This window comes from Onychostoma macrolepis, chromosome 14 (genome assembly GCF_012432095.1).
Source record: "Onychostoma macrolepis isolate SWU-2019 chromosome 14, ASM1243209v1, whole genome shotgun sequence".
Lineage (NCBI taxonomy): Eukaryota > Metazoa > Chordata > Actinopteri > Cypriniformes > Cyprinidae > Onychostoma > Onychostoma macrolepis.
Genome location: NC_081168.1, coordinates 29,600,076 through 29,843,491, shown reverse-complemented (window position 1 = coordinate 29,843,491; position 243,416 = coordinate 29,600,076). Strand labels below are relative to the sequence as shown.

General features: G+C 38.0%; 3 protein-coding genes and 1 long non-coding RNA gene across 8 annotated transcripts; 2 read left to right on the top strand and 2 right to left on the bottom strand.

The window, feature by feature from the left end:
- Positions 1 to 13,294: 13,294 nt before the first annotated feature.
- On the bottom strand, positions 13,295 to 22,308 carry magt1 (magnesium transporter 1). The gene is made up of 10 exons (XM_058798844.1): positions 22,147 to 22,308; positions 21,515 to 21,684; positions 18,143 to 18,260; positions 17,017 to 17,157; positions 16,794 to 16,934; positions 15,912 to 16,001; positions 15,071 to 15,134; positions 14,779 to 14,853; positions 14,608 to 14,698; positions 13,295 to 14,087 (listed from the first exon to the last, which is right to left on the bottom strand). The coding sequence occupies exons 1-10, from the start codon at positions 22,225 to 22,227 to the stop codon at positions 14,072 to 14,074; spliced, it is 987 nt and encodes a 328-aa protein (XP_058654827.1). The 5' UTR covers positions 22,228 to 22,308; the 3' UTR covers positions 13,295 to 14,071.
- Positions 22,309 to 23,160: 852 nt separating this feature from the next.
- On the top strand, positions 23,161 to 99,501 carry thoc2 (THO complex 2). Of its 2 annotated transcripts, none has more exons than XM_058797213.1 (39): positions 23,161 to 23,302; positions 24,580 to 24,635; positions 26,942 to 27,033; positions 29,647 to 29,698; positions 31,342 to 31,412; positions 32,106 to 32,227; positions 35,272 to 35,405; positions 35,995 to 36,155; positions 38,092 to 38,184; positions 40,948 to 41,097; positions 43,988 to 44,160; positions 49,006 to 49,201; positions 49,986 to 50,024; positions 50,421 to 50,551; positions 52,886 to 52,987; positions 59,394 to 59,478; positions 60,910 to 61,003; positions 61,374 to 61,454; positions 61,700 to 61,796; positions 64,487 to 64,604; positions 65,637 to 65,816; positions 71,995 to 72,159; positions 75,017 to 75,292; positions 76,705 to 76,846; positions 76,935 to 77,092; positions 78,370 to 78,498; positions 78,847 to 78,978; positions 80,073 to 80,257; positions 83,341 to 83,528; positions 85,648 to 85,750; positions 87,596 to 87,972; positions 89,174 to 89,232; positions 90,500 to 90,535; positions 95,526 to 95,654; positions 95,800 to 95,866; positions 96,039 to 96,178; positions 98,267 to 98,337; positions 98,485 to 98,527; positions 98,683 to 99,501. In XM_058797213.1, the coding sequence occupies exons 1-38, from the start codon at positions 23,238 to 23,240 to the stop codon at positions 98,507 to 98,509; spliced, it is 4,674 nt and encodes a 1,557-aa protein (XP_058653196.1). In that variant the 5' UTR covers positions 23,161 to 23,237; the 3' UTR covers positions 98,510 to 98,527; positions 98,683 to 99,501. The 2 variants fall into 2 exon arrangements, with proteins under 2 accessions (XP_058653196.1, XP_058653195.1); XM_058797212.1 differs by having other exon boundaries at positions 89,171 to 89,232.
- A 3,192-nt stretch (positions 99,502 to 102,693) lies between these two features.
- gria3b (glutamate receptor, ionotropic, AMPA 3b) lies at positions 102,694 to 219,351 on the bottom strand. Of its 4 annotated transcripts, none has more exons than XM_058797932.1 (16): positions 219,070 to 219,351; positions 218,460 to 218,618; positions 188,816 to 189,055; positions 154,589 to 154,776; positions 142,080 to 142,133; positions 139,714 to 139,875; positions 138,473 to 138,640; positions 137,512 to 137,616; positions 135,851 to 135,955; positions 132,117 to 132,323; positions 128,567 to 128,940; positions 126,043 to 126,241; positions 111,243 to 111,490; positions 110,323 to 110,437; positions 104,703 to 104,950; positions 102,694 to 103,399 (listed from the first exon to the last, which is right to left on the bottom strand). In XM_058797932.1, the coding sequence occupies exons 1-15, from the start codon at positions 219,146 to 219,148 to the stop codon at positions 104,705 to 104,707; spliced, it is 2,649 nt and encodes an 882-aa protein (XP_058653915.1). In that variant the 5' UTR covers positions 219,149 to 219,351; the 3' UTR covers positions 102,694 to 103,399; positions 104,703 to 104,704. The 4 variants fall into 4 exon arrangements, 3 of the variants coding, with proteins under 3 accessions (XP_058653915.1, XP_058653916.1, XP_058653918.1); XM_058797933.1 differs by lacking the exon at positions 110,323 to 110,437 and adding an exon at positions 106,141 to 106,255; XR_009274170.1 differs by lacking the exon at positions 102,694 to 103,399 and adding an exon at positions 106,141 to 106,255 and having other exon boundaries at positions 104,812 to 104,950.
- Positions 142,098 to 144,040, top strand: LOC131553341 (uncharacterized). Its single transcript, XR_009274171.1, has 4 exons — positions 142,098 to 142,206; positions 142,281 to 142,562; positions 143,650 to 143,686; positions 143,831 to 144,040. It is a non-coding gene; the product is annotated as an uncharacterized LOC131553341 (long non-coding RNA).
- Positions 219,352 to 243,416: the final 24,065 nt, after the last annotated feature.

The window sequence follows — 243,416 nt, the reverse complement described above, 5'->3', positions numbered from 1 at the left end:
TACTGATTGAGTTATTTTGTTATTTTCTAGTTATAAAACAGTCAATAAATACATATAAAATAAATAAAAATACACCAACAAATTTAAGTGCAGTCCCATAAGCGAAATTTTGAGGGGGTGGGGGGGCATCCATTGTTTATGGTCAGAGGCTGGCGGACAGTAACGAAGTTAATTTACTTGAGTATTGTACTTAAGTACACTTTTTGAGTATCTGTACTTTACTCGAGTATTATTTTTTCTGGAAACTTGCGACTTTAACTTCACCACATTTGAAAGACAAATATCGTACTTTTTACTCAACTACATTTATATCAAGGTCCCCAAGTAGAAAGTCGTTATATGTAGCAGTTTTTACAACGAGTGCATTTTCAGATTCACTGAACCCTTTTCTTCTGCGTAAATCCGGCCTGCGATCTGCCAGTACCTTCCTGTGTTGCCAAGTCTTACAGTATTCCTAAGCCTGCAGTTTTCGCCTAGCTTTGAATGGACATTTGGCTGATATTTTTTACGAAAATCTGGCAACCTCGGGATCTTCCCCACTAAACTAATGTAAAAGTCTGCGCTACTGCACAGCTAAAAGTGCTCTAAAAAGGCATGTGTTAACTCATTAAAGCCCTTTGGAAAATTAACCATGTTTTTACTATAGTAACCATAACTATGGTATTTGCAGTAAAATCATAGTATCAACAAATTTACTATTATCTCACTATAGTAACCTATAGTTTGTTTTCTTTTCAATGTTTGCTTTGTTTGCCTACAATGGACCATATCATAGACTTTAATATCTCTTTGAAAAAGAACTTTGTAACTTTTAAACAAGTATTAAAATGAGCTACTGTAGGAGTGTTAGATAAAAATAAAGATGATTATCTTCATTCAGTTGTTCCCTTTTAATATGTTTTGTAATATAAAAGCTCTTAATTCCAAAGATAATACAAGCTAATCAGTGTATTCAGTAGTCAAGTCAAGTCAAGTCACCTTTATTTATATAGCGCTTTTACCAATACAGATTGTGTCAAAGCACTTACAGTGTTCGGGAGAAGGCGATTAGTCACCAGAAGAGACAGACGGCAGCGCGTAAGTGTTTTAATACTTGTTCTTAGTTCTGTTGTTTAAATTAATTACTTGCTGCTAGGAAAGAATAGTTCGTTTCCTACCTATTTGTATTCTGCTTTTTCGTTGTGGTTTATATTTTTGATTGCACTGGTCATTATAATAACCGCCTTTAGCTTAAACTCATTTCCTGCACTTAAGTTCGAAGTGTTAGTTTCGATTTGAGCCATTGCCCTGCGATTGGCTGGCGGTTGTGCTAATTAAAAGCGGCCACAGCTTTTTTTCACTCTAGACTGTGTATTTGTTTGAGGTCTGTGCGCTGACGCGGAAGCGTTCAGCCGTCGTGTTCAGCCTCCTCGTGTGAAGACCGAGGAGTGTAAAGACCTGCGACTTTTTCCTGCACGACTTGAACCAAGCAACGACACCGAGCTACACACTTAAGTATCTTTTTCCCTTCCTCACACTCTGCTTTCCTATCCTCTTTCCTTCTACCTCTATCATGTGTCTCCAAAACATTCCGGTTCTCTCTCAGCCACGCTCTAACATCACACGCAGACGGCAACGTAATCCTGCTAACCTACGCCCTATCTCTACATCTTCCACTACACCTCTGGCTTTCTCTGTGGGTCTCTGGAATTCTCAGTCAGCCGTCAACAAAGCTGACTTCATTTCTGCCTTTTCTTTAAAATCCACGCTCAGCATCTTGGGCTTGACTGAGACCTGGATTCGTCCAGAAGACTCAGAAACCCCAGCTGCTCTCTCTACTAATACTCTTTCTCTCACACTTCGCGTCAAGTTGGCCGGGGTGGGGGTACTGGCCTGCTCGTTTCAAACAATTGGAAATACTCAACCCGCTCTACCCTATGCAATTACAACTCATTTGAATGTCATGCCATTACTGTATCAGCTCCGATAAAACTCCAGATTGTGGTAATCTACTCTCCCCCTGGACAAATTCTAGCCACCTTCCTAGAGGAGCTGGACGGGTTGTTGTTCTCTTTCGTGGGGGATGGCACTCCACTCTTAGTCTTTGGTGATTTCAACATTCACCTAGACAAGCCTTATGCTACAGACTTCCACTCACTCCTAGCTTCATTTGATCTCAATCACCTTACCACTACTAGCACGCACAAATCAGGCAACCAACTTGATTTAATTTACACACGCAATTGTACTGCAGATAACATTCTGGTACAACCGCTACATATCTCGGACCATTTCTTCATTACATTTACACTACATTTTGCCACCCATGTGCCACCAACCCCCCTACCGGTTACTTTTAGACGAAACCTACGCTCCCTTTCTCCTTCCCATCTTTCCTCTGTAGTATCCTCCTCTCTTCCCTCACCTACCCATTTCTCATCTCTGGATGTAAACGCAGCTACTGAAACTTTATGCTCTATCTTAACTTCTTGTCTAGACGACATTTGCCCTATCTCCTCTAGGTCAGCACGGGCTGCCCCTTCTAACCCCTGGTTATCTGATGTTCTTTGTGAACATCGGACTAAACTCAGAGCGGCAGAGAGAAAATGGCGCAAATCAAACAACCCGTCGGACCTGAGTAGGTATCAGTCTCTGCTCTCATCTTTCTCTGCTGATGTCCACACTGCCAAATCCTCACATTTCCACAACAAGATCAACAGCGCTCCAGACATGCGTAATCTCTTCAGAACATTTAATTCTCTCCTCTGTCCCCCTCCACCACCTCCCACCACTTCTATTACAGCTGATGACTTTGCAACTTTTTTTACAGACAAAACTAGATCGATCAGGGATCAGTTCTCACCTCCACGCACACAGGACCCCCAACCAATCACATCCACTGCTAAAACTCCCATCTTCTCCTTCTGTCCCCTGACGGAGGCTGAAGTATCCAAACTTCTCCTCTCCAACCATCCTACAACATGTCCTCTTGACCCAATCCCCTCGCACCTTCTGCAAGCAATCTCTCCCACGCTCTTACCGACACTCACACACATCATCAACACATCCCTCCTCACAGGCATCTTCCCCACTGCGTTCAAGCAGGCTCGGGTAACCCCACTGCTCAAAAAACCTACATTAAACACTTCTCTTATAGAAAACTATAGACCTGTCTCTCTCCTTCCATTCATAGCGAAAACACTTGAACGTGTTGTCTTCAACCAGGTCTCTTTGTTTCTTTCACAGAACAACAAACTGGACGGTAAACAGTCAGGTTTCAGGAGGGGCCATTCAACTGAGACTGCGCTTCTCTCGGTCACTGAAGCCCTGCGAATTGCAAAAGCCCATTCCAAATCATCAGTCCTCATTCTGCTGGATCTATCTGCTGCGTTTGACACTGTCAATCATCAGATACTCCTCTCCACTCTCTCATCACTGGGCATCGCTGGAATTCCACTTCGCTGGTTTGAATCCTATCTCACTGGTAGGTCTTTCAGGGTGGCCTGGGGAGGGGAGGTATCCAAAGCATATACACTGGTCACTGGGGTTCCTCAGGGATCGGTTCTTGGACCCCTCCTCTTCTCCACATACACTACTTCACTGGGTCCCATCATACAGGCACATGGATTCTCCTACCACTGCTATGCTGATGACACACAGCTCTATCTCTCCTTTCAACCAGATGATCCAACGGTAGCTGCAAGGATCTCAGGTTGCCTGGCAGACATCTCGGCATGGATGAAAGAACATCACCTTCAGCTCAACCTGGCAAAGACTGAGCTTCTTGTCTTTCCCGCCGCTCCAAATCTACAGCATGACATCACGATCCAGTTAGGTTCATCAACAATTACCCCATCAACTTCGGTCAGAAATCTTGGTGTAATCTTTGATGACCAGCTGACCTTCAAAGACCACATTGCAAAGACTGCTCGATCTTGCAGGTTTGCACTACACAACATCAGAAAGATCAGGCCCTTTCTGACGGAGCATGCTGCACAACTTCTTGTCCAGGCCCTTGTCATTTCTAGGCTGGACTACTGCAATGCTCTTCTGGCTGGTCTTCCATCAAAGACAGTCAAACCTCTACAAATGATTCAGAATGGGGCGGCACGACTGGTCTTCAAGGAACCCAAAAGAGCCCATGTTACACCTCTCTTTATCTCATTGCATTGGCTACCAATCGCAGCTCGCATCAAGTTCAAGACACTGATGCTTGCTTATAGAACAACCACAGGCTCAGCACCCGCCTACATGCACTCACTATTAAGAATCTACATCCCCTCTAGAAGTCTGAGATCTGCTAGTGAGCGACGCCTCGTGGTACCATCACAAAGAGGCTCAAAATCACTCTTCAGAACATTCTCGGTCACCATTCCTAGCTGGTGGAATGATCTTCCCACCCATATTCGGAGTGCTGGATCCCTGTCAATCTTCAAGCAACAGCTGAAAACTCATCTCTTTCGACACTACTTGACTTACACATAAAAAAAAAAAAAAAACGTATTTATTCCTTCCCTTGCTAGCTTGTACTTATTTAAACAATGCCTGAGACTTGGTGTTACAAGCACTTCGTTTGTCGGATTGCCTCTTCAAGATGAATTGCTTTTATGTATTCCCCAAATTGTAAGTCGCTTTGGATAAAAGCGTCTGCAAAATGACTAAATGTAAATGTATCAAATTGGAGGACAGAGTGTCAGTAATGTATAATGATAAGATTAAACACTCAATTTTCAGTTAAAGGCATTTCATTATTGAATTCAGAGATGTCAGTCAGTAGGTTGCATTAGTGGCATATGGTATTGTAAATATACAACAATACGACAATGCATTTACTTTTTACTTTTGATACTTAAGTACTTTTAAAAACATGTACTTCTGTACTTTCACTTAAGTGAAAATCTGTCTTTACAACTTTCACTTGTAGTGGAGTAGTTTTTGACTAGTGGTATCTGTACTTTCACTCAAGTAAGGAAGTTGTGCACTTTGTCCGCCTCTGTTTATGGTATTGCTAAACCAACAAATAAATAAATAAATAAAAAATACAGAGAAGAAAGCATTATGCTGCTGTGGAGCAAAGTACGAAGACTTACACTGCTCAGGCCCAAGAGTGTATGATAGCAAATTATGCTGCTGCAAGACAAAAGAGAACCCTGAAGCTGATCTAGACAGGTGGTGCTGGGGAAGAGGAGGGCTATAAACACAGAGCGCAGACTAAACTCCATAGTTGGACTGGAAAATAAAGGTGAGCATAGATAGAAAGAAGCGAGTGATTGGCTGCAGAACTGGCAAAGAGTTTCATGGCTGAACTTTGTATTGTTGATGAATGTTGCCAAAAATTATAATTTATATATATAGTTAGGAAAATTACCGAGAATTATGAAATTACGAGAGCTTTCTGACCCTCCATAGACAGCAATGTAACTGAAATGTTCCCAGGCCCAGAAACAAAGCAAGGACAATGAAAACAAAAATAATGATTTTATTAAACAATTCTTTTCCCCCTGAGTTACCGTCTGCCACCATTATCGAGAGTACCATGACACAAATTAAAAATATCTTAATTTGTGTTCCGAAGATGAACGAAGGTTTTACAGGTTTGGAATGGCATGAGGGTGAGTAATTAATGACAGAATTTTCATTTTGGAGTGAACTATCCCTTTAACTTGTAACCTGTTTGTGGAAAGTGACAATAACTGAATGGTTTCCAAAAGCTGGACGTCTTCAGCTTTTCATTTGTTATAAATGGAATAAAGTGGTTTGAAGATGACGTAATATCTCATAACTCTATATATATATTTTAAAAAAAAAGCTCAAACAGCTCAAAATGATATAAACAGCTTTGGGAAACTGTTGTTAAAATCACACTGAAGATGATCAAGAAATTCCTGTTACTGTTTTATTAAATAAACTGTCTTTTTCAAAATATGGGTTTGAGGTGTAAATGATCAACAGAGACCTTTGTTGGCATGACTGGCACAGATTTTTTAGTGACAGTGCACATAATGCCATACACGATTAGTGACAGGTTTTATAGCACAACAACAACTTTGTAAGAAACCACGACTGTTAGAGTACAAGAGCCTGCAACCATACCAACCCACAAATGACAGTAAGTTTACACGCAATCCTCCCAATTTTAAGGATTTGACAAAGTAGCATCATTTAAATATGGCTGCCACATTTGCTTTATATTTATATTTATATTGTATTATGTTTAGGGTCATCCAGAGCATATACAGAAGTTCTGGGGCAAAGGTGAAGAGCTGACATGCACTGTAGAGGAAGAATGACATCAGGTGACAGAACTCATGAACTTTTATAACTCCTGCTACTACCATTCCAGTTGTTTTGAGTGAACAGGTTATATCTGTATTGTGTCAGCAATTAGGCCTACATTGCACAGGGAATGAAGGTCTACAGAATAAAACCTCTCAAAGAAGTATTTTCATTTCATTTATTTTTTACCCTTTTTTCAGATTTGTGGAATATATGCCTGACTTACTTTGAATATATAATAACAGTAAATGTAATAATTTCTCATCAGTCTCCTTAAGATTAAGGCTTTCTGTCCTAAATACATGATGAGTAGATTTTACCATGGGCATTCATTACAACTCATTTTCTTTCAGATATGACACATAATCAAGTGCTGTGTTCCAACTCTCATAGGCCCCTAAGTAGTGTTGGGAATGTCTGTTAAAGTTCACTTCACAAAGTGGACATAGTACTAACTATAATTAACAACTACATGTCAACTAACAGTAATTAAAAGTATTAGGAGAAACCACACCTGAGGTGAATTAAGTAAATGTTTAAATGTTTATTTTATTCAACATTTGTGTAGTGCTTCGGTTTTGTGCAGTGATTGGTGGGTAAATGATCCCTATGCTGTTTAGGAATGAACAATTATGCCAGAGTAAGAAAAGCAATTACTAATGGAGACTGTATTGCACAGTTTAGGTATACAACATTTGTCTTTTCAGTTAGAGCCATTAGTTATTAGAATTAAGGGGCAATACAAATCAAATTATTAATCAAAGAAACTAATCAAGGACAGGAAGGTGACCAAATAAGGAAACACAGGAAGAACTAAGGGCAAAACAAGACCAAAACACTGACATTACTCCCCCCTCCCGGAACGTGTGTCCCGCACCGTAACATATCCACTGGGGAGGGGTGGGGTGGGCGCCCTGGACAGTCCAGGGAGCCATGGCGGATCAGGGAGCTTGGGGAGCCATGGCGGGATAGACAGTCCGGGGAGCCATGGCAGTTCAGGGAGCTCGGGATGCCATGGTGGTCCTGAGAGCCATAGTGTATCAAGGAGCTTGTGGAGCCATGGCGGATCAGGGGACTCAGGAGACCATGGTGGATAAGGGAACTCAAGAGACAATGGCGGATCAGGGAGCATGGGGCACTATGGCAGGACAGCCTCTGTGGCCTTTGCTAATGGCCCGGCCCCTCTGGCCAGAGCCGTATACCCACCCCCAAGAAAATACTTGGAGAGAATCTCGAGTCTAGAGGCCCTGTATTCGGGGACTGGAGCCCTCTCTGGGCTTAACTGGGGATCAGTAGCCCTCTCTGGGCTGAACTCGGGAACTGCAGCTCTTTCATGATGCTGGTCTGGGGCTAGAGCCATCTCACAACTCTGGTCAGTGGATAGAGCTAATACTGGAGCGAACTCTGGGGCTGGAGCCCACAGTCTCTTCCTCTGTAATCTCCTCTTTTGGGTTGAGGAGAGGGAAATGAGCTTGAGTGAGCGGCGAACTTGACTTTGGAGTGGCCGGCGGCTTGACATTGGAGCAGCTGGCTGGCCTGAGTGAGCCGCGGCCAGCGGGCTTGACTGAGGATCGGCTGGTGGGCTCGACTGCTGAGCGGCCGGTGGACTTGCAGTACTCACGGTAATCCCGCAGAAAAAACAGGGAAACAAAAAACTCTTTCAAAAAAGCGGAAACCAAACGGGGAGAAGGGGCGCCACTTACTGTTTTTGGTCGGGTCTTCTGTTACGATGTAGCTGCAGGGAGAACGCAGGAGACACGGAATACTCTTGAACATAATAAACTTTAGTCTTGAGTCTTTAATGAACAAAAGTACAAGGAATAATCCAACATCAAACTCAGTAAACACACATGAACCACCAGTGAACAAGTAGACCCGACAAACAAGAAATGAACAGACAGGAACTTAAGCACACAGGATAATTAGGAACTCAGGTGCAGGGGATTAATCAACAAAACTAAACAAGGACAGGAAGGTGACCAAATAAGGAAACACAGGAAGAACTAAGGGCAAAACAAGACCAAAACACTGACAACAACAAGGCATTTAAAAACTTTTAAAATGATTTTAAAAGTGATTTAAAATGAATTTAAAACAGTTAAAAATAGAAAATGATTATACATAAAATACAGCAAAATCAGTTTGGACCTAGCACAGTGCTCATTCAATAAGTGCACAGCTAAACATGAGTTTTGAGTCTGGATTTAAATGTGGCTAGTGTTTTAGCACATCTGATCTCTTCTGGAAGCTGGTTCTAACCGCGGGTTGCATAATAGCTAAAAGCGGACTCCCCTTGTTTTGAGTGAACCCTTGGTATTTCTAACGGACTCGATCCTAATGATCTGAATGGTCTGTTAGGTTTATATTCAGTGAGCATATCTGCAATGTATTTAGGTCCTAGGCCATTGAGTGATTTATAAAGGAGTAAAATACTTTAAAATCAACCCTAAATATAACTGGAAGCCAGTGTAAGGACCTGAGGACTGGTGTGATATGCTCAGATTTTTTGGTTCTTGTCAGAATCCTGGCAGATGAAATTAGCCAATGGGGCTAACTCTAGCTTATTTTGGTATCTGACTGCTGATTAATGAGCACTGTCTTCAGAGCCGATCCTCCCTATACGCAGAATACGCAAGCTGCGTAGGGCCCCCGAAACACCAGGGGGCCCCCTTGCTCTCAAAGATGTTTTAATTTTAGTTTTGTTTTTGAATTTGGCTAGCGATTATGAAAACATGAATGATCATTTCTTTTAATGCGGTGCACTGTCACGCTCTCTACGTAGAAATAAATCAAATCATGTAACGTGATTGTCGTACAGTCTCTTGCTCTTACAAAAAGAAAAACTAGTTGAAAGCGTACCAAGCCACGGAAGAGATACTGTATCTCGAGCGCTTTCCGTGAGCGCGATTCAAGACGGAGTGAAACATGTATGCGTTTTGTCCATTCTTTCATCAGAAATACTGCTGCTGCAAATATTATATTATGAAATGACCCCTATAAATAACATACATGAAACTACCCCATAGTAGATCTATACAGGTAGAGCAGTGGAAGGTTTCTAAAGCATGCTGCAACTGCTACAGCAAGCACTAGCCAAATATTTAAATGCTTTGCAGCAAGCTCATTGGCCGCTTATGCAAAAAGAAACCAATCAGCTGCAGTGTTACTAATGATGTGATTATGTCATATTGAGTTAGAACTGAGTTTCATGACAGAACTTTGGATTGTCAAACTTCATTGAAAAATGGATTGTTGTGAATAGTGCTTATGTGTAATGGTATCCAAACAGTATATTCACACCATTATTACATATATATTTTATGAATTATTCAGAATTTCTTCTGGCATCAGTCAGTAGCTCTAATTATATTAATGCACTGTTATTCACAAATTTTCATACTTTACCACAAATAGCAACTTTCCTTCCAGAAGAAAGACTAAAATCCCATGTTACTGAAAGTCAACGTTCAGCTTTCATCTCAGCCCTTGCTAGAGGCTTCTCATGTGAGAGATGTATTCTTTCTTTGAGGAAAGGCAGACTTGATTGACATCTTACTACAAAGCTGACATGCCTGATCAGGGTGTAGTTCCTCATTCAGTCAAATCTCATTTACTTTGACTCTCAAGATGGGTAACAGTTGATCTAACAAGAACTGGATCAAAAGGGGCTGGTTTGATTTTGTAGTCTTCGCAAAGACTTATAAACTATGGAAAGCTGTTATGTCTTTTGACCCACCCAGTTAGACCATGGATCATTAAAAAAAGAAAAGTCTCTGTCAGCCACAAAACTAAAAGTGCATTGAGGCACATGGCTGGGTTTTACAACAATATGCACAGGGACGCCTGTAGACACCAAGACAACTCAAAACAGAGACAGGGAGGCGAGGGTGTGACGCGGCGTTTCATTCAAACTGAGCAGGACATGTTTTTATCTTTAAATCATGTGTCTTTTATACCCAGTGTCCCATGTGCCTCCTCCCTCATTTGACAGGTGTCCTGAAGGGGGAGTGTTCACAGCAAGACCTGATTTTCAGGATATCAAATGCCTTTAATTACGCTGGAGTTGCGCGAGTATGTTATTTGCTGTATTTCATTTGTGCGGTTTGTGTGGGTTATCCGGTGTACAGTGGGATTGATGAATTCTCCTGCTAGCGGTTTGACTCCAGTTTTGTACACAAACCTGCTAAAAGCGTTTGCACAATACTTTCCTTCCTCACAAATGTGCTGGCACGATTCGCCGCCTTCCGAACAAGCACAAAACAAGACATTTCATTTGTGGCTAAAGGAAAGGCTGGAAGAGATTATGTCATATAGGAAGAGTTCTCAGAAAATGTTACCTTAAAAAGAGTTTTTGCTGCACATCTCAACAATGCAGACAAGAATTTTAACACCGCCCCAAACCCTGAGGGCTTGTTTCACACAACAGGAGAGTGCTGTACAGCCTCGGCCTTTGGTCATTTGGACATGCACACCTGAGAGACTCTCTATACAGTATATTCCTATATTCTATATATTACCAGTTACTACCCAGCTCTGCTTGTGAATGAGATTAGTGTTGGGTTCAAAAATCATATATTTGATCATTTCCTTCTGTATAGATATAAAAGTAACAATAAGAAAAAAGTAATAAAATAAAATAATACTAATAATGCATGCATGGACTCTATATTGATGCTACATCTTTATTTTGGTGTAAACAACAGTGGTTATTTGTGTGGTGTGAGGAGAGCTGCATGCATTTAGCCCGGCCAGCGTCCCTGTGAGGAACAATGTGTGCCTTCAGCACGGGAAACACCCGCTGCTCACTACCGAGAGCACTCAAGGTTGTCCTTATATGGAGTTAAAGACAACGTCTGGCCTGATTGGCTCTTTGACATCTAAACCAGAACATGTGGATTTGCAGCAGCAAATTACCTGAGAGCACCTGTTAAGACATGTAAATCAAAGAGGACAACACAATGAGAAAGCATTGTTCCAGTTATGTAATCCCAGTCATTTACTTACACTGACCAGCTCTGACAGATGACAAGACACGAACAAGGAAATATTGGGGATGTCTATGAATGTAAGCATTAGCAAAAGAACAATGAATGATTAGGCCTACTAAATTTTAGCCCATATTCATGACATTGGTGCAACAGCTTGTTTTCAATAAAGTATGTTCAGACTTATTGAGTTTGGCATCCTATTTACATGGTAATGTTTTTTTTTCCTTTTCTTTTCTTTTCTTTATTATGTTAAACTTAAGTTAACTTGGTTGAATTTACATCAGGAAATTATGGTTGGTGAAAGTAGAAAAAGAAAAATCAAAGTTTGCTATTCCGTGACTCATCCTTTCTTAAGTGTTATTCAACATGGAGATGTTAAGAGAGACAGCTTTGCCCCCTACTGGACAGACAATGAAATACTATTTAAATAATAAAAAACTATTTACATTGAATGCATTTTTGCAAATCCAGCGAATGTGCTAAAGATCAGCAGATGTGCTAGAAATTGAGTGCTACTGAAACAGTAAACTCTACGTAATATACTACACAATAGATACATGGAAATAGTAATCTTAAGTGTTATGCATGTTTAATAATAAAAATAAAAAAAAATAAATTGTAATTACGTTTTTCAAACACCCACCCCTGTCATCTATTAGTCAGTTAAACCGGTAGCCCCACCCCAAACTCACACTATTGGTTGAAGTAGCTCAAGCCCATTCTTTTTTATTCATTTATTATCAATACTGCTAGCATGATGCAATGCTCCAAATAAAGCCAACCAATAATTACTTAGTGCGCCTAATACAACCGGAAATGTTGGGACGTTTTTAAATTTGAATAAGATGAAAACTAAAAGACTTTCAAATCACATGAGCCAGAGAAATTTTACACTTTTATCCATAAATGAGCTAATTTCAAATTTGATGCCTGCTACAGGTCTCAAAAAAGTTGGCACGGGGGCAACAAAGGGCTGCAAAAGCAAGACATTTTTTAAAAGATTCAGCTGGGAGAACATCTAGCAACTAATTAAGTTAATTGACATCAGGTCTGTTACATGATTAGCTATAAAAGGGATGTCTTAGAGAGAGAAATCTCTGTGCATAAAGGACAAGGCCGAAGACCTTTGTTGGATGCCCGTGGTCTTCGGGCCCTCAGACGACACTGGATCACTCATCGCATGATTCTGTCATTGACATTACTAAATATGCCCAGGAATACTTCCAGAAAGCACTGTAAACACAATCCGCCGTGCCATCTGCAGATGCCAACTAAAGCTCTATCATGCAAAAAGGAAGCCATATGTGAACATGGTCCAGAAGCGCCGTCGTGTCCTGTGGGCCAAGGCTCATTTAAAATGGACTGTTTCAAAGTGGAAAAGTGTTCTATGGTCAGACGAGTGCAAATTTGACATTCTTGTTGGAAATCACGGACGCCGTGTCCTCCGAGCTAAAGAGGAGGGAGACCTTCCAGCATGTTATCAGCGTTCAGTTCAAAAGCCAGCATCTCTGATGGTATGGGGGTGCATAAGTGCATACGGTATGGGCAGCTTGCATGTTTTGGAAGGCACTATGAATGCTGAAAAGTATATAAAGGTTTTAGAGCAACATATGCTCCCCTCCAGATGACGTCTATTTCAGCAGGACAATGCAAAACCACATACTGCAGCTATTACAACAGCATGGCTTCGTAGTAGAAGAGTCCGGGTGCTGAATAGGTCTACCTGCAGTCCAGATCTACCTATAGAGAACATTTGGCGCATCATTAAACAAAAAAAATGTCAAAGACGACCACGAACGCTTCAGCAGCTGGAAACCTATATCAGGCAAGAACGGGACCAAATTCCAACACCAAAACTCTAGAAACTCATAATCTCGATTCCCAGACGTCTCCAAACTGTTTTGAAAAGAAGAGGAGATGCTACACCATGGTAAACATGCTCCTGTCACAACTCTTTTGAGACCTGTAGCAGGCATCAAATTTGAAATAAGCTCATTTTGTGCATAAAATTGTAAAATTTCTCAGTTTAAACATTTGTTGTGTTATCTATGTTCTATTGTGAATAAAATATTGGCTCATGTGATTTGAAATTCTTTTAGTTTTCAATTTATTAAAATTTAAAAAAATGTCCCAACATTTCCAGAATTCGGGTTGTATTATTGTACTGCATCACTTTGAAGGGTCCAGCTGACTGACTCATAGCAGAATGAGGAGATTGAACTGGAAGAGCAATCAAATGAAATACAATGCAGCAAGCAATCAAGGCACTTTTAATGGCAGAAATCATCACCTGAGGCAGGACAACAGCAAACACCCCACATTTAGGACACTTCCATTCACCCTGAGCTTTCCTTCCACCTCCTACTGAACCTCATTCTCATACCTCAGAAGCTACACCAACTTTGATTTGACTTTGGAAACTTGATATGCACGTTTATGAGGTAGAATTGAAAACACCTTGCTTGCTTGTGTGCGTCTTCCAAATCTATGCATTTTAACCGAACCAAATTCAATATAAAACTGTACATTTGATTAGCTACAAAACCTCATTCGCAAGTGATGCCATACAGTGTATCCGCTTCAGTTTACCCTCTGTCTTCACACGTAACCCACACCTTTCCTTACACTAGACCACTCAGGGAGAGATATCGAATGAATTTAACAAACTGTCATTGAAACCTCTAAAATGTCATCTGTAATATATAAAAGAAAAAAAGCAAAAAGGCACATACAGGCTCAAGCAGAACTTTACCAAATCAATCTCTCATTTTAAACATTAAGGCACTTTGCGCATTAATATTTGCCACGGTTCCTCCGAGGGTCTTCATTTAACCAAACAGGAAGCTGCACAAAAAGAAAAGGCATTTATGTCAGTAAATAAATTAAGTGTAAAAAAACTAAAAAAGGTATTTGTATTAATAAATCTTTAAATTAACATTCATGAATGTGCACACACAGACAAGACCATTCAAACGTTTGGCATCGTTAAGATTTGTAATGTTTTTAAAGACGTTTCTTATGCTCATCCAGGCTGCATTTATTTGTTAGAAAATGCAGAAAAGACAGTAATACTGTGAAATATTACTGCAATTTAATATATTGGTTTTCTATTTTAATATACTTTAAAATACAATTTATCTCTGTGATGCAAAGCTAAATTTTCATCAGCATCATGATTTCAGTCTTCAGTGTCACACGATCCTTTGGAAATCATTCAATCAAGCTTAAAAGCAAATACCAAGAGATTCTAAATTCATTTTACTCAAATTATAGAATCCGTAATTTGCAAACAAATGTATTACAGTAGTATTTTCATTAGGGCTCTCTGATTTTCAGACATTAGGCAGCTGTCTAATGATCTCACCTGTAAGGATATCCGTGATATTTGGCCCTAAAGATGGAGAGCAGCCAACTGAAGAACAGCACCACCAGCCCGATTCCTGCTACACACATGACTGCAGAGAAACAAGACAACAATTAACCCTGTTCTGATCTATCAAGCGTTCATAAAGAGCACAGGCTGATGACAGCATACTTTTCCTCTTCCCGATGTCAAGGTCAGAGGTCGCAGCCTCGTGAAGCAGCACCATTCCTAAAGTGACCGCAGCATCTGAAGCAGAGTTCAGGAACACGATCACGACTGACATGAAAGACGGCAAGACTGTGTCCTAACTAGACATAAAACCACAGCCAATCACAACATATCCATGGGTTCATATACAGTAGTGTACAGGTACTTTTTTGTTGTTTTAAGAGAAATTAATACTTTTATTCAGCATGTAGCAGCAATTATGCAGTGTAACTGATCTGAGTGCAGCGAAGGATACTGAAGAGAAGAACAATGTGAGTCTCTGCCACAAACTGAGCCTGACTGCTGCCGTGGATGTAACTCTGAAATGAGAAACATAGGTTACTGTGGGCTGTCATTGAAATGAAAGTTGAACAAATGAAAACTTAAAGGGATCAAGACAAGTGCAGTGATGCGATGCAGTGGCATTATTCAATCATAACAGTGGCCGTTTATTGACAAGCCTTAAAGGAGACAAAACACCAAAAGTGAGCATTTTTCTGATAGAGAGTCTGAATGAGAGTGGAAAATGTGCAGCTGTTTGACAGCAAAAAACACGTTAACATTACAGGTTAAACTCAAAGAACATTAAAAGAATAAAAAAGGCATGCCATAACCCGTTTAAAGACCTCAAGAAACTGAAGAGTTTAGAGATTATGGATGTTAATGTTATGCAAGTTTACAAAATAAAACTTTATAAAATAAACACATTTAAGATTTACAGTCTTTCTTTTCCAAGAAACTGGACCAAAAATACTGATGACTCAATTTTTGTCCAATCAAATGTTCTCTAGAATGATTAAAGAAAAGTGTGAAATACATCAGCACAGCAAAGAAAACTGGGATTGTTTCATGGGGTCTTTAAAGTATAAAACCAAACAAAAAATAAACAGCTGATAATACACGGGGCAACCTTTTAAGCAATGTTGGCGTCAGCGGGCAACCAGGTGAGGCACAGGACCCACGACCGATCTAAAGTATCCAGATAGAAATCTGTTACTCATTCTCAGTGGGAAAGTGCCCAAGCAACACTGCTCAAAAAAAAGTTGCCCGGCAAAATTAGTCGCCCCGTGTATCATCAGCCAAAGAGTCTAACTCACCACTTGGCCAGTGTTTGGGTTCTTGTGAGCGTATGGAGGTCCTCGGATGTGGTTCCACATTTGACCCGAAGTCATGATCAGAACAAAACACTAGATGGACAGAAACAGAGAGAAAGCTGTTCATGTTAACTAGATATTTTCTGAAGAAATTAAAAATGGGGTGTTTGTTATGCAGTTTCTAAGGTTTCAGAATGGTTGTGAATGGATTGCTATGCAGTTGCTAGTTTGTTTAGAGTTATAGGTGTAAATAAGGAACAATGATCAAGGACTCTAGAAATTAATTGGGTTTCTATTGTACTGTCATTTTCATCTGGCAAACAATTCCATTTCCATTCTGTTATTTAATTAGAGTCATTTCCATTTTATTAGAATATGCTAAACATGTTTGCATCTTGTTTGTCTGTTTAAATGCATGCCAGCTTCTGTGGCTATTTTCATAATCAAAACCATACTGGAGTTCTTAAAAGGTTATTAAAATAGAAACTAAATTCAATTTTTCCTAAACAACTCTAAAGCTAAATTTGTACTCACTTTATTAAAAACTAATAACACTTTATTTTTTTAACCAGTCCTCACTATTAACTAGTTGTTTTTTAGCATGCATATTACTAGCTTATTGGCTGTGTTCATATAAAGCACATATTAATGCATTATTTTGCATGACCATATTCTAGATCCCTTAATCCACCCCATACCTAAACTTAACAACTACCTTAACAACTATTAATAAGCAGCAACTTAGGTGTTTATGGTGGTAAAAGTCATTGTTTAATAGTGAGAATTGGTCCCCAAACTAAAATGTGACCTAAAAACCTTTACAAGGGCATCAACAGAAGAAGGAACAGAAATATCATAATCGCATTATAAAACACAGGTGCCCACCAGTGCAGAGAAAGCCCAGACATTCTTATTGAACAGGAACTCCAGGTTATTGCGGCGTAAGTAGGCCAGACTGCCGATGAACGCCAGCAGCAAACCCAGCATCAGCGGCCCGGCGTAGTTAGGAGGCCTGATCACCCGGATCTGAACGACACACGGCAACATGTTAAAGACTGATCATGTGAGCGTTCAGCTCAGATTCTGAATGTGTCTGCACTAGTCTTACATGCACGTCTGTTCGGTCGGCCACCCATCGAGCCAGCTGTTCGGCTGCAAAGCCTCGGACCTGAAGCTCGAATGTGTCCGCTCGCTTGGGTTTGCCTTTGGCCGGGAAGTTGATGAACGTCGGAGCCGAGTTCATGTTGAGCTGTAGAGGACATACAAAGAATGAACTGGATCATTGCAGACTGTTGAATAATTTCATTGGCTCCTTTCAGATATGCATATGACCAGTGTTGGGGAAAGTAATGCATTACAATATTGCGTTACTCCCTAACAAAAGTAACTAATTGCATTACTTAGTTACTTTTTATAGAAAGTAATGCGTTACGTTACTTTTTCCTCATCTGGGCTGTGCTTGCTTGTTTGTTTTTAATATAAAAAAAGCTATATTTTCTGCAAATGTTATATTTTTGAACTCATCTTTCATACACTAGAACACTCAAGTGTACTACAACTGGTAACTAAATACATTTTTAATACAGAGATAGTATGTTAAAAGTGCATTTTAGTTCATATTCATGGTGTCTCAAAATAGCACAGTTGAGTACACTTAGATGATCTGAAGTTGACCTTAAGAAGTACTAAAGGATCATTTTTAGTATATTAAGTACAAAATTAGTGCGCGAAAATAGAGCACTTTAAGTACATTATGGAAGTGCACTTGTTTTTCACCTGGGATTCTGGATTGCATGAAGAATAAGACGCAGGAGAAGAAACCGTCATATTCTGAGTTTGTATTTCACAGTTTTGGGAAAACAAAGTAACTGACGTTATTTATTCGAAAACGTATCTCAGATATTCTTCTCATAAATTAAAAAGTAATGCATTACTTTACAAGTTACTTGAAAAAAAGGTAATCAGATTACATAACTCATGTTACTTGTAATGCGTTATCCCCAACACTGCATATGAATATCTAATCAACTTCAACTGGATAAAATTCTAAAAGTCCTGCTCCCAATTTCTTCCTTTGTTTTTTTTTCTCCGTTGACTATATTGTTTTACTTGGAAATATAATCACATTATGGAAATAAAAAGGGTTGCAAATATTGTTTCATGTTCACATTTGTTTTAATTTGCAACCCTTTTTGGAGTTGAGCACAAAGGTAAAACATATTTCGAGTAGTTACCATCTGGAAAACATCTGAGCCTTCATCAAAATCCACCACTGCAAAGAAAATCCTGTTAGTAAATGCGCTGGAATAACGCCATGAGTTCGCAAGGATCTGGTACTCTTCATCTGCCTGTCTGAAAAAAACAAAAAAAAACAAAAAAAAACAAAAACAAAAAAAATGACTTTTCCACATAAAATGTGTTTTATATATTGGGGCTGTTGAAATGTCAAATACATTTAACACAATTCGTTCAGCGCAGAAATAATGACTAATTTTGGTTTCCCAAACACTCTCCTCATCTGCCATTGATGGAAAAAACTGAATTCCATCCCAAATTCAAGTTAATAGCGGAGTCAATGTCCCTGTCTCAAAAGGCAGATTTTATGTACAGTTATAGTCTTGTGGGCTCACAACCCCAAATTATCGTACAGTGTCATTTTTGGTTTGTAAAGCGTGTTTGTGAGCTTACAGTCACTACTTGTCCTCGATAAACACTTCTACTGAGCCGCAACTGAGGCGACTCCACAGACTCCTACTGCTTTGACTTCCTGATAGTGAAAACAGCCTTGTATCATGAAAGTGTGCATCACGAGGGAGAGCCATTTGGGACAGAGCCAATGTTGATGGTTGAGACATTCAAACAAACAGAGCAGTGTTTGATAGTGCCACAGCCTTACACTCTTCACGGAAATGAGCCAATGAATGGATTATGCTAATTTTGGATCATTTAATGATTTGATAAATCAATTTCAATTGGCCACTCCAAGATATCAGCCAAAATAACAGCAACTGAAAACTTACTGATCAGTTTTTTTATATTGTAAGTTACACAACAGCAGTGTTATATTTAATAGTATTTATTAATATTCTGAAGTTTTAAGTACAAGTTTACCTCTGCATTATGTCTGTGCCATGTAAATCCAAGTATGTGTCTAAGTTTTATGTAAAATATTTCTGAAAAGTGTTTTTGTAAAGTATTTATGTTAGCTATGTGTAGTTTTATATACAGTCATGGGCAAAAATATCGGCACCCTTGGTAAATCTGATCAAAGGAGGCTGTGAAAATGAACCTGCTTATTTAAAAAAATTCACAAAAATCTAACCTTTCATTGGATAAGAATTTAAAATGGGGGGGAAATATCATTATGAAATAAAAGTTTTTCTCAAATACACGTTGGACACAATTATTGGCACCCCTAGAAATTCTAAACCCCTAGTATATTCCCATTCATATTCAAAATTTTGAGCACTCCAGGGTGATTATGAACATGAAATTATCCAGCCATGGCTTCCTGTTTCACAGAAATATAAATAGGAGGGAAAACAAAGTCCAAATTCCCTTAATCATCATCACAATGAGAAAAACCAAAGAATATATTTCTGATGTGCAGCAAAAAATAATTGAGCTTCACAAATTAGTGAAGTGGCTTTAAGAAAAGAGCTAGAGCAGTGAAAATTCCCATTTCCACCATCAGGGCAATAATTACGAATTTCCAATCAACATAAAATGTTAGGAAACTGCCTGGAAGAGGACGTGTGTCTATATCGTCCTAATGCACGGTGAGAAGGAGAGTTTGAGCGGCTAAAGACTCTCCAAGGACCACAGCTGGAGAATTGCAGAAAATAGTTAAGTCTCGGGGTCACAGCACCTACATCAGCACATGTTGTTTGGGAGGGTTTCAAGAAAAATGAGTGAACTGAAGAGAAAAAGCAGCAACATGGAGCTGTGAATCTAAAGGGTCTGGAGTGATTCTGGATGAAGGAATGGTCTCTGATCTCTCGTCAGGTGTCTCTAACCTCATCAGGCATTATAGGAGAACATTTAGAGCGGTTAAACTGGCAAATGGAGGTTTCAAAAAGTATTGAAAAAAAGGGTGCCGTTAATTGTGGCCAATGTGTATTAGAGAAAAACATTTATTTCATAATGATATTTCCCCCCATTTTAAATTCGTATTATCCAATGAAAGGTTAGATTTTTGTGAATTTTTTAAATAAAAGATCAAAAGGATTAACAATGCAGATTAATTTTCACAGCCTTCTTTGATCATATTTACCAAGGGTGCCGAAATTTTTGGCCATGACTGTAGGTTGCATAGTTACTGTTTATAAGGCTATATTTTAACAAAAGCAAAAACGGCGTCTAACACTAGCTTTCTCTATTCTGTTTTCTTTTTATTTATTATATAATTAAAACAACAACAACCTTGCTACATGTACTGCATTACGCTGACTGAGACTTGTTATAGCACTTGCATATCATTGCTCTTTTGTTGATTTTGATTGCTTCTATTGTCATCATTTGTAAGTCGTTTTGGATAAAAGCGTCTGCTAAATGACTAACCCCCGGTTTCACAGACAAGGCTTATAAGGCTAGTCCCAGACTAAAATACATGTTTGAGCGGTCTCAACTGAAAATATCTTGCTCTGAAATATCTTAAAATATGTCAGTGTCATTGTTCTGTGTCAAGATGCACACCTGTAATGTTTTCTTCCAAGGCATTTTTGTAAAAGTTGCTTAAATATCTTAATTTAACTAAGGCCTAGTCCTGGCTTAAGCTAAGCCCCGTTTGTGAAAAAGGGCCTAAATGTAATGTAAAGTTATACAGGTAAATGTTACATTTACATTTAGTCATTTATCAGACACTTTTAACCAAAACGACTTACAAATGATGACTATAGAAGCGATCAAAATCAACAAAAGAGCAATGATAAGTAAGTGCTATGACAAGCCTCGTTATATGTTTATGTCTCAAGTTATATGTTTATATAGCTTTCTATGTCTAATGTGTATATGCCCATGTTTGTTCATATATGTGACCCTGGACCACAAAACCAGTCTTAAGTCGCTGGGGTATATTTGTAGCAATAGCCAAAAATACATTGTATGGGTCAAAATTATCCATTTTTATTTTATGCAAAAAATCATTAAGATATTAAGTAAATATCATGTTCCATGAAGATATTTAGTGAATTTCCTACCGTAAATATATCAAGACTTAATTTTTGATTAGTAATATGCATTGCTAAGAACTTCATTTGGACAACTTTAAAGGAGATTTTCTCAATATGTAGATTTTTTTGCAACATCAGATTTTAAAATAGTTGTATCTCAGCCAAATATTGTCCGATCCTAACAAACCATATATCAATGGAAAGCTTATTTATTCAGCTTTCATATGATGTAGAAATCTCAATTTTGAAAAATTGACACTTATGACAGGTTTTATGGTCCAGGGTCCACTGTGGTCCTGTAAGGCATTTTATTTGGGATTTATTTCAATCACCAAAAACAATTTTTAATAGTTTTCGTTAATAACAACACTGCTGGACAGCAGAATGAGGTGTTTATAAAGTGAGTTCTAGTGAACTCTTGCTCAGGTCTCTCACTTGCAGACTCCGCACTGTCTCTGTGGCTGCAGTGCTGTGAACATGATGATGACGGAGTAGTTTCGTGGAGGGGCTCGGATCAACCTCCTGAACTTCTCTCCGTTCAGCCGGATCACTGCACGCTTGCTGGTCCACTCCATCATCTGACTGACCTTCTCTGACAGCAGGGTCTGCACGCACACACACACACACACACACACACACACACAGACACACCATTCATTCATTCATTCATTCAGATCATTCAAAGACACTTATGATCAGTCCTTATGCGGTTACCTCACGCTGTCCTTTATATTATATGCACACTAACAAAAAACAGGTTTATTAAGTTAGTAATTCATTCAGAAGCAGCGAGGTCAGCTGTACAGCAGGAAGCTTAGCTTAGTTTGCATACAGGGCCAAGTGTGTCAGCTCATAATACACTGAGAATTACCAAAATCAATAACTCATTTCAAGTGATTTATAGATGGAACACAGTGTTTTAAAAAATGCAAAAAATAATAGTATGTCATTTAATCCCTTGTGGTTTTGAGACAGAGCGAAGCTATGAGAAGCATAAGATGGTTTGGGTAACCAGTGAGCTGAGGGAGAAAAAAACATTCAATAAAACCCAATTAAAATCCACTTACCTCTTTCTTTTTCTGTCCATCTGACGGCGTGCCGTACAAATTAACAGCGAGGAAAGCAACTATTAAAAGTTTATAAAACATTTCTGAAGCTGCCACTGCGCCCACGACAGACCTCCAGGAACTCCTGTCCGCTTCCTATTGGTGGAGCTCAGCGATGCGGAAGAGCAAGAGTCTGGGGAACGATTCTAAAATAAAAGTCTCAAGCGACAAAACAAAAGCTTGAAAATAGGTTAGTATTTTCAAAATAAAAGCCCCACGCCTGTCACTAACTGTTTTAGGGTTTACTCTGGCATGATTGCTGAGAAAAGTACACGCATTCCCGAAAACTACGACATAGAAAACAAATACATAAACTAAGCAAATAAAGAAATTAGGAACATGCCTGTGGAAATAAAGGAAATGTGACACCACAAAACCAGTCATAAGTAGCACGGGTATATTGTATGGGTCAAAATTATCGATTTTTCTTTTATAAATATTGTCCAATCCTAACAAACCATACATCAATGGAAAGCTTATTTATTCAGCTTTGATGTATTAATCTCATTTCTTTTTTTTAAATTTACCCTTATGACTGGTTTTGTGGTCCAGGGTCACAAATGTATTTTATTTCTTTGTAAACTCTATCTCCCTAAAGATGATTATCACTTTCTGATGGTAGCAAAGTGTGTAAAATAGTCTGTCTTTAATTATTTCCTCCTGTGTGCCCAGAACGATTCACCAACATGTTTAATGTTTTATTAAATATGATGAATAATTTACATACAGTTAATGCTTGCGGATACAATTGTCTGTACAATCAACAGACACAATTGAAATGTGAAAACAAAGCAAGCCCATCATCTCCTCATTTCTCAAAAGTATTATTTATTAAAAATAAATAAATAAATAAATAAATAAAATGGCTTAAATAGTTTAAAAATTAATGAAATGGCTAAATTAAATTAGCTGGAAATGAAATGGAATGAAGAAACTGACAACATTCAAAAACTCCTGCATCCCGAGATGCACTGAGGCGCGCGCGCGCGAGCGTGTGTGCTAAACATCCGGTGCGCGCCGCCGCCGCTGTGAGTGAGTGAGTGTGGAGGAAGATGGCGGCGCTGATCTTCCCGTCTGACTGGATAAAAAACTGGGACAAATCCGGCAAAAATGAGTTGTGAGTAAGAGTTTAGTAATCAGATGGGAAGTGGGGGTGAAAATAAAGTCATATCTATTTTATTTGGGCGGTATCGCCGCGGGTGATTGTTACCTTCATTGTGAATGTCTACAGCTAGTGCGCGTAAAGACTCATTACTCAAAGTTCAATAAAATAGCCAACAAACCTAAATATACTACTAACCAAATAAAGAATATAAAGTATGTAGTTTCTGTACATGGATGTGTAAGACACTTTATCGGGTACTTCAGTAATTTTCATGAATGTAACGTCAGTGTGCTAATAGTTAGCAGGGTTAGCATTAGCATGTGTCCTCTTATCAGTGTGTTACATAGCATTTAACGTAATGTGTGTTACATGCTGGTAAACGTGATCTCATACACCCTGAGCTGACCCGAAGTCAATATTATGGGGTGTTAGGAGGTTGTGTGTTGTGTAAGGTGTAGATGTAACGTTAGCTGTGCTAAAGAGTTCAAGCTCACTTTATAAGCGCCCCGTCAGATTTCGATACGAGATGTCGGTTCAGAATGAAACGTGGTGATCTGCCCTACCTAGAGCGCATTTATGAATAGTACAGTCTCAAAGCCTACTGAGCGGTCTAAATGTTGACACCTAGCGAGCTGCCTACTTAGACTGCATTGTAGTGAACACAGTGCAGCACAGTGTCAAGGAGACCATGTGAGCTGCTTATATAGACATCATTGTGAGCACCTGTGATGAAGTGGGATGCCAGTGCATGCTAAACCTTGTCTAGACAGCGGTGTTAGGCATCTTGTTTCAAAACTGCTTTTGTATGCAGCATTCTAAAATCTAGTGAGGCGTCACGTGCAATGCTGTCTTGTTAGGCAGCTTACTAGGATTTGAGCACTGCCTGATTGATATTTACATGCACCTGTCTTTTGCAGGTAGTTTGACCCATGTGGGTGTTTGTGAGGCTGATGAGACAGATATAGATGGGTGGCACATTTTTGCAGTAAATTCAGCTGATATTGAATTGTTAATAACCTGTAGCACAAGGAGTGTGTTAAAGTTGTTCAGCGTCATACAGAGGTGATTGTGGTGCTGGATTAGACTGCAGTTGTGTGATACAAAACAAGCTTTAAATGTGTAGTAAGTAGTAAGCTATACAATTTTGATCTGTTATGCCTAAAAACTATTAGACCTCATTCACTGTTAATCCAGTGCAAATTAAATCTTTTGTTGTTGTTGTTTATGTGCTTAGCAATTACTAAAATTCTCTTTCTAGCCTCTCACTTATTTGCCTTTTCTGTTTCCAGTTTCCAGTTTTTCCAGGACCTTGCAGGGAAACCCAGCAGTCATGAGTTTGTTAAAGGTGAGTTCAAGTCTTTGGGCAATTTGTTTACCACCGTGGTGATTGTATATACCAATGCTATTTGTGCAAATTGTTATGAAATAAATGTATAATGCACAAATTATGCTTTTAATGTAAATCAATTTTACATTAAAATGTAAACAATACCACATTCTTGTTCATGTAAACCATAGGAATTACAGGAAATTTCAGAAGCAAGCCAAGTTTAGTAATATTTCCCAACAATGATAAATGTTTTCATACACCTGCTCTGTGTGTTGAGAGGGCTGTGGGACACAAGCAGGACAGAGTCTGTCTGTCTTGTCTAATATTTTGATGTCTTCTCTCGATATTCCAAAGCAGTTGATACTGGTTGTAAAGGGTCAGAAGAGCAAGTTTTTAATATTCCACGTGAGCAAGATTTACAACATTTGCATTTGTATATGTTGCATTGGCAATAAATGCCAACTGTTCTGTAAATACTGTACTGCTCATAAGCTTGCATAACCCTTGTTAGGGCTGCTCGATTATGGCAAAAATCATAATCACGATTATTAGTTGGCCGTATGATTACAATTTTATATGAAAGATAAAGATAATGATATATATCAAATATATATTTTATGTAAATAAGTTTGCTGTGACATCTACATTTTAGAGACCAGCAAAATGTCACAATTCTCAATACCACAGCAGAGTACTAGAGTAACTAATATTAGTTAAAAAAAATTAAACTGCCAGTAATAAAAAAAAAAGCAAAGGAATGCAATAGAATAAAAAACATACAAATGAAACAAACTGTGCTTTAAGTATTTTTTTTTAATCCAAGTCTGAAGTATTCAGTTAACAGCCTACTAGAGAAATTGAATAACCTAATGTAAAATAAAACAGCATAGTCTTCTCTGTAAGAATTAAACTTCCTTTGTTTCTTATTAAAGCTACAAAAGTCCTTTAGTAGAGAGCACGCTTTTAAAAACATGAATACATCTAATCAACTAAAATAAATCAAGCACGTCCCATTTTGCAAATGTCTCGTTACATGATTTTACTGATTTGCACGAAAAATCGGGCTTTTATGGAGGAGTGAAAGCGTACTGCTGCAAAGGGGGCGGAACGGGGAGCAATAATCGTTTTATATCGATTACTGTAATTTCATAATCTAAAAAATGAATTTCGATTAATTGCAAAGCCCTAACCCTTGTGTAATATTCAAGATGTTAGTAATTTGAACAAAATAAGAGGGCGTTAGTTAACTTAGTTTGGGCCCTTTCATTAAGTCATAGGAGATCAAAAGTGAGGTCATAGGAGAAAAAAGTGTTTTCAGTCCTAATAAATAGCATAGATTGAATTTGTATTCTGTATGATGGTTTTAATAATTCAGCTATGAATGGTTAAATGTTCTAGTACCTGTCAAGTGTCTGCTAGAGAGTTTTCTGTTCAGTGTCTGACAGCTGCTTGTAACATCTTTATCTTGAGACGTTCATCCCAGTTCACACGTTTGGGGAGGCAATTCCCACAGTGACAGCCAGTGTGAAGAGGTCTAAACTGCATCAATGCTTATAAATATTAGCACTTATTTGAGCTGAAAATTGTATATTTGAGGCACACACACAGTAGTTGAATGGCTGTTATGGTGAACGTGGAGATTATTCATTATTGTGCAAAAGTTTTTGATTTTTGTTTTGTATAGTTTATTTACATTTTTGTTTCCTGCCATGATTGTAACCATGGTAGCTGGCATGGCACTAAAATATATACAATTAACCAATCATCCATTGTCCTGTGCACAAATTTTCATACCACACTATTCATTACTGTTAATGTGTTCAGGGCCCAACAATAAAGAAGTTTTGTTTATTTTTGTCCTGCTGACAAAATTGCAAGAAATGTGTATTTTTATTTTTATTATAATGACAACTGTAAACTTAATAAACAGTCACTGGAAAATGTTACTTGTTATCATTATCGATTCTAACTGATGCTACTGTCATGAGTCATTCTTGCAATTTGAACAAAACCTATTGCAGCCATCTAGATAACATAACCGTGTTGACCGTTTTAATCAACTGAATTCACAACAACACTGCATTACAAGAAAAAAATAAATAAATACCAGCACGATTAACAGTCAAAAGAATTCAAGCATTGGGTCCATAGCTCTGTCAACTGCCCCAAACATCCTTATTGGTAAGCCCTAGTGTTTCTCTTGACAGGATTGTGGTGAGCAGCTCTGTTTAATATTGTGCAGGTGTTATCAGCATGCCTTGTAGGAGCTGAAAGCTGTTATTAAGTCTGCCGTGTGTGTGTGTGTGTGTGTTGTCTTGTAGATCTGCAGACAGCCCTGTATGAGCTCTGCTGGCATGTTATCCAGGGCAATCTGAAGGTGGATGTGGCTGCCAGTCTCCTGGCTGATGTTATGGTGAGTGCTGATCCCGTCTCCTAAAATTCAACCCCTGCCCCACCTGCACTGAGACTGTTAGGATTGACTGTCTGTGTTTGTGTCACACGTGTGAGGACCGTGATGTGAGAGGGAAAATAAATTGTGTAATTTGTTTTACTGACATACGTGGTTGGTTAATACGAATATTTCACACTAAAATGAATATTCTGTCGTCATTTATTTGCTATCATACTTCATATTAATCCTGTGTGATTCACAAAAATGTGAACACATGCTGGCCACTCTTCAGTCTGATGAAGTGAATGTGGACTCTCAAGCTCCAAAATGATAAAGTATTATTAATCTAGTCAAAGGTTTCACAAACCCCAAGCTGCTTTTTGAGAGAACATTAGTTGATGAAAAGTTGCTCAAATTTCAACCACTCTTTTACTGAATACAGGGAAAAATGACTGCTGCACACCAGAAATCCTTCGACCACAATGACCCTGACCTAGACACAGCTTTTTATTACTGATTTTTGATCATACTGATCAGAACAAACCCCCAACTCAACTTTTAAACATTACAATGTTACCCTTATGATTATAAGTAAAGATTTTTGGTCACACCTTATTTTAAGGTCCAATTCTTGCTATAAACAAACCATTAACTGTGACTCTTCCCTCAATACACTCCTAATTTGTTGCTTATTAATAGTTAGTAAGTTAGTTGTTAAGTTTAGATATTGGGTAGGATTAGGGATGTAGAATATGGCCATGCAAAATATGTGCTTTATAAGTACTAATAAACAGGCAATGAATAGGCATGCTATTTAATAGTGAGAATTGGTCCCTATACTAAAGTGTTAACAGATTTTCTTTACTCATGGAGTTGGTTGCAGCTGGGCACAGAGCCATTTTTACAACACGGCCATGTATTGATTACCCGATCAGGTGATAATGCAGGTGGAAACGTGGTCTAAAATGGATTACATTTTCTTTCAAAAACTCATGTGAACATATCACATTTGTAGTGGAAATGCTATCTGTCTTGAATGCTTTTCTGACAGCAGTGAAGTACTGCCTGCTTTCCTCCGATTCACCTATCACATGATCGTAAACAGAGATGCACCAAAAACATTGAGAGCCATTGCACTCATTATCCTGAGCGTTTCCCACTTGCTCAGAAGCCACGTAACAGCTTCATCTGTTCCATTGCATTTATATTGAATTTAGACCTCCCACTGAAGTGATGTAGGCTGCAAGGAAACACAAAGGCAGGGTCTTGAAGATCCCAGGCGGTCTCAGGAAACATGTTAATGCCTTACGGACTTATGACGTGGGCCAGAAAACAGCCTTACAGAAAGGGTTTTTTCCACAGGCAAACAACACACATTCTTTAGAAAATGTATAAATAGTTGATCAAAAATGTATCTTGAAAGTTAGCAAAAAAAGCATCTTTGTGGGTTATTTACACTTTAAATTGAGGAACACACATTCACTATTAGCTTAAGAGCTTTCCCTCAAACTCCTAATTTGTTTGTTGATAGTAAGGTAATTGTTGTAGTAGTTATGTTTAGGTATCGAGTAGGGTTAAGGGATCTAGAATATGGTCATGCATTAATATGTGACCCTGGACCACAAAACCAGTCACAATTTTCTGAAAGCTGAATAAATAATCTTTCCATTGATGTATGGTTTGTTAGGATCGGACAATATTTGGCTGAGATGCAACTATTTGAAAATCTGGAATCTGAGGGTGCAAAAAAATCCAAATATTGAGAAAATTAATTTTAGATATATAAATGGTAGGAAATTTACAAAATATCTTCATGGAACATAATCTTTAATTAATATCCTAATGATTTTTGGCATAAAAGAAAAATGGATAATTTTGACCCATACAATGTGTTTTTGGTTATTGCTACAAATATGTGCTACTTATGACTGCTTTTGTGCTCCAGGGTCACATGTGCTTTATTAAACAGCCAGAATGCTCATGTGCATGCTAATGCTGAATTGTTCCCTAATCTAAAGTGAAATGAATCTGTGCTATTCCAGTTCCAGAGGTGTTTGTGTAAGTCAGATTATTTACTCAGTAAGGCTAGTTTTTTGCTCATGAGTGGTTCCGAATGCTGAATAAACGGTGCTGGTACAGAAGTACCCCAGAGCCTGACACACAAATAGAAATCCACTGAAGTAAACGACACGTTACCGTGCAAACACCTGCTAGGACTCTTCCATCTCGGCACCCTCAGGAACTCTGTCCTGCTGAGATGTGAAGTTTGCTGTCCCTTGTGTATCTCAATTAGGTTTTCTTTAAACTTTCAAATCAGACGTTATGCGCGTTCTTTCACAACAGTAGCGACGTTTGATCTGTGGAGCGTGGACACAGAATCACTCCACAGATTGCTTTGCTGCTGTCGCCGTGACATCTCATCCAGCCAGATGAAACTAGCCTTCTAAACGCAGCTGAAGTGTACCAGTGATAGATCACCCATTTCACATCTCTACTTCTGCTACGTCTAGTGTGCTGTCCACCGTCCTCCAGTGAACTGGAGTCTCCACCGGGAAAAAGACAAATTCTGTGAAATTGAAATGCTGTAAACATTTGTGCAATGTGCCATTAAAAGCAATTGTGTTTGTCTTTCAGGAGCTGCGAGACGATATGCCTTCTATTTTAGCTGATGTTTTCTGTATATTAGGTAAGCCCTGCCGTATGTTTACACATGCTAATGCTGATGAAAGGAAGTGTGCCAGACAGTGTCATCTCATTTGTCCTGGTGAAGTAGAGCCAGGATGCGTTTGTATGAAAGATGGTTTTGTTACGTGCATGAGTGAACATGCTTATTAAACTGCAGTCGTGTGTCCACGTAGATCGCCGTTCTGACAGATGTTTGCATAATTCAGCTGCTGAATTTGAAGGAGCTGAAGAGACTTACTGAACTTATTCTAATGAAGCTCTCATCAAATTCCCTGCTGTTCATTTGTCAGGCCCAGTGTGATTGATTTAAATGTTAATTTAATGTTACATGGAGATACTACAGCTCTTGAAACCTGCACAAAACGCACGTGAGTTTGTTACCGATAAATGCAAGGTGCCAACATTTTGAGGACCTGATGAAATAGGGCTGCACATCACGATAAATCATTATTTTGCTCAAATCATTGTCATTTTAGAAATTACTTATATAAACTCTTTGCATTATGAAAACTTCTTTCAAAAGCTTAACTATTGACATTTCTAATATAAACTGCTATTCCAAATTGTTAATTATTTTTTTCTTGCGAACATGCAGTTTTGATGTTTTTATTCGTGGTTTGGACTGTCATTCTGACGGCACCCATTCGCTGACATATTTATAGTCATTACTACTAAAATATCCTTTTTAAAAAAAAATAAAAATAAGTGATTAAAATACAGCATGATCAACAATACTGATGTCAGAAATATAGATTTTTCAAATACATAATTATTCTGATTATCTGAAACTATAATTCTCATTTTGCACTGTGGTTTCTCACTGTCGCTTCTTTGCATTTAGTTTAAAGTGCAGTTATATTATGATAATGTATTTCTGTCTTAACATTAGTAATTATAATACTTCTATTATATTATAAAATGTATTATATTAAAGAGCTAATGGGCCTAAGGAGTCTCAGACGAAAGAGTTTTAGTTAAGAAAATAACTATAGTAAAAAAGTACAACTTTTTTGTTGCCCTTATAAACACCGCACAGACAAACACGTTTGTTGGGTTTTGTTGGAACAGTTTGTTTTCACCCAGCTGAACTTGTTCAGTCAGCGTCTGTTGGTTCAGTCTGAACAGGAGTTATTTTTCATAAAATTCTAAATCCAACTACACCCGACTTGTTTGTTGGCGTTTGTCTGTGCGGTGTGAATGGGCCTTTATTGTATAGAAGGTAGAAATTCCAGTGTCATGAATACTAGAAGTTTAACAACATGGCAGTTTTTCAGCTGATGAAACATCTTTACAAAAAACCTTCAGTGAACTCAATTTGTGATCTTTGAAAATGGCATGTAATCTAAAACTTTTATGCATTTGCATGCCGTTGTAAAGACTAAGACTATCCCTCACATCCTCAATGACATCGGTGTAAAATTGAATATGGCATCTACCCTGACAAAGATCAATTGGATTCATTTCACGTTACAAAGCTTATTTAACGGGCTGTCTAAAAGAACAGTGTGCTTTCAAATAATTGCTGTAACATCAATTAAAATGGCAGTAGATTAACATAACACATCAAGAATCGTTTTATATGTTATGTATGTCTGACTTCATATACATTCACGTGAGCCGCATGTGTAATTGTTGATTTTGCAGATATCGAGACTGGCTGTTTGGAGGAGAAACACAAGCGAGATCATTTTACCCAGCTGGTTGGAGCCTGTTTGGTGAGTAGAGCAGCGTGTGATTGTGTTCATGACCACGGTGTGGCAGTAATGCGCTTCGAGACACGTCGCCCATCTCTCTACAGCACACACTGCGGTTGACAAAATCCTTTTTTTTTTTTTTTCGTGCATACGTAAGTGGGTGGCCGATCCCCTGACTCTGAAGATTAGCTGCATTAGAGTATTGAGTGGCCCAAATTCTGTCCTCCAGTGAAAAATTAAATTGTAGTCACAAAGGACTGCTCTTCTCCCCTGAACGAACCTCCAACGCTGTGCTGGAATTAAACGAGACACTTTCACGGCGGCTGTGGGTTTTTGAGCTAGGCCTCAAACCGGAGCACGTTTGGCATCTTTGTTGTGGCAGAACACGACGCGTCTTTGAGGGGAGCGGTTTGTAATGGCAGTCGGGGTGACTCATCAAGACCTGCAGTGCCCTGCTCTCTTCTTTTTATCTAAACCACTGTACGCCTGATTAGTATGCAAATACGCGCTTGTTATGCAGTGTTATTAGTGTCTTATGTAAGTGTAGCTGAAGGCCATTGAGGTTGGATGTGGGCAGTGCTACGCTGATGGATGCAGAGATATTATTCTAGCATTTTGATGAATTTAATACTAGTCTTATCCTCCTGATAGCGCTTCCACAGCAGTGTTGGTGAAGAGTGTCTAATTAAAGGCATTGTTGTCTGTCGCTTTCAGATCTGTGTTCCTGATGGTATGCTGAAGGAGAGATTAGATCCAGAAACGCTGGAGTCTCTGGGGCTGATCAAACAGGCTCAGCAGTTCAACCAGAAGATTGTCAAAATCAAGACCAAACTATTGTAAGTCACATTTCCTGCTGTTCCCACCACCTTAAATAGGATTGATTGTATCTTTTCCTGTGAATATATACAGGTCTTGCCTACCTAGACAGCATTCTTTCTTAAACTAGTGTGTGGTTTGCCTATACAATCAGCAAGCGCATCACAGTCGAGGTATTTTTAGGTATTGTAGTTTAAAAACCTTCTGTGCGACCTACCTAGACAATATTGTGGCCTCAATCCTCTCAATGTAGCGAAGTGCCTGCTTAGACAATATTACTTCATGTTCCAAGAAAGGTCATATAGACTACAGAGTGCCATGTAATCAAACCATGGTGTGTGCTTTAAAACCGTTTGTCAGCATTATTTCAATATTTTTTAATAAGTGTGTTTAACAGTGGAAAATAACACTGCCCAATGTATTAATTACATAGAAATTGATTCTTATTAAAGCTGCTAAAGTTATTCAGTCAGGAGCAGTGAGTGATTGTCTCTGTGTTTTGTTGTTGTGGTTCACATTAATTACACAGACAGCAGCAGGTTTATTATATTATACCTAATGCATGGAACCAAAATAATGATATGCATCTGATTTCTTTCCCAACTGTTTACGTTCACTTAAGACAAAACTGACTATGCTTAGGTGAACACTTGCCAAGGCAGATATTTTGAAGTCATTGGATGTGTATTTGACTGTTGAAGTGAACTGAATTCAGGATCACATGCTTTCTGAGAGGCTCTCTCTGTGCGAGGCTTTTAGCTGTGTGTCAGGCAGCGCCAGTGTCACATTGACTTCCTTTTCACAGCTTATTACACTAACTCTTTTTCACATCAATCACGTCCTGCACTTTTCATTCATGCATATTTTTGTAAAAACTGATATGTGCCCAAATACCTGCTTTTAATGACGTTTGATGCATTTTGAAGCACCGACTGCTTCTCTCCCTCTGCCATGTGTATTTCTATGTGCTTAGCTTCCAAAGGACATGTGCAGTTTTTTTTTATTAATATATAATAAAAGTACTCGGTTTAGAATAAAACTGTATGTTGATATGTATGCTATTTTAAAGTACTTATTTTTATTTATTTATTTTTTGCTTCAAACGGAAATTTGTAATGTGATTCACCTGGTGCTGGGTGATTTGGATCATAGCCTATAACCTAAAGCTGTTTTTTTTTTTTTTTTTTTTTAAATTGCTTATGGGTTAAATAAATGAGGGGAAAAAAACCTTTTTAAACTAGCACTGCTGAAAAGGCAGGAACTGTTGCACTCTATAGCCAGTCTTGTCTTTTTAGCAAAGCATACCATATAAGAACTTGGCTATAAAATCTGTTAGTGTTAACAGGATACTGGAATTTTTAATCTCAATGCGGGACCTTGAAAAATATCAATATTTGATAACATAAAAAAGAATTGTCACAATGTTATGGTTGATTTGATCAGTATCTAATGTAATTCACTTTTGAACAAAGTATTTTCTTGTCAACTGAAACCCTGTCTGAGATTCCTCAGAGCTCTAATTGGGATTAAATAATAATAGTAGTAATATTATTATTATTAGTATTGAAATGCACATAATTTTTGTGGACAGATGATTACATGTGAATCATTCTGAAGTAGTTCAGTTCAGTGGACTATATACTTCAATAAAACAGTCTGCGCTGTGTTTCAAATCTCTGTCACAGAAACGAGAGCGCGAGAAGCTGGTAATCGTATATCGATACTAGGGCTGAAAGATTTTGGAAAATTGCAAAAAAAAATTTTTTTTCTTTCTTTTTTAACCAATATTGCGTTTTAATATGCAATTTTTTTTAAAGCTCTTTAAATCATTGTATAGTATGACCAACACAATATTAGATGGATTAAACAAATGTTCTTTTCTGTAGGCCAGGCCTATATGTTACGATGAAATTAGGTGATGCATGAATTGATATGAATGACATTATTTATCAACTACAACTATTCTGTTTCAGTAATTGGTTAAAGCCGACGTGGCTGCCGTTGCCTCTTACAAAAAGATAAAATATTTGTATAAAATATTGGCGGCGCCTGAAGCGGCATGATTTTGGGTTCTTGCGCTCCACCTCCGCGCCGCCAGTGAAACCGCCCGTGGTTTGCCGCTTTCCGCATGTCTCCCATTGAAAATGAACTAGACATTCGCGACTGCCGCGTCCCATTTGAAAGGGTCTTAATATTAATATATTATGCTTTCTCTCGCCGTACTTTGATGTCATTCACCGATCAATCTTCCAAGTTGAACACCCCTTTACTCTCGCGTGTCACGTGACAGAGTGTAATCGCAGAGGCTGCGGTTGAAAAATCGCGGTTATTCATATCTCGATATGAGCCCTAATCGATATTAAGGAAAATGAGCGTTGAGATTGTTTCAAATATTCTGAATCAATATAAAAATATAAATTGATATTTGACAGCACTTGTATCTAAACATGCTGCGTACTGACTTGATTTTTAATGGCTTGCATTAAAGCAAATTGAATTGTAACTTCTTTTTGTATGCGATCATTTGCATCTGAAGTGAAGAGTTGACCCCTGTTGAACTGCGATGAGTTCAGATGACAGTCGTTGGGTATAAAACACACCACGAGTTCATGTGCTGAAATGCCGTGTTCTCTTTCAGACATGGGTCACTGCTTTCTGCACATTCAGCTTGTTGTTGTGAATCTATAAAATGTCCCCAGCCTCATTTTGCTGTAAATGAAAAGCATAACGCTGAGCTCCCGTGATGATGATTAATTTCATGCCTTTGTGTAGGTCTTTCTTAATGAGTTTTATCAAGATTACAGAGCACTCTGCCCTGAAAGCCCCCGTTCTCTTACCACACTTTTACGTGCCATTCAACAGTCCTTTGATTACCATAAGTGTGTTCTAATGGATTAATTGGTTTCATGTCATCTTATAAAATGCCTGCCATATGTCTGAGGGCGGCATTAGCCTCGCACTCCTGCCCGTGACCAGCAGACCTCAGCTCTGATGGACTTCATTAGTTTTAGCCGAAGTGCATGAAGTTATTTTCCTGTGTAACCTTCCATCTTTCACTCCGTAGTTACAAACAGCAGAAGTTCAATTTGTTGCGCGAGGAGAATGAAGGTTACGCTAAGCTGATCACGGAGCTTGGGCAGGATCTGTCCGGGAATCTCACCAGCCACCTCGTCCTTGAGAACATCAAGTCATTAATAGGTACAGTATGTGCTACATCACCTGTCTTAATGACTCGTGAGCTGAACTACATCCCTGAATATTGCTGTTTTGTTCCAGATGTGATATGATTATTAGGATGTTGATTAGTAGCAGTAGATGATCTTGAAACCAACATTTAAGGATGATATAAAACTACTTTAATATGCTACTAATAGTAAAGTGTGTATATGTATGTATGTACATAAATATTCTAACTTTAAGGGTCAGTTAAAAACACACCTCGAGTAGTTCCAAACCTATGTTTCTTTCTTCTTTTGAACACAAAAAAGAAGATATTTTGAAGAGTGTTGCTGGTCCCCATTGACTTCCATAGTGTTTTTTTTTCCCCATTCTAATGGCCACCCCTAATAAAAACATAAGTGTAATACATGATATAGTGTGAATGCAGTAGGGCAAATGACAGATGAAACACTCACATTTGCCCCAGGTCGTTGGGGTATCTCAGCGAGCCAAAAACAAAGCTTTATGATCACTTGAGTGAGCTCAAACCAGCTGCCATAATTCCAGCTGTCGTGTGTGGTGACCGTCACTGAGATCATGAGCGATGCCGTCCGTGTTCTGTCCTCAGGATGTTTCAATCTGGACCCAAACCGTGTGCTGGACATCATCTTGGAGGTGTACGAGTGTCGCTCTGAACATGATGAGTTCTTCATCCCTCTTATCAAGTCCTACATGTGCGAGCACCAGACCCTCTGCCACATGCTGGGCTTCAAGTTCAAGTTTCACCAGGTACGCTCCATCGTGTAGCTGTATATATGGTTTCTATATGCAAATACACACAGGACAAATATCTTTGTTTCATTACAAGTAAATACACAGACATGTGACAGAATGCTTTTGCTTCAAACCTAGACAGTGGGTGTAACAGGGACTTGAACCAAAAATGCCACCAAAATGAGCAAAATGTCCCTTCACAATTCAACTTGATCTATTACAGCTGTCGCTAATAAACTGAATTGTGAAATATTTTTTTTTACACATTTTGCAGTATTGAGTAGGGATGTAACGATGCACCCCGAACCGGTTAAAAATCGATACAAATATGTGACTATTCAAATCGGTTGAGATGTCAAATGAATCACGATAGGTGGGAGTTTATAAGAATGTATGTCTGAGGGGAACTGACTCTCTTTAGAAAGGTTTAGATACCATTTTCTTTTCATCTTGCCTCTGTATAATGCATATTTAAATAGTGTTCATAATTGCAGGGCTGCTTTGTTTACAGCAGCAACCAAGGAAACACAAGCGCCACCTTCAGTCTGAGAGTGAATCTCTTTCAGCCCGTCTGCTGTTCTTTTTTTGTGCAGGTGTTTTATGTAGTATACTGTACTTTACTGTATACTCTAGTCACACAACTAAAGTCAGACCATTCTGTTTTTGCTTCAAATTTCAAAATTATGCAACCCAATTTAGATTAAAAACTGCTCCTACTGCATGTGTGCAGCATCTTTGTTTGGATTGTGATTAAATTGCAGTGGTTGCCTCTAATTTTAAATGGAAAGAGCACTGACAAGGCCTTATTTTGTTTATATGAAGATATTTTTTTTTGTGTTATTCGTTTGTTTTGTGGTTTGTTTTAAAATTTCAAATTAGTTTTTTGACATTTCAATTTCACAAAGAAATGAGAAATAATGTCTGAAAAATAATAAAAGGAGACCTTTTCATTAATAATTGGTCCTAAATCTCATTTTGTAAAAAAAAAAAAAAAAAATTCTGAGAATCTTATCACAAAATCAGTATCGTGAATCGTGTCGCATCGTAAGTTGAGTGAATCGTTACATTCCTAGTATTGAGCAATACAATCGCACACGTTTCTGTTAAGTTTTATTTTTCATACTTTCATTAAAGTAACCAATGTAAAGTCTTGATTTTCTCATGCATATAAAAACCAATAAACTAATTCATAAGCGGTTGTGCACAATAATAATAATATTTTTTTTAAATTATAATTTTAGATTTGTATTATGCAGTTGTTGTGGACAGTTTGAGTAAATAAACATGCCATGCCAGCTTCTGTTCCACCTTTGCAGTGTAATGATGGCTTTTGTTAATGATGCTAACATTTGATTGGTAACGGTCTATAATATTCTGATTGAAGTAAATTATTTGATAAGAAGACAACACTGATACATTTAATACCGTTACTATCAAAATTTTATATATATATATATAAATAAACTCCATGGGGACAAATATTGCCTCTTATTGAAAGTTAATTTCTGACTCTCATGTATAAATGTTGAGTCAAAAATTGCTTTCAGGTTAGGCATGTTCGGTCTTAAAACACAGCCAGTGCTGGGCAAAATTTCAGAAATATTTCCAGTCATTGTTTCTGAACATTTGTCTTTGCAGTACAGAGTATATCAGTTGGCATGGCAACTGTTCTGATAACTCTGCCTTTAGTTTTAGTTCATGTTATTGTGCAGTAATATATTCACTGACTCATACAAGATGACTGCTGTGTCAAGTATAATTTTCTGTCAGAACTTTTTTCCAGATGAACAAAAGTAGTAGGAATCTGCTGCGATCAAATACTCAAAAGGGATAGAAAAGGAATCGTTTGCACATAGTGAACATTATATTGCCCAGCTGGGTTCGTTCACCCTTCTCTTGGACGAGATCACTGTCTGTAATCATGTTCATCTGGTGTTTTTTGTTTCCACAGGAGCCTAATGGAGAAACGCCATCATCTCTGTACCACATCGCTGCAGCTCTTCTTCAACACAACCTCATCGCTCTTGAAGACCTCTACGTTCATGTAAGTGGAAGAGTTATGTCAGGTGGAGTGGTGTAAAAAATTGTAAATATGTGACGTTACCAAACGTTTTGCGGTACGAGCAGTGATTTGGCAGCTGCTGCATTTGTGAGAGTGCAGTGAAGGTTTCTGTTAGGATGATCAATTTATGTTTGATCAGCAGACATTTCGATTGAGCGCTTTAATACAGTGGTTGATGAGAACTTTTAAACGGGTCTCTACAGAAGAAATCTGCTCAAAATGGCATTTTTAATTTTTTTTAATGCTTGGGTCATTCCACGAAATCAGTGCCTTTTGCGTCCCTAAGAAATAATCAAATATATAACAACAAATAAATGTGCAATTTAAAAACATAACAATACTATGCATGCCTTCATCAATATTGCATCCAAAAAAGTTGATCAAATATTGTTTTAAATAATTTCAATAGAATTTATGCTGATAAGGGTAAGATTTTTGGCCTGTCCCTCACTATGATTTCATGCAATGTCAATCCTGTTACAATTTTCAAAATGTAAATGTAATCAATTATTTTATACATTTAATATAATCAATATCTACAAGTAAAATCTTTTCAAAGTGTACAATGTGATTTTGTGAACTTGACTATTAGCTAGAAATTAGCAAATTTGTTTGAAATTGTCAAACCTGTTACTGTCAACCTGTTGCTTTTTAGAGTAACAGGGATGACATAGATTAGGTTTGACCCTGTTTTTAAAGATTGTCTGTGTAAAATTCAATTATTTTAAAATTCACCCCAGGGTATATTATTCAGCTAATGCCTATATCGTTCAGTGGCATATGAGTTCTAATTGAACTATAGTATCTAGTAACGCTTGTCAGTAACAGGGTTGACACAAATACCAAAACATGAGGTAGAAAAATAGTCATAAAATTATAAATTACATAGCCCGAGATGGCACAATACAATTTCTTGTCATTTAATTTCATGGATATTAAAATTTTTTGATTAAACTTATTTTATTTTTCACTTTTTTCCAAGTGGAAAAGGCACCGATTTCGTGGAATGACCCGCTTATGAATCCTTTCCTTAAACAAAATACAACTTAAGAGAGTGTAGTTAGCTTCCTTGACTGTAGCAGGAGTTTTCCCCAGCGCAGAATGTTCTTTGCCTGCTTTAACTTTCACAGTTTGAATAAGTTAAATTTTTCATGCTGCTAAGCTGGCCAAGGGCAACACACACACTGTAACAACTGCATTTAAATGCTTGAGTAAATTACCGCTCTGTGATGATTGACAGTGATAACCATAGCAACTGACAGAACAAAAAAGTCTTAATAGAACTTTGAAATAAACAATAGTCTTGACTGAATACATTCAGTAGATTTAAAGGGATAGTTCACCCAGAAATGAAAATTTGTGTTTCATCCAATATGTAGGTGACACTTTTTCTTCAGTAGAGCATTAAAGAAGATCTTTAGCTGAAACTTTGGTCCTTGGTGATTCAGACAATGCAAATCAGTCACTTGAGAGTCAAAAAAGCATATTCGGGCTGAAGGTGATTTCAATATTGGCAGTCAACATTGTCAGATAACTTCCTTTTGAACAGAACAAGCAGTAAATGCCTTTCTTTTAAGTTGCTAAAAATATAATTCTGCTTATTAGAATTAGAGGTGCACTTTGACTCCATTTACACATGGTATTAAATGTCATTGTGGAAGAGATTGAATATTTGCAGCTGTTAACATTAAGTGTGGCCTACATGCATCTGGAGCATCATGCTCATAATCGAGCAGCTCAGAGCATAATGCCAGCTTAATGTCATGCTTGGGTTAATGCCATTTAGAGCCGAAAATGCCGTCACAAAATCTGCAACAGAAATGCACAATATGCGTTTTAATACTAGGGTTAAATGTGTTACATGCTTGGGAGAAGCTACACATGACAAGTGTAATTAGTCCTGATGTTGATGCTCTCAAGCTCTGATTTATATCGAATAGCGACTCTTAAATAGACCTGGTTTTGGTCATTATGACCCATTGATGCCAATGGAAATGGTAAAACTTAAAGTAGTGTTTATTTCATTAACGAGAATGAACAAAAAATATTGTTGACTACCTTTTTTCCATTACGAAGACGAGTCAAAGATAAGACGATGCTGACATCAAAAACTGAGTTTTCATGGTTGCGGTTGCCAATGTCAAGAGTTTAATTCCCCCTATCAGAGCTTTTCTTTTAAAGGGACACATTTGTGTTGTTGTTTATCTTCACAACCTGGCAACTTTTGCACACTGATGATCTGAAAACATTGACAAACATGCAAGTTTAGTGATCTCCTCAAGGTTCTGCTCCAATGAAAATGTAAAACAGCCGATCTGTGTTCATTCACATTGTGGTTTGCACTGTTTGCTGCATAAATCTGCCATCAGAAGTGTAATAAATCCAAACATTGATCTTGACTATATTGTTTGCGATTTGAGGTTGCTGAATATAAATGCACGTACACAACTTCTGCACCTCAATACAAAGTCTTATTATTTTTTTTTATAGAAAAACTTAAACATAATTTGGAATTAATATTAGGAATATTGTAGCTTTTGAGGGAAGCTTTTGAGTTTTCCCAGTTTTTGTAATGTAAAGAGTTTTTACTAAACTTTAATAAATCAGGAAACTAGATGAGGGGGAAAAAAGTGATTATAATTTTACCCATTATGCAGTTTTAATTGACTAAATCTAGACTAAACATTTAAAAAAAAAAAAAAAAAAACACTGGTTAGACTGACCGAATCATGTGTCTTTACGCAGCTCCTCCCACTGGATTCCAGCATTGTGGAAGAGCACAAGAGAGAGATCCTGGAGGCCAAACAGATCGCCCGCAAACTCACCATGGTGGTCGTCCCCTCTGAAAAGAACGACGAGAAGGAAAAGGAGAAGGAAGAGGAAAAGAACGAGAAGGTAACTTGTTTTTGCTGTAGTGTATTCATTAAATGAAAACTGAAGCACCAGACAGAAATGTAAAAAATGACTGTTCAGTGGTGCTATTAAAGGAATAGCTCACCCACAAATAATCATGTTATTCCAATCCCATACTGAAGGGCTTGAGCAGAAATACAAGCAATAGGCTTCAGTTGTAGGGTGGGGTATTGTTTGAATTTGATCAATTCCAATTCTTTTCGATTCCAATGATATCAAACGTGTATCCTGTCTCTCTTTTTTGCAAACCATTTAGTTGCAGCTGAATACCATGAACAAAAATCAACAGGCTACATAAAAACTGGACTCTTTATGAGCTGTTTGTGTGCAAAATAGAACTGCATGATTATAGATAAATTGAGTTTTTTTTATTTTTTTTTATTTTTTATTTTTCTTCCCCAATGGAAGTTGTGGTTCACTCATGATTCTGAAGAAAAAACTTTAGACAACTGAACAAACTCGCATGTAATTTATGAATGAATGATTCAGTGACTCACTCAAGATGTAGTAGTTTCATTACTGGATGAATCTGCGTTCTTGAAGGAATCTCTTGTATGATTCAAAGACAAATACATTTTAACAGCCCCTTTTTGCCACCTACTGGTGGAACAATGTAATCCATAAATCTACATTTGAAGTGTCAAATTAGTTTCAAAGGGTGATTTACTCTATTTTAATCGCTACCGTAGACATCAGAGTGTATATCTGAACTATAAACTTTTATCCCAGCGCTTCTGTGATTTGAATGTTTGTGACACAGAAATAATGATACTGTGTGGTTGAAAAGACTGTGAAGCAGTTTCATTCATGACAGATGACAGCTGCTAGAATCACGTTGGTGTTTGAATCGTGTTCGCGATCTTTAGCGATCTATTAAATTAAGTGCTTTGTCACGTTGGTGGTGACACCTCTCTTGTAACATGTTTAGCTATCACAGATATTATACTTGGCTTTTTTGGCTTCTGATCGCAAATGTAGCCAAACTTTGGAGCGCTTAGATTAACGAACAAGGTCCTGGCAGATCGCTAGGAAGCGCACAGGAATCGAAATTTTAATTTGACAACAAGTATCCGATTCTGGAATTGGAATCTTTTTTTTTTTTTTTTTTTTAGATTCCCAACACTATTCAGTTGTAAGTGCTTTTATGTAAATGCTTTTCATATTTGTCCATATACACTGAAGGACAAGCCAAAGTTGCATGTAGTAATCGTCAGTTGGCCGTAGATGTGATTTTGGTTTCAGTATTTATTTATTTTTTTTGTATGTATTTATTTGTATTGTTTAATAATTATGTAGATTTAGTTTTAGCCATTTTAGTACTTCAACTTATTTCATTTCAGTTAGTTGCTAAGGCAACATTTCTCAGAGTCTTCATCTAATATTTTAGTTCAGCTTTATTTCAATTGATTTTCTCAGTTTATAAAACTAACACTTGCAGAAGAGCATAGAAGAGTTTTATGATGTAATGGTATAAATGCATATAAATGTCAGTGTTATATAAATGGCTTTTGCTGGGCTGATCAGATGCTTGATTACAGCGGCGCATGTACAGACACTCAGCATGCACTCAGGAACTCTGCGTCTGACAGCCTCGGATTCGCAAAATGCACTTCCAGATGCAGAGATGAGCTGCAGTTTAGCCTTGCTGTTTACCAAGTTAACATTCAGGGTGTACTTGAAGAATATGCATACAGAATGCACACAGGGCTTTAAAATCCTGAGAAATAGCAGCAGTAGATATTAATAATGTTTCATTAAAATCTCGATTCAGTTCATTATTTAAAAGTATATTCTTTATATGCATAAATGCAGCCTTATTGAACATGAGACTTTTCAAAACTCTTCATCTTTCAGTGTACAGTCTAAATTTTTAAATTTATGAATATGTGAGGTTGGGTCTAGTTGTCACACTGAAGCATTTTTAATTCCGTTTAGTCTAGAATATCAGACGTACCAGTGCAAAGTTTATATTAAAAATACATGCAAATGATAGCAGTCTGTTAAGCAATGACTGCTTTTGATTGTGTGCATCTGTACTTTAAATCTTTCAGTGTAGATGCAGCCAACAGACTTGCTGCTATTTAATTTAATTAAATCAAACTGCAATATTAATAACAAAGAGACACCCAGTCTTGGGATGATTTATTTTTTATGTCTGTTTACTTTAATTACATAAAAAAAAGTAATGAAAAATATATATATATAAATAAAAAAAGACTATTGTTTAATTGAATGTTACTATTTAGGCTATCTAATAAATAAAGGAGTGTGTTCAATAGCATATTGCTGTGGTGCTGAATAAGGACAAATTAAATTAAAAATGACAAGTACATATTTATTCCTAATGAATTGGAGGGTTGTCTTCTTTAGTCTGTCTTAATGTAACCAAATAAAACTGTTTCGACCAAAACTGTTTGCCAAGTTTCAAACCAGGTTTATATTAAAGGCAAAGAATGCATGTGCATATAGTTTCACGTGGTCTCGTTCTTTAACAGAGTGCTATTACTGTGCATTGTGTTTCAATGAGAGAATTTGGCGTGACATGGAATGTCAGATTAATAAAAAAAATGGAAAAAATGAACAAATTAATCAAAATAGGTTGCAGCCTAGTTTAAACTTTTATTTATTTTTTTTCCACCTCTGACTGAATATATGAGAATCCATATTTTACTGCTGTTGTTGTGGCTTTGCATTAGTGTGACTTGTAAACTGTATGAAACCACACAGATGGTGTGTGTGTCATCTGTCTCTGAAGATAAGAATCCCCCTCAGACTCCTCAGCAGAAGAGATAATGAACAGAAGAGCGTGTAATGATGCCGTATGTGGAGGTGTGTCCTCCGCTCCTCTAATCTGTCTCTCCTCTCATGTCAGCCTCCTGATAACCAGAAGCTGGGGCTGCTGGAGGCGCTGCTGAGGATCGGTGACTGGCAGCACGCTCAGAGCATCATGGATCAGATGCCAGCTTTCTACGCCACCTCCCACAAGGCCATCGCCATCGCACTGTGCCAACTGCTCCACCTGATCGTGGAGCCGCTCTACCGCAGGTACAGCATTCAGACGCACGCTCTGTCCTGGGCCTGTAACAGCGTTTGGTCCAGAAAAGTATGAAAAACATCGTCAGAGTAGTCCATCTGCCATCATGGGTTCAACCGTAATGTTATGAAGCTACGAGAATACTTTTTGTACATTTATTCAACAATTCGTCTCCTCTGTGTCAGCGTAGCACCATCCGGGAGGTGCGGCTGACACAGAACAGCGTATGCTGCTTGCGTCCAGTGTATATTCTCCAAAATGGCGCTATGCTGACACAGAGGAGACGAATTGTTGAATAAAGCCGTTATTTTTTTTCACCTGAAACTTATATTAAAAAGGGGCATAATTGTTCTCCTTTTTAAATTGTTTTTTACAATCATTTTACCGTTTAATAGGTTAGCATAGGCATTTCCCTTTTTCTCTCATATGATAACAATTTTATTTGAATAGGTCTTAAAAAGCCATACATTTAATTTTTAAAAATTCTGTGGATACCCTGGACTGGTTTATTCATCCAGATTTTGCCAAATTGTTTGACATTCCATATTATACATTGAATTCCACTTTTGACTGGATTCCACAACTCCACATTTTCCACGTCGTTGAAGTCAATGTTATATGTACTTTAAGATTGTAAGATGTGAATTGGACAATGTTTTCATATGACAAGTAATTAATTTTAAATATTCACATCAATTTTTTTTGCAATTAATAATGGTATTCTTAAAAATAACAAATATAATTGGTTGTTGTTTATTTAGCAGACCATACATTGTTGCTTTTGTTTTTTGAAAGTGTGATTTGCAGTGTGGGTGTGTAAATGAACGCACTAAATCTGGCAAATAATAAAACTCATGGTAGTTTCTTAATGTCCCCTTTTTTTGCTTGAAAGCTCCATGTCAGAGTTAATGACTTCACATTTCAGACCCTTTGTCTCTAGTGTCAGTTGCTTGGGAACAATACGAGAAAGATTTGAGATTTTGTCACTTTTTTGTTCTTATTCTGCATTAGTGTAAAATCATTAAATTACAGTAGTCAACATCTGAAGTGGATCAAAACCTTTCATCAAAGTTGTCCTAAAACCAAAACAATAACCGATCTTGTCTTAAGACAACTTTGATGAACAGATTTTCTATTGAAAACGTCAGTGTGGGACATATAGCAGTGTTTCCCATAGACTAGCACTCTATTTGTGGCAGCATATATATGCAAATTGATTCTCTGCCAGCAGGAGGCGCTTAGAGCGGGAGAGAGCGAGGTTTCCCCGATAACTCTGTACACAAAGCAGAGCTCTGCTCAAAAACGCTGCTTTATCAGACATTACATGCAAGATGAAATGAAAATGACATCCAAAATTTTCTAAAGACAGTCGGTTTCCTTCAGAAATACAGTGATATAAAAACACCCGCACCGGGTTTTGATTTTGAAATGTGCAGTGCTCATTTATTCAATGAAGTCAAAGCCTTTTGGAAGATCTATTTTTGGCGGTCAGCTTTGATATTGTGACGGGCCACCACAAATAAATCAATCTGTGGGAAACACTGTATATATTAGGGGTGGCACGATACATGTATTCGTACCGAACCATCACTGTACGGACATCTCAGTTCGGTGCATGAGGCCTTACAACGAATACAGGCAATTCAGTAAAATTCAGGCAATTCTCCTGCAGTAATGCATCGCTGCTTGATAACCGCCAGCAGAAGAACAGCGAATGTCGAGTTGCGCACTTGAAAACAAGCCCCCAGACAGTGACCAGGTGCTGATTCTGAACGCATCTCTCACTGACAAGGGAGCATACTTTAAAGGCTTGCGCACTCAACTGTTTGCGAAATGGAGCTTTGTGCTCGAGTATCCTACCTCTCTCAATCGGCACAAATACAAATATTCCATAATATTTCCATATTTGCAATGTAATTTGCATTGAATGCGAAACTATTATTTATTATGTAAATGATAGGCTTTGTACTTCAATTGTGTTACAAGGGTGACACAGAGGCGCGCGCTGATGTTTGGTTCACTGTATCTTATTTTGATAAAGTACCAACTGTAGTGATGCAGCGGATCACAAAACTCACGGTTCGGATCATACTACGGATTGAGTCACGGATCTGAACAGCAAAAAAAAAAAAAAAGTTTGCTTTTCATTTATTACTAAAAGCTTACTTTAAGTACTTCTATACCCCAGCAGAAACTACTAGCTTAACTACTAAAGTCAGTAATACAACAAGAACAATTGCACAAATTCCAAGCATAGATGTACAGCCTACAACATAAAATTATAGGCTATATAAAGACAGTAACAGTAGTATTCAGGTGCAGAAATGTAATCATTAAGTGTAAAACAACACAATAATGCTTACTGCATAAGTTAATACAGACTAATCATTGTTAAAGCTGTGGTGTTGTTTGATTAGCAGACAAGACAGAAATAGGGATTTCTAGGCTGCTGTCTCTAAGACTAAATGCACGGACCTAAATACTGACACACATTCGTTTTTTTCTTAGTCAGCTGTATACGTTAACTTAAGACATGGAAATAAACCTACTGTGTTTACCAGAATACTTGCCAAAACGGGTATTTTCACTTACCTTTGTGTGTATGTATCCATCCGTTGAGGCGTTGTCTGAAACGCGGTTTCTGAATCGCGCCGCTCTCTCTCTGCGCGCTTTGGGTGTGTGCGGCAGCGGCTGAGCGAAGAAAACTGCGTGCGAGTCCCGATTCGATTTCTCCTTCATCTGAATGGTCTGAAATTGCTTGAATGTGTAAATTGGTAAACACATGCAAATGATAACTTTCAGTCTATACTGGTTGAACTTAAGTTAATCCGCAAATCACATGCGTGCCGAACCGTGGGGACTGGTCACACTGGTTTTTTTCCTTGTTTATCTGTAAACTAAATCAAATATATTTCGTAAATTTATTCCTTGTATGCATGTGTACTGTAGATTTTATATATATATATATATATATATATATATATATATATATATATATATATATATATATATATATATATATATATATATATATATATATATATATATATATATATATATATATATATATATATATATATATATATAAAATGTGTATAAAAATAAAACCATGTAATAATATTTAGTATTTTCACATCTAGGTGGAAAAAATAGTAATGTGTACTACTGTCTGTTCAAAATAAAATAACTTTTTTTTCCCCCTTTGTACCGAAATCATATACACAAGGAATAAATTCCTGAAATTGTATTTGATTTAGTTTACAGATAAACAAGGGAAAAAAACAGTGTGACACGTAACAGTCTATATATGCTGAGTTTTTTGTGACGCTTAATTTGTTCACAGAAAGGAAACTCAAATGGCAGAAAGCAACATCCTATTTGTTTTCTTTTTGTTTACATTGTGAGTGTACACAAAAGCAGACCTTTATACAGTGATTATTAATAAGACAATAAGGGTGAATCCCATTTCTCTGTCTTACCCCTTCCCCTTCCCCTTCCCCTACCCCTTCGTCTTACCCCTAGCCCTTGTCCCTCGAAATCGAGTGGTAAGCGCTAGGGGTGAACACATACCCCTATGAAATGAGACACCACTTGGTTACGGTTACGTCATCATACACCGTCGCTAGCTGGCTGCTACGTCACCAGAGCCGACAAGTGTTGATCACAAACTTTGGATCGTTTTACAAACTTGTTAAAAACTGTAGACATGCATGGAGTCCATTCAAGGCTAGTCTGCGGGACTGTTGTGCAACTCAGCAATGTAACGTTAGCGTCGCAATCTAGCGATTTTATTTTTTTTAAACATTTCAATTAAGAACATGGTTGCAAATATATATGTACAGGACTGTTCTAGAGCACAAAACAAGACTGTCGTAATTTTTAAATTTTTTAAGCCGAAAATACTTGAATACTTGATGATCTGGCCGCCATTGTTGCCGGTTGCGCAGTGTGTTCTGGGTACCCCTTGGTTTCAAGTAAGCTCGCGAAAATGCTTTGTTTTAAGGGGTATCTACCACTTCCCCTTAGCCCTACCCCTCGATCAAAACGAGAATTGGGATAGCCCTTACTCTCACGTGAATGCGCAAAACTAAGGGGAAGGGGTAAGACAGAGAAATGGGATTCACCCTAAGTGTTTAAAGTTGATTCTGCTGGTATAAGGAAATAGTTGAAGTGATCACGCCGGAGCGCGCGCGCACACACACACACACACACACACAAAAACAACACATCAGTTCCAGCATTGCTAACTTGACAGCACAGTTGGTACTTTATCAAAATAATATACAGTGAGCCAAACATCAGCGCACGCCTCTGTCACTGTTGTAACACGATTGAAGTACAAAGCCTATCATTTACATAATGAATAATAATTTCACATTCACATACGTTACATCGCAAATATGGAAATATTACAGAATATTTGGATTTGTGCCGAATGAGAGAGGTAGGATACTCAAGCGCGAAGCTCCATTTCGCAAACAGTTGAGTGCGCAAGCCTTTAAAGTATACTCCCTTGTCAGTGAGAGATGCGTTCAGAATCAGCACCTGGTCACTGTCTGGGGGCTTTGTTTTCAAGTGCGCAACTCGACATTCGCTGTTCTTCTGCTGGCGGTTATCAAACAGCGTTGCATTACTGTGGGAGCCCCCTTCTGGATTGAGGGTGAATTGCCTGTATTCGTTGTAAGGCCTCATGCACTGAACCAAGACGGTTCGGTATCGTGCCACCCCTATCAGGACACAGTCCACATGAGACGTGCTTTGAGCTGTAACTGTAGATCCAGCGCTGGGACAGAAGACACGAGAAATTCAGAAAGCAGAGCTGTGTGTTTAACTCTTTGAACATCCTGTATTTTTAGGGCTGCAGTCCCCAAAGGTGCCAAAGGTGGTTTGATGACGCCTCTGCGGAACAAACAGGCACTGCGGCCGGCCGAAAGCTTTGACCATCTCTCCAAGGATGTCTTCAACATGCTGTGCTACCTGGGCCCTCACCTGTCCCACGACCCCATCCTGTTTGCCAAGGTCGTGCGACTGGGCAAGAGTTTCATGAAAGAGGTGAGGACTGACACTAGAGTTGGCTGATATATCTGCTATTATATATTTGAGCAAACCCTTGAGAGGTAGCCTAATAAAATCACTAGCTGTAACACTCAATGCAACACAAGTAACCAAGTAACTTGGTGAAAAATACTCCTCCCCAAAATGAATTTTTTTTCAGTAATCCCTTACCCCCGTGTCGTTCCAAACCCGTAAAAGCTTGACAGTGGTATTTACTTAGAAATCATTGGGACAGTCACAGTCCTCCCGGTTTTTATCCAAAATATCTTAAATTGTGTTCCGATGATGAACAAAGCTTTTAAGGGTTTGGAACGACATTGGGGTAAGTGATTTAATGACAATTTTCATTTTGGGGTGGAGTAACCCTTTAATAACTCTATATAGGCGAAGCAGTTTGGATGATGTATGGATGGATGTAGTACTTTGCACTGGCTGTATGATGGTTATATGTGGTGTTAGCTCGTATAGAAATGATTCAGCACTTCAGACTGCTGTAGATTCTGCTTTGATAGCCAGGTAGATGGACTTTCTCCAGTGTTATTACAGTATTGTCCTCGTGTATTTTTTGGTAGGTAGAGAATGTAATGGTGTGTACCAGAGGTTGATGAGGTCTATATCAGGGCTGTATTAGCTCTTCGGCTCATTTTAATGCAACCTGTGTGAGTTCTATAGGCCCACTTTATTGTTGGTTAGCCTCTATTGATCACTGTCTGTCTCTGCGCGCGTGTGTGTGTGTGTGTGTGTGTGTGTCTGTGTGTGTGTGTCTGTCTCTCTCTTTCAGTACCAAATTGAAAGCAGGCAAGACACCAAGGACAAAACAGTGAGTCATGGAAAGTCCAGAGTGGGAGTGTAAAGTTGTATGAAGAACAGCACAGCTTTCTGGCTTTTTTTTGTTTGCTAAATTCTAGAAGATCAGCTCTGACTGTAAAGTGTATTTGACATTTTTCTCACCCAATTTAAACTTAATTTAAACCTAATAGATTCTTTAAGCATTTTAACTTTTAACACTAACATTGAACTTTATTCTGAGTAATTGTATTTGATTACCGGATGTTCCTGTAATGGCCAAATGAGTATCTTGAGGGATTTAAAGCTATAAATCTTTTTCCAGTGATTGGAGCATTTTGTATCTAGATGATTATGACAGGCCCTTGACAGTACAGCTGTGTTTGTCTGGATGTATATGAAGTGCTGGACGTGTCTGTGTCTCTGGCAGGACTCTCTGCTGAGCTGTTTTCTCAGTATTGCTGATCAGGTGTTGTTACCGTCTCTCTCGCTCATGGAGTGCAACGCCTGCATGTCCGAGGAGCTCTGGGGCTTCTTTAAACTCTTCCCCTACCAGCACAGGTACGTCAGCTCATCACACAACACTTTGTCTTAACCTATAGGGCTTTCTGCTCTGCTGAGTATACAGGTGCTGGTCATATAATTAGAATATCATCAAAAAGTTGATTTATTTCACTAATTCCATTCAAAAAGTGAAACTTGTATATTATATTCATTCATTACACACAGACTGATATATTTCAAATGTTTATTTCTTTTAATTTTGATGATTAGAGCTTACAGCTCATGAAAGTGGAAAAATCAGTATCTGGACTTCAAGCAACATGGATTCTGTGCCTCTCCACTCTTCCTTCAGACTCTGGGACCTTGATTTCCAAATGAAATGTAAAATTTACTTTCATCTGAAAAGAGGACTTTGTACCACTGAGCAACAGTCCAGTTCTTTTTCTCCACAGCCCAGTTAAGATGCTTCTGACGTTGTCTCTGGTTCAGAAGTGGCTTGGTAGCCCTTTTCCTGAAGACGTCTGAGCGTGGTGACTCTTGATGCACTGACTCCAGCTTCAGTTCTCTCCTTGTGAAGCTCTCACAAGTGTTTGAATCGGCTTTGCTTGACTGTATTCTCAAGCTTGCGGTCATCCCTGTTGCTTGTGCACCTTTTCCTACCCAAATTCTTCCTTCCAGTCAACTTTGCATTTAATATGCTTTGATACAGCACTCTGTAAACAGCCACACCTTTCAGTAATGACCTTCTGTGACTTGGCAATGATCCAGAAGACGAACATTGAACAAGTCAGCAGTCTTCCCCATTATTGTGGTTTCAAAGAACAAGAGACACCCAGAATTTATACTGTAGGGATGGTCATTTATTCAAACTCAAATGTAAATATTCTAAAATTTTGAGATACTGATTTTTGACTTTCATGAGCTGTAAGCTCTAATCATCAAAATGAAAAGAAATAAACATTTGAAATATATCAGTCTGTGTGTAATGAATGAATATAATATACAAGTTTCACTTTTTGAATGGAATTAGTGAAATAAATCTACTTTTTGATGATATTCTAATTATATGACCAGCACCTTTATGAGCAAAAATAAATGATCTAGAGCTTATGTAGCTCCTCCCCTTTTCAGCACTGCGTTCTTTTTCTTCCGTCTTCTGGTTTGTATTTCCACAGCATGAATGTAAGGTCTTACGGATTTGTGAATGAACGGTTCGTTTTCAAATGTTTGTGGTCTATTTATGGCATCCGCTTCTAACGTTACGATGCTCATGATAACTTTTGTTAAATCCACACTAAGTAAATGCTGTAGAAATATACAGAGTTACCACAAAAATTGAAGTTGAGAGACGACTTTCTAAAAATGGCTCTGCGCGCATCTGACACACAAGATTTATGTAATAGATTAAATTACCAAGTTAATTGCATTAAGCTAATAACCTAATTGGTAAGGTTTTGGGCTGATGCCACATAAATAGCAAGGCTTATTTCCAGGTCTGCAGTAAATGTACAATTAGAATAAAAGTTACTACATGCTACTTAATAAATGTGTAACAATATTTTTACATACGATCTGCTTACAAAATCTTGTGGATAGGTGGGAAAACATTTACTTTGTCTTTTGAGGTGCAGGCTGAGAATCTGTAAGCACAGGCAGAATATCACCCATAATAGTGCCAAGGCTGTTTTTTTTCTTCAAAGTTTGTTTTATTTACACTTTTTATGGGTTTCAGATTTATTAAGTGGCCTCGGCCTATGATTGACGCATGTAGTGGCTACACAGGAGAAGATATTATGAAGAATGTGGACAACCAATCAGTTTTGTCCTCATTGACTTCCTTAGTACTTAGACATAGTACATTTTGTTTGGTTACACACATTCTTCAAAATATCTTTCGTGTTCAGCAGAAAAACGGAATTCATACATCTGTACTCCATAATTGTAATTTTTTGGGTGAACTATTGCTTTAAGTGCTGCAGATGTGGGTTTACCCAGCAGGACTGCATGCGGGTCTGTACTTCACACTGCGTTGTGTCCAAGGCCAGTGTACAAAAATTCATAACCTGGTACAAGAATTGAAAATGTGGACACTATTTCTGGACTGGTTTTTGTTTGAATGAAGTCAAAGGAGGCTTTCAGCCTGTTGTATCTGTTGGTAACTGTCAAATGTGATTGGGGCTGTGTAACATTATGGGCTGTTTTATCACGGGAGTTGTTAGATCAAATGATTGTTGTGTGTGATCATACCAGCTGAAGATTATGAGGGTGTTTTTACTGCATGCCTATTCCCTCATGATATTCCCCCGTATACATATCTAAGCACTGTCAGAATGCTTTGAACATGATATATATTTTCATTACCTTACACACGGATCTGTGTTGTGTAATTAGGTATCGCCTCTATGGGCAGTGGAAGAATGAGACGTACGGCAATCATCCACTCCTGGTGAAGATCAAGGCTCAGACGGTAGACAGAGCCAAATACATCATGAAGTAAGTTTACGTTCTCTCTGAATCTAGATCAGTTCTGCTGAGCTACTTAAATATGCTTCTGCAATATATTCCTGTAACTGAGGATCTCTGTAGTGAGAAGCAGCGCTCCTAGTTATTAGTGGATTGTCATGATTAACTCTGAATTCAGACTTCATTACCTGGACTTTGTCTTTGTCAAATAAAAGGCACAGATAAAGCTGGATTTCTGTAGTTTTTCAGTCACCTGCAGTTATTTTATTTTTTTTGAGTCATTGTAAGAAATTGTATGTTTTTACATATAAATACAATCAAATGCTAAGAACTTCATATTAACGCTTTTCTTGTGAACTTTATCAATAAAAATCCTGACACAAAATGTGAGTTTCCACAAAAATATTAAGCAATTATAATTTTGATCATTAATGATCAGAAATGTTTTTTTTGGCAGCAAATCAACTTATTAGAATGATTTCGGAAAAAATCATGAGATACTGAAGTCTGAAGTAATGACGCTGAAGATTCAGCTTTGTATCCCAGCAATACATGTTGTAATATATTTCACAATAATACTCTTTTGACTGAATTTGTTCAAATAAACCTGTAAGAGTAGTGTACTGTAGTGTAGGTGCCGTTCCATTTATTTCCTCAATATTGAATTGTTTTATGAGGAGTTGAACAAAAGCCTTGAGCAAAAAAGTATTTTAGTATAAAAAGTGTTTAGTTTATAAGTAAACAGTCAAAGATACAAGACATTGTAACCCATTCCTTGAAGCACTGCAAATGTAATTGGAACTATTTTTTATGCATTTTATTATTATTTCTTAGACTCTAATGCTGAAACATCCTTCATTAAAAGAATCATTTACTCACAAATGCTGTTCTAAACCTAAATGTATTCATTTCTTTGGAACACAATAGAAGAAATGCTGCACAAAATCTGTCTGCTGCTTGTTTCCATGCAAAGGAACTGCATAGAGACTCTGGATGTCAAGCCCCAAAATGATGAAAAAGCCCCATAAAATAGTCCATAACTCATAGGCGGTACTTTAGGTTTTATGATGACTTGATGTGATCAAATAAAAGTTTGTCGCTCACTGAAAATCTTGCCCCTTCCGCTGTTGGTTATATTAAAAATAGCATCCATCTCTCCTTTTGTGTTCTAAAGAAGAAAGTCATACAGGTTTAGAAGGTGAGGAAATAATGTCAGAATGTTCATTTTTGAGTGAACTATTTGTCTGTCAAACATGGCTAACTTCTAGATCCTCACTGCTGAGGAAATTGCTGAAATCCTTGTTTCTATGGTAACAGCTCTTATTGGTGGGTCTCATCACAGAATTATGGGTAGCGTAGTTTGATTTCTTCAGATGAAGATTGCTTTTAATGTTTTATTTGTAGGTATAAAATCTGATTTGTTTTTGCATCCACTTAAATGATCTATTTTTATAATTGCAGACAGACCTCTGAGGTTGCTCCATTGTTTCTTAACTCCTACCATTGCCTTTAGACAATGTGTAGATTTAGGATATTACATCAGTGCAACTTTAAAGGCAGTTCTCCTTGAACAAGGTTTATGTTGCCCTGCGTGTGTATGTGTGTTCAGTCCCCTGTGCATATAGATGAGCTCTTTGAAAGGGCTTGCAGAATTGCTGCATCAGATTCTTTGCTTTCTTTTCAAGTGTGTTGAATAAATGATGATATTTTGGCAGATAATTGGATGGAGAGGGAGCGAGCGGAGAATGAGCTGAGGCTAAACACGTCAAAAGTGTTCAGGGAGAAAGAGAGGGAAGCTCAAGGTCGCCTGTCAAACGAGCTGATTCGAGCCCTCGTATGTGTCAGACTGCTCTCGACCACTTAGTCTCTCTTATTGGATGCTGTTTGTAGCTTGTGCAGGTAGTTTTGTGTTTTTCAAGTGTTGAATTGATAGATGAATATGACCGGACTAAGGTTAGATTTTACAAGGGCCGCCTGCGTCCAACATTTCATTCTGTTTTTCTTTAAACATAAATATTATTTGATTTTATCCAACATGTTTGTTTACTTTTCATCACGCTTGTTTTTATGGTTTGCCTTCATTTTTCCTGGTTAGTAGTTTGCTTTTAATCGATGTTGTAGCCGGAGTCTGCTGAAATCTGAAGGACATCACGTCGAGGACAGAGAGGAGCTAGTACGATTGGAGTCTTGTGAAGGAAATAAATATTTGTTGAGCTCGATGAGAGGATGCAGCCTTGAATGTGAAAGCTTGCTACAAAAGAGGCTCTATTTGGTCAGATTTAGCAACCAAATTGTGCCATATTTATCCTAAACATGTTTTTAAAAATGTCAAGCGTCTCCTATTGATACATTTGAGGTTTAAATCTAAATTAACTATCAAGTCCTAAATATTACATTTATAATTCACATTTGTTTTTGTTTTTTTATACAAAAACAATTGAATAAATAGATGTACGAAAGCTTAAATGAACCAGTAAACACATGTAGGTTTGAACCGTAAATGTATTAATTGAAAACATTAACAATACAGTTACAAACAAGTGTTTTGAAATGTAAATGCTTTAAGCAGTTTTTTGCTCAGTTTGAACAATGGGAAGCCATTTGTTGCATGCATTATTTTGCATTCGGTGGCTGTGTGTGTGCTGTGAGGCGAGCTGTCAGACATTAGCGGAGTGTGTGAGTTGTAGGGAGGTGCAGGTGGTGTGTTCGACTGCAGTGCTGCTGCGGAGGATCTGTCAACACTGAGGCAGAAACACGGAGGAGTAGCGCTTCATTCAGCAGTGCGACCGGAGGAGGTGAAGAGACGCACACACTCTCCCAAATCCATCTGAGAGCGCCGTGCACTGCATTGAGGGGTTTTTCTCATTTTCTGAGCATCTCTGCCGTTTGATTATGGATGACGTATGTGAATGGAGTCTTTACGGGAGAGCGCATTCACAATAATGCACAGATGTGTTTTGACATTTCGAATGTCCTGTCTGTTTAATCCTTTAAGACATGACTGACTTTTAGATTAATTTCATTCATATAACCACTGCATAAATATGCGTACGGCCTCATGCCACGAGTGCCCTTCAGAGTGAGAACACAAAGCGCACATGAGCATTTGAAAGCAGCCGTCTGTGAGTTTTGCGTATCTAATAAACGATCTAATTGCATTCCAGACAGCATTAATGATGTCTTTGTAGAGCATTTGGAAGAGAAAACGCTGATAAAATCGCACATTGTAGCCTGTGATTGTCCTTGTAATTTTCTTCAACATTTCCGAACTTAATGTAATATTAGATACTTGTTCAAGGGTTTTGTGTGTAATTGGCAGCAACTATAATTCTGCTGCCTCTAATGCATGAAAGTTTTCCATAAATTCTGAGCTTAGTTTTTACCGCATTTGCAGAATCATTTAAGAGAGAATTGTGATGCATAAAATCTGTTTTTCTCCCACTCCTAGTTTTTTTAACATCTCTTTCATGACACATTTGAAAGTGTGTTTTATGAAAATGTTAGATATGTACTAGTAAGACGGCTGACGTCCTGTTGTTCATGTGAGCTTTATAAGACTTCTGGGTATCAGATGTCGTCATTAGAGCTTGTTCATTGTGCTCTTGAAGGTTAAGCAAACCAATTAGGCCACCTGATGTGACGTGGGGAATGCTCAGGAACACACACACACAGCTCCCTTATTAAGACCAGTGACACCGTCATGGCTCAGCAGTCAGCAGCTCCTGTCGGCTCACCAGCTCGAATGGAAACTCCACAATACCAGCACTGGCTCTGTGCCCTCCTCCAGTGTGTGTGTGTTTTTTTTCCCCAGCTACTTTATTAATTGACTTTTTAATTGGCCCTTTTGTGCCACACTTCAGACAAAGCAGCTCTGCTAGTCTGCGGGAAAACACAGCCCCCCACGCTCACAATTAATGGCGTTATAAAGAACAGCCCGAGAGGCACTGCGCTTCACGTGACAGTCCATCATGCGCCTGCTGGCATGTGTGATAAGAAATCAGTGCAGAGGCGTGGAGACTCATAAGACACGAGCGAGACGGGACCTAGACAGCCATCCACTCTCACCGATAGAGGAGACACCCGTCTGTTGCCTGTCATGCCGCGCTTCTTGCAAAATTCCAGTATTCACAACACTGGAAGGCCATGTTAACAAGAAGTCGACAATGAGTTTGTCATTGGATATTTGATACTTAAACCATTTGAACAATGTTTCCAGGAAAAATAACTGACACTTAACATTGCTACATAACTATGGCACGATGACTTCAACATCACCACCATTAAGCTTGTGTCAACTCTTCTACCAATTTGAAATGTTTGAGTTGACTGTGGACACAATGAGGCTTTGAATGTTAACTAGCAGATGAGTTTACCTGTTTGATGACGTTTAATGTCCCTGACAACCTCTGTAGGCCCTTGATAGCAACCGCCTTTTCAAGAAAATCAAAAGCTTTAAAAAGAAATCACTGTCACTTATCAAAATACTCTTCAAGAATACCACTAAGGTGTGGTTTTCTGTAACAGCAGCAGGACTGGCCACATGACCAATGGCCCAAATCCTATTGGTTGGCGATGGCCAGTTTTCTTTGCACTGTGATGGAAAATCGATTAGATCAGCTCTGTTTGTGTCGGTCTTTATTGGTGCAATAACAGCCATTCATTCCAATTAAAATGTATTGCACCAATTTCCACAACGGATATTCATCTTGGTGTGAGCTGGCCTTCAGGCGGGCCAATTAGAGAATTAAATATCATTCGCATTTTTGTTTTATACATGCGTAAGGATTAAAGGGGTCATCGGGTGCCCAATTTCCACAAGTTGATATGATTCTTTAGGGTCTTCATGAAAAGTCTATAACAAACTTTGGTTAAAATTTCTCAATGGTAGTGTAAAACAACACCCTTTTGTACCCTGTCAAAAACGTCTCTGTTCACAACGAGCCGTTTCGGTGCATGGCCCTTTAAATGCTGATTAGCTCTTCTGTCGGGTGACGAGCCGTTCTCTTGAAGGCTGATTTATACTCGACGCGTCCGCAAGTTCTCTTGGGTGTGCACGGCAAATATTAAGTTTGCTTTGAGTGCGGAAGACATTTCGCGTGGCGGTGTGAATGGCATTTTTTGTAACTTTCCGCGCAGCTCTGCTTCTGAAGATGCGAACAGCTTCAGTGCGACTCTATCCAGACACGCACGTCTGTGCCGGCATTTGTGTGAAACGGAAGCAGTTTTATGTGAATCTCAAACTCCACCAGGTGCTTTTTGATGCTTTGAGGGAAAACAATGCATAGTTTTTTTTTTTTTTTGTTTTTTTTTGCATAGTTTGTCCAAGGATTTTTAATTGAAGTACATTTTATTTTTCATCAAAGAAAACTTCAGAATGACCATGGCACTCTTGTAAATTAAAAAGCCTTTATTATCAGATGGCTACATCCAAGAAATCTAAAAACTGAGACTCCCTTCTTCTGTAGGTGAAGCTGGATCACAAATGATTCGCACAAACATAGAGACATTTAGGTAGATCAAGGCGCATTCCCTTCAAAAACAAACGCAATCCACTGCGTCTTCAGTGGCTCAGATGTCAGGAGTATACGATGACTGCTATGTTCATTATTACATCCAACAACAAAACACCTCATTTGCTTAGGAGACATTCTTGTCTCGAAACAATGGCGGACTGTTCACAGCTAACTCAGGCTGAGTCTAGGAAAACGCTAGTGTCAATCAACAATCGTGGGAGGGGCCTGGGTCTGTGTGACGTCACACAGTCAGGCATCTGAGAACGGCTTGATTTGAGAGCGGGGTTGTTATTTATGGGGATTAAAAAAAAAATAAAAGCACCGGGTGGATTTTTATCATTATAGGGTGGATATGTACACACATTTTAGTTCAAACATGTAAAAGTGAATTTTGCATCTGATGACCCCTTTAAAGATGATTAAAACTGAACACCTCAGATCTGAGATGTTAAAACACACTCATGTGTTGAACCATGTTTCAGAAACCAAAGTTCAAAGCAGTATGACCAAATGAAGCCTTGTTTGCTGAAATCACGTGACTTAGCAAGTTTGCGCCGAACCACTGATTTGAAACAAAACATTCATAAAGGTTTCAAAGCTTCATGCACTGCCATTGATAATACATGTATTAATGACTTCTGTAGAGATACTGATTTTCCTTAGTTGTTTGAAAACACAAAACATGCACAATCCTTTGACGAGGATATTATATTTGTGCTCTTTTAGCACCAGCACACTTTTTTGTACAAGTGGCCATGATTATTGGAATATGCCAGCCAAATATTGTCTGTAGTAGTAAGTATAGCCAATTTACAGGCCTGTTTTAGTCACTGGTGAGTGTAAGGGTTATTAATTGTCCCCTTTGGTGTGTCTGTGCCACTTTTGCTGGTCTTCACCTTCTCTGTGGCTTTTTTTCCCCCCAGGCGACTGACTAAGGAGAACGTGAAGCCCTCAGGAAGGCAGATCGGAAAGTTAAGCCACAGTAACCCCACCATTCTCTTTGATTATGTGAGTATTTTATTGCTTGTGACGGCCATAATGGTCCGCTAGACTAATGACATGCTTTTACAGGGCTACTTTATAATCTGCAGTGTGCTATCAATTTTCATTGCTCCTGAGATTAAAAAGCACGTATATAAGCTCAGACCAGTGGCCTAATGCCCAACATCAGAACGAGAGCATGAACACGAGGCTAAATTTAGGCTGTATTAGTCAGTGGGCTAACAGTAATCGCATTCATCTCCATCGAATGTAAGAAATTCATGACTGGGCCGACCGCGGCTGACAGATCTTCATGTGTGCCAGAAAGTTTTTAGGATGCTTCTTTCTGCTGGGTTCGTTCTGAAGAAGTGGTGCGGAGTCTTGTTCTGCTGTCACCGTTCATGCTGTGCACTTCTGCAGCGATGAGAGGCTCCACGAGTTTTGCTCTCGTGTACCGAGAAGAAAAGACTTGGAAGTGGCTGACGTTGGCAAGGCTTTGAATTCATTAGCATTTCTGAAAAATTCAGAAGGTTCAGTGGTGAAATAAAAGACGGAGATGAGCTCTGATGAAGACTGTGTTATTCAGGCGCTGGCAGAGGACTGCGCTTTCCTCATTTTATGAACGCCTCGAGAGAGCGGCCACTGACTGATGCTGCTGCCTCTGCACTGACAAACACTTGCCACAGTACAACATCAAATCAAAATTGATTCTGTTTGCTAGAATGAATGTCCCTGGTCTAATTGAGCAATGTATTATTCTACATGACCTGGGAAATATAATTAGTGGTGTTTGCAAAGACTAAAAGTTTAGCGATTGACTGATATTGACCAATATTGATTGCTGCAGCGATCATGTATATTTGTAGACTGGTTCCCTCGAGGGGAAAAAAGAAAAAGCAGGATTTTTATATTGGCTTTTGGTTTATTGCAAAAAAATATAAAAAATGCTCTGTGGCCAGAAAAGGTCTTTGTCGTCTTTTTTTTTCTCGTTTACAGACGATTCTTATGTAAGAATTACATTTGTCAAATTTCATCTTACTCACAATAAAAAAAAAAAAAAAAAATTGATTTACAATTAAGAAAAAAATGCTTAAATATTAGTAAAACTGATCATGCTATGATCAGCCGAATCACAATCAGGTCTGTTGCAAATGAATGCAATCACGTCTTGCTCTGTTTGCAATTTCACTTGAAAATACAATGCATTAACAAAATGAAATATAAGTTTAGTTTGACGTCTTTTAAAGAGAATTTTATTTATTTCTGATTTCAGTCTGATCTCAGAAGTTTGAACGAAAGTGGTATATGAAAATGTCTTTGGCACTTGAATAACACGCGTGGACCTCAGGGGAATAAAAATAAAACTGTATGTAGAAGGACTGAGTCACTGCTGCAGAGTCCTGTGTTGTTAGGTTAATGCATGTAATGTTTTCTCTCTCTCTCTCTCTTTTCTTTCAGATTCTGTCTCAGATCCAGTGGTACGATAACCTCATAACTCCAGTGGTGGACTCTCTCAAATACCTCACCTCTCTCAACTATGATGTGCTGGCCTGTATCCTTTCAGGCGGCTCTTATAATTACACTCCCACTGTATAATAATCTTCCCCCTCCGCTAATAACAGCTCTCCCAGGAACTTGCTGATCTCCTCCAAACTCCCGTAATTTGCGCGTGATTAAAATAGCATGTAATCGCTCACCTTGACTTCATCATCACTGAAACTGACAGCTTTGTGTGTTTAAAATGAGGGAGAAAAGCATTTCTGCAGTTTGGAGGAAAATAGACTGTTAATTTTCTTTTGAACATGCCAAAACAATGTCTGACCGTATGAGTAATAGTCTGAAGAGTGTCTGCCGCTTACAGCGGGAGTGTTATCTTTAAAGAGCGAGACGTGGTGTGTTTGAGCCCTTGACCGTGTGGGCAGATTGCATTATTGAAGCTTTAGCCAACCCAGAGAAAGAGAAGATGAAACACGATGACACGACCATTTCATCATGGCTGCAGAGTGAGTGCCGCATTTCCTCTAAAACGCCTCTTCGATGTGTCGAGATGCTGAATAAATTGAACTTCTGCCTGGCATCCTAATGGACGTTAAATGTCATTTCTTGAAATGGTTTGACCCTGCTGCTAGAGTGTGTCCGGAAAGCAATTTAAAGCACAAATGCGTGACATTCTTGACTTGCCCTCGTACGAATTCTAATGCTCATTCTTATGATAATATTTTGCTTTTGTCATCGCGTCTTTCCCTAGGTCTCGCTAGTCTTTGTGGAGCGGTTTTCAGAAAATATCCCATCGAGTTAGCTGGTCTTCTGCAGTATGTGACCAACCAGCTGAAAGCAGGCAAGAGGTACGCTTACGTGTTTGCTGTGTTTAGGTCCTGACCTGCCCTTCAAAGAGGCGCTGTGCTGTTTTTACCCTGCACTTTATTAAAACCGTTGTTACTGTACAAAATCAACTGCTCAGAACATCACAAAAACAGATCATCCAAGTAAAGATGCCCAGTATCAAGAATATGTACACTTTGGAAAGGGGTCTATATTCAGCTATTATTTTGTCTTGTAGACTGTATGTAAACTTCTGTTGAGTGAAATGGATGACCCAGGGCAATACTAAAAAAAAAATAATTTGAAAAAAAAAAAATTTTGTTCAAACTGCAAGGTGTGTGTAAACTTATGACTACAACTATACATTTCATATTTTCTATCTTTTTTTTTTTTTTTTTTTTAAGAGTAACAGTAAAAATTATTGTTTCAGTCACAGTGGTAAAGTTATGTATAAAACAAGTGAATTGTGCTTTTTTTTTTTTAGCTGTTCACTTTAAGGTTTTTGAAATGAGTGTTTGTAAACCCCCCACCCCAATTGCTCAGCCTGTACAAGAAAAAAAAAGTAGCTTTTCAGCTTTTTGATTTCTTAAACAATTTTATACAGATGCACTTCCTCACACAATCATTCCAATCAGAATGAATAGTTATTTTCAAATAGTCATATGGTTAAAAATCATGTGTAAATTTACGTAGCCCTACTCCCCGTTCTCCTGGCTATTTGTGTAGTTTTGAACTTGGCATTGCAATATACTCATGTGGACCTATCTTTATTTAAAAGATTGTTAACAAAAAACATTGCAAAGCATGCTTTTGCCAATTAATTTGAATCTGTAGTAATTTTGTAGAGTATGGCCAGTGCTCTAACAAAAAAGTGACATTTCCAAACAATTTTTTATGCTGCTGTTTTTCAAACGTATGTATCCTTAAAGTACATGAAGGCATTTAAGACTTGAGTCTTTTTAAGGACTTTGACAATGTTTTGAACGTTAATTCTGTGTTTAACCTCTTGATTCCAAGTGTTCAGTACCCTGGACAAATTAATTTTTGATTTTCTTAAAGGGATAGTTCACCCAAAAATGAAAATTCTGTCATTAATTACTCACCCTCATGTCATTCTGAACCCGTAAGACCTTCGTTCATCTTCTGAACACAAATGAAGATATTTTTGATTAAATCCGAGAGCTCGAAGACCCTGCATAGACAACAACAAAACAACGATGTTCCCAGACCCAGAAACGTAGTAAGGACATCAGAAAAATAGTCCATGTGACCTCAGTGGTTCAACCGTAATTTAATGTAGCTGCGAGAATACTTTGTGTGTTTATTCAGCAATTCTTCTTCTCCTCATCCCATCTGCAGAGGTGCTTTTATACTGAAACTGAAACTTTTATACTGAAAGTTAGGACTAAGTGAGCGATTTAGCATTTTATACAGCAGTGTTGAAATGTGCTGTGTTTGCAACACTGGTTCGCTCTAGTCCACATGCCCAATTTATTTAATATACAGCAATTAACAATTAAAGTGATGCATTTCTCTGGACCGAGGAGGTTAATCCCAGTGCTTGTCTGAGAGAGCGGTATATTTCTCTACACAGCTGTATGTGAGGCTGTTCTGCATATGTGTAAGCAGCGGCAGCAGCAGCGTTAATAAGCTGTGGGTTATCCTTCAGCACTCCAGAGAGACGTGTGTAGGCAGGCAGTTAAAGCCCTCGCTGACAGATGGAGAATCGACTAGCACTTACTCTGAGATCTGGATTGAGCTTCATACATGTACAGGTTTACAGGTTGGATGCGTGTTAGATAACAGATTTGACTGACAATGATGTTTCCAGTGGGGGGTTGATTTCTCATTAAGTAGATTTTTCTCTGAATGTAAAAATAATCAAACCGAGAAGTTAAATTAAAATGTGCAGGTAAATTGTTCTTGTTTGAAATTAGCATAGCAAAGTACCGTATTGACCCGAATATAAGACGACCCCCCTTTTTCAAGATGTACCTTTTGGAAAAAGGCTTTTTGAAAAACAAATCTTTTTTTTTTTTCTCAGTAAAACACATTTTTTCTTAAATTTTCATGTTGCACATTTTTCCTATTTAAATTTTTGTTTTGAGAACATGGTAAATACTGGTAAAATATACCAACAATACATACACTTTTTGATATACCATAAAAATAACAGGTAGCCCATCTGAATTATAACATTTAGGCCATCCATCTCATAGTAGCCTATAAAAATTGTAGAAACAGTAGAAGTGAAATCTTATTGTAGTCTTCAGACAATCTTATGTTTTAAAATCACTTACTGAGGAAGTTTGGTTCCATCAGGCTAACATGACAGTCGAGACTCATGCCGCTGTAAGCTTTTCTTTTTCTTTTGTTTTCACTCGCGATCTTTACATCACACATTACATTACATTACATATTTCATGGCACACTCGTTTTAAGCGTGTTTGGCGCCACCTATTGTTGTGGGTGTATTATTGACATGTTAAAGTCCCTGAATATAAGACGACTGCGCTTTTTCAGATGTATTTCCAAGAAAAAAAACATTGTCTTATATTCAGGTCAGTGCGGTAGTCTCAGTTTTGGTGGCTTCTGACCCAAAAATAGGTTGCAGATCTGAAAAGGCTACTGTCGTGCATCACGGACCAAAATAAACACTGAAATTGAAAATGAGGATCCAAAACAGTCATTCCTGTGTTTTGTGTTGTGCCAGTTTTGACCTGCTGATCCTGAAGGAGGTGGTGCAGAAGATGGCAGGGATTGAGATCACAGATGAAATGACTGTGGAGCAGCTGGAGGCCATGACAGGTGGAGAGCAGCTCAAAGCAGAGGTACACCACACCTTTGAAACATAGTCATCGTTTAGCAAACAGCACGCATTTACATGCTTAAGCCATGTTTGTGAATGTGTGGATGTCATTGCAGTCGATTAGGGCTGCAGCAGTGTTTCCGATGTCCAGTGCTGGAAGTGTGCTTGTGCTGTTATTTAATGTATTTTTAATATGCCACTTGGTTTGATATTTTATCCAAGTTAGGGCTGCTTGATTATGGCAAAAAATCATAATCACAATTAATTTGGTCAATATTGTAATCATGATTATTTAACACTATTCAGTATTCAGTTAACAGCCTACTACAGAAATGAATAATCAAATGTAAAATAAAGCCGAAACTGTATTTCGATTAGTTTCACAGTCCTAATCTCAGGCAGTGAAGTTCACATACTTTTTTTGGGGCCACTGTATCTAGAGCACTGGCACAGAAACTTTATTCATAGAGCAGGCCAGCGGTTGGAGTGTCGTCTAGTGTGTACAGTGTGAAACAGTGTGGTGTTTGAATGTTACAGCAATTTATTAAATAAATGAGGTGGTGGTGGTGAGGGGGGGAGTAAATGGCATCAGAATTAAAATTTTTGTGGAAAACTTGGGCTTTTTTTTGTTGTTGTTATTTTTGGGTGTTGTGATGCTGAAATCAAGGCCCCTGTAATGGGAGATAGCCAGAGCTCATGCGTTACCCTATTATTCTGCAAACCAGCACTATTTAGCAGGTCAAACATGTACCAAGATGCATTGCAGATGGTGTTTGTCTTAACAGTGCTTCCTTGAAAACACCGAGGCAATTAAAGTGTGACCACATGGGACGGTAGGTGTTCATAATGAATCAACTCGGCAGTTTCTTGTGCTCGAGTAAGTGAAGAAACTCCCGAGAGGCTTCCATTTTGGCCTGGTCATGACTTCTTGACTTGATCGTGGCAGCTGCGAGAACATTCCTCTCATCTTGTGCATGTTACCTCAATATGATAATGGATTGACATGTTTGATTGGGGAGCGTTTCTGTTCATTTCTGATGGTTTGTGTGTGTAGGGTGGCTACTTTGGACAGATCAGGAACACTAAGAAGTCGTCTCTGCGTCTGAAGGATGCTCTTCTGGACCACGAGCTGGCATTACCGCTGTGTCTCCTGATGGCCCAGCAGAGGAACGGGGTGGTCTTCTCTGAGGGGGGAGAGAAGCACCTTAAACTCGTGGGGAAGCTTTACGATCAGGTATAATCAACTAACCAGCGGCTCTCGAAACCAAGATGACTCAGATCCATGCAGTCCTCAACTCTGTCATTGTAGTTTCTAAAAAGAGCATAACTGCTAATTAAACATGACAAGCAGCGGAGCTGATAATACTATTCTTCAAAACTGTTTACTTCAAGTTAGATGCTTGTTTACTTTTCAGTCTAGTTTGAAATGATGCCATGATATAGATAGACAGTCAGACTTTAGGGTTCCTGGAGGGGATTTTCGGGAAGAAATGGCATATAAAATTGCACATTTTAATGAGGTAAAGGTTGCCAATTAGGAAAGATCCGCTTTTTAGATGAGAAAATGTGGTAATGATATTAATGAGTTAAACATCATGGAATACAAGTTCTTCAACATAGCATTCTCACATCAATGCCATTTGACAGCCTGTTTAAGTCAGCAAACTGTTAACCCTTTAGTGCATGAATGTTTCAGCTATCGTTATTACATATTCGGGTCTTTAGCGACCTGGACCTGCATATCTAACACAGATGGATCTCTAACTGCTGCAATAAAATTATAACTCTCCTGATATTTCAATAACAATTACAAAATAATAAAATAAAGCATATTTTATTACTGTTTGAGACTTGGAAGTGTTCAATTTGAGCTGATGATTTCACGATCTCAACCACGTTCTCAAAACGATCGTTTTCAACGTCTTCAAAATCAATATTTTGATTTAAATTGGCCATCAAGAGCACTTCTGGTGATTTAGTAACCATTTTGGCTGGCTGCCTCACTCATTTTCATTCATTTATTTACTTATTAATACTTTCTATTATTGCCTGCCTGGTGCACCAAAGTGATTTCTCAATTCAGCATTCAGTATTAAACTGATGATAAATCATGAAATCTGTTTTGACTTGCAATGCTATGATTATGGAAACTGTTTTGGGCATGGAGACTCGCACATATTATGTTACTTTTATTTATTTTTATTCTGTGGCAAAAACAGGCTTCTGTACTTTTGCATAATTATTGACATCAAACTTGGAGCAACATGTGCATATTTGGTAATCAGTTTGAAAAAAAAAATCAATGACTCTATAGACTTTTTTTTTTGTATTTTCTGTGTTATAAAAAGTAATAATATGGCTTCAGAAAAGAAACCATATACCACAGAAGTATTATGGACTACTTTTGGTCACACCATAGTTTAGGGACCATTTTATGGTCTATTAACTTTTAACAAATTTTGCCTCAAACTCTTAATTGGCTGCTTAGTTTAGTTTATTTATATAGCACAATAAAACAACTGTCGCTGACCGTTGTGCTGTACAAAAAATGTAAAACCAGTATAAAAAAATAAAACCTCAACCAAAACAGCAGAATAGCGTACAAAAACATAGTACATACAGAGAAACTTGCATTTTATAAGCCTTCTCTAAATGGAAGGCTTTAAACAAAGATTCTGTAGAGATTATCCTAATAATAAACGTATTAAATAAAAGCCTGGTATCTCTTTCTTTTTAACTGTGATCTGGGAACCTTCAACAGTTTCTGATTTGATGACCTGAAACATCTAGCAGATATGTTAAGTTACAAGTTCAGATAAAGGAGCCAGCCCATTTAAGACCTAAAAAACAAAAAGTAAAATCTTAAACTTTATTCTAGATGGGGCTAATGTGCTCATATTTGTATGTGCTTATTCATAAGGTAGTTGTTAAGATATGGTCATGCAGAATAATTCATTATGTTTGTGCTGTTTAAGTACAAATAAACAGCTAATATGCTAGTAATATAAACAACTAGTTAATAGTGAGAATTGATCCCAAAACTGAATTTTCACACTACTTTATCTGACGGGCTTGACAGCCCCTGATCAGAGTATGATCTCACTGCAGGGAAAAGAGCTGCATGAACACTCTGCAAAGTCTCTCTTTTTGGGTGAAACTGACTTTTTAAACGAGTAATTGAAAACCGCCGTTTCCCAAAGCAAACCCAAACTGAGTGATTTGAGTTTTAGAAACTTTTCATGGTTGTCAGTGTCGCAGTTGGGAGTGAAAGTGGCCCGTATCAGCCATGGGAAGACTCACGTAGAGAGTTGTACAGAACTTCTGTGATTTTCATCCGCCCACACACACTGGCAGTTTGCTTTTCATGTTCAGCAGCTGCGCAGCTCAATTACTCACTGGGTAATCCAATTGACTGTTTCCTCTCTCCCCCCATGTTCTCTAGACATGTCGCAATTCACAGCAGATGGTGCTAAAAACTAACATCATCAGCTCCATTCTGTGTGGGACTGCGAAATGATGCCGCCGGTCGATCCTTTTTGCTTTTTATTTTTTCATCTTTTTTCTCTCAATGTCTCAAATTAGAGCCTTTAGCAAATAATTCCCTCTCGCGATGCCAAATTGTCTAAATAATTGCTCATGGTGTGAATGAGAAACACGCTTTTTCCTGACATCAGTGGGGAAGCTTTTAATTATTAATTTTGGCTCTTTTTTTTGAAACTCACTTTGCAGGAAGTTGTGCACTGCTCATTACAATCAGCAGAAATGTGTGGGGCTCCTGTGCCCGGCTATCACCGCCTCTGATGCACCACAGAGATTGATTGACTCATCTCACAGACTAAATATGCATTCAGCATGATTGCATGATTTATGCATAAGCACCCTGAAAAATATTAGAACAACTTAATTTGTATAAATTTGCCTTATTTTGCATGTTTAATACATCTTTTGGCATGCTTGCCATTTAATATATCCTAGTGTTTTGTATGCTATGATATGATATGAACAAACTCCAGACCCCAAAACTTAACTTGTCCTGCATTGTTTGTGCTGTGGACATGAATGGTTCAAGTCACATGGCTTGCTGAAGAGACGACTCTGGCCAGAATATCATAGTCTTGTAGGGTTGCGAATCGAAAATCGATTCCAACTCCAGAATCGGATACTTGTCAAATTAAAATTTTGATTCCGCCTATCGATGCCTTATTTTTTTTTTACTTCATCTGTGAGGACGCGACCTAGCGATCGCTAATCTAAGCGCTCCAAAGTTTGGCTACATTTGCGATCAGAAGCCAAAAAAGCTAAGTATAATATCTGTGATAGCTAAACATGTTACAAGAGAGGTGTCACCACCAACGTGACAAAGCACTTAATTTAATAGATCGCTAAAGATCGCGAACACGATTCAAACACCAACGTGATTCTATTCCGAAATGACAATGATTCGTCAGTTTCATTCCTCAACCTTTGACGTGTGTGATCACAATGTTGTGATCACTTGGTTCGTCAGTGCAGCATATGATCACATCAGTGTGATTTGAACATTTCAACCTGCGTTCGCGCTGCCCCTGACCTAAAGAGAACAGCTGCTGTCATCTGTCATGAATGAAACCACACAGTATCATTGTTACAAACATTCAAATCACAGAAGCACTGGGATAAAAGTTTATAGTTCAGATATAAACTCTGATGTCTACGGTAGCGATTAAAATAGAGTAAATCACCTTTTGAACGTAATTTGACATCAAATGTAGATTTATGGATTACATTGTTCCACCAGTAGGTGGCGAAAAGGGGCTGTTAAAATGTATTTGTCTTTGAATCATACAAGAGATTCCTTCAAGAACGCAGATTCATCCAGTAATGAAACTACTACATCTTGAGTGAGTCACTGAATCATTCATTCATAAATTACATGCGAGTTTGTTCAGTTGTCTAATGTTTTTTAGTTGTCTAAAAAATGGGGCGGGAAATAGAAAATAAAAACCTCAATTCATCCATAATCATGCAGTTCTATTTTGCACACAAACAGCTCATAAAGAGTCCAGTTTTTATGTAGCCTGTTGATTTTTGTTCATGGTATTCAGCTGCAACTATATGGTTTGCAAAAAAGAGAGACAGGATACATGTTTGATATCATTGTTTAATCACATTGGAATCGAAACTTTGATTGGAATTGATCAAATTCAAATGATACCCAACCCTAGAGTCTTGTGGGTAGCTGTTTTGACCCCAAAGCAACATGCTGTGATTTACATGGGCAGGGACCTCTGATGTATTCTTCAGACAATGGGTCTTAGCTCTCTTTGGCCAATATTTTGTGTCATACGTGATATACTGTTATGATCAGTTGTTTTTGTAGAGAACTGTCCAAAATCTTTGACTGTACATGTGTTTGACTGTAAATTTAAGTGTAGATTTCTTTTGGATGAATGTCACTACATTTCCCCACCACATGAACAAACTTCTGGACATTTTGGGAAAGCTCATTTTCTTTCTCGTCCTAACTATGACACAAAGCAACTCATGCATTTCATTAATTTAATCTCAAAATGAGAGGTGGAAAAGTTGTGAGTGTGACATGTGACAGCGACTCCCTCAGGCGGTGTTTTGGCAGTCTGAGCTGATTCGAGTCTTGAAAGCAAGCCAAACCAATCTCATCTTCCTTTGATGTCCAGTTTTTTGTTGTTAGCACACTCTGGACACAGTATTCTTTGCACAGGTTTAGAGAGGTGTCATCTCTTCCTGTCTGTTGCATCTGTTTATGGGATTGCACTGCTAGTTTGAGTTGTTATCCTTACATGCCTAGATTTTGGACTTAAGACAAAGTTTACAGCGTGTTCTGACCGCACATTTAGGGAGTTTTCAAGGATGATTGTTTCAGAACCAGTCTGATGAAAGACCAACTCTTGTACGGTCAGGTTAGAAAACAATCCGACCCAGTGGACTGGCTAACCGAGCTGTATCATAATTGATAATGGGAAATGTGTTGTGTAAAAAGCAGCAGTGGGTGAGCACATTAGTGTCACAGTCGAAAACCAAAGAGCGCCTTGAAATGCCATTGATCTTCTCTGAAATGCGGTCCTGCCTTGCAGGGAAGCTAGTGCACAAAAGCTAACTTGTTAATTCATCTTGATGGATGACGCTGTGAGCGTAATTCTGGAACACAAACCGGTGCTCTCTGATCAATGAGAGGACAGTTTACTTACATGTGACTTGCATAAATACATTTTGCAACTGCCTAAACCCCTGTTTCTAAACGACACAAATGATCTGCAGGTCTGAAGATGTACTTAGACAGGAGATGCTGACGGCATGTAAAAAAGTGAACCTCGGTTAAGGGCTGGGTGTAAATATTGACTTAATGAATCTTGATGTTGATTCTTAAAAGCCCAAAATCGATATTAGTTTATTTCCTGCGCTACTTTTCAGTGCCAGCGCTCTCCTGCTGCTGGATCTACAGCCTCGCCGAAGCGTCCGCACTGAATGTGTGTAATAACATATAGCACAACAAGTGTAGTCTGATTTATAAGTGAATCTCATGAATCTTTAGTGAATCAGAAACGTACAGCTGAAGCACATGAATAAATGACTTTTGAACATGACTCTCTTTTCAGTGAATCATTTAAAAACAAAAACACAGAAACTCATTGTCTGAATTGAATCAAAATGAATAAAAAAATAAAAAAGCAAATAAATTGAATCAAGAGCTAGTGAATTGGAATCAAATCAGGAAATGTGCAACAATACGACATTTTGTATAAATCTGAAATCCGACTTAACTCTTGAGGCTGAATATGCACGTTTGTTTACTCTCTACTAATGGTTTGATAAAATCTTGATGTCATGAACCTCCATGTCGTACAAAGCAAATACACTTGTTTTTTTTGGCAGTCTTATAAATATCCATGCATTCTGGCTTTCAGAAATGAAAGCTAGCCCTTCGAACATTGTGTTGCTATTCTTCAGATGGTTCTTGAGCATGTAGACTCTTTTTCCTTTGTCTTGCCTAAACTGCTGTACGAGACACTGACGTATGTTGCACACTCCAGTCAGAAACTCAGACAATATTGTTGTTCATTAGGTCTCTTTAACTTTGTCTGGCAGTAAAGCAGCTGTCCGGGAACATTTAGGTAGTTGACCCAGTGGTTAGGCCGTACTTCCCTCCCTCCACCAGCTTCCTCTGGAATCTCTCCCCAGTGTCTCGCTCCCACTAAATTGCTTTACTGTGCATCCCATCGATTCGGATGGAGAGCCTGTGATGAATGGCTTTAATAAAGCGAGGTGCAGTTCCCCAAATAAATGAGCGACCTGAGGATTTATTAAGAGCATCTGCATTTGGCTGGGATAGAAGCGTGAACCAGAGCGAGAGACTTTTAATGATGAATGCTTCCCTTTCTGCTTCCTCCCCAAAGTGTCACGACACTCTTGTACAGTTTGGTGGCTTCTTGGCGTCTAACCTCAGCACAGAAGACTACATCAAAAGGGTGCCGTCAGTCGATGTCCTCTGCAACCAGTTCCACACGCCACACGATGCTGCTTTCTTCCTGTCTCGGCCCATGTATGCCCATCAGATTCTGGTGAGTGTTCAAAGCACACTCTTTCACACCCTATTGCATCAGTTCATAACGTTTTGGCTCCAAAGCCTACTGTGTCCAAAATAATATTTGAAGTCCCTCTGATCTAAACTGAAATGTATCTCTGGTGCTTCTGTTGGGGAAAAAAGTAAATAATGATGGTAATATAACTACACTTAAGTAATTAAGACCTAGTGGGACCCCCTGGAAGTTTGCTGAACCCCCCTGAGGAAAAAAAAAAACACTTTTTTTTTTTTTACTTTATAAATTAAATGTATAGATGCAACCCAGTTTGTGTACTTGTTCGCTGTTGTCATTTAGTGGTATAAATAGTGTGACTAATGTGTTCACACTGAAAATTTCTAAGAGAAAAAGCACTTCAAACCCCCAGATGGACCCTCATGCAATTGTGTGTCCCAGCTTTAATAGCATAGTAGAAGGAGAGGGGATATCAGACTCTGATGCTGGATGACAGAACATTATGAAAGATCATAAACTACACAGTAGAGTGCATAGTGTATGGTGTGCCATTTGGAACACAGCTTATATGTGTGTTCAACAGATTATGCCAGGTGATTTTTGATGCAGTGCATTGTGGGATTGTTTTATCTGCTATTTGGATACATTCAGTACCAACATAAAGTCTGTTGACAACCACTAGGGCTGTGACGGTGGCAGATTTTTTCCACCACGGTGGTAATAGACCAACTACCGGCGATGACACTCTCTCTGTCTCTCTATATATATATATATATATATATATATATATAAGTAAACGTTAACACATGCGATTTAATAACATTTTAACGCGAATTAAAAATGCTTTAACGCAAATTAATCATTTGATAAGGTTTGACCCCAACTTGTTCCCGTCATCGCAGCGCGAAAGGTTATCTATCATTGTGTGATGAGGGTACAGCGAACCAGTGTTGCCAGGGTAACATTAGCGGCACAAGTGGGCTATTTTGAAAATACAGTCGTGGGAAAAATTACAGAGCCGTGGGTTGCTGTTTTTTGGGCTACTTTTATCATGTACCACGGCCGGCTAAGGTGTATATAGACAAATAAAAAATAAAATGGATCCTTTTACTAATGTGTATTATACTTGGAATGTATCCCTGGCAACTTAAGAACGGAGAGGCGGTTGTAACATCACAAACAACGTGAGTTTCAGCAGAGCATACATGTTAAGGCTTTTACACAGCAGAAATAAACATGACAACAGCCACTATAGATTATATAAGATAATAAACACACGATTACAATAGGATATGGTCTGTATGTGATTTTTCTGGAGTTGAATGTGTACATCTGAAATGTTAATTTGTGCAGCGATATAAAAGGCTATAAATAGCATATTTTAACAACAGTAACCGACCAAATTCCACATGTGATCGCAAAAGGAAGTTATTACAAACACTCGATGGTGGTTTGAAGTGAGTTCTGAGTAAAAGTGTACTATTAATCTCATAAATTGTCTTATGAAGCATGATGCTAATATTAGCTCTAATGCACCTGCAGAACAGGTCCAAATCTTCTTCATAATGCATTTTGTCATAATACTTCACGTAAGGTCGCAAGAAAATGGGTAACACTTTACAATAAGTTTCATTAGTTAACATTAGTTAGCAACATTAGTTAACTAAGAACTGAACTAAGAATGAACAATACTTCTACAGCATTTATTAATCTTAGTTAATGTTCATTTCAGCATTTACTAATGCATTATTAAAATCACAAGTTGTGTTTAACATTAATTAATGCACTGTGAACTAACATGAATAAACAATGAACAACTGTATTTTCATTAACATGAACAAAGATTAATAAATAGTGTAATAAATGCATTGTTCATTGTTTGTTCATGTTAGTTAATACAGTAACTAATGTTAACAAATGACACCTTATTGTAAAGTGTTACCAGAAAATGTTTTGTTGTATTTATTTAGAAATACTTTTGATAATAGTTGGGTAAATGTATACTGGGATTGAAGCGATGTGGCTTGGTAAGCATTGTATTGCCAGTTTAAAGGGTGATAATGGCTGAATAAAAACAAAAGAATAATAAGGATTATGTCTCATACCTGGCGGAAGTGTGAAAGGTTCTGTTTCCTTAAACTAGTTTGTCATGCATTTCTTTTTCAACACATTTACAGGTAAATTCTTCAAATTTTGGCTTGTACTTATGTAATGGAAATTTTCACACCGGGCATTTGTTTCTTTTGCGTTGAATCAAAAAGTTTTCTTAGCATGTTTGCTAAGCTGGTGGTTTAGTTAATTCAAGCACAGAAGTACCTTGAAGATCAGCCACAAACAAAATCATGCATGACCTTGGATGATTTTTGACAGTGCATTTTGGTATTGCTTTATTTGCAGTTGGATGCATGCAGTACTAACTTAAAACTATCCAAACTGAGCTGATCTCAAAGGCTTGATTAGAGCAAAAAATGCCCGAAGACAATAACAGTTGAAGCATAAAGAGTATTTATTAGTGGTTGAAATTGTGAAGCATCCAGTAATGCAGTATTACCACGATGCTTCACTCTAGCTTCAATACAATACTTGCATTACAGTAAACTGTGATTTATTTGTTGTATTTTGCAGTATTATAGCCTCTATATGATACTGCTTGCCTAATGAATATTTCATACAGAGCTCATTTTGTGTTTCCCCTCAACGCTAGACCCCCGCTTACAGCTCTCCAGGGCGGTGTAAAGTTAACCCCATCTCTCTTCACCTCTAACAAGATTTACCGCCCCCTAATTCCACGTGCAGGCCTCTGCGTACGCTCATCTTCAGACCTGTTTGTTGTGCTTGAGTGAATTATAAAGCTTGCCTGCTGTCTTTGTGTTCCCATCAGTCCAAGTATGACGAATTGAAGAAGGCAGAGAAGGGCAACAGGCAGCAGCAGAAGGTCCATAAGTACATCGCAGCCTGCGAGCAGGTGATGGCCCCCGTGCACGAGGCTGTCGTGTCTCTTCACTTGCCCAAAGTGTGGGATGATCTTCGACCTCAGTTCTACGCCACCTTCTGGTCCCTCACCATGTACGACCTAGCGGTGCCGCACAACGCCTACGACCGCGAGGTCAACAAGCTGAAGATGCAGATCAAGGCAATCGATGAAAACACAGAGATGGTGAGACGCTAAAGACCTTGTGGTGAAAATTCAGCCTAATAGATCTGCTGTTGTCTATATTGTTGTTCAAAATGAATCAAGCAGTCATATTTACTGGAGTAAAAGAAGCAGTTACTGTGCTTGCTCACTGTTAATAGGATTATTTAAAGCTATTAAAATAATCGGTAGTCCATGTTTGCAGGAATAATGATGCTGCTATGAAGCTCAAATTTGTCAAACAGTTCATGAAAGCGTATGCTCTCAGTGTAAAGTATGCAGTCACATGACCTCATGCTCTGTCCACAGTAAATTTAGTCGTGCCTCATAATAATAGTTTTAAAGCCTCTCTTCATCGATAATGCTGCCAGCCACACATCAGAGGTTTTGTGAAATGTTCAGTAACGATTTAAAGGTCTCCGAGAGAACAGCTCAGTGTTTCCTGCAGGATTGTGGTGCAGCAGCAGGGCATGAACCTTACAAATTGGCATTTTCAACAATGCCTTCTAAAAGTACTCGCAAAAGTAAAGCTTCTTGGGTTTTTTCAAGTTATATATACATTTTTGGTTCAGTGAGACCGTTAACTTAGTTACGGATAAATTGAGAATTTATATAATTTATTTAGAAATTCTAGATAAATTGAGGAATTGGATGAAACTAAACGAACAAAAAGACAAAATACTACTGCTGCAGTCTATTTTAAAGTCTTTAATTTGAATGAATTGTTAAACATATTTTATATGTATTTTAAAATATAATATTTAATACATCAATTTTTTATATTAAAATTATGAAAAAGTGGTTTGAATGATTCAATGACTCAAATGCTTTACTTGTTTTATTACTGGTTGAATCAGCATTTTTGAACGAATCTCGTGAATGATTCAATGATAATACATTTAAATCACTTTCACTTAGTGGGGAAACAATGTAATCAACACAAACGTTATTTGAAGCGCCAGTTACTTTCAAAAGGGGATTTGCTCTATTTTGATCACTACCATAGACATCAGTGTTTAAATCTGAACTATAAACTTTCATCCCAGTATTTCTGCGGTTTTTATATGAATGACTGTAAGACAGAAATAATACTGTGTAGTCGAAAAAAGACTGTTTGTGAAGCTGTTTCTTACCTAAACATGCTAACTATCTGCTCTCTGTGCCTTTGTGTATATATCTCTGACATTCTCACAAGTCACAGTTTTGACAAAGTTTAGTTGTGTCAGATAATGGATATTGATGTTTTAGTGACTGGCAACAGCAGCATTTTGCGATGCACAAATCAACCTTCACATTCAGCGTAGACCTCAATCTCAAAGCTCATCCATAATATAAACTTGTTTTGCCATGGCACTACTAAATACTCATGCAGAAATCCCTGCAATGTCACACAGACTCTTCTGCGGTTGTTCATGAAATGCACTTCTCTATTGCAGCCTCTGAATAAAAAGAAGAAAGAGAAGGAACGCTGCACAGCGCTGCAGGACAAGCTGCAGGAAGAGGAGAAGAAGCAGCTGGAGCATGTGCAGAGAGTTCTGCACCGTCTCAAACTGGAGAAAGACAACTGGTTACTCGCCAGTGAGTCCTCAGATAACTCTCTCACAATCTCTCCGCTGCTCAAAGCCTCTGCGCGTCTCACTAACCCCTGTGTTCACTCTATTCTCAGAATCCACTAAGAATGAAACCATCACTAAGTTCCTGCAGCTCTGCATCTTCCCCCGCTGCGTCTTCTCAGCCATTGATGCCGTTTACTGCGCTCGCTTCGTGGAGCTGGTGCACCAGCAGAAGACACCCAACTTCTGCACCCTGCTCTGCTACGACAGAGTGAGTTCACTGCAGTATGCCGAACCATTACAGGCACCTTCAACAAATGGGCTACAAAATAGTGTCTCCTGTTTTTTTTAACCGTTAATTTGAAATGAAACCTATCTAGTCTTAAATTAAACAACATCATTACATTGTAGAAAGTTATAATTATATGCTTATCTACCATAAAACAGCTATGTAGCAGTGTCACATTGTGGACACAACCCTTTTACCATATAACTGTCACACTATGAAAAAAAATAAATATGAACTGTGATGGGATTTAGATGCTTTCTACAGCATAAGAACACAAACATAATTTAATTCTATTTTCTCAGTTTTTACACTTGGTAACACTGTAGTATAGGGACCAATTCTCACTGTTAACTAGTTGCTTATTATCATGAATATTATTAACTTATTGGCTGTTTATTAGTGCTTATAAAGCACATATTCTGCATGACCATATTCTACATCCCTAATCCTACCCACAATACCTCAACTTAACAGCTACCTTACTAACTATTAATAAGCAGCTAAATAGGAATGTATTGAGGGAAAAGTCTTAATGGTTTGTTAATAGTGAGAGTTGGACCTTAAAATAAAGTGTGACCTTACACTTGTTATTTGACTATTCATAAATATCAACCGTTCAACCCTGTTACCAAAATTATTGACAAATAATCAAACATATATTCATCTTAATGTAAAATATGGTTATAAATAATTATAAACTATGAATTATTTAGTCTCTGTCAGGTGACGGCATAATTTAGGCTCAAATCTGCAACCCTGTGACTGTATTTAAATTTTTTTGGAAGCTTCGTTCCATTTGTGTTCCACTTTGTGTTCATAATTATAATTAATAATAAAAAAAAAGCTAATCAGATTTTAAACGGTGCTCTGATGATGACCTAGATCTCATTTAAAGTAAAAAGTAAAACAAAGACATTTTGTTCGACCTCTTGACAGTTGATATTAAACTGACCCTTTGTTGAAAAAGACCACGGATGTGATTTTATGTAGGAGTTTTAGTCGCTCTTTGCTACTCTCTTGATGGAAAGTGCTATCGCAGGGCTGTTAATGGCTTGTTTGCCTTGTTTATGTGCCATTGGCTACAGTCAGAGAGCTACAAGCTTATCTAGGACTCTGTTTGTTAATGTGTTGCTCTCTTGTGCTTTTATCTGAATGTTTGAAGTATTTCCATTATGTTGATTGGGTCTGTGTTTAATGACAGCAGCAGCTCTCTCACAGCCTACTCAACCCTCTTTCTGTTTCTATCCGCGCTCATCTAGGTGTTCTCTGATATCATCTACACGGTAGCGAGCTGCACAGAGAACGAGTCGCGCCGCTACGGCCGCTTTCTGTGCTGCATGCTGGAGACTGTGACTCGATGGCACAGCGACAGAGCCATCTATGAGAAGGTATGGTGTGCTTTCTCCACTGACGCTCAGTTTCAACTCTGGTTAAATTATTCTGTCAGTGCTGTCTCTAGCGTGTCCTAGTCACCACTAAATTGGTATCTGTGAAAACGAGTTGGCAGCGCGTCCTTTCCCTAAAGGATCAGAGTGTTTAAATGTTCGTTAGGAACAAACTGATCCTCAAAGTTTAATCATCTTCCATTTTCACATTTCTTTTAATAATGGACTTTTATTACATAACCAGATCAAATTCCTGTCTGTATATTTTGAGGTTTTGGGTTAAACATGCTTTTCTGAAACCTGGTGTGATCTGTTTGACTTGTCTTTTTTTGTTTCTGGTTCCTTCACTAGGAATGTGGCAATTATCCTGGGTTCCTGACTATTTTCCGAGCCAGTGGTTTCGACGGAGGGAACAAAGCAGATCAGCTGGACTATGAGAATTTCCGGCATGTTGTCCACAAATGGCATTACAAGTTGACTAAAGTTAGTACTGTGCTCTTCAGACAGCAAAAACGTACATCATGTTGTAGAGTTGGTTGCTTAAAAATCCTGAAAAAATCATGTGATTTCCTGATAATTAATCAAATTAACTGTGCATCAATTTTTGCTGAGAAATTACCTCCCAAAAGAGCATTTAAGACATTGAGAACTTACAAAGTACCACCTTTCGAAATATGTACACATAATATATGTATATTAATGTAAAAAAAAAATGAAATGATTTTTTTTTTTTTAATGTAAATAATAATCTCAACAACTGTCAGTAGGTGGCAAGTCACTGTCTTAATGAGCGAGGCATTCAATCATTCAACCAATTCATTCAAATGGTCTGCTTCATTCAAGCAAAAAGCAGTAGATTTGCTTGCAGTTCTTTGAACTCGAATCATTAAAAACTGATGATGCATTCAGTAATGAAACTGCTGTGTTGCTTGCAGACGCACTATAGACGAACTGTTTTATTTTGCAAAATTGAGCAAAACAGGCAATATTGACAATTATCGTGTGTAAAATTCAACAATATTATCGTAACACTTTTGTACAATTGTTCAATTAACGAGATCACATTTGCAGTAGTGCAGATATTCTAATAGGCTACATGCTGGAGTCAGTCGTTGTCCTGCATCATGCTCATCAGCAGCGGTGTACAGTGGGGTCTGTTAAATTGACAGCACTTCCTCCAAATCCGAGTAACTAAATAGCCAATGTTGCTAAACGGGCAACAAGTTGTTTAGTGCAACTACTCAGCTGTTGCACAGATTGGAACTAAATCTGAATTCAAAATGTTAAGGCATGTTATTGAGATTTCTTTACGTTTTTTGTTTTTCCCTGTTATTTTTCAGATGATAATGTTTAAGCGTTGTAGCCATGGCCTAGCGGTTTGTGTTGTGCCTTGATATTTAGTATCATATGCGAAATGCATGTGCGTTACTACACAAAATCTCTGAGATTATCATTTAATGTGATCTCTTACAATATTCCTGGCATTTCTGATTACTTATGTAAGGCTTTGTGTTTTGTATAATTGTGACTTTTTGTTAGCGCCTCATGTACAGAAAAACCTCTTCTTCTTCCCTCAGGCATCAGTTCACTGTCTGGAGACGGGCGAGTACACCCACATCCGCAACATCCTGATCGTGCTCACCAAGATCCTACCCTGGTACCCCAAGGTGCTGAATCTGGGCCAGGCTCTGGAGTGCCGCGTTCACAAGATCTGCCAGGAAGAGAAAGAGAAGAGGCCCGATCTCTATGCGTTAGCCATGGGGTAACTGAGCCGAGAGCCGGCTGGCCTCAGCATTTGAAGTGCTTTCACCACACTGGTTTAGAGGGTCCAGTCTTATCTTTCACTTTCAGGAGTCTAGCTGGTGGTAGTGTAGTGTTTTCACATTTGAATTGTGCTTGCTCTCTTTTAAGATGTAGGAAATTTTCAGTGGCTAAATTTCTGAAGGTGTGTAGGCATCTATTATATCTGCTGGCCTTATGAGGATGGTAGCAGCCCCTAGAACTGTATGCTGAAAGATGAAATGTTGCCAACAACTTGTGTCTCTGAATCATTCAGTTTTGGTTCAATCCGTACTCGATAGCAAAAATGTCCAGTCCCACAGCTTTTATTAGATCATCCTCAAATTTGTGAGAGTTGATCGGTTGGTTTACCAAACCATTTACTTGTAACACATCACCAAAATTGAATCAAACACAGGACTGAAGCTGCATCTTTGCAAGGCTTTTATGTAAATACCTGAAATAAGCTTTTATTATTATTATTTTAGTATTATTATTATTTCTTGCAACCCCACTACTCATAGGAAGTTGGGTCACCTTCAGTCCAATCATTTAACTCCATTTTCAAGCAAAACCTTGAGGAAGTTGCAGGTGAATTCTTGAATCTTGGCACAAACGAGAAAGATAACACTTTACACAGATCTTTGGCACATGAAGAATCGTGTTTTAATTGATCACGATTTCTGTCCTGCAATATTTGGCCGGTGGATATTTATCCTGGAAACATTTTAATTTAATTTTTTTTTAATTTGAGCCTCCACAAGCTTTTATGTGTGCGGTTGCCAGATGTCAAGAGTTCAAGTCCCCCAAACAGAGCTTTTCTCTTAAATCGATACAATTTCTACCGAGCGCTTCACTTAATCTTCCCATTCTGGCAACCATGAGTACGTGCTCTCTCTTACACAGCAGAAAAAGCACTGATGAGCTGAAAAACCTGGAGTTTAGCGATTTTCTATTGAGAGATTCTGCTCAGATGAAAGTGCAATTCTTTCACAAGGTCGTTTACGCTGTTTGCTCCGACTAAATCTGCAATTAAATCATACAAGTTCACATTCTCTGGATTTGTGCTTATGTGAAAGTAGAAATGTAAAATATAGAAATTAAAATGACTGTGAATGTTTTTGAGCAAAAGATGCAGCCCTGAGTCATACATGCATACAGAGCATTTGCATATCTTTGCCATAGTGCTGCAGAAATCTGGTTACTGTCTCCATATATTTCCTCAGCCTTAAAGTGCTTTTCCTAAATGTACCACTAGTGGTGCTGTGACCAAATAAATCCACTCTGCCTTAAAATGTGCATGTGCAAGTAGACTTAAAACATTACTGGATAATTGCAGAAATAAATCATTAATGAGGGAAGTCCCTCTACGCCAACCATCAGCTGTTCCTTAACTATCAGCAGGGAGTTTCTGGGCGTCTCTCTTGGCAGAGGTTAGCCACATTAAGGCAGTTTTATTCGTTGCTCTTTTCCGCCGTTTTTCGCATGTACTCCGCAGTGGGATTGATTAAATGTGTCAGACTGGTGCTGTTCAAGACTGTCAGCAGTGGCTGGTCATCTCAGGCGCATGTGAAGGGAAGGTTGTCTTGAGGAGGAAACTCGAAGACATAATTCAATGCAGTCATTCCATCCAAAATTGCAAGAGAAGGTTTGGCCTCGGAAAGAGCCTCTTCATTGCTGCTTAATGAACACAGTCCATTCAGCTATTGGACTTTGCCGGCCGGAAGGCTTTTGTCGTGTCACGATAAGGCGATCTTATCAGTTATCAGCTGTAATGGGCTGTTTTGCTTCACTGGAGCTAGAATTAGTGTCGAGGACTTGATCATGCCCCACTGATTCCCAAGGGCGGCCGCTGTTCTGAATGACACAAAACCTAGTGAAGATGCCTTGCTGTCTGCTCCCCACATAGGCAGCTTCGTTTAAGGCAGTATCCTAAAATAGAAGTGACTGATTTAAAACTCAGCAGGACACGCATTCTTCTCGTATTAAACACACGTGACAATCAACTCGATTGATTCCGGTAGAGTTTGGGGTTAGCTTTTTGCTAAGCTAATGGCATGAAACATTTAAAGTTTTGTAATCCACATTTCCTGTCTGCGTCTTCAAATGAGCTTGTTAGAAGGTGACATAATGTTACTGCCTACCGTTTGACTAGAAATCACATTGAGCATGTTGTACTACTGTTCAAAAAAGATTTTTTATTAATACTTTTAGTAAGGACACATTATATTAATCAAGTGTGACGGTAAAGATTTTTACACTGTTACAAAAAAAATATACTTTAAATTAAATATCAAATAATCCCGTAACAAAATATCATTTTTTTCCACAAAAATCCTAGGCACCCCAGTGGTTTTCAACATTGATGATAATCAGAAATGTTTCTTGAGCAGAAAATCAACATATTGATGTGACAATGAAGACTGGAGTAATGATACTGAAAATTCAGCTATCAATTACATTTTAAAATGTGAAATAGAAAAGTTCAAATAGATGAAAGATAAATGCAGCCTTGGTGGGCATAAGACTTTTCAAAAACATACTTCAAAAACTTACTGACCCCAAACTTTTGAGCAGAAGTGCATATTGGATTAAAATAATGTTGTTTAGTTTGAGCAGCTCAAGTGGTTTAGAGAAAATATGCATGTTATGGGCTTGTAAATTGATTAGATGTCCAATCATAATGAGGAACTGATTTCTTTCTAAATTGGCGTGTCTTCTGTCGCAGGATTGGTAATAACTGTTGACGTGTAATTGTTGCGTTCGTGCCACCAGTGGGATTTCTCTGCACACCTCAGCTTATTGGGCAGACGTGGGCTCTGTTCTTTTGTGTTTCTCTGTAGACACGTGGAATCAACAAGAAATGAAAGAGGGAAATCAGACCTTGTGTTCAGCCTCTCAAAAGCATGCCGATCTAGTTACGTTAATATTGTCGTAAAACCTGGCCCCGACGAACACAACCCCTCTCGAGGATTTCTTTTTGAGGCCATCCATTTCTGAGTGATTTTAAGCATTGCACTTTGTATTGCCATCTGCCGTGATTTTAACCATGTGTGTGACTTGCAGCTACTCAGGCCAATTGAAAGGCAGGAAAGTGCACATGGTGCCAGAAAATGAGTTCCACCACAAGGAGCAGCCAGTGCGCAGCGCCACGCCTGGCACTCTGCAGAACGGACCTGGCAACACGGGCAAGCCTGCCGCCACTGCCGCTGCCAGCGCTGGCAAAGCCGAGGAGGGTGCCGTCGACGACTCAGGTGACTTTATTTAAATCATTGTCCTGTTTTCCTCTACGAAGCTTCAGGAATTGATTTGGTAGCATCTGGACTTGTTTGTCCATTTATTGAGAACGTCTTGACACTCATTTAAAATGAAACGCGTTGCCATGGCGTACAACACTCGCTGTGGGAATTGCCACCCTGAGGGAGTTAATTGCAATTACTGTGTGAATTGGGGTAAAACTGCGGAGGATATTAGAACAGAAAAGCCTCACACAGACCCATTAACACAGAAACAAGTACACCACCCGGATTGATCACAACAGCAGCGCAGGGCATATGACTCCAGGCTCCTCGGGATGAACTCGGTCCACTCCACGGCTCTGGCAGCTACTGCAGTGAGGCCTTCGCTTACCTTGTGGGATTAAACTAAACACTAAACACGTCCAAACCCATGTTCATTTCGAGTCTACTGATTTACAATTACTTGATTGCATCAGGAATATCACTAACGAAATGAGGTGTCACAAATACAACAGGAGCTCAGAGATGAGTGTCCTCGTGACCAAGCATATGCTTGCAGACCTTGGACATTAAGTTGTTTTGGAGAAAAGGCTAAAGGAAAAAATGAAGAAATCACGCTACCGTTCAGAATTATTGTTATGCTTAACAAGACTGAATTTATTTGGTCAAAAATAGTCAAAACAGTAATCTCAATAATGATATTAATAAGAAATGTTAGAAATGAAGTGTTTTCGGGAACACTTTAGTATAGGGACCAATTCTCACCATTAACTAGTTGCTTATTAGCATTCCTATTATTAACATATTGGCTGTTTATTAGTACTTAAAGCATACATTCTGCATGACCATATTTTACATCCCTAATCCTACCCAACATCTAAACTTAACAACTACCTTACTAACTATTAATTAGCCGTAATTAGGAGTTTGAGGCAAAAGTTGTAGTTAATGGTTTGTTAATAGCGAGAATTGGACTTTAAAGTGTGACCATGTTTTCTTTGTGAATATATGTTAAAATCTAAATGATTTCTGTGATCAAAGCTGAATTTTCAGCATCATTATTTCAGTCTTCAGTGCCACATGATCCTTCAAAAGTCAGTCTAATATGCTAATTTACTGCTCAAGAAACATTTCTGATTATTAATGTTGAAAACAGTTTTTGCTGATTCGTATTTTTGGAACTGTGACATTTTATTTTTCAGGAACTTTTTGAATAAGTTCAAAAGAACGGCATTTATATAGAAACCTTGTAACATTATAAATGTCTTAACTGCCATTTTTGATCAGGTAAAAGAAAAAGCGTAGTGGCTCAGAACGTTTGAACAGTTGTGTATATCCACTTTTAGGAAAGGCCCGAGTTAAGTCACGCCTGGATTTGTTGGAAGCAGTGTAACAACCTTTTAGAAGGCAATTTTGTGGAAACCACTGTGTTTGGCACTAAAATAGGAATCCACATACAGCTCAATACCCAAGTAACAGCACCGCGATTGCAAAACATGGTGTTGCTAAGAGTTCTTGTTGCATTTCAGCAGCTGCTCACTGCAAGATACTGTGAAGAGGTGAAATCCCCCATCATCAGTTAAACTCTGCCTCCCATTAGTAGCTGTGATGTTAATTGCTCTGAGCAATTTACTAGGGCTCTAAAATGGGCACAAATACTAACAAAGTGCTGTTTAAAAATACTAAAGTCTCGTCTTTTGAAGTGAAAAATTTTGCAATTGAATGAGCAAATGTATGTTAGCATGGCACTTTTGATACACTGCTGTAAAATGAGCATTGTGCCACCTCTCTTTTAGCAGTCTTTTCTCCCCTCAAATCTCAAAGGACATTTTTGGGTGTGTTTAAATAATTCACTTTCTGTGAAGCACAATCTGTGTTTCATTCACTTTTAATGAGCTTTCAATGGCACATGAAGGATGCTTGCAATTTCCCAGCATGCTTAATAGCTGTGTATATTTAAATCAAGAGCAAATGCCATAACTCCTTCACTGTGGCACCAAACGGAGAAGCTTTGGCACCATTCCACTTTATCAGGACATTCTGTCATGCCATAGTTTATCTGATTTGGTAGAAATGGACAAAATAATAGTGTCTGCCCTCATGTGACGTCCATGTCGGCTTGGTCTATTTGCAGATAAATCCAAGGACAAATCTCAGGCGGCTCAGAAAACTGCCAGCAAAAACAGCACCGCAGCCAATAAAGTGAGCAGCAGCAACGGAAGCAGCACGCCAAACAGGTACTGCACCCAAGACCCGACTCTCCACGCAGCGCGAGCTCACTGCCGCCGAGTCAGCCGGAATGATGTACTGCTCTCATCTCTTATATAATGTCATTAAAAGTTGAAGCCCTGGGGTGAGAAAGTTTAGCAGGGGCTTATTATTTCAAACTACTTGCCAAATAAATCAATCCTTTATCAAAGTCTACCTTCCTTATGAACTGTGTAATCAAATTGAACAGCGTTCCAGGCAAGAATCCTCTTACAATTCTATTAAACTGAGCAATTGCGGAGAGAAATGTCTTGAAAGGAACCATCTCTGAAAGGCATGGCTGTTACAACACACAATTGCACGATGGCCCATCAAATTGGCTGTGTAAAACATCATTTCGAAATAAATACTTCAATGGGAGACCGGCGAAGAAAGGTCCCCATTAATTTCCATTCAGGAATTGTGTGAATTGAATGAGATTGTAATGAATTTCTGAGTGTTTTAACGTGGTTTGGTGGGGTCAGGGAAAGTGGTGTAGTCAGGAATATGTAATTCACCTGAGATGAGAGGACAGAGAGGTCACAATGTGCTCTGTTTTAATAATGAATGACACAGTCAGGAGAATTCAGCCTGCAGCTCAGGGGCTTTGAGAAAACAGAGCCTAATATCAGCACTTTTTGTTCAAAAGATCATATTAGCTTTCAGAACTTTGGTTCACACTCTTTCCTTTCACCTCATTTTTGCATGGTTGCAGTAGACTAGTTTCATTTTGACTAGGTAATATTGGTTTGAGCAAGCTGTAGAGCATTGCAGCCTGCTTTCAAGCATCAAAATTATTTCTTTTTAGCAAAGGATCAGTGAAAAGGACATGTTTAATCTTAAGAAAATGCTACTAGTCAAGCTCAGGTGGTCAAATATTTCATTAGCTCTTGATTTTTAATTCTTTATATTATGTTATCTGTAGATGTTTAGTGTTTGCAGCCGTTGTACCAAAATTTGAATATGCACCGTACAATTTGTGATTTTCTTCTAGCAAAGGTTAACAACATAAATATATTTAAATAAATAACTAATGTAATGGCAGATGTATTTATTAATCAACTTGTTTCCCTTAAAATTAAAAAAAAAAAAAAAAAGTCCTTAAAATGAAGTTGAAAAAGTTGAAAAGTACTTTTGTTTCCCAAAAAAATTTGGGTTGTGTAAAACACACAGCATTGTAGGTTGTGTAAAAATGGATAAATCTGAATGATTCATTTGTCTTCCTGATATGAATTTAAAGAAAAATATGAATTATTAATTTTATGAATTTAAAAATATACAGTCACTCCACTTTACAGAAACACAGCAAGTATGACCCCAAAAAATAAGCTCTTTCTTTACTTCAGTATTTTAATAGACAGAAAACTGAGAAATAATTAAATCAAACTTATCATATGGTGTTTTTAATGCATGTAAGACTAAGGTGAAACAGGCCAAAATCGGCTTGTATACAGATATTTTTTTCTGTCCTAAAGCTACTAGCTACATTTCACTCCATTAATTTTACATTAGATAAGAGTTTATCTAACATAACTCTCTCCCCAAAGAACGCCTCGATTTCGAGCACTTGTTCCTTTTAAAAAAAATAAATAAATAATAAAAAAAGTCAACAGAGACCAATCTGTACTATTCATGATGTTTTATAAGATCTGAAATGGTGTAATGATACATTTTATCAGTGGTGTCAATCCAGAACATCTCCAGCTTATCAAAGTTATTCTGTGTCTCTAAATGAAAGCCATATGTTTTGGTCACACTTATGATTTCAAAGTCAGAAATATAATAACAAAAATAACATTTCAGCAGACTTTAGTTGATCCCTGATCTCCCCACAGCACTAAAGGGAGCAAAGAGAAGGAAGATAAAGAGAAGACCACAAAGGAGAAAAAGGAGAAGAAAGAAAAGAACCCAGGAAGCACTCCAGAGGCCAAGGCAGGAGGGAAGGACAAACAGAAGGAGGAAAGATCCAAGGAGGAGAAGCCCATTGACAGCAAGGAGAAGACGCCCAAGGCCGAAAAGGACAAGAGGAAGGATGACAAGAAGGAAGAGAAGAGCAAGATCGATGGAAAATCTGCTGAAAAAGAGTGGTCCAAGGAACGTGACGTGTCCAACGACAGCAAGACGAAGGAAGGCAGCAAGGTGGAGAAGAACGCTGGGGCCGGAAGCCTGAAGTCCCTCGTGCCCAGATCCGAAGGAGTCGAGTCTGAACGGGGTAAGAGGCAGCCCCTGGCGCTGTTCACTTAAATATGCTTCACTACACTTCTTTGACTTTGTTTGAACTTTAAGAACAGTACATAAAAGTAGGGATGCACGATATTATCGGACCGATATAGGAATCGGCCGATAATGCTTTAAATGTAAATATCGGCATCAGCTGTTTTGAAAAATTGTGCCGATATGTCTTGCCGATAAGAGGATTAATTCACATGTGCTCAGGGTGTGCTAGCGATTAGATCACGTCAGCAGTGTGGTCATTCTTGAAGTTAACTTTTGCCTGCATGATGATTAGATTAACTGTTTTGGATCTCTGCATTTAACTTGAGAATGCACATACAAGATGATGCGAGTAATAATGGAGTCAACCGTAATAGCACGGGCAGCGGCAGCCTCCCCCGGGTCCTAATACCTGTCTGGTAAGGCGTTTTATTTACATAGGGGGGTGCTGTTGGCCTACTTGTAACAAAATGAAAGTAAAATACACAAATATCATTAAGAAACTTGTTTCTGAATAAAGCAGTATCAGTGTCATAAAATCATGAGTATGTTTTGATTTAAAGGTCAGAAGCTATAGCTTACATGAATAAAAAAAAATCACAAACATGACAATTGTAAATTAAATAATTGTATATGTACAGATTTAATCATTAATGTGTCGTTTGTTTGTTTGTTTTTAAATGAATTATGAGCTCTAAAAGATTTTCAGAATTTTTACAACTCTTTTGCCTTAAACCATCCATCTACAAATGTTAAATCTTTAAATAATATTGTAAGGTTACCACTGCATCTTTCTGGGGGAAACAAATGCAACGAGATATATATATATATAAAATAAAAATACGTTTTTTCTTAACTAACCAAAATTTAAAATAATTTGTTTATAATTTCCACACAGGAGAGACTTGGTGGTGTTACCAAACAAAAGGAGATATATCAGCATCGGCTATCGGCCAAAATTAGTTGAAAAATATCAGCATTTCGGGCAAAAATCCAATATTGTGCATCCCTACATAAAAGAATGTATTAATGCTAAAAGGAAAGTTCAGAGCAAAGAATCCACTAGACGTGTATTTCAATGAAAGGTTTTTGGATTTATCCCCCCCAATTAAAATTCTTTCCATATTGCTGCAAAATGCAATATCAAAAGCAAAAAAGGCATTTCTTGAAGCTAATCCTCATATTTCTTCTCTCAGCAGAGCAAAAAAGACGAAAGCTTGACACACACTCGTCACCGTCGCACTCCTCTGCAGTTAAGGTTAGTATGGCCTGAGGAGAGCTGTGCACTTCTTTCCGCTTGTCCCTACCTGTCGGAGATCACGTGTTTTCCAAACCTTCCTCGTCCCTCCGCGTCACCCATTGGAGTTTGAGAGGAGGCCTCTGGAGCCCAGCCGTTGTAGGAGAGCAGTGGGGGGAATTTTGCATCTAATGGACTATTTTTTTGGAGAAATATTTTTCAATAGATGTCAGATTTTTAAGATAAATTTCCAAGGACTTGCCAAAATCTTAAATTCTAGCACATGCTTTGTTTTTGCTCACTTTTACGCTCTAAGAGAATCTACCCAAGTGCCTCACAAGTTTTGTTTCTTTTCGTATACCGTACTTTTTGTAAGATTGTAAATATAAATATTTATTTTTGTAAATCGCCCTCCCCTTTTTTGAATTTTTTTGAATCATAACATTGCTTGCTGAGAAAGCAAAAAGTAAGAAGTAAAAAAAGAATCAGTCTTTTGTTTTTTAACTAAACATGGAGACAAGAGAATGTTTCTGCCGGAAGAAATCCTGATCAAGTCACGTCTGCGACTCCTGGAGGAGCTGGAATATTTTCCTTGTTTTCCTGCGTCACCGATCAGGGATCCCAGGCAAGAATATGCTCGTCTTCACCGCCACTGCTTGCTTTTTTTTTTTTTTTCATCCATCCTGATTTTTTCCGCAACCGATTCGTGCCGTGGAAGGGTTTTCAACGAGAGTTTCCCAGACATCCGTGTGACCAGCAGACGGCTCCATCAGCGTCCAGAGAAACCCACGTCACCAGCAACTACTGCATAAAGAGAAGGGCAACCAGGGAAAAAGTGTGGGCACGGCCTTCCCAGAGGGATCTGTCTGTCCGTGACCAGGAATCTTGTTGCAATTGTCTATGAGCGCGACCTCATGCCAAAGTGTACATGACCTCCTTCTATTCCCTTCATTAATGAATCCTAGATGAGTTTAGCTTGTTTTATCATGAACTCCCGTAGTTAATTTACAAAATGTTTGCTTTATCTTAAACCAAAGATACGAGTTAAGACGTTTACCTATGATGCTCAGTGCAGTGACGTTCTCCAGGCACATGTAGGTTGAGATAGTCCAGTGCAGACTAACGTTAGGCTCCGATAGTCCAGTCTCTTCATCTCTAACTATGTGAAAGTTCTAGTCTTTGAAGGTCTTTATGGGGATGTGTTGATTGACGGCCAGCCTCCCCCACCCTTTCTCCTGCTGTGTGCCAACCTCTCCAGCTCATCTGTCATCTCCATTCATTCCTACAGGACAATCTCAACGACTTCAAGGACTCAGCTTCAAAGGTTTGGACCTTTTTCAATCCTTAAATCTGATTGTGTCTCCAAACCTAGTGAACTGCCTACCCAGACCATTCAAACGATCATTATAAATGCCCTGTTGGCCTCTAGGTAAGCAGTATTGGTTCAAAACTTCCAAACAATGCCTAAAAATGTCCATGTAGGCAGTATGATGGCCAAAAATGCAGTGTAGTTGGATATCTCAAGTTTGAACGTTTTAAACCGTAATATGAGGGCCACAAATGCAAAGGCTGCATTTGTTTGAATTCTCCAAACACACTTGTGGTAAGGCACTATGATTTCTGTGAAATGGATTTTACTGTATAATTATCGGAATTTTGCAAAATCTGGATGAATAAATCAAAAGTAAAGCTGTGCAGTTAATCAGTTTGGGATATGGACTAGTCTCTGTGTATGTTAAAGCACAAAAATACTGCTATTGAAATGAGAAGTCTGCATGTTCTGCGTGCCTGTGTGTCTACTACATACAAACTCAAGCACACATGAAACTCATGGTGTCATCACTATATGAGGATATAAACTTCATCTCTAGAGCGTCTCTGAGACTCAGTTCTCCAGCATTTCATTTGATAAAACAATCATCAGATATACACAGAAGTGTTCACTGCAACCTTCCGAAATAAAAGTTTGGTTTAATTTGTAATTATAACACACACATTACTATTGAACAGTAGACTGTACTTCTCAAAGTATTAACAATAACAAATGTTTTAATAAATTAAGTAATATCACACAATTTTTCATTCAAGTTTAAGTAAACATCTATTGTGGTGCACTTTGTTTGCCAAAAATGAAAGAAATTGGTCAAATTTAAAGAATTTACATTTTTAAAAGATTAAGCTGTTTTTGAAAAAAAAAAATAAAGTATGCATTTATTTTGATTAAAAGTGCAATGCATTCATTCGATTACCACTTGTTTTTTGAGGATTGTTTTGTATTAAAACAGAATCCAGAAAAATGTAAACACAATTTACCAAAAAAAACAAATATATATTTAAAAAAAACAAATATATATATATGTGTATCAACTGTAACTGAACCATAATTGGGGGGGAATATTTGGGGGGAAAATAAAACTGATTTGCTAAGTAGTTGTCTTAATAGGCAGTATACGTTCTTACATTCCAAGTAATAGCAGAAACACCATCTAGGTAGGCAGCGATTGCTTAGGCGTTCCGAACCCGCCTGTGATGCCCAAGAATACTGTCTATGTAGGCAGCATTCCTTCAAACGGATGCCCAGAAATGCTGTGTGGGTAGGCAGCTCACTAGCCTTTGAGACACTCCCAATATTTATCTCGTCTCGCTGCAGAAACTTTCTTCACGCTGTATGTCATGAATGCATCTGTCGATTAAAGCACATTTTGTGCCACATGCCAGGTGTGGAATTTTCTAGTGGTTTACGGGTCTTTAAAAAGTCCCTTTTCCCTTCAAAAGATGGCAGAATATCCCTGAAACAGGCGTAGCGCTCTTGTGCTTGCACGTCCCTCTCCTCCTCTGCCACGACATTTTATATTCTGCTAATGTAATTTCAGCCCAACAATATCCTCCATTCTTCCCGTGGCTACGCTCTCCTGGGCTCCTCTCTCAGTCCTCACTGTCTGATTGGACTCTGGTCTTCTATTCGCCACTCCAGTCTCGTTTGAACAGCTCCTGTCAACTGGCAGGGAGATAAGTGTTTTTGCAGTTTGGTCACTGAAGGATGTTTGAAAATATGCTGATGGCGCCACCTGAAAAAGCAATACAGCTGAATTTTGAGCAGCCTGTTATTTTATTCTCTCCGTCTCACTCTGAAGGCCTGCTGTCAGAGTATTCCCTCACATTAACTGCAGGATCATCCAGAGGCCTCGCAGACCTTCGGTGTAGATGTATTTAGCATCGGTGGCAAGATCTTTTGTTTTTCTGATCCAGCAGGGTTGGTCTTGCTGGAGTCGGCTGTGTCTTGTAGGATATCGTTTCAGCTATGTTATGTTCTTGTAATTCTGTTGTCAGTTTTGATTCTATTGTTGAAGTGGTTTTGGACATGCGAGTAATTCTGCTGTCATTCACTCTCGGGGAGTTTGTGTTATTAATCTGTTGTTGAAATGCATGCCCGATTCCCTGACGTACACATTTGAAACAGGTGCTTTATGAGGTTGGGAAAGCAAGCATCTTCAACATATCAGGAACATGTAGGGTTGGCACCAAAACTTATAGACAATAGCAGTGCCAGTGGGGATTTTACGATTATTCATGCCAGTTTTGGCTTTTAAACATAATACTTGGTCATTTGTTGACTGATTGTGAAGTACTTGTAATCAGTCAATACATTAAAGGAGGAGGGAAAAAAAGGAATGGAACAAAATAATTGTTGCTGGAAGTTTCAAGTCGAGAAATCTTTCAGAAATTGAAAATAAAGTGTTTTATTAACTGGTTCACAACCAATTTATTCACAAATCGGACTGAATCCGTAAGATCTGAAAAATCACTACTCATTCTTTGAAGGAGGCTTAGAGGCTTCAGTAAACTGGTGAAGAACAGCTGAGCAGACTTGAAGTGAATGCTCGGGTCATTTGAAGAACAATCGTTAACTGCTCCAGATTCTTCTCACCGCTTTCAGAAAGGCTCATTTTTCCCCAGTGTCTCTTGCTCTGTTGGATCTCATTTGGTTTCTCTCCCCCACATTTATCAGCAGAGCATCTTTGGATCAGTAGGAGAGTCTGAAATGGCAGTTTTCCAAACAACACCAATCACATGCCATTCTGCTCTTATATACCAAACAAGAATCATATTTATTCTTGTGCTCTTTATATAGTGTGCTTTTATGCACATATCGACACTTCATATACAGTACTTTTTTTTTTTTTATTCACTTTTGTTAATTTACTTTATTCTGTATGTGTCAGTTCCAGCTGGAACATGAATATGTAGCTAATGATCAAACGGCTTTTAAACATTTTTTTTTAATGAACCTCTTTTGTGAGCACGAGTCGCGCAGTGCTGAACATGATGTGGGCAGTTCATTTACTGTGTCCCATGCGTCTGTCAGCTTGTGTTGTCTTAAAGATAAAATTAGACTTGTATACCTGGTTCCACCTGAAAATACGTCTTCATTAATTTGCACAGACATTCTTTTTGACAGGCAGGTTTTTTTTGGGGTTTTTTTGGATCTTGTTGCTGCTGTCACCGAACAACAGTCTGGTTTACGTTTAAGATTGTCTCATACCATGAAGCATTTTTAGGCTTGGAACACAATGCTATGTAAGCCTACAAGTAAAGATTATTCTGATAATTGACTAATCTATTGATTATTGTAACAGACGTGAAATATATATAACACACATTTCTTATATAAACTGTTTTTATAAATTTTATACAATATACATTTTAAATAAAAATAGTTTTTAAAAGGCAATATGATTGAAGCATATTTACTTAATTTGAGATGTCATTATTTTAATGTATTACTAAATTTATTCATTTAAATATTTTTTTGCAGATTGCTGAGAATGAGAAAGACTGCTCTGGTTCTCTGTAGCTAACAGTCGATCTGCTCTTTTTTTTTTTTTTTTTTTTTTTGTGGGATATTGATGTTAAGGTTGAATGAATGTCAGCAGCACAGTTTATCTTGCTCGCTCATGCTTCATTCTCTTGTTATTTAAACACTTTCCACATGTTGTTCTCCAAAAGAATGTCTTTGCTTTGTAAAAGAAAGTGTTCATCCATTTTCTGAAGATTTTCCATTCTTGAGAGGCATTGTGATGTTTTATAACGGTATTGCTCAGTGCTTGTTCGAAGAGGTCAACTATTTGTTGGTTGATTTGTGAATCTCGACCCTTTCATATGAATCTCGGGCTTTTCATATGAATCATATCAGCGTTCCTGAAGCATCAGCTGCATCATTACTCTGACGCCACATTACATACATAAGAGCTGCACAATGAATCGTTTTGTAGTCATGATCACGATTTCTGCATCTCTTGATTTATTAAGCATTTGCAATTGCTGATTATATGCAATATTTGTCTGTTGTTGATTTTAAATCCTGAAAATGTTTTTTTAATTTGGCATTTGCATTTTCTTACATTGGTAAAAAGCAAGATTTAATGGTTGCAGTTTCCATATTTCAAGAGTTTAAATTCCCCAATCAGAGCGCTTTTCATAAATTGATACATTTTCTGCCCAGTGGTTTACTTAATCTTCCCAACCTGGCAACCATCTGCACCGCTCTCTCTACATTAAGAAAAAAAAGCACTGATGAGGTGAAAACACGTAAGCTGGAGTTTAGCGATCTCTATTGAGATATTCTGCTCAATAGTATAAAGCAGATAGTCTTTTAATCATGTGGCTGTTTGTACTGTTTGCTGTGACTAAATCTGCAAGCAAGCCATGCGAGTTGATGTTCTCTTGATTTGTGCTTAACTGTAATTCTAGAGAAATGTAAAAACAAAACAAAAAAGTCAATAAGCATTATTATATTTCTGAGCAAAATAATCATTGTTTAACCAGTATCGAGCAGCCCTAATGAACAGGTCAAGTACCAATTTCACCTTTCACCCATTTGGCCTCTGACCTTTTGAACTGTGGCCACTGAATACGAGACCGTATTAGCATGATGTATCAATGTTGTTGGCGTGTTAAATCAAAAGTTGGGCTGATCCTTCCCTTTCTCTTGCTGCCTAGCAACCCAGTAAAATCGCCCTTTTGTAACACTAATCACAGGAAGGTTTGACACTTGTTTCGAGGTGCGTTGAAGCCCTGGTGTGAGGCACGTGAAGGGCTGCATATACGAGTTCAGCAGGAGTCTTGAGCTTTTAATAGAGTGCTTGGACTTCCTGTGGGTGTGTCTGATAGCATCGTGAGGTGTGAAGGCTCATGGGAAGGCGAGTGCGACTCTAATGGGGCATGTTAATGAAGTGGCAGCAGGCCGCTGCGAGTGCTGTGGCTCTCATTCTGTGAGGAGTTAACCCTCTCTTATCTCTCCATCCAACCCTCAGCACCATCCTAACCACAGCACAGTCCAGCCCAAGAGCAAAGAGAAGGACGACGAGAAGAAAGAGTCTGACAAATCCAGGGACCGTTCCAAAGAGAGGGAGAAGAAAGAAGACCGGAAGGACCGAAAACGAGTAAGTGGCTGCGTCCCTGACGCTTTCTGTGTTTAGAAAAGGATTTGGGAACGGGGTAAAGCACTTTTCTTAGTCACAACTTTTACTGAGTGCCTGGTGAAAAGTCATGTTGATTTGCGCCGTTTCCCCTCTGCGCTTCATCTAGGACTACTCGAACAGCGACCGCGAGATGAGTCAGGAAGCCAAGCGCCGCAAAGATGAAAATGGAATGAGTGAGTCGATAATGCCTATCTTTTAAATTTGTTTTGCCCGCTGCCGAGAGCGGGAGAGGCGAGCTAGCGAACCAGAAAGCTGTCTTTCTCGGCGACGGAGGCAATCAGAAAGCCCTCCCCGCGGCTCTTGTGTTATCTGCCTCACATGGCTGCGCTCTCTCTTTTCACACAGGCTCCTCCAAACACAGCAAGAGCGCCAGCCCCTCCGAATCACCACACTCCAACGACAAGGACAACGGCAAACGCTCCAAGTCCACCAGCAAGGACAAGAGCGATCTGGCCAAACCAGAGAAGACCTCTGGAGGCAAAAAGGTCTGTGACTGTGTCCTGTTACACCTCCACAACTTACGCCGTCACTCATACCTTGAGTTAAGATGACAAACAAACCCCTAACCTTAAAGGCCAAAGTATACTACTTTTTTTTTTTTTATGCCTACGTTAGCGTACGCGTACAGTCGTACGCACATCTTTGCAAAGTATACTTCATTTGACTCGTACGCGTACACAGACGTTCGACGCATGCGCTTTGCGCCAAATTGCAATACCTCTCCTGGCCTAATGGGGCCAGTGTTTGTGCAATCTCTCACCACGAGTTAAAACCTCTATGCTAAAAACTTTCATGCTACAGTTGTACAAATGAGGATATTTTCTAACCTCTTAGCACAATCTCTCGTCTATGTAGGTCGCTGTAGCTAACCCGCAATCCGGTTTGTTCTGTTTATGCAGTTTTTCTTCGGCTACCTTGTGAATCGGTACCCCCACAGCAGGGTTGCCACCTTGCGGATAAACTAATTACTTCAAGAGAGTAAAATGCACATGTGTGACCTAAAATCGGCGGTGCGTGTACTATTGATGACAAAATTCACATCATGCGCACTGTACGCTGTCCCTCGCATACGAGTGAAAAGTGAAGTATAATTTGGCCTTAAGTGTTCAACTTGACTTGCGTTAGACATGAATCTAAAATGCTAATACGTGACCCTGGAGCACAGAAGCAGTCATAAGTAGCACAGATATATTTGTAGCAATAGCCAACAATACATTGTATGGGTCAAAATGATTGACTTTTCTTTTATGCCAAAAATCATTAGGATATTAAGTAAAGATTATGTTCCATGAAGATATTTTGTAACTTTCCTACTTGTAAATATTTCAAAACTTAATTTTTGATTAGTAATATGCATTGCTAAGAACTTCATTTGGACAACTTTAAAGGTGATTTTCTCAATATTTAGATTTTTTTGCACCCTCAGATTTTCAAATAGTTGTATCTCGACCAAATATTGTCCGATCCTAACAAACCATGCATCAATGGAAAGCTTATTTATTCAGCACACCAAAAAATGACCGTTATGACTGGTTTTGTGGTCCAGGGTCGCACGTCTAATCCAGTATGTTGAGAGCAGAATATCAGTCTCTGTTAGAGATTTGAAGGCAGTATTAATTTCATCATTGAAATTACAGACGAAGGGTTTGAGGTGGAAAAGGATGCATCATGATGCACCAAGTGCTATTAGACAATGTAGAATGAATAGATTCAGATAATCCATAGTGTTTAGTGATCGATCTGAAGCACTTTCACTGGATGGTTGGTCAGTTAGTTAACGCAAACATGTTCACAACAGGAATGATAACTAGGGCTGCCTGATTAATCAAAATAAAGCGATTATAATATGGCTTAGTGGTTGCAATTTAATGAATAAATATAAGCGCAGTCCCACTTTATAGTGTTTTAGGTGGCCTTAACTACATGTACTTGCATCAAAAAAAAAGTACAATGTACTTATGTTCATGTTGTATTGTAAAACATTTTTGCCTCTATTGAGGTGGGATACGGGTGAAGTTAGTGACCGGTTTGGTGCTATGGGTCAAGGTGCAAGGGCTGGGTCAACAGTGTAACTATAAATGTCATTACATGCAGGTGTTTTTCAAAATATAAGTACAATGTAAACACATGTATGTACACAATAAGTGCATTGTATCAAATGATTCATTTAAATGTAGGTACATAGTAGTTAAGGCCGCCTAATATAAAGTGGGACCAAAAAATCATTGTGAATGTTGCTCTGATATAGCTCTTCTGTTGTCATTGTTATAGTTTTAATGTGGACTTACAATTCTCATAGAATTAGAACAGTTATCAAATCTTTATAGTTATGGCCCTTTGTGAATATGCCATAAGCCACCACAATTCTAATATCCTAAACATTTAAAGTAAATGTATGTATTTTCTAAATGTAGCAAACTGATACAGCACATCAATTAAAATGTACTACACAGAAACCAAACTAAAACACCCAAAGCACCAATTTAAACAGTAACTGCAGTTCCAGCGTGATACCAAACCATTTCCTGCACACGTTCAGCGATGCTCTTGTGTTTCCTCTGCATGTGCTACAGGAATCCAGGCACGACAAAGAGAAATCAGAAAAGAAGAGAGACAGCACTGGCGCTAAAGAAGAGAAGAAACAATATCCTTTGAATCCATAAACACCAACGGCAGCGTGTAGAGATGGAAAGAAGTCATGCTCTTTGTATAGAAATCAGCTTTACACACACTCTGCTCGCTGCTGCAGCGCTGGAGAAAATCAGCACAGTTTTTCCTTAACATTCATCACCCATAAATCAGAAAAACACAGATAGTGCATGCTGACACTCAAGGTGAGCGTTAATGCGGAGGAAGTGCTTTAAGAGCGTTTGAGGACACATTTCTTTTTATTACTCGTTTCTTAAGACTGAAGAAATGGGTCAGTGAATATGAAAAAGAGCGTTTAATTAGAGGTAATTGATTTGCAATGTGCTTTTGGATAATGCAGAAGTTTTTGCGGACCCGACGTGTTCCTGAGTGGCATCGGCTGCGGTCGCTCCTCTTCAGCTGCGGGCCGCTGCGAGCTGCAGGACTCTTCATCCCAGCTTTCTCAACCATGTCAGCGTCTTAGCTCCCTTCTCCTATCACCGTCTGGAAAGAGGATTCCCTCGCACACTTAGGAATTTTGCCTGCATCCACACTTCTGTTGTTTTGCCTAGAAATGTTGTCGCTCGTATTTTAATCTGCCATTTTTATTGTGATATTTTCAGTACTTCACTGAAAGTTTGTTTCCTTTAAATATTTAGCACAATGTGCTTCTTGCATCACAAACAGATTCAGGTTGAATTGGTGTCGCTCTCCAATGCTTGCGTTTTTATGACCTTGCTTATTACCTTCTTTTCCGTTTTCTTCTTTCTTTTGTTTTTCTTCACTTTACTTTTTTTTTTTTAACATAAGAAAACTGGTTTCCTGAATACTACCTTTTTTTTCCCCTCTTTTTAATTCACATGTGATATTTAGACTAGATGTTTGAAGCAGTACAAATGCTCTAATTTGTATATTATGTATACAGAAATAAAATGGTTCCGTGTAATAAGACATTTCCTGTTACTTTCATTTCAAATGTACGCCTCCGGATTTCCTTTTGTGTGTTCAATCACGTTTTTAAAAGATTTGTATAAAGAATGGCAAGCTGGATTTCTCCGTAAATAAGTGGACTAAAAAAAGGAAACAATTCATGACTTTCCAAATTACTTCATGGAGTTTTTATCTGGCAGAATCTACAAAGTGTATGCTTTTTTCTAAATAAAATAGTTTTCTTAGTGTATTACGTGTCTCTTGTTGTTGTTTTTTTTTTTTTTTAACTTTTGGGATTTTGCATAACCGTGTACCTGCACTTATTTTACCACTTTGCAAAAGTTCCTCTCAAGTTAACACCGGTGAAGATAGATATCAGTGCTTCTCTGAGCACTTCATGATGATCGTGGATGATGCATAAGACAAATTTATCAGTTTGACATACATGGAAAACGTGAAAAGTATTTGGACACAAGTCATACTTCAAAATCTCTGCATAACATTGTGTGAAGTACAATATATATAGCTGGTTGCACCTGCAACAAATGATGCTAGAGCTTTTAAAACTCGATTTAAGTCGCAAACAAGCCATTTGATGACATTTGTTCAGTTCAAATTTACAATGAATGACATTGACATTTATGTAGAGTAGTTATATGTAATCTGCTTATGAGAATAGTTAAATTTTGCCGTTACACTTGTTAGATATAAACGTCAGGTGTATTCTATTGTGCATGATTGAGCAGTGTTGAGGAAAGTTACGGTAATATTTTATTTTAAGGTGTCTAATTATTATAATAATAAATTATGCTTAATTACATGCAAGTAACCTTAAGCAAAACCCTAACCGTATATTAAGTACATGTAGTTAATTAATAGCCTATTATTCAGTACTTAAATGTGTAATTACACTGTAACAAGGACACCTTAAAATAAAGTGTAACCAGTTAATTTTGAAAGTAGTGCATTACAATATTGCGTTACTCCCTAAAAAAGTAACACATTTTTACTTGGTTACATTTTATGGGAAGTAATGCGTTACATTACTTTTGCATTACTTTTTCTCGGCTGGGCTTGCTTTTTTTATTTTTTTATTTGTTTTGGTCAAATGTAAAAGCCCTTTCACACCAGAAGTGAATAAGCATCAGACTGAAGGAAATGTAAATTCATGTCTGTACAGTAGAAGGTGAAGCTCAAACAAACCTCTCAGCTGCTGCCATTCGTGATCGCATGAAGAGTAGGATGCAGGAGAAGAAAGTTCAAAACTCTTAAGTAATTTTTTTTTTAAAAGACACGTGACGTTTAACTAAAGTCATTTTTGCTTATTAGTATGGTTGAATTAGATCATCGAAGGTCAGCAGCAAAGACATAGCTTCATAAAATGAGATTAAATTCTTAAAGGACATTTGTGTTATTTAACATATTTAACTTTGGGTCATTCTTAGTTTGGATTTCACTGTTTTTATTCATTTTTGAGGAATACTGCTTCTGTTTTTGTGCAGGTGAGATGAGTAAATGCATGTTCTTGTTTAGTCTAGACATACAGAAACCATCACAACACCTCTGCGTTTCTGACTTCAACATGAGGACAGGAGAGCGGTCAGTCAATACATGGAAAAACAAAGGAACTGCATGCCGCTACTTATTTGAAAAAGCAATCTGGTTACTTGTAATGCATTACCCCTAACACTGAATACGACCATGTAGGCTAAACATTGCGATGCTTTTAATCTGCTAAGGTTTGGATGGTTTTAGTGAATGTATGAAGTCATTTTTCACACAGTGTAGATCAGCACATTAACTCTAATCTATTCAAATCTAACAAACCCTTTACTTCTGTTTTTCTTTTCCATTTACTGTAAAGAACAATTGCACAAGCACTCGCTTTTGATATACTTTAAGCAACAGCTTCTAGTGGAACAACAATGGCGTTCTGTTGTTGTATTGCGTATGATCTCGTTATGTATTATGGTGTGTGGCATTGTAACTGTATCTGGATATCATTTATCTGTATATCACCATTGCATTCCATCAGCTGTCGTTACTTACAGTCCCTAACATTAAATGATTATGCTGAAATTTAGTGTGGCTTAATTGTCTAAATATATAGGCTATGGAAATATTTTCAAGAGATCGGGTCAGTTTGGTTCAAATTAATATATACATTTTATAGTGAATATACTCACAGTTCACAATTGTTTCTTTTAAGAAACAAAGTCGAGGCTGTGCTGTTCTGTTCTGAGTGCAGTCGCTGATAAAGGCCATTGGATTTAATAGTGTTAAATCACAACCTCTTTTCCAGGTCTATTACAGAGACTGTCATTATTAAGCTCTGTTATCTAAACTGTTGGATAGACTATTATCCGACCTGAAATTAGCTTGTTTTAACACATCAGAGGTGGCAAAGGCTCTTCTTGTTGACTTTGATCCGACTGTGTTTTTAATTCATTCATTACAAAAAAACCAAAAGACATTTTCTTGTAACAACATATTATTACATTTCCTTCTTGGAGAGAACAGTAAAGTTTGTACATGTGGTGTTGACTCTTTAAGAAATGTCGTGTAGGTACAGAGCGTCATTCTTTAAAAAGCGGATGCTTTCTAATAACCTGCATTGGTGTTTTGAGGATCGCAGATTGATTGTGTGCATAAAAAAGCCCCCACACATGCTTCCATCCAGTTTTGTTTTTTTATTTACAAAATGTATTAAAATTCTTTGTACAAGGCCTCACTATATCAGGGCTCGGGGAACGCCAGCCACGCATGCACGTCTTACATCAGCCTGCCGCCCGGTCACGTCCTCTGGGCTGAAGTGCAGTTTTACAGGTTAGGAACAGGTCAAGATACGAAAGCTGAAACCCACTTTCTACCGACCCTCTAGAATCTAACGGAAGTCGCAGGGCTTTACTTGGCAATCACAAGTTTTCGCATGCAGATAGAAAATTTGGGAATTCAGTCACTCGCTTGTTAATCCTTCGCTAGAAATGTACAGATTTGTTTTCCACGTTTGTAGTCTTTTAAAAGCTTCTCGTTATAAAACTATCTGTCCATGGTCACGGGACGGGCCAGACCCTCAGTCCCATGGAGTCACAGTTTGTTTTCCTTCTCTCCAACACAAAAATGTCACAGCAAAATGTAAATGTGCTAGCTTCCCGTTAGCTCCTTTTATAAATCTATTGTAAATGTTATTAATCCTAGTCTCGTTTGCTAAATAATTCACCAAACACTAATAATGCTCGTCAAATAAAACTAAATCTCAAAGCTTGATTTCATGTGCGAATTATATTCGGAAAACCGTGAGGTAATCAAATACTACATCGTAAAAGCCATGTCCTTTTGTGAATTGCGGTTTATCTACATTAATGTGATCCGTTTTATAGCTTCAGTTTCTTGTACAGTATGCTGTGATAACTACAAAATCTTGGAAGTTCATGTCTGTAAGTACATGTGTGTGTTGTGTGTGCGAATGAATGAAATCGTGTGCCGATTTTTGGTTTTTTTTTTTGAAGCTTGCGTGTGAAAACACCATTAGTGAAGGTCAAATGGGGTTTATAGCTTCTGAACTTCTGAGAAATATAGATCAGACAAAAGAAAAGCACACGATATACTGCAACATATCCCGACCGACTCACAAAGATCCTGATCTGGAATTGAAACGATCCATAATCTGATAAATTAATACACCGATTGAACGAGTGTGAAAGCAAATTTACAGTATTACAAGCGTTTGCTCGACCACCGGGTTCCACAAAGTCCAGAGAAGACGTCTCGAGTCAGATCGGCTCGTTCGGTGTGCTAAGATTGCAAGTGATGGCTTTATTTCTCGCTGTCCATGGAGTTTTTATTTCACAGGTATGATGATGGTGGTGGAGGTGATGAGGATGGCATTCCGTGGGTTTGAGTGATTGGAGCGATGCGATGCTTCTGCCGTGAGTTTGCATCGGTGTTGATACTCTGAATATTCCATAAGGCACTGAAGAAATCGATTCCAATTCTTGCGCCGGTCCAGGCGGGCCGTGGTCTTGTGTGAGCGTGCTGTGTCGGCTGGAGATGATGTGTATGGAGAGAGTGGGCGAGAGGGGCGGCAAACCCTCCTGAAGATCCAGCCGTCTCGGTAAGGAGTCACACCACGCTGCCAGACTGCCGCTCTGCAAACACACACACACACATCAGAAAGTATCGCACCTTGGGAAAATAGTGTTTGTTTCTACCTCATGTTGTCATGTATCCTCTGAGCTCTTCAGCTGCTGTCAAATGTTAAATCGTTAAACATTTGAAATGCAACATGTTTAGAGGAACATTCAGCTATAGTGTAAGTAAAAAATCTATAATGTATTTATTTGATGAATTACAACAGAATTCTGCCAAGAACATATCCTGATCATATTTCTCACCAAAATCTAAAGAAAGACATGTTGTGCGTATAGAAGAAATGGTGTATTTATTTATTTATTTGTATTTAAAGTATACAATGCTGTTCAAAATTTTGGGATCAGTTAGATTTAAAAAATTTTTTTAAGAAATACATTTATTCAGCAAAGATGCATTCAATTGCATACATGACAATAAAGAATTCTACATTACTGCAAAAACTTTGAAAAATGTATCATGGTTTCCACAAAGTACAACTGTTTTCAAAAGCAATAATAAAAAAGTGTTCATCGAGCATCAAATCAACAAATTGGAAATACGAAGTAGTATCAGAGTAATGGCTGCTGAAAAATTCAGCTTTGCTTCACAGGAATAAATGACATTTTAAAATGCATTCAAATAAAAAAAACAGTCCATTGTAATATTGTGAAATGTTATTTCCTTTTTTTTTCTTCTGTATTTTTGATCAAATAAATGTAGCCTTTGTCAACACAAGAGACATTGACTAGTATGCTGTGCATATTTATTTTAAGCTTTTTTTTAAGGAATAAATCAAAACCAAACATTTTGTATGGACAGGATGAATTTCATTACTTCAGTGCTTCTGAAAATAATGCCGCAATGCAAAACATTAATATCTCTGAAATTAGCTTTGTGTTCTGAATACAATTTTCTCTTGGTTTCAGAGTGAAATATGACCAAGATTTGTTACACAGATATTCACAGATGAATGTGAAGAAAAAAAGTGTCCAAATATGTTCAGATTTTATATAATTCAATAATTTAGATAACGGGTCTGTTCCTGTCCCATTTCTGCTGTATTGGTTTGGTTTTTCCCAAATATTTTCTCAGGGCCAAATGATACACATGTAGTACTTGGATTTCCCAGACTATTTTCCATCGCATGCCGTAGCGCAGTCTGACTGATGCAACCGTTTGAAAACAAGCCAGCATTTGGAAAAATCAGCCGGAACGCTGCTGCACTTCTCCATTGATTCGATTATTTGGAATTAATGACGAGCACAATCTCCAGCTTTGACACACACACACACACACACAGAGTCACTGTAGAGGCATTACCGTTAGATCTTAACGCTCTCTGTTCCGTACACGTTGTAGCCTTCTCGGTACGTGGCAAAGTTTTGGGTGTTGGCTGGCGGGGCTGGCTTATAGTTTTGGGCATTCTTTTCGAGTTTCAACCGTTTGGCTTCTGCACGTGACTTGTAACAGAACTCTATCAAAGCCACCATCATGGCCAGCCCTAGTCCACCAACCAGAATATAGAAGACACCAGCAACATTGCTCAGGCTCAGTGCACTTGTCTTGTCCTAAGAGAAGCGAGGGACATAGTTAGTTTATCTTGCAGTGGCAATCCTGACACAAAACACACTATCCTATTCAACTCCTCACATGTTCTATCAAGCAGGACTATTGGCTATAAATTACATTTCTACTGCTACCAGAGGAATCTAGATTCCAATGGAGAGAAAATATCCATCTATGTCTTAAGTTCTAGCTCAATGTCATTTAAAGACAAATGAGTAAATTAGGACCATAACTGGTGAATGTAGATGGTTTCTCTAACCTGATCTTCTCATTGGCTTCTTCATGTATCTGAGGAAGCTGGTCAGTTACGTACAGGTCAGACCTCTGACTTAATAACCTTACTTTAAACAACTGCCTTTCCATCCTTTAACCTTCAAATTCATATTTTGACATATTTTCTACACCAGAGTACTGAATTTAAGAACCAGTCTGAACCATTCTGCTGCAGTTTACCCCCCAAACTTGTCCATTAAAAATTTGTCCATTAGTATTACACTATTTGCCGCTTATGGAGCTCGTTTTACACAGCTGCCGTTTAACTGCTGCTCAGTTCTGTCTGTTGCTACAAATTAACCATCGCCTTTGCATTATAAACAAGATTAGTCAACCTTTGCTCATCTAATGAAACTTGTGTTGAAACTATTTGTCACGATGAGAAATGACGTTCGCGGGTTAACGCCACAGGAGGTTCGATAAATGAACGGGCCTTTTTCTTGCGTAAAAAAGACAAATAAGTAACAACACTAATACATCAAATTTTAAATTCGAAGTTTGGTGAGTAAGAACTGCAGCATAATGGTTATTGAGGCAAGTGAAAATAAGCAAGAAAGACAATTGGTATACAAAAATGAATCTAATCTCTTGATCAATTTGCACTTTTAACTAATTCCCCATTCGATTTATCATTACGGCTTTATTTGGGGGCATTCATTGGAAGAACTACTAGAATAAACAACAACAGAAAAATATGTCTCCTAAGTGCCCCTTAGCTGAGCATTGGAAATGATGGGGAATCGTGCAAAACTCTAGGCCACACGTCCTTATTGTTTCCTTATGTGTGGCCGCAAGTCATTACTTCTACTATAATACATGAGTTAAATCAAGATATTGACTATTGGCTTGTTCCTTGCATATGAACAATATGTCAAAATGCAGTTTTTGGAATCAGTACAAAAGACCTGCAGCGACTGACCTTACTTCCCGAGTCCTTGGTTCCACATTCACCCTTATCGTACCACCATTTGTTTTTCAGCTTGGCTAAGATGCCTTGTTCACTGAGTTTCAATACTGCAAGGTTTACAGGAGTTCTTCACGTGGGAAATAACATAAATAACATTATATTATGTTATTTTATGTTATTCAAGTCTTAACTACTTCATACTTTACAAAGCGATAAAGCAGGGCTCCTGGCCATTATCAACACACATGTGGCAGGCATTCTGACTAGTACCTTCCATTCACCAGGGCTAAGCTAGTGTGCCAGGACCTACCCGTATCGCTTTGAGTAATCGGCATACACTGTTAAGAGAAGAACGGGCAGGTTTCTGAAGAGATCGCCTGCGTGGCTATAAAAGCAGAGAAGCGTCTTGGTTAATTTGAGCATCTGAGAATGTGGATCTCCACTGGAACCCTCGACTGACTGACAGACCAACGAAAATTACCAGTAGTATTTTGCTCAGGCTGAGGAGAGCTGGCGTTAGGACTCTGTGAACGGATTACAGGCGGAGAGTACAAAGAAACCAAACAGGCAAACACACATACAAAAGTAAACAAGACCGTACACAGATGAGTCAAAGCATTTGCAAAGTAAAACACTGTGTTACCTGGGTGCTGGAGTTAACCGAACCGGTGCCTAGTCGCGCTACATCAAAGGCTAGTGTCGCTAATCGGTAGCTGCGGGTACTGTAAATAACATTAGCATTAGCGGCTAACGAAAAACTGTGATCAACGATTGATGTGGTGGCCATTTTTGGGTAGTGCTCTTCAATTATATACAGTTAACGCAATGCTATTCATTAAAGTCAACACGAAATCAATACATTTCCATAATATACATGCATTTCTTATTGTGCAAGACTCTCCAAAAGAAGCAATACTGCACAATACTCCAAAGAAAAAAATATATTTGCTTTTGTAATCTTTCATCATAATGCAATAACTTGCTCTGCCTCTGAATGTCTTGTGTCCTTCACTGCAAATAATTAAGTTAATAAAGATGACCGGAGTATGTTTTACAGAAAAAAACAAAATACTGTTTTAGTCTGTCTACTTCAAAATTACACTGTAATTACTTGTGAAATTTACTAGCAGTTTCTGTCTCAAAGTACATCCTGCACAATTTTTTCCATGAAATGCAATCAGTTCTTGTTAACGGAAATAAAGTCTCACTTTTTTTCTTGAAGAATATCGCATTTAACTGCATGCCAAATGGGTTGCGATTATCATTTCATGTTGACTTTAAGTCTGTTGCTAGAGAACGCCATTTTTCTAAAATGTAATGTAAACCTCTAAAATGGAATTTTGTTTTGTTTTGACTATAATAGAAAGCCGTGCCATCACTCGTCTAGACATAATTAGTTGCTTAAATGTTCTTTACATTTCTCATGGCTGCTGCTGATTTAGCTATGTGGTCCTAACATTTCTTTTAGCTTGGGGAGAGACATTGATTAACAATGTAATTATCCTCGGAGCGACTGGAGTGGGAAACCTATCAGCAGCAAGGATGGCAGCGGGCTGCCAGGGGCCGAGAGGAGAACGGGTTGTGTGACTCATGATGTCTGTTTGTCGCAGGTGGCTTAATGTGGATTTCTCTCCTGTTTTTCTCTCTTTTTGTTGTGTTTTTCCACAGCTGGCTGTGCGGCTGGGTCCAGACGCGCCACTGCAGCCTCGCTGCATTAGATCATTAGAGCTAGCCCATCCACTGCGTGTCGACTAATGGGGGCTTCAAATCACTGCAAACTGCAAAAACAGAGAGCTGGAACAAAGAAGGTGATTATGAAAGCTCACATAACCTTTCACCTTCATCCACAGGCAGGGGGCACAATGCTTTTGTTTGTACTGAAAAACCTGCTCCCTAACAACTAGTACAGATGTTATTAGAGAGGCCCCATTTTCAGGAAATAGGAAACTATGGAAAGAAATTACAATTAAAGTCAACATGAAATCAAAACTGGCCTTATGTTCTGGCTGAATACACATTTCTAGTTCATTAGTGCATGCTATTCCAAAAAAAAAAAAAAAAAGGTAATCTTTGATCAAAATATAATTACTTGCTCCTCCTCAGAAACAGTTTTTGCTTTTGATTGATGTCACCAAGGCTGTACCAGCTATGTAGGCATTTTTATGCCTTTTTCCAACCCAGGCTCATTGGAAAAATATGCTTATGGCAACCTTTTATGATTGCTTTGCTTCTTGCAGTTTCGCAACACTTTAAAAGATGTTCAGTTTTATCCAAAACAGGTGAGCATGAGTCTGGCAATGTTTTGCAACAACTACGGCTGATGTAATGAAATGTCTGCTGATTGGCGCTAAAAGGTTAAAGTTCTATCGCATTTGTGATTAATGAACCACCTACACTAAACCTGAACCTAAACCTAAACCTAACCAATAGTCATAACTGATACTGAACTTAGTATTGTACATGAAAACAAGTCTCCCCCATAATCTAAATTTGTGTGAAAATGAATGAAAGTTGGTGTTTTATTGCTAGTGTTTATTTCAGCTGGAAACTGCAGTGAATTGTATGTATAGGTACATTTTTGGAGGCATGTTTTTCAATAAACCTGGGTTGTCTTTTTCTGTTCTGGGTGATGTAGAATTTCTAAAATCTTAGTATGCAATAATCAGTGCAGTAATTTGATGCTAGTTAATTAATAAAAACTATAATAGCAAAAATTGCAAATACCTTCCATCAATGTTTTCTTATCGAACATCCAACAACAATCCGAACAAAATTTCACCCAGAAATGTCACATTATGTAAATGCCATTTCATGTTGACTTTAAATCAAATGAAAAATCTTCCCCAATTCCTCAAAAAATTAGATTAAACAACCTATTCTAGCACTAACAAAATCTAGTATATTTTAAGTGGAGAAAAAGCTAGCATTTACAATCCCAAATGTTATGCAAATGTAGACTGAAGTATTATGGTGGAGTGCAAGAGATTTCAGTTAAATTGAAATGCTTTTAGTGGTTTCATAAATCCTTTCACATGTCGAGAAAATTCATGCTCTATATTGCATTTATTATAGAAACTACATCCGTGCTCTACTTTGGCAAATTTTAAGGTCCTGAAAATGAGGCTTTTAATGCTGTACACTTTTAAGTCTGGGACACACATGAAAAAGCACTGTTAGCCCTCATCATGTGTGTCCCCATTTTGACTATTATTCTCAAAACAAACAACAAGAACAGTTCCATATAAAAGTGATTTTGCCCTTCTGTATGATGTGAATTGACCTGGAAAGTCTAATGGTAGCACATCAGTTAATCTTCACCTCCACATGAGTACAAAATAAGGGCTGGACTGGGCCCAACACGTCCCACATATACCCTGCTGTGTGGGTTAACATCGGCCTCGTGGAGGGAGGACAAATAGCCAGGATCAAATGAAGTGATGGATTTCTGATCCTGTGTGGAGATGAGAATGCTCATGTATGTGTGCTATTCTTAGCCACTCAAGCCTCAGATCACACTGTTATGTCAGTGTTTTACCAGTCCTGATCTACTCTGTCGATTAGTCCTGTCAGACATTAAAGTTTTAGGATGTTACATTGATTTGTCCTCTCATACTTCTAAAAAAGTATAACACTTAAAACACTGCTCTGGTTGGCGGGACTTAACACGCTTCCCCTTTGACTTCTGGAATAAATGGTGAAAAGTTGTTGCTATTCTACCTGAGAAAAAGAAAACTAACTAAGAAGACTAGGTCACCGTCCGTGGACAGCTGCCTAGCAGAAGCAAAGCGAGAAGGCAATCTCGAGTCTCTCTTTACTGTCTGCCAGGCGGATGTTTTCTCCGATTCCTAAAACACGAACAGTTCATCAGTCTCAGCGCTAATATTGCTAATGAACTAGCGCAGCTCCAGCTGCTAACCAAACAGCATCTCTAACAAGAAGTGTGTAAAAAAACAAAGTGACTTCTCCTCAGTAGGACAAAATCATACTGGTCATTTTCTCTCCTCCGTTAGCCAAGTCAGGGTTCTGGTTTAGCTCTCAGATAATGTGGCACAATAAAGTGGGGTCACTGAAAGGATGCATATTTTTTTTTCTTTTTGGTTGTTTTTTTTTTTTTTTTTTGGCTCGGTTCAGGAATAACAGGCTTGCCGATTACTCTGTACTATGGTACCCGATTTCGGTGACATTGAGGCTGACCTTGGAGTCACCTCCCCCGCTGCCGCACTCTCCCTTGTCGTACCACCATTTGTTTTTCAATTTGTCCAACAGGCCTTGCTCATTCAGTTTTAAAACTGCCAGGTTAACAGCATTTCTTGAAACAATAAAACATAACTTGTAAGAAAATGCACAGGTCTGTGAGCAATCTACTGCAATAGCATAGTAGTAGTAATGGTAACGTTACTGAATACGGTCAGCTACTACTACTGAGAGTCAATTATAGCAGTAATCAGAATGGTTGAAAGAGCACAATTTGGTTAAGAATTTCACTAATATGAAGGTAAGAGACGCTCAGAGCAAAGAAAGTGTTAAATATTCAAGGTGGCATGGAGGGTTACGCTGTTTCAAACTGAAGTGTGCGGGATGGGGACATTGTCATTGAGAAGAAAAGTAACAACAACAAACATCATGCAATTAACATTCGTCACAAATGACAGCGCAGCTTTTACAAGCTAAATTGAAAAACCGTTGAACTGTTAAATTAAAAGTGACAACACGACAGTCAGGAAGGACAGCCACACGAGACAGCGAGAGAAAGATCGAAGGACAAAAAAGACAGCAGAGAGACGGGAAGGGACGCAGACTCACACTCACACACACACACACAAATGTGAAATGATTGCTTAAATTAGCCACTGATAAGTCTCGAAATGATAAAAGTCTGGTTGAAAAACTGGAAAAGAAGACAAACATTTAAAGAAGAGAGAACTGATCAGAAGCATCATTGTGAATCAAATAACATTCATAATGCATTATACCGTTACCTCTTTGTCATAATAGGGATTGGGATTGGGGGAGGGAGGGGAGGGGGGAGGGGAGGAGGAAATGACAACACAGGACATCAGGGTAGGTGGAATACTATAACAACATGGAGAATATTGTTATATTATTCCACCCACCTTAATGCTGAGCCTTTGGGGGTCGCCACACCATAGCCCTTAGAGTCCAGATTGCCGCCCACTTTCATGGTGTCGCAGGGTTTCCTCTGCTCAATGTATTCGTTCATGGTGGATTCGAGAAGAAAGGCGAATTTGCCCTTCGACTTTCGTACCCGTGCCACCCCGTCGGGTGTGGTCTTGGCGAAGACAGAGGGCTCGGCCGATTTCATGTACGACCACATTTTTTCGTACACTGCTATTTTTGAACGCTGTGCAAAGGAGACAAGAAAAACAGACATATATCGTTATTCATGAAGTGCACAAAGATTGCATTTACACATCATGTCTTATGTAACTTAATAATAGATAATAAACACCAAAATGACACAGAATTAGACATCATGTATTTAGTTCACAATAAGATTGCAGAGTATGTGATACACTGAGTAGTAGATTACTGTAGTTCTACCACTGTTCCATGCTTTAATCAGCAGGGTTTGGGAAAGCTACTTTTAAAATGAATGTATTAAAATATTGCACTACCTAATAAAAAAAGTAACTAATTGTGTTTCTTTTAGTTACTTTTTATGGAAAGTAATGCATTATGTTACTTTTGCATGACTTTTGTCACCTGGGTCGGGCTTCCTTTTTTTAATTACAAAAACCCCCAAAGTTATATTTTTGGCAACTGTAAAGGCCCTTTCACACCAAAAGTGGAATTAATACATGTAGGGACAGGAGAGGTATCACTGATTAAATGGGAAAACAAAGTAACTTGCGTTAGCTCTTTGAAAAAGTAACAGATATTTTCTTGTAAATTTACAAGTAATGTGTCACTTTACTAGCTACTTGAAGCTAGAATAGTCTGATCATGTAACGCGTGTTACTTGTAATGTGTTACCCACAACCAATGACTGGCGTCACAATGACAGTTTTTGCCAGCGCCCCACCTGTCAAAGTTTAATGAGTGGGTATTTGAGTATAGTTTACTACTGTGAAAACAGGTGGGTGTCAATATCCTACATACAACTTTTTGTCCAGAAAATGATAAGAACTCATATATACCTTTTCTTGGGATATATTTTGACTTAAACACTGCAATCCAAGCAATGTTTAAGGCACCAGACCTGGACCTTCTTTTTTGGGGGGTTTGTTGGGGCTTAAAAGAAGTCATTTACAGTAATTCCTTCCATTTATTACTGTTGTTGTGGCAGACAGCAACACTACAGATTGACCCTGATTTTTATTCTTCGTAGTATTAAAAGTAGTGAAGAGTAGTAAAAGTTTCTTAGTAATTAATTCAGTAAATCTTTTTTAATCCAGTATTAACATGGGTTCCTAAGGAGACCAGAATAAGTTAGAATTTAGTTCTCAGAATTTAGCAGAAGTTTGAATCTGTTGTGGCTGTGTTCATTGGTGGAGAAGCAGATCGGCAGAGCTGACCTGTAGAATAATATGGGCTGGTTTGCAGTACAAGAGAAAAAAAAAAATGCTAACAACTTCAAAGAATCTCCCTGAAGCTGACAGAAACATATGTTTGCTTTATATTTGATTTATACTAACTAACACTCTCTGCCAGCCATAACCAATTTTGCTCACTTATTAGTCCACTCTTTTTTCTCTGAAACAAACTGTCGGCTATATTTAAATAAGTAGTTTAAGTTGGAGCCAAAAACCTTCATGAGCAGCGCTCTGATATGTAATACAGCTGCTGATCCCGTTCCCCTCTCTCCACCCTACGCTTTCCTGATCTCTATGCTGTCCCATCCAATGAAGACATAAAGAGTCAAAAATATAACTTAAAAAAGTAGTTTAGTAGCAATTATACAGAGGTGTCTGTTTTTAAAGTTGTAGAGTTTCAAATAGTCTGTGCCGAACTGAAGGTGCAAAAACTGCAGAATTATTTAATGCATCAAGGGGAACATAAATAATGACAGCATATGCCAACATAGACAACTGCATCAGCAAAAAAGTCACAGCAGTTTGCTTCCAGAACACCAAGAGGAACAGATGGACACTTTATAGGATTGTTGCTAAATGACACAATAATAGAGCCTTAAAAATCACCAAAGAACCAAAGAAGTTTATGGCAGGGCTGTTATGCAGAAAGCACTTGTGTTCAGTGCCAAGACATGAGGAAACACACATCTGGTGAATGGAGAATTAAACCTGGCAGCTGAAAGAAAATTGTCCAGTGGCATTTCTTACATCTGGGCTGGTTTATGTTTGAATAAAGTCAAAAGAGCCTTTCAGCCTGTTGTATCTGTTGGTAACTGTCAAATGTGATTGGGGCTGTGTAACATTATGGGCTGTTTTATCACGGGAGTCGTTATATCAAATGATTGTTGTGTGTGATCATACCAGCTGAAGAATATGAGGCTGTTTTTACTGCTGCACTGTATATTGCATGCCTATTCCCTCATGATATTCCCATATTCCCCCAAACACACATCTACATTATATAACAAAGACTAAGGTGGCCTTCTTCATCATTAGGTATAATCACCAAACTCTTATGGGATGTTCTGGTGCTAAAGTAGAAACTTTTTATTTTTCTGGAAATGCAATGTACACCAGAATTAGAATATATATCCTTTATCAACTCGTGTAAGAGGGTTGCATTGCTGACGAATGCATTCAACACTACAGTTTTAGAAAAGGGTTGAAAAGATCAAAATTATGACATATCTTGGGTGTCACACATGTGGGATGTTCAAATTTACAGACATTTTGGCAAACTTGCATGCCATTTATTTCATATACCATATGGGACACTAATTTGCAAGCAAGCATCTCCTGTAATTTGTATTCGTTCTGTACAAAACAGATTATTTTGGTGTTGCATCTAAAGAATTCAGAAGAAACATGAGTCAAATTCAGGTCATAGCTGGGAACTCCAATGACTTTAAAATATACTGGGTTTTTGTCATTACAAGTGCTGTTAACTGTGAATCAAGATGACAACACAAACACAAAGCCCACAGCGTCCACATTACTATTTCTATTAATAATGGATACATCACTATCTGTAATTAAAATGCTATCAAGTGAAACTGCATGAATAGTGGTTTTACTGCATGAAGGTCGATAAACAACTCCATTAACATTAACATACTTTGAAAAGTGTTATGGTGCTACTGACAGAAAATAGCTGACCACTCAGTATTTAGATCCAGATCCTATAAATAATAATACATTTTACTATTAACACAATAAATATTGTATGAGTAGGATATCAATAGTGGTCATTTATGAAACCTTTACGAAGACCATATTTCACTCATTGCTAGTTCAAAGTCAAGTCAAAGATGTTAAAAAGACGATTTTCACATTAATGCATGACAAAACTATTGTTACATCCCAACCATCTATTCTAATAGTATTCGAGATGATAATTAGTGCTCCTTAAATCATTGTACACAGAAAATAGTGTCAAAGGTGTCGGGATGTGTCCCAAAACTGTCTTCCTACTGACCCATGGGTGTTACCTAAGCTGAATATAGTACCTTATCTTTTTTTTTTTTTGTCATGGTAATAATTGACATTTACCATGGAAGTACCATTGTATCCATTGATGTCTCTTGAGTACACCTCAGCATGTATATATTTTTTTAAAGTACTTATTATGAAAATAATGTACTTTATACTTGTGTGAACCAAATGTAATGTTTTCAGACACTTGCGTGTTATTTGCAATTACATGAAAATGTATTATAGTTTAAATTTATATTAAATGAAATTAGTTGAACTGAAGAACACTTTTACGACCCACATAAGTAGGTTTTAAGTACACCTTTATATATAATTTCATAATTCTGTTGTCTTTGAAATATGGTTAACGTGTACTACCAAATGTACTGAAAAGCATTTATGGTAAAAACTTAATGCAATTTATATTGAAACGTTGATATATTTGTTATTATTACACATTACACAAATTACACATTTATTTGTAATTACACAGCAACATATATATATTTAGTATATTTTAATAGAAATAAAATATTTTAAAATAAATTTATGTTAAATGTAATATGAAATAACACACTACAGTTGAATTTTCACTCAAGTACTCTACATGTGCTTTAGTACTGCATGTAAGTCAAGACATCAGTCATGAAAAGTGATGAGTCATGAAAGTGTGCTCTCTTTATTTCAAGTGGCCTTTTGTTAATATATATATATATTTTTTAAATATACTTGTAAGATTTGAAGTACAAGTGTGCATTCAATATGATTAAGGGCACTTCTTTTTTTTCACAAGGAGTACCTTGAAGGACCATATAAATACCAAGGCTAACAAATATAGTGATCATTCAGTGATCACTCTGGTTCATATTAGCAGTTTTGTACCATGATAAAATGCTTCACAGGATACAAGCTTACATCACACGCTCAAACCCAAACCCTACTACCTCAACTATAATGGGAAGCATTTAAACCTTCCTTCGAGGCGAGACAGTCCTACAATACCAATTTGGGTCAAAAAGACAGTCGTTGCTCTGAAACTGTCTCCATTCTACTTCAATATATCACTTCAACTACTGAAGAAGTGCAAATAACAACTGAGATAGAGGACTAGAGACAGGGCGACTGCTCCTGACCGACTGCGAGAGTGACGTGAAGTGGAAAGCTCAACCGTTCTCTCCTCCCTTCAGTTTTGTCAAGCATTACTGAAGCCTACATTGTGCCGAGCTAGGGGTCATATCATTCAGCTCGCAAAATGAAAGTGTCACCGCACCGCAGACGTGAAGCCTGGCGTATAAACTTCACATTAGAGTTGCTTCGAATGGAAAAGAAAGTGTTTACTGCTGCTCTTGCTCTACGGGGCGGTGAGAGGTTGAGGAGCAATGCTTCTGAAGACTGTTAGCTCACGTTCGGGAAGACAAGTAGTTTTTAGAGAGCAGAATTAAACAGCTCTCAGCGTGACGACACAAGCTGCTGCGCCGTCTCTGTGCTTGACTCTTGTACGCGGGACAAATCTGCTGCTGAAGCCTGTTGTCACACATGCCACTGATGTGAGAAAATGCTCAACAGTTTGGGGATCTTTTTTACTACCATCGCATTCTTCAAGAACCACAAACCCTTTCGGCTCTATAAGGTTCTTGAGTTGGTTACACTGTAATTGTATGCTTCTTTATATCAGTGGTTCTCTACCATGTTCCCGAAGCCAAGCCTCTCAACACTGCACATTTTTGCATGTCTCTTTATTCAAACACACTTTACTCTGGCCATCGGCTCATTAGTAGAGACTCCAAGACCTCAAATGTCCTGTCAGACAGAGGAGGCAAGCAACATGTGCGGTGCTTTAGAGATGAAAAAAGTTTCCCACTGAAAAGGTATCAATTTATTCATTCAAAAATAAGTAAATATAGTCTTCAGAAATGTGGATGTCTTGCATGTCTAAAGCATATGAAGTAGTGCTGTCAAGCGATTAATCGCATCAAAAATAAAAGTTTTTGTTTACACAATATATGTGTGTATACTGTGTATATTTATTTTGTATATATAAAAACACACACATACACTATATATTTTGAAAATATTTACGTTTATATTTATATTCATATATATATATATATATATATATATATATATATATATACTGTATATATATATATAAAATATAACATTTTTCTTAAATATATACATGCATGTGTGTGTATTTATATATACATAATAAATATACGCAGTACACACACATATTATGTAAACAAAAACTTTTATTTTGGATGCAATTAATCATTTGACAGCACTAATATGAAGTGAATAAACCTGTTTTCATCAGATCACCTTTTAACGTAATGAGAAACCATAAAAAAAAAAAAACTTCATTTCAACCCTTCATTCACGCTCTCGGTTCACACATGCTCATTATCAGCGGCTCATTGGTCTTCGGTCCGAGTCGAACTGTTTCCTCAGTTCAGTGGCTGTTGGAGGAACTGGAGTGCTGAATCAGTTCATTAATCATGGGATCAGATACGCTGCTATTTTGAGTTCCGAGTGACTGTCATGAACATCCAAAAGTGAGTTTTGATTGATTAACTTGTAGATCTGTGCTGCTCGAGCTGCAAACTGTTTCAGACGATTAAGTTTGATTTGGTGAACCAGACATCACTCCGGACCGTTTGCCTGAGGCTCTGGATTACAGGTAATGATGCTGTAAATAATGACCAGTTTCCTGCACAGACCAGTCGTTTCACTTCATAAGACCTTCATATATCATCAGGAGCCATGGGTATTCATTTAGTGTTGCCTGTATATGCTTTTTTGACTCTCAAAGTGATGGCAGCTGCTGACTAGCATTTTGTGAATCTACAAGGACCACAGTTTCAGCTAAAAATCTGTTCTACTCAAGAAAAAAAGCAAAATTAAGAGCAAATTTTCATTTTGAGGTGAACAATCGCTTTAATCTAAACAAGATATTTTGGACAGCATATGTTTTAGCTCCCTCTTCATCTATTAAGGAAACAGATAATTAGAATATGTTAGATTTCAGAATCATCACAAACTGTCCTCCCCTGGCTCTAATACAGCTCTTTGATCGGTGCATTAATCGATATACAGTATGTTCTGCGTAAACATATTCCACACATTGCAGGCTACTTTCATCATACCCGTCTCTCAGCCTCTCCTCATATCTCTGTCCTCGCCACAGAGCTTATTATGGTGCTGTTCACATCCACCTCATATCAGCCGCACCATCTCACTCTCCACTAAAGCTTTACTCCTGAATCATTCGCTTTCCAGACGGAACATATTCCTCCTCACTGCCCGTTGCTTTTCTGCAGTATACTGCTTGAGTTGTTACTCACCAGGAAGCTTTACTCAGTGTACAGCGCTTCCAAAAAGTATGCGTGAATGTCATTTATCAAAAAAGCATCTGCTAGGAGTTTTTTTATTCATTAACTCACAACTCTCAGACATATCAGCCTGTGCCCCCCTAGAGTTTTTGCCCGGAGGTCCTGAAAGTTCAATCCGTGAGGTGCTTTTAATTTCACGGCCAGGCATACTGTTCTGTATAATGTATAAGGTTTAGTGCCCCTGTCCCATAATTCCTCAGCTGTGAAAGTGTTTTCATGCTTTGGGGAAACATGCTGGATGCAGCTTGCGGAGTTATGCATGATATATAGGTTTGGATTAGAAATAATATATGTGCTGTGAGACTTTCAACATTCCACATTCATTTAGCATTCAATTGTTGTAACACGTATAAAAGTTTAAAGTATATGAAAGGAAACACTGCATGACCAACTGTGCACTGGACTGGACAGACCACACGGAAAGGTCAGGCTACAGACTGTTTTATTTTTTTAATGTGCCCAGCGGGCAGCTAGAGCAATTTTAAACTCACCCGCTCAGGCAAACACATGAACAAATCTGAACAAGCCAGCTCTGACCAGACTCAACCTGATAATAACTCGTGCCCGATGAAAAAGTAGAGGCAGAGGTGAAAATGAAAAATATAAGCAGAGGCAGATGCAGAAACAAAACGCCATCATATGCAATATTGCACATCCTAATGGAAGCTATTGGATCTCTGGAGCACCTTCATTGTACGGGGAATCTGCCTGCTGCCATCCAAACCAAATGTGCTTTTTTGAGGTTTTGGTAACACCTTATTTTATATATAGTATAAATAAAGTACTTGCAAATTGCAAACTATTAGTTTATAAATCACAGCTTATACATTGTTAATACATTAATAGGCTGTATACAAATAGTGAGTTCTTTATTCATTGTCACTGTACTTCACAATTCTTCATAAATTATTATTGTTCACTTCAGAAATTCAGTAATCATCATTACTATTATTGTTCATCCTTTATGTTTTACATAATACATCCGAACTGATGTATTTTAACAACGTGATCTAATGAGTATTTGTATGTATTTTACATAAAAAGTGGTATGACCACATGTACATTTACTTATGTTGGCATAGACATAAAAACATACAATACTAATGCATTGACAGCATCTAAAACATAAATCATTTACGTATGAACAATGTTAATATTTAAAAAAACACTTACTGTTTGTACAGTTAATGTTTTAAAAAAGGCAGGTTTAAAGCACATAATTAATGGCAATATAGTACTCTTTGTGACCTAATCTAAAGTGACAACTCCTTTACTAATGGTACTAATTAGGTAACTTAAGTTAAAGCATCTACCTAACTCTTTACATATGAGCTAATTAAACAACAATAATGTATTACTTACAGGTAATCAATGAAGATCTCACTATTTGTATATATAAAAGGAGTAGTTTACTTTGGGAATAAAATTTTCCTGATAATGTCATCCAAGGTGTTCATGACTTTCTTTCTTCAGTCGAAAACAAATCAAGTTTTTTTGAGGAAAACATTGCAAGATTTTTCTCCATATAGTTAAAGATCCAGTTTCAATGCAGCTTCAAAGGGCTCTGCATGATCCCAGCCGAGGAATAAGGATCTTATCTAGCCAAACGATCAGTCATTTTCTTAAAAAAAAAAAATTGATATATATAATTTTTTTTAACCACAAATGCTCGTCTTGCACTAGCTCTGCGATGCGCATGCATGTCGTCACGCATTGTGTATCACATTGGAAAGGACACGTGTGGCTAGATCTTCATCAGTGCATTTCGGTTCAAAAAGGTAGGGTAGGTTGCAAAACTCCATCTCATTTTCTCCCCCAACTTTAAAATCAGACGACATCGTTGTTTTACCGTTTTTGTAAAGAGTGTTTGACTTTCTTTGCTCGTTCGCTTTGTAAACGTTGCGTGATTACGTAATGCGTGAGGTCAAAGTATATAAATTTGTATTTTTCTTAGAAAATGACTGATCGTTTCGCTAGATAAGACCCTTGTTCCTCGGCTGGGAACGCGTTGAGCCCTTTGAAGTTGCTTTGAAACTGCAATTTGGACCTTCAACCCGCTGAGCACCATTAAAGTCCACTACACTGAGGAAAATCCTGGGATGTTTTCCTCAAAAACCTTATTTTCTTTTCGACTGAAGAAAAAAAGACATGAACATCTGGGATGACATGGGGGTGAGTAAATTATCAGGAAACTTTCATTCTGGAAGTGAACTACTGTAATATATTAACAACTACAACTGATAAACTACTGTATACTTATTATAAGTGCTTATTATAAAGTTTTTGTTTCTTTCAACAGTAATGCCATGGTGCCAAAAATGTCTCAGCAGTATACTTCTTCATCGGTGTGCCCTTGGGAAGTCAATGATCTAAATACCTAAATTAATAGCGTGACAAAGAATCATCTCTGACACACAGTTTGCTCAACAGAAGAAACCAGAGTGGAACGGTAGTAGCATTACACCTGTATTACACAAGCGTAAAACTACTGTAGTCAACAAAAGCTAGTGTTGTGTGCATATGAGCGCCTGCAGTGTTTAATGCGGTGAACCGCAGGCATCGAGTGAGTGAGAGAATCAGCTGCTGTTCTTTATGTGAGAAACAGATGTGAGCACCTTGAGAAGATATTGATCAAGGATTACATGTTATCCACCATCACATAACACCGCCTGCACTCTTTCAATAAAACTGTTTGAGTTTCAGAGGAGAACAAATATATATCAATGTCAGACAAATCATCTCCCTTGTCAGTAGGACAAACTGAATGACACTTCGCTGTTTGAGATTTTAACAAACTCTCCTTTGCTCTAAAACCTGTCAGTGAAGAATAGCATTTTAACAGCATCACCCAGCTGATTGTTCAGTGCAGGAATAACCTGAACCGACTCTCTCAATCATTACAGATTCCTCAGGGCCAGAGGCACAGTGATAGTTTTAAATATTAAAAGAAAAGATTTCATGCACCATATCTTCTTTTTAATAAATGCAATATTTCATCTCTTCAAGGAGACAGTTCTCTGTTAAATCTGACTGGACTGTCCTTTTTCCAAAAGATAAACCTGTATAAACCTGTTAAAGGTAACAAACACATCAGTTCATAGATTCAAATGTACTAGGAGAGATAACACATCACATGAACGTATCAAATTATACACATTATCACAGGTGAATATTTTTTTTTACATTTTTTTTTATATGGTAGCACTTTATTTTAAGGACTAATTTTCTACATTTAACTGACTATTTTGCCTCAATAAGCTAATATGGTAAGTATGGGGTAGGATTAAGGAACCTAAAATATGGTCATGCAGAATAAGGCATTAATATGTGCTGTAGAAGTACTAATAAACAGTTAATATGCTAGTAATATGCATTTTAATAAGAAACTAGTTAATAGTGAGAATTGGTCCTTAAAATAAAGTGTTACCGAAATGATGTGTATATGTAATACATGTCATTATAAATCTAATTCCACAAACAATTCAAAATATTGTCCGAATGATGCACTGCATTGCATCAATAGATTTTACATCCCTAAAACTGATAATATATTTCAGTACGTTTGTTAATACTGACACGATGTGCATTTGGTTCTCTGAGTGCAAAGCCAAAAACATAAAAAGACATTATAGACCAACAACCTTGAAATATTTATTCCTAATGTTAAATAAACCAAGCAAATAAATTAAGCAAATATATACATATTTGGGAAGGAAATAATAAACTTGGGGGTTGTGTCAAAGATGATGACATATGTCTCGCTCCAAATGTTGTGGATGATTTGAAACATCCAGCTGTTCTCTGCCGTATGGCTCTAATTAAACTGGAATGTGTTTTCTGAAAACAGATCTAAAATAGAGCTTGAATCTCCATTAATCAGGATTTTTTTTTCTTTTTTTTTTTTCTGTCAAACCTCGGTGCTTTTAATTAAAAGTTCCTTGAAATAGCAGTTCACACATGTCATTGGAAATCTGAAAGCTGTAGAGTGTAACTAGGACACTCATTATATGGAATATCTGAGATCCCCAAACCCCTTGGTTGTCGATTTGCGAACCTTTAATGACATCAAACAAATGCCGCCATGCAAACCTGCAGCTGACAGGGCAGTGAACATACCTCCTAATGGATGTGTGTGTAAAGCAGGCACTTTTCAAGTATTACAGAAACATGCAGATAGCTCATTTCAGCCCTAATTGCAATGTCAGTCTCGATGTGCTCATGGATGTATTGCTTACTTTATTCTAAATATCTTTCAAGTGCGCTATTTGACCCTCTGGGCCGCTTTTCATTACGCACAATTTGCAAACCCAGGTAAAGCAACTAATTACGGTTTTTGAGCTGACCTCTATGGCCATATGCGGGATTTGATTAGGCTACAGAGACGCCTGTCTGCCTTTGCCTCCCTTCACTCTGACGGCTCAAGGTTGTTCACAGCCCCTACAGCAATCATCTCCATTGACTTAATGACTGCTTCATCAAAAAGGGCTGTATAGCGTAGACCTGACTGACCATTTCAGCTAAAAGAGAGGAATTTCGCTAACAAGCAGGTATGAGAATGGAGCGATTGCAGCTCTTGGCAGAGCTAATGTTTCTTTTTGTTTGTTCTCCAACAACAAGCTCCAAGTGGCCTCCCTGCTGTAATGAATTCCCATGCTGATCCAGGCTTAACTGGTGAAGGTGGTTGGCTAAAGAAGTACTGCAAGCTACACTAAGTAAAGAAACCTAGAAATCAAAGCACCAGCATCCAAAATGGAACATGGATAAATGTCAGCTAATCAAATACCAAATGGCATGCATCATTTTTCTGAGCATTTTACAGTTATCAAGGTGATTTTACAAACCAGATTCATTGGAAAAACATGCCTGTGCTGACATTTCTGCAAAATGTTTCTTGTACATTTCGTGACACTTTCAAGTCAAGTCACATTTATTTATATAGCAAACAGATTGTTTCAAAACAGCTTTACTTGAATAGACAGGGAAAAAATATTCAAAGATGCAAGCAAAGGTCAATTCTGCAATGAGTTTCATTGTTCAATTGAGGTCAGTTCAGTGTTAATTCAAGAAAATGTTCAGTATGTGGTAGTAAAATTTCTTTCAGTTTCATCCAAAACAGAACAATGTTAGTGTTGAAAAATAACGTTAACAAAAGCAAAGGTAAGAAAGAAGCACATTTCCTGAAGCAGCCATGCCACTTTAGACTATTTCTACTACTCTTCAAGCTCTTTTATACATGCAAGTGCAATTCTGTACCAGGTGCACTACCGAGCAAGTTTACTTGCTGCAGAAATGCCATACATATGGAACAGATTATGCAATGTATTATATTACAAATCATGCAATATTGTAAAATACTTTTGAGGTCATAACATTGTATTGTGCAAGGAACCATGCACAAATAAGTCTTTATCAATCTGCTCCTGTAATCGTAATTTTTGTGAAAAGTTATACAAGTTGGTATTTTGCTGCCTCTCATGCAGCTTCTCCAATTGTTGGCCATTCAAAAGTTCATCTCCTTTGCAATTATCATAAAAACTTCAAATATTTAATTCATTAATATTATACTTAGAAGTGTAAATAGTGAGTATTTGAGAGCTCTTAAAAGTGTGATAATGGCTTGTACTTTCCCTGTCTGCTGTTGTTGAGGGGGTCACAGCTAGCAGAGCAGCTGCACTGAGATAAACAGCAGTGTTGAGCTGTAGCATTGCTACAACCATGTTGCTTTTTAGTAGTAATTAATTTGAAAAGTACCACTGGCAAACACTGCATTTCTCTGGCAATATTTCAACAATTATGTTTTATGTAGACATTTTTCTGTCAGCTGTTTAGAATCATAAACCGGGATGTCCATGTCATGAATGAACCACTCAGTTCCTTGCAATGAACAGAACGGGTTAGCAAAATCTGAATAAGTTTGTGAATCAGTGTGAATGATTCGGACAGTTCACTCTCGCTGATTTGTTTAAAGTGGTTTCTCACAGTATAAAACAGTAACAAGATCCAAATGAGTGTTGGATGAATTAGATACTGACCCGCAATCAACTAAAAACTAAGACTGCAAATTTGTCTCTCAGCAATGAAGAAGGTCTTAAGTTCAACACCTGCATGTTCAACGTGTTTAGGACTCTTCAATTGAACTCTTGACCTTGTGAATCATATTTTCCAACAGAAACAGTATCAAAACACTAATAGTACATCTAAGCACATAAAGTCCCCTTTAATCTTTTTTTTTTTTGGTTATTAGTATGAATGTTAGTCTTAAAGTAAGCTAGTGTGCACCAAAACAATGACAAAATTCACATTTGGAAGATATATGCATTCAAATTGTACAGTCTCTCTACCACCAATGAGGATCAACGATTTTGATGACATCATTCTGCACATCAGCTTCTCATTAAATGTTCTGTCCAATCAAATGCTCTCTAGAATATGAAGCGTCCCGGTCCTTACACTAAAGACATTAAAGCTGCGGCTGAAATTGGTTACTTGTTTGCATAGTTCTTATGTTCTATATGGTAAATGGCACATAGTGCACTATATAAGGGATAGGGAGCGATTTGGACAATTTAAAGTGCCCCTATTACGGAAAGATTTAAATCTCAAAGTGCACCGTGTATAAAGTTATTGTCTCTTAAAAGAAAGAGTCGACTCTGAATCATTGAAACGAGTCCCAAGCCGTTTCATGTTGACGTCAGCATGAAATATTAGCATATCGCCCGCCCACTTGTTGCTTGTGCAGACCTGGGAAAACTTGAACCCGCCGTCCCTCAAACACTGACGCTGTGCTCTGCACTGCGAGGGTAAATCCGTGTTTTTGTGTTGTTTGTTTGTTTTGTTTGCCAAAGTACGAGGCTGTGAAGAATCAATGGCTAAAGTTAATTTTTACAGCAATACCACAGCAGTATAGCCCCAACCTTGTGTTGTGTCCCCGTCATTTTACTGGAGACTGCTACAGTGTTTCCCACAGACTTACACTCTGTGCGTGGCGGGGCTTCCCCCATAGGATATATATAACGGTTCACATTTACAGCTCTGCGTGTTTGCTGCGTAAAACCATCAGCTGATTTTCACGTTGGTCAGAATGAAAATGCAAATTCATTCTTGCCACTAGGTGCTACTTTTGGAGTGGTAAAAATAGAAACGCTGTACACAAAACAGCACTGCACTCACAAACACTGTTTTATGAAATGGAAATGAAATCGACCAATCAACGCAGATTAGCATCACGCAAAGGAGGGGTCTGGAAAAATGAATCGTTGAGCAAGTAAGGTAAAAATAAATGCATATTATAAGAAAATGAAAGTGTTTTTTGACCTTGCATGCATGCCAATCTGTTCTTGGGGACTCCCAAAACCAAAATATGAACCTTTCATTACCCATAATAGGGGCACTTTAAACATGCTTTCCTTGAGGGTGAATGAAGTCTGATTTCACAGTGCACTCCAGAATTATGTCAACACTGAATAATTAGGCACCTCGGTGGGACTTTTAAGCGCTACAAAGACATTTATGAGGGTACCACTGTCATGTTAACACACACAAACACATTTTGGTAAATATTTTGTTTGTAAATTGTGCTTATGCTGTGTCTTTGAATAATTGTCACTTGGTTTGATATTTCATCAAATGCTATGACATTTAGAAATGTTAAATATGGACTAAGCATCCAAATGGTTTTTAGGGCCACTGTACTGCAAAACAAACACATAAATAATAATTAAATGAAATAAATGTTTGATAAAGACTGAGGCACTACAGACAGCTGTGGGAACCTTTCTTCTCTGAGTTCTTTGTGATTACAGAAAATGACAAAAACACAACAGCAGCAAGTCTAACTAAAGGACAGATTCTGACTTGAAAGCTTGCACAGCCATTGAAGTTTGATGCATTTTAATTCAGCTGATTTCAACTGAAGATCAATGCAGAGATGTTACTCTGTCAAGTGGTAGGAGACTCACCCTAAAGAACTCTTTGGTTGATCCTGAGTCCAAGGTTCCGTATGCGATCTCTGTTTGTTTGGCTAGATCTTCAGCGCTCTCTATGGGAGAGACCATCCTCTCCACTGTGAGGAAAGCAGCCAGGTTAGCCGTGTAGGACGAGATTATGATGAGGGTGAAGAACCACCAGACGCCTCCCACTATTCTGCCCGATAAGGACCTGATGCACAAAGACACACATACAGGCATTCAGGTTTGAATATGTTCCTGATGTTTCACACAATTGTATTCAATATATTAACTCCACAAACATTTATGTATGTTGATTGAAAAACCCATTGAACCAATGAGCAATTCATGGATTTGGTTTTATTAAAGAGATAGTTCTGCCAAAAAAAGAAGAAAATTCTGTCATCATTTAGTCACCCTCATGTGTTTCCAAACATGTAAAAGTTTCCTTCCTCTGCTGAATGCAAAAGAAGATATTTTGCATAGAAAAAGAGAGAAAATCATACAGGTTTGGGATGAAATGAGGGTAAGTAAATGATGACAGATTTTTCATTTTTGAGTGAATTCAATCCTTTAATGTCGACAGATTTACATCTCAACATGTTCACTCCCAGGTTAGATCTAAAAAGAAAAATAGATTAGAGATTAATCAAAGAAGTTAGTTAAATATCAGTTAAAATATTTGTTAAAAGTGGTTATTATAGAGGAAGTGACTGCAGTGTCTCGTTCTTTGTACTAAGCCATAGCTGATCATCTGCTGTATCAAATCATCTTGACGTTTTATTTACTGTGATCTGGCACTGCTGCTGTTTTTTTGTTTACCCACTTAAACACATGACTTGCATCCTGAGCTTCCATTTAGCCACATGGAAAAGCAATTTTCGCCAATACAATATATTCACACATCTATATTGAGTTAGTGTCTCATTTCTGATCTCGCAGAAGTTTGAGTCACATTAGCTCAAACTTATTTTCCAGCTGTGCATTTATTGACTGTTGCCTAGACGATATATTAACATAATCAAATAACATATGGGATCAATGATTGTATTATTTCCTCTAAAGTGTTTTTGCCTTGGGCTGAATGTAAGGCGGTTTGCCCTTCTGTAGACTACGTGCTCTTTCAACCATGCGGGCTTGTGAAACATGTACAGAGTGCAAATAACAAGTAGAAACTCTTATGGACTTAAGTAATATAATTATTGAATCTTAGATTAACATGGGTTTTTAATAACATGGAGCCATCTGAAAACTATTCTGCAGCAATACAATCATGTAAGATGTAATATCCAATCAACAGTGTTTCACATAACTATGGTTTCACATAACCAGGCCAAATTAGGCTATTTATAATTTTTCCATATGTGGGTTTGCATCGTTCAGTCATTTTCAATATGGCCTCAGACTAGATTGATGTATGATAAACTGATGAACATTATTAGTAACGCTTTTCTTAAAGCCTTTATATATAATGCATTATAAAAGTAGTTTTAATGCATTAATTGGGGCTTGTAATGAACCTTATAATGCATTGTATGATCTCATGAATAATTGTAACCACAGTTGTAATATAATTTAATACTTCATTGTTACACCTTTAGAAAGTTTAATACATTAAACCACATGACAAACAAACCATCAAATATTGTAATGCATTTTAATTTTGGTTACAATTATTTATAAAAATATATAATGCATTACAAATTACATTATGAATACCATTATAATGCTTTAAGTAAAATGTAACCAAATTATTTATTGATATGATAAATTGATATATGATATGATAAATTGACATATGATACTTTCACTTTATTGTATTATTATTATTATTATTATTATTATTATTATTATTATTATTATTTGGTGCTGCTAAGTCATTTTTATTGAATACACAATTGACAGCCAGCACAGGGGAATATGAGGGACTCTGCAAAACGATCTATGACAGCGAGCCGCACAATGGAGTCATTATTAATCAACTTCCTCCGGTTAAATGGAGGAACAATGTGAATAATCATACATCTCCGTCACAGCTGCCTACAAAGTGCTGGAGCAGGACTTCTCAAACAATAAATGAATCAGGTAAATGAGAAATTCATAAAAAGTGCGAAATGAGAATATGTTGCTCAGCTAATCCTTTACAAAAGAACAAATTATAACTAGAGCTGTGTCTGCATTACCTTTCAAACGTGAAAAACTGGAATTACCATCAAAACTAGAGCTGTAATGTATTTTATGTGCTTGTCAGCAGTGCTGGGTAGATTTACTTACAAATCGTTTCATGCAAAAAAACCGTAAAATTCCTTTTTTTTTTTTTTTCATAACTTTTACAGTCCTTTTTATTGATGGATGAGAAAATCACAGATTATAATCTGGTCTGAGGCCATATTGAAAATCTGAAATGCTTTCCAGTTATATCTGCTCTAAGGATCCCAATGTACCTAAACCAGTGATAAATTGTCACCTATGCATGCAAACCCACATATGACTTCATTTTTACAGCCATAAAGTGACCCAACTATGAGGCACCAACCTTGGTGAGATATCACAGCCCTGCTGCATGAAGGCCCCTAGAGAGAACCACAGGCTGTTAAAAATCCCAAAGTCATTAGGCGGGTCTGGAGGGGTCTGGGGGTCTTTGGCTTCATCAGTCTCATCCAGGTGCCACTCATAGGGACTGAAGCGGCTCACGAGGAACAGCACCACGCTGACGCCGATGTAGGCGAAAACGATACACATCCAGATCTCATACGCCAGAGGGTCCAGGAAGGAGAACACACCCGGCTTGGACTTCTGAGGTTTCTTGATCATAATGGAGATGCCCAAACTCATGAAGGGCTTAGAAAAGTCAATGACTTCCTCTCGCACTAGCGTGATTGTTAATGGTGCGACGGCTATATCTGCTCTCTGGAAACGGGGACATGAACAAAACGTATTAGTGCTGAACATGCACCAGTACAATAAACATGCACTGCTATATACATTAACAGATGTTAGCAAGGAATTCTTTCATCACAAAGATGGTTTGGCAGGTTTAGTTGCAAATTTACTCTCGGGGTCTTAATGGTCATATTTTTGGAACATTGAACATTTTTTTTTTCATTCATCAGAATGGTATGAAACATTATTTTTTTTGTGAAGATTGCTGAATGAAAAAAACAAAAAAAACAAAACAAAACAAAACAAAACAAAAACAGACATAATTTGAAAAGAATAAATGGTTTTGCAGTCAGAAATGACCACCATAGTAAATTAATGAAAAAACCCAAAGTAACTATGTCTGAAAATACTCTCTCTCTGTCTCTATAGGGCTAATGGTGCCATATGGGTATCTAATGGTAACATTGTATGATTTTCTTTTTATCTCCAATCAGATGGCACTAGTCTGCCTTCTATGCATTGGATTTGAAATACAATTTCTCTATGTTTTTAAAACTTAAACACTGTATTAAAAATATTAAATACTGTATTTGTAAATAATATATAACATTTACATAATTTTTAATTCATGTAATTCTATAATCTTTAAATATTACATAATATTTATATAACATTTGTGTTCAAATATTGTACTCTTTTATATAGAAATCAACCATGCATAATTTAGAGGTGAATATTTTCCAGTACCATGAAAAATTTCACAGCTCTTTTTTCCCCAGTGTAGGCAGAAACATGTCTTGTTATGCATTAATGACAGCATTTTGCAGAGGCATGGCCATAAATATATGTTATGTCACTAGTCTCATGCTAACTCATTGGTATACATTTTATGGGTATACTTTTAATACAGTGCATTACTGTAAGCACAGTTTGTACAAATGATTTCAATTCAATTCTGAGTTATTTTCTGTAGGTAATCAGATGCTGTCCATGAAGCATTTTTGAACCTGGAATGTTCTGTTACCATTTGGACGAATCAATCAGATCAATTTGTCACAGAAAATTACATCTAGAGCTCAAAGGGGGTCATTTAGTGTTTTCTCGGGCCTCGGTGTGGGGAAGGAAGCCAGAAAAAGGACATTCACAGAGACAGGACTTTCACCGCCTCAGAGAAGCACATGCGAGGCATAACAGAAAAGGCTTTTTGACTGTGTAGCTCAGAAGTGACAGCTGAGTGTTCGCTTGACTAGATAGCAAGAGTCTTGCTAATTTCTTTGACCCCTACGCCACTGTATCAGGCGACAAACAGAGCGTAATCGCAACGAGCAGGAAACTTTGTTGGAAAATCATTTTTGAATGCTTCCCTTCTCATGCTTCACATAATGTTGCTGTGGGAGCTGCAGATATGAGGCACAGCCGCTTCCCACTTCCCATAATCCGCAGAGGCACTCTAGCATGAGCGTATAATAAAAAGGCAGTGAAAGATTTTATCTCACATGTGTCCTCAGCCAGGAGGACATTAGTTATGCAATCAGGAAGTATAAGGTCATGGTAACTCTGCAGGTGAACGCTGGTTATAAAAGCCTCTACAAATATTAATATCCTTTTATCTTGTGGTTGTAGTGAATGGAACTCCGGTGTACTGTCTCAATAAATCATATAATCATTTGCATATAAATAGCTAATTAAGAGTCTACCAGAAGTGATTTATCAGCGAGGAAGAAATACGCCTCAAAACTCTCAGCGTCTTCTGCACGCTAGATAAATAATTGCATGTGATCTTTTTAGCTTTGAAATTAGCAATGTATTGCACAAATGTGCACAGGTAAAATCCAATTGATAACAAATGCTGTTGATAAACTGTGAAAGAAAAAAAAAAAAGTGAGATTAAATAACATTGGCACTTAGTTGTCATTTAGAAGAACCCCAGAAGAATCCAATTCATGTTTTTATCTGCTTATGGCTGGAAACGAAAAACAAATCCACGAAAACCTTAGCGTTTCTACATTATAAAAGCAGAGGAATTCACTGTCATTGTTTAGACAGAGCTGTCGCTACTGTCTGTAAACTTCAACAGATGACAGAGGTGGATCATACGATTATAATATGATTACATGATTACAGTATCAATCAGTGTTTTTTTGAAAGTGTAGCTTCCTAAGATACAAGCTACTCATAATTTAAAGTCAAGCTACACTTTTGAACACGGTGAGATCTTAAGAAAATGCTACACTGGTGCTATTTAAGGGGGCATAAAAAAAACATATATAATTAAAAAAACACAATAATTTAAAAAAACATCTATAACTATCAGATTCTATCATTTTTGTCTGGCAGAATAACTGAGGATCTCGGATAGGGTGACAGTGTTAAACTTCAACACAAAATTAGTAATAAAACATGCTAAATAACGAAGAACAGCATTTATCTAAATATTAGACTATAAACAAGGTGACTTACAATGTTGTAATGACATTTTAAATTAAAAAAAATATATATATATATTTATCAGAAGGTCAAACGAGGCTCACAAATGTTTGTTCTTACTTTCTGATCTGAAAAGGCCCACTTTTATGTTCAATGGTTCAATGATGGTGAGATTGTTTTTTCCCTTTTTATCTCCACATGCATTTTTTTCCCCCCATTTTGAGAATAATTTGAGTATAATTTCCAATGTTAGCACATCAAAACCAGGCAATCTCTCTGGCTGATGGTAAGGAAATTGAACAGATGAGGTAGCCTAACCCTCATGCATTTTGTATATGGTCTTCCTTCTTGAATGTCGGCTCGGGGAATTGGAAGCGATTTCACTGGGTTTTCCTCCATTTATAGCAGGGGAGCGCTTTGACAAATGCAGAAATGGCGGGTTGCCTGGGCGCACTGTGAAAAGTGCCTTTGAGATCCAACAGCATAGAGATGAATCAAAGCAGTGCATGCTGGGAAGGAGCATGTTTAAAACACAGTCTCGCCACCAGCACTGTCTGGCTGCAGTTGTAGTTGAACAACACCCAGACATTTGCAGTCAATTTCCCCACACTCTTTCCCCAGAATGAAAGACATAAAGGCTATTCACCCTTATTTGACAGCAATTTCTAGCAATTTTTCTTTATATCGTTTATGCAAGGTTCATGAATAAAAGAGACTACTGAAGAAGGAAAGGTTAGTGGTTCTCTGGAAGAGTTTGTAACAAATCCAATACTCACCCCATAGACTAGTTCACCCACCATCCCATTCCAAGTCTTGGTTTCTGGGTCACGGGCGCCATATTTTCCATCCATGACTATGGACAGTCTGTACTTAATCCCGACATGTTTGGCAATCTCAGAAGCTAAATCGACACAGTAGCCTTCATACTTGTCATTGCCTTCCAGATGCATGTGGTTTTTCTTGTACATCACATATGGTGCTTCCTGTTAATCAAACACATGCTCATTTATTACCATCTTCGCTTGTTGCTTTCATTGTCCGGTGTCACAGGCACCAGAGCCCACTGACAGTTTATCAGTCACAGGCATGCAGGCATGCTGAGATATCATGACTGTGCATTCATACCCACCCATTCTCTCACACACATAATCCACCAAACTGGAACACATACAAGAGGAACGACTGAAGCAGCAGACGGGGGATTGCGGGACATTGATCCACATGTGGCCACAGTCAGACCAAACTGGTAATATCTAAGGCCCTCTTTACACCTGGTATTAACATCCATCTCAGGTGATCCAATCACAGGTTGCCAGCTGAGACAAATTGTGGTCTACACCTGAAGTAAAGTCTGAGAGTTAAAGTCTGGATCTCGTGCTCTTGGTCTTGAGACTTCAAGAAATCACATGAATGTTTCCATGTCTTAAGCCCGAGACACATGATTTTCGGCTGTCCCAGATGAAAGATTGGCATTGTGAAACAATCGTGGTGATTTCTGTGATCGAGGCTCCTAAATGGTCGTCCTGTGTCGTAACGTGAGAGAGGTTGAAAGACGGCCGTTGCCATGGCCATTTTCTGACAGAAATTCAGCATGATCATCACACAGTGTGTTTGCTGCTACGACCCACATTTACTGACCAGCCAATAAAAATGTGACATGAAATCAACACGACATGGCACTATAACATAAAACTGCTTACCTCAAGCTCTTATCCCTTCCTCTTTTGCCACTTTCACTTTTTTTCACTATACATAGAAACTACAACTGCTAAAGTGTGATTCATCATGATTTTTGTTTACCACTAGCACATGCTGATGACATTTTATTCTTCTATAGTAACATGCGCCATGGCCTACGAGTCAATAGGTGTCATCATCGTACAGTCTACACATGTCGTACCCAGGTTTATTAGATCCATGTCGCACAGTGTGGTTGGTAGTGATCTTATAGGATTGCTAAAATTGTGTGTCTCTGGCTTTACTCAGGGACTTGGTTTATGGTCTCAAAAAAGGAGTTTGAGTTATTAACACATTTATTACAGGTGATAATCAACTTAATCTCTAGTTGCCACAGTATCTTTTAAACTACAGAGAATTTGCAAGAAACTCATGGCTTTGAGTGGCTGCCTAGCTACTATATACAGTGGCACAGTGTTTTGAAATGAATGCAGCAATGGTTTGGGTTTGGGCCACTGTCCTGCAGAGCTCTATCACTATTCAAAATTGCAACTGAAAAATCTAACCCAGGCGTGCCCAATCCTGTTGCTAGAGATCTACTGTACCTTCCTGCAGAGCTCATTTCCGGCCCTGCTCCAGCATACATGTCATAATTATCAAGTATTCCTGAAGATCTTAATTAGCTGGTTCAATTGTGTTTGATCAGGGTTGATCTCCAGGAACAGGATTGCCTGAAAATTACAGCCAGGCGGGTTTGATTAGGGATGGAACTAAACTCTGCAGGACAGTGACCATCCAGGGGTGTGTTTCTCTGGTTGCAAGTTCCGTCGTTACCAATAGAGTTCAATGGAACTAATGACCATAGTCATCTAACGATGGATTTGGGAAACGCACCCCAGGACTAGAGTTGCCCATGCCTGCACTAAAATTATTGTTCTGGGTCTGGGTCTTGGATCTTGGTCTAGATCTGGGCTCTGGTATTAGTCTGGATCTAGGGCCTTGGAATTAACATGCATCTCCAGTAACCACTTGTGATTTATCACAAACATCACTGTAGCATGGTGAGTGGCTGTCATATGCATCCCTGACCACCTCTGATGACTGGGTCACGATGCATCTCTGGACTCTGTTTACCTACATTTAGCACTGTCCACTTGGGATCAAAACACTGGAGATGGATGATATCAGGTGTAAACAGGTTCTGAGACCATTAGGCAACACTGGAGACAAATCAAAGTAGGTTTGATTCTGCTTCTCTCTCTTTCTCACACATACACACACACACAAACACACACACGGCCGTGGTGCAATATCCCAGGGGTCTGAGATGCATTGGCAGTTGAGGGTGAGAGGTGAGGTAGGCAAGAACGAATGAAGTGAGAAGGAATCCGATTCATGAAGTAAATGGCAGTGACTGCAGAGGAATCATAGTGTTGATTCTGTTCAGACACATTCAAGCACGTTGCACCTATATGCGACAGAAGCCTTCATCATTCCAACAGAAAGAACATTGAACATAGCCCTGCTAAAAAGACCAGCTTATACCAGCATACATTTCTGGCTGGTTTATGCCGGGTATTGCTGGTTAGGTGTCTACTGCTGTTTAGGTCTAGCTGTTGGACCAGCACAGGTCAACTAGCATGACCGTTTTAGTGATAGCGGCTGATTTACAGGTTTAGCTATATAAACAGTCTGGTAAGAACACCAGCAGCATACCAGCGTACCATGCTGTGGACCAGCATCCAAAAACACAGTATATGGTCTTTTCAGTAGGGAAACAAACCAAAGCAAAAACAAAGCCATTGTTAGGATCCAAACTCAAAAGCACTTTGTCGACAAACAGAATTGAACAAAGAAAATTGCGCAAGCTGGTTTTATCCTCTCTTTCGCCCCCCATTTCAAACATTGCGGCAGCGGCTTGCTTTTTTAAGCACATCATTATTACCAAACAATATGGCTTCTCGCAGAGAGAACGCATCCCATTAGAGTCAGAGACAATTAGGGTGCCAGTGGGTTAGCAATGGTTTGTTTGTTCTGTGCTGAATGTATCCTCTCACCTCATCCTTTGTGCGATTGTTTTCCTCCTGAATCCCTCTGATGGAATAACCGACAGCTGCTGGTTTAATTGCTCACATTCAAGTCATTTGAAAGACTGACCTTGGTTTTTGGTGAAACAAAACAATTACGAGCGATTGTTGTTTTACACGGGATGATGTCGTGAGCATTGATTTGAATTCCTCAGAGATGCGTGTTGGCCTTGCCAATTGGAGGCTGATGCTAAAGCTAATGTCATTAACGGCAGGAGATGAAGTGATACGTCAGCACCGAGCAGTCCTCCGGTCAATGTAAAGTGGATCTGTGCAGGGGCCTCATACCTGGCCTTGCTCAAATACGCTTTAACTTTGCCGGGGGCAAACCATCGAACCCTTCATTGTCGCAGTAAGCGTTAGCTTGCTGTTATAGCTCATGTGTCATTGACCATTTACTTGATGAGTGGAAACAAGTCTTACCTACATATGCATTGCATGTCTACTTTGATGATGTCAATGTAAAACCATCATACCTAATGCCGTTATTGTGATGTCACTGCTACGACAGGCCACTGATATATGGAAAATCAAAATGCTTTGACACCCACACGGATACAGTTGAAACACTCATGCGTCGCGTTTCCTCGCGTTCGACTGTTTCAACGTGTAATGAGTGGATGGAAAGCAACACAAAAGAAATGTGCTTCTACCCGCCCAGGACAGAATGTATCAATCTAGGAGTCAACACCATGACCCTGATGGGCAGAATATGCGACACGTTTAAAACGTCATGGAGCGTGTACCATAATAGTAGTGACCACAATTGTTCGGTTTTCCACTGAGGAATCGTTGGTGTACTGCTGATCCATTATATTAACAAAGCGCTCAAACTCGTTCCAGTATCCAATCTGCAAAGGGAAAACATTTGCGTTATTATCAAACAGCAGACATTTTTACTGCATTAACGCTAACTACCAACCCCACCCCCACCCCCAGCCCTTCTGTTCGGCTAAGGAGGCTGTTGTGGATGTGTACTCTCATAAGACTGTGTTCATTAAAAAAGTATTAGGTCTCCGTGCTGCGGCTGTTATTGCCTGGAGTTAAACAAAAAAGGCAAATTCTTGGCTGACATTTGTTAAATAGAAAAAAAAAAAATGCTTATGGTGGAATTTTCAGGGATGCAGAATCTGGAAGTTACTCTTGGATATAATTCTTCTCAACAAAAAATAAACTTGGTTAGGTTTTAATGATTTACGCATTCTGTTATCACAAGAGCGTGCTGTATGTTTCCTTTTCGCTATATGCTGGAGCTGTTTAACGGTTGAGTGGCATGTGTCAGAACCGTTAGCATAGCAGTAGCCACTAGGGCATCACTGAGGTGACATTGCAGAGGGGTCCAACACAGTCTTGTACATCACTTCTGACAGCCACTGTCAATGCACTTCTCCTTACCGACACTGACCCCATCTAACCTTAGGCTAAACTACTCTCATCCGTGGTGATTGTTGCTGGATTGCTGTGTTATAAAGGGCAGTTTCTATTAGCTCACAAGAAAGCTGATGAATACTGGTTGTGTTGATTCAAGCTGCTGTAAGTGGTAGGTAGTAAACTGTTTTAAATGGGGATAGTGGCTTTAAAGATGAGCACAGTTTTATTTTCTGTTATGTATTTCTTATTGAAATTAGAAGTTAAGACATATTGAAGGACTTGTCCAGCTACAACATTGTTTTCATGCACTATTGTGAATTGTATTTCTTTCTTTATTTCGCTTTCTTTCTTTCTTTCTTTCATTCCAACACTGACCTAGAAATATACACTTCATTTACACACACCAGACTTTCTTTCTATCTATACTCTTAAGGTTTTTACAGATGGTTTGCTCATATATCATTTGCTTGATTTATATAACATTTTATTGCTATGGTGAAAATGTATTTATTATTCTGGCTGTTGACAGTATTTTCTGATTTATGGAGTGATAAAAAGAGAGAGAAAAACAAAACAAAACATTTAACTCTTACACAGTAAGTCAACAAAATGAAACAACAACTAATTTTGAGCAATGTTCAGATTTCTGTTCTGCAAATGTATGCATATTAGTGGATTTTTAAGTAGATAATACTTCATTTACATATTTAAACATAACATTTCAGAAGATTTGTAATACAAAATGTAATAATGTACTTTTATGAATTAACTGGGGAGGTTTTTATTCAATTCACCTGTGATGTCTTGACTTAATTTTTGCTAAGTCAAGTGTAAGATGAGTGCAAGATGAGTCACCAGTATTTTTGGTCTATTTTCTCTATTGAGAATAACTATACATTTTAAATTATTTATTTATTTTTGTTCCTCAGACTTTAAGTAAACTAGCATACACATATTGAAATGGATCCCGGTTTGAGTTCTCACACTGACTTTACAAAGCTTACCCAACAAATGGACAGATTTACTGATGACTTACTTTTCTTGGGCCCCCTGTTTTCATTTCATAAACATCAATAGTGTAGTTTGATCTGCGACCAAAGCTGTCAAACTGGATATTGCCAGTCATCCCTTGCACCTGGACCTGCCAGAAACGACAACACAAAGGCTGCATTTACACTGCAGGTCTTGATGACCAATTCCGATTTTGTGACTATATCTGATTTTTTGGACGACGTGCTTACATTTCTTTTAAAAGTGACCCGTATCTGATGTGTGCATTTTACACTGCACTTGGTCAAACAAGCCAAAAATAGCATATATGACATCACAAATCAATTTGAATAGTACATTGAGTTTAATTTATTGACACGGAATTCATATAGAAACGTTTTTAATGCAATAGTTACATCTATACATCAAACTAATTATGTATCCTAGTACAAATTCTTCAGGACAGTGATGTACGCAGCTCTGCTGAAAGCTTGCGAGTGGAATAATACTCAGGTGGTAGATATTGTTAAGCATGTCACATCGTCTGTTTTTTTTTTAGTAATTAAAACCAAATGCGTTCACCAGTGATTGTATATCAAAGGCAGGGACATGTTTGTGTGCATTTTATTTTGTGGTTTCAATGGAACGAACGGGACAGAAGCACTTGTCCGTGCACGAGCCGTAACTGACAACAACTGCGGCAACGAGCACTCAGCGTGATTTCAAAAGCAACACATTTCAGCGTAAGATCGCCTTTTATGTAACACAAACGAACAAAATTAATACTCTGCTACTCAACTAGAGATGTTTCATTTGTTACAGGTATGTCTGTACTGGATGTGTCGGAATAACGCATATGAATCATACAGAGGCATAATTCATTTCAAAGTACTCACTCTGACAATCTGAATTACACATTGAGAGATTGCAAATGGTTATTGTCATTTTCATAAAAGCTTAAGCACTCAGAATCTTGCATGAGAAAAAAGAAAAGATAGACGTTTTACCATTTTGAGAGCTCGTTCAATGTCGATGCCTTGGCTCCAAGGGACCGCAGGGTTAGCTAGGCAATCGCCCGCACTGCCTCGTCTGGACACATCTACTCGCTGGCGTCGCAGGTATCGGAACGCCTCCGCAATGACCAGGATAGCATCATAAGACAGCGCTGAAGTGTACTGTACACAACAACCGTTAAGCACCTCACATTAACAGTTATTTGTTAGAGCAGTTTAAAATAAGCAAACACATTATCTGTAAGTAAACACATCGAAGAGGGTTAAAATAAGCTGCCCTCTTCCAGGTCTACAAGCCCATGTTGATGTACATAATGAAGGATAATTGCGATGCATTGCTGCATGTAATCATAGCTGGCAAATGCAACAAAAGAAGACACACTTCAGGGATGTAGCTTGTGCATTGTTTCTTGCTATGTAAAGAGTGTTAACCAGGTTTCTAATTACAGAGATATGTAAAATGTTTAGTTTATGTGAGACTCTACAGGGTTTTGCTGCTATTGTTGTTCATGGGTGTAACCTGTAATTACATCCCATTTCAACCAAGAAAAGAGAACGAGCTGGCATCTGCTAATTTGCCGTGAGCTACGCTATTGTATTGTTTTGTATTTCTTCAAAGCGACTGTAGTGAGGAATTTAGCGGCTAAAATAAACGTAATATAACAAAGGTAACATCAAAGGAGACATTGTGCATTTACATTCTCAATTCAAAATGCCTTTTGATGCCTTCATTAAAAAACTGTCCTGGAAAAGACTTAGAAAATGTGTATTACTGCAAGTGTGATTTTTCACAGTGAGAAATTAATGAAAAAAAAAAAATGTCACAGTGCAAAATATGTACAGGGCACCTAAAAGTTTTTTTTTTTGTTTTTTTTTAAAGCAAAATATAATTAAAATTTTCCCTTGATTTTTGGGGTGACTTGGACATTTTTTTAACATTCAGGTGATTTTAAACTTGCTTGCCAGTTCGATGAGAGCATGGTCATTTCTTATCCACCCATCCACAATAAAACCTTAATTAAAACAGCATTAAAAATCTATTCATCTCATGATCATTGCTTAATTAGATGCAAATTGAGCCCTAGTTTTAATAGCACCTTGGACTGAATATCAATATATCGACTGTTGCAAGGAAGGAAAATAAAGAAAATGGGCAAAGAAAGAAAAAGTCAAAGATCAGAAGAAGAGACAACAACAATGATTGTTGTTGTTGTTTTTAAGCAGTAGTTTCAGACCTTCAGAGGTGTGTTTCTAGCTTCAGGAAACTCTCTTTCATCTAGACGGTCCCATCTCTGGAGAAACTGTTGAACAACTGTGTTTTCGGGATTGATTATCTGGAAGCCACTAATGTTTGCTCCACCGAGAAAAACCTTGTCCAGGCTGATGTTGGTGAAGCCCTGAGGAAAAAGATGATGGAAAGAAGCAAGCTTAGGATCCATGAGATGATGGCAATATAACAATCCTTATGTGAAAATAGATTCAACTCAATGTTTCTGGTTCAAAACCCAAAAGGGGTTAAATCACTGAGGTTCCTTGTGGTATATTGAGTATGGACGAGTATTATATATTATATAAGGTTGTTAAATTGGTAGAACAATAAGAAAACCAATATTTATGATTCAAATATATCACTTTAGGAGAAAACAAAAATGACCCTTGTGTATCGAAAGTGTGTAGAAATACATAAAAGTACTTGTTAGTTTTTACTGATTACACTTACACTCTTTTTTTAGAGTTATAAAATTTTGTTGACAATCATATACAAATTACAACCTGAATTCCGGAAATGTTGGCACGTTTTTTAAATTTTAATAAAATGAAAGTAAAAGACTTTCAAATCACATGAGCCAATATTTTATTCACAATGGAACATAGAGAACATAGCAAATGTTAAAAGGAGAATTGTTACACTTTTATCCACTAAATGAGCTCATTTCAAATTTGATGCCTGCTACAGGTCTCAAAAAAGTTGGCACGGGGGCAACAAAGGGCTGAAAAAGCAAGACATTTTGAAAAGATTCAGCTGGGAGAACATCTAGCAACCAATTAAGTTAATTGAAATCAGGTCTGTAACATGATTAGCTATAAAAGGGATGTCTTAGAGAGGCAGAGTCTCTCAGAAGTAAAGATGGGCAGAGGCTCCAATCAGTGAAAGAGTGCGTAAAATGATTGTAGAATACTTTAAAAACAACGTTCCTCAACGTCAAATTGCAAAGGCTTTGCAAATCTCATCATCTACAGTGCATAACATCATAAAAAGGTTCAGAGAAACTGGAGAAATCTCTGTGCGTAAGGGACAAGGCCGAAGACCTTTGTTGGATGCCCGTGGTCTTCAGGCCCTCAGACGACACTGCATCACTCATCGGCAGGATTCTGTCATTAACATTACTAAATGGGTCCAGGCCATCTGCAGATGCCAACTAAGGCTCTATCATGCAAAAAGGAAGCCATATGTGAACATGGTCCAGAAGTGCCGTCGTGTCCTGTGGGCCAAGGCTCATTTAAAATGAACTGTTTCAAAGTGGAAAAGTGTTCTATAGTCAGACGAGTCCAAATTTGACATTCTTGTTGGAAATCATGGACGCCGTGTCCTCCGAGCTAAAGAGGAGGGAGATATTCCAGCGTGTTACCAGCATTCAGTTCAAAAGCCAGCATCTCTGATGGTATGGGGGTGCATAAGTGGATACGGTATGGGCAGCTTGCATGTTTTGGAAGGCACTATGAATGCTGAAAGGTATATAAAGGCTTTAGAGCAACATATGCTCCCCTCCAGATGACGCCTATTTCAGGAAAGGCTTTGTGTATTTCAGCCGGACTCACATACTGCAGCTATTACAACAGCATGGCTTCGTAGCAGAAGAGTCCGGGTGCTGAATTGGTCTGCCTGCAGACCAGATCTTTCACCTATAGAGAACATTTGGAACATCATTAAATGAAAAATATGTCAAAGACGACCAATAACTCTTCAACAGCTGGAAACCTATATCAGGCAAGAGTGGGACCAAATTCCAACACCACAACTCCTGAAACTCATAATCTCGATGCCCAGACGTCTTCAAACTGTTTTGAAAAGAAGAGGAGATGCTACACCATGGTAAACATGCCCCCATTACAACTATTTTGAGACCTGTAGCAGGCAACAAATTTGAAACGAGCTCATTTTGTGCATAAAAATTTAATATTTCTCAGTTTAAACATTTGTTATGTTATTTATGTTCTATTGTGAATAAAATATTGGCTCATGTGATTTGAAATTATTTCAGTTTTCATTTTATTCAAATTTAAAAAACGTCCCAACATTTCTGGAATTCAGGTTGTACAAAAACCAAACATATATACATATATTACACCAGTGGTTCTCAACCACATTCATGGAAGACCCCCAACACTGCACATTTTGCATGTCTCTTTAATCAAACACACCTGATGCAGGTCACCTGCTTATTAGTAGAGACTCACAGACTTGAAATGGGTGTGTCAGACAAAGGAGACATGCAAAATGTGCAGTGTTTGGGGTCCTCCAGGAATGTGGTTGAGAACCACTGTAATCTTCTTGAATACTGTTATTTGTCATTGAATTTCCATTATTTCTGAAACTCACCAGATTGGCAATAACATAATGGTAGCCCCGACTGTTCTTTCCGAGTGCCACAACCTACAGGAAAGAGAATCAATAACAGTTTACAATCCATGTAAGAAGAGCGCAGGGGCCTTATATCGTCCCTCAGGTGAGCTCCCCTCTCCATTTACACTGTCTTAAGTGACAAAGGCACTCAACATTGATGGATATTTCCACATGCAGCGGCTGACAGTCTTTGATGTGTCTTGCTACTGTACGCTGGCCAACGGGAATACACATGGACAAAACCCTACATGTCTCTGACTTCCTACGCATGAACAAAGGGCGTCACAGCTGGGCCGGGTGCACCGACGACTGACCTGATCTGACTGTGTGACCTTCACCTCAGACCCCTTTCATTTGTGGCCATTAGTGAAGCGTACAAACAATGATCACTTCAAGGTCGTAATTTTGCTATTTATGATCCTGGGTGATGTGTCCTCATGATTAATTTTGAACCCCAAGGTAAGATCTCACATGGGACACATGGGAACTAGATGAGTCCTCTGCACAATCTGACTTATGCAACCTTGAATTAAACTGCTGGTTTCGTCTGGCCAGAGGAGAACGGCACACTATTTTGACACACTATTTCCTTGTTAAATACTGTAAATCTGCTTTGAAAAAACTGCAAATTCATATCATGCTACGAAATGGATATAATATCATAGTGCTCCTGAGCTGAAGATCATGAAGGAAAGTGCATGGAGAAAGCAGTAATGAGCAATGGGCAATAACTTGAGCGATTGCACCATTTTAGACAGAACAACATGTTCCCACAAAAATGTACCTCTTGTCACACAATTTTCATGTCTCATATCTTCTTAAAGGAGTAGACAGTGACTAGGCACTGTCAAGTCCAAAAGAGAACAAAAAGCATCATAAAACGTTTATATGACTCTTGCACCATATTGTAAGTGTTCTGCAAACACATGATAGCTTTTTTTATTTTTTTAGGGGAAATACTAAATTTCACTTGTTTCAAAATTCTTATACACGTATCTATAAAACATGTGCATTATTAGTGATTAAGAGAGAACCAATGCCATTCAGCTTCTCTGATGTCAAACCACACAAATATTTATTTAACACAATTTAGGGTAACACTTTATTTTGATAGTTCACTTTAGACATTCTACTAACTATAAGTAACTGCAACTACATGTCAACAAGCAGTCATTAGAGTTTTAGGTATTAGTAGACTGTCTTCTTAATATCTGCTACCACTTTATTTTGATGCTCCAACACACATTCAACTGACTAAGCAACTCTGCATGTCAACTTATTCTACTAACCCTAACCCTAACTGTCTACTGATACTCTAATGAGAGTTGCAAATGAATTACAGTTCATTACAGTGAGTTGACATGTACAGGTAGTTTCAAAGTTATATTTAGTAGAATGTCTAAAGTGGAATTTAAATAAAGTGGATTACAGCACACTCATTTGGATTACTTGCAGTACTTTTAGAGACACTTTTTTGTCCTTTCCACTAAATGATTTTTGATGAATATTCTACAGTATATCATCTGTTTCCTTTCTTATTCCACAGAAGAGACAACCTCCTATAGATCTGGAACAACATAAGGGTGAGTTGATAATGACAGAATTTTCATTTTTGGCCAAACATTTAACGCTTCCCCAAAATATAAAAGACTGTGATCTAATGATGCAGCCGTATCGTCTCTGATGCTCTTTTGCCATAATGCCCTTGACTTTTGGCTCCACTGAAGGTTTTTGGAGCCAGTGAGGTTATCAGTCCTGTCCCACAAACAAATACTGCTGCAGGCTCCTCACACCTGAGCGAGAGCTGGCGGAAGAACAGAGATCACGACTGAACTTCACAGCCTGCGGGCCAGCAGGACCACTCTACAACCTTGATGTGGACACAGCCAGGGTCTAATTACACGATTCCATTCAAAGGGTCCAGACCGAGACCTGACGTGCACACGGCGCAGAATACTAGCGCTAACAGAAGACATGACAGAATTTACATTTGGAGTGAACCAGTCCTTGAAATAACCAGTGGTCTTTGATGCTAGGTGATTATGCATTTATTTTTATAAAAAAAATAAAAATAAATTAACTTTCCGTTTCCTGTTGAAAAAACAAACAAAAACAAAACAAAACAAACAAACAAAAAAAAAAACAGCACAAGCTGGTTAGGTATGTTTTGAAGCATGAAAGCTGGTTTCAGCTGGTTTAAGCTGGTCATGTGCTGGTCCTAACCTGATCCTAAGGAACTAGCTTCTGCTCAGGAACAGTTCATAACCAGTTTAAACCAGCATCTGACCAACTAAGGACCAGCTTAAACCAGTTCAAACCAGCTGCCATTCTTCAAAACATACCTAAGCAGCTTATGCTGTTTTTTTGTTTTTGTTTTTTTTTCAACAGGGTTTATGTGTAATATACAGTAGTTGCTTGTGCATGTAAACAGTCCACACCAAAGACACTTCCAAAAAAGAAAACAGTTGCCTCATTGGTAGTTCTTCCATTATTTCTGGGACTTAGGTATGTCATCATGTTACACATTTGCATAATGCCCATCTACTGGCTGCTTTTGTCTGCCCTCAAACAACAGCTGGGTATGTGATTTTGATATGTCGAGAAGATGCTGTTTTTGTTTTTGTTTTTTTCAACAGGGTTTATGTGTAATATACAGTAGTTGCTTGTGCATGTAAACAGTCCACACCAAAGACACTTCCAAAAAAGAAAACAGTTGCCTCATTGGTAGTTCTTCCATTATTTCTGGGACTTAGGTATGTCATCATGTTACACATTTGCATAATGCCCATCTACTGGCTGCTTTTGTCTGCCCTCAAACAACAGCTGGGTATGTGATTTTGATATGTCGAGAAGATGCTGTTTTTTTGTTTTTGTTTTTTTTTCACTGCAAGGGCAAAACACATCGTATAGATGTACTATAGAGATGCCATAGTTATTGTTTCCAGCTGCTCATGAAGCCTCAGGAGCTAAAACCTGATTATGGTAATAGCCGTAACATTTCAAACACACACTTTAAATGTTTGACCAGACACAAAATACTGGGCTGGAGCAGACAGAGTTGGATTTAAAGAGACGGGAGCTAAAACAGAATGCTTCAGGCAGTGGGCAAAAAGGTATGATGCTGCAGTGTATAGAATTACAAAAGTAATGAGCTTATCTTGAAAATATCCAGATGTATTCTAGCATAGCCCAAAAATAAAATTATGAACTTGTAACTGAACATAATATGGGCACTTTAAATGACAATATTCATAACTATAATATTTCACAGCAGCAGATTACTGAAATCCCAGCATGTAACATAGACGGATGAAGGTGGGCTGATTTCTGAGAGGCATTATGGGGCTGGATTACAGTTGTGCTCCGAGTTAATGTGAAGTAAATACCCGAAGATTCCTGCACTCACTTTGTAATCTTCCTCCCCTCGCTGGCACATTGATCCCACCTCTAGCATTGCCACCTTTGTATTGACCAGCCAGAAAGAGATTGGGTGTCCTTGAGGGTAGTTTTCACCCTGTCGTGACGGGCAAAGACAGACCAGAGTGACCCTGTGCTCGCCCACAGACAGAACCTATTCACACGGGTCTGACAGAGAGAGCCCAGCGCATGAGCCCAAATGAAAGCAATCGTAAAGCATTCAGTCCAGAGGTTCAGTAAACCAGACGTCAGACCGCTGGGTCATTACAGCTCAGGCGTGACCTTTAGCTAAAATACGCAGAGCTGGGATTAGGACTCGAGCGCAATAACTGCAAAAACAGTTTGATTGTTTTAGGAAAATGATGTTAAATGGCATAGCAGGACTATATAATTGCTCTTCCCTGCAGTGAGCGGTTAGGGTTTCATTTCTTGGGTTCCGATGAAGAAAATGATATTAGATAGTACCATAGAAGAAAACGAAAATGAATAATAAATTATAATAAAAAAAAAAAACAACAACAACTAGATTTGCATTTCCTAGAGGAAATATCTGTGCTTGCAAGGCAGCAAAAGAGTGTTCAAATTTTTGGTAAAATATAGCATTAGAGAGAGAAATGGAGAGAGGCTGATAGAAACAGGCTAAATTAATGACTAAAGAATGTAAGAAAGAAAAGATCAATCACAATAATTCAATATGTAAATTAATTTAAAAAGGAAGGCCAATATTGCATGCAAATATTGCAATGACATCATCAGTGTTGATTAGAATGAATGCTACACATTCTATACGTGATGTAATGTAATTTAGAAAGATTTACACACTTTATAGGAGACAATTAGTTAGCATATGTGGCAAAAATAGTGGCAAAAAAATAATTTAACGCAATTACCATTTTCCAGAATTTCTCTGATTTCTCTCTGAATGGTTTATGATGCCAAACTTTGACTGAAATATATATTTATCTGTTTGACATCACTCAGAACAATTAATTTTTACAGCTCATTTTTATTGCTGCTCTTTGTGGACTGGGAAGGAAGTTTTGGGTTTTGAAAGTTGTTTTCACAATACAAGCTCCTTTATCTCAGAAGATGATTCCTCATAATACTATAGCTGAAGGAAAACAAACAAAAAAAAGATCACACACCTAAGGCTACAAAACAAAGTTTGGATGAAGTCTATATATTATGCAGTTGAAGCTGAATCAGTTATGGAATATTGTGGAGAAGAATATATATATATATATATATATATATACATTTAGTTATTTAGCAGACACTTTTATACTTGTAGCAAGTGTTTTTTTGTTTTTATAAAGAAAACAAGTAGATAGAATTAAAAAAAGAAAACTGGTGTTAGAGGGTCAGATAGATACAAAGAAGACTAATAAATACAAAGACGACAGATAGATAGAACAGAATTGGAATATATATATATATATATATATATATATATATATATATATATATATATATATATATATATGAGAACGTTCACTGCAGTGTTGCACTGTAACTAAACAAATAACAATGCATAGGAAGAAAATAACCATTAAATAAATATATTATTCCGAATGCAAAAACAGAAGTGGGTCTAAACCGTCATTTACCGGCCTTGTCTTATTTCACTCACAGCATGAGTGCAGCTCGGGTAACAAAAAAGCTGCAGCATCATCAATTCCTCCTCCAACACTTACCTCATGGCATGACCAATCAATAAGCGTTCTTCAAAACTCATTGAGGGCTGAAGCTGGGGGAGGACAAATGGCCCCAAACGCTTTCCAAAAGCTCTCTAGAACACTCAGTTATCTTCATTTTTGCTCCCTCAGGCTAGCTTTTATGTGGGCAGGCCAGAAGCCGGAGTGATCCCGGGGGGGATACATTCTAATTAACTGGCAGGAGCATCTGTACCTCTCCTGTCCTCTCAGCTGCTTTGAATTTAAACCTCTGTGAGCTGAGCAGGTCTGGCTCTTTTCCAAAAGACAAACTAAATACACTAGCCTATGCAAATAGCTTTGAATCCATGTATAACTTGTCTGAAACATTAGACACCTTTAATATTGGTTTTTACTCAAATCACCACTGCAACATCGGGCTGATCCAATGCAAAGCATGATCCAATGTACATTTAAGTGGTTTACTAAAAAGCAACATGTAAAACCTTCCAAACCATAATCCTTTAAAACCGTTATACCATCAATAAAATGAATATGCATACACTAGCATCCCAGTAAATATCAGTAAGCATTCCAGTGGAAACCAATGACTGTATAGAGTCTGAACCTCATAGAAATGTTTGAACGATCATACATTTCACTCTTTTTTTTTTGCAAAATTAATTTAGTAAAATTAATTTTGCCATAATTAGACATTTGTTTGAGGATGAGTCCATTGAACATTGCTGCAACCCTACATAGGATGGATGGATGAATGGATGGATAGACATTTTTTATGAGCTCTGCAGAAAAAAAGTGTTTGATGGGAGCAAAAAAGAAGGAATTGACATAAAGAGGGGCAGAACTATTGACTGTTTTCATAGTGGAGAGCCCTCTGAAGTAATAGTTGTCGATAGTTTAAAAAAATATATATTAAGAAGAACATGGTCATCTTTAAAGGTGGATCAAGTGGACCAATGGCACTAATGGCTGCCTTTTCAACACCAATCTGGCTTTTCATCTACGATATATGCTTCAAAATTGTCCCAAAAGAGCTGTGACCCATCTAAAATCATTAAACCAAATGTTGGCTATCTATTTATTAAATCTAAAGTTTTTAAGAATCTCTCCATATCCATGTTTTCCTGTTAAAGGTTGTAGAGTGAGATCTTGAGCTGAAAAATCAATCCTGCTCTGGGGTCTGTGATCATTTCCCACCCCCGGTTGACCTGAAAGATGACCCAGCCAATGGAGTCTGGTCCCTGTTAAACTCAGTAACATCACTATGGTGGCCATCTGTCTGATTTTAGGTCGCACAATCCGATTTTGAACAGCCTACAAGCACAGCTTTGAGCCAGATGCCCATTTGTCCTGTCACTCTTTTATATTTTAACCAAAGTTATATACTTAATAAATAAATATATTTTAAAATATGCAATATTTAAAGTTATATTAAGTGACCTACATTTTGACACATTGTCAGTATTGATTGTTTAGAAAAATGTTGTTTCAGATCAAGACAGTGGTGTTGTGTTCTTGAATGATTCAGTGTTTTTGAACAAATGAGTCAATGATTCAATGACCCGTTCATTATGTTTTTCCAACAAAAGAGTTTTTTTCTTTTTAAGATTTTTGGTCTTGGAACTTTGATGAGCTCATATTGAAATAACTGACATTTGATCTCAGATTTTGTTATCTTGCTGAACTTTGAGGCATTGTTGAGCTCTCTTCTGAAACTAGAGAAGTCATGTGAGACTATTGGAATTCTTTTCTTGACAGGAAATGTGAGAAGCAGGAGACCTGAGCAAAAGTCAACCCAGGCTCATTGAAAATACTTGCTTGTGGTGACATTTCTTCAACACTGACATTACATACTGGACCTTATTGCATGTTTCTCAGCAGTTTCAAAGTGAAACGTCCAGTGAGTGGTGCTAAAACGCGCATTCAGTACATGTCCGTGGCCAGGCTTTTATTATGCTGGTACAGGTACTGTGGTGCTTTTATTTCATTGCTATAGGTAGATATTGCGGCTGTTCAGACTTCAAATGTCCATTGAGTGCCGCTAAAATGTCAATGCTTTGTCATGTTGAAAATAACAAACCCCCTATACAAAACCCAACCCTAAACCTACCCAGATGTGTTAATGATAGCAAAATATAAAATACATAAAAAATACATTTGCTTGTGCAACCGTGCTATTTTAACTTACATGTGTTTGAGCTGTTTTGTTGAACCGTAGTTTCACGTCACCTCACAAGTGTCGCTATCGCGTAAGCAAAAAAGTGTCATTTTTGAACAAATCTTGCAGCATTTTAAAATTGCTTTGAAGGCATAACATAATATTGTGCAAGGAACTGTGCGAAAATTCGTCAAAATTCTTAATCAAAAACAGGGTGAGGCTGATGATACATGGGGCAACATTTTGAGCAATTTTGCCAGGCAACTTTTTTTTTTTTCAAGCAGTGTTGCTCTGGCACTTTCCCACTGAAAATGGGTAACAAATTTCTATCTGGATACTTTAGATCGGTCGTGGGCCCTGTGCCTCACCTGGTTGCCCACTGATGCCAACATTAACCAAAGTTACCTGGCAACATTGCTCAAAAAGTTGCCCTGTGTATCATCAGCTTCACCCTGTAAACCATAATTTGTGTGAAAAGGAATAAAAAGCTGTGGAAATTTTACTGTCTCTAGTGTCCATTTCAGCTACGTATTTATTTATTTATTTACTTTTTTGCATTTTGCAGAAATGTCGTCACAAGCATGTATTTTCAATGAGCTGGGGGAGGCAAAAGTCTAAAAATATTTACATCTAAAGAAAATAGCTATATAAATAGATTGCATGTGTGTTTTTACTTTACTTTTTGCAGCAACTGCCAAGGTGCTACAGGGTCATTCCTTTCTTAATGTTTATACAGTTGTCCTTTGTTTCAGTCATGTCTAAGCTCAACGTACATGATGTTCTGTGTTATGTTTGTTCTTCCCATATTCATGTCTCTGTGGTTGAAGAAAGAATTACAGCTGGTTTTAAATTCAGCAGCTGCAACTTGAGCATATTTGACTATCAAAACTAAAAACACGAGTGTGTGGATTACTGTTAGTGTATTTTTAATTAAGATTTCGGATTACCCTCTTTACTATGTTTGACTATTGCCTGTTCCTGAATCCCGTTTCATTCCGTCTCACTCTGTTTGCCTCCTGCGGTACAACTCTAACCCCCTAATCCCATTAGATTGTTAAAGTGACACGTTAAACGCTCTCCAGAGCCTGTGAGCTTTTAAGAGATTTTAAGGCCCCAGTCTTTAGGATTTACCTCAGATGACTCGAGCATTGTTTTATTTTGAGTCTTACTTTTTCAGCTTGCTTCTGTTTGCAGGGCTAAAGGGATCGCTGTCTCAAAAATTAATTCTGTCATGACATGAGGGTGAGAAAATTATTTTGCGTGAGCTATCCCTTTAAGTTTGTTATTAGCCATTTATACACTGACCTTCATGCAACATTCAACCCTGAAACATTTCTTTGTGAAACAAGGTTGGCGCAAAACCAGTTCTTAATGAGTCATGTATGATGATGATTATTTTTTTAAACACATTTTAATGTATGATTTATTACAAGTCAGACCAAAATTGCATTGTAAAAATTATTTTTCAATGTTGTAAATAAATCAAATAATATTGGAGTACATTTTACAAGAAAATACTTAAGTTTTTCTAAGCTTCTTCTAAAATTTCATTTTTTTCCACTTGTAAATTTCATGTTTAATTCATTGTGCTTTATTATATGTGAAATTGCTTTCTACCAGATAAAGCTTTTAATTTGAAAGTTGTTTCATTGACTGGATCAATGATTATAGGATCTTCACTAAAAATAAATGATTTAAATAAATGAATGAGGTCACTGGGAATAAGTGACAGACTAATGTATTTACTAAACCAATTACTTGACTGCTGGGCCATTTCAGCTCATGATAACCATTCCCCATTGATCAAATATCAGAAGTGTTTGCATTTGTGACAACATCCCCATCAAATTTTGCCTACAGATAATGCATACGTATTTGATTTCAACAACTTTGTTGAAATAAAATTTAAAGGGATAGTTCACCCAAAAATGAAAATTATGTCATCAATTACTCACCCTCATGTTGTTCCAAACCTGTGAGACCTTCGTTTATCTTTGGAGCACAAATTAAGATATTAAGAGCTCTCTGACCCTCCCATATACAGCAAGGGAACTACCACGATCAAGGCACAGAAAAGTAGCAAGATGATCGACAAAGTAGTTCATGTGACGTCAGGGGTTCAACTGTAATGTTACGAAGCTACGAGAATACTTTTTTGAGCAAAGAAAACAAAAATAATGACTTTATTATTCGCTGACCCAGATCCGGTGTGATGACGTTGCGTCATGGTATTGTTGTGAATGCACATCCACAAGTGACGCAGTAGAGATGAAAATGTGGAATAAAGTTGTTATTTTTGTTTTCTTTGCACAAAAAAGTAGTAGAAGGTCTTACGGGTTCGGAACGACATAAGGGTAATTAATGACAGAATTTTCATTTTTGGGTGAACTATCCCTTTAACCTATTCTATAAATTTAGAGATATTAATAAAAATTACATTCTGTTATATTTTATTCTGATTTTGTGGATTCCCGTTTTTGCTTTCAATTGTATATCTATTTTTGCCAGGCATATCACCTCAAAATGCACAAACTGAATGAATTCAAAGGTACATCTCCATCCTCTGAAGAGACCTATTCTTTATGCTTCATGGTGGCAGATCTAGCAAGGCTTCAGTGAAGCACAGGCTCTCAACGCATTTTAATATTTTTCCTCCCACACTCTCGACACATCCTGGCTCTCTAGTTAGTGCTGCACATTGTATCTCAAAGTTAGTCCCAGATGTCATTTATTCATCCCACCATATCCCCTAAATTAAGATGGACAGGTTGATGTCTTTACATCGTCAGCACAGAAAGCCCAGGTGGAGCCAATGCCCCAACAAAAACGCTCTGAGACTCATCAAACAATGTGCACGTTCATATTCAGTCATTACAGAGACACATCCAAATCCTCCTGGCGATTGCATCAAATCTTTCACAAAGCAGATATTGGCATTTTGTACCATTTTGCAGAGCTATTTACCATATTCACACATACAGTAGAATGACACATGGAATGTCTCTCTGCTTATGACAGGCCGTCATGCTCATACAGAGTTAAATGACACATCTTGAGTGTAAACCCCAGATCACAAGCTAGTTTTCCTCTTGAAAAGGCACAAGCCCCTCCGCGCTCCCACTGCAAGGGCACTGCTTATAAATTATTGCGATGGGTTGACATACTCAGTATAGCAGGGCAGTAAAAGCTGTCACCATTGCTCTTCGCGAAGCTTAACTCAGCTGTTGAAACCCTCTGGAGGCCGGCTCCCATTCGCAGTCTGTGCTGGAGATCACGAAATGCAGATGGATTACGGTGAGCAGAACTCTATAGCGCGGTTCTCCTGTCTCGCTGCAGGTCTCTGAAGGACCGCAGTCCAGAAACTTATCTTGGCTATCAGTGTCAGCAGGGCCGGAGAGATTAGTTCAATTAGATCCAGTTTAGCCAATACATGCTGAGGTCGGAAAAGGGATTAAAAACATGTGTCCCGGGGGGCAATAACATAAGATTCCTGCTGTAATTTCCCTAATTCCTCTCCTGCCTGCTCGTTTTCACCCTTAAACTGCTGCAACCTTAGGAAAGGTACAGCCAGAGGCAAAGACGAGGTGCAATTATTTCACTGACTTATTGAAAAGACATAGATTAAGTTTTAGGGGACAAATTTTGAATAAATGCAGATTATAGAGGGCTGCAGGGATTTTTGTAGGCCAAAATCTTGCAATAAGCATTTTAGCACTTCTAGTTTCATCATCCTGAAATCGATAGGTTTTTGAATGGGTTAAATGCCTGAAATAAGGTCTGTAGTGAACACAAGCTCAAGATATTTTCATGTTTTAATCGACATGAGAATTTATGTAAGAATGTTTGATCACACTTTAGTTTGGGGACCAGGAGCCGGTTGCATAAAAGGTTAAGTCTAGTCTTAAAAGTTAGTCATCTAATTTTTTTTATTTGAGACTGGCCATAATATTTTAAATTGAGTTAAATTGTAGATTAGTCTAAGTCAAATGCAAAAATAAGACCAATTACCCCTTTGCTAACTGCTAGTTTGTCAAACTTATTCTTATGCATACTACTAAACAACTAGTTAATAGTGAGAACTGGTCCTTAAATTAAAGTGTGCTTGTGTTTTATGAATGAGGACCAGTGAGATTTTAATTCATAAAAAAAAAAAAAAAACCTTCCCATCTCATCATTTACTCACTTTCAAGTTGTTCCAAACTTATATGAGTTTCTTCTGCTGAACACAAAGATGAAATTTTGATGAATGATGGTAACCAAACATTTGCTAGTCCCCATTGGCCTCCATAGTTTATATACTATATTACTATGGAAGTCAATAAGGACTAGCGACAGTTTGGTTGCTCACATTTTTCCAAAATATCTTCTCATATTTTATTACTTTTAAAAGAATATTTTGCAATAAAATTTTACACTAACATCAATTATAAATGCTCACCAGATTTATATGTATAAAACATGTATTCAGTCTTTGAAGCATATGCTGTAAAGTTATGATTCATCTCAAAGCTGGCTGTTGTGGTTTGAGGCTTAGAACTTAGAAATCACTATGGAGAAAATGAATGGGAAAGTACTTTCAGGAACCCAGGCTGCAGAAAAAAAACTAAACAAAAACAACAAGAAGAAATTTTTTTAAATAAAAACAGGTAGTTACTTTTGCACTCTATTGTTTGTAGCAGTCATTTTAGTCTTTTTTTCAAAAAATACAGCAATGACAACATCATTTGCCAGAGTAAAGAAAACTGAATTATGCTGGCCATGGTAAATTAATGCTAAATATATATTATGAATCAAAATTAGATGCAGAACATATTCATAAAAGCAAGCGAAACAAAAGATTCAATGAGGAGGTATTGTGCTACTGGAGCTAATACATTTAAATTAGCGCTAACGAGGACATTCCAATTCAGGGGCTGATTACCCTTCACAGACAGACATCAAAGAGCCGTGCCGATCTATTAGAGACCAAAGAGAAGAGGACAGTTGTGCTCAAATATCTGCTCACCCATTCAGTTTAATTGTACGCTCAGAGAACCCATCTACAGCTCTGTCAGGTCATCCATGTGGAAACGACACGGTAGACTGATGGACTTCAGGAATATTAATAAATCAGGGACTGGATTCTTGCTAAACGAATGAGTCTTCAGATGCAGGGCATTATGGGTAGGGAAGAGTCGTCAAATCAGCCAGACTGCCAGAAAAGTGAAGAAACAGGCAGGGGGAGATGCAGACTTTACCTGCTCCAAGATGACATTGATTCTGTCCACTTCACAGTCGATGAGGTAGCGCTTCTCCTGTCTCCTGTCCATTTCCTCAATGATGCGCCGGAACTCCTGGGGGTCCGTGATGCTGCCCACCGACCGCGCTGTAACTTGCCAGTTGTTTGCCACTGCAGCCTCCATAATGGCTTGAAGAATGGAAAATCCTGCCAGGAAAACAATCATTTTTGCGTTAGCTCACACTCCAGAGCTTCATAGGTGTTGACATGCTGTCACATAAAATATATTCAGCGTGCATGTTCAATTTTCCACAAATGAAGTCTTATGTATATACACAAATAGAATTAATGTGACTGTCTTTTTGGATTAGATCTCTAGGTTGTTCAATAGCACTTTAAAAACAAATGAGCAAAGTAAAAAAAGCAAAAAAAAACAAAAAAACATCTGCAATGCAACTTGAGTTGAACATAAAACAAATAGCATCATCCCGGATGTTGATTGGTCAATACAGCATTCCAGCCATGTTAAAATATGCATATAGTAACATCTATAACATGAAAACTAAAAAAAGTAACATCTAAACTATTTGGTTTTAAAAAGGTACATGTGTGTGTGTGTGTGTGTGTGTTCTTAAATAACAAATAAATAAAATAGCTGTATAATTATTACATTTTAAGAACACCATTCAGATATCAAAGATCATGTAGAATACCTCCCCTGGATTTTTTAATAAACCAAATTCACATTTCCTCCATAATGAACAGTGAGTTGATAGACTGAAAAGTCTAAATTGGTTTACATGTGGTTTGCCAAAAGGATTAGCTTAGTTCCTGTATAACGACCAGAAAACAGAAAACATTCATGAGTGGCAACATTAATTAAATGTACCTTAAACATGTCATTATACGAGAGACAAAATCATTATTTTTAAATGCATTTGTATGCTGTAATTAACTTTCAAATTACTTTTGTGTGTGTGTGTGTGTGTGTGTGTCACGGTTGTTGAAAAGACCCACTGTACTTTTTAGCAAAACATTCTGACAGTGGTTTTTTCCAGATATAAACATGCGTTTAAAAATGCTGATTTTTAAAGGTGATAGCCAGAGTAATTCACTGCGGATTATGCAAATGCATTAATTCAGGGCCGAGATCACGTGCCGCTGCCCCTCGAAAGCCTTATCGCAGGCGGTGAACACAGGCACGAATGCAACAAAGTCAACATTTTTTGGCAACTCCTCTGTACTGCAGATTGCTTGAACTTCTCTTTGCACTTCCTCTATTCAGGCTTTGCACGGCTCAGTTGCTCTGCCCGGCCCAGGTGGCGTGAAAAGCCCTGTGTCTGCTCTCCCAGCATGCAGCTGCCATCGCACCGCTCCCCACCCCATTAAATGACTTTTCAGAAAAACGCTACGCAAATGGCTGAAAAAAAAATCTGCACTATACGACCCGTCTACAACAGAAGAGCGGGACGAGTCAGCCGTCACAAGACGGCTCCGAATGAACGGATGCGATGCTCAGCACGTCTGACATCCTCATCCGCACAATGTGTCCAGTTCATAATATATGAGGCGCTGTATGTGTGTTTGCTCAGAGCAATCTCCGGGAAGCGCTGCTTTTTCTGTGATTTGATATTGACTTAAAAATGAAGAATTATGGTTTGTGATGCACAACATTTACATGCACTCCGTAGTGGTCTGATGGAAGAACGAACTTGAGAAATGGGTTCTCAGCATTTTTATTTTTTACCTGTATGCTACGGTAAGGGATTACTCAGTTCAGTTTAATTCATTTACAGTCAATATGATGTATGTGTATGGAAGAGGCTTTAATATAAACTAAAATGGTCTTACGACTGTGTATCATCCTGATTTTGTTGCTCAAAAGCCATGAGTATGTCTGTGCAAATTCTGCTATCCAGAATGTTCTAGAACAGGGATTTCAAGAAAATATAATGCCCAAATATATGTTAGCGTTATCATTTTAAAAATGTATTGTTATCATTTACTGTAATTTATTTATTGATATTATTTACTGGTAAAATCTATGGCAGTCAATGGGATTAAATAATTGTGATTAATATCCAGTCTTTAGACAGCAAAATGAAACAGTAATAATATTAATAATGTGTTAAAAACAATTTGTATAACAATTGTAATGGCAATATTCCCATCCGCTGAATGTAAACTTTTCCATATTCCATGTGCCTCCGCATGTCATGAAAGTGTGAAAATTATGAAAGTAAATCTAGGACTTATTGGATTGTTGGACTTCAAATAAGTAGGTTTTGAGGCATCAAAAATAACTAAGCAACTAGCTGTTTTATTGATGGTAACTGTAACATTATTACTGAAATCTTATTAGTAATTAGTAATTACACTACTAGTTACTGCAAAAAGAAATATTACAGGTGCTGGTCATATAATTAGAATATCATCAAAAAGTTGATTTATTTCACTAATTCCATTCAAAAAGTGAAACTTGTGTATTATATTCATTCATTACACACAGACTGATATATTTAAAATGTTTATTTCTTTTAATTTTGATGATTATAACCAGAGGCGGACAAAGTACACAACTTCCTTACTTGAGTGAAAGTACAGATACCACTGGTCAAATACTACTCCACTACAAGTGAAAGTTGTAAAGACAAATTTTTACTTAAGTAAAAGTACGGAAGTACATGTTTTTAAAAGTACTTAAGTATCAAAAGTAAAAAGTAAATGCATTGTTTTATTGTTGCATTGTTGTATACTTACAATACCTTATGCCACTAATGCAACCTACTGAATACACTGATTAGCTTGTATTATCTTTGGAATTAAGAGCTTTTATGTTACCAAACCTATAGAAATGGAACAACTGAATGAAGATAATCATCTTTATTTTTGTATTTAACACCAGGAGTGTTAACTACATTGAACTCATTTTAATACTTTTTTAAAAGTTACAAAGTTCTTTTTCAAAGAGATATTGAAGTCTATGATATGGTTCATTTTAGGCAAACAAAGCAAACATTGAAAAGAAAACAAACCTTTAGTCTCTTCAGAAAACTGGATCATACTCTCTCAGTAGGCCACGGGTGTGAAGGTTGCACCAAATAACCATCTTTTTGAATTTTGCCATCAACTGATCAGTGTTCATAAAATACTCAGAAATCAGTGAACTTCACAACATGTGGCTAGGGTTGGGTATTGTTTGAATTTTATCCATTCCGATTCTGATTCTGCTTATTGATTTCAATTCTTATTGATTCCCAGTTTAGATTCCAAAGTTTTCATTTAACGTACTTTTTGATCATTTTTGACAATAAAATAATGTTCAGATTCGTATACTTCCCTGACCAGTTTTTAGCAGCAATTTACCAGTAGGCCAAAGTTTATATATATATATATATATATATATATATATATTAGAAAAGTGAGGGCAGCAATTTTTGACAGATATATTAGCCTACCATTTGTATTGCCATAGTTTAACTACAAAAATCAACCTATAGTTAATATAATGAAACTATGGTAAATTTGTGGTTACTGAAGTTTTACTACAAATAGCATATGGTTACTATAGTGAGATAATAGTAAATGTGTGGATACTGTGATTTTACTGCAAATACCATAGTTATGGTTACTATAGTAAAAACATGGTTAATTTTCCAAAGGGCTTTAAAGAGTTAACACATGCCCTTTTAGAGCGCTTTTAGCTGTGCAGTAGCGCGGACGTTTACATTAGTTTAGCGGGGAAGATCCCGAGGTTGCCAGATTTGCGCAAAAAAAAAACAATCTGCCAAATGTCCATTCAAAGCAACTTCAGGCTTAGAAATACTGTAACACTTGGCAACACAGGAAGGTACTGGCAGATCGCAGGCCGGATTTTCGCAGAAAAAAAGGGTTCAGTGAATCTGAAAATGCACACACTGTAAAAACTGCTAAATATAACGACTTTCTACTTGGGGACCTTGATATAAATGTAGTTGAGTAAAAAATACGATATTTGTCTTTCAAATGTAGTGAAGTTAAAGTCGCAAGTTTCCAGAAAAAATAATACTCGAGTAAAGTACAGATACTCAAAAAGTGTACTTAAGTACAATACTCAAGTAAATTTACTTCGTTACTGTCCACCTCTGATTATAACTGACAACTAAGGAAAAGCCCAAATTCAAATTCAGTATCTCAGAAAATTAGAATATTGTGAAATGGTTCAATATTGAAGACACCTGGTGCCACACTCTAATCAGCTAATCAACTCAAAACACATGCAAAGGCCTTTAAATGGTCTCTCAGTCTAGTTCTGTAGGCTACACAATCATGGGGAAGACTGCTGGCTTGACAGTTGTCCAAAAGACGACCACTGACACGTTGCACAAGGAGGGCAAGACACAAAAGGTCATTGCAAAAGAGGCTGGCTGTTCACAGAGCTCTGTGTCCAAGCACATTAATAAAGAGGCGAAGGGAAGGAAAATATGTGGTAGAAAAAAGTGTACAAGCAATAGGGATAACCGCACCCTGGAGAGGATTGTGAAACAAAAGCCATTCAAAAATGTGGGGGAGATTCACAAAGAGTGGACTGCAGCTGGAGTCAGTGCTTCAAGAACCACTACGCACAGACGTATGCAAGACATGGGTTTCAGCTGTCGCATTCCTTGTGTCAAGCCACTCTTGAACAACAGACAGCGTCAGAAGCGTCTCGCCTGGGCTAAAGACAAAAAGGACTGGACTGCTGCTGAGTGGTCCAAAGTTATGTTCTCTGATGAAAGTAAATTTTGCATTTCCTTTGGAAATCAGGGTCCCAGAGTCTGGACGAAGAGAGGAGAGGCACACAATCCACGTTGCTTGAGGTCCAGTGTAAAGTTTCCACAGTCAGTGATGGTTTGGGCTGCCATGTCATCTGCTGGTGTTGGTCCACTGTGTTTTCTGAGGTCCAAGGTCAACGCAGCCGTATACTAGGAAGTTTTAGAGCACTTCATGCTTCCTGCTGCTGACCAACTTTATGGAGATGCAGATTTCATTTTCCAACAGGACTTCCAACAGAAAAGCAACCAGTATCTGGTTTAAGGACCATGGTATCCCTGTTCTTAATTGGCCAGCAAACTCACCTGACCTTAACCCCATAGAAAATCTATGGGGTATTGTGAAGAGGAAGATGCGATATGCCAGACCCAACAATGCAGAAGAGCTGAAGGCCACTATCAGAGCAACCTGGGCTCTCATAACAGCTGAGCAGTGCCACAGACTGATCGACTCCATGCCACGCCGCATTGCTGCAGTAATTCAGGCAAAAGGAGCCCCAACTATGTATTGAGTGCTGTACATGCTCATACTTTTCATGTTCATACTTTTCAGTTGGCCAAGATTTCTAAAAATCCTTTCTTTGTATTGGTCTTGAGTAATATTCAAATTTTCTGAGATACTGAATTTGAGATTTTCCTTAGTTGCCAGTTATAATCATCAAAATGAAAAGAAATAAACATTTGAAATATATCAGTCTGTGTGTAATGAATGAATATAATATACAAGTTTCACTTTTTGAATGGAATTAGTGAAATAAATCAACTTTTTGATGATATTCTAATTATATGACCAGCACCTGTATTACTGTAACTAGTTACTGTGTGTGTGTGTGTGTGTCACAACTGTTCCAATTGTGATTATTGCAGTGCTTTCCAAACTATGGCATCAATGGGAAAAATAATTGTGATTAATTTATTGATTTCTGTCCAGTCTTTAGACATAAAACAGTGTAAATATTTTAAACAATTTCGTGCTAAACATATGTATGCAATATCTTACAATAACTATAATGTAACTAACATGTTAACTTTGACAGCTAAAAAAAATAAATAATTTTTCATCTTGAATTTTCAGTCTTGATCCTGTTGTAGATTAATTCTGGTCAACTGGATTTGATTCACAGAAACATTTTCAGCTTCATCAAAACCACCTAACAGTTCAAAATAAGATGAACAAAACAACATAGTCATTTCCTAGATTACTTGATGATTTGAGAAACTCTACAGGACCTTCAACAAACACAACGCACACTTCAAACAGAGGACAAACACAGAGTACCATCATCCATGCAGCTCGGCGATGAGGAATGTCCAAAACTGTACATCAGCAAACCAAACCACCACAGTATGAGTGCATGTCTCAACACAGAGGGGCAGAGCCCTCCGGACAAAACACAGCAGTGCATCTGCATCTAAAGGACAAGCAGCACACGCTCAAGGACAGTCAAATGAAGATTTTAGACAGAGAGCACAGAGCGTCTCAGAGAGAAGTTAAGGAGGCCATCGATGTGACAGTGGAACTGCTTCTCACTATACCTACAAACATGATTATATTCTTAGTCTCTCAGTTGATCTCATGATTCCAGCACTAATGAGCTGTTATTGTTATTATATTCATGTGGCTTTTGCTAGATGAGGTCCCTGAATATGAAGAGATCACTTCATCAGTTCACAGCTGAGTGGTGAAAGAACATGGGGAACATGGGGATCTGTGTCGAAGGATGCTATGAACAGCTTTTACACCCACAGTCTGTGTCAGGGCTTTGACCAAATCTGCACATCTGGACAGAGGTTAACTAGAGGTGAAGGGATTCAATAGAGAACATCTGTCTCAGTGTCATGTGTCAGTGACATGATGGGGATGTTTGTAAAAAAAAAAAAAAAAAAAAAAAAGTTTTTGCAAATTATTTATGATCTATCTATCTTGACAACAAAATAGGTTCCTGAATGTAGCTAAAACCACACTGACTCTATTAAATAATTAGAAAAAATCAAATATTATGGTAACATTTTAGAATAGGGAACACTAATTCACTATTAACTACGACTTTTCCCTCAATAAATCCCTAATTTGCTGCTTATTAATAGTTAGTAAGGTAGTTGTTAAGTTTAGGTATTGGGTAGGATTAGGGATGTAGAATAAGGCATTAATATGTACTTAATTACTACTAATAAATGGCTAATATTCCAGTAATATGCATGCTAATAAGCAACTAGTTAAGAGACCCTGAAATAAAGTGTTACAAATATTATTTATGAAATATTATATTATTGTGTTATTAGTGTTATAACTTTGATTATTATTATTATATTGTTTTATTATATTTATTTAACTTTTTTCAACATCATTACTCCAGTCTTTAGTGTCACGTGATCCTTACAAATCACTCTAATATGCTGATTTGCTGCTAAAGAAACATTTCTGATTATTATTATTTTTGGTTGAAAATGGTTGTGTTGCTTAATAATGTGGAAACCGTGGAAGTGTTTTCTTTTCCTTAGGATTCTTTGATAAACTGAGTTGAAGAACAGCATTTATTTGGAATAGAAAACTTTATATGAGTACAAAACATTTTAAATGGCTGTACTGTCACTTTTGATCAGTTTAATGTTCTTGATGAATACAAGTATCCATTTATAAAAACTAAAAAAAAAACTAAATGAATCTTACTGTCCCCGAACTTTTGAACGCTATTGTACATAAAGAAGTCTGCTTTACTGCTTGTTATTCATTTAAGATAAGCAATAAATGTTTGTAAAGATGAAGCTCAGAAAAGAAGATTTGGAATATATATATATATATATATATATATATATATATATATATAGTCTATCCTGCAAAACACCTGGTCACCTGCTCTTCCCAATGTATTTCTATTCAAGTGCAATATGGGCAGATCAAGTGAGATTTCAGAGGACTCCTGAAGAGTTGTTAAAGCTCACTAGACTGCAAAGAGTTACAGGAGGATTTCAAGAGACGGTCCGATTACAAGGGAATGAAATTCTACTGTTATTCCCCTGAGAAGATCTCCAAAGATCAGTGCTGGAATACCATCAAATCCTCAAAGAAACAACAAAGGACCCTTGGGAAAGCACTAAGGATCCGCAAAGCTTTTTGATTGATAATGTCTTTGTTCATGCGTCACTATGAGTGCCGTTCATAGGTTTGGACTATACAGGTTTTATTAAAAACAATAACAGCAACAAAATAAAAATAAAAAAACAACCCATTGGTTTTCCACAGCATTAACCAATAAAAAATATATATATTGTCAGTGCATGTCAATTCACTTGCTCATTTCCAATTAAAAAAAATGAAAAAAATATAATAGTATTTTATTATTAAATTACATTAAACTTTTTACTGTATAAAGGAAACATACTGTTAATCTCAACCCTGTATACTGTAAGGGAAAAAAAATAAAAATACAAATAAAAACTAGAAAAATGAAAAAGCACATTGCATGTTAACTTTATGGATTATTTTCATCCTAAAACACAACACAATACAAATCAATACAGAAAATGTTTTAATATGTATACAGTACATTGGCCCATCTTTATATTTTAGTGTATATGTGACATATGTTTGGTTTTTGCTGAATAGGACTTCCTTACTAGTTTGACAGTCAAATGACAGTCACATCAGATGTTAGGTACTGTAGCATTCCTAGTGAAAACCACTATACATCATTTATTGCGAACAACATGATTAATAGAGGTGCTATCTCTCATTGGCCGCCAGACAGAATCTGAATGGGTGCAAAATAATTCATTGAAGATTCATCAAAAGATCCCATGCCCGTCTGGATCCGCATTTGTATGGAAATTAAGAGATGAAATCTGACTAAACATTCTCCAAAGAATTAGACGAGTTCTACTTTCACTTCTTCAAAGTCAGCACAAAAGTTTTCCGCCGACATCAAAACCCAAGACGGACAAACTGTGGAAGAAGCGCAGAACTCTGACAGGCCTGACAAAGCTGTCTGCACCTATAAACAGACACCCGGCTGAGCGGCCCGTGCCACTTATCAATAAACATAATGGCTCTCTCGCTCTTTTAGCTGTTTTTGACAGTTAATTAGAGTGGCAAAGTTAATTGACTTTGAGACTGAATTGGAATGATTCTATGACTCGCCTGCTGCATTTGCATATGCATCCTGTAGTGAGTCATTGCCAAAAAAAAAACAAAAAAACAAACCTTGTCCCTGCCAATGGTAATTTACAGCAGACGGGCCCTCTACCCTTGCCAGTCGCCATCTAGGACATTAGCGGACCAGAAAAACCCTACATCTGCTTGAGCATAACAGGCTGTGCTGATATCGTTGGCACGGCCGTTGTGTTTTATTGATATCTCCGTGACCCCTGTGAGCACCCCCAGAAATTGCATTCGCTTCTTTAGGTAAATAAGCCACAGCTGGGTGGGATTGCGGCAAAAGTAATACTGGCCGGAACATAAATTCTGCCGACGAGATTTCCGTACCATGATTATAAATTTTTGCCTGGTGAAATGTGGGCGGAGTGGGTCGTTTCTGATTGCACTGCTAAGTGCTAATCATCGCTTTGAGCCTGCTTCATTTTAATACGCTGTAAAACCCTGAGCATTGCGGCACTGGTGAGCGTACGGTCCTACAGATGCCTGCTGAGTGATTTGCAGGCTGTGAGGACTGAAATGTCTCTATCTGAGGCACTCTGTCAAGGGCTCGTCGGCTTTCTTTTTTTTTCAGAGGTTTTTCATCACTCTGTTGTTTTTGATAATGTGTTCCCCTCATTCATATATTTAACTAAAAACTGCTCTGACACTCGTATCCAACAAGCATAAGCAGGTTTCTAATGAGGTAACAAGATGAAATGGAGAACAATCTATGAAGTCTGTCTCATTGGTGTCTCCTGATGGACTTTCAAGATCTCAAGGATGTGTCAAACTGTCCTCAGATTTTTCAAGATACCAAATAATTTAAATGTGAAATCATTTCTTATTATTTACTTCCAAGACCAAAAAAAATGTGAACTATGACATTCATTTTACAAAGTAATACATCCTGCATGATTAAATATATTTAATAAGATCTTTACAGAATCCCCCCCAAAAATAAATACACAGATGGACAGATGAATGAATGAATGAATGAATGAATGAATGAATGAATTAACTGAGATTTTTCTTCCTGGTACCTTTGCTCTTATAGAAGAAATATTCTGAAAAGGGATTCTAAAAGGGTACAAAATAAGGGCTGAAACGTTTATATATGTTTATTATTATTATTATTTGCAACCCTGCTACTGTCTTTCTGTGTGATTGTTATTTTCAAGCAATAGACATTGAATACATATTTAAAATAATAGAATTACATGGGTAACAGGGTTTGAATTTGTATAAAAGGTTGCACTTTGTATTAAACTGTCACTTTGGGGCTTACAAGCTTGGGGCCAAATAATGGTTTGATGATCTTGGTTGATAAACTTATTACGAGATTAGGAAAAATAGTAACAGGGTTGAACAGTGAATCACAGATAGATAGATAGTAATTAAAAGTCGTAATTAATGGTTTGTTAATAGCAAGAATTGGACCTTAAAATAAAGTGACCAAAAAAAACAACAACAACAACAACAAAAAAAAACACCTTCAGTGGTTCTTCAGCACTGATTAAAAACATCTTTTACCATTGTATTAAACTCTCATTCATAGCAAACATATGAAAGTGGAGTAACATATCTAAAATCTAAGGAGGATAATGGGGTTCCTCTTATGGTTCTACATAGCACCATTTGACAAAGGTGCTGTATAACACCTTTAAAGACAGGTGCCATATAGCACTTAAAGTGGTTCCCCTATGATTACAAGCCAATGAAACACTTTGAGTGCTATTTAGCACCATTTTTTAGAGTGCAGTGTTGCTACTAACTTGCTAGACACAGTCAAATGTAGCAGTTTCTAGTCATGTTACTGGGCAATTTAACAATTATAAGAACTTTAAAAGCACTTTGCAATGTCACAATTCAGTTCTGTCCATGTAAGAATAATCTACATTAATTTTTTAATTATTATTATTTTATGAGCACATTTTACTGAAAGTCATGAATAAAGCTTGCCTGAGCAAGCAACTGTAACCAAATGGAGCAGAGCTTAGCGAAGGGTTAATTGTCTCATTTTTCATTTCTCCTCTGGAGAAACATAACTTAAACCACAGCTCCATTGTGTCTCGTGAGCGTTGAAAGCTGTGAGTTTTCCTCTGGGGAAGAGGATTCAAACTGAGCTTGTGTGTTTGTTTGTTGGTTTGTTGATTTCTGTGCTTATTGACTGGAATCTCTGGCTGTGTAATGTTGTCTCACTATAGGACGGATGCAGTTCACTCGCAGAAATCTGAGTGCAGGAATCCAGCAGTAAGTAAGCGTCCTTTCCGCTGTACTCTTAACTAGATCTTAACAAGATGAAGTTTGAAGCATTACCCATGGAGGCTTAGCTGTAATTGAATTTAGTTGTTTCTAATCTCCTCTCTGCTCCTGTGCTCCTCGCGGTGGCTAATTGAAACGCCACGGCCAGTATGGGCTGCGTTTGTGATGCGAGCCGTGACGGCTGTGCCACCTCCGGAGCGCCATTTGAGCGGGGTTGCTTAGCATCCGCTCTGTGACGGGGTTAGAGCTCCGAGACAACTGAGAGATCTCACTGCCCGCTCTGAATGCATGATGAAGATGAAATCATTCACGGCTCCAGGCTAAAGATATGACTGAACTCATCCGCTATGGTGCCGAAGGTGCTAGTTTTAATGATGTCATTTCCTGTTTGATCAAACTTGCTTAGTATAGATTTAAAAAAATTGGAATAAAACAAGTAGAAAAAAGTCCTTTAGACGTATACAGACGTATATAGACTGTAGACTGCATCATTTATTTTAAAGTGCATTTTTATATTTGTCCAGTCGCAAATCATGGTTAATGCTTCAGTTTGTCAAAAATCAAATAACACTCCCCACAGTAAAAAAGGATTCTGATTGGCTTGCAGGTATGCAGTAAAACCGTTTAATGCACAGGTAGTTAATCACAAGTCAGTTTAATCACCGTTCCATATTAATGCGCTGCTTTAATTGATGCACACTAACCAACACGCATCACTCGCACACACACAGTGAGAGGGAAAGGTAGAGAGAGAGAGTTCAGAGATCGCAGATTGCGCTGCACACACACATAAAATTGTTGTCAACGCTTCCCCGCAATTTTTATTAATAAAATAGCCTAGCTACTAGATTGCTACATTATATTCCCCAGCAACGAGGTGATAAAATGCTGTTTTTGAAGTAATTGTTTGTAGAGAGAGACGCGCAGATGCAGCAAGCAGGTACACACAACTGTCATCTCTCTCTCTCTCTCTCTCTCTAGCAATAATTAATTGAAATACATGCTACAATTTATTCAAATAAATGTAGTCTTACCGCACTATTTCATCTCTGTGTCTGATTTGAAACGGTCAGAATGCTAGTGCTAACGTGCTGTAACTGACGAAAATAACTGTAATTTTTACCCATTCGGTCAAATATTGTGCTGCAAATGTTATTTTTTAATAACATTTAAAAATGTTACACGCTTAGCGTCAGGTGGTTCTTTGCCTCCACGTCGTGCATTAAAATCCTTTAATGCACGGCTAGCCGTTGATGATCCCTTACTTATTTCAAAGTACCTATATACAGTATATATATGTATATATATATATATATATATATATATATATATATATATATATATATATAATGACAAAATGTAATTTAATTTTTTATTTAATTTTATTTACTTATTTAACAAAATTAACATTTTGACTCTAGAAAATGTATTGAGTCAAGTCAAGTCACCTTTATTTATATAGCGCTTTTAACAATAGAGATTGTGTCAAAGCGACTTTCCAATATCAAAATAAGAAAATAGTGTCAATAATGTAAAATAACAAGATTAAATGCTCAATTAAGTATGGTATGGAGTAAGTACGAATTAAGTATGGTCAATCTAATATGCAATCTTTTAACTTTGTATGAATGTTTTTGTCTATTAAATAATATATTTTTTAAATGCTTTTTTATTAATATTAAATCAAAATAAATTGATTTACACAAAGTTCTGTCTATTATAAGTGCGGACTGCAATTTTGTTTACTACTGCTTTAAATGCTCACACTCTTTGGAGTCGGGTGGATTCTGATTGCCTGTGAATATTTTTTATTGTACATAAGCAAAAAACAAAGAAAAGAAAGCAAGAGAGCAAGAAAGAAAGAAAGAAAGAAAGAAAGAAAGAAAGAAAGAAAGAAAGAAAGAAAGAAAGAAAGAAAGAAAGAAAGAAAGAAAGAATATCATCCTTGTGTTGTTATCATTATAATTATGGCGTGGACTTCCTTGTCAAAACTTTGACTCAAGAGTTTATGATTATTGTCTTTGTTGTGAAGATTCTTTACATTGAAACAGGGACCTAAATATCACTTGATACAGGTTGTGCTTATTTGAGAAATATTAATTATTTAGCAGCCCTGAACATTCCAGCAACCTCATTACATGATGGATACAAGTTTTGTACAGGCAAAACATTTACATCAGAAAACATGTTTATGTGATTCTGTTTGGCATCATTAGTGGTGCAGAAATTACAGCTAACAGGAATAATTCAACATTAAGTGGCTGTGTTTTTCGTAATTTGTACGTTGCTCTGGATAAAAGCATCTGTTAATTTATATATGTTAATATCTACCATTGCCTGCAGCTGAATCACCTCTGAAATGAACAGAACCCAGAATCCCTCATGATGAGAGCACTGCAGATGAGCGCTGGACTTTATATTGCAACGAAATAGAAAGTTTCTGAATTTACCCCAGAAATCTCATTGTATTCGTGAGAGAGATCATTTGGACACATCAAAGCGAGTTTCGTTTCTCTTCAACTGCACCACGCAAACACCGGAGGAACAGGAAAAGACAATGTCATTGACTTTCAGTTAGTTTACTCATACTTCATGTTTCATTAGGCAGATATTGCTTTCTCCCGAGAACAGCCGCTCCCTGGGTTGTAGCTGGGAATGAGCGCACATTAATGAGCAACGTCTTCTTGGATACTTAATCTTCATACTGTAGTCCTCTGCCACAGCCAAAATAAATACCATCTTATCATTTGATGAGTGTTTGCTTCTGCTCACCTCACGCTAAGAGCGGACGGGCGCATCTTTAATAATGCACAGCTACCGGCATGCACGGTTCGACCAAATTCCCCACCTCTCGGTGCACGCGCTTGTTGTATTGTGTAATAAAGAAGATAGATTGGAAGTATCCTATGTGTGCTTTGCAGAAGCGGTTGAGGAGGGAGAGAGTCTTTGATGTGGTGTGTTTATTCTAATTAAAACCATCTCGAGCCAAGTACAGTTCTAATCGGCCAGACAGCCGATTCGAAAATCAAAATGCAAAGCAGCATGTCAAGCATATCTATAAAAGAGCATGCATGCAGCTGGGTGTAGGGGCTCTCAGCACTGTTTTTCATTTGCACAGCCTACAGACTGCTGGAGCCTGCGGGTACACACACACACACACACACACACACACATGCACAGGACAGTAAACACCTCCGCAAAAACACATAGCCCACACTTGTGGATGGATGCTATTCAATTATCTGTTACATCAGCCATATGACTCATAAAATGATGTGAGCACACTTTTATTCTGGGCAAGAAAAATATCAAGTCAATTTCAATATCTAATCTACCTTAGTGTACCTTTCGCTCCCCCCAAAAGCATTAAATCAAAGGTTTAAAAATACAACAGACCAGGGAGTTTCATGCTCCTTCGCAGCAACTGGAGCAAGATAATGCTTTTAATTTTTGATTTACATGATTCCTGGAGTGTAATGTTTCAAAAGGGTAATGGTGAAATATTCCATTAGGAAGGAACAAACATGACAAAATACACAAAACCAGCCTGAGCGCAACAAATGTTAATATCATGCTGGGTTATCATTACTATCTCAGTTCAGTAAGAAAAACCCATTAAGGAGGAATAACTTACAAATGATGGTCTTATTTCCATTTATCCAAGGCTTAGCTGATCTAGCTTCACTTCAAACAGAGATCAGCACACGTCTGCTAGTGTAGACATATACAGTATGTATGACGACAAACAGGTGTCTCAGCAAAATAACCACAAGGGAAGTTCATTGCATTAACTACAGACGTCTGTTTGCTTTGAAATATATGTCACTTGCTTTGATATTTTGTGGTCTAATGCATGACATTCATACTTGTTAAGTGTGACTTTTTTGGGGCCGCTGATATCTGAAAATCCTGGAGCTATTATTAGCCAATCAGAGCCTTATGATGTCATCAACTTTCATCTAATTCCTTAAAGTATTTATTTCATAACTTAATACCTGATTGTACTCTTTTTCTGATTTATATCATTAGCCTCGGCACGTATTGATTGACTGATTGATTGATATTTTGTCATTTTGTTTCTTATTACTTTTTCTGTTGTATGTTGTATGCATACTGTAAGTGTACAGAGTTCAGTATTTGCATTCAAACGAAAGTGCATGTATAGTGTTTACTTATATTTTTATTAATTATTTAATACCATTTTTAATTAAATAAACAAATAATTATGAAAGTTTCCACAGTTACAAAGGAGCCACTACAAAAATTATTTTAATTAACATATTTGCTTATTTAATTAAACAAATGCAAATAAATATCATCACCTTTGTGAGGGTTTTGAGATCTAAAATGCAAAGTAAAATCTAATCTAATATTGCTTGCCCAGTGTGTGTTGTGAGCAAATGTCAACACTAATTCAACCCATATGTTTGTTCAGTCTCATTAATCTGTTATTTTCATGTTAATTATGCAGATTGATACATGTCTCCTCATACTGATGTCATATTAAGCTCCTCATAATTTCATTTCTTTATAATGTTCTCTGCATGTTGCATGTTTGCTCACACACATTACATGTTTGCTTGATATATACAGCAACATCACAGTAATCAGCTGTGCTAGCTGGCTGTTTAAAGCAAAGAGCAGGTCATTTTGTCTTGTATAACATTTCTAATGAGAAAAAAAAAATAAAAAAAGTGCTCCCAGCAGTAATTTCATGGTTGCCAGAGCTGTTGGTGGCTAGGTGAGCGAACGGCCTTATTCCAGGTTTAGTCAGCAGCGGACATTACAAAGCAATCTGCCTCTTTTTGTATAGTTACCACTATACGTCTCTAAACATGCTTCTGACAAAAGACACATGCGCTCACCTTGGAATAGCTCTGAGCTGCTTTTCCACCTGGAAAGTAGAAAATTAGCTATTTGTCCTCTGAGGCGATATAACACATCACTGCATTGAGTTTATCAGGACCACTGTGGTGCCGCAGAGCAAAATAAAGGGCCTGTTTTTGTACAGTCCTTTTTAAAAATAAGCTTCTTTATGTCCTTAGGTCTTGTCTCAAGTGTCCTGAGCTGTCATTGTGTCACAGCTGATTAATTCCACCTCGTGCATAATTTAGCCTCTGATGCAGCGGCACAGGAGATGCTTGTGTGAAAGATCTACTGTACAGCTGATCATTTTTGGATTGTCACATCAGTGGACTTGAAAATCAATAATAGTCTTGGTCTTTAAACACATCCATTTGGTGAGACAAAGAACCCTCAGTGCTATAAGTATAGATAACTTAATTTGCAAACCATTTATGTATTTACTGTATGTATGTATGCATGTATCTATATTTATTAATTAATTAATTTTGTCTTTTTTAAATGTTGTTTATTTAGTGTTTCTTGCTAGAAAATAACATAATCATATAAATTATGTAAATTTAAACTGTATTTAGACATGAATGTAACTGTTGCAAATTATATTTATTTACTTATTTGCTTATTTATTTATTTAAATAAGGTCTAAATAAGGTAAGCAACTGTCTACATCAAAACAGTACATTGTTTTTAAATTTGTTATTCACTGTTCAACCCTGTTGTCCTGTTAATAACTGCAGACTGTCATTTGGCATCAAACCAGTAAGCCCAACCAGTAAGTGACAACTTTATACAAGCTAAATATGCAACCCTGTTACAAATTCCGGTATTTATATATGTATTTATGTCTTTATTTAATTGTATTAATTTAAATATGATCTTTATTCCATTTTTCTTATTATAAAACAAACATGCAAATCAGCGTTTAACCTTTGTAAACTGTATTCAGACATTACATTAAAAGGGTTGAAAATAGTCATTTATTTTCAAGTCCAAGAGGTTTCAAGTCCTATTTTGTACTCTTTTATTTGGACAGAATCCAGCATATATTATTGTCTACATCAACACTGTCCATTATTTTCATTTGTTTACATGTGTTCAACCCTGTTACCATTTTGTATTTTAATTAAAATTATTGTCTACATCAGAATGGCCATGTATGTACTGTATGTATGTATGTATGTATGTATGTATGTATGTATGTATGTATGTATCCATCTATCTATCTATCTATCTATCTATCTATCTATCTATCTATCTATCTATCTATCTATCTATCTATCTATCTTGATTTTAACATGATTCACTGTTCAAACCTGTTACTAATCGCAACCGTTTATACAAATTCCAACCCTATTCAATGTTTCTTGCTAGAAAATAACAATCAAAAATTAGAAAGACAGTGGTTGCAAATAATAATACTAATAAACATGTATAAAAGTTTCAACTCTTATTTTGTACCCTTTTAGAATCCCTTTTTAGATTATTTGTTATATAAGAGCAAAGGGACCAGGAAGAAAAATCTCAATTAATTCAGGGGAGTACCAGAGCACTCCAGAGAAGCGCATAGATGAACAGTGATGTTAAAAATAGATGGAAGGGCAAGGGTTAAAAAGGGCCATTCCATTCAAAGCTGTTCATCAACGGTTGTGAACATGATACGGCCATTTCCTCTTCCTGAGGTTGACTAATGAAATAGAGCGATGATCTAACTAAGTGTGGTCATCTAATCATCCCATTCACAGGCGCCTTGGCCCCTGCACCGCCCATCTCTGCCAACTGTGCCAGGCGGCATTCATCCCCTGCGTTAAACTGAAAGCCGCTAAACAGGCTCATTATTGTGAATTATGAGAGTTTAATGCAGAGCCAATGGCCTTTCATTTAGAGCATCCTTTTGAGATTCTTCAATGAGCTGCAGGGAAGGTCTCTGTGTCTCAACATTAAATCCATTCAAGGGCTTCCTTCCATTCACAGCATTCACAGGCACGTTCATCACTCCGCATTGTGCCTTTCCATTGATTTTGTCCAACACTGGCCACACTATGAAGTGCATGAAGTGACTCAAGGGTACCGCTGCAGCATAACTTACATTAATGGAGGCCATAAAATATGCATTTTTATATGTAGTTCATGTGGGGGATGTCTGACCTATCTCCACGGCAGGTCGCTAAACTTAGCAGACCTCAGGAATAATTCATTCAGAATCGTCAGAAACTGTCAGTACAAATGCAAATGAACAATGTTACTGTTACAATTGCTGACAATCATTTACTACAATGGCATCTGGCGTTTAAATAGAGGTCATTGGAGTGTGCGCTACATCAGAGGTGTGTGAATGAGTAATCAGGAAGTGTGCAAAGAAAGCACTTCTAAAAATGGAGAATGGGGAATTGCAATGCATAGATATCAGCTAATCAGGGATGTACAACTATATATATATATATATATATATATATATATAAAATTAAATGAAATAAATTAAAGCACAAAAATGTATAACAGGAAATAAATAAAAACTAAAATAAAACTTAAATTAAATTAAACTGAAATAGATATATTTTTAATTATTAAATAAAATAATATATATACAGTGTATATATATATATATATATATATATATATAAGGGGTGTAATGGTATGTAATGGTAACAAATATGATGGTTCGGTACGTACCTCAGTTTTATCACGGTTCGGTATGATATCGGTACAGCAGGGGGAAAAACTAAACTTTTTTTTTTAAATAAACAGTGGTTTACTGAACAAGTTGCTCTTTCTTTAAATACATTCAGTTGTAGTTTAAATTTTCTTAGTGATAAAAATATACCTCAGCTTATGCTTAAAACTATAGGGAGCCCTTTTACATTATAAGGTTACAATTAGGCCTAACAACTTAACCCAAACTTAAATTTAATTACTATTTATTTTTAAATAGATGATCAACACTCAACTTAAAAAAAAATAAAAAATACAAAATTGTATGCAAACATGTAAATTGCACATAATGCAGTTTTTAAATTAACTTATAAATAATAAAAGTTCTAGGTTATTTGTTAAAATATATTCAATTACACACTGGTTGTCATAGCATGTTTCATAACAGATTCATTTAAACATACATTAAATAATTAAGACTAACAGGTTTAGTAAAATGTAATGAGTATATGCTGTAATATTTGGCGAAATGCTCCTCTCTAGACTTCATTTCTCTAGTGAACTAATGAGCTGTGGACACTGATGACCTGCTGAGGTAAATGAAATGCTACGTGACATTTTATTTCCACGCTGTTTTGTTGATGTCTTTCCGCAGTTCAAACACTGATTGAACAATTACATGAGGCATGAGATGTTCAGTCATGTTTAGTCGCGTTAAAACTAGTGGTACAGAGGAAGGAAAGATGGTGTTCACTCGCGCTCCGCTCTGCACAAGTCTGCAGCACGTCACGGCTCAGACACGGGAACCGGAGCTGATCACGGTGCTCGAGTCAATGCTTGTGTGGGGTTTATACCAGCATGTCTCTGAACCGTCCCAGAAGCGGCTCTCCAAGGCGTTTATACAGCAATCTGTCATGCCACATCAAAGATTGTCAAAACGGCATTTATTATTTGAATTTCCTGAAAAATAAAAATAAAAATAGGCTACTGTATTCGTTCCGTACACATGCGTACCAAACCGAAAGACCCATACTGAAACGGTTTGGTACAAATACATGTACCGTTACACCCTAATATATATATATATATATATATATATATATATATATGTATATATATATATATTATTAACATTCAAATATGATAAAAAAAAAATGCTATATGAGCAATATCTCAGGAGTAGCCGTGCGATATCATTATCGTTCTATCTGGCCTGCTTTTGGGTGGGTTCAGGAGTGTTGAATGGCCGCTGATGCCCTGGAGCTCACAGGCTTCATTTATAAAAAATTGTGTAGAAACTATACAAATGATCTTGAAATTGTGCCGAATTGTTTCAGATCTCTGCCTTGTAAACGCCCCCTAATTAATGACATTAGCATATAAAAGAACAACACATTCTCACTCCCATCGCTTGGTCAGGACACCTGTGGCGTCGCTTTTTGATACACAGGGTACCCCTTTAGCATAATTTTTCGACGTGCAGGGTACTCCATTGCTTTATAAATAAGAAAATAAGAAATATGCCGACGCTAAAGGCATTGGGAATTTTATCGTTTTGATTATATATTGGGTAATAACATTGCCATTATTGCATGGTTGGGATGTGATTTTTCAATGTAAACAGTCGCAACACTTTTATTTACATTACACTACCACATTTATGAGCACTTAACCCAACCCCTGCCCCTAAACCTACCATTTGCCCGATTGCATCATGTTAAAGTATGGGTGTATCTTTTTGAATGAGATGTGAGCACGTTAATGGAGCGGGATCATTTTCAGCAATTAAAACCTAATGTTTAACTCTCTTCTTCGCATAAAGACATCGTATGGCTTCAAAAGACTTGGAATGCAACACGGCTTGTTTGTAATACTTTTATACTGCTTTTTATGGTCAGTGTTTGCAATAAATAACTGTGACTGTACTTTTATTTGACTGTTATGTGTTTTATATTGTTCAGTGGGTAGGTTTAGGGTAGGGGTAGGGGTGGGGTTAGGTGCTCCAATGAAAGTATAAATTTATATAAAATGATTTATATTTTTACTAATGCATGCAAACCATTAAATTAAGGCAAACAACTGAAAGCAATGGAGGACCCTGCACGTTGAAAAATGACGCTAAAAGGGTACCTTGAGCGTCAAAAAGTCCTGACCAAGCGTCAATATGTGTTGGGAGTGAGAACGTGTTAAAAAGAACACAAGTCACCGTCCAAATCCTTGAGAATGGCGAGAATTGCTTAAATTTCCAAGTACCTGCAGTACTGCGACTCTCTGACACAAGAAGTGCATATGTCTGCTTAGACCCTGACATGGCGCTAAACACCCCAGACAGCAACTTAGTTTTGGCCCAGATCCAGCCCACATCTGGCCGTGTGAAATCCATGCAGGCCAGATGTGGGCCGGATCTGGGCTGACACTGCTTGCTGTCCAGGACTTTTCTACATCAAAGGCCATTTTTGTTTATATACTGTAAATGTTGGCATAGATTTTAGCAGAGCAAACTAGATCAGTCCATGCATACACACGTTTTATAAATTAGGCCCCACACCTCCGAATACGTCATTTTGGGGGAGGGAACTTGGTGCAGACATTTACCAGACAAAAATATATGTGAAAAATTGTGTCCCGTAAGGGTCAGGTCACTAACCCACCCCCCAAAATCTCTTAAAAATACCGACTGCAGGTCAGCTCTGACACTGTTGTTGTTCGTCATATAGCTCTGCTATTGTCAGGTCATTGATTACACACAGACTCAGGCATCGCATGCGTATTGATTTGTGGCATGTTGAAATGTTCACAGGTGGTTGGGTCATTTGAAGGACACTCACCAATTTGGGGCTTTAATTACTATGCACGTATAAAATGCATCATATGCTGTTATATTGCTCGTACCATGAGAGTACGAGAGTATCATGCCCCTGGTAATAACAAAAATGAATTCAAGAATCCTGCCAGTGGGACAAAACCAAAGAAAAATAGTCTGCTTGATGTATTTCTCCTCTGTGCATCCTAAATGTTTTATTATTATTATTATTATTTTTTTATTCAAAATAATGATTTGTTGTTCAACATTTGTGATGTTTTTCTTCACCAACTGTGAAATATGGATTTTAATTGTGCTGCAGTGGGAGGAAAAAGCTCTCATGGTGGGAGGACTTGGCTTCTCTGTTTTATTTACCCTAATGAAAAGCTTTTAGTCAATAAAGAAAGGATATTGCTGGATTTAGCCTGACACACATCACAAACCATCTTCACTTACAAGTCCTGCCATGCAATATTGAGTGCTGTTGTCTTGGGCTTGGTAACGGTTCATTGCACAAGGCTTCTGAGAAAAATGCTGGCCATTTTCTTTCTGCCTGACCAGAATTTACATTTAAATAGTAGTGTTATAGGGATAGTTCACACACACACAAAAAAGTCATTACCATCATGTCGTTCCAAAACAAAACAGCTAAAATTTGGTCAAAAGCTGAACATCCTGGCCACTTCTGAGTGTACAAATCCATAATAATTCTGTAAGAAATATGGTCCATAAGACTTCCGCACATGATAGCTATAAAGTTGTTATGTTTTGCCTGCAGTAGTTAACATCCTAATGGAGCGGCAACGACTTCAATTTTAGTTTGTGCACTAGTCATTCAGACAACAAATATGATATTTTTATCTTGCATTTGCATTTTTTGAAGCTTGAAAGCTCCAGTCCCCATTCATTGGAACTGAATGAGAAGAAGAGATGTCATCCAAAATTTCTCCTTTTATGTTCTATAGAAAAACGGAAGTCGGGTTTTAAATGAAGTGAGGATGAATAAACAATGACAGGTTTAAATTTCCGGTCAAACTATTCCTTTAAAACAAATCTAAACGCTCTGTGCAACATCCATTCATTTCTGAACACATACTGTATATGTTCTAGAATATTTAGTATGTAAACATTATAATTCATTCCCTTCCAAGCAAACACAGATCCTGATCCCAGCTCAGTGAATGATCTGTTTATCAGGACATTTCACATTTGGTTCTGGCTGTATCAGTCATTTGTTAAACAGTTAATCGGTGTGGGCACGCTTTAGCACGGGCCAGTGAAATCGTATTTTTCATAGCTGCTGCAAATGAAAAATGATAAATTTGTTTTTTCATTGAACAAGCCTTGTATTGACAGTTGAGGCAGTGCTCAGTAGTTGTGTATGTGTGCATTATGCAGATTAGTGTTTTCTACTGCACATCACCCCCCTCCCCCACACACACACATACATACATACACACATTTAGTAATGGATTGCAGTCATTACACTGAAGATGTTCTCATGCCAGCTGTATCGCTCGCAAACACCACACAGTAGTGATGCGCGGATGGCGGTTGTATCCGTGGGTAATCCGTGGGCCGGGTGGGTCATGTAATAAAAAAATACATTCTAATTAATTGGGGGTGGATGAGATAAATCATTAGTGATGCAAATATTCTCTAAAATATGAACGTGTTTTAAATTGATTTTTTCATTAGGCAGACAGATGCACAGATTTCATTTTTGTGTGTGTTCGCCTGTTCGGGAAGTTGCAGTGACAGATACAGTGGCATTCCAGATAAAGTTTGAATGGAGTAAAGCGTGTGTTTATGCTATTAAGAAAGTGTAGACTATAATCTGGCCAAAGAAGAACTTTTGATTTTTAATTAAATGTTCATATGAAGCAGCCTATTATCATTGTATTAGCCTGTTACCATTACCCCTTACGGCTCCGTCCTCCACGCGGTGCCAAATCACACCAGTAGCGAAGGTATAATATATATATATATAGGTATAAACACAAGCATTGACTTGACTAGAGCGACCGTGATCAGCTCCGGTGGCCGCGTCGGAGCCGTAATGCGCGGCAGACGTGATGCGCAGATCAGCTCTCACATCACTGAATCTGCTGTTAAAAATGAACCATCCATTCATCATATCATCGTGCAAAACCAAGAATTAGTCTAATTAGAATCATTGTAATGTGACGATCAGGTGCGGGTCGGGTCGGTTATCTAAATCAGAGAAAAATATAGGTGCGGGTGGGCGGCGGGCGGATAATTTATTTGAAGCAGTGAATTCAGGTGACGTTTGAACTCATCCGCGCATCTCTACCACACAGCCTCATAACACAGACATTACAGGAGTCGTTTATGTGAGGGGTAGTGTAAATTCATTACAAGTGAGAAAACAATCACATGAAATAACGATGGATGTTATGTATCACCCAAATCTAGATTTTAAATGTATGCATATTTTTCACATTTACTGTAAACTAGGGCACAGCTACTCATTTATTGAGGGGTGTGCAACGGCACTGCAGACCTCCAATGCAAAAGATGCATCAAACCCATTTAAAATATATTATATTACATTGCAGTATGATTGTTTTATGTTTTTGAAAGAATTCCTTATGCTCAAAAAGGCTGCTCAAAATCACATTCTTAAAAATAAAGATTCTTTATTGGCACCAATGGTTCTGTGAGGAACCTTAAACATCCACGGAATCTTTCCATTGCACAAAAGTAAAATACTTAAAATAACTGTTGTCTATTTAAAAGCATTTTTAAATGTAACATAATATATTAAGATGTCAAAATTTTCACCATCATTACTCCAGAAACATTTAAGATTATTATTAATGACCATTATAAAAAGTCAAATATTATTTGACCAGTATACATTATATTATATTATATTATATTATATTATATTATATTATATTATATTATATTATATTATATTATATTATATTATATTATATTATATTATATTAATTATATTATATTATTATTATTGAGTGACTCTTCTGATTCAAATGAGTTGACTTAGAAAGAAAGAAAGAAAGAAAGAAAGAAAAATCATTTTAAAAAATCAATGAAAGTTTAATGATTGTATGGTTAGCTGCATTTTATTATTTGTATTCACCATCGTTTTTTCCCTGTAAGACCTTTCGATAAGACTTACGGCCCAAAAAACAAATTCATGTTGAATTGCATATGTTGCATACACCATTTTGTGTGTCCATGACATGCTTTTGGTTGAAATGATTGATTCAGTGTTTCAGGACTGAGCCATAGTCATTCCCTGATTATCCTGCATATCATTGACTGGACTGTATGATATGCAGGCATTGATCAGGGTGCAGAGGAAGGTGGACTGTAGTCTTCTCTCTCACTCCACATACACTAGTCATGCAGATGATGAGGTCAAGATAGCCAAGATCCTGCTCTGATGCTGCTCTGTACCTAAATAGATGGCTGGTGGGTCTCTTCCACTGAATGCCACTTATCTTTCTTTTCCAAAATTGCCAGTCACAAATGTCAAATGAAAGAAAAAGTGCTTTCATACTGCCAGAATGGCCCGCTGGGATGCTTTTCTACTCTTCTTTTTCTAGAAGACAGTCTTTTCATGGGATTCACAGTTCATGAGATAGAATTGAATTTGAATTGAATTCACCATGCCTCACAGGATAAAATGACAGGAAGAGGAATTTATGGAATTCAATGTAAAGAAATGTAACATATTTTGGAAGTGGAGGCATGGAACCCAGTTTCATGAGAATTCATAAGTATTGCGCAAATTGTCGATTTGGTATGAATTTGTATGATTTGTATGCAAACATCACAATGAATGTCCAAAATTCCTTATTCTTGCTATCCAAAATGTATATAATTTCAAATCTGGATTTAAATTGGAATTAAAAACTAATTTGCATGACCCTGTGTCCACCAGAATTATGAGAGTGGAAGACAACAGACAGCATACAAAACAAAACATAAAGCAAAATGGAGGTGGCGAGAGAAATGAAATACAGTACACACGAGATGGAAACAAGGAAGAAAGCATATAAGAGAGAGAATTCAAGCAATATAGTGGCCATGATGAAGCCTGAGTGAGGGAGAGAGAGCCACCGAACCCCATAAATCAAGTGGCAGTGAGTGTGCTGAATCAGGGACATGAGGTAAGGTTGATTGTGCCTGCGAGAGACAATAAACCCTGTAATCATCCGTCTCTGCTGCACAAGCCCGGCAATTATCTGCCCATACCTGACCGCCACTTCAGAAAGGGCAAAATCCATCTCACTTCTTCCCCACTGCTCCCACACACACAGCTTCTTCTCTTATACTTGCATGCATACAGCAGATAAATATATTCACACCTAAACTTATGTCAAGGAGAAACTTAAAGACTGCAGGAATAAAGAAGACTTCTAGTGTCGTTTGATTTGTTTCATCTGAAGGCCAAAACATAGTCTGCACAAGTATGCAGATGCAGGCGAGAATGTTTACCCAAACACAGTCTTGCCATAAAGTTTTATATTATTTTATACTATTATATATCATCCAAAAGCTGGCAACTTAGACAGGAAGAGAGTGTCTGACAGACATGCAAAGCAACCTGCCAGTTCGTTTTGGTTTTATGAGCTTTTAGAGGTTAGTTTATAGGAAATACAGTACACAGACCTGAAACTAGAAAAGAAAGAAAGAAAGTATTGCAGTTTTGCAAAAACATTTAAAAAATAAAATAAAATACAATTATAATAAAATTAAATAATAATAAAATTAAATTAAATAAATGCTCCTCTGAAGCAATGTTATTTCATAAGTACAGAAATTATTTCAGATACATATACTGTTCTGCTCATAGGTAACTAGTTTAACAACTACTAAGTGCCTGAAACAAAACTCTTTCAAACATTGTATCTCTCTAATCTGGCAAATATTAATCAGTTGCACTCATTGTTTCAATTTGGTGCCTAGTAAACATGCCTTTAAATTGTTGCCCAGCAATAACAGTAATAGGCATTAAAGAGAAAACTGTAGAACCAAGAACTGTTTGCGAGATGCTTTTTATTTAGTCTCTCATGTGTCATCTTCTCACTACCTGTCCTTTGCATGGGACAAATAATTGGTTTTTATTGAGTTGATGTGTGCCAGGGGGCAGACAGGGGAATCCTAGAATTATCCTAGAAATGGTCCTGTAGCAGTAACACAGCTTTATTCCTAGTAGATTTACAGAAGTTTTTACAGTAAATATACTGCACAGATTTTGTGTGTTTATGTGTGTGTGTGTATGTGTGTGAAACCAAATGCTTTGGAAAAGGCACTCAAATGTTCATTATAAATACCTTTTTTTTTGTTAATAATCCTAATATTCTTGTTTGTTTATATTACCATACCATTAATCCAATATATATATATATATACTGTATATACATGCACACTATTAAACATACTATTTACTGTAACACACTATTTAACATACTTATTAAGTTTGTGTTATCTGCATTGTCTTTTCATTGCAAAAATAAATACACTAATACACTAGAGGCAGTAAAACTCAGGCAACATTGAATCTTTTCACTCAAATTTTGATTTGCAGGGCTAGAGTTTGGATTAGGAAAGCTTAATTTTCTCCCAACATTATGTTATGACTTCAAAACAATTTTAACATGCAGTGAGATTTGAAAACTGATACTTTTGAACATTAGCGTCATATATACAGCTTCATATGAATGGGTTTTCCAACACAGATTTCCTCGGTAGCTCACGCAATGTTGCAATTGTCAGGTTTGCTTTTGTTAACAGTAATATCGTAATATTAGTGTTGCAGAAACGTCACCACAAGCACATATTTCCAATAAGTCTGAGTTGATCTAATCTCATATTTTGCTGTTTTGTTTTTGTACAGCTGATTCTCTTCTTTTTAGGAGGCACTGCCTCTTCAAAGAAAACATCTCAGGATGTATTCCTGGACCAACATCTTTTGTTATGTTCCTGTCAAACAAACAGAGTACTAAATCTATCCAACATTCTGTCCCAATCCCAAACTGACACAGACAATCAGAGAAATATGACAGGCCCTAGCCTTAACCTCTTACTTAAAACAGCTAAAGAAAAAATAATCCTTTAGATGGAATTAGATGGCGACCCATGCCAAAAACTAATAAACATCTTTGGCCAGCATCTCAGTGGTGTACCCATCCATGTCGCGTCAGGGTCATGTCATTTGATGTACGTGTCCATGTGACGTGCCAAGTGTCAACTTGACTCGAGGTTCCTGATGAAGTGCTTTAATAAACTCTGTTAATCCTCTCCTGGGGTTCCAGTAATAAGGATTACATTTCACTGCTGCCTTTAAGGGAGGGATGCTGGCTGGGCATGAGGCTTAGCTTAAATCTAAGCCAGTAATCTGAGCGAGAAGCTATAGTGTTTTAATGCAACATAATTGCTATGTTATTAGTTTGGCTGTCTTGCATTAGATGCAGGTGCCTGCTGTAATTAGTAATAATTTAGGCTGTCATTATGACACGTTCATTTAGTTTTCATTATTAAGTTCATTATTTAAAACATAAATGCTCACGCCTCTTAACCCTATACAAATTAATTCATAAGCCATTGGATAGATCCTACCCTGAAGTATTACCTAAATTTGATGCCTGACTATCAAATCAAAACTTTACTTGTTTCTCATAATAATGTAATGTCTTGTAATCTTCATTTTGGGTCTTTTTTTTTTTTTTTTTAAGCAAATATTGTTATATGATTAATTGCAAATGCTATTAAAATTATACATCACTTTAGGGGTGTCACAATATATTGCTATATAGTAAATAATCAAGGTCTTTCTTCAGCAAACATTGTTATGTGATTGATTGTTATTGTTTGCAGCAGTAATTGTAGTATCTGGTTGACACTCCAACACAGTAGGAGGCGGTATCACACCTCAATGCTGTTTGCCACACATCAGAATAAATGAAGCAGTGTGTATCTACAATCCCGGCTCCCCTGTGTGGGAGTTTTATGGATTCTGTAAAAAGACGGGGTGTTAGATACCCCATTCTGCAGGAAGTGCCGATCAACATTAGTTGTTTTTGTACGCTTTTGTACAGTTATGGCTACAAAATCTCTCTCTCTCTGCTTCTATACACTAAAAGGGTGTGTTCCACATACTTTTTAAAGCCCTTGCCTCTCTAACTTAGCTCTGTCTCATTGACTCGGATATATGCCATTGATTGCGTTGCATAAGACCCCACTACTGGCAAACCATTGCAGTCGGTTGAACTGGAACATCCTAAGCCCTTGATCACTTGGAATCTGCTATGAATTTGTTTTATGCACCATTCTATATGCCTATACTTTAGGTATGATTGGGCTGTTGGAAAAAGTATATTAAAAATAAATAAACAAATAAAATATTAATACATACAGTTTAATAAATATTAAACTATGACTGTGTAACAAACAGTCAGCATAAGGTAGCAATTGTGCGGTTAAATCTCTAAATCTCTAATAATATCATGCAGTAGAGTTGTGTGGGGTGGTGGTAAATTAAACACGATCTGCTGTTGCACTGTAGTATATGGAGCTTCTGAAATGTACATATGAAGCAGACTCGCTCCCTCAGTCAAAATCGAGGGGTTGAGGGTCTGTCCATATAAACTTCGCTCATCCACTTCACAAAGTCGAATGCACTTGAAAATAGCAGGAATTCCCTTGAGGGAAAGTTAACGAGTGTATGTCTAAAAGTGAAGTGGAACACACCCCTAGTTTGAATGTGATTAATTGAGCAAAAAAGAGATAAATAAACAAAAATCTGGCATTGTGACAGCCCTACATCATATAATGCATGTTAAAGCTGCAGTCCGTAAATTTTGCCTCTTTGTCGCCATCTGTGTTTGAAAACCTGGAATTGCAGCTCTGTGCGGAATTATCTTCCATGCGTGGGGTTGTACTCTGGCACAGCTGCAGCGCAGATGAATCTAATGTTTTGAGGAGTATATGTAGCTGTCAGTCACCGCACCGGTGTGGATATTTACGGTTCTTCGCAATCACAGATTAGTCTACGTTTTGGAATATATGACCCAAATAAGAATTTTCACCAGATATTGTCATCTGAACAGTAAGTAACAAGTCAGTCACGTTTGTTCTGCCCAACTGAGGAAAAAAGCATTACCATAAATCGCGCTACCAATGGTGATTAAATCTAACGATCGGTTAGCTCATATCACATTAAACCGTGCAAATGATTATTATTGTTATACTTTATTCTCAAATTAACAACATCAGCATTGCGTAATTATGAGTATAGTATGTATTAGCATGTAGATTTAAATTTATGTACAGTTCAATCTAATTGTCATGCCATTCGAATTTCATATTAGAAATTCTTTTAACCCAAAAAGCAAACTATGCTCCCTTCAAACTGGTTTTCTTTAAAAAAAACAAATCATGTGTAATCCCAGGCTATCTGTAATCAGAAGCACATTTAAAACTGGAATATAATTTAATTTCATTCACATGCGTTTCATTAAAAACACATAATCCTTTCTGGATTACAATCTGCCATCAAAATTATACATTTAATTATTCTAGCTGCTGTGAGAAAAGGCTATAAACGATCCGCCACCTGCAGCATCCTCACATGAGATTACCTACTAGCCGGGACAACTTTTTTATGTTTACAGACGTGACGTAATGACGCAGTGCCATGCTCGAATTTCCCACGAAAACCTACCCGTACCACTCAAATTAGAAAGCATTATTATAAACTAACCGTTGTGAATCGGGCTAAAGTAAGGTGATAGTTTTGAACACTGGCTGGTTATGTACTTGCTCAAATATTGATTTCGGATCATTTTTAACCAGAAAAAAGTTACGGACTGCAGCTTTAATGCAATTTGATTAAAATGCCAATCAATTTACATAATGTCCTTGGTTACATGTCCTGGAGTTTGAGAGATATGCTAAATCTGCTCTTTGTATTGTCTTTTACTGAACTGAGAAGCTCCTTGGCAACTTACAGGAAATGACCTTTAAATCGCAGTGAAACAAATCCAGGCGGAAGCTGCTATGAAGGACACATTGGGATGGGAAGGAGGGGGGATCATTGAGCTCTCTGAGCTAGCTCTGTGTCTCATCTAATTAGCGATGCGTTTTGCGGGAAAAACCATTGTGAACTCAACCGCAGGATGCTAGCGGGCTTTAATGGGACCCGAAATGCCAGTGTCACCGCCTCAAGCTTGTGTGCTGCCATGAGACGCTTTGACTCATCGCAGATTTCCTCAACAGAAAGCACTTGAGTTTAATTAATTGCTCAATCCGTCTGAGATGAGCGATGGGAAATGATGATTTCCTTGCGAGTGAATGAATGGTTAAATAGGACACGGTGCAGAAAGGCGAATGGTGGAACGGCGGTGCGTTGTCGACGCCGAAACCACAGCACAGATGTTGTGACTGCCGCAGAGGAGTTCACTGCAGTGCCATCTATAAAGTTCGGGAAGAGCAGAATCATTGGCCAGGTGTCTTCTGGGTCAAACGGAGATTGTGACCTCTTCATGATTAGTAAACACAAACCATGGCCCAAGAACAGGTGTGCTCGGGGGAGGGGGGTGATGAGGCATCGGCGCTGTTATGGCCCTGAATTTTAATTTGGTAACAAAGACATTTTAGGATCCTATTGTTTTACTGCCAATCCTCATATTGTCCATTTACTTGCATGCAATTCAAACGATGTCATTATTTACTCACCCCAGCGCTGTTTCAAACCCGCATGCATTTCTTTCTTCAGTGCAATACAAAAGGAGATGTTTGGTGGGATATTCACACTGCTTTGTTTTATACAGTTAAAATGAATGGGTGTCAGATGCCGGAAACCTCAAGAATGACAATACAATCATACCAAAGCAGTATAATAGTATTTTCATATGACACTCTGTGTCCTAACCAGATGTGATGCAGCACTGTGACACGAGATTTGTTAATCAGAGTGTTTGCTTTAACCAGTCATGTCAGCAATACGTGACAAGCAACAATATGGCCTTATTTTACTGCCAAATGTCGAGAGCGCATTATTGTAGCGCGAAAGCACATAAATATAATGCGCGAGCGCGAATCTCTCAGCTCGCACGCGGGTTTCCTTTGCTCTAGCACAAAACCGGACGCGCGCACTCAGTACGCTGCTCTCGCCCAGAGACGGTGCACGCACTTAAAACATGTCTCTCGTCTCACTCAAACTGTGCCCTGTTCACTCGAAAATCTCTCTGTGCTCATGAGCTAGATATTAATTATTTTCGTACCTGAATTAAACCTTGTCAAAAGTTATCAACCAATCAGATTTCAAAGATGGCTCTCATTGTAAATTTCTTTACAATGTAATACTACTTAGTCATAATAATCAAATATTAGAAATCAATCGGGTGCTTGGATGATTTGAAAATAACCTAGTTTAACAGTTTGGTCAAACCTCTCTGAACGATATATATATATATATCTTCTGATTTAAGACAGAACTTAGACAAGGGTCAGATGCACTATTCCCTAAACCAATACTTATTTGGAGACCAAATATAAAGACTCAAGACTTCATATAAAAGATCAGTGTTATGATAGTGTTATGATCATATGTCAGATACCTCAACTGAATTTAAAATCATTACAACAAATTCTCAGTTGGTATGATGCCAATAATAAGTAACAATTCCAATCAAATCAACATCAACTGCAAAAACAGATGTAAATGATGCAAGATATGTTCACAATAAATGTTCTGATAGCATCGCTGTTTGGACATTTATTGGGAGTTATATTTTCATTTTTTATTTATTTATTTATTTATTTTATCTAGTCTTTGTTTTCAGTTCTGATTTTAGTTAGATTTTTTAAATATTTTTTTTTCATGAAATCCCACTTCATATTAGCTACACATTCAATGACACTCTCCTCTAAAACAGTGAATATACAGTTATATGACAGTTACATGCAATTACATTGTCTGTAAATGCATTAAACGCATAGAATATAATATAGTTTATGACAAATATGAGACATTCATTATAGTGTTAAATTTGGTCTCCAAATCTTAAGTATCGGATTAGGGAATAGTGCACCTAACCCTTATTTAAATAGTTCTGTCTTAAATAAGAAGATATATATAGAGAGAGATTTGCGAGTGCACAGGGCACAGTTTGAGTGAGAGGAGAGACATGTTTTAAGTGCGCGCACCGTCTCTGAGCGAGAGCAGCGTGTATCTGAGCGCGCGCGTCCGGTTTTGTGCTAGAGCAAAGGAAACCCGCGTGCGATCGGAGAGATTTGCGCTCGCGCATTATATTTATGTGCTTTCGTTCTACAATAATGCGCTCTCTACATTTGACAGTAAAATAACGCCATACACAACAAAAGATGGTTTCTATTTCAGCGACGTTGTGGCTGACAGGTCAGGAAATTATTGTTTTGTATGATATTAAAATGGTTTAATTTGAGTTTGTATGTAATTGTGAAATGATTTTTATATTTTTTATTTATCCATGATAGATAGTTTACCTCAGATCTTGAAAACAACTTTGAATGGTCAAACTGTGAACTCTATTCTAAACAAATAAGTATATTTTATGACAAAGAGTGTATCAGTCACTGAATAAGTATTTTGAAAAATATTACAATGGTTTCATTTTTATTAATTTATGTAAATTTCCATTTCACAGTGAGTATGAGAAAGCAGTGCACTTGCAGAGAAAGCCCACCGACACACTCTTCTGATTGGCTGTCATTTGTGATTCACTGGGATCACATTGTGTCTGATTAGCACATAGTGTCTGCAAAATTATATCTTGCTGTTTCTCTCAATTCTCAGTTGCATTTCCAAACTGGTGCAACATGAATTCACTTCTAATGAATCATCAATTCGTTTTTGTCTGTTACTGACATAAACCAATTGGATGCCTTCAGAAAACGTGGACTGTACAGGGTGCAAGTTGTTATTTTATTTCATTATTTTATTTTTAAATGTTATTTTTTATCTTATTATTATTATTTAAAATGATTTATTTTTTTATTTTTATTTTTTTGTAACTTGAACACAATTTCATGGCAATCTGTAACTAATTTACATTTTGGTGAATTGGTGTCCATTTAGCATCAATTCAAACAAATCTCATTTGCTTACACCCAGTGATGGTTATGTTTAGGGGTGGGGTTAGGGGTGCACCTTCATGCTGTCTTTTTTTCTGAAAATCATATGTTTTTGTACAATTCACATTGTATAAATTCATACAAAATTGCCACCTTGTAATATCTCATGAGACAGGTCATTTTATTAGATTGACTTGTGGGTGAGTAAATGGTGAGTAAATGGTCTACAGTTTTCGTATTTGGGTGAGCCATTCGTTTAAAATAGATACATGTGTTTTTATGAACTGTTTGAAATCAATACCCCTGTTCAGTTCTAATGCAGATTAAGTTGTATTAGGAAAGTAAGGTGAGCTATTTAATAAGTAAAGTATTTTAGGGCCCCAAATTCGTCTATGCCGCTCAGAACTGGGGCACATCAGTTCTAAATTCATCATGTATCCAGAGATATCTGGACCTTTGCACCAGTACTGCAGGCGCTCTATCCAGACCCCAAGGACTCAAATGGGGCATCCATCCTCCATCATGCCCTGCTCCTTATGTGCTACAAACCCAGCAAAAACAATTCAAATCAGCACTAACTCATCTAGGCCGACCATTTCGCTTGGTGTTCCACAGGTAACTACGAGGACTTACCTCTGTCTGTGTCATAGAGGTAGACGAACTTGTCCCACTTGTAGTGAGACAGGAGACTCAGGACGGCACCCTTCAATGGAGGGCGCATCTGGATGACAAACTGCACGTCTGAGTCGATGGGGTAGCTGGGTGTGACGAAGGAGGTGTGGAGGGCCCCGCAGAAGGAGGTCAGTGTGTTCATGGACTTCTTGTCATAGAAGCCAAAGATGGCATACACCCCTCTGGAGAACTGCGAACAAACTGGAATCAGAGCAAGACAAGTTTGCTTAGTTTGTTTGTGACACAGTAAACAGTAAAAAGTGTCCAAAAACAACTCCAAAATTCTAACCCGATGCTTCCAAATGCAATCCAATGATTTTGGCATGTGAATAATTGCAATAATAGGAAAATCTGTACAAACATGGAAATTAGTTTTGACTGCATGAATATAAGCGGAGAAATAATTGCATTATTTCCAGCTGATGAAAGTGCTGTGTTGCATCTGACAGTGAGAAGCCATCAACACTCTTGCCTTAAACAAAACACAAAACTTCACGTCTGATTGGCTGTTCCTTATTCTCCCAAAACACTTGAAGCAAATGAAGCATAATTATGCACATCTCTATGAACCGATAACATCCAATTACTGACACAGAAATGTAACGGTTTGCAGAGAACCTCTGCTCATCTGAGTTATTGCAGTATTTAGCCAGGGGCAACAACATGGTTAGTTTTGTGTGCAAGAAGAAGTAATACACATTTGTATATTACTATAGATGCTAACTCTTAAAAGATATTTAAAAATGCTCATTATAACAACAGTTTTCACAAACAAATCATGCAATTTGTGGCTAAATTAACACAATGTGAGAAGAAGCATCCAAACTGGTTGGCCAGCATTTTTTTTTTCAGCTTTTCTAAGTTCATAATTCACTACTGGCTGATGAAATTCTGTGAAAAATCCAAGTTACCACCACATGTAGACATAAGTGGACTCCTACAAAACATTAACACCTCTGCCCTGCTTTACTTCAACAACAGTATGATTGGTAATGTTACAAAAGTACCTCTAAAAGCCCATTAAACTAATTCTAAATATAGGTGTTTTAAACAATTTCAGCCCTTTTGCTGACTCCCACCAGACCGAACCTCTGAATTAGACCACTCATCCCTTCAACCATAACCTTCCTCTAAAGTCCCGCGCCTTCACAGACATGTCAGCCAACCACAATGTGCAAAATTATTCACAGGCAGAATGTTTTTCTTTTTTTTCTTTCTCTAAATTTTTGCTTTACTTCAGAGGGTCCGCTAATTTGGAAGAAACTCTGCATTCATGTCATTCCAGAAAAATGAGAAAGTAATATTAGCTACTCATTAAGAAAATCCCAACCTATATGTGCCACATTGGAAGTAGACACAATAAAAAAAATCCATGCAACGTATGTATATAGATGGCTGATGTTAAACAGGAAAATCTTATAAATCTTATCATCAAAGGGTCTTTGTTGGAATAACCTACTAAGTGGACCAGATTTTATGCCTATAATCAAAAGTCTAACCAGGGTGGTGATTCCAAAATCCTTGTCTTCTGTATTGCTCAACAGCTGGTCATCCATACAGCTGCATTACTCCGGCACGATAACAGGCCTGCAGTGGAGTGACAATTATACTGTGCAGGGGCTAGTTAAGCTGCCCGTCTCCTCACCGGCTCTGTTGGTCTTCAACATTTCCCACAGTTTACTCTTAATTTGGTCCAGTTCTGACACAGCGTTTCTCCTGAGGGATAGGAGCTGGCTGCTTCCCTTCCATCAGTTGTCCTGGACTTATTAGGACAGGCTTTGAACAAACTCAAACCAAATACATAAATTATGTCAGATGCCTCTGCATGCAGTCGTCTCTCAACTCCAACTAAAGCCTGTTTGTGTTGGCCTGTCTACCCCAACCATCTGGATGTTTCCCTAAGCTTACTTGTTTCAGGCCTGGCACCTTTCTCTTCCTGAATATCTCTCTTCTCAAACCATAATTCTCAGTATCACTTGATATACAGACTAAGTTTGGGTTTTCCAAAGCACAAAGTGCACACAAGTAGTGTTGCTTTTCCAAAAGGATCATTATCTGAGTATTACATAAATTAATACCACTTAAATGAGACCATTCATTCTAATTTAATTAGTGAAAAAGGACAAAATAACAAGTTGGACAATACTGAACAATATGTTTTTGAAAAAGATTAATACAACAGTAATACAACTGGTTTACTGCAAAACAATTCTACACTATAAATCAGTAATAATAATAATAATAATAATAAAAGGTTTCATATGCATGCCTTGTTTCTTAATTTACTTGACAGATGACTGATTATGACTATAAATCTTAACTCTTTCCCCTCCAAACATGGAATTATGAGTGAATGAACTTTCAATTGATCTACAGAAATTTCTTGGGTTTTATTAAAAATCCTAATTTGTGTTTTGTAATTGAGCAAAAGTCTTACGGGTTTGAGTAATTGATTGCAGAAATTTTATTTTTAAGTGAACTAACTCTTTAATATTATCCAAAGAGCGTGGTTTGCAACATTAACGGGACACCCGGCATGAGTAAATACCCCAAGGCCCTTCTTGAACATTTCTGAACTTCTTTTTTGTTTTTTTTATCAGTGTGAAGTACAGTGTTTGTACTCTAGTCTTGCTTCATTCCTTAAAGTAAGTCCACGATATTGAGACAAATCTCAGTGCTTGGAGTCACTATGAGCCCTGTTTTGAAGCTCAAGCATTGCCTTCATTGCTTTTCATTACACGGAGAGTCCTAGCATGTCACGTCACATCTTGATAGCGTGTTTACTCCAGTGGGCGCGTGGCATGCAGCTGGGCTCATTGCAGCTCAGGGAACAGTGCTAAGCAATGTTAACGGCTCTCTGAATGGCTGAAGGATCCTTCCTCAGCCCCTCCATCTTTACCTTCTTGCCCCTGAGCAGCTAGCGCTCTCATTACCGCGCACTCATCAAAACACGCAGCGCCTTCATTCTGCTAATCAGGACGCTCTCTGCACTGCAGCAGGAACAATGCATTTCCACATGCCTGACTGCTCCAAATGACTGTGAGGCCACTGGTGTTGAAATGATAAGGACCATTAGAAAAGGCTCCATCCCAACGGCTGCGTTTGGGACTGAAATAATGTAATTGCAGTGTCATGCACTTGAAGCCATCTTTCGCCACCATGATTGTACATGGCCCAGAGACCTAAAGCACATCGCTGCAAATGTCAGAGTCGATCATCCAGCTTTCGGTATTCACTGTCCTCTCCTGTCCTTATTCCTCTCTCTCTTCTCTTCTCATTCTACCGCTTCTGCTATTCCACCCACCCCTACAAACAACACCCCCCCCCCCCAAACACAACACTCTCACAGGAAGATAGTCCTCTGGGAGTTTGAGCAAGTAATTGTATCTGCTCTTGTGAGGAGACATGTGAAGTCCTTCAAACTGTTTATTCAAAATGCCAGCTGAAAACAAGAATCCCTATCCTTTTAATGAAGCATGCAGTCGGGATGTGTCTTTGAAAGGCAAATGCTTTCAGATTCTGCATCCTCTTGCATGCACACACATATATTTTCCACTGCACTTATTGCACTGGCCACAAAACCCATGTCCACATTTCATAACGTATCTTTTGGCGGTTTTGTTGTTTATGGTTACAAACTGGCTCAATACGACAGATTCATTTGCATTGCATTTTCTTTGCACTGCATATTGAACAAATGCAGCATCCTGAGGAAAGTGGAGCCCAATACTTGACTTATTTTGAATGGACACCTATGCACAGGACACAGAAAACATAAAGCAACCGATGTCATACACCGATCGGTCTGCACACGCAAACAAAGCCAAATCCTAAATATTTTAGGCAATATAGAAATCCTGGCCAGGATGCGTCCGGGAAAAATGGCACGTATGGTCACCCTATTACAACAACACTTACCGGTTTCACTTTATTTTGATGGTCCCTTTAACACGTTCTGTTGACTATAAGTAACATTGCACCTACGTTTTTACTAACTCTCATTAGAGTGTTAGTAGTGTATTAGTTGACTGGTAGGGTTAGGGTTGGAATAAGTTGACATGTAGTTGCAAAGTTACTTATAGTCAGTAGAGTGTCTGTTGAGAGACCATTGAGATAAAGAGTTAGCAGATATGAAGCAGACAGTCTACTAATAATCTAATGTTGACATGTAGTTGCAACATTACTTAGTGTCAACAGAATTTTCAAAAGGGACCATCAAAATAAAGTGTTACCCACTTACCATATTATCGCAGAAGATATACTGTATACCACACACCCCAGACTCGACTTGAGTGGAAAATGAATAATTGTGCACGTGGTTGTGCACGCACTTGTTTACACAACATGAGGAAAGGTGTTTTTAGGAGACTAACTTTCAAGCGCCAGACCACTGATTCGTCAAACATGCTTTACTGCGGTCCATGTTCTTCTCTCTTCTGACTATTTTGTAGTAAGTAAAGAATATCGTTCGGGGAAATGTATCGGAGTAAAAGTATACATTTTAATTTGGAAATGTAGTGGAGTAAAAGTAAAAGTTGGCTGAAAAATAACAACTCAAAGTACAGATACTCCCAAAAAATACTTAAGTACTGTAACAAAGTATTATTACTTCGTTACAATACATCACTGCCTTAAGCAATGCTTGTGCACAGAAAACAGAGCATAATGCTCTTATGTACATAACTTTTGATACTGTAATCATATCTCTGTTGTACATTCCCAAAAATAATGTGCATTTTAAAACGTTAGCATGGCAATGAACGATATAATATTTACCATCATATATAGGTGTGTATGTAAGATTTTGCGATAGCAGAATTTAACACAAAATCAAGCAAAATCTGCATTATTTGTGGCAGCTTGCATTTTTGTCTTATCTCAGCAATATTGGCAAAACAAAATCCATAATTCAGAGCCCAAGCTAAATTATTCAATACGTGTTTGACTGTATGTTGCCACTGTATTTCTGTATAGAGATCTCTCCAAATCATTCATTCATGACCTATATTGAAACCTGTTCACTTTCAAAAGGATATATATAATCTTAATCACAGCCTGAAGAAAAAAAGTATTTGCTTGAGGCTAATGCATTAATTTATTAGACTCCATTGATTTGTATCTTGTTTCAGAATGTTCTGGGAACCATGGCTTTGTAATCATTAGAAATATCTAGATATGTTCAGCCTTTGTATGCCTCAGAGAAAGAGAAAGGTCATTTTTACCAGAATATTTGCAACACAACAAACCGTTCTTTTTTTTTTTCTTTTTCTTTTTCTGTTTGTGCTGAAGTCATTACAAGCACTATTTCAGCAGGATAGCAGGTGTTGGAGAATTTTACAAGGCCAGTGTGACCAACTACACTGAATATTACACGAAGTAGCAGGGCATATATGAAGTATACTTCTTCCACAATGACTGTCATCATGTATTTATATCAGTCCAAACTCAAATAACTTTCTTCCTTCTGTGAAACACAAAAAGAGATGTTTTAAAGAATCACACTGTTATTTTTTTTCATTCAGTGAAAGTGAATGGATATGTGGGGCTATCAAGCATAAAAATGGCAAAGCATCATAAAAGTACCAAACTGGTTTTCAAAAAGTGACAGCTAATACATCTAGATAAGAAATCTGAATCCAATTATTAAAGGTGAAGTGTTTAATTTCACCCCAAACTCATTGCACTGGTTAACCAAGCCACTTCAGCAAACAGAGCAATGTTTTGAAAGCATAGAGTCACAGTGTCATAGTGTCTACTCTCTTAAATTAACCTACAAATTAAGTACTTACAGTTGTCTCTGCACATTAAACAAGAGTAGGACAAAGTGTTCTAACATACAAAGACAGTACACATAACCTTTAAATGTTATCTTTCCTTGTTAAACGTAAAACAGTCTATTCACAGAAGAAGTAATGACCACCAATTACAACAAATAAGGAATGTGAACATGCTGTTAATTCACTTTAGCATTTGCTGCAATCCACTGTTGTAGCATTTTGCCATTTCCTCTAGAATATCCAACACATCATGCATTCTCCACAGAGGAAATGTATTACAAGGGCAATGGTTGCAACAATCTCCTTCTACTTCTTTTCCCCCTTGGGGGTTTATGACTGGGGTTGATGCATGTACAGCTTATGATATTCTGTAATTGGATTTTCAGAAAGCTGTTGACAAAGTCTCCCACAACTGCCTAATCCCCAATCAGCAGTGCAGCGCTGAGCATGTTCCTATAGCTGGGTAGAGAGCAACGGAAGCATGCAGCCCAAAGATGCCATTGTAATATCAAATGGCATGAGGGGGTGCTGTGGATTTACTGTAGCATTTGACAAAACACACCACATTTTACAGGGTATGCAATAAACACAGCTAATCTCAAGGAAGCTCTAGGGAGAACATGCTATAATCTAACTCATATCTACTAGATAGTGTATCAGGTAATGAAGCCAGTGATAGTCCACTGACATTGAAACCAATTACTCTTTCCCAGAGACTGAAGATAGTTATCAGTGTAAAGCTTACAAAAGTAGTACCATGGTGTTAGATGGTAATACCATGATGCTGAATGCTTATTTTCATATCCCATTGTATTTGTATGGCAATCCAAAGTACTTGGATTATTTTTGGATTAATCTCCAAAAAGCATGGTATTATCACTGTACAGTTTCAAAAACATGGTAGTAGCATGGTAACATGACCAAAACCCACTGTAATGCCACGGCAGATTTTTTTGTCTTTTTAGTGTAAACATTAGCTTTCCACATTTTTATCTTATAATATAGTATAATCAAGCTACAGTTAAGCTACCCTTTTGTTACAGTATCTGTTTATGCTATAAATTGGCTATATTAGCTATGTTTAGCTATGCTTACTCTAAGTAGCTATATAACAAACGATGTGCTAATTTATTCAGCAGAATCAAAAACCATTATAAACAGCTGTATTTGTAATATTGTTAGTCGCTTTGGATAAAAGCTTCTGCTAAATGAATAAATGTAAATGTAAACATTTTTTTTTTTCTCGCTACAAAAAAGTGTAAAATGCTGTGTGGCATTTACATTTCAGTGAATAAGTGCTTCCTTAATGATCAGAAGCTGGCTGAAATCACTGAATAAAACTGTTCACACTTGCAAGATTTCAGGGTGGTTTGTTATAAGGAAAACTTTTAATGCAATTTCTGTCACGTACACAAAAAGCAGAGACCTTGGAAAGAGTATTTCTCGCAGCTAACTTCAGCATATCATGCTAGTCGCCCCCGTAGCAGGAGCTGGAGTGGGCAGCGAGCCTCGTTGAGGAGAGAGCTCAGGGGAAGTAGTCAAGGAGGCCATTTGCAAATCGCCTCTTCCTCTGGGTAACTTAGCTGCAGTTTCCAAGAGAGGCCATTTTCAAAGGGGAGAGACGAGAACTGTGGGTGGTGTGTGTTTCAACTGGGTTTCTTATAAAGCGGGATGAAAAAATGGCAGCTCAGATGCACCATTCAGTCTCTCTCCTTCTGTGCTTTTCTCTTTTCACTCAGCCTCTCTGAATTCTTAGAGTCAACTCACTCATATCACCCACATATCTATCCATCATGTCCTCCTCCACATCACCGATGCTAACCTGTGAACCACTGACCGGCTCTTGTAATATAGCTTTCACCATAGAGGTGTTCTCAAACGATATATAGGAATTCATGACAAGCAGCGCCTGATAAAAACCCAATCCTGGCAAGAAAGGGATTTGCATTGTTTGCTTGATTACGGCATGAATTTAAAGCAAGTCTCCCAAGGCGCTCTCTTTTCAGCTCTGGTGTTACTGTCCAGAATAACTAAACAGGCCACGGGTGGGAGGGGAGAGGACTCTTTAACCTTGAAGCTATCATGTAAAGAATGCTCTCGGCTACCTTCCACCTCGCTCTCTAGCCTACTTTCGGTCTTTAAGAGTAAAGAGTCCACTTCCCTATCTCGGCTTTCAGGAGTCCTTGCTGAAGTTGTAATGCTAGAGCAAAGAGGGACTCCTGGCCCTACTTCATTACAGGCTGAGCCTCAGAATCCCTTTATTTCAGAGCTTGGCAGTATGAATACATCTCGGCATTTCTTATGCCTTGCCTGCAGGCAGCCCGCAGATGTGTCTTCTAGGAGTAGCTCAGTGATTTGAGGTAAAAAAAAAAAAAAAGGTACCAAAGACCATGAAAGGGATGCGGGCTGCTTCCCAGTTTGCATGCCTCTACCACACACACCAATGTGCTTTTCTGATGATGGGAAAGTCCCTACCCACTAACTACCCTTAAAATCAGAGACCCAACTCCAGCCCCAAACCAACCCCCTAACGATGAGGATGTCCTACTTGTTGAAAACCACTCCAAGGACAGTGGTAAAGACATTCCCCTATTCATTCCCCTCTCCCTCCTCCAAATCTATCTCAGTGCTATATAGCACAGACAGTATGTAAATTGGGTAGCAACCAAAGTCATCGTGGGGTGAGGATGCAGTCGGCGGCGCTCAGAATCCTCTCATCACTGACACTGGCCTTCATTAACAGCATCCTTATTTGGCTCACACATCCAGCAGATCCTAGAGTCTGCGATACCAGTGGGCTGCACAGGGAGGATGAGAGCAAATGAAAGACAGTAATAGAGATAGAGGAGGTGGTGTGTTCACAAGAAGCTGCAGTCCAGCGTGAACAGCATTGGAGATGTGAGGGATGAGGAAAGAAAGACACACTACCTATGAGAGGCCCAACTATTACCCAAGAGGCCCTCGGGTTAGCGCAGAGCCCAGGTCATGGCCACAAAAGGGAACACACAGGTGATGGAAGTGGAAGCCACTCGAGCGCTGAGTTTCAGAGCCGCTGACTTGAACAGAAGGGAAAGACTGGCTGCTGTGCAAGTTTGTGCTGCTTATTTTGCACAACCAAGTTCCCAGGTCACCCAAGCCAGCATAAAAGCACAATGACAGGCTTAGGAGCCATTGTCGCTTTTCAGATGTCTTTAAACAGTGCTTCACTTCTGACAGATCACATTTTTCCCCCTTTCTTTTGCTTTTCCAAAAAAGAGGACATCTGAGCCAAGCGCACCATCGGGAGGTTCAAGCATGGAATCGCTCCAGATTGTCTTTTCAGTCTGCAGCTGGATGGGATTAGGGATCATATCCGCCTGGGGTGAACTTTCTGATCCACATGCAAGCCTAACAAGAAAACAATCCAGCTGAGGAACTTTGGGGGAAAGCAGCGAGAGCCCACACAAAGAAAGAGGGAGAGAGTTATAAATAGGAACCATGTGTCAGGCCTTGCATTTGCAGATTGATTTGAGAGTGACTTAATATTTCATTGCCTGTCACACAAACAGCCACGGACACATAACGCCAAGCTGAGAAGTCTTCCTACGGAATCTACCCACAGCTTTTGCTTACTGATGCGTGAAGTGGCGAGAACAACTGCTCAAATGAACCATTTCCAAAGGAACATGGGAAGAACATGGATGAGAGGGCAGACATCATGATTCTTTAACTCAATGACTTGGTTAGTGTCAGTGCAATGCTAACATTTCAGTAAACCACAAACTCCAACAAGCAGTAAGCAAAGGATTGCGTACAGTCAGCCAGACATTATCACAAACTAAATTGAATGAAGTAGCACCCGTTTCAGTGACCTCGATGAGCATCTCATATACAGTGTTGCCAGCTTTGACAATTGTGACTATTAAGAAAAATGTGATCACTGAAAGCCACAACTCACCAACCAGAATCAAAAATTCCCCTGATTTCATCATACATGTTCTCAAACACAGACCTACAATACTTACACAACATGTTTTTCTTGACTTGGATTCGGCAAGACAACAATGCAACACAGTTGTAAGCAGTATTATTCCACTCCATTTTGTCAACTGACACTGAGGAATCAATAGAAATTGTATTGCAACACAGTTGGGTTGGGGGTTCTGTAATTGTGAAAATGTCAATAAAAAGCTAGAATATCAAAAATGCTGGATGTTATTGATGTGCACAGTGGTTCTGCATTCTTTTTTTTTTCTTTTTTTTTTTTTGTGAAAGCAGTCTTTAGCTTGCGAATCTTGATCAATTTGATCAGTCTATTTGACATGTCAGTTAAAGATCAATAGTAAATGATGAAACCCCTACACTTGGATAACACTGCTCTGTTTAGCCTTATTTTGAGTCAAGCTCATGCCAGCTGCATTAACTTGTGGTATTGTGCTTGCTGGTATCTTAAACAAATTAAACATTTTATGGTTTGCTGCTTGCACTGTAACAGAGATCACTGGGTCTTAAAGCAAGACTTTAGAGCATGTTGGGTATCTTTAGAATCAAAATTTGTATTACAGCAAATTTCTTTGCATAAACAAGAGTTATTTTAGCATTGACAGGGCTCTGAAGGTACATCAAAAGCCTGGAATGATAAAATATATATTATAAAACGGATAGTTCCAATTCTGATTGGTTGAGCCATGTTCGAAGCAGTTGTAGATTACACTATAAACCCACACCTTTGTTTACTTTGTGTGTTGCTTGATTTGTTCCAACTTTGTTCCAACCATAGGTTCCAACCACAACTGTTTCTGAGGAACTACATTGTTTGGTGGAAGAATACTGTTTTTATTAATATCATTACACTTTATTTGCTCTGTTTTATTTTGTGAAACCTTACTAAGCTTCGCGTCGTGCCTAACAACGCCCCTTAGCTGTTATAAATTCACTGTAAACCACGGCTTCTTGGGGCGTATTGCTTTATTAAATGTTCTATTTGTAGCTAGCTGATGGAAGACTACATTCTATGCATAGGACATGAATGATCGTACATCACATTAAATATTCATATATTTTGCTATTTCTGGCCTATATATGTACAATCTTGGCAGGTGTTGGTGCAGACACAGAAAATGTGCTAATCGTGTCTGTAGATTTATATGGCTAAGCTAGACCAAATGTTCACTTCCTCCCTAATGATGTCATCTTTCCTGCAGGGCAATGGTTTAAAAGCTCTCAGTGGCCCTGGGATCGGTAGGATCAGCTCTCAATCCGGGGATCTTCATTAATCTTGACTGGGTCTGGAGACGTATGTGTGTTCTCTAAACAGAGGCTACTGAGAGCTTGCCAAAATCATATTCCATAATAAACTTGGGATGGGAACCATCTAAAAGCCTGTGCACACTCCATTCAAATGGGACTTTTGTCATCTTTTGTGCCTTTCCTATGCCTCCTAAATACATGTTCCACAAAGCCAGAACGAGGAACAATAGAGGAGTCCTGGTGCACCGGAGTAGATTATAGAAAAATATGCACAATGTTAACAGTTTTCCATTATTCCCTGAGAAAGGCTGAAGCCCACAGAGTGTTAAATGTAGTTGAAGACATCACTCTGACCTTCAGAAGCACAACAGAGCTGAAACATAGACCTAACATGCTGGTGGGAGAGAAAAATACAGAATAGGTTGAGAATAAATCAGAGAAAGGACAGACTCTATAGTACAGAGATCGCCAGTTCTATAATTACTGATATGAAGCGTGGAAACATCTCAGGACTAATTGAGATTTTAAAAAGGTAAATTTGGTAACACTTTATTTTGATGGTCCCTTTTGAGCATTCTGTAGACAATATGTAACATTGCACCTACATGTGAACTAACTCTCATTCGAATGTTAGTAAACTGTCTGCTTAATATCTTCATACTCTTTATTGTGATTGTCACCCAACAGTAGGTGCAACATTACTTATAGTCAAAGGAATGTGTTAAAGGGACCATCAAAATAAAGTGAAACCGTCAATTTTATGTTTTGCAAGCAGACTAAAAATAGTAAAATGTGTTTTGAAGAAGTCCTTCTATACCATGTATCCCACATATTAAAGCAGTTTTGAAATATGTAATTTATCCCTAAATTGTGTAAGTTATCAGCAAGTACAAAGAGTGCATTTATTACAACTGAACAACTACAGGATTTGTTATAACATCAAAACATGGACGTTTCAAATTTGGCACATGAATTTGCTTAATACTTAATGTTGTGCCAACAGCCATCACCCCCGTTTTAATGGTGTACATATAGTACACATTTCATTCAAAAGCAAATAATATGGAAATTGCCAGGCTGGGCTACTCAGAAATGAGAGCTAGAGGATCCAACTGCTGTAAAAATGCAGCTTGTGTGAGTGTATAAAATCTGCTGATTCACTTCCGTCATTTAATATTCATTAATGCAACTGGAAATAAAATTACATACCAGATTTTAATTTTCCACCTCAAAATTGGCTTTGTACTTTAAATCCATTACATTTTTATAGATTTTACAACTTGTACAGTCACCTCAGGAGCATTGTGCTCATGTATGATAATGATTTTGCCCCTGGAGCTCATTTTGAAATGGTTAAACTGATGGATTGGTTGAACACTCCCCGGTCTCTCTTTTTGTTCACACTTTCTGAACTATTCTGTGAATCTCTGAAAGAATGGTGCATCCTGTTTTCCCAACCCTGTTTTCCCCAACCCCACTGCTGTTTTGTCACAATCACAAAGCCCTTTTTTTTTCTTCCACAGCTGTGACACATGAGTGATAAACAGTCCATAATAACAAGTCATTTTCATTTGTGTGATTGTGCAAACCAGGAGCGTGTCATAAGGTTCGCCATAAACCATCTGCAGCTTTGCACTGCAGATAAACATTTTCAAAGCATAAATGAGATTTTATGAGGCTGTGGGAATATTTACTCTTATACTTATTTCCCCCTTCTGTTTACTGGTGATTTTTATGGTCAGCTGTGCATTCTTGTCATATCATCATTCTGATATCATCTTCAATAACAGCAAGGGCAAGATCTGTCATCTGTTGATTTCTGCCTCAAAGTGATTTAGGAGAAAAGAACTTCTCGAAACATGGTCCCACGAAAACAACAGGTAGATAAGACCAGCGCTCCATCTAATAAGAGCTCACTGCCAGACCGACGCTACCGTTGCAACGCTGTCAAAACGTCCCCTTGGTTTTGAAAACGGTCAAAGCGCTACTTGGGCTGGATGGATGGAGTACGCAGCACCTCAAACAACTAGAGACTTGAAAGCCGCTGTTATATCAAACAACATCTGCGAGCACCAGTGATACCAGGATAAATAAGACACAGCTACTACACTCCTCAGGTTTCCTTTGATATTGGCATTAAAAATTCATTGTGTTTTATTTGCCTTCAAGTGAGTGAAGTGTCTTCCGAAAGCTATCTCTTAGGATCTCTCCAGAGCTCGATTCTGGGAACAGATAGAGGTGATGAGTTTTGTAATGCTCTTCCAGAAATAAAGCCTTAATTATACCGGATTTCATAACACAGGATGATGTCATTGTTCTCATGTAATGGCGAGGCCTGTGAGTTCATGACGCTTTGGCAAGGGCAGTCTTTCAGGACCAAGGACAGCAGCAACACAAACAATACAAAAATCTATTCGTGTAGGGACAGGGTATGGAGTTATGGAAGGCTTGGCTGCTGCGCACCACGCTGTGCCCTTTACTGACAAAAATCATACCATGTGACTGCTTTGCGGCCGCTTTGGGACCTCAAATCCTAACCTGCCTGCATAGCATGGAAACCGCCATGGAATCCCGCAACAGATTTACTGAGGGATCACATCCCCTGATGACCGTGAACAATGACTGTCTCTATGGGACCTTTCCAGCATACTGCTCTGCATACATCTGCATATATTTCCTGCCACATGGTGCCAGCATATTGCTTCATTTTATTTATTTAGACTTTTCTTTAAACATGAGGGAAATAAAAAAATAAAAAAAAGAAAGAAAGAAACTAGATATTTACAGTATTTTCTTAGGAAATCTGACTGGTACCTGCCCATACACAACTTCTGAGTCATGTGAGCACTTTTATCGGGTTGCTAGGGTGTTGTAGGTGGTTGTGAGTCAAAAAGGCTAATAATAATAACTAAATAAATAAATAACAGTAGTGTGATATTATTATAAAATAACATTTTTCTTTATGTTTTCTAAAGATTTGCCAGAAATCATGTTAATAAAATTGTATTGTATTGACAACCATAATTTTCAACATTAAAACATGATTTAAAAAAAGCTGAAATCAGAATTTTAAAAAATATTTTCTGTGAGAAAACAATACAGTAACACTTTATTTTGATAGTCCACTTTAGGCATTCTACTATGCATACTGTAAGTAACTTGTCAACTCCATGCCAACTAGTAATCATTAGAGTATTAGTAGACTGTCTGCTTAATATCTGCTTACACTTTATTTTGATGCTGTACCAACAGACATTTTACTGACTATAAGTGACTTTGCAAGTCAACATATTCTACTACCCAACAGTCTAATCATTTTCTAATGAGAGTTAGTTGACAAGTAATTTTCAAAGTTACTTATAGTTAGTAGTAGTAGGACTATTAAAATAAAGTGTTACCAATTAGACAAATATTGAGTTGAAAATATTTAATCTAAGTACTGTGCATCTAAAATGAACAGTGGGTAGGAAACCATTTAATACAAGGTGTACAATGTCCAAATTATACTTTTGTAAATTTTTTTTTTGGCTGAAGCATAATGACAATAAAGACATTATATTGTTTGCAGAAATAAATTATTGGCTTCTGGATCATTTAATATCTCAATCAACATATCATTATATGTTCAACATGTCATTATAAAATCATACTGTTTTTAGATATATTTCAATTGGTCTTTATAATTAAACTTACAGCTGCATTTATACTTGAGAAGGGGGTCCCTTGCAATGGGATTATAATATATGGGGGTCCTTGGGATAAGAATTTCGAAAAACCCCTGGTCTGCGATGCTATCCATGTCAATGTCACAAATGATTCAGGACAAGTTAAGTGTGGGAGTTTTGAGTTGAATACCAAGTATGAGGAGTAGTAATAGTAATGCAATCACTTAATAATTAGTCGATAGATTAGTAGTAGTATTTTATTAAGCATTTTCATATTGTGCCTTCAGTTGTCATATAGAGCTTTCAGGGAGTTTTATTTATTTATTTATGTTTATGCTCTGTCTATGTCCTCTTTAACATTCTCTTTCAGCACATTATTTGTACCCTTGACCGTTCTCTGTTGAAGATATCATTCCTCTTAAAGCATACAAATGAATTGCCAATCGTCCTGGGCCCTTGATCCTTCCTGGTTTCTTTCAGCAGAATATCAAACGCACTTGTCTGCATAGCCTGCTTTCAAATCTCTTCAAGCACATCCATGTAGAAGAGGACAGATGAAGGTCCTTCCTATCATCTCCTAATGGCCATGATTTGATCAGCACATGTAAGATTGAATGAAGCCTCCATACACAGGTAAGCAAGTCTGATGTGATTGTGGCAAACGCTAAAACGGTAATAACTCTAAATGGTATATTCACTTGCTATGTTTACTTTGCTTGTAGTAGATCTGAAAAGATTAATTTATTGCCACCAATAATAGTCAATTAGAAATTCATAGACAATGTTTGCAGGCCTTCGTAGAGATCTCTCTGGAGAGACATTTTCAATAGTGTGGTAAAAGAAAGTGTGGTATCTATGTTATAAGTGTACATCATTAATGTTCATACCTGATATTTAGTATACAGTATAGTACATAATATAATACTTAGTACAGATGATTGTTAATCTGCCAATGTTTCAATATTGCTTGTTGTACATATCGCTGCTGCTTGGAAATTAAATGTCTGGTGAGTGGCGCTCAAGGTTAATGGTCTACTATATTTGAGAATAACATGCCACCTACACTACACCCGACCCCAAACCTAACTGATAGAGTTAACAAAAACAAATGTGAGATGAAAACACCTTTTAGCCAAAGTCCCCTTCAAGGAAAGTCTGTTCAATCAGCGGCCATATTTGCAGCGCCTCCGGGCAGCTCAAATAAGACCAAGTCCTATCTAAATGAATGAGGGAATCCTGAAATCAGAAAAAAAAGCTGTTCACTGAACTCGCAATTAAATTACATATTTCAAGTCAGCAACAAAATCTAAAATGAGCTGCCCAATGAATGTTGTTTCTTATGCTCAAATAGCATTTAAAAAGCTAGTTTTCAGGCTAGACCAGCCAATGCGCATGCACATTAACTGTCTTATCCTCAGGTTTCTATGGGAACAGGAGCTTATAATGGCCACTGCAGTGACGCAAAGATGTTACCAAACAGCGATCGGCTCTTTCATTTAGAAGACAGGACTATTAAGCCATATTGTGCGTTGCAGTTTCTCCCATTCATAAGTATAGGAGTGAACCATCTTTGTATTTCTATAGTCTTTGTATTAGATTGTAGAGGTTTGCTAGATCAGAAAAGCCATACATTTGAAGCTGATTATGTAATGCAAAAGTCAAAATGTAGTCGTTTTACAAATCATGCAATATGTTAAAATTGTTTTAACATAGTATAGTGCAAGGAACCATGTGAAAAATAAATCTTTATTAACTGATAGTCTGCCACGTAATCATGATTTGTGTGAAAAGGAATACAAGTTATTAGTGCTTTACTGCCACTAGTGTTCACTTCATTATGAAATCACAGTGAATTGCTTTATATGTTTAGGTACGTTTTTGGAGTTTTGCAAAAATATAAGTTTTGGTCACACTTTATTTTAAGAACCAAAGCCACTATTAACTATGGCTTTTGCCATAAACTCCTAATTTGCTCCTTATTAATAGTTAGTAAGGTAGTTGTTAAGTATAGGTATGGGGTAGGATTAAGGGATCTAGAATATAGTTGTGCAGAATAAGGCATTGATATGTGCTTTATAAGTACTAATAAACAGACAATATGCCCCAATGTTGCAATATGTAGAGAAAATCACTAGATGGTCAGCTCATTTGTCTTGGGCCAGTAAGCATCTACCTAGCAACCATCCTAGAAACACCCTAGCAACAACCCAGAAAACCCTACTGTATAAACTTCATTATAATGCCCACAATGCTCTAATGAGTACATTGACAAGGCACACTCATGTTTGCTTTTAGGAAATGTAAAAACTTATATTTCTAAGAAGATCTGAGGGTTAAAGAAGAAGCCAGTAGATGAACCATATGCAGCTACTGTATGTGTATATGTTTGTGAAGCCGTGTATTCATTCTCTGTCCATTCTCTGAGTCGCTGCCTGAACAGTTGATCCATGGTGGGACAGCAACTGTCCACTTGCCCTGAAGACATCCTCCCTCTCATTTGACAGATCTCCCCCGACTCCAGCAATGCTGGACACCACAATTCTGACTGGAGACCCAGGCATAAGTTGCTTTTTTTGGCTTCAGATTGCGAGGGGGAGAATGACCTGACAAAACACCTCCGGTGGACCAACGCTCTGGCTAATGAGAACAGCGCTGGGCCAAGATACCATAGACTGTCAAGGGCATCTGTGAAAGAAAGTCATACATGACTTCACAATTCCATGTTAAAATAAAAGCGAGAGACAGTTAGGAAGAAAGAGGGAGAACAAGTTGAGTCTTTCATCTTTCAACCTGTCATTACATATGCTCTTTGCAGCTGAGTTTGATCGTAGTACAAGCTGTGCTGTCCTGCTGACTGACAGTCAAGAGAAACCTTGCCACTCACGAGAGATTAAGAGTTTGTCAGACATTCTAAACCACCCCTTTTGCACCACAAATAATGTGCGCTCCTGTAGTGCTCCATGGCACTGCCAACGTTGCAGGTTTGAAGTCCAGATAAAATTAAACAGCAAAGCTATTCCATACAAAGTGGTCAAGGCTGGGCTTGCTTAGATTCGCTCCTGCTGCTAGATACTGTAACTAGACCGTCTGGTTCAAAAAAGCAGATTTTGTCTCATTCCAGGATGGTTTGGAGCGGGGAATGGAAAGCCTGAAGTGAAGCTGGAACTGAGCGATTGCAGAATGTTTTGAGTGAGGAAGCGAAATGTCCGTCACTCCGCTCCACTCACATACTCTGATTCAGACCGGCTTTCAGGTAGGACTGCACAATAAATCGCAAGCGATTGTCTTGCGCATCTCGTCAGTAAAGCCGGTTCTGTGATTAGTAGTAAATCTCCATCTCGTACTTTCAGATGGAGCAGCATTTAATACACAGAGCCGTAGATCGCTGTTATGACTCAGAGGAAGTACACAGGACAAACTTCCATGTTCTGTTCTGTACACAACAAACCGAAAGAAACGTTACTATGCATGAAACATGAATCTAATGAAAACATGAATACGGTGGCATATGATTTGTAGAGCCTGTCCATCAACAAAAAACGACCCTATAGGTCGTTTGTGCAAGCCCTTATTACGATCTATATTTACGTTTTAAAGTTAAGCGCCCTCTAGCACGCGTAAAAATAATGACAGTCTCGTGTTGCGTCTGTCGTCATGAAATGACGTATGACTGTCATTACCAATCAAAATGCGTGTTTATTTAAATGCAATGTGTGGACTTTTTTATACCGATCTCACAGTATTCGTACATTTACATTTACTAGGTGGCTAATTCGTACGAATGACCACACCTAACCCTACCCCTAAACCTACCCCTTACAGCAATCATGCAAAATCATGATTTTTAGTGCACATTTTATGAGCCTGTGCGTTCTCTGGGATCGAACCCATGATCACATGATCACGTAATTACATATCGTCGTATAACGCAATGCTCTACCAACCGAGCTACACGAAATCCGAGCTATAATGCAGATAAAAGAGTACAAAACATTAATATGAAAATGTCCTGTTGCCGATAGGGGCGCAATTGTAGTATACGCTCTGATGGGTCATATTTCAGGGATTTGGACAAACGACCTATACGGGCGTATTGGTTGGAGGACAGGTTGGAGCCGTACGTGATTTTCATGAGATTCTGCCTATTTTCATGACAATTAAGAGTGCAAAAGGCTACAAATAACATATTTCAGCAGTATCACATCACCAAACCCCCATTAGATCACAGTTGGAAGTTATTACTCGTAGGTGGTTTAAAGTGAGTTTTTAGTAAAAGCGTAATATATTATGTAGCGTGATGCTACAGCATGAATGCATTTTTGGTCGAGTAGTGTTGATGGAGATCTTTTCTGAAACACAGAGGAAGCACCAATGTAAACTGGCATTTCCACATTGAAAACAACAAAATGTATGAACTAACCAGTTTACTTGACTTGAACCTCTTATTCATGTGATTGTTGTATAAAAACAACATCTGCGATATTCAGTACAACTGCACTCGTGCTCATATTGCTTCATTAATTTAACAGTTCTGTTTGCTGCCACTAGTAGCATTCCCTACTAGTCAAGTAAATGTGAATAACATAAAATCAAGCTTTGTTGTAGCTCTTTTTCCAAAAAGTAAAACAGCAGACTGCAGAGCAACGTGTCCAAATAACCATCTGCTAGCCGGGTGTGTAAGAAACTGGCGGGTCCCATAAAAAAGGGGGTAGGCACATGTAAAATCTTGGCAGAGGAGATGCACACCATTAGCCTAATGACAGAATGAAAGATGGGCAACTTGGTGCAGACGGAGAGATGAGATTAAAGGGCCTAGGAATGCAAATTCTTTCTTTAACAAAAATCAAGGAAAGTAAGCTCACGAAGAGAACAAAAAAAGTGCACCGGTCTCACTGTTCGTGCTGCTAGGAGGAAGACACACTCAGCTTTAATTCAGCTGTGGCCATCAGAAAAGAAACGCAGCACCCACAGTCTTTTCATGTTGCTTCTTTGGCTTTGAACTGCTCGTCTAAATGTACCTGCGACTTCAAGCCTTGAATGGCATAATGGGAAAACAGAAGTAATTAGGGAGCTACCACCGTCCCCTCCCCTTTCACCTCTTGTCAACCGTACTTCAAAGTCGCACATCTGTCTTAGTCTTGGGCAAGAAAATGTATCGAACATTCAAAGCCCTGCCTGGAGGATTAGCACGCTCAAATATTGTTTAGCTAGTGTCACTAATTAATTTAACAGAGCGGCTTCAAAATCACTTTAACATGCAATGCTGTAAGTCACAGTAATGTTGAGAGAAGGAATAAACTTCTAAAGACTAACGTTCTGAAATTAAAGTCACAGAGAACTGAAGCTGAATTTGTGTGCATCAATTAAATTCAAACTTTTTTCAAAACTTTTTGTAACACTTTAGATTAGGGAAAGCTATTCACCATTACTTGTTAGCATGCATGTTAGTACCATATTGGCTGTTTATGAGTACTTATAAAACACATACGGTATGAATGCCTTATTCTGCACAACTATATTCTAGATCCCATAATCCTATCCAATACCTAAATATAACTACTACAATAGCTGCTGGTCACTCTTTATTTTAAGGTCCAATTCTCACTATTAACAAACCATTAACTATGACTTTTGCCTCAATAAACTCCTAATTTGCTGCTTATTAATAGTTAGTAAGGTAGTTGTTAAATTTTGGGTAGGATTAGGGATGTAGAATATGGCCATGCAGAATATGTGCATTGCAAGTATTAATAAACAGCCAATATGTTAATAATAGGCATGCTAATAAGCAACTCCTTTATAGTGAGAAGTGGTCCCTATACTATTAGTCTTACTTACTATCAATAAGCAGTAATTAGGGGTTTATTGAGGGAAATCAATAGTGCATATGTGTTCCCTAATCTAAGGCGTTACCAAGTTTTCAAACTAAATTATTTTCGATAGGATCCTAAACACAACCTCATTCTGCAACTGGTTGCACACACATATAGCCCTACATCAAACTCACGGCACTGGATGCACACACAGGATCACAGTGTTTACAGTTTTATGGAAATACCTGTAGTTGCAACATGAAATGTAAGTTGCAAACAAATTTATTGTCACAATGTTAAATATTTCTGAGTGAAATGACTTATCTAACCAGAAAAAAGTAGGACATTTTTATTTTATTTTATTTTGTTAAATGGAAGAAGTGTTGCATGCAAGTATAGAAACAGATCTGAATGTGAATGACTGAACTACGATATGGCTTTAAAAACATCAGCAGAGTTATAACAGGTTATGCCATTTTGATTATGTGAAAATATATATGCATAGATGACTCATTCTATTGGGTCAGTTTTGATTTCATGCTGACTTTAAGATGGGACAGAATAATATTTTAACATCAAAAAAGGTAATACACTACAGCTTTAATAACTTTGACTTAAACAGAAAAGCAACAAAAATGCCTCTCTTTTTTCCTGCAAACTACAAGAAGTTCACTCAGGCTAATCGACTAAACAAAATTCTAATGGACTTTGACATGGTCAAATGTACTTGAGGCTATTTGCCCTGTCTTATCAGAAGTAATATGGCTCAGACGTGACAAGCAAAAGCATTTTATTTATTTTTTTGGTGAAACAGGAAATGCACATCTCATAAAACTTCAGTCTCAGAGATCCTGTGCTTATTTGTTTAGAGAAGCATAAGGCAAAACAAGGCACAGCAGTTTGATTCCAATTTGGCTATACTGATCCCATTAGAGAATGGCAATTTTATAAGCATTGTTAGGACAACTTGTTTCATATTCCAATCAAGAGAATGGATTCCACCTCATGATTTAGGTACATTTGTAATTTCAAGCTGAAAGAGATTTGCAGAACCTATCCGAGGCAGTTCAGCTGTTAACAATGCCCTGGCACACAATACGAAATTCAAATCTCAGTGAAATAGCATTCAGTTTGTTTTAAAATTCTCACAAACATCACAGGCAATTTCCTTGTTTTTGGAGGGTAAATGTCTTGTTTTATCTACTCTGTAAAAGCATTGTTTAAAAGCTTTGTGCTTAACACACTCCATAGATTGGTTAAGAAAACCACAGTCGAAACCCAAAAGTGGCTCACAAAAACTACAATGAGCAATAGAAGCAAAACCACGTACCAAACACAAATCAGCACGCTTGGAGGAAAATTCATGCGTCTTGGCAGATACATCCGCCGTGAGTAGCACAAAACAAAGCAAAGTGTTCAGAAGTAAATTTTTTTCCAAAGTTCCACTTGCAAAACTGAGACTTGCTTAAGACTCGATTTGGCAGCAAACAAACGCAGCATTACATTCACTGTGGCGAAACAAACACAGACTTGTGACTGGACAAAATCTTCTCACGGAGACTGAGATAAAATGTAAATATTTGCAGTCGCAACAGATGTGCTCTATTAAGTGCAATATGTTAAAATCTCTAATATGCTGCGTTCTGCAAATATAAAGACGTCCCGCTCTCCCAGAAATAATGTATGCTGTCTGGAAAGATTCATATCTCATTACAGCGAGGAGTGACAGAATGCAGAATGTACTTGGGTACTGAATTAATGTAAACAAAACATGCTTAGATGTGCTGTTTGCAGTTGCCATATTGCGCATACTGTCTTCACAGTACACATCACAGCTGATTCCCAATGGCAAATACGGCCCTTATCTCGGGCTCTAGCAATCGCTGTACTTTGTTGTGCTCAACATACTTCAGTGACTCAGAAATCTGTCTCAGTCAATAGGCAGTAGAGGTGAAATGTCATTTTGAGTCTATTTATTCTATTATTTTGGTGAGCCCTGCATTTCTGCCAGAACATTTTGCAGCGGATGGCCATTTCATTGTGCTTGTGTGGCAGACAGTTTTGACAGAGCTGTCTTTGGTGTACAAGCAGTTCTACATCACCATTACATCGCTCGTTCAAACATATATTCTTCTGTTCTTCGACAGATTTTAATAGGAGCAAATTTGTTATCATTAAAGTGTAAAAATGAAAGACTAAATAAGATGCAAGAAACCGTTGAACGGTCACAATGACTGCCGGTCTCTTTCCCTGGCGATCCGTTTCAGATGTCAGGGGGAATCTCACAAAACCTGTCAAGAAATGTTCAGGTTTCACTACAAAATCCAATAAAACAGTATAGTTTGTGTGTATACACACACACACACACACACACACACACACACACACACACACACACACACACACACACACACACACACTCACACTCACTCACTCATTCATTCACACACACACACACGTTCGTTTTTTGTGAAAAGTGGGGACATCCCATAGGCGTAATGGTTTTTATACTGTACTTACTGTATGTGCTATTGCCCTACACCAACCCTACACCTAAACCTACCCCTTACAGGAGACTGTGCATTTCAACTTTCCCCAAAAAAACCTCATTCTGAGTGATTTATAAGCATTTTGAAAAGTGGGGACATGGGTCAATGTCCTGAGATGTCACCTTCACCTTGTAATACCTGTCATACCTTTGTCATTATACAAATCTATGTCCTGACTTTTCACAAAAACGCGCACGCACACACACACGCACACACTCTATCGCATTTGTATTTTTTTATACATTTAACAGTATGCAACCACATTTATGTTTAAGTTTAAAGCTTTCATAAAGTTATACATGTATAAAGTTATAAACAAATACAGCTATATAAGTATTTGTTGTACTATATTTATGATGATACACATACATGTTTTACACAATAGTTTGAGAAACTAATGAGAATCACCTTTGAGAATAATGAGAATTAGAAAAAACAAACAAACAAACAAAAAAGAATTGATGAATGAGAAGGAAAAATTATTATGTGAAATTGAGTAGCAAATGCAAATAGCAAATAACTGGCATAATATCAAAATATTAATGGTCCCCAAACCAAAATATACTTTCTATGTAACATAATATATATATATTATACTTTTTTTTTAATATATAAAAGGATTTTCTCTCTTTTGGTTTTGGGGTGACACATGACCCATCACTGAGTGATAGTTCTTACAAAATGCAGAAACCTCATCAAAACGTCCCCAGACTACATAACTCCAACATCAATAGAAACAAAAAACAACTGTACAGCCAAAAATGTAATCTCAGAGTACAATCAACTAGAACAATTTGAGAAGCAGTCTCATTACTTTGCTCAGTCATTCATAAACATTGGTTTGCTTCATTGTCACATTGTAAACAGCAATTACCTAAATTATTGATTGATAACCTGACAGCGAAACAGTTGAACAACAAAACCATTTATGATTGTAAGAAGCAAAACACGCATCCATTTTCTCAGCTTTTCAATGCTAGTATGGTACTCATATCAAATAGACAATAACTAAAATAATAAATAAAATCCCAAACATTCCTCATTCCCTGTTGACTGTCCAAGTGAATTTACAGTAAACTGATGCTCTTCGGGCTGACATTCGATCCACCAAATAGTCAGTTTCCTTGAACACAATCTAGCAACTAGGAAAGAACAAATGATTTTGTTTGCGTTTCAGGCCTGCTGTGTGAATGTGGGCTGCTGGGCTCTGCTCTTAATGAAGGTTTACAGGGAGAGACATGTGACGCCGCTTCAGCCTTGAAGGAACATCGCTTCCCTTAAATAGATTCACCTTAAAAGACATCTACTCCCATGTGACAAAATTAAATTAATATGCACTGATTTTATATAGAGCAACCAGCACGAAAAGCAAGGCGAAAAATTAAATCTTGAAACATGTTTCATGGAGTTTAAAGAAATGTTACACAGATTTTCTATTCATAAAGCTTTAGATCTCACTTGGAATCTTTATTACGCATATTTCCAATCCGGTAACACATTAAAGACAAGTGAACCAAGAAATTATACTAGGAACCTATTATGCATGCTACAAGGTAAGGCAATTTTTTTGAGGAGCATATATTGTTCCTTATTCTGTGAAAGATGGTGAATACACTGTGTACTACAACTCTTCATGTTAAGGCATTAATTAGTTACAGCAAGTACCACTGTTACTACAGCTCATACTTATAAGGGCCTGAAAGTAACCGCTTAGAACACCCTTGCGACCAAACAGCAATACATTTTCATTTGGCACCTTGTAATTGCACCAATCCAATATCCTTTCTGCATTTTTGATTTGCTGTTAAACAAATCTCAGATTTTTTAAAGCCACACGGGTAAAAGGAAAACACTTAGAAATGACTGTGATGGCTTTAGCACATGCCATCATCTAAACACACTCGGCACCACAACGATTTGAAGATTTTATCCAGCAAGCTTCAGATGTTTTATGCCGCTTTTGAAATGCAAAATGAAAAGTGTAGCTGTCACGTTTGAGGAGTAATGGAAAATACTTCTTTACTGTAGTTTTTTACGGTTTCTCAGTGGATGCAGGAACAGAAAAAAATCTATTATTCTAACATCAAACATTCTTTCATATGAAATGTTGTCATGGATACCTGTAATTAAGAGTGGTGACATTTGCAAGAATACAATTACTACACTTAATGAGTTTGTTTGCCCATATAATCATTAGGAAATAGAGTAAACTTATTTGGCTTGCTGTCGACTGATGAGGGGCTCGATGAAGCAGCTTCAACTCGAGCTCTGATATACCCCCCCAGGGACTTGATATAGGACGATTACAAAGGGCAAGGTATCTAAGATGAAGGTGGAGATTGGGGAGGTGGAGGGATGCTGGAACAGCTGAGACTGGAGAGAGGTAATCAGCTGCTTATATACTCTGGCTGTTGATTAAAAGATTAGATGGGCTCGCTCCTCCCTAACTTACGTTTAGGAACTTCATTTAGCTACAGGCCGTGTGCTTTTGTATGAAGCTAATACTCATTTAACCAACAAAGTCAGTGATTATCCAATAGGTCGACTGTTCACAAGAACTTTCATAACATAGCCTACATAAAAAGTGATTTTTTTTTTTAAAGGTCTGTGAAAAATTTAAGATGTTGTTGCTGCACCAATGGACACTCAGACACAGAAAAAACAATGTTAACCTAAAAAATATATATTTGGTTTTAATTTTATTGGTTAAATAAGGTAAAAAAAATTAAATAAAAATGCTTGTCATAATTTGGGATTGCTGACTATCTTTGAAAATCTCATCTGCTCATCAAGGATACATTTATTTGATCAAAAACAGAGTAAAAACGTGAAATATTATTACAATTTAAAATAACTATTTTCTATGTAAACATATTGTAAAATGTATTCCAGTGATGCAATGCTGATTTGCTGATCAATAAACATTTCTCATTATTATCAATGTTGAAAACATCTGTGCTGCTTCATATTTTTGTTGAAAACCATGATACATTTCATTTTTTTGTAGGATTCTTTGATGAATGGAAAGTTCAAAAGAGCAGTATTTATTTGAAATAGATTTTTTTTTTGTAACATTATAAGTGTCTTTACTGTCACATTTGAACAATTTAATGCATCTTTGATTAATAAAAATAAATTATAATTTTTTTTTTCATACTTACACCAAGCTTTTGAATGGTACTATATCATGGTTTCCACAAAAAATATGAAGTGTTTTCACTTTCACAACTGTTTTCAACATTAATAACAACCAGAAATGATTCTTGAGCAGCAAATCAGCATATTAGAATGATTTCTGAAGGATGAAGACTGGAGTAATAATGCTGCAAATTCAGCTTTGCATCACAGGAATAAATTACATTTTACAACATATTCACATAGAAAACAGTGATTTTAAAATGTAGTAATATTTCACATTTTAACTGTATTTTTGATCAAACAAATGCATCCTTGCATTGCAAAACATAAATAAATCGTACCATTCCCAAACTTTTGACCATTTAGTGTAGGCCTTCAAGGTAATGGTCACAGGCTACCACTTTTTAGAACTTAAAATGTGTAATTAAAAATAGGTTAATATTAATGTTAACAAATAAACAAATAAATAGTCAAATAGTCATAACCAGTTTAATAAGCATTGACACTGGATCCATTCTGGTATGAAACGTCCATTTTCAATATCCATTAAATTCCAAATGGATAAAATTAACTTATTTTTTATTTTGTTTTATTTTTTTGTCGATACCCTGTTTAATGTAAGATCATCATGCCAGCTAACAGCTTGTACCACGTTTAAAAATGACACTGGCATTAAAAAGTGATAATGAATCAGATGTTATAGACAGTCTTGAGTCATTTTCTCGATGCTTTGTAAGGAAGCTCTCAGGACTGCTGCGCCCCTTCATTTATTTGGATTGCTAAAATTCAGCTTCCTTCTCCCCAGCCATGTGCTCCTCGATGCAGGGACATGTACTGTTGCTAGAACAATGTTCTCTATTATTTATTCACGAATTTTCTTAATGCCTATGCTCTTATCAGTGCAGACACCTCATTAGTAAGTGATCGCCACTCAACATAACATGGAGATCCGCGCCTCCTTTACCACAATCCCACCCCCACCTTGACACTTCCAGTTTGATTGGCTGCCTATGTGTTGTTGTTGCTTTTTTTCCCCAATGACAGTCAGTGCAGTAAAGCAATATGAGGTCTTTTTATTACTGAGATGACACTGCAGAGGTTAGAGAGAGGTTTACAAATCCACACGGGTGCTGAGGATCAGATCAGCACAAAAGTGTGTGGATGAGTAAAGCAACTGGTGGAGAGCTTCACTGAATGTGCTAAATAAGTGAAAATATTCAGTTCTGAGGGTTTGCTGGATATCACGGTCAGATATTAGATAGCAAAATAAGCTGCACATCTACTACAACATACTTAATGTACGTATACAGTAATAATACTTTGAAGTAATGACAAGTGTACTTTTTGTTTATCTGACATAGGCCTTGCCTGTTAGAAAAAATCCCAGAAAATGGTTTGTGTATATATTGGCCAGGTTGATAAATCTGATAATGTATGAATATTTCTAAATTTAATGGAACCAAATTAACAGAAATGCTCATTTTTTAACCTTAGTGTGGCCTTTTAAAATCATCGCTAATTTATACTTTATCCAATGGCAAAAAATAATTAATTTTAAACACACACACAAATATGCCAATAATTAAGTGATCTATTCGTAAAGTCGCTTGCTTTGATCCTGAATGAATGAGCTGTTTTGAATGAATCAGCTGAATGAATGAATCAATGACTTGCTCATTTAGACAGTGACATGCCACCACCTACTGGCATTTTACTTTCTTATTTATGTATTTTCTCTTACAACGCTTCATATTTCTATATTCAATATCTTTTATATTTAAAATGTAAATCTCATAACATTATTTTTGCAATTGTAATCACAATGTAAATGCACTCATGGCATCTCTGAGCTGCATTAAACAGTCTATGTAAATACATCTAAGTGCCACTTCATATACTGCTTCTGTGCTACTTCTGCAGTGCAAAGATATATATTTTTTGAGCCCTGTAGTGTCTTATTATTATAAATATTATTCTAAATGCATTTATTGACTATATTTAAGAATTTACATGAAAAAGTTTGCATACATTTGAAAAAAAGTTACAAAAACTGCCCTCAATAATGCCACTGGAAATCAAAACAAGGTTGCAAATATTTAAAATTACTGGAAGAGTTAATTTATGTCACTGCTACAGGTTTGGTTTTATAAAAATGGTCACATCCAAAAAAAAAAAACAAAAAAAAAAAAACACCATCCAAAAAAAACTACCATCAGCCTTCCCAGAGGATAATTTTGTTTATACAGTATCTACTCACCATCCTCTGCTCTAAATATCAATATTGGTCGACCACTATTTAAGAAAAAGAGACCTATGATGAACAGTGAGTGTACAAAGTCTAGTAGGTAATATTCCGTTCCCAAAAACAAAATATTTTGTTTTGAAAAACTCAGGTTGTGTAATCATTTATGCTATCTTTCTCACATCTATCTGTACCTCAGTGCTGGGGTTATTCTGCGTTGCCAAGGGAACTTGCTTTTGAATTCAAAGTGATTTTGACTCAGAAATACCGACAGACTGTGCCCACAAAGCACTTCTATCACTGAATGCTCATCCTCTTATTGCAACACTTTCACTTGCAAATCAGACCGGACAAGCATGGGTGCTGCAAAAGAACTGTCATAATTACAAAGAGATTCAATCACAAAAACATCAAAGTAGAAATACAAAACGACTTGTCATGTATTAAGCAAGCGTAACGCTAAAGCCAACCGCAAAGACTTAGGGAGAAAAAAAATAAATAAAAATTTCAAAAGCAAGAATTCTGATAAATATCAGAAGCTTTTCAGAGAGAGAGAAAAAAAAAAAAAAAAAAAAAAAACATGATGCTTAGAAAAAAGTAATATCAGCCCGAAACTATGAAATTCTTTCCCAGTCCCTATGTGACCTCTCCACCCAATCCGAGCTCGAAACCCAGCTGAAAACACATCTCTTTGTGTTATGGTACTCTGGCTTCTAAAATCACCCATATCTGTTCTGTCCTTGTATTTATTTATTTATTTTTTTGCTCTTATATTTTGTCACCGTATGCCTTGCTTTCATTTTGACTTGTGCTACTGTTAGTTATATTATTATCATTAATATTAAGCTATTCAGTACCAATAAATTTCATCTGAAGTCCACAATGAGGCTTGATGTTAATAGGTGGTGCACAACTGAAAGCAGTAACTGGATCATTACAAAATTATGGGATAATATATGGGGTAATAGAAACTCTTCACTGCAGAATAGCCTACTTCAGAGTTTCTCCACTTGTTATATTGCAGAATTAAGCTGAAATCTATCAAAGTAGCAACTGGTTTGTTACAGATGGACAGAGATGATTATTATCACAGTTCATAGAAAAGGTTTGCACAGATTTCCAGCAATTATTCCTCAGTCTCGTTCAGTCAGTGATATGAAGCAGCATCGTGGTAAAAGCTCATAGTACTCACATGCATGAGTGACAGAGAAACTGTTGGAGGACTCCAGGTTATCTACGTTGTAATTGAGATGGAAGGGTTTCTCAGTCATGTTCTGATTGGTGTTGTAGAGCTGCACAGCGAATCTGAAAGCGCTGTGTTCTTGCACGGTGGAACGCATGAAGAGCCCACCTTTATGAAGACCAAACAGCAATGAATCAGAGATGATGCACATATTTCATGCTTATAAAGACTGTATGCATGTAAAACACCTGGCTTAAGCGTCAGATCCATTTAGACACATTTATGGATGTGTTCCAACATTGTTATACACCGACTCAATTCGATTCGCCTCCATTCGTATGAAGGAACTTTCTCTTAAGTTTATGAAAAGCGATTGATAGCTGACATGCATGCAGAGCGGAAACCTAGACATTTTTGCATAAAAATATAATCATAATCGTTTTATTATTTATGACAATTTTGTTTGGTATCATTGGCGATGATTCCTTAGATTGCATTAATGCACTTAATACCGCTGGCAATAATACCGTCTTCATATATCACCTAAACATGCATATGCATCGAAACCAGACATCGACATACAAAGCCAAAGAAGTAAAGCATATCCGGACGGACTCACCGATATTTATTTGATTGGGGAAGCCAGCGAGAGATGTGCCGAATAGCCATAATAAAAAAAGCAGCGCGCTTTGAGCCATTTTCTCTCCTGCCTCAAAAATCAAGCCTTAGAAAACGAACTGTTTGAAGAGAATCATAAACGCAGAAATCCAGCCGTGAGTGAAGCGGAGCGCCTCATGGAGAACAATTCTTCTGCATGTGAGGAGAGAGACAGACTGAGAGATAGAGGGAGAGAGAGAGAGAGAGAGAGAGAGAGGAAGAGGGAGAGGGACTGGTGCTGAAGATGGTCGAGGCGACTGAGAGCATCACATTCAGAGTGAGTGCGAGCGGCTCCTCCAATTGGACCAGCAGGGCGATATTGATCAAACTTGAACTGACGTTGAAGAAGAAGAAGGAGATTTGGTAACATTTTCTATGAAGCCTGTATATTTAATGCATGCGTTATAGAGGTTTTACATAATGCATTATAGTCCAGTTGTTAGACTTGCTCACGAATTAACGGAGTCACATTTATAATGCATTATAACACTTAAATATTCATGTAATAAAGGCAATGCGTTTTAATGCACACTATAAACAGTTAAATCTGCCCATAAAACGCTACAGTGCATGTTTTATGTTATAACAAATAAATACAGTCTATTGCAAGCAAATACAATATCTCTGTTGCATTATAGGCCTAATATTTCGTATAATAAACGTCATTCATAGCAAGCAGACTATGCAAGCAGACGTTGTTCATAAATTATTTTAAGTACAGTTAACATTAGCTGCCGCAGATATAGTCTATTCATTGACTGATATGTAAACTTTTAAAGAATATAGTTCATTTTAACATGATGTAACGCATGCCTGGTCTATCTAGACATGACTAGGTTATTAGCCCAGTAGTACATTCTACCTGAGGTTATTCTCACTATTCATGAGAACATGCAACTGGTTGAGACGACATGAAAGAATCAAAATGCATTGAGAAGCAGTTCCGGCAAGTGGAAACCCACCGGCTAATATCATATTAAATGACCTCAGCGGCACCATGTCAAGGGTTTGAGGAGTTTATTCACAGCATGTAATTATCTTAATTACAACGCAAACATTTGATATGTGACAGGCAGCCTTTTGATGTTTAGGTGTGTGCACTGCATTCATTTATTAACACGCAATCTACTAACCTATGTCGCGAGTGAATGATGATAGGCTGCTGGAGCTGCTGGCATGACATGCAGCGTTCGGTGCAGATGGGGTCACGTGGAAGGAAGACCGTATGATATTGTTTAGGAAGGCGCTGACGCGTAACCTGAAGCTCTTTAAATTGAGCACCATCGATCGCTTTGTTAGGAATCATTCACCGTAGCGATTGGATTAACAACGGCGTGAAGTAAAGCAGTCATGTTACTATTTGGGTTTAAATAGAGAAAGTGTGTTTTTAAAAGTTGAGCCTTGGGCACGCAGTGTTTAAACGCGACACACACGCGCAAACAACATTGAGACCAACACCACGGTCGCTTGACGTGTGTGCACAGATCGCCAGTTAGCACAAATCAGTTTTGATGCAACACAATGGAACACTATCGATGTGTCTTTTCAAAAAGTTTGTAATTTGACACATCACATTAAAACGCAATACGTAACAGAAAAACATCGAGAAGCGACGCGATGTCCAAAGACGTCCATCTGACGCATAGACCAACAATTAACATGGCAGACGGAATGCAAGAACACCACAAAACACAATGCACTCGTCTCTCACACAGACTGCTGAATAGTGTTAATAAATTAAGTGAATAATGAATGTGGACTCAGCAAAGAGACCTAGTTGTGTTTCGTTAAGATGACCCTTTTATATTGCCTCTATTATTGAGTCGGGCTGCTGTCCATGGTGCTGAACACATTCGACTCCAGATATGTAATTGCGTTTATTGCAGATTGATGATGTGGAAAGATTGCCCAGGAGTGTGCTTTATATTACAGTGTTCAATACTGTGCATTTACATAAGTGAGTACTGTGTAAGTCTGTGTACTATGTAACTGCATGTAACTTTGCCCTGTCCCAACCAATCAATGCACAATATAAAATTATAATTACGCATTAATCTATAGCACATCATTTCCATTCAACATCTGTTATAACATTATTTGAGATTTTTTACGATTTTTAACTAAGGCACACGTAGCCTAGCATTGTCTATCCTCTGTGTGTTTTTAACATTCGGAAGAACAATTCAAGGATGACAGTTCCATTTATCGTGGGCTGCAAAGCTCTACCAAAATTGAGTTTTTAATTGCATTGCAGACAGACAAGGCTTTAGCTATTGATACTAAAATTGGCTTGTGCCCTCAGTGCAGCATTGCAAAGGGAAACGTCATTGCAAGTCCCCTTCAACAGCAATCTTGCCATCACAAGCAAATGTGCTCACCAAAATGAGTAATAAAGAAGATGTAGTAGTTAATTTCAAAGCGCTCTGTTTTTGGTCTTGGGAAATTTGAATTCCCCACCATCTCCTAAAACCAAGTACAGTCTTTCAAACTAGTTAATGAAAACTGATAATAAACAAAATTAGAAATAAGATATACAGTAATACAGAGATTCATTTACGGTTTTTCTTAAATCTCTGAAATGTCTTAAGTTCAGTTCAGTTTTTTCAGATTCTGTTGGTTATTTATTCAATGTCATTCACATGACAGTTAAGATCAAATGCATCTCTGTAGTTTTCTGTGGTTAGGCGACATGAAGTGTGTTTCGTGAAGGTGAGCGTCCACACAGCAATATACAATACTCTTCTCTACATTAATGTGTCAGAGTGGAGGAGCAAATCAGACTCCTGCATTGATTTTTCTCAGACTGTCATCATTGTCATCTACTTATGAGAACTTAGGTCATTCACCTTACCATCATCATCATATAAAAACTGATCCCATAATCATTAAAGGTTACAGTTTCATTGCTGCACCAAGGAAATAAAGGTAATTGATTAGATTTGAAGATATAAATAAGCATGTTTTCTAAATGATTTACCGACTACGGAAATGAAAGAACTGGAAATCAAAAAACAAACAAATAAACAAAACATTGTTCTGTCAATCAATGACAAACACCTGCAGTTTAGTCTTACAAGTGGGAAGTAAACATTAAGAATGTGACTAAACATTCAAACACTGAACGATAAACACAACTGGAAGGTAGTCAAGTTCATTTTATTTGCATAGTGCTTTTCACAGTACAGATTATTTCAAAGCAGCTTCACAGAAATAGTGATGTAAATAGTGAATAATGGATAGTTGAGATTTTCTAAAAGTCTTTATCACTTTATGTTAGTGTATGCTGGTAAAGTTGTATAACATACAGGTATGTGTGTTATAATGTCAATTGAAGTATTATGCAATTGCTCAAAGTAAATAAACCATCACAATATTAAAACATGAAACCACTATGAGAGAACATAAGATATAATGAGCACTTTTTGCTCTTGTACAGTATGCTTGATAAGACACTATACCATAACTCTAATGTTCAGAGTCCAATGCTGTGTGACAATAATAACAGTATGTGTGAAATTGCTATTATTTTCCTTTTTAACTCTTTTAATATGAAATGTTATATATATAAATCTTTAGTAAACACAGAGTGCATTAAACACAGCATCTTTCAGTTTGAATAAATGGACCAAAACGTGATGCTAATAATAATAATAATAATAATAATAATAATAATACGCTAGAAATTATTGTATTTAATTATTAAAATTACTGTAACCAGCACACAGAGAGCCATTTTGTTACCATGTGACAAGAAAACCATTGAACAGGAAATGATGTCACAGAGGACCCCTGTAGACTCTGTAGGCTATGTCCCCCCCTCAAAAAATAATTTGACTTTTTATGACATGGCAAGAAATGTTCCTGAAATCTATGATTCAATGATGATTTTAAACATTAGTGTTTAAAAACATTCATAAAACTTACATATCCTCAAGGTAAAAACAAAATACATTTATTTCTTAATGGTTATACACTTGGGATTTTCAGAGTCATTAACGGTGCAATTTCTGCACCACTGAGTCGGGTTGGGGTGGGGGGGCAGGGTGAGTAGAGGCTTTAATGTAACATTTTTCAATAATGATGTGAAAATTCATAAGCTTGTATTACATTTACACTAACAACTTGCCACATGCATTTTTAAACAACATTATTTTTGGACCTCTTATTTTTTTCATTAAGCCATTAACAATTCAGTCCTTTTTTACTGTGCATGTTTACGGTAGTTATATCTCAGATCGATGTGGTGGGGTTGGATGATACAAAGTAACAGCGATGTTTATATTTCCTGGATCCTCTGAAAAGGTGAGACTTTTTAATCTTTGCTTGTCATGGTGATGGCCCAGATGTGTCACTACCATTCATTCACATTACCCCACATCCTGACTTGAAAAACATGCTCTGGAAAACTGTGGGATCTAATGACAGGGGCAAAACGGCATCATTCAAAGAGACAGTTGGCTCAAGCCCCTCTACATCAGTGGAGCCCGGTGACATTTAAACGGGGAAAGAGCCAATTACTCTTTTTTTTTTCTCTCCTCAGACCGATAAGGTTGATGTCAAGTGCTCGGCTCCTTATGTAAGAGCAAGTTTCCTTGAGTTTATGTTTACCCGTGCCATCGAAAACCATGCAATTGCACGCCATCAATTAAATTGCAACTTCCTGAAGTGAGTACTGAACTTCCTGCATGGTTTTGTGTCGTCTGCTGCATACAAAATGGCCTTATTGAGAAATACTGTGATTGAGATTATAGTTATTGAAATGTGTCACGACGCTAGAGTCGGCGTGACACACTTACAGAAATAACCGCTTGGACAGTCTTTAAACGCCACACCGAGGGCTGTCACAACGCTCCTCATGCGATTTGGTTTCTTAGCAAACGCTCTTTGCAGAAGTGTGACAGAGGCTTCTGTGTTATCAGCTGAGCAGACTGACACACTTACAGGCCCCCAGGGCCAAAACAGGCGTGGTCATGTGACCGCATGGATCTCCAGAACGGAGCAAAGAAACACGTGCAGAGCTCGGCATTTCACACGAGGAGAGGAAGAGACTGAAGTCCACATGAAACGCCATTCATAACTCTTACCTCTGACGTATGTCAAAGTGACATGGGATAGTCTGCAGGAAACATGTATGGTGATGCTTGATGTTATCCAGTGAACATGAACGGGATTGTGAAAAGCAGGTGTTGTGTATTAGAATAGAGCCAATGTTGGAAGGATTTATCAAGGACAAGGAAAGACTTTCAAAAGTGGAGCAACTTATTATATTTTTTATCAAAGAAAAAAAAGCCAGGAATGAGCATCTGGAAAGTAAATAGTCATTTTAATTTCCTATAGGTTTTACTCTTGCTATTCAGATGGGATGTCTGGTCATTTCAAATGATGAGAACCACCTAAATACAGGTGAACATTTGACTAAAATGTTTATATTCAGCAACATTTTACCCATGATTTGCAAGAATCAGTAAAGTGATAAATGTCGGTATGTGACATTTGCTTTTGAGAAAAAAAAAAAAAAAAAATAATAATAATAATTGATAATTATTATAATGGATTGTTATATTTGGATGAATAAAACTAAGTGTAATATTACAAATTATTATCAGGAATAAGTTAATAAATGTTCTTTCAGGGGAAAACAAACAAGCAAATAAATAAATAAATGAATACATAAATTCTGGCTAATTAAGGTCAAAAATTAATAATAATAATAGTAATAATAATTTTGTATATTATTATTATTATTTTTTTTTAACAACACTGTACCATTTCATAAATGTTGTAAAAATGAAACAGATGTGCTAAGGTCAGCTCTCCTTTTAATGAAAATACAAATGGCTGATATCTGTGTCATCGCTCAACTTCACTAACAAAATGCCCATGATATACCCAGTCAGATGGCAATTTCATTTGCATAGATTCAGCTTCGCACAGGGGTCACAATTTGTCTGGTCAGCTTGTTATTATTAAAAAATAATGATAATAAAAGCAAGCAAACAAACAAACAAACAAACAAACAAACAAACAAACAGACAGACAGACAGACAGACAGACAGACAGTTTAGATAGATAGATAGATAGATAGATAGACCACTAAAATGAATGTTTTCCAGATTGAGTGTTTTTCTCTGTCCACTGTCATTGACGTCTCAGCTCATGCACTAGCCTGGAGCCCAGAGACCTTCTCCCTCAGTAGTGAAGGGTTTGGGACTGTGCTCATTCCTGCAGTGACATCAGCCAATCAGCATTATCATGACATAATTTCTCTGCGACTCGAGAGAGATGAGTCACATGGCTTCGTCTCAAAACTGTTCAGTGCCAATCCATGCTGCACACTTCCAGAGCTGAACGCACCAGCCAGACAACTACCTCTGAGACGAACAGAAATGCTAACAAATAACTTTCTCCAAGTTTCACAGACCTCCTTGATTTAGACTGCATGACATTTATCTTTGCAAAAGGCAAAATCTTGTGCCCAAACCCTTGGGCTAGCTCCTTGTAATTAAATCAACATGATTCATCAGACGCTTGTGCTCTCCACCGTTTCACCATTGGAACAGACCAGTCTGTGTAAAGCAGCAGTGCTCTGACCCGTCTCCTCTGTTCCCGACACTCTATTACAATCAATTATGCATCTGAGTCATCCCTTCAAAACAGATCAAGCCGGCCGCCATGCTCTAAGATTAATATTATAAGCGTTACACCTCCGTCTGATCACCATGGATATCACACCCACAGCCGTGGGTAGAGTCGAGCGCCTGGCGAGGTGACAAGCACTCGTGTGCCCCTTGGCTCTGTCCGGCGAGGTGGGTATTGTTAGATACTGCGTGGCTAATTGAGGGGAAGAAAGAGGTTGTCACAGCTAATGAAAGAGGTGAGTTGGTATGTCATTTAGACGTCGCTTCTTTTCAGTCATCACTCGTTCGCGTGTGTCGTCAGGGGATGTAATCACTGCACTACAAGTACAGACATCAGGGGAGTCTTAAACTAAAGCGCTGCATTATTACCATTTGAAATACTATTAAATATATGTGGAATAAATACGACTCTAGTGGAATAGCTGTTTGCAAAACATAACACAATGGCATTACTTTGCAATTATAAAGGCCTAAATATGGTCAGACAGAGCGGTTTGCAGCTCAGCGCCAATTAGAAATTGTATTGTCTGTCCCTGCAGTCTGATTGGACAAGCAGAACAACAGCACACATTTCCCACTCTAATAGTAAATCAGCTTTCCACAGACAGCCATAAAACAGCCGCGCACATCTTGCAGTGGTAGTTAATGATATTGGATTCTTACATAAATAGAGCTTATGTGTGGCAAAGGTTGATATAATGCCTCTCTGTTGTATTTAATAAAAAGAAAACATTGGCAACTACGTTGCGGAAAAAAGTTTCTTGTTGCTTTTCCATTGGGAGTTAGAAGGAGATGAGATGTTATACACTGAAAAAATGTAAAATGTGCAGAACTGGCTAGTTTTACTAACCAAATAAATTATTGGGCTTTTTTATTTTATTTTTTCAAGTGTATTTATTTATTCTTTTTTTTTGTATTAAGTCAGGGCTCTGGCTGGGCCATTCAAGAACAGTCACGGAGTTGTTGTGAACCCACTCCTTCGTTATTTTAGCTGTGTGTTTAGAAAGGTAATTGTCATTGTCTTGTTGGAAGGTAAACCTTCGGCCCAGTCTGAGGTCCTGAGCACTCTGGAGAAGGTTTTCGTCCAGGATATCCCTGTACTTGGCCGCATTCATCTTTCCCTCGATTGCAACCAGTCGTCCTGTCCCTGCAGCTGAAAAACACCCCCACAGCATGATGCTGCCACCACCATGCTTCACTGTTGGGACTGTATTGGACAGGTGATGAGCAGTGCCTGGTTTTCTCCACACATACCGCTTAGAATTAAGGCCAAAAAGTTCTATCTTGGTCTCATCAGACCAGAGAATCTTATTCAGGTGTTTTTTAGCAAACTCCATGCGGGCTTTCATGTGTCTTGCACTGAGGAGAGGCTTCCGTCGGGCCACTCTGCCATAAAGCCCCGACTGGTGGAGGGCTGCAGTGATGGTTGACTTTCTACAACTTTCTCCCATCTCCCGACTGCATCTCTGGAGCTCAGCCACAGTGATCTTTGGGTTCTTCTTTACCTCTCTCACCAAGGCTCTTCTCCCCGATAGCTCAGTTTGGCGGACGGCCAGCTCTAGGAAGGGTTCTGGTCGTCCCAAACGTCTTCCATTTAAGGATTATGGAGGCCACTGTGCTCTTAGGAACCTTAAGTGCAGCAGAATTTTTTTTTGTAACCTTGGCCAGATCTGTGCCTTGCCACAATTCTGTCTCTGAGCTCTTCAGGCAGTTCCTTTGACCTCATGATTCTCATTTGCTCTGACATGCACTGTGAGCTGTAAGGTCTTATATAGACAGGTGTGTGGCTTTCCTAATCAAGTCCAATCAGTATAATCAAACACAGCTGGATTCAAATGAAGGTGTAGAACCATCTCAAGGATGATCAGAAGAAATGGACAGCACCTCAGTTAAATATATGAGTGTCACAGCAAAGGGTCTGAATACTTGAATACTGAATAATTCTTTTTTAATAAATCTGCAAAAATGTCAACAATTCTGTGTTTTTCTGTCAATATGGGGTGCTGTGTGTACATTAATGAGGAAAAAAAAATAACTTAAATGATTTTAGCAAATGGCTGCAATATAACAAAGAGTGAAAAATGTAAGGGGGTCTGAATACTTTCCGTACCCACTGTAGCTTTAAGTTTTGGGTAACACTTTACAATAAGGTTCATTAGTTATCATTAGTTAACAACATTAGTAAACATGAACTAAGAATGAACATTACTTCTACAGCATTTCTTAATCGTAGATAATGTTAATTTCAACATTTACTAATGCATTATTAAAATCACAAGTTGTGTTTGTTAACATTAGTTAATGCACTGTGAACTAACATGAATAAACAATGAACAACTGTATTTTCATTAACTAACATGAACAAAGATTAATAAATAGTGTAATAAATGCATTGTTCATTGTTTGTTCATGTTAGTTAATGCATTAACTAATGTTAACAAATGACACCTTATTGTAAAGTATTACCAAGTTTTGTTTATGTTCTTTTTGCAAAGAACAATATTCATACAGAGTAATATATATATATATATATATATATATATGTGTGTGTGTGTGTGTGTGTGTGTGTGTGTGCGACCCTGGACCACAAAACCAGTCTTAAGTCGCTGGGGTATATTTGTAGCAATAGCCAAAAATTAATTGTATGGGTCAAAATTATTGATTTTTATTTTATGCCAAAAATCATTAGGATATTAAGTAAAGATCATGTTCCATGAATATATATTTTTGATTAGTAATATGCATTGCTAAGAACTTCATTTGGACAACTTTAAAGGTGATTTTCTCAATATTGTAAGATTTTTTTTGCACCCTCAGATTCCAGATTTTCAAATAGTTGTATCTCGGCCAAATATTGGCCTAACAAACCATACATCAATGGAAAGCTTTTTTATTCAGCTTTCAGATGATGTATAAATGTAAATTTCGGAATATTGACCCTTATGACTGGTTTTGTGGTCCAGGGTCACATATATATATATATATATATATATATATATATATATATATATATATAGTGTAACAAATTAGTTTTGGTTGTTGTTGTTGTTTTCCCCACTGTACTTGGATTAATAAAAATGGGCCTAAAATCATATATGAATAATAAAAATGAGTAAGTAAGTAAGTAAATAAATAAATAAACATTTTGATGACTGACTCATCAAGGCCAACAATTTCTTTAATTATTTCTTATTTATACCAAGACCTTGTAATTTACGAAATGTTATGGAGATCCAATTGGTGTGTGAAGATCAGCCCTCCTTTTTTTTTTTAAATAGCCCTCAGTAGTAAAGACCACATTGTATGAATGCAACCTTAGCTTGAGTGACTGAAACCATGAATAAATCACTTTTTGCAAATAAACATGTCATGTGAGAAACAGCGGATTGTATTGTGAACACACTGTTAGCAAAAGGTGTGGTTACCACTGTCATCTCATAACTTCTCCTAAAATAATAAACAGAGTAATGCATCTGCTGTTTCTCTTCTGTGATGTAGTGACCCTGAGCGCATGCACTGGGGCTGATAGGAGTCAAACAGTGGCTGCTGAATCTGTAACAGGTTCTGGTAAACTAGAAGCATGTATATATTATGCATTATGAGCAAATTCATAATTCCTTATAATGCATATTGTAATGTATTATATTTCTTCATAAATAACCACAGTAATAATGGTTACACCTTTAAAGATTATAAGACACATTGTAGGATATAAAACATGAAATATGGTATTGATTATGTGTTTTATGCAATATACTTCTTAAAAAGTGCAACCAATCACATGCATTATGCGATAAGAAAGCTTTGTGCAGGAAACCTTCACCCACACTATTGGATTCTGTTGTCGAGGCAGTAGGTGGTTCTCACACATAATGCAGGAAAGACAAATTTGCTGTTCTGTACGTCCTGACTCAATCTGATGTATTGATGTTGATGTGTGCACACAGGCACTTCATGCACTGTGATGTTCACCCATGTGTCATCCATTTACCAGGGTTTAGTAATTTCTCAACCCCTTTTTCACATGCAGTTTAGCTATAATGGAGGACTCTGTAGGTGTTTCTGCAGTAACACTTTTGATTAGGGAACACTATTCACTATTAACTAGTTGCTTATTAGCATTCATGTTGCTTGCACATTGGCTGTTTATTAGTATTTATAAAGCAAATATTGATGCAAGACCTTATTCTGCAAGACCATATTCTAGATTCATTAACCCTACCCAATACCTAAACTTAACAACTACCTTACTAACTATTAATAAGCAGCAAATTAGGAGTTTACTGAGGCAAAATTCTTAGTTAATAGTGAATATATGTTCCCAAATCTAAATTGTTATTGTTTCTGTTTGTAGCAGTCTTGTTGTAAGTGGTGCAACATGGTGGACAATGCATGAATCAGGTGTCAGAATGGTGTAAATTTGGTTACACCTGCTCTCAAATTAAAGTACAACATTTTACAATACACAAGATTTAGACAGCTACAAACAGCATTTTAAAGGGATAGTTCAACCAAAAATGTCATTAATTACTCACCCTCATGTTGTTCCAAACCCGTGAGACGTCCGGTTATCTTCGGAGCACAAATTAAGATATGTTTGATAAAATCCGAGAGCTTTCTGACCCTCCATAAACAGCAAGGGTACAACCACGATCAAGGCACAGGCAAGGTAAGGACATCGTTAAAATAGTCCATGTGACATCAGTGGTTCAACTATAATTTTATGAAGCTACGAGAATCATTTTTATGTGCAAATAAAACAAAAATAATGTCTTTATTCAACAATTCTTCTCCTCCGCGTCACCCTGGCGTCATTTTGTAGAGTATCATGACGCATAAGCATACTTTTTTTCTCTGAAGTAAACAAGGCACAGTGCATATAATACGTTTTTGGATCAATAAAAACTTAAAATAAGTTTTCAATAGAGTTTTTATTAACATTTCAGTGACTACAAAAAATATATATTACACATGCAACTACTATACCATATGCATTAAAGTTTTTAAATATACTTTTATATTGCAATAATTTCACATACAATCTTCAAATTAATGTAGAAACAACAATAAGACAGTATATTTTTAATACTTGTTTAATGACATCTTTTTAATGACTGAATCAGTGATACCAATACTACTAATGTCTCTAGGAAATTGTTCTTTTTTTAATATTTAACCATTGACTATAGCCATTCAACATTACAGTATAACTGAGAGCTGTCAATCTTAATATTCATTAGACTAAAAATGACTTAAAATAACTTCTAATTTAATTGAGCTTAAAACAATCTTCACCATAAATCCATTATAATAAATGTCATATTTACCTGTGCCCTTCAGCAAGTAGGCAATATACAGAAATTGAATAAAGTTATCAAACACTAAATTCTAAATGAAATATAGGATGAATCCTTAAAGCTATACAAAAGTTACTGATTTCCTCTTTTTTCCTCTTGTTCTTTGATTAACGGACATTACAGCAGCTGGGTTATTAGTTTATTTGGCTGCTATTACTTTAAGAGCTGCTGCTGCTGAATGTGACACTGATCTGGCACGCAAATATATATATATATATATATATATTTTGAATAATAATCTGAACCTCATCATGATAAAATGGACTCAGGAGTCATTTCCGAGCACACAGGAATGTATCAATACTGACGCCTTTCACCGTAGACCTCAGGTGCAGAGTATCAGAGCTGAGCCCTTGATGTTTGCACCTGAGACTGAACTGCAGGTGGTCTCAATTTGTATTTGCGGTCTCCTTTTATTTTGCTACTCTACACATTTTGGCGACATTAAAACTGTTGCAAGGATCAAAGCAGCAACATTAAGGAGCTTTGAGTTGTAATCTCAGTATTCACACTATCCCAGTGAAATTGGTGGTTGGAGATATCAGATTATTTTGACACTCAGGTGCTTTGAGATTCCATCTGGCACTGCACACAGACCTCTACAGTCAGCAGGTTTGTTTTGAGGGCTGACTTGTGCATATTCAGCAATAATGACTGTGAGCATTTGACACGAGGCTGCCCATGACGGGAGGGACAGCAGGGGATGGGATCTGGGCCATGATGTTCCTAATGTCCCCAACACTTGTAAATTCTTTACTCTCAGGTTAATGCAATGACTGGCAGGACCCGGAAAAATGTGAGGTCGGCCCACTGTTTAATAAAAGCATGCAGAGAAGATCCTCTGCATTGGGAAGTAGGACAAATGCTGTCTTAAAATGACTCTGTGGATGGATTGAGTTTCTGGACAGAACTCGAAATGAGGCCACCTGAATTTGAAAAAAATAAAATAAAAATGCAATCAAAAGTTTACGATCATTTCTGTGATATTTAGAGCTCCCAAAACAGAGATGGCAAAGAAACAGGGTTTAATTTTTTTTTTTTTTTAAATGTGACCTTCTACTATAATGGCACCACTTATATTATTCTATATGATAAATAGATTTAGTCTCAATAGTTAGCTTGGGTGTGACTGTGTATAAAAGTGTTAGAAAAGTGTGTAAGAAAATGCTGCCATTTCTGCAATTCTTTTTTTTAAATTTAATTAACCAATATTTATTTTATTTCATTTTTTGAAATGTTACTGATTAACTTGAGAAATCACACCAGCAGTGTTGAACAGACAGTGCAGAAAAACATTCTTTTTCTCAAAAAATAAATTGTATATACTGTTAAACTATACTGGTCATGGCTGTTTACAAGCATATTTGCTAATATTACCGTATAAAAAGTTATTTTGCATGACCCACTAATCGATCAAATAATAATAAAAAGTTCAGTATCATAATCTTATTATATCAGCAGTAAATTGTGCAGATACAACGAGATTACAATTCTCACTATTTTTAATCTTACTACCAGCTTCACTTTTCAGCAAACATTTTCATAATTAGAAATTACAATGTAAAATTTTGGGCAACCATTTTTAAAGTAGTATAATCTAATAAAAGTGCATATTGAAATTCTGCTGCTGTTGGTGCATTGAAAAAAGAGCCGGGCTTGTATTTAGCATGTGCATCTATCATCCAGTCACCTCTGTGCTGGAGTTTGTGACTAATAAAATCACAAACAAGCCTTTGGCCAAATGACAAGGTTCATTTTTCAGCTTGTATGCTGAGTTAAGTAGCCTCTAATTTGTGAGTGTATAAAGAGAGGGGAAGGGACCACTGACAAATGTCTAGCCATAACAGTCGGGAGAAGGAAAAGCAGACGGCACAGTGTCATTTTGTGAGGTGATATCTCACTGCTGACGCTGGATGAAGGGTCTTATTGACACTTGAGCAGGTGGCCTGACCCCAGTAACATTTGTAACAGAGTTGCAATATATCTCTCGGAATAACGTCGATACGTGTGCCAAGCCTGTTCGGTTGTCGTCAGCTCGGCCAATTATGTTGTGAGTGTGGTCCTGCACCTTTCATATCCCTGAGCAGTCACATATGAACAAAGGTTCAATTGTCGGGCGATCACGTATCTCGCATTCCTGTGTAGTGAAGGTGCTGTGGATGAAAACGGCTGCAAGTGATGAAATGCCAGAAATTCTCCACAAAAAGAAAGAAAAAAAAATGCATTCTGCAACAAAACAATGTGAATCTTTTTTTTTTTTTTTTTTGCATACAATTAAGAGAGAACAATGCATTCTTTTTGAATCCCCTCTTCCTCCTCTAGGGAGCCTCAAAATTTGCTGCATGGGCTGACATTGAAATAAACTGGTTTTATCCAAGTCAAAAAACTTGACTGAATTAACCTGGCTACAGTGATAATAAGTACATCTTTTTTTCATTTTAACAACTGTATCTAAAGCATCTTGTTTGAATGTCATTATGGAGTCTTCAATAACAGTGACACGTTTCAAAATAATAATAATACTAATTAGTCGTCACTGCTTTTCTACAAGAAAGACACATCATATCTTTGTATTTAAACTAGTATGTATATACCAAGAAGGTCAAAATATCTGGAAAGAGATATGAATTTGCATTCTCGTTCATCTCAATGACAGCTGCTTGGCTGGCGCAGGACCCCTTGGAGGTATACAATCTGCTTGTTGCCATCTTTGCTTAGTTTCCTGTACTTTTTACTTTTCAGCAAACACCCGCAACACAAATGCCATGTGACTACTCTCTTTGGAGCACCAGATAAATTATGTCATGATGATGCTGTTAGGCTGATGGTACCACAAGAATACACACAGTCCCACAATAAAACTAAAACTAATAGAATTAAAAAAAAAAAAAAAAAAAAAACATAAATCAGCTAGTTGCCAAGACAACATTTCTAATTTGTATTTCTAATTTATTTTTATTCTATTTATAATTATTAATTAAAATAAATTATATTATATTAAATGAATCACCAAATTATTTATTACATTTATTAAACACATGAATAAGTGTACTTCTTTAAAGCAGCATGGTCATGAAAGGCCTGCACATTTAACTTTGACTTGGTGTTTAAGGGACACAGCTGAGTTGCTCCTGTTATATTTTCCTGTTCAATGTACTGTAAATTATTTATTTTATTGCATAAGAGAGTAGATTGTTTATTTTGAACGTTAGGATAAAAAGTTTCTTCTAGATTTTATGTTTGTGGGAGAATGTTAAATGCTGTGAGTGAATTTGTCCCTCCCTGTGGGATAATGGTGCTGGCCGCCACTATAAATGTGCTTGCCTTTGTTTAATGGAGTCAGTTGATTATTCTTTTTGAGTTATTTTTATTTTATTTTATTTTTTTACTTATTTTTGTATTCTCGATTTTTGCTAATTTTGAATGATTTTGGCTGAGAATGTTTTTCCCTTTTTTGTTTAGTTTTTCCATTAATGTTAATGAATGCATATTCATTTATATGAAACTCTTTGCATTCTCACACTGCCTCTGTTTAATTTGGGTGCCCATAAATCTGGGTTACCATCACAATTACAAACAATTGTTAAAACATGGTTTAAAATGTACTTGAAACTACAAAATGGCAGACTAGTGCACAAGTATGCAAATTTGAACAAGTATGTACAGACTAACCACTGAATCAGGGTCATTAGAGCTGAAATGTGTAATTTCTGCAATACTAGTGGAACCAAACCGAATTACAAAAATAACACTGAAGAAAATGTGAGCGGTGCTTGCCAAACTCCACAATGCTAGGGTATTGTGGGTGGTTGGCAAGACATTGCTTTGCAGCTGCTAAGGTGTTCTGAGTGTTTTTAGAGCATTAATTGCTATGTGTTTTATACTTAACACTATGCAATGGTCAAAATTTCTAAATCTAAGCATGATGAATGTTAACAGTCATCCTCGCCTTGGGACAAACAGGCAGTCCAGCCACACCATTCAGGCTCTAAATTATGTCTAAATAGTGTCCAATTCAGTTCAACTGAGCATACTGTCTAATGATTGACTTTAATCTACAGAAATCTAAAGAAAGATGGCATAGCTAATAAACAAACTCAGGTATCAGTGAAGCCCTTTCTGTCCCAGAATACTCCAGTGCGATCACACAATTATCTTCCCGTGCCAGCGGAGGCACATTCATCGCCAACAGCAACCCTGTTATCTGCTCGGCTTCGGCTCCGCCATGACTCCCAATTAAAGCGAACATAGCATTAATAATGAGGTTTTAATCAATTCCTCACCCTTCATGCTGTGAATGCCCCGACTGGCGCAATCAAGATGGAGATTGTTCCAGCTGACACACGAGAATGTTTTCCAGAGAACTTCAGTCTCTGTTCTGCTTGATGCGGGCGGGGATTTTAGCAGCGCTTCGCATCTGCATCTTACAGGAGTTGAAAGCACCTCAGGATGTCGTGCGGAGGTCCACGCTGATGTTCTCGGCGAGATGTGTGGGTGGAGGTGGCGCATTTATTTGTGTTTTATGAGGTACAGAGACGCCAGCGTTCGGGATGGAGTAGCCTGGATATTCAGCATGAGCACTGGCCTTGAGGTGCAGGAGTGTATTGTAAATAAAAGAGCCCTTGTGTAGCTTGCAGACAGAAAGTGTGCACTCGCTGGAGAAGAGTTGTTCTGAATAACCTTTTGATGCTGTCAAAAGAGAGGCAGGAGAGAGCTGTGTGCTCCAAGGCATGAGTGGGTGTTTCGATGAGGCAGTCGGAATACATTTCTGTCCTTTTTTCTCGTTTTAAGCTGCACATATAACATTTGCGGATTTAGTGGTGTTTACTTACCCAGGGAGTAATAGTTGAATGCTAATGAAAATCTCACTTAAGGGAGTGCTTACTTAATGATAATAAGAAATATGCACTACATATAGGAGAGAAAACACACAAAAATGGGGCTGTCAATAGATTGTAATCAAATGCATAGCATAATTATTGTTTAATCAGTCATTCAGTCAAACACCACTGGAAAATGTTAGCAAGGAAAACCCACCATTTACATGCATTAATTATTTCGGCCGATATTGTTCTGAATAATGACAAATTGGCTTATGAAGACATTTTACTGTAGTTTTATTTTCATATCATTGAACATCATTTGCCTACAGCCCACGACAATTCATTTGGCAGTTGAGTTTGCCATCTGTCCAGGGTAGACTTTAAGGGTTAGTTTATATAACACAAAGGAAGATATTTTAAAGAATGCTTAAACTGTTTCTGTCTCAGTGGAGTCCAAAACAACATTACATTTTTCAGATGAGTATCTTCTTTTGTGTTCCACAGATTAAATGAATGCAAACAGGTTTGGAAAGACATGAGCTAATGATGACAGACTTATTTATTTGTATTCCCTTTAAGGTGCCTATACTGATGCTGTGGTCATTGTATTGCTCCTTACTTGTTTTTCAGCATCTCACACCATGAGCAGTGTGGGTTTTTTTTTTTTTTTTCTTCACTCTCAGGAACTTGTTCTTATGTTGAAAAATATCTGGGCTAGGCACAACAGAAGGAATTTGGATAAAACGGATATTTGTAAGGTTTGGCAAACTCAAGGCCTGCTTATTATAAGTGCACACTGCTGTTCCTCTTCAGGAACTCGAGCTGCGTCCAAGAACGCTAGGGGAACGCCTCCAGCGTGACCGCGCTCTGATACAAATGTAATCAGTCCAAAGGATGGGCGAGACGTCACGGGCGGGTGACGTAACGGCCAGGAAGCATAAAAGCACGTGCGGTGGAACCGGCGTCAGCTTTTGTCATTCAGCAACCGCTACTCTGTGTGTGTCTGTCTTATTTAGTGTTGCTTGTCACTTGAAATAAGCTCCACAATGTCTAAAGTGCAGAAAAAACTAGCACTTGGGCGAGAGCAGATCGCATTACAGGCTGTGTGTTTTTCAGTAACAGTCCGTGTGTGGTCTGCTTGAGAGCAGAGCACGCAGAGTCAGCTCTCGAGGGAGCTGACTGCCCGCTTGTGAGCGTTTGTCGCTGCGTATGCTTACTCTCAGAGGGCTCTCTTTGAGGAGGGAGCTTTCACTTGCGTTCCTTGCGTTACCGGCCCGCTTTCGCCGAGGCAGAGCAGCGGCTGCGCTCGCGGGGATCGCGGATGGATCAGGTGCCTTCCCATCAGATCCAGCGCCCGCTCTCAAGTGTTCGGAAGCCCCGCGGGTTCTTCCCCCCAAGAGAGAGGGCTCGACGCTCGACGCTCCGCCTGTCTTTCTCCGGGGAGGTGGACGTGAAGGGTGTCGATGAGCTTTGTGAAATCGCAGTGTTTACACGAGCATTGTTTGCACAAGCTTATTATGATAGCAGTGTCCCTGCATAGGAAAGGAGTTCGCGCTGTCAGCTCGAGAGAAAAAAAAAAAAAGGGGCTGATCGTGCTTCTCCCCGCCGTATGATCTCGCGGTTCCGGTCCCGAATGAGATCACGGGGATCGCACATAGATCTGGCGGACGGGTTGGAGACGGGTTCGCCCTCTCTCCACCTGCAATCCCCAGATCTAGCGCTCTCGCTCGGGGCTGGAAGCCCGCGGTGCGGTTCTTCCCCCTTTGAGTGAGAGCTCACTGTTGCAGCTCGCGTTGCCGAGGCGATGTCATTCTCGTTCGTTTCACGAATCCTTTTCATATCAGACCGTGTTTACTTGTTTGGTTGTTTTTCTCCATTTAATTTTGAGGAATTAAATGATCTATTTCATCTAACTAGGAGAAGTTAGATGTGTATGTGTAAAAGGAGCCTAAGAAAACTTGGGATTTTCTCGAGTGAGAGCACAATGTTTTACTTCTCTTCCTCTGAGGAGGTTGATGTGGTCAGCAGAGGCTGCTGGGCGGAGCAGCCCCAACTGTGTTCCAGCTCCTCATATAGGGAGCGTCACTTCTCGTACTCCCCGGTATGTTGGAGTCAGAGTGGCGCTCCCGGGCCGAGGCCTTCTAGCAGAAGGCGGATCTGCGGACCGTCACTCTCACTGGATAGTCTTTGGCTAAAACATCCTGCTGCCTATGGCCCAGGACTTCTGAGGGCTGGCCCCTCTGGGGAAGAGCGGCATACACGGTGCCCGTATCTCCTCAGTGCCCTCAGGAGATCGGTCTGCCAACCCTGCCACGTACGGTGTTCCAGGGCGCAGCGATCTCCAGCGAGCATACATCTCAGTTTCTTCAGCCCGGAAATGTAGCAGAGCTGAGATGCTCGCCACCCCTTCGGGGGTCTCTAGAGGAGCTAGTTTGGCTTTCTCCTGCCGGTGTGCCGTTCCAGGATACCGAACTAGCCGCTCTGATTATACCAGAGGCCAGTCTCCAGAGACTGGTTCCCTTAGTAGGCACCTGGCGGTGTGTGAGCCCCTGCCAAGCGTGTCTCATTGGGTCCTGCGTTGCAGGCTCTGGTTCTACCAGTCTAGTCTTCCTAGAAGATGACACGAGCGACGGACGCCTCCCTCACCCTGCCCGCGGTCTGTGGAGTACTCGCCATCTCATGTGGCACATCAACTGCCTGGAGATGCTGGCGGTGTTTCACAGAAACACTTCCTCCTAGACCTAAGAGTTCGCCGGTGTTGGTGCGATAGCACCGAAAACACCGAGGTGGTCTCTTACATCAACCACCGAGGAGGTCTGCGTTCACGCCCCCTGTACAGGCTGGCGTACCAGATCCTTGGGTGGTCCTAGGACAAACTCCTCTCGCTGAGTTCACATGCCTGGGCATCTCAGTGTGGGAGCAGACATCCCGTCGAGGCAGGGGCTGAGGCCCGGAAAATGGATGCTTCAACCCAAGGGTGAGTGGAGAGTGTTTGGCCAGGCTCAGGTGGACCGCTTCGCTACTCAGGTAAGTACACAGTGCATGTCCCCTCTGGTACTCTCTAAATTCATCCAGCTCCACTGGGGCTGGATGCCATGGTACAGACGTGGCCGAGGCTTCGTCTGTACGTTTTTCCCCAATCGTTCTGCTCCCGGGAGTTCTGGCGAGAGTGCGCTGGGACGAGGTCAGTCTACTTCTGGTAGCACTGTTCTGGCCGGGCCGAGTATGGTTCTCGGACCTGATTTCTCTCCTCGACAGCTCTCCATGGGAGATTCCCGTCAGGAGGGATCTCCTCTCTGGCGGGGTCTGTCACCCCCGCCCGGAGCTTTGGAAGTTGTAGGTGTGGCCCTGAGGGGCACAGCCCATAGCTTCCGGTCTCCCAACCGAGGTTGTTGAGACCTTCCTCCAGTCCAGAGCTCCCTCAATGAGGAAACTATACGCCTTGAAGTGGAACTTTTCATTTCCTGGTGCGGAGACCGCCAGCTCGACCCAGCCAACTGCCCGATTGGTACAGTTCTGGAGTTCGTGCGGGCCTGTTCCTCCACAGGTTTAACCCACTCCACCCTGAGTGTTTACGTGGTGGCTATACCGGCCTACCGCGCCCTTCTCGGTGACCTTCAGTGGGTAGACACCCCCTAGTACATGTTTCCTCCAGAGGCTGAGGCCTCCGGCCAGAGAGCGTTTGCTATGTGGTGGATCAGGATGCTATTCCATAGCCTCGAGTCCTCTGCTCTCCCCTCTTGGGGATCAAGACTCACTCTTCAGAAGTTAGACGCAAGCCCCTCTCACCTTAGCCACCTGTGGCCTTTTTTCTCTCGCCCTAGCTGTGCTCCATCCACACTAGTGTTGTCACGGTACCAAAATTTCTGTATTCGGTACCAATACCAGTGAAAATGCCACGGTTCTCGGTACCAATTTCGGTACCAAAGCAATACACAAAAACATGCTAATTAAAAAACACACTATTTCACACTATGAGTCAAACAAAAATAAAATGTACAAAAATCAATGCCAGTAGTAGTAGTAGTAGTAGTATCACATACATTCTACTAATAGTAGCCTAATACATTTCTGGCACAATGTCTAAACCGAACTTTTATTTTGACGGGTTGCCGTGAATACCTTTACCTTTTTGTGTGTATATGATATATGACGCTGGTTTTACTCAAATGAAACGGTAAAATGCTCGTGAAGTGACTCTCAGAGTAGTTCTGGAGATGTTGTTTATGTATTTATGTACTCATTTAGACAGCAGACGCTGAATTTACCTCGACAGCGTATGTAACAAAACCGCGTCTCTGCCATTCATTCATTCACACTGAGACTCGCAGAACATGCGGGACTGCGGATTCATATTTGAATCGACTTTTGCGGCTTAATATTTACAGATACTAGTCCATATCGCGATTTGATTTAAGTGTAATGACCTACTTTGACAAATTTCATGACATTCCGTGTTAAACTGTAAATTCCGTTTTAAACTAGGTCCGCTATTCCGTCCGCGTTTTCTGCATCGCGGAAATCATAGGGGTGTAGGGCCTACGCGTCAAGAACTGGTTGACGGTACTCGGTACCACCGGTACTTAAAAACCTGGTACCGTGGCGTTTTCATTTTTAGTACCGGCTTGGTACCGAAGTACCGGGTCTTTTGACAACACTAATCCACACTAGGCAGGATTTGTCAGTCTGGCGGCGTGGGGAACTCGTTCCCCTAGCGTTCTTGGACGCAGCTCGAGTTCCTGAAGAGGAACGTCTTAGGTTACGTATGTAACCCCAGTTCCTCGAGGAACAAGGCGCTGCGTCTCAAAGCCATACTTCCGGCATCCCTACGAGCGGTTGCTTCATTCCTGAAGCTGACGCGGGTTCCACCGCCGCGTGCTTTTATGCTTCCTGGCCGTTCGTCACCCGCCCATGACGTCTCGCCCATCCTTTGGACAGATTACATTTGTATCAGAGCGGTCATGCTGGAGACGTTCTTGGACGCAGCGTCTTGTTCCCTCGAGGAACTGGGATTACATATGTAACCTAAGACGTTTCATTGTCTGCTGTTTTAAATAATCAAGCTCTTTAAAAAGTTGAATGGATTCTGATTGGCCAGCTTGCAGAATTGAAGGATTCCAGTGATGTCATTCCTCTGTGTCATTGTCATTATAGTTGTGGTGTGGACTTCCCTATTTTTACAGAATAACGATTATCAAAATGTTATAGTTATCATTCTTAGTGCAAGGACTTTACTGAGAACAGTTTCATCAAAATGAAACCGTATGCAATGTGATTAAACAACCCAGTTTTTGTCTTATCCGGGCAGAACTGTGACAAGTGATAAGCAACAGGATATTGTTTTAGTTGCTTCTATTCCAAATTCAGCAGCGTGAGTGTGTTTTAAGTGTACTATAATGGAAACACTCTGTGACTGCTGCACTTTCAGTAGTAATACTACGAGTTCCTTTAGCCGACTGTCACCTCAAATATGAACTGAGCGGTGCCTGTTTTTCATTTTCTCCCTGTCTTTTTTACCTTTAGACAACGCTCACCCAAAGCACAGAGCGCCTATTGTTTTGTGTGCTGTAATGAGCTCTTTTGCTCAGTGGACTGTGTGAATATGCAGTTTTATATTTAGCAGCACACCCCCACCACAGCACTTTTCAAAGATGCTTGTGGCTAACCCTGAATCCCCTATCGAGCCTTAAAGAAACATAAAGAGGCGAGATGCAGAGGCCTCAGCGCTGGAGAATGAAATTTCACGCATGCAGCGGAGATAGTCACAAAATGTTGACTGGCCTTCCAAAAACAGGAGGAATCATCGCAAAATCACAACAGAGAGTAGGATATGCTCCATTATCCAGCTGAGTACCGAAAAGCAGAGAGATGTTTGTTTGGTTTTGGCCAATATATTTTGGAAAGCGGCGTGGAGTCAATTTTCATCATGCACACTACATTTTAGACTAAGTTTTTTTTTTTTTTTTTCTGCTGTTTTAATGTTAGCCCACAGTATACATTTAATTCTGTTATGTAGTGTATTAAGGATCATAATCAGTCTAAAGCTCATTTAAACAACAAATTATATAACAAACAGAAATTTGTTTGTTTGTGTGTGGCGTGGTGTGGTGGGGGTGGGGGTGGGGGTGGGGGGGTCAATGATGATGCTAAACAGTACATTTATTTTTCATATTAATATTTGTTTTATTCTTCACCAATATAAATAATTACATCTGAAGAAATTACTTCCACTTTCAATTCAAATGAAATTATGTAAATTCATGTGTGGGGTTAGGTATATTAGGTTGCTTCATGAGGGCCACCATATTGACATCACTTGACGATGGGCGATATAGTAAGTTGCTCTGAGGCGGCACAGACCCCCCACCCCAGCATACAAGTGAAAACCCACTTTTCATACGCAGCTGTGGTAGTTTCACATGCGTGAAGATAAACAAGTTAAGCTGCAAATGAAATCTGCTAGAAGCCGGGACAGGTGAAATTAGTCAAATCACAAAATAAAATGAGCTCCATCTACTAAATGTAGACCTATGCACTGATAATAAAGTAGCAATTTTATTTGTATTGTCCAGTACTCCAATATAAGAGACATTTTCACTGCTGTACCAACAAGCAATATGATTTTTTTTTTTCAGCTTCATTTATTTGTATTATTTTATTGTTTTACTATACAGTTGTAGTCTACATTATTTGAAATTAATAATTACCGTATGCAGTTTTGTGTGTTTGTTTTGTGGTAGGGTGCAAAATATCTCTTTTTGTGTATTTAGTGGATTTCTGGCAGTAAAAAATAAATAAATAAATAAAAATCCTCCAGTTATAACAGTGAATTAAATGAACTTTAGACTGAATGTTAATGCAGGCATAATTGAACTGTCAGTATTATTTTAGACTTTCTTCCATTAAAAGACGACTTCTAAGGTTTACTGGCGGTCTGATGTGGAACAAAACCACGCTTTGTTTTCCACATCAATGAGAGATATTGTTTTGTCAGTAAAGGTAATTCACTGCACACCTCGATAAGTATGTGCTAAAGAAAAGACTACAAAAACATACATAGCTTTATAGTTTTATTGACATGCACAACGTGTATCTCAATCTCACTTTCAAAACAAGAGCAAAACATTCCTTACTTCAATCCTAATGTAATTAGTGTGGTTAATATCTGTCCCTCTCTGAAGTCCATTGAGAGTAAACACTGTATTTCCCATGAGTGCTTGCACTGAAGATCAGCGCTCTGGTAGTGTGGCTCAACCTGTGCTGTGTCCTCTGGAGGAATGTGTCCGTTAATGATACATCCTTATCTTTAATCAGCACAGCACTAGCACTGAACAACAACACCAGCAGAGAAACATTAAATGTTACATAATACGTTAATAATAAGTTGTATTAAACCTTTACTGAGAGTTCACCCAAAAAAATGAAAGCCATTTACTCAACCTCATGTTGCACCAAACTGCATTACTACTTGTTTCAAGTCTTTAGAAGCCA

Excerpts from the sequence above, each read along its gene's own strand:
- magt1 (XM_058798844.1), bottom strand. The coding sequence starts at position 22,227 with ATGTTTTATAAACTTTTAATAGTTGCTTTCCTCGCTGTTAATTTGTAC. Across the intron at positions 16,002-16,793 it reads TCTGGGCTTTCTCTGCACTG|TGTTTTGTTCTGATCATGAC; the intron begins GTGGGCACCTGT and ends CTGTCCATCTAG. Across the intron at positions 14,699-14,778 it reads TGACATCGGGAAGAGGAAAA|TCATGTGTGTAGCAGGAATC; the intron begins GTATGCTGTCAT and ends GTTTCTCTGCAG.
- thoc2 (XM_058797212.1), top strand. The coding sequence starts at position 23,238 with ATGGCGGCGCTGATCTTCCCGTCTGACTGGATAAAAAACTGGGACAAA. Across the intron at positions 32,228-35,271 it reads AAAATCAAGACCAAACTATT|TTACAAACAGCAGAAGTTCA; the intron begins GTAAGTCACATT and ends TTCACTCCGTAG. Across the intron at positions 52,988-59,393 it reads AGAGCCAAATACATCATGAA|GCGACTGACTAAGGAGAACG; the intron begins GTAAGTTTACGT and ends TTTTCCCCCCAG.
- gria3b (XM_058797932.1), bottom strand. The coding sequence starts at position 219,148 with ATGGCTCAAAGCGCGCTGCTTTTTTTATTATGGCTATTCGGCACATCT. Across the intron at positions 137,617-138,472 it reads TTGAACGAGCTCTCAAAATG|GTCCAGGTGCAAGGGATGAC; the intron begins GTAAAACGTCTA and ends CGTTTCTGGCAG. Across the intron at positions 132,324-135,850 it reads TTGTGGTCACTACTATTATG|GAAGCACCATATGTGATGTA; the intron begins GTACACGCTCCA and ends TTTGATTAACAG.